The following is a 217227-nucleotide window of genomic DNA, read 5'->3' as shown; positions in this document are numbered from 1 at the left end:
AGATCATTATAGGCCATGAATAAACACACTAATTCCCAGCAAGGCGTCGAATAGACGTGGGATTTTCCTGCTATGAAAGTATGTCGGGGGAAAAAAAACTAGCAGGATATGTTAAAAGCGGATAACCGCCCCTAAATTCCAATGATTTATTGTGGGTGTAACTGTTAATCTACAAAGAAGTATTACATGGATTGTTCACATGACATATTTGGTTAAAAAAAACGCGGTGACTCATCTAATGCACGTGATAAATTCAAACAATCAATTTGTTTGAAACGTTTTGCCTTGCAAGTACTTTAGGCAGTGTTTCAGCACGATTTGTACTATTTCGTTGCAGTTATTCAACCCGCAGTCTTCACCCACGATCCTCGGCTACTTTTACATATTGTGAATTTCTTACGCTCATAAAAGATTCCCATTTAAATTTGTACAATTGGGCGACCAGCAACTCCCGTGGTGACCTGATCTGTGACGAACTGGCTGAGACTACTTGAATCATTGCATTTTGACAACCCGCATGCTGGATTCATTGGACCAATTTTTAAGAAACGTATTCCTTCTTGGTATATGGACAACTCTGGCATGGTTGCATTAATTGTCTATGCCTCGTTGCATTTAGGTAATTGAGATGTTTGCATTGTATAGCACTTGTATGCCCGTCTTTGAACTTGGGTACCCGAGTGGGCTATTCAGCACCTCCAGTCATTCCCACCATTCAGTTAGATCACCAGCTTCATTTCATTTTTTTTGCCTAACCAAAATCTATCATCTCAGTTCAGAGATTTTTCAGTTGACCTATCCTCACAGCTTTTTGAGGGAGAGCTCTGGATTTCCACTACTTTGTGTAGTCATGCCTCTTAACATCATCCCTGAAAGGCTTAGATTTAAATGTGCTCCTTTGTTCTGGATTCTCACACCATAGGAAATAGTTTCTCTTTACTCAATCAAATCAGTTATTAGTTTGAATTATTAATTTTAATCTTGTAAACCATTAAGTGTTTCATTTGATGACCTTTTTACAGATTTTTTTTTCTCCTCTTGTAAAAACATAGAAAATAGGTGTAGGAGTAGGCCATTTGGCCCTTTTGAGCCTGTACCTAATCATGGCTATTGTGCACTTTGTGTCCCATTCCCGCTTTATCTCCATTTCCCTTCAACTCTTTAGCCACAAGGGCCATGTCCAGCTCTCCCTCAAACATATCTAATGAACTGGCCTCAACTGCTTTCTGTGGAAGAGAAATCCACAGGTTTACAACTTTGAGTGAAGAAGTTCTTCTTCTCAATCCTGAATAGCTTACCTCTTATTCTCAGACTGTGACTACCCAGTTCTGGACTTTCCCAGAATTGGGAACATTCTTCCTGCATCTAGCCTGTCCAGACCCATCAGGATTTTATATATTTCTCTCAGATCCCCTCTCATTCTTCTAAATTCCAGTGAGTACAAGCTCAGTTGATTCAGTCTTTCTTCATATGTCAGTGGTGCCATTCCGGGAGTCATCTGTGAGCTTTTGCTGGACTCGCTCAATAGCAAGAATGTCCTCAGACTAGAAGACCAAAACTGCACACTATATTGAAGATATGGCCTCACTAAGGTCCTGTGTAACTGCAGCAAGACATCCCCCTATACTTGAATGCTGTCGCTATGAAGGCCAGCATGCTATTAGTTTTGCTCACCACCTGCTGTACCCACATGCCAACCTTCAGGAACTGTTCCACCATGACATCCAGGTCAAGTTGCACTTCCCTTTTTCCTAAACTGCCACTCTTCTGATAAACTTCTTTCCTGTTTTTGCAACCAAAGTGGATAACTTCTCATTTATCCACATTATAATGTATTTGCCCATTCAGTCAGCCTACCCAAGTCACTTATTAATTGAGTAAGTTCTGCCCTGGTTCGATCTATCAAAATGCATCACCTCAAACTTCTCCAAATTAAACCCCATCTGCCATTTGTCAGCCCACTGGCCCAATTGATCAAGATCCCACGGCAATCCTCAATAACCCTCTTCACTGTGCACTATGCCACCAATCTTGGTGTCATCTGCAAATTTACTAACCCTACCTCCTAAATTCTCATCCAGATCATTAATATAAATGACAAATAACAGTGGACCCAGCACCAATCCCTGAGGCACACTGCTGGTCATAGGCCTCCCGTTTGAAAAACAGCCATCTTCTGTCATCCAGCTAATTTTGTATCCATTTGGCTACCTCAGCCTGGATCCCATGAGACTTAACCTTTGCAACAAACTACCATGTGGTACTTTGTCAAAGGCCTTGCTAAAGTCCATGTAGACAACATCAACTGCACTGCCCTCATCTACTTTCTTGGTTACCCCTTCAAAAAACTCAATCAAATTTGTGAGATGTGATTTTCCACTCACAAAGCCATGCTGACTGTCTCTAATCAGTCCTTGCATCTCTAAATGCCTGTAGATCCTGTCTCTCAGAATATCTTCTAACAACTTACCCACTACAGATGTGAGGCTCTCCAGGCTTCTCCCTGCAACTCTTTTTAAACAGAAGAGTTTAAAAACATTTGCCACCCTCCAATCTTCAGGCACCTCACCTGTGGCTGCTGATGATTCAGATATCTCTGCTAGGGGGGCCCGCAATTTTCTCCCTCGCCTCACGAAATATCCTGAGTTACACTTCCATCAGGTCTTGGGGATTTATCTACCTTGATGTACTTTAAGACTTCCAGCACCACCTTCTCTGTAACATGTACACTCCTTAAGACATCACCATTTATTTCCCCAAGTTCCCTAACATCCATGCCTTTCTCAACAGTAAATACTTATGAGAAATATTCATTTAGGTTCTCATAATCTCTCGTGGATCCACATGTACACAGATAACTTTGTTGATCCTTAAGAGGTCCTGTGCTCTCCGTAGTTAATCTTTTGCCCTTTGCTTTTGTAGAAGCTCTTTGGATTCTCCTTTGCCTTATCTGCCAAAACAATCACTTGTCTCCTTTCTACCCCCCTGATTTCTCTTAACTCTACTCCTACACCCCCTGTACTCTTCAAGGGATCCACTTGATCCCAGCTGCCTATGCATGTCATGTGCTTCCTCCTTCTTCTTGACCAGGACCTCAATATCCTGAGTTATCCAGGGTTCTGTACTTCTACCAGCCTTGTCCTTCATTCTAAGAGGAATATGCTTATCCTGAACCCTGGTTAATACATTTTTGAAAGCCACCCACTTACTAGACGTCCCTTTGCCTGTCAACAGACTCCCCCAATTAACTTTTGAAAATTCTGTCTAATACCATCAAAATTGGCCTTGCCCCAATTTAGAAGTTTAACTTTTTTGCCAGACCTATCATTCTCCATTGCTATCTTAAAACTAATGGGATTATGGTCACTGGTCCCAAAGTGATACCTCACTAACACTTGCCACCTACTCTTCCTTATTTCCCAAGAGGAGGTCAAGTCGAGCCATCCATACACCAAATGAGACATTCCTCCTGAATACACTCAACAAATTTTTCTCCATCCAAGCCTCTCTTGCTATGTCTGTCCCAGTCAATGTTGGGAAAGCTAAAATCCCATAGTATTACCACCCTATTTTTGTCTTGAGCTATCTGTAATCTCCATACATATTTGCTCCTCAATTTCCTGCTGACTATCTGGAAGCCTATATTGACAACCCTATCAAAGTGATTTTCCTCTTCTTATTTCTCAGTTCTACCCATATAGATTCAGTGGGTGAACCCTCAGAAATACCCCCTCTTTGTACTGTCATGATATTTCCCCTAATCAAAAGTGCTACTCCTCCTCCTCTTTACCTCCTATTCTACCTTTCCTATAGCATCTGAACCCTGGAACATTGTAGCTGTCAGTCCTGCCCTTCCCTTAGCCTTGTTTCAATAACAGCTATAATATCCCAGTCCCCTGTCCCCATCCATGTCCTGAGTTCATCTGTGCCTGTCAAGCCCCTTGCATTAAAATAAATGCAGCTTAGTCTGGGCTTCCCTTGCTCTCTGCTCTGCTTTTGCCTCATCTGTCTAGTACTAAGATTACTGACACTGCCTTTACTACTTAATGTACTCTCTTTAACTTCTGTGCTGTCCTCAACCTTCTCTTCTGCCTCCCTACTGCTTTGGGTCCCATGTCCCTGCCAAACTAGTTTAAACCCTCCCAAGTGGTTCTAGCAAATCTCCCCACCAGGATATTGGTCCCACTCCAGTTCAGGTGTAACCCTCTTGAGCAAGTCATTCCTTTCCCAGAAGAAATCCCAATGATCCACAAATCTAAATCCCTGCCCACTGCACCAGCTCTTAAGCCATGCATTCTTCTGCCTAATCTTCCTATTTCTACTCTCGCTAGCCGTGACACTGGCAGTAATCCAGAAATTACTACTTTGCTCTTGTACTCAAATCTTCTTCAGTGAAGCCCAACATACCATTTGCTGCCTTAACTGCTTGCTGTGCCGACATGCTTGCTTTCACTGACTGATGTACTAGGACATCCTGTTCCCTTTGTATGTCAACATTCCCCAATCTATCATCATTTAAATAATACTACATAGAAACATAGAACAGTACAGGCCCTTCGGCCCTCAGTGTTGTGCCGAGCTGTGTCTGAACCCAAGATCAAGCTATCATTGTGGTGTGCTCCATGTGCCTATCCAATAACTGCTCAAAAGTTCCGGAAGTGTCTGACTCCACTGTCACAGCAGGCAGTGCATTCCACACCCCAACCACTCTGAGTAAAGAAACGACCTGGAACTTCCCTCCTGTATCTCCCACCATGAACCTTATAGTTATGCCCCCCAGTATCAGCTACATCCACCTGAGGAAATAGAGTGGACGTGCAGAGACTATCTGTCCCCCTCATCTATAAACCTCTATTAAGTTGCCTCTCATCCTCCTCCGCTCTAAAGAGAAAAGCCCCAGTTCCCTCAACCTTTCCTTATAAGACCTACACTCCAAATCAGGCATTATCCTGGTAAATCTCCTCTGCACTTTATCCAATGCTTCCACATCCTCCTTATAGTGAGGTGACCAGAACTGCACACAATATTCCAAATGTGGTCTCACCAAGGTCTGGTATAGTCGTAGCATAACTCCACAGCTCTTAAACTCAAATCCCCTGTTAATAAATGCTAACACACTAAAGCCTTCATTTCAGCTCTATCCACTTGAGTGGCGATCTTCAGGGATCTGCGGATATGAACCCTAAAATCTCTTTGTTCCTCCATGTTGTCCAGAACCCTGCTATTGACCCTGTAATCTGCATTCAAGTTTGTCCTACCAAAATGAATACTCTGCCGTTCTATTTCTCCATCCAAAGTGGATAACTTCACATTTGTCTGCATTATACTGCCTGCATCTGCCATATGTTTGCCCACTTGTCTAAATCATCTTGAAGCCTCGATTTTTAGACTTAATTTTATTTGTATTTGATTACTCCTCCACTTTATTATTTTTAAAGCTCTTTCTACGACCTGATTCATCCTTTCAGCTAGGATCCTCATCCCAGGTTCAGTGCCTTCCTGTCCCGGTACTGGTACCAGTGTCCCAGAAAATGGAATGCTCTACTCCCATCAATTCTTCAGCCATGTAGTTACTTGATCTTTCTTGTTTCCAAGCAGATTTGTTTGTAGCTGGCACTTGCTCATCTTGTGTGTGCTGCGTCACCCATCTGCTCGTTCTGTCTGTAGGAAGTTGTGATTAATAATATGCACCTTTGTTTTTAAAAACTTGAAGATTGTGGGATAAGGATCAAAGGTCAGCTTGGAAGTTGTGGAGACTGAGGTTTTACTTCAACTTGGAGGACTTTGGGAAAAAGAGTTGCATCTAGGATGCTATGTTTGCAGTTTAGGAAGGAAGAAGTGAGGGAAGTTCACTGATTATGGAATGATTGGTGGTGTAGGGAATATGGGAAGGCTGAATGAATGAAGAACTGTATATCAGATAGCAAGCTTTTTTTTAATCTTGTCCACATATGTAAGAGATATTTGACATGGGTTTTACATTTTGGAAGCGTTCAGGCTCTACAGATGGTTAATGTTCGGTTGGAAGAACAATAGTATTAAACAACAGTGAGGCAAGTGTTTGGGCGGTACGGTGGTTGACACTGCTGCCTCATAGTGCCAGAGACAAACTTTCCAAACCTGCAACTTTTATCACTTGATAGAACAAGGGCAGTAGAGACATGCATGGGAGCACCACTACCAGCAAGTTCCCTCCAAGCCTTGCACCATCCTAACATGAAACTATATTGCTGTTCCTTCACTGTAGCTGGATCAAAATCCTGGAGTTTCCTCCCTAAGAGTGCTATGGATTTACCTACAAACATGGATTGCAGCAGTACAAGAAAGTGGCTCACCACTACATTCTCGAGGGCAAATAGGGATGGGCAACAAATGCTGACCTTGCCAGAGATGCCCACATCTCAAGAATGATTTTTAAGAAAATACAGTCAAGCGTAGAGCAGTTGAGAGTAAGATTAAATTTGGTTATAATACTCCTTTCAGACTGAGTGCAGTACTGCAGATCTCAAAGAGTTCCACTGTGCACTAATTTTAAATATGTTAACCAGAAGCACTGGTCCATTCCAAAAGTTCTTTTCAGTGGCATAAGTAGTTCTTTTAGCTGTGATAAATTTCTGTGCTGTGGAGCTAGCAATTTTTTCAATGGTTAATGTTATAGTTTTGATGCATTTTCATTCCCAGTTTTACTTCTTTTGGGTCTTTCTTTGTTTTGGATCCTTCTCTCACTGAAGGGAGAATAAAATTACCTACTCATGTTGTTTCAAATCATGGTATTGATTTACAGAAATATGAAGTGTCTCGTAAAACAAACTTTGTCTTTGCTTAAGTGTCAGTTATTGTAAGTTTAGTAAGTGGATTTGATTTTAAAGTTGCAATCACTTGTTAGTAAACATTCGGATTAGATAATTAATACAATTCTACTTTTCACAAACTGGATTTGTTGCTTTGTTATGTAAGCATGGCTGGATATAACAATGCGGCTTTCAGATTTTTCATTCATTTTGTGAGAACAAACTAAATGTGTGTCACGAGACTTGCATTTATATAGCACATTTCATAAATTCCAAATGTTTCAAAGTACTTTTTTTAGCTAATGAAGTACTTTTTAAGTGTAGTAACTTTTGTGAAATGTGGCAGCCAATGTTATGCATAACAAGAACATGGTAAGAAATCTCTCAACACCAGGTGGAAATCCAACAGGTTTATCTGGTAGCAAACGCCACTAGCTTGTGGAGTGCTGTTCCTTCGTCCGGAAGGACCTGATGAAGGAGCAGTGCTCTGAAAGATGGTGGTGTTTGCTACCAAATAAACCTGTGGGACTTCAACCTAGTGTTGTGAGACTTCTTACTGTGTTTGCCCCAGTCCAATGCTGGTATCTCCACATCATAACAAGAACACACACACAGCAAATAACAAATAAGTTGACTTTAATCTTATCCTTATTTTCAAATCCTTCCATGGACTTGGCCCTCACTATCTGTAACCCTCTGCAGCTAATAATCCTCCACCATTGGAGGTCTTGCCTTCAGTTGCCTAGTCTCAAGCTCTGAAATGCACTCCTGTGTGTCTCAGTTTCTCAACTTTGCTTTCGTCATTTAAGATACTCCTTAAAATCCACCTCTTTGACCAAGCTGTTAGTCGTTTGACCTAATACTATTCCTGTGGCTCGGTATCGTACTTTGTTTCATTATATTCTTGTGAAACATTGTGGTATGTTTCATTATGTTAAAGGCACTTTATGAAGATCAGTTGTTGAAGGCCTCTACTATCAGAATATGCTTTTGATTCAACAAGATTAGATCCTCATAGTTTAAGTATGGTATCATAGTAAACTTTTTGTATCTTTTTCAAATTTGGCAGTTAGAAATTCTGTTATTTTCCTCAGATAATATCTACTTTTAACAGATGGAAAAGATAATGGCTCTTATGCCAATTTGAGAGCTATCTGTGTGCAAGTATGCATTATTTACTGCCTACCCAAGCATGATAAAAATGTTCTTACCAAAATGTCTTTACTGCTTTTCTCTCTTAGTCTTTGTATCAAAACATTTCTCACCCTTGATGATTTTAATTTCCATCTTAATTCATCATGCTGTCCTACCTCTTGAGTTCACTGCCCTCTTCACCTCCTTCATCCCATCTGACATGTAAGCGCACCACCACCCCTTGAACTTGCCTTCTCACCTGGTCTTATGATTTCCATTGTATCAATTACAGATAAATTCGTCTTTGTTCACTTGCTCCTGTCACACTCCATTCACATCCCCCTTCCATGCACTAAACCTATTTCCTTCTGTATCAAGCCCCTGGGGGGTGGGGGACTATTCCCCATTTCACTTTCTAAGTCTTGAGCTATCTACCCTTTGGCCCTCTGTCACATTTCTTCAACTATTCATTTGCTGAGTTGCAGTCTCAATTGATGACACCCTTGTCCCTAGTAAAAGTATGACTGGGCAGCACAGTTGCACAGTGCATAGCACTGCTCTCTTCCAGTGCCAAGGACCCAGGTTCAATTCTTGGCTTGCCGCACTCTGTGCGGAGTCTGCAAGTTTTCCACGTGTTTATGTGGGTTCTCTCTAGGTGCTCCAGTTTCCTCCCACACTCCAAAAGACTGTACTAAATTCTTCTTCAGTGTACCCGAACAGGCGCTGGAGTGTGGCGAATAGGGGATTTTTCACAGTAACTTCACTACAGTGTTGATGTAAGCCTACTTATGACACTAATAAATAAAAATTTTGACCTGCTGCTCATCGCTGCAGAATTATATGCTTTTTCTTTCAATTTGATACCATTTTTAGTTAGCCGCAGATGGGTGTGCTCTTTCCCTAAGTTTTTTACCTTCTGTAATGTATATTTTCTAAGTATTCTGAAATATCTCCTTAAATGTCTGTCACTCACCTTTCCTTTAACTTAATTTCATGGTTCAGTTTATTCAGCTCTGTCATCATCGCCCTTTATATTTGTTAGATCCACTCCTCACTTCTGCAACTTGAATGTGACATTTAATCATGTTATCATCACTGCTATCTTGAGGAGCCTTCACTCTGTAATGAGATAGGATTAATTAATAATTTCGTAGTGTGCTTGTACACCAATCAATGGAAGTAGAGAGGTAGATGTAGTATGCAACGAGGAAGACAAATGATATATTGGCTTTTATTGCAAGAGGATTTGAGTTTAGAAGTAGTGATGTCTTACTGCAGTTATGATGTGAAGATACCGGCATTGGACTGGGGTAAGCACAGTAGGAAGTCTCACAGCACCAGGTTAAAGCCCAACAGGCCTCAGTGAGATAACATCTGAAGTATTACATGCAGTAATGGTCTCCCTACCGAAGAAGGATATACTTGCCACAGAGGGAGTGCAATGGAGATTCACTAGACTGACGTGGGAGGAGAGATTTGTTTGACTGGGCCTGCATTCACTAGAGTTTAGAAGAATTAGAGGAGATCTGACTGAAATGTGTAAAATTCTAACAGGCCTGGACAGACTAGATGTAGAGAGGATGTTTTTCTTCATTGGGGATTATAGAACCAAGGGACATAATCTCAAAATATGGCATAGACCATTTTAAGATTGCGATGAGGAAAGATTTATTCGCTCAGGGTAATGAATTTGTGGAATTCCCTACCACAAGGCTGTGGAGGCCAAGTCACTGAATGTATTCAAGAAAAAGATTTTTTTTAGATTTTAATGCATCAAGTGGTATGGGGAGAAAACTGGAATATGGCATTATTATAGAGGATCAGCCATGATACTGAATGGCAGAGCAGAACTAAGGGCTGGACAACCTACTCTTGATTCTTCTTTCTATGTATTACCAGATCTAGTATAGAGTGCGTTTTGGTTGGTGCTAACATGTGCTATTCTAAGAAACTGTTCCGAAAGCACGCTATGAACTTATTGTCCAGGCTACTTTGTCAATCTGATTTGTCCCATCTATTTTTGATTAAATCATCTATGCTTATTACCGTACATTTCTCACAAGTCCCCATTATAGAACATAGAATATTACAGCGCAGAACAGGCCCTTCGGCCCACGATGTTGCGCCGACCAATTAAGAGAAAAGCAATGACCCTCTATCCGAAACCAATCCCTTTCCATCCATAAATCTATCCACGGACCTCTTAAACGCCCCCAAACTAGGCGCATCTACAACTGCAGCAGGCGGGGCATTCCATTCCCCCACCACCCTCTGGGTAAAGAACCTACCTCTGACATCCGTCCTATAACTACCACCCCTTAATTTAAAGCTATGTCCCCTCGTGCTAGCTTTCTCCATCCGAGGAAAAAGGCTATCACTGTCCACCCTATCTATACCTCTAATCATCTTGTATGTTTCAATAAGGTCCCCTCTTAGCCGCCTTCTTTCCAACGAAAACAACCCCAAATCCCTCAGTCTCTCCTCATAGGACCTTCCCTCCATACCAGGCAACATCCTGGTAAACCTCCTCTGCACCCTCTCCAAAGCCTCCACATCCTTCCTATAATGTGGGGACCAGAACTGTACACAATACTCCAAGTGCAGAGTTTTGTACAGTTGCAACATGACGTTGCGGCTCCTAAATTCAATCCCCCTACCAATAAACGCCAAGACACCGTGTACCTTCCTAACAACCTTATCAACTTGATTTCCAATTTTCAGGGATCTATGCATATGTACACCTAGATCCCACTGTTCGTCAACACTATTCAGAGTCCTATTTCTTCCTGTATATCCTGTCCTGTTAGGCAGCCTATAAACCACTCCTACAAGTAAATAATTACTGTTACTATTTCTCACCTGTACCCAAATTGATTCTACATTTTGACCTCCAGAACTAAGGCCATCTCTCTCTGTTGTACCAATGTCAGTCTTAATTAACAGAGAATTATGTATATCCCCTGACTATACTCAGAATCCCTACATGCAGAAAGAGGCCATTTAGCCAGTCGAGCCTGCACTGGCAACAATCCCAGCCAGACCCTATCCTCAGATATTTGCTAGTCTTCCAACACTAAGGGGCCAATCCACTTAACTTGCACATCTTTAGAATAGAATTTTATTATATTCTGTATGGTCCCCAATTCCTGCTGCATTCCTATTAACTCTCTTCACTTGATTGCCTTCCTGTAACATTGTACCATGGTCAGTTCGCTCATGCAGCCTGCAGCTACTGCTTTCATCCTGGCAGGCTGCAAGGACTTCAGATCTGCTGGATAATTGCAAAGGCTGAGCCTCCTCCACAGTGACCTTTGTGGCCTTACCTGCCTCACTCTCAATCACAAACTCCTGTCCACCTTGTGATGGAACCTAAGGTCACCTGTTTCCACTTCCATAATGTGGCCTGATTTTATTCTCTCTCTTTACGATGCTCTTTAACCAAGGTTTTGGTCGTTAGCCCTAATACATTTGTACTCCAAGTGTGGTTTCTAACCAAGGTTTTGCATAACTGAAACAAGACCTCAACATAAGAACATAAGAAATAGGAGCAGGAGTAAGCCATCTAGCCCTTCGAGCCTGTCCCGCTGTTCAATAAGATCATGGCTGATCTGATGTGGATCAGTTCCACTTTCCCACTATAACCCTTATCTCCTTGTATTCTAGTTTGCTAGGCATAAACGTCAGCATTTTATTTTTTTTATTATTTTTTGTATCTGTCCAAGATATTTTAATAATCCATGTATGTAGATTCCTAAGTACCTTGGAATCTCTAATGTTTCTAGCTTTCCCCTTTTGTGAATGTATCCTATTCCTTTTTAGGTCTAAAATGGATGACCCCTCACTTTCCTAAATTTAAATCCTTTTGCTGCAGTTTTTCTCGCTCTTAATTAAGCAATATCTTTTTGCAGCTGGAAGCATAAAATGAAGTGCTTACAATGCCACGAATGCAATAAACACATGAGAATGTGAAGAGAAAAGTAACAGACTGCAGGTGGACACGGACTTGTGAATTGGGAAGACACACTGCAGATGAAATTTGGTGTGATTGTGATGATTTGTAGAAAGGATGAGCAGAGGCAATATGACCTAAATGGTACAATTTCAAAAGGGTTGTGGGAACAGAGGGACTTGGACACATTTACTAAATCTTTGGAGGTAGCTGGACAAATGGAGAAGATTGGCTTTTAAAAAGCACACAACAACAACTACTAAGTGTTTTGAATCTAATAAAGTGTGAAAAAAGAACTCCATAGGAACATTATAAAATAAAATATGACAAGCCACAGACAGATTCCTTAATTTTATAGGTAGAGATATAGAAATACAAAAACAATAACATTATGCTGAATCTTTATAAATTTGTGCTTTGGCTTCAGTTGAATTATTGTGTATTTTAAGAAGGATGTTAAAGTCTTGAAGAGGGTAGGAGAAGACATTTAATGGAATGATACCAGAATGTGGGAACTTCATTATGTGGGGTAATATAAGTATTCAAAATCATGGAAAACTTGGTAGAATAACGAGAAACATTGGTAGATGGGGCACAAATTCAGGTGACTTATGGAAGGATCAGAGGCCACAGAACTTTGTTTTTCTGCAGTGAGTTGTGATTTAGAATGCACTCCTGAAAGGGTGGCGGCACAGTCATTAGTACTGCTTCCTCACAGTACCAACAATCTGAGTTTGATTCTGGTCTTGGGCGACAGACATTTTCCCCATGTCTGTGTGAGTTGACTCTGGGTGCTCTGGTTTCCTCCCAGAGTCCAAAGATGTGCAGTTTAGGTGGATTAGTCATGTAAATGTGTGGAGCAGGGATAGGGCAAAGGGGAGGGCCTGGGTGGGACATCTTTTGGAGAGTCAGTGCAGATTCTTCTGCACTGTAGGGATTCTATGGTTCTATGTAAGCTGGTTCTATAATTAACTTCCAAAAGGAACTGGATAAACATTTGAAGGGGAAAATTTAGAGAGCTGTGGGAAAAGAGCATGAGAGATAATAATTGAATAGATCTTTCAGAGAACTGATGCAAATGGCCTCTTAAGCTGCATATTTCTGTGAACAGTTAATATTTGCTAGTTTTTTTTTCCAGGTCCTAACAGTCTATTGAAACTACATTGTTGTATTAAAGCTTTTGTTTCTTCTGATTTTTATCTATCAAAATCATTGTTTGTGTTAAATTGAAGTCCTGTCTGTCCCCTGTAAATTATCACGTGGCACTGAACAGTTTTCTTTGCCAATATTTTGCCCTTAACTAATACCACTAAGACAGATTATCTGGTTACACCTTGTGGGACTTGCTGCATGGCAAGTTAATTATTGTACTTCATAATTCAATAGTGAACACAGTGCAAATATACTTTGGCTGTAAAAGCATATTGGGTTGCACTGAGATTGTTATGGGTGCTATTTGAGTGAATGTCTTTCTGTCTTCATTATCTAAATTTTAATTTTCCTGGGCATTGAAACCAGTTTTGGACAAAATGGATGGGTTCTAACTGAAAGGCACAGGGACCATATAATTGTGGGGTAGGTTTAAATTATTTGACAAGAGGGAGAACAATTAACATGAAGCACTGAGGTACGTGAGAGACTAGGAATAAGAATAACGAGTTCCCAAAAGTAGGAGCGATGGGTTAGACAGACTAGTGTGGGTTTGGAGTACATGTGTGCAAGTATACAGAAGATCACTGAGCTGTAGGCATAAGTCACCATGTGAGGTTATGATATGACAACAGTAACAGACTGGCAGATTTACATTTTTGCCTGTAAGGTATTTTGGAGAAGTAGGGAATGGAGGAAATAAGGAGTTGGATTGAGCTGCTGGGAGGTTAGGGAAGAGGTGAGTATTTGTTAGTATTGATCAACCTGTTACAAGGATTGTGTGTTTTGAGAGATTGTGAGCTGTAACCTCTGACTAACACCTCAGATATTTGTGTTCCTCCATTTCTGATTTTTTGACCCCTGATTTTCAGCAATTCACCACTGCCAGTCAAACTTTCAGTTATCTAAGCCAACTGACGCCAGAGACAATGCAGCACCCGTGTCATATCCTTGCGAACCTGACACTTCGTGGGGAGAGGCAGTTACTAGCTCCTGGTGGCAGTGAACGTCACAGCAACCCTGAGCATACACCATTGGTCATTCCAGAGCTCCAGTGGGGACTTGTGTAGCATGCCTGTGCATCTCTCTCAAGTTGTGAACTGTGGCAGAGGCAGTGGTTGTCTGGCAGTTTGGAGCTGGGAGCTGTGGCTTTTATACCCCTGATGACATATGAAAAATCCCCACAATAGGATTGATTTAACGGTTATCAGAACATGAAATTCGAATCTGGTAAGGTGCAGCTATTCAAATGTCTAGTTCAAATTGGTTGTTTGAAATTCAAAAACAACCTGTCGTCTTGGCAGCACCACTACCTAAACTTGTGATATAGTGTTCCAGTGTACAGCATGCACCTACTTCTCTTCAGTACAGGAAAAAAACTGGCTTTTTAATAGAACAATGAAATTTTACAACTTTTTTTAACACTTCACAAATTTGTGCAGGAACCATGCTAATATTCTCTGACTCTTAGCATTTTATAATTTTTTTTAAGAATTTTACAAACACTAACTTCACAACACAATGTCAGTACCACCTCTTGTACCTGAGGGTGTGTGGCTCCTCCAAACAGCCTCACAATTGCTGGAATGTCACCGATATGTCTTCCTGCAGTTCCTTGCATCTGCATCTTCGGAAGCTCTTTGAGAACTAAGAACAAAGAAAATTATGGTGCACAAACAGGCCCTCCTGCCCTCCAAGCCTGCACCGACCATGCTGCCTGACTTAACTAAAGCCCCGTACCCTTCCAGAGACCATATCCCTTTATTCCCATCCTATCCGTGTATTTGTCAAGATGCCCCTTTAAAAGTCACCATCTCCCCTGGCAGTGAGTTCCAGGCACCCACCACCCTCTGTAAAAAGAAAAAAAAATTGCCTCAGTGCGTTTGACAAGGTGCCGCACCAAAGATTGCTACATAAGTTAAAAGTGCACGGTGTTACGGGTAATGTATTAGCGTGGATAGAAGATCGCTTTCTGTTAGTTGACCAAGGAGCGGGGGGGGTAAATGTGTGTTTTTCTGGTGGGCGATCAGTGACTAGTGGTGTGCCTCAGGGATCAGTGTTGGGACTGCAATTGTTTACGATTTACATAGATGATTTGGAGTTGGGGAACCAAGTGTAATGTGACAAAATTCACAGATGACACTAAGACGAGTGGCAGAGCAAAGTGTGCAGCGGAGCTGAAAGTCTCCAAAGGAATATAGATAGTCTGAGTGGGTGAGTGTCTGGCAGATGGAGTACAATGTTGCTAAATGTGAGATCATCCATTTTGGTAGGAATAACAGCAAAATGGACTATTTAAATGGTAAAAAAAATTGCAGCATGCTGCTGTGCAGAGGGACCTGGGTGTCCTTGTGCAGGAATCTCAAGGAGTTGATTTGCAGGTGCGGCAGGTAATTAAGAAGGCAAATGGAATTTTGTCATTTATTGCCAGAGGGATGGAGTTTAAAAACTCGGAGGTTATGTTGCAGCTGTATAAGGTGCTGATGAGGCCACACCTGGAGTACTGTGTACAGTTTTGGTCTCCTTGCTTGAGAAAGGATATACTGGCACTTGAGGAGGTGCAGAGGAGATTCACTAGGTTGATTCTGGAGTTGAGAGGGTTGGTTTATGAGGAGAGACTGAGTAAACTGGGGGTATCTCATTGGAAGTCAGAAGAATGAGGGGAGATCTTATAGAAACATAAGATTATGAAGGGAATAGATAAGGTAGAAGCAGGGAAGTTGTTTCCGCTAGTGGGTGAAATTAGAGCTAGGGGGCAAAGCCTCAAAATAAGGGGAAGCAGATTTAGGACTGAGTTGAGGAGGAACTTATTCTCACAAAGGGTTGTGAATCTGTGGAATTCCTTGCCCAGTAAAGCAGTTGAGGCTACCTCCATTGAATGTTTTTAAGGCAAGGGTAGATAAATTTTTGAACAGTAAAGGAATTGAAGTGAGTTGGCGGGTAAATGGAGCTGAGTGCACGGAAAGATCAGCCATGATCTTATTGAATGGCGGAGCAGGCTCGAGGGGCCAGATGGCCTACTCCTGCTCCTAGTTCTTATACGTCTCCTTTTAAACCTTGCTCCTTGCACCTTAAACCTATGCCCCCTAGAAATTGACTCTTCCATGCTGGGAAAAAGCTTCTGACTATCTACTCTGTCCATGCCCCTCATAATCTTGTAGACTTCTATCCGGTTGCCGTTCAACCTCTGTTGTTCCAGTGAGAACAAACTAAGTTTCTCCAAACTCTCCTCATAGCTAATGCACTCCATACCATGCAACATCCTGGTAAATCCTTTCTGTTCCCTCTCCAAAGCCTCCACACCCTTCTAGTAGTGTGGTGACCAGAATTGAATACTATATTCCAAGTGCGGCCTAACTAAGGTTCTATAAAGCTGCAACATGACTTGCCAGTTTTTAAACTCGGTGCCCCGGCTGATGAAGGCAAGCATGCTGTATGTCTTCTTGACTATCTTCTCCACCTATGTTGCCACTTGTACCTGTGCACCCAGATCCCTTTGTCTATCAATACTCTTAAGGTTCTGCCATTTACTGTATTTCCTATCTGTATTAGACTTTTCAAAATGCATCACATCACACTTGCCCGGATTAAAGTCCATCTGCCATCTCCCAAGGGTGACAAGGCAGCACAGTGGCTCACAGCACTGGGGACCTGGGTTCAATTGCAGCCTCTGGTCACTGTCTGTGTGGAGTTTGCGCATTCTCCCCATGTCTGCGTGGCTTTCCTCTGGGTAGTCCTGTTTCCTCCCACAGTCCATAGATATGAAGGTTGGGTTGATTGGCCATGCTAAATTGTTTGGGGGATTAGCAAGGTAAATGCGTAGGGTTATGGAGATAGGACCTGGGTGGGATTGTGATTGCTGCAGACTTGATGGGCTGAATGGCCTGCTTCTGCACTGTAAGGATTCAATGAAGTCTCAACCGATCTGTATCCTCTAATGGTCCTCATCGCTATCCACAAATCCACCAGTGTTTGCGTCACTATTATTCTCATCCTTGTGACACTTTGATATTTAACATAGAAAACATAGAACAGTACAGCACTGTACAGGCCCTTCAGCTCTCAATGTTGTGCCGAGCTATGTCCAAACCCAAGATCAAGCTATCCCACTCCCTGTCATCCTGGTGTGCTCCATGTGCCTATCCGTTAACCACTTGAAAGTTCCGGAAGTGTCTGACTCCACTGTCACAGCAGGCAGTGCATTCCACACCCCAACCATTCTGAGTGAAGAATCTACCTTGGACATCTCTCCTATTATCTCCCAACATGAACCTTTATAGTTATGCCCCCTAGCAACAGCTACATCCACCCGAGGAAATAGTCTCTGCAGTTCTATGAGGATGTGTCTAGGGCAGTGGATAGAGGAGAGCCGGTGGATGTGGTCTTTCTGGATTTTCAGAAGGCGTTTGACAAGGTACCTCACAAGAGGTTATTGCAGAAGGTCAGGGGACATGGAGTTGGGGGTAGGGTGTTAGCGTGGATAGAGGATTGGTTGTCAAATAGGAGGCAGAGAGTGGGGGTCAATGGGTGCTATTCGGATTGGCGGTTGGTGACTAGTGGGGTGCCCCAGGGGTCGGTGCTGGGGCCTCAGCTATTTACCATTTATATAGATGATCTGGAGGAGGGAACCGAGTGCAGGGTGTCGAAATTTGCTGATGACACGAAGATTGGGGGAAAGGCAAATTGTGCGGAGGGTGTGGAGAGTCTGCAGAAGGATCTAGATAGGCTGGGCGAATGGGCCAGGAAATGGCAAATGGAATTTAATGTTGGCAAGTGTGAGGTGGTCCACTTTGGTAGGAAGAATGGTAGGAAGGACTATTACTTACGTGGCGAAAAACTGCAGCAGGTGACGGTGCAGAGGGACCTCGGGGTCCTTGTGCATGAGTCGCAAAAACCCAGCTTGCAGGTGCAGCAGGTGGTCAAGAAGGCGAATGGGATGCTGGCCTTCATAGCGAGGGGGATTGAATATAAAAGTAGGGAGGTCTTGCTGCAGCTGTATAGGGCATTGGTGAGGCCGCAGCTGGAGTACTGTGTGCAGTTTTGGGCGCCGCACCTGCGCAAAGATATTTTGGCCCTGGAGGGAGTGCAGAGGAGGTTTACTAGGCTGATACCGGAGTTGAGGGGGTTGAGCTATGAGGAGAGGCTGAATAAACTAGGCTTGTACTCGCTAGAGTTTAGAAGAATGAGGGGAGATCTCATTGAGACGTATAAGATGATGAATGGGATGGATAGGATAGAGGTGGAGAGACTCTTCCCGCTCAAAAAAGACAGTAGGACTAGGGGGCACAGCCTCAAGATAAAGGGGAGGCGGTTTAGAACGGAGTTGAGGAGGAACTTCTTCACTCAAAGGGTGGTGAATCTCTGGAATTCTCTGCCCGTTGAAGTGGTGGAGGCTGCCTCGCTAAATATTTTTAAGAAGCGGGTTGATGGGTTTTTGATAAGAGAGGGGATTAAGGGTTATGGGGAGAGGGCGGGAAAGTGGAACTGAGCCACAACAGATCAGCCATGATCTTATTGAATGGCGGGGCAGGCTCGAAGGGCTAGATGGCCTACCCCTGCTCCTATTTCTTATGTTCTTATGTCCACTCTAACTGTCCCTCTCATCATCTTATAAACCTCCTAAGTTGCCTCTGATCCTCCTCCGCTCTAAAGAGAAAAGCCCCAGCTCCCTCAACCTATAAGACCTACACTGCAACCAGGCATCATCCTGGTAAATCTGCTCTGCACTTTATCCAATACTTCCACGTCCTTCTTATAGTGAGGTGACCAGAACTGCGCACAGTATTTCCAAATGTGGTCTCACCAAGGTCTGGTATAGTTGCAGTATAACCCCACAGCTCTTAAACTCAAACCCCCTGTTAATAAACGCTAACACACTATAAGCCTTCTTTACGACTCTCTCCACTTGAGTGGTGACCTTCAGAGATCTGTGGATATGAACCCCAAGATCTCTCTGTTCCTCCACATTCCTCATTTCTGGGAGAATGGTATATCATTCTGTGATTTGATGCTGATTTTTTTATTTACTTAGAATTGAGAAGTTGAGATGTTTATATTTTAGAAAGCAGCAAATAGTGGGAAAGAGATGCAGAAGCAAATTTGCACACAAATCTCAAGGATCTAAAAACAATTGCATTATGATAATGGGAGCTTCAGTCATAATATAGACGGGGGGAAAAACAGTGTGAAGTGCAAGGAGAGCCAGAAATTCTTGAAATGAGTTAAAGACCTTTATTTGATCAGTATTTTGAAATGCAGGACAAATGGTGGGATCTAATTCTGGGGAACAAAGAGATAAATGGAGCGTGTTTCAACTGAGGAGTGTTTGAAAACAGTAATCACAGTATCACTGTTTATGGAAAAGGACAAGTAACATTTAACTGGGACTACTAATTTCAGTGATTTTGAAAGCACATCTTTTGCAGGTGGATTTAGAAGGTGGTTGACGTATACAGCCCAGACATTTTCCAGTTCCTGAATGTATCTAACTATGAAGTAAAGATGAAACTTTGTGGTAAATGTCAGGTTCATATAGTAGAAAATCAAACAGAATGCAAAAAACACAAAGGAGAATTGAAAGAGGAAATGAGCTGCAAGGAGCGTGTATGAAAAAGAATTGTAGATGATATATCTTTTAGAAACATATAATGAGCAAAAGAGGGGTCAATTCCAAACCAAAAAGGAAATCTTCACATGGAGGCATAGAGCATGGCTTAGGTTCTAGATGAGTGTTTTCACCTGAGGCCTAGGATATGACCAATGTTGCAGTACAAGTGTAGAGGATAGAGAAATTGAACATAATAAAAAATAGAGAAACTGTTGACAGACCTCAAAGTGAAAAAACAAAGTCACTGGTTTAAATGAAAGGCATTCTAGGTTGCTGAAGAAAGTAAGCATGGAAGTGGCTGAAGCTAAATTCTTTATTTCTATTTCAGCCCCCAATTTTTATTTTTGAGGTTCCTGACTAGAGACCTGTTTCAATTCAGGTTATACCTGATTTTATTTTTTACTCTTAGTTCTGCTTTTGTTGGTATTGTTTTCTGAAAATTATTTTTCTTTTATTTCTGTGGCCTGATCGCCGTGCTGCTTGGTATTCCAAGACAGCCACGTGCTCATCTTTCGGACCTTGTTATGTATCATACAGCAGATGAATATAATTATAACAGCTTAGTGTGACTCTTACTGCATTCTCTACCTTTCTATTTGGGTCAATAAGTACCAAGATACAGCTTGAAACTTACCACGTCTTGAAATGTTTGGGATGTTGGTATTGAAAACTTACCAAGTGGATGTACCATGTAAAAGGTGGAGAATGCAATTTTCTGTAATATTTGATTGCCAATATAATGTAAATAAATCATTGATATTTATCTATGGAATATTGTATGTACCAAAGGCTTCTAAGAAGTTATGTATGGGACTATGTCTTTAGTTTCAGTTAAAATGAAGGGGATCATGCCTGAAAGTAAGCCTGGGCAGTTTAGTTGTTGGAAATTAAAGAGGACCCAGGATGTTTAACTGGGAAGCAGGCAACAGCCAATGTACTAAATGCGACTCATGCACAAGGACCCCGAGGCCCCTCTGCACCGTCGCATGCTGCAGTTTTTCTCCATGTAAGTAATAGTCCTTCCTACCATTATTCCTACCAAAGTGGACAACTTCACACTTACCAACATTAAATTCCATTTGCCAGTTCCTGGCCCATTCGCCCAGCCTATCTAGATCCTTCTGCAGACTTTCCACACCTTCCGCACAATTTGCTGTTCCACCAATCTTGGAGGGATACAAATGAATAGTCTAGTTGGAAGCATGAGCGGTGCAGGCTTGGAGGGTCGAAGGGCCTGTTTCCTGTGCTGTACTGTTCTTTGTTCTAGTTTGTGTGCTGTTTAATGAATCATGGGAATACAATAAGTGGTGTGCATACATATGTGTAATCAGCTAGAAAAGAACAGATGCCCTAGAACAGTCTGTTTTACCATCTTTTTGAACACGGCACAGAACAGAGAATGAGATTATGTATGTTATATTTTGTTGTAACCTGTTATCTTTTTCTAAACATATATAGAATTACAGTTAAATACTGCTTCTGACTTTTCAGTTTCAAAACTGATTTAGTCCTTTCAAAATAAAGTGACATTCTCCAACATTTGCACCATTTAAGATCATTTTGTATTAAAACTAGGACTTAAGGGTGTCCTTTTTTTTACACTGGTTCATGGTTTAAATTCAGTATGTGCAAATTGTTGTGACAAATGATCAGTCTCTCTACAACATCATTGATGTTGTCAATTAGTGATATCACAGTGTGCAAAATGTTTATGATTGGGGTATGTCAAGGGGTTCCGGCTAGATAACATTGTTAGTCTGGCAGCAGACATGATGGATGGAATTTAATTCAACCTGTCATGGGGGAAACAATCATGGCTAAGCCTACTTAATCACAGAGAGGCTGCATATCAGTCTTATGCTGGCAGGAAAACTCCCCACAGTTAAGTTGGAGGTGGGAAAGACCCATGTGAGAAACTTGCCCATCCGTGGTGGGATTTCAGTTAGGCCATTTGACACCAATTATCCCTGAGCTCACTGGAATTTAGTGGTTTCACAGGGATTAAGTTGGAGTTGCGTGATTTTTCCTGTCACTCCTGAAGGCTGCCAGCAAACCCTGCTGGGTTTGACAAAGGCCTTTTGCCTGGCAATCTTGTGTCCCTCGCTGCTGCTGTTCTGGCGTCCCACTAGTTCTCCAACTGTTGGTTGCGACCTACATTGGGAACATATCCAGCCCTGTATTTCATCTTCATTTAGCCACTGGCTGCGGAAGACTTGAGCTTCTGAAGATGTTTTCTGAAAATTCCTGTCTGCAATTTTGGTCTAAGTAATCAAGCTTGCAACTTTGGTAGGAATAATGGTAGGAAGGATTATTACTTACGTGGAGAAAAACTGCAGCAGGCGACAGTGCAGAGGGACCTCGGGGTCCTTGTGCATGAGTCGCAAAAACCCAGCTTGCAGGTAACAGCAGGTGGTCAGGAAGGCAAATGGGATGCTGGCCTTCATAGCGAGGGGGATTGAATATAAAAGTAGGGAGGTCTTGCTGTGGCTGTATAGGGCATTGGTGAGGCCGCAGCTGGAGTACTGTGTGCAGTTTTGGTTGCCACACTTACGCAAGGATATTTTGGCCTTGGAGGGAGTGCAGAGGAGGTTTACTAGGCTGATGCCAGAGTTGAGGGGGTTGAGCTATGAGGAGAGGCTGAATAAACTAGGCTTGTACTCATTAGAGTTTAGAAGAATGAGGGGAGGTCTCATTGAGACGTATAAGATGATGAATGGGATGGATAGGATAGAGGTGGAGAGGCTCTTCCTGCTCAGAAAGGACAGTAGGACTAGGGGGCACAGCCTCAAGATAAAGGGGGGGGGGGGTGGTTTAGAACGAAGTTGAGGAGGAACTTCTTCACTCAAAGGGTGGTGAATCTCTGGAATTCTCTGCCCGTTGAGGCGGTGGAGGCTGCCTCGCTAAATATTTTTAAGACGCGGGTTGATAGGTTTTTGATAAGCGAGGGGATTAAGGGTTATGGGGAGAGGGCGGGAATGTGGAACTGAGCCACGACAGATCAGCCATGATCTTATTGAATGGCGGGGCAGGCTCGAAGGGCCAGATGGCTTACTCCTGCTCCTATTTCTTACGTTCTTATGTTCTTATAAAGACAAATAACTTCCGAAGTCTAGGAAGAATGTTGTTGGTGTGACTTTTAAGTACGAATAAAAAGATTCAGATTTAACAATTTACATCATATTTCTGCAGAACCTCAGAACATTCTTGAAAACTCGCATGAAAATCACTTTCAGACCATTTGTCTTTATTTCTCCTACCTAGCATTCACTTATTTCTCATTCCTCACAAATCTTTGAATATATTGTCATCTCCCAAATCCATGCCCATTTTTCTTATAACTCATGTTTTTGAGTATCTTGCCTAAAGGGATTACCTGGCAAATGTCCAGAAGGGCTAACTTCTCCTGGGAGCTGGGTGCAGTGCTGGGAACCATGTGACAAAGTGAGTTTCTATCTTTGGATGGTTCTGCCAGTTTTACACTCGTAGTAACTATGAAAAAGTTGTTCAGGAAAAGAAGAACTTCTAACTTTAGGATAGCTATTTTAAAGGCCCAGGCAGACCACCACATGGGATACCATCCACAACAAAGGCATCTATTCCCACCACCTGACACGACAACACCCCCTTGTGCCGTAAAAAGAGGACATGTCCTCCTTCACTGCTGGAGTCACTGGTCCTCGAATTGCTTTGCCGTTTCAGCCTCACCTAGCCTGACTCAGGGCCTTTTGGATTCCAAGAGAAAGTAATCCACTGGTGATTGCCAATCTGAGGAAGTCCTGAGGCTATTGTTATTGTTTGCCAGACTCCTGTTTAGCTGGACTAATTTTATTTATCAAACAATTTACTTTGCTTTTGGACAAGAAATGCTGTCTTTGTTCTTCATAGGCCATGTAATGCTATCACCTTGTGTTTGGGATATGATTTTAATAAAAAAAACTGTACCAATAATGTCAAGATGGTGTTTCAATTATTTACTTCAATTTGTCACCACAGTGTAGGGGTATAGACATTTGACTTATAAAATACTTCACTTCGGCTGTATATATTTGTGGTTGTCTGTATGCATGTTAACCTATTGTCTACTCCAATCTACTCTGCTTGTCATTCATCTAGCTCGTACTATATCATATTCAGATATTATCTGTGCAATTCTCTGACCCCATCTCTTAACTGAATGATAATGTTTATATTTCAGTTCAAATGGCAGGAACTCAGATTATTGCAACGGCTTTCATCCATGTTAGTGATTTTAAAAAGACAGTCTTGTAGAGTTCCTCTGCTCTGCATGTTCACTTTGATACCTTAGCCTTAACAAAAGCTTATTCGTGCATTTTCAGAGAAAATCTAATTAATTGCTGTACTTTCTAGAGCAGGAGAACTATCATAAAGATGATTTCGCCGGAGACTAGTTGGCAAGGTCTATATCCTCCAGCCGTTTGCAATGAATTATTTGCACGATTGACCCATGCTAGGGATGCTTGTTAATTTACAGTTTCAGCAATCAGCCAAAAAATAATGCACCATTTCATCAGTTGCAGCTTGATTCCTTTTACAAAGACCATTGCTAAAAGGGCTCAACTCCAGTATTCGTGTTATCAAGTATTCTGAAGGGCAAATTTATCTCCATTATCACTCAAAAACTTTCCTGATGTCCTATGTTAAGCCTTATCCATTTCACCGTAACTTTTTGAAAATAACTTCCTTATGCTTTTATTTTGTAGAAATGTTAAATCTGATAGCTAAGACAACAAAATGCAAGATGAAAACATTTGTCCTTGTCTGATGCTTGGGATCCATGGCAATTACCTTCTAGTGAGGCTCCCTCCTCATCAGTTTCTTTTACTATCCTCATAAGCATCTCATCAATTACACTAATGCTGCACAAGCAAGAGTACATGGCTAATATATTAATAGTAAGAAGTCTCACAATATCAGGTAAAAATCCAACTGGTTTATTTGGTAGCACAAGCCACTAGCTTTCAGAGCGCCGCTCCTTCATCAAGTAAGTGGGAGTTCTGTTCACAGGGCATATGAAGACAGTAACTCAATTTACAAAATAATGGTTGGAATGTGAGTCTTTACAGGTAATCAAGTCTCAAAGGTACTGACAATGTGAGTGGAGAGAGGGTTAAGCACAGGTTAAAGAGATGTGTATTGTCCTGGCTGGAGACAATTACTGAGATTTTGCAAGCCCAGGCAAGTCGTTGGGGTTACAGATAGTGTGACATGAACCCAAGATCCCAGTCGAGGCTATCCTCGTGTGCAAGATGTTTGTCTTCATTAATGACGTGTTGAAGGCTCCGGAGAAGATGTAGCGTCATCATGACATCTTCTCTGGACCCTACAACATGTCATTGATGAAGATGAACATCTCGCCAAGGCCACCCTCACACCCCCACTTTTTGCCTTCAAACAACCGCGCAACCTCAAACAGGCCATTGTCCGCAGCAAACTGTCCAGCTTTTAGGAGAACAGTGACCATGACACCACACAACCCTGCCATAGCAGCCTCTGCACGACGTGCGGAATCGTTGACATGGATGCCATCATCTCACATGAGAATACCATCCAGATACATAGTACGTACTCTTGCAACTCGGCCAATGTTGCCCAGCTGATACGTTGCAGGAATTATGCCCCAAGGCATGGTATGTTGGGGAGACCATGCAGATGCTACGAGAACAGATGAATGAACACTGCTCGACAATCACCAGGCAAGAGTGTTCTCTTCCTGTTGGGGAACACTTCAGCAATCATGGGCATTTGGTAAACGTTCTCCGAGGTGGCCTTCAAGACACAGTGCAGAGTCACTGAGCAGAGACTGATAGCCAAGTTCCGCACGCATGAGGACTGCCTCAACCAGGATTTTGGGCTCACGTCACACTATCAATTAACCCCCACAACTTGACTGGGCTTGTAAAATCTCACGAACTGCCCTGTCTAGAGACAATACGCATCTCTTTAACCTGTGCTTAACCTTCTCTCCACTCACGTTGTTTGTACCTTTAAGACTTGATTACCTGTAAAGACTTGCATTCCAACCATTGTTCTGTAAATCAAGTTTGTGTCTTTATATGCCCTGTTTGTGAACAGAACACCCACTCACCTGATAAAGGAGCAGCAAGTGTCCCGAAAGCTCGTGGCTTTTGCTCCCAAATAAACCTTTTGGACTTTAACCTGATGTTGTGATGATACTTACTGCATTTACCCTAGTCCAACGCAGTCATCTCCACATCATAATATAGTAATCACAGGGTTGAAATCATTGTGACCAGTTTTAACTTGCTCAGTTTCACTCTGACCTTCATCCTCTTCCATGAAAGAAAGAAGAACTTTTTCATTGAATCACTAACTGTTTTGTGAGATGTGTCAATTGCCCGCCAGGCCTCGGGCATTTAACAGATCACCATTCTTGAAGATGTCATCCAATCTTTCTATTGGAAAGTTCAAACCCTCACCATTATCCAAATCACTGGCGGCTCGCTAAGAAAATACCTTGCTTCTCATTTTATTAGCTGTACAAAGCTCCAAGACCATACCTTTGTTTCTTTTTTGGACATGGGTTAATTCTCATCATATACCAGCCCCGTTCTTTCACTGGTCATATGGTTTAGCCTCTGAGACCATGAGAAGCTAATCATTCAATAGGAATCTATATTTGCTTTCTACCGTTGTCCAGATGACTGTTTGGATTTTATGCTTGTATCAAGAGAGAAAATTCTAGCCTCCAGCCTTCACCATGTTATAATTGAGGTAATATATGGAGAAGGATAGAAATGGAGCCTGCTGTTTATGCACTTACAAGCTTTTATTTATAGAGGCACACATAATATATCTCCTCTCATGGCCAATTAGTGATGCACAGTAAGTGTTGGCCTTGCCTCTAGCACTCGTGCCAAAAATAGTTGGGGGAGTTATCAAGGGGCCACACGGTGAAGCCTTCCATTGTTTGCTGGAGCAGAGAGAGAGAGCTAAGATTTTACCTGTTAAAAACCTGTTTAAAATAAGTTTAAAGCACTTTACTCTTTGTAGAACTGTTTAAAGCATTTATTTATTGTATTTACTGCTTTAAGAATTCTGAGGGTGTGGTGAAAAGGCAGTTGTGGACCAGCCTGCTTTAAATCAGCGCCAGGTTTAAAAGGAGGCCTGGTGTAGACAGCGGGCAGCGTCTGAGCGGGCAGCGGAGTGAGTGGGAAGCAGAGTGAGTTAATAGGGCTTAATATCAAAAAGGGCTGGAAGGAAAAAAGGCCAGGTGAGTTTGTTTGAAAAAAAACAAGGACAAAAAATTTTTTCAAAACTACTACAGCAAGAAACAAGGAAAAAAAATTTTTTCCCCATAAAAAATTACAGTGAATAATGGAGGGGCATGTGATGTGTGGTTTCTGTATGATGTGGGAACTGGCGGACCCCAGGGTCCTTCCCAGTGACCATGTCTGCAGTAAGTGCAGGTTGCTGGAGGAGCTCCAGCTCAAGGTGGATGAGCTGGCCTCTGAGCTACAGACACTGAGGCTCATCAGGGGGAGAGAGGGTGCCCCTAGACTGGCTAAATCTAAGGGTCAGGGACAAAAGGGGGCTGCTGGGAGGAGGAAGGGGGGTGAGGAGCGGAGGCCTCAGCCTCTTAATCTGCATAACAGGTTTGAGGTTCTTGCTTCCAGTCTGGAAGAGGACGAGGCAGGTGAGGTTGGTGAGCAAACTGCACACGGTACAGTGATGCAGCAGGACATAGGCAAAGAGAGGGGGAAAAGGAACGTAGTAGTGATTGGAGATAGTGGGGTGAAGAGTATTGACACTGTCCTTTGTCACAATGACAAAGTGCACAGAAGGGTGTGTTATCTGCCTGGTGCTCGGGTACAGGATGTCACAGCTGGGCTGCAGAGGAACCTGGAGTGGGAGGGTGAGAACCCGGTCGTTGTAGTACATGTGGGTGCCGGCGACGTAGGCAAAGTGCGGACTGAGGATCTGGGGAGGGAGTATGAGAAGCTGGGAATGGAATTAAAAAGTAGAACCGACAAGGTGGTCGTCTCTGGGCTACTGGCTGAACTGAGTGCAGACGGGCGTAGGGTTGACAGGATAAAGGAAGTGAATGGGTGGCTCAGGGATTGGTGTGGGAGGAATGGGTTCGAATTTATGGGGCATTGGCACCAGTATTGGGGTAGGTGGGATTTGTTCGGGCGGGATGGGGTTGGTCTGAATCGTGCTGGGACCAGAGTGTTGGCGAATCGAGTAAAGAGGACCGTAGACAGGGCTTTAAACTAATTAGGGGGGGGGAGGGTGCGAGGGTAGGTGACGCTACGAGGTCTAAAGTTAAGGATAGGGTACAGGTAAGGGAAGAGGCCAAGGATGTCCCAATTGGTGGCGTTACGGCAAATAGGGTCCAGGTGAAGGCTGGGATGAAAGCGCTTTATCTGAATGCACGAAGCATTCGGAATAAAGTGGATGAGCTGGTGGCGCAGATCAACACAAATGGATACGATCTGGTGGCCATTACAGAGACGTGGCTGCAAGGTGACAGGGACTGGGAGATGAATGTACAGGGCTATCAAGTGTTTAGGAAGGATAGGCAGGAGGAAAGAGGGGGTGGCGTAGCTCTGCTGATTAAGGATAGTATCAAGGTGGTAGCAAGGGATGATATCGGAGCCAAAGAGCAGAACGTGGAAGATGCTGGTGGGTGTCGTCTATAGGCCCCCGAATAATGATCTGGAGGTGGGGCGGGCTGTTAACACGCAAATAAGTGCGGCGTGCAGGAATGGGACGGCAGTAGTTATGGGAGATTTCAATCTGCATATTGATTGGTCGACCCATGTTGGACGAGGTGGGCTCGAGGAGGAGTTCTTGGAATGCTGCCGAGATAATTTCCTTGAACAGTGTGTGTTGGAGCCGACGAGGGAGCGAGCTATCTTGGATCTGGTGCTATGTAATGAGGCGGGTAGAATTAGGGACCTTGCGGTGAAGGATCCTCTTGGAGAGAGTGATCATTGTATGGTGGAGTTTCTGGTGCAGATGGAGGAGGAGAAAGTGGGTTCCCGGACACGCGTCCTTTGTTTGAATAGAGGGGAGTATGGTAGGATGAGAGAAGAATTGGCGAATGTGGACTGGGGGAGTGCGTTGGAAGGTAGGTCTGCTGAGGAGCAGTGGGGGATCTTTAAGGAGATCTTTCTTGGTGCTCAGCAGAAATTTATTCCGATGGTTAAAAAGGACAGTAGGAAGAGAGGTAATAAGCCGTGGATAACGAAGGAGGTGAAGGAAAGTGTTAAATTAAAAGCGGAGGAATTTAGAGTAGCTAAGAGCAGTGGGCGAGAAGAGGATTGGGAAAGGTTTAAATGTCAACAAAGATTGACAAAGAAGTTGATAAAGGAGGGTAGGAGAAGCTATGAGGCTGGGCTAGCACTGAATATAAAAAAGGATAGCAAGAGTTTTTATAAATATATAAAAAGGAAGAGGCTGGCTAGGGTGAACGTTGGTCCTTTAGAGAATGAGAAAGGGGAGCTAGTGGTAGGGGATGGGGATATGGCTAAGGTCTTGAATAACTTTTTTGTTTCTGTCTTCACGGAGGAGGACGTGAATAATTTGCCGGGTGTTAGCGATGGAAAGGTGGTAGGAATGGAGGGTCTTAATGACATTACTGTTACTAGAGAGGTGGTGCTCGACAGACTGGAGGGGCTGATTGTGGACAAGTCCCCAGGACCGGATGGAATGCATCCGAGGGTTCTGAAAGAAATGGCGGGGGTGATAGTGGATGCCTTGGTGGTTATTTTCCAGACGTCGCTGGATTCCGGGGAAGTGCCGGAAGATTGGAAAACGGCTAATGTTACGCCGTTGTTTAAGAAGGGTGCCAGGCAAAAGGCGGGGAATTATAGGCCGGTTAGTTTAACGTCTGTGGTAGGTAAAATGTTAGAATCTGTCATTAAGGAGGAAATTGCGAGGCATCTTGAAGGGAATTGCTTGATAGGGCAGACGCAACACGGTTTCATTAAAGGGAAGTCGTGTCTGACAAATTTACTGGAGTTCTATGAGGATGTGTCTAGGGCAGTGGATAGAGGAGAGCCGGTGGATGTGGTCTTTCTGGATTTTCAGAAGGCGTTTGACAAGGTACCTCACAAGAGGTTATTGCAGAAGGTCAGGGGACATGGAGTTGGGGGTAGGGTGTTAGCGTGGATAGAGGATTGGTTGTCAAATAGGAGGCAGAGAGTGGGGGTCAGTGGGTGCTATTCGGATTGGCGGTTGGTGACTAGTGGGGTGCCCCAGGGGTCGGTGCTGGGGCCTCAGCTATTTACCATTTATATAGATGATCTGGAGGAGGGAACCGAGTGCAGGGTGTCGAAATTTGCTGATGACACGAAGATTGGGGGAAAGGCAAATTGTGCGGAGGGTGTGGAGAGTCTGCAGAAGGATCTAGATAGGCTGGGCGAATGGGCCAGGAAATAGCAAATGGAATTTAATGTTGGCAAGTGTGAGGTGGTCCACTTTGGTAGGAAGAATGGTAGGAAGGACTATTACTTACGTGGCGAAAAACTGCAGCATGTGACGGTGCAGAGGGACCTCGGGGTCCTTGTGCATGAGTCGCAAAAACCCAGCTTGCAGGTGCAGCAGGTGGTCAAGAAGGCGAATGGGATGCTGGCCTTCATAGCGAGGGGGATTGAATATAAAAGTAGGGAGGTCTTGCTGCAGCTGTATAGGGCATTGGTGAGGCCGCAGCTGGAGTACTGTGTGCAGTTTTGGGCGCTGCACCTGTGCAAGGATATTTTGGCCCTGGAGGGAGTGCAGAGGAGGTTTACTAGGCTGATACCGGAGTTGAGGGGGTTGAGCTATGAGGAGAGGCTGAATAAACTAGGCTTGTACTCGTTAGAGTTTAGAAGAATGAGGGGAGATCTCATTGAGATGTATAAGATGATGAATGGGATGGATAGGATAGAGGTGGAGAGACTCTTCCCGCTCAAAAAAGACAGTAGGACTAGGGGGCACAGCCTCAAGATAAAGGGGAGGCGGTTTAGAACGGAGTTGAGGAGGAACTTCTTCACTCAAAGGGTGGTGAATCTCTGGAATTCTCTGCCCGTTGAAGTGGTGGAGGCTGCCTCGCTAAATATTTTTAAGAAGCGGGTTGATGGGTTTTTGATAAGAGAGGGGATTAAGGGTTATGGGGAGAGGGCGGGAAAGTGGAACTGAGCCACAACAGATCAGCCATGATCTTATTGAATGGCGGGGCAGGCTCGAAGGGCTAGATGGCCTACTCCTGCTCCTATTTCTTATGTTCTTAGATGAAAACATGCACCCCTAATCCAACAACTGCAGCTTCTGCCTGGTCATGTACATTTAATAACAAGTGAACACCCAGTTTATGCCATCTAATAAATATTAGATTATAATGTAGCCTATCTGTAACCTTTCATGTAGTTGAACATGCCATCTTCCACCTTCCATCTTCCATCTTCCTTTGTCATCAAACGGGGGTGGGGGAGACTAAATTCACCTGCTCCATTCAAATTGTAGCCAGAGAATTGTCACTAACGGCTTCTCCCATTGTAAGAAGTCTCACAACACAAGGTTAAAGTCCAACAGATTTATTTGGTATCGCAAACTTTTGAAGTGCTGCTCCTTCATCAGACTCCTTCACTCACCTGATGAAGGAGCAGCGCTCTGAAAAGCTTGATACTAAATAAATCTATTGGACTTTAACCTGGCTTTGCGAGACTTCTTACTATGCCCACCCCAGTCAAATGCAAGCATCTTCACATCACAGTTTTCCCACCGTGACACAGTAACATCTGATGTTACACAAAGATTCTTGGACCCCTTCTCTTTCTTGTAGGACCTAGGTGACATCTGAAAACATCCACATTTGTGCTGATGACCTTCGCCCCTAGCTTGCCACCACTATTCTTGATCCCTCTACTGTCAGACTACTTATCTGACATTGAGTTTTGGGTCTGCAAAAATTTCCTTCAGTTATTGAAGTCCTTGTATTTGGTCCCTGCCACAAACTCTGCTCCCTCCTCCAACAATTTCATCCCTTTCCCTGGCACTGTTTGAGGCTGAACCAGTCTGTTTATGGATGAAAAGGGATTGGTTTAGGTTAGAGGGTCATTGTTTTTTAACTGGTCGGCGCAACATCGTGGGCCAAAGGGCCTATTCTGTGCTGTAATGTTCTATGTTCTACGTTTACAATCTCACTATAAAATTTGACCTTGAGTTAGATTTTTAGCTACATGGGTGCTGTCAGTAAGACTGTTTTTTCCACTTGGGTAACATTGCCTGTCTTCATCCCTGCCTCAAATCATCTGCTGCTGAAACTTTGACCTATACCTTTGTTACCTTCAGATTTGGTGCTCACTAACCTATGTCAGCTTCTTATCAAACAACCTGTCAATTTTAAAATTTTCAAACTTATTGACAAATCCCACTGATTTATATCTGCATCCCTCTAAATCTGGTCTCAGTCTTTTTAATTTTAATTGTTCCAGGTCTGGTGGTTATACCTCTGGCTTCATAGGCCCTAAACTCCTTCCCTAACCCCCACTCCGAGTACGAGTTGGGCGCCAGTAATAGAATTGGAAAAAGGAACAAAGTACGTGCAGTGAGTGTGTTCACTAGCACTAGAAAAGGAAGCAGTGCCATATTAGATAGGTGCAAGACTATGAGGAATGCAAAGCCTTGTATATAAACACAGCTTGTGGTGAGTAATGAGCACAAATGGCTGTATGGGAATATGTTGCAACAATAACAAAGTGGCTTAAATAATGACAACTGAACACTTAATATTCAAGGATACAAAATGTTCCGAAAGTATTGGGGACAAGGGAAATTTTGACTGACGGTGCTGATTAGGGAAGACATTGTAGTGAAGGAAAGAGGGGGCGCCCTTGAGGGACCAAGGGCAGAATCCATTCGGTTAGAGTTGTGACACAAGAAGTATATGATCACACTACTGAGGGTGTTCTCAAGATCGCAAAACAGTGAGATAGAGAAACAAATCTGTAAGGAAATGGAGATGTGCAAAACTATAGAGTGGAGACATTTTTAACTGGAGAAAATGGGATAAATGCAACTAAAGCAATTTGGAGCTTTATTTAATTTGTATTTATTTATCAGGTTGTGGCCCTGATGATTTAATCAGTTAGCAGCTAGAAAGATGAGAACCATAAAACAGGTGGACTTAATGAACTGGAGACATTCCTGGCAATTCAGGGGGATTTTTTTTAGGTGATAGAGCCAAGTTATTTTAAAAGCACTCAGTCGATCCTGAAAGATTTATATTGTCATGAAGATGAGTGTTGTTTAAGAAGGTTCTGTTTTCAATTGATTGTTGTATTCTGCAGCAGGGGAAAAAGCTGTCCTGAAAGAATGTAGCTTTTATCAGGGTCCAGCCACTTAGGGTTCATAGGTAATAGCCCTGAGAGCTATTTGATGCAGCTGAAATTTGCAGTTTGGCTTGTGTAGTTTGCAGTTCGGAGAGAAGCCCTGGGAGCTGTTAGTAAGTTCAGTGAAGTCCTGCAGAGCTGAAAAGGTGGTGGCAGGTCCCTCATTTAGTGCCAGTTGGGGCCATTTTAACACTTGGTGCAGTTGGGAGACAGGAGTTCGGAGGAACACAGTAGCGTTGCCAGTTCAGCAAAGCTAGCAGTTGGTGAAAGAGTTAGAATTGTGCTGCTATTTAGAGGTGGAATGCAGCAGAAATTACCATCAGATGGTGAGCAGCCATTTGAGGCACTCTAAGTCAGAGTGGCTTTTGAGGGAATTCGGAAGCTAGATTTTTTTGAAGTGAGGAGTTGAAATCCCTCCTGCATTACAAGAAGGATGTGGAGGCGTTGGAGAGGGTGCAGAGGAGGTTTACTAGGATGTTGCCTGGTATGGTGGGGAGGTCCTATGAGGAGAGACTGAGGGATCTAGGGTTGTTTTCGTTGGAAAGAAGGCGGCTAAGAGGGGATCTTATTGAAACATATAAGATGATTAGAGGTTTAGATAGGGTGGATAGTGATAGCCTTTTTCCTCGGATGGAGAAAGCTAGCACGAGGGGGCATGGCTTTAAATTAAGGGGGGGTAGCTACAGGACGGATGTCAGGGGTAGGTTCTTTACCCAGCGGGTGGTGAGGGATTGGAATGCCCTGCCTGCTGCAGTTGTAAATGCGTCTAGTTTGGGGGCGTTTAAGAGATCTCTGGATAGGTTTATGGACGAAAAGGGATTGGTATAGGCTAGTGGGTCATTGTTTTTGTAACTGGTCGGCGCAACATCGTGGGCCGAAGGGCCTGTTCTGCGCTGTAATGTTCTATGTTCTATGTTCTATGAGGGAAACCGTTCTAATGAGATTTTGTGACTCTGTGGCCAGTGATATCTGAGTAAGCTGTTGAGAAGTTAATGGGATCTATTTTGGCCACAAACAGTGTGGTTTGTTGGACCAGTTTGCTTGTTGATTCATAATTACCTTGTGTTAATTCAGAAAGTTGCAGTATAAGATCGAAATTGCAGAATGTTTTCTTTTTTGACTTGGTATAATGAAGTTTAGTTTGTTTAGAATTGTGAAACTTGTGGCTTTATTCTCCTAGTGGGTATCTGGAATTTCAAACTTGTCTATTTGAAAAATGTTACTGGTCAAAAACTGGATTGTAATATATCATAAGGCTTGTATTAGTAATGGAGAAAAGCAAGGAGCGACCCAAAGTAGAACTTTTAACTGAACGAGGACCAACTTCAATGGGATGAGAGGGTTTCTAGCCAGGGTTAAATAGAACCAAAGTCTGACAGCATTTAATGGACAAATGGGTAATCCTTAAGGAGGTAATTTTTCTGGTACAAGCTATGTACATTGCAACATGGATGGAAGATGGGGAAACTAAAGTTGGGGTTTCTTGGATGACGAGGGAAATGGAGAATATGATTAAACAGAAAAAGGATGTATGATAAGCATCCAGGTAGGGCAGCAAATGGTTAGCAGTGCTGCCTCATAGTGCCAGGAACCTTCATTTGATTCTGGCCTTGGTGTTTGCACGTTCTCCTTGTGTCTGCATAGGTTTTCTCTGGGAGCTCTGGTTTCCTCCCACAGTCCAAAGATGTGTCGATTAGGTGGATTATCCATCGTGAATGCATGGGGTTATGGGGATAGAGCAGAAAGAAGGGCCTGGGTATCATAGAGTTGTACAGCACAGGAAAGGTCCTTCAGCTGATCAAGTCTACACCAACAATAACTACCAATAAAGTTGCACGAATCCCATTTTCCTACACATAGAACATAGAACATTACAGCGCAGAACAGGCCCTTCGGCCCACGATGTTGCACCGACCAGCTTTTAAAGAAAAACAACACTAACCCACTAATCTAAACCAATCCCATTTCGTCCATAAACCTATCCACAGATCTCTTAAACGCCCCCAAACTAGGCGCATTTACAACTGCAGCTGGCAGGGCATTCCAGTCCCTCACCACCCTCTGGGTAAAGAACCTACCCCTGACATCAGTCCTATAACTACCCCGCCTTAATTTAAAGCCGTGCCCCCTCGTGCTAGCTTTCTCCATCCTAGGAAAAAGGCTATCACTATCCACCCTATCTAAACCTCTAATCATCTTATATGTTTCAATAAGGTCCCCTCTTAGCCGCCTTCTTTCCAGCGAAAACAACCCCAAATCTCTCAGTCTCTCCTCATAGGATCTCCCCTCCATACCAGGCAACATCCTGGTAAACCTCCTCTGCACCCTCGCCAAAGCCTCTACATCCTTCCTGTAATGTGGGGACCAGAACTGCACACAATACTCCAAGTGCGGCCGCACCAGAGTTGTGTACAGTTGCATCATGACGCTGCGACTCCTAAATTCAATCCCCCTACCAATAAACGCCAAGACACCGTATGCCTTCTTAACAACCTTATCTACTTGATTCCCAACTTTCAGGGATCTATGTACACATACACCTAGATCCCTCTGCTCCTCCACACTATTCAAAGTCCTCCCGTTAGCCCTATACTCAACACATCTGTTATTCCTACCGAAATGAATTACCTCACACTTCTCCACATTAAACTCCATCCGCCACCTCGCGGCCAAGCTCTGCAACCTTTCTAAGTCACCCTGCAAACTATGACACCCTTCCTCACAATCTACCACACCTCCGACATTGGTGTCATCAGCAAACTTACTAATCCACCCAACTATACCCTCATCCAGATCATTAATAAAAATTACAAACAGCAGTGGCCCCAAAACAGATCCCTGAGGCACACCACTCGTAACCGAACTCCATGACGAATATTTACCATCAACCACCACCCTCTGTCTTCTATCTGCTAGCCAATTCCTGATCCAATTACCTAGATCACCGCCAATCCCATACATCTGCATTTTCTGCAGAAGCCTACCATGGTGAACCTTATCAAACGCCTTACTAAAATCCATATACACCACGTCAACTGCCTTACCCCTATCCACCTCTTTGGTCACTTTCTCAAAGAACTCGATAAGGTTAGTAAGGCACGACCTACCCGCTACAAAACCATGCTGACTGTCTCTAATCAATTCATTACTCTCCAAATAACTATAAATCCTGTCTCTAATAATCCTTTCCAAAACCTTACCCACCACAGAAGTAAGACTCACCGGTCTATAATTCCCAGGGAAGTCTCTGCTCCCCTTCTTAAACAATGGGACAACATTTGCTGTCCTCCAATCTTCCGGTACTATACCAGAGACCAACGACGACCTGAAGATCAGAGCCAGAGGCTCCACAATCACCTCTCTTGCCTCCCAGAGAATCCTAGGGCAAATCCCATCCGGACCAGGGGACTTATCTATTTTCAAACTCTCTAGAATATCCAGCACATCCCCCGTATCAACTGCAATACTATCTATTTTACACCCCTGCACCCCAGTGTCCTCCTCAGCTACATTCGTGTCCCCTTGCGTGAACACCGAAGAGAAATATTGGTTCAACACCTCTCCAATCTCCTCCGGTTCCACACACAACTTCCCTCTACTGCCTGTAACTGGCCCTAATCTTGCCCTAACCAACCTTCTGTTCTTGACATACCTGTAAAACGCCTTAGGGTTCTCCTTAATCCTATCAGCCAAAGTCATCTCATGTCCTCTTTTAGCCCTTCTTAACTCCCTCTTCAACTCCCTCCTAGCCAATCTAAAACTTTCTAATGCACTACCTGAGCCCTCAAGCCTCATCCGAACATAAGCCTCCTTTTTCCTCCTAACGAACGAATCAACTTTTTTAGTGCACCACGGTTCCCTGGGCCTACCAAATCCTCCTTGCCTGACAGGGATATACCTATCACAGACCCGCAGTAGCTGCTCCTTGAAAAATCTCTACATCTCGGACGTTCCCAGTCCCTGTAATCTCCTAGTCCAACCAATGCTTCCTAATTCTCTCCTAATAGCCTCATAATTACCCTTCCCCCAGCTGAAACTACTGACCCGAGGTTCATGCCTATCCCTTTCCATCACTAAGGTGAACGTAATCGAATTGTGGTCACTATCCCCAAAATGCACACCAACTTCCAAGTCTAGCACCTGGTCTGGCTCATTACCCAGCACCAAATCCAATATAGCCTCACCTCTAGTCGGCCTATCTACATACTGAGTCAAAAAACCTTCCTGCACACTTTGAACAAAAACTGACCCCTCCAACGAGCTAGAGCTATAGCAATTCCAATCAACATGAGTAAAGTTAAAGTCCCCCATAACAATTACCCTATTACTTTCACTCCTAACAAGGATCATCTCCGCAATCCTTTCCTCAACCTCTCTAGAACTTTTTGGAGGTCTATAAAAGACTCCCAACAGGGTGACCTCTCCTCTCCTATTTCTAATCTCCACCCATACTACCTCAACAGACAAGTCCTCATCAAAGTTCCTCTCTGACACTGTGATACAGTCCTTGACCAATAATGCTACCCCACCCCCCCCTTCTACCTCCTTCTCTACTCCGACTAAAGCATTTGTACCCCGGAACCTGCAACATCCATTCCTGACCCTGCTCTATCCAAGTCTCTGAAATGGCCACAACATCAAAGTCCCAGGTACTGGTCCACGCTGCAAGTTCATCCACTTTATTGCGAATGCTCCTCGCATTAAAGTATACGCATTTCAAACCCTGCTCCGCCCCACCCCCACAATGCCGTGCATTGCAGTCCCCATCTATGCCCCCCTCACTTTCACCCCCTCTACTCAGGATCCCACCCCCCCTCTGAATCAGTTTAAACCACTCCGCATAACCTTCACAAATTTACCCCCCAGGATATTTGTTCCCCTCTGGTTCAGGTGTAGCCCAGGTGTACACTTATCCCTTTGGATGTTATTTCTGGTGCTCATACAAATACTTTTTAAAGGTGGTAAGGTTTCTGGCCTCCATTACCTTTCCAGGCAGTGCATTTCCAGATTTCCACCACTAAGTGAAAGAAGTCTTTCTTAAATCCCTTCTGAAGCTTCTGCCCCTCACCCTAAAACTATGCCCCCTCATGACTGACCCCTTAATTTTGGGGAACGCTGTTTCCGATTCATTGAGCCTTAGGGTGGGATGCTCTTTCGGAGAGTCGCTGCAGACTTGATGGGCTAAATTTCCTCCTTTTCTGTTGGGATTCTTTGGTTCTATGGTTCCAGGGATAAGAGATTTTAGTCACAAATTTAGCGTGGAGAAGTAGGCTGGTCTCCTTGAAGCAAAAAAGATTGAGCTAGAGTGTATGGATTTAAGATTTTGTGCAAAAATTGCAGATGTGAAGAAGAACTTTTCTACAATGAGTGGTAATGACCTGGAACTTGGACCTTTTCAAGGGTGGTGGAGGCACAGACAATCAATGGGTTTAAGAGAATATTGGATCGGTACTTGAGGAAATAAATTTGCAGTGCTACAGAGATAGAGCACAGAAATGGGACTGACTGGATTGTTCTACAGAGAGCTGACATGGACTCGATGGACCAAATAGCTTTTTTCTGTGCAGATGTGACTCTGTGAAAGCTACCTCTGACTAAGCTTTTGATCATTTGCCACAAAATTTCAATTGGTGGCTAGGTGTCATTGTGTTGTATAGTGTCTCTGAAGTGCCTGAACATTGTATGTTAAAGGCTTACTGTAAATACAAGTTGTCGTTGTAATGTTTACTTTAGAAGTTGTAGTTGCACCTTTTAACAATGAGTTGAAGTGCAAACCATCATCTCAGAAAGCAGAAGGCTGCCAGAGAAATAGTAGCAAGTTTCACTGTTTGTTTTATGGCCATAACAGGTTGCATCCTACAAATGATCAGTGGTTTTTATTGTTAGTTATGAACTCAGGTAGGATTCTGCTAATTGTTTTTTTTATTCTCAATGAACAGGCCCGTGTATTGTACACCTTTACAGCTGAACCTGGAAATGATGAGTTGTCGGTTAAAGAAGGAGAGATCATCACAATTGCCAATCGGGTAATTGCTCACTCTTTGTTTAAAATTATATAGCGCATTTCACTCTTTATATGTTTGTTGAAGATTTTTTCATTTTATACAAATAGTGCAATGAACTTTCAAAGATAGCACAGTGGTTAGCACTGCAGCCTCACAGCACCAGGGACCTGGGCTCAATTCCCAGCTTGGGTCACTGTCTGTGCAGAGTCTGCATGTTCTCTGTGTTGTGTGAGGTTTCATCTTGGTGCTCTGGTTTCCTCCCATAGTCCAAAAGACTTGCTGGTTAGGTGCATTGACCATGCTAAATTCTCCCTCAGTTTTCCTGAACAGGGGCCAAAGTGTGGCGACTAGGGAATTTTCATTGTAACTTCATTGCAGTGTTTATGTAAGCCTACTTATGACACCAATAAATAAACTTTAAACCTAAAACATACCGTCAAATCATTTTCAAAGAAGTGCGTGAAACCGCAGGAACCATACAGTGCAGAAGGAAGCCATTCGGCCCACCGACTCTGCACCAATTCTCCAAAAGAGCACCTTTACCAGACACACTTCCCCCACCTTATCCCTGTAATCTAGCACATGGATGACAGCTAATCTACCTAACCTGTACATCTTTGGATTGCGGGAAGGTACTGGAGCACAAGGGCAGAATGTACAAACCTCACAGTCACCCAAGGCCAGAATTGAACCTAGGTCCCATGCACTGAGGCAAACAAGTGCGAACCACTATGCCACCATGCAGGAAGAGAAATTTTTTAAAAAAAAGAGAGAAATAAAATTTATCAATACTTGAAATTGTTGTAGGTAAAATAATATCTTGAAGACTGTTAGTAAGTCAAAATACAGTGGTTTTATTACAAAACTTTGGGAGAAACTGGTTCGAGCCAGGACTACCAGACTTCTCATAGAACACAAACACAAGTGGACATTTTATAAACTGAGCTCCAGCAGTAATCAAGATTCAAAAGTTCCAATTCCAGCCAGACCTTCGGGTCTTCCTTCTTTGGTCGTGATTCAGCCCCAGATTTACTAAGGAATCACAGTCCTGCAGTCATGACACAAGCTTCAATCCGGTCACAATTCAAAACTTTTCTGCAGCAGTACCGCCATCCCTGTCTTTGAAGTTACTTGTGTGATTGTGGCTGTCCCAGCAGGACTCTTCCTGTTAAAAGCCGGTATTGCGATCTGCCATCAGCAGCTGCTAAAAGCCAGTATCATAAAGTACCATCTGTGTAACAATGTCCAACTGACACAAATAGGTAAGATTTGCAAAGTCTACAAAATAATAGCCACATTAATTTATCTGTCTTTATAAAAATGAGAGCTAAAGCATGTAATATGTGAACGAATAACTTGTATTATTGCCAGGAGCAATACAAGCTTGAGAAGATCAATCATGATGAAGGGTTATATTTGTGACATATTTTAGGTACAAAATCCGTTAACCCTTTCCCTACTTCAAAATGATTTAACCGCACCGTGGCACAGTGGTTCACACTGCTGCCTTACAGCACCAGGGTTCAATTCTGGCCTTGGGTGATGACTATCTGTGTGGAGTTTGTTCTCCCTGTGTCTGTGTGGGTTTCCTCCAGGTGCTTTTTTTTCCCACAGTCCAAAGATGTACAGGTTGGGTTGATTGGCCATCTTAAATTGTCCCTTAGTGCCTCAAGATGTATAAGTTGGGGGAATTTGTGGGGTCAACATGTAGAATTAGGTGATAGGTCCTGGGTAAGATGTTATAAAGAACAAACAAAGAACAACCCAGCACGGGAAACAGGCCCTTCGGCCCAACGAGCCCATGCTGCCCCTTCAACAAAGCATTTTCCTACACCTACCCTGCCCTGTGTGTATGTGAATGGAACCCCTAATGTAGCCAGATTCAGGGGAGAATAGTGTAGGGTCAATTTGGTACACCAATCAGCCTAAGAGCACATCTTTGGGGTGTGGGAGGAAACCGGAGCACCCGGAGGAAACCCACACAACCACAGGGAGAATGCGCTAACTCCCACAGACACAGGCCCAAATCCATGTATCTGCACAGCTAGCAGTGATAGTCACTGAGCTGTTGTGGTGCCCGTCTGCTGGTCCAGGATTAAGCACACACAACGACACAAAGTACTAGGCCACTCTCGAAACCTCCAAGAGCAGCCCATGCATGACCCACTGTGTGCATGCCCCTCGTTTGACAACAAGGTGGACCGACATCTGTGGATTAAAAGAGACAAAACATTAACATGTAATACTACATTTCCGGTGTCGTCCTGAGGCTCTGACCCTTTTTAATACAGTCTACTATAACCCTCCATCCCTGTTTCGGTCATGTCTATCTAAGTAAACCTTAAACAAGTCCAGTGTGCCTGCCTCCACCACCTTACTTGGTAGTGCATTCCATACCCCCACGACCCTCTGCGTGAAAAACCTTCCTCTAGTATCCAAATTATACTTCTCCCCCCTCACCCTTAGATCGTGACCTCTCGTAATTGTCCCCAATGTAGGGAAAAGCCTACCACTGTTGACTCTATCTATTCCCTTCATTATTTTATATACCTCTATCAGATCCCCCCTTAATCTCCGTCTTTCTAAGGAGAAGAGCCCCAGTTTCTCCAACCTTTCCTCGTAACTCAGTCCTTCCATGCCAGGCAAAATCCTGGTAAACCTCCTTTGCACCCTCTCCAGGATCTCCACGTCCTTCCGGTAGTAAAGTGACCAGAACTGGACGCAGTACTCCAAATGCGGCCTAACCAACGTTCTGTACAACTGAAGCATTAGACGGCAGCTGTTATACTCTATACCCCTTCCTATAAAGGCTAGCATTCCGTAAGCTTTCTTCGCTACCTTCTCTACCTGTGTTGACACCTTCAGAGACTTGTGCACCTGCACTCCCAGGTCCCTCTGTATTTCTATACTCTTAATCAGTCTACCTTTTATCTTCTAACTCCTCCCTCCGTTATTCCTTCCCAAATGCAAGCCCTCGCATTTGTCTGGATTAAATTCCATCTGCCATCTATCTGCCCAATATACCAACCTATCTATATCCTGCTGTGTCACCTGACAGTCCTCCTCAGTATCTGCCAATCCTGCCATCTTGGTGTCATCCGCAAACTTGCTGATCACACCACGTACACCCTCTTCCAAGTCGTTTATGTATACTACAAAGAGGAGAGGTCCCAGTACTGACCCCTGCGGCACACCACTGTTATGTCAGAGTTGGTGCAACTCAATAGGCCAAAAAGCCTCCTTTTGCACTGTAGATATTCTGTGATAAGGCTATAGCCAAGTGCTGGTAAATGGCATTTGTAGTGATGTTAAATAATTTCAAGTATTGATAAATTATACCTTTTCTCTTCCTGCATGGGCAGCATGGTGCCATAGTGGTTCACACTTGTTTGCCTCACGGTGCATGGGACCTAGGTTCGGTTCTGGCCTTGGGTGATTGTGTGGAATTTGTACATTCTGCCCATGCCTGCATGAGTTTCCTCCGGTGCTCCAGTATCTTCCCGCAGTCCAAAGATGTACAGGTTAGGTAGATTAGCTGTCATCCATGTGCTGGATAACAGGGATAACTCGGGGGGGAGCATGCCTGGTAAAGATGCTCTTTTGTAGTTTTGTTGATGCAGTCTTGCTAGGCCGAAGAGCCTGTTCTCTATTGTATGAGTCTCTGACTCCATTGATATACATTCCAGAATGATTTTATGCCAATTCCAAATTGAAGGTTCACTAATCCATGAGCAAAGGATATTCTTGTCTGCTGCGAATGTTAGGATATTGTACAACCTTTTCCCATTCACGTTACTGATCTTTTTGTCTGGGGACCCAGTATCAGATGCAAGGGATCGTACTCTAAGGCCATATCAAAGATCACCTTATACTCTTTAAGAACATTAAACCAGTCGGCTGTAATTGTGACATGGGTCCAAAAACAATAAGGGTATAAAACACCACATCCACCCTGCACTTCTGGAACGATGAGCTTATGAAGTTGTCATAAGAACATAAGAACATAAGAAATAGGAGCAGGAGTAGGCCATCTAGCCCTTCGAGCCTGCCCCGCCATTCAATAAGATCATGGCTGATCTGTCGTGGCTCAGTTCCACATTCCCGCCCTCTCCCCATAACCCTTAATCCCCTCGCTTATCAAAAACCTATCAACCCGCATCTTAAAAATATTTAGCAAGGCAGCCTCCACCACCTCAACGAGCAGAGAATTCCAGAGACTCACCACCCTTTGAGTGAAGAAGTTCCTCCTCAACTCTGTTCTAAACTGCTCCCCCTTTATCTTGAGGCTGTGCCCCCTAGTCCTACTGTCCTTTCTGAGCAGGAAGAGTCTTTCCACCTCTATCCTATCCATCCCATTCATCATCTTATATGTCTCAATGAGATCTCCCCTCATTCTTCTAAACTCTAATGAGTACAAGCCTAGTTTATTCAGCCTCTCCTCATAGCTCAACCCCCTCAACTCCGGTATCAGCCTAGTAAACCTCCACTGCACTCCCTCCAAGGCCAAAATATCCTTGCGTAAATACGGCGCCCAAAACTGCACACAGTACTCCAGCTGCGGCCTCACCAAAGCCCTATACAGCTGCAGCAAGACCTCCCTACTTTTATATTCAATCCCCCTCACTATGAAGGCCAGCATCCCATTCGCCTTCCTGACCACCTGCTGCACCTGCAGGCTGGGTTTTTGCAACTCATGCACAAGGACCCCGAGGTCCCTCTGCACCGTCGCCTGCTGCAGTTTTTCGCCCCGTAAGTAATAGTCCTTCCTACCATTATTCCTACCAAAGTGGACCACCTCGCACTTGCCAATATTAAATTCCATGTGCCATTTCCTGGCCCATTCGCCCAGCCTATCTAGATCCTTCTGCAGACTCTCCACACCCTCCGCGCAACTTGCCATTCCACCAATCTTGGTGTCATCAGCAAATTTCAACACCATACGCTCGGTTCCCTCCTCCAGATCATCTATATAAATGGTAAATAGCTGAGGCCCCAGCATCGACCCCTGGGGCACTCCACTAGTCACCAACCGCCAATCCAAATAGCACCCATTAACCCCCACTCTCTGCCTCCTATTTGACAACCAATCCTCTATCCACGCTAACACCCTACCCCCAACTCCATGCCCCCTTACCTTCTGCAGTAACCTCTTGTGAGGTACCTTGTCAAACGCCTTCTGAAAATCAAGAAAGACCACATCCACCTGTGTCAAACCTGTGCTGTAGCTTGGAGTAATATGCAGATTGCACAGTCTCTTAAACTGAGTTTCTTTTGTTCTATTACAAACAAATTCAATTAGCACGTTACCAAATATCACCCATGTTTCCTTGCCAATATTTACTAACTAAATACCTGAGGTCCACAAATAGCAGGAATTTTTTTCCACCAGACAAACCTGATCGTCGAAAAGAAGAATTGCCTTATTAAGGGTAAAATGCTTAAATTGAAGCTATGTAGAAAGGAATATTTTGGATTATCAAACTGTTGACACAGCTGCTTAGAAGATAATGGGATAACATTGTAGTCTAGGGGACGTGTTTGACTAGACTATCCCTCCAGATAGCAAAATCATGATCCATAAGACCTGGCAGGAAATAGATTACTCTGAATTGGAGAAAGTTGGGAATCAAGTAGATAAGGTTGTTAAGAAGGCGTACGGTGTCTTGGCGTTTATTGGTAGGGGGATTGAATTTAGGAGTCGCAGTGTAATGTTGCAACTGTACACTACTCTAGTGCGGCCGCACTTGGAGTACTGTGTGCAGTTCTGGTCCCCGCATTACAAGAAGGATGTGGAGGCGTTGGAGAGGGTGCAGAGGAGGTTTACTAGGATGTTGCCTGGTATGGTGGGGAGGTCCTATGAGGAGAGACTGAGGGATTTAGGGTTGTTTTCGTTGGAAAGAAGGCGGCTAAGAGGGGATCTTATTGAAACATATAAGATGATTAGAGGTTTAGATAGGGTGGATAGTGATAGCCTTTTTCCTCGGATGGAGAAAGCTAGCACGAGGGGGCATGGCTTTAAATTAAGGGGGGGTAGCTACAGGACGGATGTCAGGGGTAGGTTCTTTACCCAGCGGGTGGTGAGGGATTGGAATGCCCTGCCTGCTGCAGTTGTAAATGCGTCTAGTTTGGGGGCGTTTAAGAGATCTCTGGATAGGTTTATGGACGAAAAGGGATTGGTATAGGCTAGTGGGTCATTGTTTTTGTAACTGGTCGGCGCAACATCGTGGGCCGAAGGGCCTGTTCTGCGCTGTAATGTTCTATGTTCTATGTTCTATGTTTTTTAAAGAGCAGAAGTTTAATTAGATCTCCCATCCAACTCATGGGCCATCTTCCAAGCTCGAGTATTAATAGCAATAGGATTATTACACTTGTCTAGAATCATCTTGTATTACTTAAGAAATAAAAGTGACTGCAAGGAGTAGAAGGACTGATGGGTCCAACATCAAGCCTATGGAGGAAAGGTCTCCCCTAACCCATTGATATATAAATCTCTAAGATGGGAAGCTAACTGATACATCTTTATATTTGGCATTCCTAGCCCTCCTTTAGAATAAGACAACTGCATCTTAGCCAATTTTTAATGAGGCTTCTTACAACTAAACCCATAAATTTATTTAAGGACCTTAGCAGACAACAGAATAGATAGCATTTGCAGAGGATAAAGTAGTCTAGGCAGCACATCTCAATCAGGACAATTCTACCCAACCAGAGAATCAGTAAAGATTACCAACAATGTCACTTCCAATTAATAGAGACCAATAATGGGAAGTTCACCTCGTGTAGCTGATGAAAAGCTCAAATAAGTAAACCACAAGGAAAATGAGAAGGAGGAGGGGTCCACTCCTTAACTTGGTTTCATGAAGTTAATCTTGTATCCTGAAAAATGATTCTTGCCCAGTTTCAGCAGTAAAGAAATAGTCACCATCCAGAAGCGACTACAGTAGCAGATCAACACTGAATAAATGATTACACATATCATAAAATGGATCTAATGACGAATCTTTGAATCCCTTGTAGAATTCACACCCAAATCCATCAGACCTGGGTGCCTTCCATAGAACCATAACAAATAGGATCAGAAGAAGGCCATTGGGCCCTTTGAGTCTGTTGCGCTATTTATTATGATCATAGGCTGATCATTCAACTCAATAGCTTGATCCCCAGCCCCCCAACCATATCCTATGATTCCTTTCACCAAGTGTTCTATCAAACTGCTTCTTGAAAACATTCGAAGTTTTCGCCTCAACTACTTTCTGTGGTAGCAAATTCCACTGGCTGACAACTCTGTGGGTGGTGACATTTCTCCTCATCCAGACTGTACTAAACAATCTACTCTAACCTCAAACTAATCTCTGGTTCTGGGCACCCCCACCATCAGAGACATTCTTCTTGCATTTACCTTGTCTAGTCCTGTTACAGGTTTCCATGAGATCCCCCCCTCGTTCTTTTGCACTTGAGAAAATACAATCCCAACCGACTCAATCTTTCCTCATACATCAGTCCCACCATCCCAGGGATCAATCTGGTAAACTGTCTTTGCACTCCCTTTCGAGCCAGAACATTCCTCAGATAAGGAGACCAAAACAGTATTCCAGGAGTGGCCTCACCAAGGCCTTTGTATAATTGCATCAAGACATCCCTGCTCCTGTACTTGAATCCTCTTGCTATGTAGGTCAGTACACCATTTGCCACTTTTATTGCCTGCTGCACCTGCATGCTTACCTTCAGCGACTAGTGTACAAGAACACCCAGATCTCATTGCACATTCCTTTCTCCTAATTCATGGCTATTCGGATAGTAATCTGCCTTCCTGCTTTTGCGACCAAAGTGGATAATCTTACATTTATCCAAATTATTAACTGAAGGCCTGTGACCAGCGGTGTGCCTCAGGGATCAGTACTGGGCCCACTGTTATATGTCATTTATATTAATGATTTGAATGAGTATTTAGGAGACATGGTTAGTAAGTTTGCAGATGACACCAAGATTGGTGGCATGGTGGACAGTCTCCAGTTGTAGCGGGATTTTGATCAATTGGGCCAGTGGGCTGACCAACGGCAGATGGAGTTTAACTTAGACAAATGCGAGGTAATGCATTTTGGTAGCTTGAACCAGGGCAGGACTTGATCAGTTAATGGTAGGGCACTGGGGAGAGTTACAGAACAAAGACGTCTAGCGGACATGTTTGTAGCTCCTTGAAAGTGGAGTCACAAATGGAAGAGTGGTGAAGAAGGCATTCAGCGTGCTTGGTTTCATTGGTCAGAATATTGAATACAGGAGTTGGGACGTCTTTTGATGTTGCACAAGACATTGGTAAGGCCATGCTTGGAATACTGTGTGCAATTCTAGTCACCCTATTATAGAAAGAGTACAGAAAAGATTTACTAGGATGCAACCGGGACTTGTTGGATTGAGTTATAAAGAACATAGAACATAGAACATTACAGCGCGGAACAGGCCCTTCGGCCCACAATGTTGCGCCGACCAGTCTTATTTTTTAAAAAAAACATTGACCCACTAATCTAAACCAATCCCTTTTCGTCCATAAACCTATCCAGAGGGGCTGAATAGACTGGGACTTTTTTCTTTGGAGCATAGGAGGCTGAGGGGTGACCTTTATAGAGGCCTTATAAAATAATGAGGGGCATAGACAAGGTAGATAGTCAATATCTTTTCCCAAAGGTAGGGGAGTCTAAAACTAGAGGGCATAGGTTTAAGGTGAGAGGGGAGAGATACAAGAGTGTCCAGAGGGATAATTTGTTCTTGGTGAGTACCTGGAACAAGCTGCCAGAGGTAGTAGTAGAGGTGGGTACAATTTTGTCTTTTAAAAAGCACTTAGTTAGTTACATGGGTACGATGGTTAGAGGGATATGGGCCAAATGCGGGCAATTGGATTAGTTTAAGAGCTTTAAAAAAAGGCAGCATGGACAAGTTGGGCTGAAAGGCCTGTTTCCTTGCTGTAAACCTCTATGACTGTATATTGCATCTGTCAACCATTCGCTCACTCACTCAATTTATCCAAATCACACTAAAGGATCTCTGCATCCTCCTCCCATCTCATTCTCCCACCCAACTTTGTGTCATCTGCAAATTTGGAGATATTACATTTAGTTCCCTCAACTAAATCATTAAACATAGCGAATAGCTGGGGTCCCAGTGCTGATCCCTGCGGTACCCCACTAGCCACTGCCTGCCATTGGGTGGGGAAGAAAACCCATTTACTGCTCCTCTTTGCTTTCTGTCTCCTGTCAAGTTTTTTTCTATCCATCTCAACACACTACCCCCAATCCCATGTGCTTTAATTTTACATAATAATCTTTGATGTGGGACTTTGTCAAAAGTCTTCTGAATGTCTAAATAAAGCAGATCCACTGCGCTCCCCCCGCCCCCCCAGCCAAACTCCAGTAGTTACATCCTCAAAGAATTCCAGTAGACATTTTCCTTTCATAAATCCATGCTGACTTTGTCCAATCCTACCATTGTTTTTCAAATGTTTTGCTATAAAATCTTTGATACTTGGTTCTATAATTTTCTCCAGTACCAATATCAGGCAATATTGAGCTACAATTCATGTTTTCTGTCCACCTCTTGTTTTTAAATAATGGGGTGACATTAGTTACCCTCCAATCTGTTGAGCCTTATAGAGCCTTTGAAGATGACTACCAATGCATCTACTATTTCTTGGGCCATTTTGGGATGCAAGACCCTGGGAATTTATTGGCCGTCAATTCCATCAGCTCTCCAACACCATTTCTCCACTAATACAGATCTCCTTCAATTCTTTCCTCTCTCTAAACCCTGTGTTCCCCAACATTTCTGCTGGGTTATTTGTGTCCTCCTTTGTGAAGCTGGAACCAAAGTATATATTCAGTTGGTCAGCCATTTTTGTTCCCCATTATAAATTCCCCTGTTACTGATTGTAAGGGACCTACATTTGTCTTCACCAATCTTTATGCTCCTCCCCATACCTATGCAAAACATTTGCAGTCAGTTTTATGCACCCCCACAAGCTTACTCTCTCTCCATTTTACAATTTTTAATCAGCCCCTTGGTCTTCCTTTGCTGAGTTCTAAACTGCTCACATTCCTCAGGTCTATTGTTCTTCTTGGCCAATTTGTACGTCTCTCCATTGGATCTAATACTATCTCTAATTTCCCTTACAGGGTTTGGCCACTTTTTTCCATTTTTATTTCAGTGCCAAATAGGCATAAACAATTGTTGTAGTTTATCCATGTGCTCTTTGAATGTTTGCCATTGCCTATCCACCATCAGCCCTTTGAGTAACATTTCCCAATTTATCATTGCCAACTCACATCTCATATTATCCTCTATTAAAATTCAGGAACCTAGTCTTAGGATCAATTGCATCACTCTCCATCTTGATGAAAAATTCTATCACGCTAAGGTTGCTCATCTCTTTGGGGTCTCATATAACTAGATTGCCAATTATTCCTTTCTCACTACACAGTAATCAGAATGCTCTTGTTTCTAGTTGATTCCTCACGTCCGGAAAACCATCCCCCGTACACTCCATGAATTCCTCCTCTATGGTATAGTGATTAATTTGATTTTCCCAATCTACATGCAGATTAAAGTCACCCATAATTACAAATATCCCTTTATCACATGCATCTCTAATTTCCTGTTCAATATCATTGCCAACAACCATTACAGTTTGGGGATCTATATGCATCCCCTACTAACATTTTTTTGCCCTTTGCTGTTTCTTAGTGCTGCCCATATAGATTCCACATGGTTGGAGCTAATATCCTTCTTTAGTATGGTGTTAATTTCCTCTTTTAACCAGCATTGCAACTCCACAGCTTTTACCTATTTGACTGCCCTAAATACTGAATACCTCTGAATGTTCAGTTCCCATCCCCGGTCACCCCGCATCATATCTCTGAAATCTGAACTATATCATACTATGTACGCAATTAATTCATCCAATTTATTACAAATGCTCTGCACATTAAGGCACAAAGCCTTTAAGCTTTTTTACATTACTGATCCCGTTCCCACTATTTTTCACTGAGGTCCTGCTTGAATCTGCCTCTTTGTTTCTCTGGCTATCACGTTTCTTATGGCCTTGATTTCCCCTCTGACTCCTTGCATAGGTTCCTATTTCCCTGCCATTTGAGTTTAAGCACTCCCCCAGGACATCAGACCTGGTCCTTCCCAAGTGTAACTTTTCAAGTTTGTACTGGTTCCACCTCCCCCAGGACCAGTCCCAATGCCCCAGGAATCTGAAATCTTCCCCCTTACACAATTGTCTCCATCGTATCAAGTTGAAACTCCATTACAACAGAGACCACCTCCTCTTCAAAGCTGTTCTCAGATCCTCCAAGGCAGAGTAGCTCGAGAAGAAATGCTCCATAATTGCTGAAGCAGCCTTGGCTTGATCTGATTTCTGCAAATTGGCTTAAAGCTCTTAAAATTCTTGTTAACGTCTTCCACCCTAACCCTCTTTGTTCTCTTTAGAGTCTACCAATGTCGCAATCATCCACCAAGAGTCCAAATTCTTCCAGATAAGAAAAGACAAATACCTACTTGGTTTATTTCTAAATTTATACAACTTCTGCTTAGCAAACCTCAAACTCCTGTATGCCTACTGGGTCAACAAAGTGCTGCCCTAACCACACCAATCTCCTTCAGCTTTGCATGACAAGAATTCCTATCATACTCACTCTTTGTTACAGCTAGCTAGGCTTCCAACTGACGCTGCTGCTCCATCAACCTACATCTCTCTTTCTGGTTGAAAATGAAATGACCAAACTTCTGTCAAAGGCCTTGCTGGTCTCCCACAGAATAGATGCTTTCACATCGGAAAGACAATTAACCAAATGAAAAGCATCAAATTCAGTCTTGAAATATGAGCTTAATTTATGATCCAAAAATAAAGATGTATCAAGTCTACAGACCTGGGCTGAAGGTGGGCCTGCTTAAGAAGAAATTCTAAAAAGACTGGAGCATGGTAAGAGATCACAATTCTGCCTATGGTATAAAAGGTAACCAATTGCAGGATCATCTTTGGCACAAGTTTGTCAATCCTACCGTGATGCAGATGAGGGACCGAGGGGGGAAAAAAATGAACTCTTTATCTTTGGGATGCAGAATTGCCCAACATCCAGATAATTCACCTCTTTCACAAGCTGAAGCCAATGCCCTTAAATGGAAATTAAAATCACCATCAATAAATAATTAATCGAAGGCCAGATCAACGAAGTCCGTAAGGACTTTAGTGACAAATCTGGGGAATACTTAGCAAACCATAGACACTTATTATTGACACATTCTCCCCATATACCAGCCCCTTGATACCTGCATACCTTCCCACTTTATCTTTCATGCAGCTTTCCAAACTGAAAGACAGAGTCTTAGCTATGAGGAGAGATTGGGTAAACTAGGGTTGTTCTCCCTGGAAAGTTGGAGGATGAGGGGGGACTTAATAGAGGTGTATAAAATTATGAAGGGCATAGAAAGGGTGAACAGTGGGAAGCTTTTTCCCAGGTCGGGGGTCACAAGCTCAAGGTGAGGGGGGCAAGATGTCAGGGGAACGTATTTTACACAGAGGGTGGTGGGGGCCTGGAATGCACTGCCAAGCAAGGTAGTTGACGAGGACACACTGGGATCGTTTAAGACTTAGCCACTTGAACAGACTGGGAATAGAGGGATACAAATGAATGGTCTAGTTGGGCGCATGAGCGGCGCAGGCTTGGCGGGCCGAAGGGCCTGTTCCTGTGCTGTATTGTTCTTTGTCCTTATTAACCGACACTGCTACCCCTCGACTGCTGGTTGAGAAAGAAACAAAAAACATCTGCCTCACCCAGTCCTTTTGAGTTTGAGGTGCTGTCTGCCATCCAGATGAGTTTCTTGCCTCAGAGCTATGCCAGCTTTTTTCTTCTTATATGATAGTTTTTTTTTAACATTCTGGAAACAAATCTTTGTAGTAGCTCTTGCTACCGCTCATTCAATTGCACAAAATACAGCATATTAGCATGGGTAAAATGGTGGTTAAACCTCCTTGGATTTTCATGCTGTACTCTGTGGCCTGGGCCCTCTGCGACTGGATCTGAACTTCCTAACCCACAGGCCACAATCAGTAAGGATAGGCTACAGCACCTTCTCCTCAATCATCCTCAACACCAGTGTCCCAGAAGGCTTTGTCCTCAGCTCCTTGCTCAGTCACCTATGTGTGGCCCTTCCAACTTGATTTTTAGTTTGTTGATAACACCATTGTAGTGGGTCAGATCTCAAACACTGATGAGATACAGTACAGGAAAGAGGTAGAGAAACTGGTGCAACGGCAATAGCCTGTCCCTCAATGTCAACAAAATGAAGGAGATAGTCAGTGATTTAGGAAGTGTAGTGGAGAATATGCCCTTGTCTACATCAATGGGGACGAAGCAGAAATAGTTGAGAGCTTCAAGTTTTTAAGTGTCCAAATCACTAACAACTTGTCCTGGCCTCCCTCATGCTGATACTGTAGTTAAGAAAGCTCACCAATGCCTCTATTTTCTCAGAAGACTAAGAAAATTTGGCATGTCAGCTACGACTCTCTCCAACTTTTACAGATGCACCATAGAAAGCATCCTTTTTAGATGCATTAAAGCTTGGCATGGCTCTTGCTCTGCCAAGACCGGAAGAAACTACAAAAAGTTGTGAATGTAGCCCAATCCATCATGCATATTAGCCTCCCATCCATTGACTCTGACTACACTTCCTGCTCCCTCAGAAAAGCAGCCAGCGTAATTAAGGACCCCATGCATGCGGACATACAGTCTTCCACCTTTTTCTGTTGGGAGAAAGATACGAAAGTCTGAGCTCATGTAACAACTGACTTGAGAATAGCTTCTTCCGTGCTGCCATCAGACTTTTGAATGGATCTTTCTTGCATTAAGTTGATCTTTCTCTACACCCTAGCTATAACTGTAACCCTACATTCTGCACTCTCTCATTTCCTTCTCCTATGAACGGTATGCTTTGTCTGTATAGCATGCAAGAAACAATACTTTTCACTGTATACTAATACATGTGACAATAACAAATGATTTCACTTGGGCACACTTCAAAGGAAACTTCTCTATCCCTAGTCACATTGGAGGTGCTGATGATACAATTGTTATACCTGTTAATTCTCAGATGCTTCTGACGTGAGAATAGTTAAGGTACACTGCCATAAGTAGAATTCCTATTATGGCTAGGTGTGAGAGAATGCGGACCTGTGGGTGGATTTGGACATTTGAACCCTAACCCCAGAGGTCCTCCCACCGTGTAGTGACTCTAATTTCACTAATGTTCTTTACCCTTGTTTATTGCACTACTGAGAAAGATCTTGTGGGCTGAGATAATTGTGTCCGAATTTGTTGAAGTTTCTCAGGTTATCCCAATATCAAATTTTTCAATATAGTCCCCAAGTTTTGTCTTAATTCCTAGCTCACGTTTATTAGTGTTTTCTCTCTTCTGTGTATGTTTACCATCACAATTAATCCTATCCTAGTGGGAACCTCTGGTTTAATGCAAAAGGTAGTGTCGTGGAAGTTACAAATGGCTGCCTCAGACTGGTAATTTTCTAGTGAGGTTGTAATGCAATATTCTCCCTCCCCCCCTGAAAGTCACCCGGATGACATCCCTTTCCAAATTTTGAATTCCCAGTATACCGTTTAGGTGAGTGGTTGTTCTGAATCCATATCGGCCATGTTCATTTTCATACACCGTATATGGGTACACAACCATTTTGTCTGTGTATTCACATTTCTGCAGACTGGCGTATGTGAGCTCTCATCCTTTCTTAACCTCTTAAGGTAGAGTCTTCTGGTATCCCATTCACATCCCTCCTTTAATGATCCCTATATTTTCGACTTCAAAAAGTCTCAACCTGACCTTATCTTTTAATATTACTGGGATCCCCACACCATTCCTTGTGCGGTCCCTGGGGTTCCTTCACAAATATCATTAGACCAGACCCTGGTCAGTTGTCGTAATTGGCAGTTAGTGACATTGGGGTGTCTTTTTCCCCGGTACAGGTTTTCAATCTGTTCATCACTGATCCAGGATGGAACTTCCCCCTGCTAACCTGGTCGAGATTCTCTCTTAACTCGCCCATCCATTGCCCATAGATGCTACATAGGATTCGATTCTGTTGCCTGGCATCATCTTCCACCCTCCTTTGGGCAATTTGGTTAATAGTTTGGGCATGTCCTTCTAGTATAGTAACCATAAGGCTAGTAGCCTTGTTCTCAGCCATATCTCCCTCGGCATCTTGCCGAGCATTTTCATTTGAACTATCCAAGGTCTGTTTAACTTGTCAGGTTAGGACTTTGAGCTTGTTATCCGAATCAGCCAGATCCAGTATATTAATGGCGGATACGAGGGGGCATGACTTTAAATTAAGGGGGGGTAGCTACAGGACGGATGTCAGGGGTAGGTTCTTTACCCAGCGGGTGGTGAGGGATTGGAATGCCCTGCCTGCTGCAGTTGTAGATGCGTCTAGTTTGGGGGCGTTTAAGAGATCTCTGGATAGGTTTATGGACGAAAAGGGATTGGTATAGGCTAGTGGGTCATTGTTTTTGTAACTGGTCGGCGCAACATCGTGGGCCAAAGGGCCTGTTCTGCGCTGTAATGTTCTATGTTCTATGTTCTATGTTCTATGATACCCCTACTCATATATGCAGTCGTCAGATCATTCAGGATTTCCCCCCTCTTGTGCCCCTTTGACCTGGGTGTCTCCCCCCGATGTGTGTCCCAGTCTTTCGGCTTAGCAGCCTCTGGGTCAAGTGGAGGTATAGTTTTCCAAGTGGGGAGGGACATCAGTCTTGTAATTGAGTTCTGGCTAAATCTACCACTACTGGTACCAATTTGTAGTGTGTGTTGTCGAATAATATTTTCCCTCTGTTTTAGTATCAACCCATTTTGGGGCCTTGGGGTGGTTTTGGGACAAGTAGGGATGGATGTGCTAACAGATGGTCTTAACCCATTCTTAATTTCATAGTATATATACTCATTCAGAATAACCTTACTGGGGCACTTCTTTCCTAATTCCAGCCCTTTTTCTGGGCATGGGCTAGACAGGCTAGCTCCGTGCACCCATGGTGAGTGTACGCCTACCAATCGCTAGTGAGGATCATCCTTGGGGAGCAATAATCAGAGCTCCCATTATCTTTCCTGTACACCACTCTTTGGTTATTACATCCAAAGGTGATATTCTTATTGGGGTGTACCTATAGGTTGCCATCCACACATTTACCTACATCTGGTGGGGTAAACCACATATATCCGGGGTATCGTAGGCTGATCTTCGGTTGTGTGATGTCTGTGGTTCAGTCTGAGACAAGGATACGGAGATACGGGCTATTAGACTAGATGGGATCGAGGTTCATAAGGAGGAGGTGTTATCTATTTTCATACTTTCCAGAATTGTTAAGTCCCCTGGGCCGGACGGGACTTATCCTAGGATTCTCTGGGCGGCTAAGGAAGAGATTGCAGAGCCTTTGGCTTTGATCTATAGGTCGTTATTGTTTACAGGAATAGTGCCAGAAAACTAGAGGATAGCAAATGTTGTCCCCTTGTTCAAGAAGGGGAATAGAGACAACCCTGGTAATAGTAGACTAGTGAGCCTTACTTCTGTTGTGGGCAAAGTTTTGGAAAGGATTATAAGAGATTTAGCTAGATTTTAATCTAGATTTTTCTAGATTTATCTAGAAAGGAATAATTTAATAAGGGATAGCCAGCATGGTTTTGTGAAGGGTAGGTCATGCCTCACAAACCTTATTGAGTTCTTTTAGAAGGTGACCAAAGAGTTGGATGAGGGTGAAGCAGTTGATGTGGTGTATATGGATTTCAATAAAGCATTGATAAGGTTCACCATGGTAAGCTATTGCAGAAGATACGAAGGCATGGGATTGAGGGCAATTAAGCAGTTTGGATCAGAAATTGGCTAGCTGTAAGAAGACAGAGGGTGGTGCTTGATGGGGAATGTTCATCCTGGAGTTCAGTTACTAATGGTGTACCGCAAGGACCTGTTTTGGGGCCACTGCTGTTTGTCATTTTTATAAATGACCTGGAGGGCATAGTAGGATGGGTTAGTAAATTTGCAGATGACACTAAAGTCGGTGGAATTGTGGACAGTGCAGAAGGATGTTGCAGGTTACAGAGGGAAATAGATAAGCTGCAGAGCTGGGTTGAGAAGTAGCAAATGTAGTTTAATGCAGAAAAGTGTGAAATGATTCACTTTGGAAGGAGTAACAGGAGTACAGAGTGCTGGACTAATGGTAAGATACTTTGGTAGTGTGGCTGAGCAGAGAGATCTCGGTGTCCAGGTTGATAGGGTTGTTAAGAAGGCATACGGTGTGTGAGCTTTTATTGCTAGAGGGATTGAGTTTAGGAGCCATGAGGTCATGTTGCAGCTGTATGAAACTGTAGTGCGGCCGCACTTGGAGTATTGCATATTGAGTTCTGTTCGCTGCGTTATTAGGAAGGATGTGGAAGCATTGGAAAGGGTGCAGAGGAAATTTACCAGGATTTTGCCTGGTATGGTGGGAAAGTCTTATGAGGAAATGCTGAGGGACTTGAGGCTATTTTTGTTAGAGAGAAGGAGGTTAAAAGGTGACTTAATAGAGGCATATAAAATGATCAGAGGATTAGATAGGGTGGACAGTGAGAGCCTTTTTCCTCGGATGGGGATGGTTAGTATGAGGGGACATAGCTTTAAATTTAGGGGTGGTAGAGATAGGACGGACGTCAAAGGTAGGTTTTTTACTCAGAGTAGTAAGGGTGTGGAATGCTCTGCCTGCAACAGTAGTGGACTCGCCAACTTTAAAGGCATTTAATTGGTCATTGGATAAACATGTGGATGATACTGGAAGTGTAGGTTAGATGGGCTTTAGATTGGTTTCACAGGTCATCGAGGACTGAAGGGCCTATACTGTGCTGTAATGTCCTATGGGGAGCCCCAGATAGCAGAGAAGTATGTAGTTCATTCTGGGGGTGTTCAAGGAGCATCTGTTAATTCTTACTAATACCTGATTCTCTTTCCCTTTTTCTTTACAAGCATGTCATATGACTCCCCTTGTTCTTTTTAAAAAAAACAAAGAAATAAGTAAATGAATAATAAAGGCTCAGTAGTGTCATACAAAGGGTTGATCAGAAATCAGTACTTAATGAGGCTGAGTGGTGTGAGGAGTTTGCAGAGCATGAAAACAAAATGTTGGTTATGTGGCATGTGTCCTTGTTGGAGAACTATGGCACAGCATAACAATAGATTCTTCATCCAAACTGTGGTGTGTCGGAAGATTACGGCACAGTATAATGTGGGCAGGTGATGAGCCCTTTTCAGTTGGGTGATGTGATGAGTGGATGGATAAATCTATTTACAATTTAGAATGTGATGTCCTGATTCTCCCTTAGTGGAGGGAACCTACATGGGCATGCTTTGGCTGCCAGGCACCCACTGCATTACCACTTCTGGTAGTGAGAGCGCCAGGCCAAACAGTTATGGGAGTCCTTGTACCACAGGCGCCATGGGGGTAAGGTTTGTGGGTGCCCCGTCCTTTTAGTTGAGGTCCCCTGGATCAGGATTTTATTCCTGAAGCCCTGTAAATTGGGGCGGGAACCAAGGATGCATTTGCTGGTCCTGGGGGTACTGAGTGGTGGTTATAGTGGCTTGTTGGGCTGGTCCTTCGAAGAACGTGGATCAGGGTCCATCATTGGGGAGCTGCTGAGATGGTCGTGTGGGGTAGTTGGGTGGTGCCCTATAGTTTCGGGCAACCCAGCAATTTTGCCCGCAGGTATAACATAGTGCTTGTGGGGGTGAGCCCCCGGGCTTGGCACTGTATTGTTTTCGGTGTGGCCTTGTGGTTCCGTGTCAGCGATCAGCAATAGTATGTGGCACTTTGTGGTTTGCTGGTCCCCTGAAATTTGGTGGTCACCAACAGTCCCAGGCAAAATGGTTGGGTTGCCTGCAGTTGTAACACTTTGCTTGTGGAGTTGGTTTTATCTTGTTCCCTGTACCTAGGGTTGGGAGTATATCGGGGTTCTGTGCAGGTTTTCTGTATCGATGATTGGCAGGGGTATATGGGGGTGAGTTTCCCTGTTTCCACCTCCCCCTTCATTACACCAAACTGGGGCCAGGCCTGTGTGGATCGGGTTCATTATTCCACGCTCCATGGACTTGGAAATGTCTGTTTGACTTCTCGTTCCCGTATGTGAGTCATTTTGCGGATGGCCCAGGCTTCTGTATGTATATTATCATCGGGGTCAAAATTCTCTCAGGCTTTCCCACACCCCTCGATGGCGTGTGCTTTCAGTATCCAGAGCCATGTGGGCCGGTGGTGTGTGCTTAATCGGCCAGCATAGGCTGTTGGGTGTTCCCCCTCTTTTGTTGGCAGTCATTTAAGCCTTTTACTGGATCATCTCTATTGTAGCCTATGGCAGCCAGAACGGCTGCCTTCGTTTCTGGAAGGGTTCCCAAGTCATGTTCTGGGGTTCGGGTAGAGTGGAACAGATGGCAGAACTTAAGTAAGTTTAACCCCCTCTGCCTCATTTCGGCCATTTAAAACATGATATTGGATGACCTGGTCAAAGAGAGCATGTGGATCCCCGGAGGGTTCGACTACCCCAATCACTTTAACTATATCAGTGAGCTGTGTCGTGGTGTATGGAATGGTTCTGTCTGTCCTGTCATTGGGTGGTGACCGGATTCATTGATACGGAAACCAGATTAGTGACAGGACTTATAGGATTGAGAATTGGACTAGGGGCTGAGACCGAGTTTTCCAGGATGGGGGCCAGATTAGGTGGTGCTGTTGGTTACCGGGAACAAAGGTGGAGGTCCCCAGTCAGCCGTGACACAAGCTGTTGCATAAGGCAGGCATCCTCTTCTAAATCCCCCCACTCTACCCAGCAAGGCACGGTAGCAGTGGTTAGCACTACTGCTTCACAGCTCCAGGGTCCTGGGTTCGATCCCTGGCTTGGGTCACTGTCTGTGTGGAGTTTGCACATTCTCCTCGTGTCTGTGTGGGTTTCCTCCGGGTACTGCGGTTTCCTCCCACAGTCCAAAGATATGCGGGTTAGGTTGATTGGCCATACTAAGAAATTGCCCCTTAGTATCCAGGGATGTGCAGGTTAGAGGGATTAGTGGGTATAATATGTAGGGATATGGGGATAGGGCCTGGGTGGGATTGTGTTCGGTGCAGACTCGATGGGCCGAAGGGCCTCTTTCTGCACTGTAGGGTTCTATGATCTATGATCTACCCTGGGTCACTATTTCCAGTTTCAGTGGTATATGCACACATTATACCCCATACCTCCCCACACAGACACACATACACATATAAGGGACCCCCTTCAATAGGGTAACACAAGGCACTACCACAGTGCTGGGGGGAAATGCCTGGCACTGCCCTGTCATGTATTCACCATCCAAGGGCAATATGCACCTTTGTGCTCCCAGTATTATTATTGTGACTGGTTTTCGAAAACCAGTGGTGATTCCCTCCGATGTTAAGTCACTCCAGCAAAGGTGGGCTCTTACCGTAGCAAATCCCATTATGGCCCTCTCATGAGAGTTAATGGCCATATCGTGATTATCGCTCATGGCAAATGGGTGTTTCAAATTGTGCCCTGAGTATTTTCATATGTAGTTGTGTTTTGAAAAAGGGGGAGGTTAGACCATTGTTCATGGTCATCAGAGGAGCTTACATTCACAAGTTGGGGGAGTGCAAGATTTTGGTTTATATACCTGGTGGATTGATTTGGATAAGAGGCTCAGGATGCCATTCTCTGCAGTTTTCTCTCTTTCTTCTGTCTCCCACACCTGTGCACTCTTTCTTTCTCTCACTCCCACCCCTTTTATCTCCAACAAGAAAGAATAGAATGAAATTGAATTTATAAGTGGCAAATGTGTATGAGTAGAGGTAGGTATAGTGTTGTAAAGGTGAACATAAGCATTGCTGGTGGATTAGGGGGCTTAAAACTCAACTCTAGGACAGTTATGAAGCTAAAGCTTTGCACAGACTTGTTCAGTTCGACTGAACAGTCAGCATGGTTTAATTTAATCCTAATTCCTTTTTTCTTAACTCAGAAGTTTAGAAAAAAGTTTTAAGTTTATTTATTATTGTCACAAGTAGTCTTACATTAACACTGCAATAAAGTTACTGTGAAAGTCCCCTAGTCTCTGCACTCTGGTGCTTGTTCAGGTACACTGAGGGAGAATTTAGTGGTCAATGGGCTGAACTAGCATGTGTTTTGAACTGAGAGGAAACTGGAGCATCCAGAATAAACCTGTGCAAACATGGGGAGGACGTATAAGCTCTGCACAGCCAGTGTCTAAATCAGGAATCGAACCTGGGTCCTTGGCGCTGGTGAGGTAGCAGTGCTAACCATTGTGCCACCCAAAAATCAGGACTTCTTGGACTATTCTCATATTTTCTCATGTGTTATGTCTGGTCAGGAAAACAATTTGACACTCAATGCCATGCTAAGCTACTTGACAAAATTTGAACAAGATTGTCTTAAAGATTATTCTCGTTTCCAGTAGCAAACTTCTAGTCTTCTACTTCCTGATGTCCTAAGGTAAGTTTATTGAAACTGGGATCTCAGCAATAAGAACAGAGTCTGTGTATCATCATCCTGTGGTGGAGTGGCATTACTCAGAGATTCGGCTTAAATTTGTGAAACCTTAATTTTTCAGCAGTGGAGGCAGTTTTCTAATCCTGACCTTAAATGATTGTGTGCCGAGTTATATAACTTAGACATGGAAAACACTGTGCCAAAGATGTTCAAAATGTGGAAGCCATTTAGTTTGTAATGGAAACTTTGCAGGTCTAATGGAATAACATCAGTGCATTTCCAGCTGTTTTGAGAAACTGCACACTTGAGGTAAATTCTAATGTTCAGCACCGACTAAAGATCAATCCTGGGATCTTAATGGTCTTACCTGTATAGATCAGCTATTGTAACCAGCTGAGGCATCTGGAAAACCCACACTAGTACTCAAATTAGCTGGAATATTCTTGGTCATCAAGCTTGTTTGCAATTTAAGGTTCAGTGCAAATGTTGTGTTGTGAAGCTATGGTTATGGGCTGTTTTGGAACCAATTAAGCAAATGTTGTCGGCTGGGCTGCCCCAATAATTCACATTTTAGTGGGCCTGCATATGCCAAAAAATAAATAAAAGCATAAAATTAAAAACAGTAAATTAGATCCTCTCTCCCACACTTTGACTTCTTTATGGAACTGTTAGAAATTTAAAAATTGAGGGAAACATTATAAGCTTGTCAATCCACAGTTTCTGGCTGCAGAGACTTGTAAACACTTACATTTCTCTTGCATTAAATTTCAATTCCTACACTTACAACTAGACACTTGAGGTAAAAATAAAACATAAACACTAACTGTGCCGTTAGTTGTTTTTAAGTGAAACATTTGCTTCATATTTTCAGGATGTTGGTGGTGGATGGTGTGAAGCAACAAATGCTCAAGGGATGACTGGACTCGTTCCAGCAGACTATGTGGAGGTGAGCAGTTTTCTCTTAATTACATATGCTGGTAATGCTGGCTCTTTATATCAGAAGTTCTTAACTCAAGTTATGTTTTTAAATCTTCTGAATACTTGGCTCAGAATGTATTGTTCTGACTCATTCATTCTTCACATGTGGGTGAATTGGAAAAGTTGCAATTCGTTGTTTTGGATTTTAACGCTTGCATGGCAGTCATGGACATGAATTTCTCTGGTCTGTATTTGGGTTTGGCCTTGATTTGGGTTTGTATGGCAGTTTTCTTTCTCCTGTTGTCAATGACAATAATAGCTCAGGAAGAAATTTTTTTTAGCTCTTTTTAAAATGATCCTTCAATACAGTTACTTTATTTTAAATAACCTTATTTGCTTTGCATTTCTCTTAAAACATGTTTTTACAAGATTTTTATGACTGCTTGCTTTTTATTCTTTGTGTTAGTGCCCTTAGCATTGCTGCATTAAAGAAAAACCTTTTTATGTCTTAAATTTTTCACCTGTGATACAACACACACTCTTACTGCTTCACTTGAGGTTTTTACTCTCTCTTTCAATTTGGCCTTAGTAATTTGATTTTAAAAATTGTATTATTTTTCAGCAGGCTTTTCCAACAAGTTGCTGTTTAGAGATTCAGAGTTTTACGTTTTGTGATGAAAACAAGAATGCTGAAAATACTTAGGCTTGGCAATGACTGTGGAGAGTCACAGACTCACAGAATTGTTGATGTACTGAAGAAGATCATTCTGCCCATTGTGTTTGTAACAGCTCTCCAAATCAGCATGCTGACTTAGTGCCAATCTCATGCCTTTTCCCTGTAACTCCTGAACATTGTTTCTATTCAAGTAAACATCTAGTGCCCTGTTGAATGCCTCAATTGAATCTGCCTCCACCACACTTCCAGGTGGTGCATTCCAACCCCGAATGATTTGCTATGTGAAAATATTTTTTTCTTGCATTGCATTTGCTTTGTTTGCAAATCACTTTAAGCTCTTAGTCTTTTTATGAACGGAACAGTTTCTCCGTATCTACCTTCTCCAGCCCCCTTATGATTTTGAACATCTCTATCAAATTACCTCTTGGCCTCCTTCTTCTCTCCAAGGAGAATTGTCTCAGTTTCTCAAATATATCTTCATAGCTGAAGATTCTCACCCCTGGGGACCATTCTTGTGAATCTCTTCTGCATTCTTTCTAATATGTTTGCATGAGGGTGCCACGGTAATTAATACTGCCTCACAGTGCCGGGGCCCAGGTTCAATTCCGGATTGAGATGCCTGTGTGTGCAGGTTTCGCACAATCCCCCTATGTCTGCATGAGTTTCCTCCCAGATGTTCTGGTTTCCTTCCAAAGATTTGCAGGTTAGATGGATTGGCCTTGCTAAATTGCCCTTTGGTGTCCCAAGACGTGTCGATTAGACAGATTAGCCATGGTAAATACATAGGATTATGAGGATAGGTTTGGCGGTAACCCTGGGTAGGATGCTTTTTCAGAGAGTCGGCACAAACCCTTCCTCCAGTGTCTCATTGCTGCCTCTCCCACTTCCACGAGGACTGCGCAGTGATTGCTCCTATTGATAATATCATGGACAGACTGAACCACTCTTTGTTATGAATATTGCAGTCTCCCAGCTAGAGTATACTCTGTGCCCTTGCCACCCTCAGTGCTTCCTCAATGTGGTACTCATTATGGTGGAGTACTGATTCATCAGCTGAGGGGGTGGTGATGATATGTGGTAATCAGCAGGAGGTTTGGCCTGAGGCCATGAGTTATTATGGGGTCCAGAGTCAATGTTGAGAACTCCCAGGGCAACTCCTTCCCAACTCTATATCACTGTGCCACCACGTCAGTTTGGTCTGTTCTGCCAGTGGAAGTACCTAGAAATAGGAATGGTGATGGCAGTGTCTTGCACATCTTTAGGTATGATACTGAAGTTGTGATTCTAAGAGTATGACTTTAAGTCTGTTGCTGGATTAGTCTGTGAGACTCCTCGTTTTTGGCACAAACACCCAGTGTTTGTAAAAAGGACTTTGCAGGAATTGAGTTTGTCATTGTTGTTTCTGGTGCATGGATTGATGCCAGGTGGTCTGTCCAGTTTCATTCCTTTGAGTTTGGAACAACTGAGTAGCTTGTTAGGCCATTTCAGAGGATATTTAAGAGTCAACTACATAGCTATGAATCTGGAATCACAGGTGAGATGGGTTTCCTTCCCTAAAATGGGTTTTTACGATAGTCGACAATTGGTTTTTACATTCCAGATTGCCTTGGTTGGTCTTGAACCCTGGTCCCCAGAGCATTATGCTGGGCCTTTGAATTATTTGTCCACTGACAATACCACACCATCACCAGAACAGCCTTGAGGGGCTTGGTAGTGTATCCCTGTTATTGTTCAAAAATGCAACTGAAGAGGAAAGAGTCCAATTGGACTGCTCCGGAAGGCCACTGTCCTCGACTTGACATGTATGTCCAAGCCATCAGGAGGTGAAACCAGATTCATCAACTGCTCAAGACAGCCCCAGACATCACCCAAGCACAACGCAATGCCATCTGTACTCTCAAGACCAACCGCAATATTGTCATCAAACCAGCAGACAAAGGACGGGCCATCGTCATACTGAACAGAATGGATTACTGCAAAGAGGTGTACTGACAACTGAACAACGAGGAACATTACAAACAGTTACCTGCAGATCTGACCAAAGAACACACCCGTCAACTCAACACTCTGATCAAGACCTTTGATCCGGACCTTCAGAGCACCCTCCATGCTCTCATCCCACGTACTCCCCGTGTTGCAAATCTCTACTGCCTCCCAAAGATATACAAGGCAAACACACCCGGCCATCCCATCGTATCGGGCAATGGGACCCTGTGCGAGGACATCTCCGGCTACGTCGAGGGCATCCTGAAACCCATTGTACAAAGAACCCTCCAGCTTTTGTCGCAACATTATGGACTTCCTACAGAAACTCAACACACATGGAGCAGTTGAACCAGGAGCACTCCATCACAATGGATGTCTCGTCACTCTACACCAGCATCCCCCACAGCAATGGCATTGCTGCAACTGCCTCAGTACTCGACGCCGACAACTGCCAGTTCCCAGATGCAATTTTACAACTCATTAGCTTCATTCTGGGCCACAATGTCTTCACCTTCAACAACCAGTTTTTCATCCAGACACACGGAACAACTATGGGGACCAAATTCGCACCTCAAAACGCCAATACCTTCGTGCACAGATTCGAACAAGACTTCTTCACCGCACAGGACCTTCAACCGATGCTATACACTAGATAGATCAATGACATTTTCTTCTTTTGGACTAATGGTGAACAATCACTGAAACAACTATATGATGACATCAACAAGTTCCATCAGACTCACCATGGACTACTGTCCGGAATCGGTTACATTCTTGGACACGTACATCTCCATTTAAGGACAGTCACCTCAGCACTTCACTGTACCGCAAGCCCACAGATAACCTCACGATGCTCCACTTCACTTCTCCAGCTTCTACCCTGACCACGTTAAAGAAGCCATCCCCTACGGACAAGCCCTCCGTATACATGGGATCTGCTCAGATGAGGAGGATCGTGTTGGACACCTCCAGACGCTGAAAGGTGCCCTCATAAGAATAGGATATGGTACTCAACTCATTGATAGACAGTTCTGACATGCCACAGCGAGAAACTGCACCAAACTCAGAAGACAAACACGGTGGACAGAATACTCTTCTTTGTCCAATACTTCCCTGGAGTGAAGAAGCTATGACATTTTACTCCAGGGTCTTCAACATGTCATTGATGAAGGCGAACATTTCACCAAGGCCATCCCCACACCCCCACTTCTTGCCTTCAAACAACTGCACAACCTCAAACAGACCTTTGTCTGCAGCAAAGTACAGGAGAACAGTGACCACGACACCACACAACCCAGCCATAGCAACCTCTGCAAGACGTGTTGGATCATTGACACATGCCATCATCTCATGTGAGAACGCCATCCACCAGTTGCACAGTACATACTCCTGCAACTGAGCCAACGTTGTCTACCTGATACGCTGCAGGAAAGGATGTCCCAAGGCATGGTACATTGGGGAGACCATGCTGATGCTACGACAATGGATGAATGAATACCACGCGACAATCGCCAGGGGAACACTTCAGTGGTCATGGGCATTCAGCCTCTGATCTTTGGGTAAGCGTTCTCCAAGGCGGCCTTCACGACACACGACAACGCAGAGTTGCTGAGCGGAGACTCATAGCCAAGTTCCGCACATATGAGGACGGCTTCAATCAGGATCTTGGGTTCTTGTCCCACTATCTATAACCCCCACGAATTGCTTGGGCTTGCAAAACCCACTAACTGTCCTGGCTGGAGACAGTACGGTAGGATGAGAGAAGAATTGGCGAATATTGACTGGGGGAGCACGTTGGAAGGTAGGTCTGCTGAGGAGCAGTGGAGGATCTTTAAGGAGATCTTTCTTGGTACTCAGCAGAAATTTATTCCGATGGTTAAAAAGGACCGTAGGAGAGGTAATAAGCCGTGGTTAACGAAGGAGGTGAAGGAAAGTGTTAAATTAAAAGTGGAAGCGTTTAGAGTAGCTAAGGGTAGTGGCTGAGAAGAGGATTGGGAGAGGTTTAAATGTCAACAAAGATTGACAAAGAAGGGTAGGAGAAACTATGAAGCTGGGCTAGCGCTTAATATAAAAAAGGATAGCAAGAGGTTTTATAAATATATAAAAAGGAAGAGGCTGGCTAGGGTGAACGTTGAACATAAGAACATAAGAAATAGGAGCAGGAGTAGGCCATCTAGCCCTTCGAGCCTGCCCCGCCATTCAATAAGATCATGGCTGATCTGTTGTGGCTCAGTTCCACTTTCCCGCCCTCTCCCCATAACCCTTAATCCCCTCTCTTATCAAGAACCCATCAACCCGCTTCTTTAAAAATATTTAGCGAGGCAGCCTCCACCACTTCAACGGGCAGAGAATTCCAGAGATTCACCACCCTTTGAGTGAAGAAGTTCCTCCTCAACTCCGTTCTAAACCGCCTCCCCTTTATCTTGAGGCTGTGCCCCCTAGTCCTACTGTCTTTTTTGAGCGGGAAGAGTCTCTCCACCTCTATCCTATCCATCCCATTCATCATCTTATACGTCTCAATGAGATCTCCCCTCATTCTTCTAAACTCTAACGAGTACAAGCCTAGTTTATTCAGCCTCTCCTCATAGCTCAATCCCCTCAACTCCGGTATCAGCCTAGTAAACCTCCTCTGCACTCCCTCCAGGGCCAAAATATCCTTGCGCAGGTGCGGCGCCCAAAACTGCACACAGTACTCCAGCTGCGGCCTCACCAATGCCCTATACAGCTGCAGCAAGACCTCCCTACTTTTATATTCAATCCCCCTCGCTATGAAGGCCAGCATCCCATTCGCCTTCCTGACCACCTGCTGCACCTGCAAGCTGGGTTTTTGCGACTCATGCACAAGGACCCCGAGGTCCCTCTGCACCGTCGCCTGCTGCAGTTTTTCGCCACGTAAGTAATAGTCCTTCCTACCATTCTTCCTACCAAAGTGGACCACCTCGCACTTGCCAACATTAAATTCCATTTGCCATTTCCTGGCCCATTCGCCCAGCCTATCTAGATCCTTCTGCAGACTCTCCACACCCTCCGCACAATTTGCCTTTCCCCCAATCTTGGTGTCATCAGCAAATTTCGACACCCTACACTCGGTTCCCTCCTCCAGATCATCTATATAAATGGTAAATAGCTGAGGCCCCAGCACCGACCCCTGGGGCACCCCACTAGTCACCAACCGCCAATCCGAATAGCACCCATTGACCCCCACTCTCTGCCTCCTATTTGACAACCAATCCTCTATCCACGCTAACACCCTACCCCCAACTCCATGTCCCCTGACCTTCTGCAATAACCTCTTGTGAGGTACTTTGTCAAACGCCTTCTGAAAATCCAGAAAGACCACATCCACCGGCTCTCCTCTATCCACTGCCCTAGACACATCCTCATAGAACTCCAGTAAATTTGTCAGACACGACTTCCCTTTAATGAAACCGTGTTGCGTCCGCCCTATCAAGCAATTCCCTTCAAGATGCCTCGCAATTTCCTCCTTAATGACGGATTCTAACATTTTACCTACCACAGAAGTTAAACTAACCGGCCTATAATTCCCCGCCTTTTGCCTGGCACCCTTCTTAAACAACGGCGTAACATTAGCCGTTTTCCAATCTTCCGGCACTTCCCCGGAATCCAGCGACGTCTGGAAAATAACCACCAAGGCATCCACTATAACCTCCGCCATTTCTTTCAGAACCCTCGGATGCATCCCATCCGGTCCTGGGGACTTGTCCACAAGGATAAGAGGGGGGACTTAGTGGTAGGGGATGGGGAAATGGCTGAGGTCTTGAATAACTTTTTTGTTTTGGCCTTCACGGAGGAAGGCGTGAATAATTTGCTGGGTGTTAGCAATGGAAAGGTGGTAGGACTGGAGGGTCTCAATGACATTATTGTTATTAGAGAGGCGGTGCTCGACAAACTGGAGGGACTGATTGTGGACAAGTCACCAGGACCGGATGGAATGCATCCGAGGGTTCTGAAAGAAATGGCAGAGGTGATAGTGGATGCCTTGGTGGTTATTTTCCAGACGTCGCTGGATTCCGGGTAAGTGCCGGAAGATTGGAAAGTGGCTAATGTTACGCCGTTGTTTAAGAAGGGTGCCAGGCAAAAGGCGGGGAATTATAGGCCGGTTAGTTTAACGTCTGTTGTAGGTAAAATGATAGAATCCGTTATCAAGGAGGAAATAGCGAGGCATCTTGAGGGGAATTGCTTGATAGAGCAGACGCAGCACGGTTTCGTTAAGGGGAAGTCGTGTCTGACAAATTTATTGGAGTTCTATGAGGATGTGTCTAGGGCGGTGGATAGAGGAGAGCCGGTGGATGTGGTCTGTCTTGATTTTCAGAAGGCGTTTGACAGGGTACCTCACAAGAGGTTATTGCAGAAGGTAAGGGGGCATGGAGTTGGGGGTAGGGTGTTAGCGTGGATAGAGGATTGGTTGTCAAATAGGAGACAGAGAGTGGGGGTTAATGGGTGCTATTTGGATTGGCGGTTGGTGACTAGTGGAGTGCCCCAGGGGTCGGTGCTGGGGCTTCAGCTATTTACCATTTATATAGATGATCTGGAGGAGGGAACCGAGTGTAGGGTGTCGAAATTTGCTGATGACACCAAGATTGGTGGAACGGCAAATTGCACGGAGGGTGTGGAGAGTCTGCAGAAGGATCTAGATAGGCTGGGCGAATGGGCCAGGAACTGGCAAATGGAATTTAATGTTGGCAAGTGCGAGGTGGTCCACTTTGGTAGGAATAATAGTAGGAAGGACTATTACTTATGGGGCGAAAAACTGCAGCAGGCGATGGTGCAGAGGGACCTTGGGGTCCTTGTGCATGAGTCGCAAGAACCTGGCCTGCAGGTGCAGCAGGTGGTCAGGAAGGCTAATGGGATGCTGGCCTTCATAGCGAGGGGGATTGAATATAAAAGTAGGGAGGTCTTGCTGCGGCTGTATAGGGCATTGGTGAGGCCGCAGCTGGAGTACTATGTGCAGTTTTGGTCGCTGTATTTACGCAAGGATATTTTGGCCTTGGAGGGAGTGCAGAGGAGGTTTACTAGGCTGATACCAGAGTTGAGGGGGTTGAACTATGAGGAGAGGCTGAATAAACTAGGCTTGTGCTCATTAGAATTTAGAAGAATGAGGGGAGATCTCATTGAGACGTATAAGATGATGAATGGGATGGATAGGATAGAGGTGGAGAGACTCTTCCCGCTCAAAAAAGACAGTAGGACTAGGGGGCACAGCCTCAAGATAAAAGGGGGTCGGTTTAGAATGGAGTTGAGGAGGAACTTCTTCACTCAAAGGGTGGTGAATCTCTGGAATTCTCTGCCCATTGAAGTGGTGGAGGCTGCCTCGCTAAATATTTTTAAGACGTGGGTTGATGGGTTTTTGATAAGCGAGGGGATTAAGGGTTATGGGGAGAGGGCGGGAAAGTGGAACTGAGCCACGACAGATCAGCCATGATCTTATTGAATGGCGGGGCAGGCTCGAAGGGCTAGATGGCCTACTCCTGCTCATATTTCTTATGTTCTTATGTAATACACATCTCTTTAACCTATGCTTAAGGCTATCTCCACTCACATTGTCTGCACCTTTTAGACTTGATTAGCTGTAAAGACTCGCATTCTAATCAGTATTCTGTAAACTGTGTGCCTTTTATATGCCCTATCTGTGATCAGAACTCCCCACTCACCTGACGAAACCTGACCTGAAAGTTAGTGGTGTTTGCTACCAAATGAACCTGTCGGCCTTTAACGTGGTGTTGAGACTTCTTACGTTTGTTCAAAAATGCAGCAATAAAATTAGCTCGCTTTTCTACTGACTGAAGTGTGAACCTGAAATTCCTTTCAGTTTCCATGCAAGTGCCCCAGTTATACTCTGGGAGGAAAGCAGGAGATATGCACCATAGGCTTTATCACATGCTCTTCACTGCAATCTGTTAAAGAATACCAATGTATTGCAATGTTAGCAAAATAATATGGGTGCTGGAAACCTGACATTAAAATACACAATGCTGGAAAAATGCAGCAGTTCTGGCAGCATCTGTGAGAGAGAAACAGTTGATGTTTTTGAGTCTGATTTTTTTCAGAGCTGAAGAGAAGGAGAAAAGTGTAGCAATATAAACGGGGATAGGTAGGAGGTCAGGTGAGAGTTGATAAAGATGTCATGGATACAAGACAAAAAGATAGTTAATAGTGATAAACACCTAGGAAGATGCTAATTGTAGGCTAAAGGTTAGATGGTAGAATCTATGTTATGACTTTTGTCAGTGCCTTCTGAAGTCATAACTTAAAACAAATTGGAGGATTAGGGGGGGAAAAAAGCAAATTGACTTGCATGACAGAATTCACAATCTGAAATTGGAGAACTTGGTGTTAAATCCAGAAGGCTATATAATGTGCCTAATTGAAAGATAAGGTGCTGTTCCTCCAGTTTCCATTGGGCTTCACTGGAACATTACAACAGGCCAAGGACAGAAATGTGAGCATTAGAGCAAGATGGTGAATTGATATAGTAAGTGGCAGGAGAATCAGGGTTAAGCTTGTGGACTGAATGAAGGTGTTCCACAAAGTGATCACATGTCTTGTTTAGTCTCCCCAGTGCAGTAGACCACATTGTGAGCAGCGAATGCAGAAGACTAAATTGAAAGAAGTGCAAGTGAAATGCTGCTTTATCTGAAGGGAGTGCTTGGAGCTTTGAAGGAGGTAAAGGGGCAGATGTTAATCTTCCTCTATCGCAAGGAAAGGGGATGAGTGCAATGGAGACTGTGAAACTGGGAAAATGGGATGGAGCTCTCACTGGAAGACGGGGTGTGAGGCAGTGTAGTTGAGAGTCAGCGGATTTGTAATGTTGGTTTGGAGACAAAGAAGTGAAGGAAGATAGAAGTGTCAAAGTATTACAAATCTGATTCTCTGTTTTATTTCCCATTTCCCTTGCACCCCTCCACTCTGCTTTCAACGCATCCACATAGCAGATATCAGCAGAGTGGTATTTTGAACTTGCATGATTGCTGCGAGTTGATACACCAGTTCACTCTACTCTCAATTATCAAGATTTTTTTAAGTCTTTCATGGGATGTGAGCACTACTGGGTGGGTGAGCATTTTATTGCCCTTATCTGAGGGCGTTAAGAGTCAACCACTTGCTGTGGGTCTAGAGTCAAATATAGGCCAGACCAAGTAGGGATGTTAGTGAACCAGATAGGTTTTTACAGCAATCGACAATGATTTCATGGTTTTCATTAGGTTTTTAATTCCACATTTTTACTGAATTCAAATTTGTGATGATAGTATTGAACCTGGGTCCCCAGAGCATTGCTCTGGGTTGTTGGATTACTAGTCCAGTGTCAATGCCACTACATCATTGCTCCCTCCATTTTTATGATCTGAAAAGTAGTTTAGCAGCGAACGGTGGTATTGTGATAATATTACTGTCTAGACAAATAATCCAGAGGCCCAGGCTATTACCATGTGGGATCATGGATTCAAATCTCACCATGGCAGCTAGTGTGCTTTAAATTCAATTAATTAAAGATAGAATTAAAAGCTAGTCTTAGTATTGTCAGATTTTCATTAAAAATCCATCTGGTTCACTAATGTCCTTCATGGAAGGGAATCTGCTTTCCTTGTCCGTTGTGCCCCAAATGTGACTCCAGATCTTTTGGAATGCAATTGTCTCTTAACTGCCACTCAGTTGCAACAAACTACTTAAGGAAAGTTGATGAGGAATAAAATCAGATCGACCATCTCGCATTGACCTAGGCACTGGAAATTACAGTGACGTATCCTTCCCAGTTGATCTCACAAAGTCCTCATCATGAAGCATTGTGCCAAAATTGGTAGAACTGTTTTACAGATAACAATAGCCTAACACCGTCTTCATCACAGAATGATACTTTACAGCAAAATTTCAGATGCCTCCGTCATCATCCCTGGGTATGTCCTATGCCATCAGCAGTACAGTTTGACCAGAGGTTGTGGCAAAGTGCTAAACAGTTCATAGAATCACAGAATCTTCACAGTGCAGAAGGAGGCCGTTTGAAATGAAGCTTCTGTGGCATGCTCAGCATTGACTCCAGACCCAGGATCAGGATCAGACATCCAGAATCAGGATGGAAAGGTTCTATTCATTAGAGTCAGACCTAATGTAAAGAAAGATGGTAATCGCTTTGGAGGCTAAGAATCTCTGCCCAAGACAACTACTTCATCATTCACCCATCTGTCATAAGGTCTTAAGTGGTGCTGTTTACTGATGGAATGCACAGTTTCCAGAACATAGACTGCTTCAGAATTTGAAGAGTTGTTAATTTTCACATTTTTCAAGACTTGGACAACATTCAGGCTTGCAAATGGCAAGTAATGTTTGTGCTACAAAAGTGCCAGACAATGACCACCTTCATTGAAGGAGAATCTGATCATCTCCCATTGACATTCAAAGGTATAAACATTGCAAATCCCCCACCATCAAAGTCCTGGGTGTTAGCATTAACCACTTTCTGATTTATTATTGTCACATATATTAGTATACAGTGAAAAGTATTGTTTCTTGCAACTTCTACAGACAAAGCATACCATACAAAGAGAAGAAAAGGAGAGGCTGCAGAATTAGTGTTGCAGTCATAGTTAGGATGTAGAGAAAGATCAATTTAATAGGAGGTCGGTCCATTCAAGAGTCTGATGGCAGCAGGGAAGAATCTGTTCTTGAGTGCTTGGAATGTGATCTCACTTTTTTTGTATCTTTTTTCCCAATGGAAGAAGGTGGAAGAGAGCATGTCCAGGGTGTGTGGGGTCCTTAATTATGCTGGCTGCTTTTCCATGGCAGTGGGAAATGCAGACAGTCAGTGGATTGGAGGCTGGTTTGCGTGATGGACTGGCCTTCATTTAGAACCCTTTGTAGTTTCTTGCCATCTCGGACAGAGCAGGAGCCGTACTAAACTGTGATGCACCCAAAAAGAATGCTCTCTGTGGTGCATCTGTAAAAGTTGGTGAGAGTCGTAGTGGGCATACCAATTTCCTTAACCTCTTGAGAAAGTAGAAGCATTGGTGGGCTTTCTTAAGTATAGTGTTGGTGTGGAGGGGCCAGGACAGGTGGTTGGTGATCTGACCACCTAAAAACTTGAAGCTCTCGACCACTTCTACTTTGTGTCCATCAGTGTCAAAACTGTAGAAACCCTGCAGGTCGCTCATCCCATCGAGCCTGCACCAACAACAATCCCACCTAGACCCTATCCTAGGATCTCTACATTTACTCTGTCAGTTCCACTGACCTACGCATCCCGGCATACTAAGGGGCAATTTAACATGGCCAATGCACCTAACCCGTACACGTTTGGTCTGTGGGAGGAAACCAGAGCACCGAGGGAGCCCACACACACACTGATCCAAGCCAAGAATCGAACCCAGATCCATGGAGCTGTGAGGCAGCAGTGCTAACTGTTGTGCCACCATGCCTCGATGTAGATAGGAGCATGTCCTCCACTATGCTTCCTGAACTCCATGACAATCTCTCTTTCATTTTGTTGACAGTGAAGTAGAGATTATTGTCACTGCATCAGTTCACCAGATTCTCCATCATTTTCCTGTACTATGTCTCATTGTTTGAGATTTGACTCACTACAGTGGTGTCATCTGCAAACCTGAAAATCCAAGTTGGAGGGGAATTTAGCCGCACAGTCTTGTGGTGCATAACAATATAGTAAGGGGCTGAAGACACAGCTTTGTGAGGCACCAGTGTTGAGGATAATCCTGCGGAGGTTTTGTTGCCTATCCTGTTTGATTGCAGTCTATGGGTTAAGAAGTCTTGGATCCAGTTGCAAAGGGAGAAGCCAAGCCCCAGGCCTGAGTTTGGAGATGAATTTTGTAGGAATAATGGTGTTGAAGGCTGAGCTGAGTAGTGAATAAATAGGAGTCAGACATAGGTGTCCTTGTTGTTCAGGTGTTCCAGGGTTGAGTGCAGGGCCAGGAAAATTGTGTTTGCTGTGGACCTGTTGCAGTGATCGGCAAACTATAGTGGATCAGGCAATCTGAAAAGCATTTCGTAATGGATGTCAGAGCCATCGTCAGACTATAGTCATTAAGGCACGCTACCTGACTTTTCTTTTGTACAGAGATGATGGTCGTTGTCTTGAAGCAGATAGGGAGCATCAGATTTGTATAAAGAGATGTTAAAGATGTCTGCGAGTGCCCTGGCCAGTCAGGACAGCAACTTGGTAGCACTCTTGTCCAATTCAAAGGTTCCAAGTTTTGAGTCCCACTCTAGGGCTTGAGTGCAAATATTGAGGCTGACACTGCAGTGTGATACTGAGGGAGTGAATGCTGCTGCATCTTTCAGATTAGATGTTAAAACAAGTGGATGTTAAAAATCCGAAGACACGACTCTGAGGAAAAAAATGTGAGTTACCCTGGGTGTCCTGACCAATATTTATCTCTCAATTGCCAGCTCGAAAATAGATAATCCAATTGTTATTGCATTGTTTATGGGACATTGTGCACATTGGCTAATGTTCTGGTTAAAAAGAAAAAGGAGGCTTATGTTCGGATGAGACTTGAGGGCTCAGGTAGTGCACTAGAAAGCTTTGGATTGGCTAGGAGGGAGTTGAAGAGTGAGTTAAGAAGGGCTAAAAGAGGACATGAGAAGACTTTGGCTGATAGGATTAAGGAGAACCCTAAGGCGTTCTATAGATATGTTAAGAACAGAAGATTGGTTAGGGCAAGATTAGGGCCAGTTACAGACAGCAGAGGGAAGTTGTGCGTGGAACCGGAAGAGATTGGAGAGGCATTGAACCAATATTTCTCTTCGGTATTCACGCAGGGGGACATAAATGTAGCTGAGGAGAACACTGGGTTACAGGGGTGTAAACTAGACAGTATTGCAGTTGATAGGGGGGATGTGCTGGATATTCTTGAGGGTTTGAAAATAGATAAGTCCCCTGGGCCGGACGGGATTTATCCTAGGATTCTCTGGGAGGCAAGAGAGGCGATTGCAGAGCCTCTGGCTCTGATCTTCAGGTCGTCGTTGGTCTCTGGTATAGTGCCGGAACATTGGAGGATAGCGAATGTTGTCCCGTTGTTTAAGAAGGGGAACAGAGACTTCCCTGGGAATTATAGACCGGTGAGTCTTACTTTTGTTGTGGGCAAGGTTTTAGAAAAAATTATTAGGGATAGGATTTATAGTTATTTGGAGAGTAATGAATTGATTGGAGATGGTCAGCATGGTTTTGTAGCGGGTAGGTCGTGCCTTACTAACCTTATTGAGTTTTTTGAGAAAGTGACCAAAGAGGTGGATGGGGGTAAGGCAGTTGACGTGGTATATATGGATTTTAGTAAGGCGTTTGATAAGGTTCACCATGGAAGGCTTCTGCGGAAAATGCAGATATATGGGATTGGGGGCAATCTAGGTAATTGGATCAGGAATTGGCTAGCAGATAGGAGACAGAGGGTGGTGGTTGATGGTAAGTATTCGTCATGGAGTTCAGTTACGAGTGGTGTGCCTCAGGGATCTGTTTTGGGGCCACTGCTGTTTGTAATTTTTATTAATGATCTGGATGAGGGTATAGTTGGGTGGATTAGTAAATTTGCTGATGACACCAAAGTCGGAGGTGTGGTAGATTGTGAGGAAGGGTGTCATAGTTTGCAGGGAGACTTGGACAGGTTGCAGAGCTGGGCCGAGAGGTGGCGGATGGAGTTTAATGCGGAGAAGTGTGAGGTAATTCACTTTGGCAGGAATAACAGATGTGTCGAGTATAGGGCTAACGGGAGGACTCTGAATAGTGTGGATGAACAGAGGGATCTAGGTGTATGTGTACATAGATCCCTGAAAGTTGGGAATCAAGTAGATAAGGTTAAGGCATACGGTGTCTTGGCGTTTATTGGTAGGGGGATTGAATTTAGGAGTCGCAGCGTCATGTTGCAACTGTACACAACTCTGGTGCAGCCGCACTTGGAGTATTGTGTGCAGTTCTGGTCCCCACATTATAGGACGGATGTGGAGGCTTTGGAGAGGGTGCAGAGGAGGTTTACCAGGATGTTGCCTGGTATGGAGGGGAGGTCCTATGAGGAGAGACTGAGGGATTTGGGGTTGTTTTTGCTAGAAAGAAGGCGGTTAAGAGGGTATCTTATTGAAACATATAAGATGATTAGAGGTTTAGATAGGGTGGACAGTGATAGCCTTTTTCCTCGGATGGAGAAAGCTAGCACGAGGGGGCATGGCTTTAAATTAAGGGGGGGTAGTTATAGGACGGATGTCAGGGGTAAGTTCTTTACCCAGAGGGTGGTGAGGGATTGGAATGCCCTGCCTGCTGCAGTTGTAAATGCGCCTAGTTTGGGGGCGTTGAAGAGATCCGTGGATAGGTTTATGGATGGAAAGGGATTGGTTTAGGTTAGAGGGTCATTGTTTTTTAACTGGTCGGCGCAACATTGTGGGCCGAAGGGCCTGTTCTGCGCTGTTATGTTCTATGTTCCTTAGATTATAATAGTGACTACATTCCAAAAAGTATTTCATTGGTTACAAAGCATTTTGCGATGTTTGATATCATGAAAGACATCAAGTCTTTTTAAACACTTAATTCGATCAGCTCTACAAGTATTGTGGCTACAAGAACAGATCAGAAGCTGGAAATTCTTTGTAACATACATCCTGGCAGCCACAGACTGCAGAGGTTTAAAAAGACTGCTTACTTTCACCTTCTCAAGAGTAATTAGAGATGGGCAACATATGCTGGCTTCACCAGTAATGCGCACATCCTACCAAATGATTTTTAAAAATCTATTTGTTGAAATTTCTGTGTTGAATTTTGCTGCAGGGATGGGCCTCTGCCCACTGGCGTAACCAGTCCAATGCCAGCATCTCCACATCACTGGCGTAACAGTCAGGACAGTAAAAAGTCTAACAACACCAGGTTTAAGTCCAACTGATTCATTTGATAGTAAACTCACTAGCTTTCGAGGTTACCCCCTTCGTCAGGTGAATGGAGAGTTCTGGCCTCAGACAGAGCATATAAAGCACAGTTTACAGATTACTGATTAGAATGCGAATCTTTACACCTAATCTGCCGTTCAAGTCTTCAAGTGGCTGACAATGTGTGTGGAAGGAGCACTGAGCACAGGTTAAAGAGATGTGTATTGTCTCTAGATAGTACAGTAAGTGAGGTTTTGCAAACCCAGGCAAGTCACGGGGGTTACAGATAGTGCGACATGAACCCAAGATCCCTGTTGAGACCGTCCTCACGTGTGCGGAACTTGGCTATCAGTCTCTGCTCAGCGACTCTGCGCTGTCATGTGTCGTGAAGGCCGCTTACCCGAAGGTCAGAGGCTGAATGCCCGTGACCACTGAAGTGTTCGCCAACAGGAAGGGAACAGTCTTGCCTGGTGATTGTCGAGCGATGTTCATTCATCCGTTGTCGTAGCGTCTGCATGGTCTCCCCAATGTACCATGCTTCGGGACATCCCTTCGGGGCATTCAGCCTCTGACCTTTGGGTAAACATTCTCCAAGGCGGCCTTCACGACACACGACAGCGCAGAGTCGCTGAGCAGAGACTGATAGCCAAGTTCCGCACACGTGAGGACGGTCTCAACAGGGATCTTGGGTTCATGTCGCACTATCTGTAACCCCCATGACTTGCCTGGGTTTGCAAAACCTCACTTACTGTACTGTCTGGAGACAATACACATCTCTGTAACCTGTGATCAGTGCTCCTTCCACTCACATTGTCAGCCACTTTAAGACTTGAATAGCAGGTTAGGTGTAAAGATTCGCATTCTAATCAGTAATCTGTAAACTGTCTGTGCTTTATATGCTCTGTCTGAGGCCAGAACTCTCCATTCACCTGACGAAGGGGGTAACCTCGAAAGCTAGTGAGTTTGCTATCAAATAAATCGGTTGGACTTAAACCTGGTGTTGTCAGACTTTTGACTGTGTTTACCCCAGTCCAACGCCGACATATCCACGTCGTAACAGTCAGGAGCCAGCCTGCTTGTGGTTGCTTCACAACCATTTAATGCCCATTATTTAGTATGAGGCAGTCATTCCTCCCCTGTTGGCGAAAGGCTGTCCCACCTTCAAGAGCAATTAGGCAAACAAAAAGCTGACAGCTGTCTTACAGCACTAACTGTTCCCTGAAGAACAGCTACTGAGCAAGGACAAAGGTAAGTATGCAGTCTCACCAGGTCAGGTTGGCAGACCTGGCGTTGAGGATTGGGGCAGAGAAATAGGGGTAGTGTGCAGATTTGTTGGAAGAATCTCTGCTGAGAAGTGTGTCCACAATGGAGGCATCTCCACGCATACACACCCCCTTTCAAACTGGCCATGATGTTGCCAGATTATACTGAGTAGCCTTTGGTCATTAATTGGCTACTTGGGGGCTTCAGTTGACCCACAAGTGAGTGGACTACCCAGTGCCTTCCCTGCCCCAGGTAAAATACTTCTGAGATGGGTATACAATAGTTTTGACCCTGCTCCCATAGGTGCCCAATTTTATTTTGCCCCACCAGTGCCCTGCCTATGAATGCTGCGCTGGGTGTACCTAAAATTCTAGCTTCTGTTTCTGATATTGCTAGCTGACTGTCATTATTTACCAGCTTGGCTGTAAGTCCTAATGTCTTGGCTAACAATTAAGAAGCAATTATTTTGTAAGCATATTCAGAAATGGTTCTAAAAGTGAGGGTTTCTTGCGTGGTATTTTCATAAACATTAGACATATATTCATTCAAGGCAGCCAAGTTGAATTGATATGATGCAAGTACAAGAACATCCATTAGCCAATTTGTAGACCCTATGAAGAAATACTTTCACAGATGTGGCAAATAAATATTTAATGTAAAATGTATAATAAAGCTCCAACGTGTTCTAACAAGGGACAGAAATTTCCAAGTTTAAGATGGGAAAAAGCCATCTGTTCATTGCTATCTTGGGTGGCTTTTGAGGCAGAAAAAAAACAAGCTAAGGAAACTAGGAGGAAGTACTTCTTTAAAATGTCATTGAAGAAAATGACAATGTTTAACAAACTTGCCAAAGCTTAGCCTTGTTGTACAGTTTGCATAGCTCAGTTCACTTGAGTTCATGTGGTTCAGATGTGATTTGCAAAATCAATTACTTGAAATAAATACATATGGGGCTAGGCCATTTAATGTAATTTGCTTTGGATCTGAATATTCATGGTGCGAAAAATCTTCTTTCTTTTACTTCTTAGATGATTTCAGACAGTGTACCGTTGGGACCTGGCGGAAAAGCACAGTCCACAGGAAGTAATTTGGCAGCTTTTGATCCCTTCTCATCAACTCAAACTGGTTATAGTGGTAGCTCAGCATTTGGAAGTTCATTCACATCAAACAGTAACAATCAGGTACTGTACATGCCTCTGTGCATTTCATGCCAGTACTAACTTCAAACGGTTATAGTTCTCTGTGGTTTGCTCTAAACTTTAGTCAGCTAATGAATTAACAGATAGACTTGAGAGGAACACTGCACTGAGTATAATTTTTGGATCATTTAATGAGTGTAGAAATAGACTTATGCAGAGTTACTTGACAAGCTTCTGTAAAATAACTCCAGAATTAATAAGTATAATGATCAGAAAATCTTGTGGTTGGTAGCTTTTCTGCACAAATCAGAAACACTGGCTCTTCTGGTTTTTTCACAATGCAAGAACATGGCCAATTGCAAATTCCTCATTCTCTATCTAAGTTGCTGCGCTCCTTAATCTAGTTAACCTGAAATATCTGAAAATTACAGTTTTGTACAACTTCAGAAATCAAATAATACAGGGATGCATATAACGTGCTATAGCAGTTTGTTTCCCTAGATAGAGGACAGTGTCTTTGTAGCATGATGCTCACTATCCCTAGATGATAGACTGTATCCCTGTGGTACAACACTTCCCTAAATCTAGGAATAGTCATTAGTGGTGTAACGCTTAATGTTTTGAGACCTGGTTGGGAACAATAGTATGGCAATCGTTATCCTGAACTGTGAACAGTTTTAATAGATGTACAAGTTCCTTTAATTAAGAAATCCTTGCAGTCTTAATCTTGCAAAGCCTTCATTATCAAATAGTGGCCTGAAATAGTAATTGTATAGTTTTAGTCCCTCTTTCCTCTCCCAAGGAAACAAAACCTAATGTTGCTAAACTTGAAAACTAGTGCAAATTTTCAGACCTGTCTTCCTAAATTATCCTTTCTGACATATATTCATCTTGTTTTATCTTTATCATTTCTTATAAAGCATTCTACTTAGTAATACTTAGTTTTTTGCTCCTAAGCAGCACATTCCGGACCATTACCATCCTCCAGGCAAAAAAGATTTTCCTCATATCCTCCCAATGCTCTTGCCCCTCACAGCTGCTCCTTTTCCATTCTATCCATGCCCCTCATAATCTTGTACACCTCCAATCAGGTTGCCCGTTAGTCTGCTCCAACGAAAAGAATCCAAGCCTATCCAACCTCTCTTCATTACTTAAATGTTCCATTCCAGGCAGCATCCTGGTGAATCTCCTCTGTACCCACTCCGGTGCAATCACATCCTCCCTATAATGTGGCGACCAGAACTGCACACAATACTATAGCTGTGGCCTCACCAAAGTTCTACACAACTCCAAAGTGACTTTCCTATTTTTTTGTAATCTATGTCTAAAGGCATATTGTAGAATCCCTGCAGTGCAGAAGAGACCACTCGGCCCATTGAGTCTGCACCAGTTCTCTGAGAGTAACATACTCAGGCCCTCTCCCCACCCTCACCCAGTAACCCCAAGCATTTCCCATGTCTAATTCATTTAACTACTTCATCTTGGGTCACTAAGGGGCAATTTGGCATGGCCAATTCACCTTTGGACTGTGGGAGGAAACCCACGCAGATAAAAGGAGAAAGTGCAAACACAAACAGTTATCCAAGACTGGATTTGAAGCTGGGTCCCTGGCACTGTGAGGCAGCAGTGCGAACACTATATCATCATGTTCCCCTTATGCCTTTCTGACCGCCCTACTAACATGCCCTTCAACCTTCAATGATCTATGGAAAAACATGCCAAGGCCCCTTTGTTCTGCAGAACTACTTTGTGTAACACCATTAATTGAATACTTCCTTGTCAAATTACTCCTTCCAAAGGAGTAATCCTTCCACCTCACGCTATTCAGGGTTAACTTTTTATCTGCCCATTTAACCCTCCCATCTATATCATCTTGTATCCCATTGCACTCAGTCTCACTGTTAACCACCCGGCTAATCTTTGTCATATTCAAATTTACTAAACCTTGCCCAGAAGATGTTGTTTATATAAATGATGAATAATAGGGGACCCAGCACAGATACCTGTAGTAAGTCACTGGACGTTGGCTTCCGGTCACTAAAGCAACCTTCTGTCATCACCCCTGTCTCCTACAACTGAACCAATTTTGAATCCACTATATCAAATTACCCTATATCCCATGTGTATTTACCTTCTTTATAAGTCTCCCATGTTGGACCTTGTCAAAGGCTTTGTGAAATCCACATAAACTACATCAATTGTGCTACCCCTGTCTACACACCTGATCACCACCTCAAAAAATTCAATCAAATTTGTCAGGGATAGCCATGCTGACTACCCCTGATCAAGCCTTGCTCCTCCAATTGGAGATAGATGCTCTTTCAGAATTTTCTCCCAATAATTTCCCTACCATTGAGTGAGACTACCTGGTCTGTAGTTCCCTGGCTTATCTCTATAATGCTTTTTAAATAGTAGAAGCATTGTTAGCTGTTCTCCAGTTCTCTGGCACCTCCCCCATGGCAAGAGAGGAATTAAAAATTTGAGTCAGCCCTTGCAATCTCCTTCCTTGTCTCCTGCAGCAGCTTGAGATTTGCCCACTTTTAAGCCTGCCACACATCTCCAATACCTTGTCCTTCCGTATAATTCTTTAAAAGAAAATAGCATCAGATCAGTTGTTTGATTTGGTTTATTATTGTCACATGTAATAGCATACAGTAAAAAGTATTGTTTCTTGTGCGCTATGCAGACATAGAGGAGGAAATGAGAGAGTGCAGAATATCGTATTGTAGTCATAGCTAGGATGTAGAGAAAGATCAACTTAATGCAACATAGGTCCATTCAATAGTCTGATGGCAGCAGGGAAGAAGCTGTTCTTGAATTGCCCCTCAGTGTCCTAAGATGCATAGGTTAGAGGGATTAGTGGGTAAATGTGTAGGGATATGGGGGTAGGGTCTGGGTGGGATTGTGGTTGGTGCAGACTCGAGCCAGATGGCCTCTTTCTGCACTGTAGAGGTTTCTATGATTCTATGACAATTTGCTCAAGAACCTTGCAGTCTCCCTCCCTAAATTCCATACTTTCACCCTTGTTCTCTTGGGCGGAGATAGATGTGAAGTATTTATTCTATCAGTGCTGCCTGAGTCCACCCACAGATTGCCCCCTTGGACCCTAATGGGACCTATTCTTTCTCATGATTTATCCTCTTCCCATTATTTTACTTGGAGGATGTTTTGGGATTCTCCCTGCTTTTATCAACCAGAGATTTCTCGTATCTCCTCTTTTCTTTCCAAATTGCTTTCTTGAGCTCTGCCCTATACTTTCTGTATTTCACTAATGCCTCTGCTGATTTGCTCTCCTTGTACCTGCTAAAAGTCTTTCTTTTCCTTCTCATCTTATCCTGAATATCTCTGGTCATCAATGGTTCTTTTGGGCTTGTTACTCTTTCCTGTCATCCTAGAGGGAACATTCTGTGATTATACCATCCCTGTCCCCGACAGGCACGCACACACACTGATCTTTGCAGATTTCCCGTTAGTAGCCATTCCCAGTCTAACTTGGCCAGATCTTTCCTTATTTTATTAAACTCCATTTTCCCCAATTCAAAACCATTTTTTGAAATTTGTCCACTTCTTTGTTCGTAACAAGCTTAAATCATACCATGTTGTGATTGTGATCACTAAAATGCACCCCACCATCTCAACCACCTGCCTGGCTCCATTCCCTTGAATTGAGTCCAGCACAGCTCCTTCTCTAATTGGACCCTCTACATTTTGATCTAAAAAAATTCTCCTTTACGCATTTCAAGAAATCCACTCCATCCAAGTTTTTAACTGTCTGTCCCAGTTAATGTTGGAAAAGTTGAAATCACCTACTATAATTACACTATTATTATTTTTATATATCTTTGTGAATTGGACACGTTTGCTCCTCAATTTCCTCTTGATTATCTGGAGGTCTATAATAAACACCAAGCAATGCAACTGCCCTTTTTTTAATTCCTAAGCTCTATCTACGTAGCTTCATTTGATGTCCTCTTCAAGATACTAGCTCTTCTTTCTGTTGTATCTCACTCCTTAACTAATATAATGCCTGCCCCTCTTTTACCCCCTTCTCTGTTACGCCTGAAGATTCTATATACTGGAAAGTTAAGTTGCCAGTCGTGCCCATCCCTCAATGAGGTCTCTGTGCAGGTTACTGTGTCACAGTTCCACCAGCACATTTTTTTTCATTCATTCAAGGATGTCGGCTTTGCAAACTAGGCCAGCATTCATTGCCCATCCCTAATTATCCTTGAAAAGGTGATGGTGAGCTGCCTTCTTTGAACTGCTGCAATCTGTGTGGTGTAAGTGCTGTCAGAGAGGGTGCTCCAGGAATGAAGCACTACCATCCATCTAGATGGTAGTGGTCATAGGTTTGGAAAGTGCTGCCTAAGGAACCTTGGTACGTTCCTGCAGGGTGTCTTGGTACACAGTGCTACTATTATTCATCGATGTTTGTGGAAGGCATGCTAATCAAGCAGGTTGCTTTGTCCTAGATGGTGTCAAATTTCAAGTGTTGTTGGAGCTGCACTCATCCAGGCAAGGGGACAGTATTCCATCATACTTCTGACTTGTGCCTTGAAGATTGTGGATAGTCTCTGGGGAGTCAGGAAGTTACTTGCTTCAAGATTCTCAGCTTTGACTTGCTCTTGTAGCCATAGTAATTATACTTTAGTCCAGTCCAATTTCTAGTCAACGTTAACCCCAAAATGTTGATAGCAGTCAATTCACCATTGAACATCAAGGGTCACTAGTTAGATTCTCTCTCATTGGAGATTCTTTCTTGTTGGTTATGGCCTGGCACTTGAGGCACAAGTATTATTTGCTAATTGTCAGCCCAAACATGGATATTGTCCAGAACTTGCATTTGGACATGCACTGCTTCAATACCTGAAGGGTTGTGAATTGCTGAACATTGTTGCACAAGTTGGCATCGCATGTTCAGGTATGCTCCTAGCATTCCCTCCTGTACTTACATTGTATCACACTTGGTGATAACGGCAGAATGGGGAATATGTTGGGCCATGAGGTTCCAGATTGTGGTTGAATACAATTCTGCTGCTTGATGGCTGACAGCATCTCATGCATGGCTAGTCTTGAGTTGCTTGATGAGTTTAAAATCTGTCCTATTTAGCCTGGAGGATATGTTTAATGTGAAGATGAGACATTGGGCCCTATTTTACCATTTTGATTCTAAGTGCCGGGCAGACTTGAAACTGGGAAGTGTTTCAGATCTAACTTTTAGACCCGTTCTCAGATGCCCCCATACGCACTCTGCCTGAAAAAATTTCAGCGGTTCTGAATCGCGCTACACCAGTCCATGGGCAGGGCTTAACACGGCCTGCAGCTCCAATCGGCACCTCCAACTGCGCATGCGCAAAAACAAGATAGAATACTGCTACCCTGCCACACTCCTCCTGGGCCGGATAATGCCTATCCCTGGCCCCCACAGACATTCCCCCAACCTCCATCACCCAGATTGATCACGGACCCCGCCCCACCAATCTCAGGCAGAATAGCAGCAGACCTCCCCTTCCCCTCTGCTAATTTTAGGCAGAATTGCAGCAAAACCACCACCACCCCCTCTCCCCCATTGATCTCTGGCAGAGTGGCAGTGGACCCCCCCCCCCCCCCTTCCCTCCAGTGATCTCAGACAAAGTGGCAACAGGACAACCCCCCCCCCCCCCCCCCCCCCCCCGATCAGCAGCGGACACTTGGCACTTACCTCCTCACTAACTGGAGCGCCCGAATTGGACTTTTATGGAGCATGTCTGTTTCGCATTGATTCTGAATGGGTGAATGCGGTGGTAAAGGGGAAGGTGCTGATAAAGTTGGGCATTTAAATGGCCACCACATTCATTTTGGGCGTGGTCCCGATCACAGCCATTTTTGAGCTTTGGGAAAGGGAGAATCAGCGCAGAAACGGGCACAAATCACACTACTCGCCTCACGCCCAACTATACCAAGTTTTCGGGCCCGAAAACAGGTGCAAAGCAATGGTAAAATCAGGCTTATTGTCTCCATGAAGAGTGTGATTCGGATACCATGATGGACAGATGCATCCATGGCAGGTATTGGATAGGCACAGCAACAACAGGGTGTGAGCATGATGAACAAGAACTCCAAACTTGAGCACAAAAGGCAACCTGGGAATTATTTGTCAATATAATATAATACCAGCTACAGGAGAGGAAACTGATTATTTATTGATTCGAATGAAGACAAAAGGAATTTATCACTGTGACTCCACATTGATATTGTTATTCATTATTCACATACAACACTATTGCAAAGAATCCACAGTTTGCTGGTATCCCACATAGAACTTTCAGAAATAAAATGCATGCGAATGCTTCTGTTTTTTATCCCTCTTCACCTCTCCGTCTTCTTTTTTCCCTTGAAGACCAGCATTTATATTATGGTGTTGTTAACTTTCTGGTGCTTTGTTGAAGTGGCCATTCTTCATGTGTGGGGATTGGATCTGATAGGATATTCAACATCAAAGGCAAGTCTAACCCTGTTCTTACCTGACATCCATTAACATTTCCTTTCCACATCTACTGTTGAGCAGTTATTGAATAACAATTCAGGAATGGAATCCTGGGCCATCTTATTTCCCTCCTCTTTCCTCCTTCATGCCTATCTTGCAGGCCACGAGGGTTTGAACCAGCTAGAGCATCTTGATTGTCGCCTCGTTATGATTGGATAGCAGTGCCGACCAGAGTTTGAAACAAGTGCATTCCTATTTTGTGTGACACTCTCGTTCAATAGGCCATTTAAACTGTAAGATAATTTAGCCTCCTTTTACTTCTAATATTCTGATTGGACCCTTTTTGGCTTGACCTGTATTTAATGGGTCTTTAGGAATGAATATCTGTGGAACGGCAGCAACGTCAACAAAATCACAATTATTAAATGAGGAAAGGAAGAATATTTTGTTGTGGATAATCTTCATGTTTGTGACACTCATCATAATAGATATTTGATTTAATTGATCAACCAGCCATTCTGGTTTTATTTACAACTTGAATGAAGCTAAATGTTTTCATTAAACTGGACAAATTCACTTTGCAATATGTAGTCCAAAGATGTGTGAATTAGGTGGATTGGCCATGCCAAATTGCCCTTTAATGTCAGGGGACTAACTAGGTAAATGCATGGGGTTATGGTGATGGGGCCTGGGTGGGATTGTGATCGGTGCAGACTTGATGGGCCAAATGACTACCTTCTGCCATGTAGGATTCTGTGATTCAATTAGACACAACAAAATAGTATATTTACAGCTGTCTTGCCCTATTGTCAGCGAAATAGAAATTGAATTACTTTTTAATTTTCCTGTAAATATATGTCAAGAGAAATAAAAGTCATTCTATCTCGCACATCTGATCATAATTTGTGTTCAAATGAAGATGGTCTGATGTAAGGTTTCTGATTTTTTTCCTGAATGGGGGTGACTCATTCATGCTTGAAAGATCCTAGATTGCAATTTAAAACTCCTTGTTTGCTTTTTACCCCACTTGCAGTATACCTCTTCCATTTTTAAATTAAATGGGCTAGGTTTTGCTCCTGGAGAGTGAATAATGTCAGCCATTCAATATGTTTATAGGCATTCCATTGGATTTTTGAGATCCAAACAGCATAGTGCCCTCTGCAGAGGACTTGGGATCTGTATGAACAGAGCAAGCATTTGTGTATCTCCTTAACCAATCTGATTGAAGAATTGTTAATGAGCGGCGCAGTGTCTGTACCAGGAAATGCCAGTTAGAAAATTGAATTCAATGTCAAATTGAGCAGAGAAATTTAAATAGGGAGTTAAAAAGCAAAGAGAAAGTGACAAGTCAAAAAGTGGCATAGTGGTAATATCACTACACTAATAGTCCAAAGTCTCGGGCTCTGGCTTGCTTGTGGTTCAGATCCTACCATGGTAGCTTTCATTTTTAATACCAGTCCATTTAATGAAATCTGCTATTGAATGCTATGATCAGTAATAGTGACCATGAAACTACCATCATCTGTTGTAAAAATGCATCTGGTTCTCTGATATCTTTTAGGGAAGCAAATCTGCCATCCTTGTATTACCTGGAGTGGCTTAACAAACCATCCAGTTCAAGAGTAATTAGGGATGGGTAATAAATGTTGGTCTCACCAGTGATGCCAACATGCCATCCCAAGAAATTTTGAAAATTAAGAAATTGAGTGTCATACCTATAAATGTTAATTCTCAGTGGTAATGTGGCTATTTAACGGCTATTAAGACTTATAATGCAGCTAAAAATGATGACTGGACAGGTCTTAATATTTTTGGCAGGTTTAATGGGCTGATACCACAATTTCATGCCATTGGATATGTTTCAGTGTCAAGCCTATAGGCATGTTATTGGCCTCTGAGGGGCATGAACAATTCCCAACTTTTCTTAGTGAAGTTTTCAGGTATAAATCACATGACTGCAGTAATATCACACAGTTGGCAAGATGGTTGAGCAGCGAACTTCCTCAGAAGCCCTTAATGTGCAGGTTTGTCGTTGGCCATTTATCGTCCTATCCACCCCCAAGTTCGTTCTTCTATTTTAAGTTCTTTTGATTCTAATAATAAGTGCATTTTAAACTAAACTTCAAGTTAACTGTTAGATACGTAAGGTCCGGGCAGCTAATAACAAATGGAGCACTGGAACATAAGAACATAAGAAATAGGAGCAGGAGTAGGCCATCTAGCCCTTCGAGCCTGCCCCGCCATTCAATAAGATCATGGCTGATCTGTTGTGGCTCAGTTCCACTTTCCCGCCCTCTCCCCATAACCCTTAATCCCCTCTCTTATCAAGAACCCATCAACCCGCTTCTTAAAAATATTTAGCGAGGCAGCCTCCACCACTTCAACGGGCAGAGAATTCCAGAGATTCACCACCCTTTGAGTGAAGAAGTTCCTCCTCAACTCCGTTCTAAACCACCTCCCCTTTATCTTGAGGCTGTGCCCCCTAGTCGTACTGTCTTTTTTGAGCGGGAAGAGTCTCTCCACCTCTATCCTATCCATCCCATTCATCATCTTATACGTCTCAATGAGATCTCCCCTCATTCTTCTAAACTCTAACGAGTACAAGCCTAGTTTATTCAGCCTCTCCTCATAGCTCAACCCCCTCAACTCCGGTATCAGCCTAGTAAACCTCCTCTGCACTCCCTCCAAGGCAGAATACAGAGAAAGTAGAAAAGAACTCAAACAGAGTTAGAAGGGCAAAAAGGGGACACAAAATGTACTTGGCAGACAGGATTAAGGAGAATCCTAAGGCATTTTATACATACGTTAGGAACAAGAGTGTTGTCAGGAAAGAATTGGACCTCTCGGGGACGAAGGAGGGGAATTATGCTTAAAACCCAAGGAAGTAGGTGAGATCCTAAACGAATACTTTGCATCAGTATTCACAAAGGAGAGGGACATGTTGACTGGTAGTATGTCGGAGGGATGTGTTGACCAGTTAGAAAGAATCTCAATTACAAGGGAGGAAGTGTTAGGTTTTTAGGAAACATTAAGACAGACAAATCACCAGGGCCTGATGACATCTATCCTAGACTGCTCAGGGAGACGAGAGATGAAATTGCTGGGCCTTTAACAGAAATCTTTGTCCAGTGAAGACAAAGACAGAGCATTGGAGGATAGCAAATGTGGTCCCGTTATTTAAGAAGGGTAGCAAGGATAACCCGGATAATTATAGGCCAGTGAGTTTGACGTCCATGGTAGGGAAATTGTTGGAGAAGATTATTAGAGACAGGATATGTGCACATTTAGAACTCAGTAATCTCATTAGCGATAGACAGCATGATTTTGTATGAGGGAGGTCATGCCTTACAAATTTGGTTGAGTTTTTTTGAGGAGGTGACAAAAATGATTGACGAAGGAAGGGCCATGGATGTCGTCTATATGGATTTTAGTAAAGCGTTTGACAAGGTCCCTCATGGCAGGCTGGTGCAAAAGGTTAAATCTCATGGGAAAGAAGGTGAGCTAGCTAGATGGATGGAGAACTGGCTTGGCCATAGAAGGCAGAAGGGTAGCAGTGGAGATGTCTTTTTTTTCGGATGGAGGTCTGTGACTAGTAGTGTTCTGCAGGGCTCTGTACTGGGATCTCTGCTGTTCGTGATATATATGTAAATGAATTGGAAGAAGATGTAGTTGGTGTGATCAGTAAGTTTGCGGACGACACAAAGATTGATGGAGTTGTAGATAGTGATGAATATTGTCAGAGAATACAGCAGGATATAGATGGGAAATTGGGCGGAGAAATGGCAGATGGAATTTAATCCAGATAAATGCGAAGTGATGCATTTCAGTCGACCTAATATAGGGAGGAGCTATACAATAAATGGCAGAACCGTCAGGAGTGTAGACACACGGAGGGACCTGGGTGTGCAAGTCCACAGATCCTTAAAGGTGGCAGCACAGGTGGAGAGGGTGGTAAAGAAGGCATATGGCTTGCTTGCCTTTATTGGACAGGGCATAGAGTATAAAAGTTGGCATATGATGTTGCAGCTATATAGAACGTTGGTTTAGCCACATTTGGAATACTGCGTCCAGTTCTGGTTGCCACACTAGCAGAAGGACATGGAGGCTTTGGAGAGAGTACAGAAAAGGTTTACCAGGATGTTGCCTGGTATGTAGGGTCTTAGCTATGAGGAGAGATTGGGTAAACAAGGGTTGTTTTCCCTGGAAAGGAGGAGGATAAGGGGTGACCTAATAGAGGTGTATAAAATTTATGAAGGGCATAGCTAGGGTGAACAGTGGGTAACTTTTTCCAGGTTGGAGGTGACGAACACAAGGGGTCACAAGTTCAAGGTGAGGGGAGCAAGGTTCAACACAGATGTCAGGGGAATGTATTTTACACAGAGGGTGGTGGGGGCCTGGAATGCACTGCCAAGCAGTGTGATGGAGGCGGATACGCTAGGATTGTTTAAGACTTATCTAGATAGCCACATGAACAGACTGGGAATAGAGGGTTACAAACGAATGGTCTAGTTGGGCTCATAAATGGCACAGGCTTGGAGGGCCAAAGGGCCTGTTCCTGTGTTGTTTTGTTCTTATTTAAGGGCCTCTGCCAATTCAAGCACTACCACCTGACCTTACCTTGTGAAGTTTGGAAAAGACCGTGACTGGAAATTTATGCTCTGAATGAGGGCCAACGTCATATCAGGCATTAGAGGTAAATTCTGCAACAAGGCCCAAAACGGGATTTCTGATGGAATAAAACAGAAAAGTGATTGTGTACTTCACCCGTCAATGGTGGGCTGTGTTTCCAGCCGCTCAATATCATGAATGTCATTCGCACATCATTATGATGCCCACTCACCAGAATCTTCCCTTCACGTTGCATCAGAAGCCCACATTACACAGAAACATGGAAACTTAGAGCAGGAGTAGACCTTTATTCAACAAGTTGAGATCTTAGTGAAGGTGTGATTGATTTGTGAGTTGAGAAATGAAATGATTGACTTACCCTGATGGAACAGAGGAAATTATTTGTTGTCTTCCTGCACTGGGTGGGTGTTGTCCTCTGAAGGATATTGGCACTCGCCACCACTGCGACTGCCTCCCAAATCAGATTGGTCACCTTGCTGGATGTCCTGCAGCCAGAACACGGATTGAAGATATTGCAGCAGACGTTGACTGAGCCCAACAGGTGTTCCACTGAGGTGTCACTGAAGTTGGATGCTACATACCACCTTCCTTTGGGTGCTGTTTCTTTTGTAGAGTTATCCTAAGCTGCAGAGAATGCAAATGCTGTGCATGGAGTTAAGAAGTGCTGATGTCTAGGTGAGCACTGCTGAGTCAGATGCTGCCCACCAGTGATATGATGCATTCACTGAATGGATACTTAATGATGATTGAAGTGCATGATACAACATGAAAAGCTGCTGGCTGATGGGTTGAACACTATAGCAGGCAAGGCCAGCATTTGTTGGTCATTCCTAATTGGTGGGGAGTTACTGAAAGCAATTATTTTGAATATCTCTTAGGATAGACAGAATACAGACACTGACAGAATTAATAGTAGAGGGATAATGACTTTGCACATGTTAATGCAATAAGGTAAGTGAATCGAGTGATTAAATTTAGACACTCCAACCACCGCCCCTTGACTTTCGATGGTATAACCATCACTGAATCCCCCACTGTCAACATCCTTGGGGTTGCCATTGACCAGATACTCAACTGAATACACTATATAGACATAGTGGCGACAAGAGCCGGTCAGAGGCTAGGAATATTGCGGTGAGTAACTCGTCTCTTGAATCCCCAGCACCTGTTCACCATCTGCAAGGCACAAGTCAGGAGTGTGATAGAATACTCCCCACTTGTCTGGATGGATGCAGCTCCAACAATACTCAAGCTTGGTACTATCCAGGACAAAGCAGCCCTATGCTAATGCTATCTCCACTTACATTGTCTGCATCTTTTAAGACTTGAATAGCAGGTTAGCTGCACAGACTTGCATTCTAATCAATATTCTGTAAACCGTGTGTGTCTTTATATACCTTTCTCGGATCAGAACCTTCCACACACTTGACGAAGGAACACCATTTCTGAAAGCTTGTGGGATTACTACCAAATAAACTGGTTGGACTTAAACCTGGTGTTGTGAGACTCCCCCACAAGTGCATTACAGCAAGTGCGGCTGAATGTCACTTAATGGGCAGAATCTTCTGTTTTGGCCAGCTGCAAGAAGCTTAGTGGGTGGGAGTACTTGATTTGTTGTGAAGTCAAAGATCAATTTCCTGACCATGAATTTTAGCAGTTCCTGTTCTCAGGAATTTAAAGGTGGATTGAATTTCCTGACGAGCAAGTTTGGGAAACTCTCTTGCATATATTAGCACATCTTCCAAACTCATTCAAATGACACCTGACCGAAATTAAGTTCCCCCTCCAAAAGAAGTTTCTCACTAGCAAAAGTTGAGATGTTCACATTCATTACTGCACTTCCATGATTAGCGGTGAGTTGCTGCTGCATTGTTTTCGGGGAGCATCTGTAAATGCCAACCTAATCTTGAGACTGTGTGGAGGATGACCAAAGGAGGGAGAAATGGTCAGTGGGAAAGGATGAAGCAGGGGCTGGGCAAAAATTGAAGGCACTTTGAAGGCTGCCCTAATGCCCTTTATGTGAAGCAGTTGGACCTTCAATCCTATGAGGTAACAGTGGGGAATCTGACCTCCTACCAGCCCTTACCACGAGAATCCTTTTAGATGCATGTGAAATGGGCTGAACAGTGCAAGTTGTAAGTTTGCATGTGGGCAGCTGTCTGCACTATACACCACCACACACACACACACACACACACACACACACACACACACACACACACACACAATGTCACGGTTGCCTCTCACTTCTGTGCTCATGACTGAATGTAGACTCCAGAACACAAGATTCCACCAAATGTGCTGGATCAGAATGATGCTTAAAGACACCAAGGCCAGTTGTAGTACCTTGTTTTTGTATAATTGTAATTAAATTGCTGGAGTTAGGGATCAAGTTTTCTAGTTTAATATTCACTGCATTTCTCAGAGTCATTTAGGAAACATCTTTTTAAAGGTCAATAACTGTAAATCATAAGGTCAACAATCATTAGCATTATGGTTTTCTACATTTATACTGGGAAGTTTTTAATTGGTGCAAGCAACAAATGTTCTGATATACCCACATTTGGTGGTCAGCGGTAAACAAATAGTTCATTCTGTTGACAATTGCCAGAGCAGCAACTGACTGTCACTGGGGTGGCATTGGCTGCAGCATTGTGCACTCTTCAGGGGTTCTGTGTCAACAGGGCAAGTAAAAGTGTTTCTCTAATCAACTTGATTTGAAGAATTCTCACTGAGCTGCAGATTCTAAAGAAAGAAATGTTTGATTCAATGTAAATGAAATAAAGTGGGAAAGAAATACGTAAAGGAGAAATGAGAGACAAAAAAACAATGAAAATTATTTTTAAATTTCCAACAATAATTACAGTCCGAAAGAATGTGCCTCTGCAGTTATAGAAGTTAATTTTCGATGCCAGAAAAGTTGGTTGACCCTAATTGAGACTTACTATGCTGCTCGAAGAAAAACACACATGAATAGACAGGTTATTTTTCTGGTGTATTTAGTGGATAAATACCACAAGTTTATGCCCTTGGATGTAGGGTGCAGAGGAGGTTTACCAGGATGTTGCCTGGTATGGTGGGAAGGCCTTTTGAGGAAAGGCTGAGGGACTTGTGGTTGTTTTTGTTTGAGAGAAGGTTAAGAGGTGACCTAGTTGAGGCATACAAGATGATCAGAGGATTAGATAGGGTGGACAGTGAGAGCCTTTTTCCTCGGATGGTGATGGCTAACACGAGGGGACATAGCTTTAAATTGAGGGGTGATAATTAAAGGACGGATGTCAGAGGTAAGATCTTTACTCAGAGGGTAGTAAGGGCATGAAATGCCCTGCCTGCAGCAGTTGTGGACTCGCCAACTTTAAGGGCATTCAAATGGTCATTGGATAGGCATATGGATAACATTGGAATAGTTTAGGTTAGAGGGTCATTAGATTGGTTCCACTGGTCGGTGCAACATCGAGGGCCGAGGGGCCTGTACTGCGCTGTAATGTTCTATGTATTTCAATGCTAAGTCTATGGACATGAGACTTGTGAAGCCAAGCACATACAGAAGCATGGGAAGCAGACAGAAACTTATGATGTTGGCACTGGAGGAGGGAACCGAGTGTAGGGTGTCGAAATTTGCTGATGACACCAAAATTGGTGGAAAGGCAAATTGTGCGGAGGGTGGGGAGAGTCTACAGAAGGATCTAGATAGGCTGGGCGAATGGGCCAGGAAATGGCAAATGGAATTTAATGTTGGCAAGTGTGAGGTGGTCCACTTTGGTAGGAAGAATGGTAGGAAGGATTATTACTTACGTGGAGAAAAACTGCAGCAGGCGACGGTGCAGAGGGACCTCGGGGTCCTTGTGCATGAGTCGCAAAAACCCAGCTTGCAGATGCAGCAGGTGGTCAGGAAGGCGAATGGGATGCTGGCTTTCATCGCGAGGGGGATTGAATATAAAAGTAGGGAGGTCTTGCTGCGGCTGTATAGGGCGTTGGTGAGGCCACAGCTGGAGTACTGTGTGCAGTTTTGGGTGCCGTACTTGCGCAAGGATATTTTAGCCTTGGAGGGAGTGCAGAGGAGGTTTACTAGGCTGATTCCGGAGTTGAGGGGGTTGAGCTATGAGGAGAGGCTGAATAGATTAGGCTTGTACTCGTTAGAGTTTAGAAGAATGAGGGGAGATCTCATTGAGATGTATAAGATGATGAATGGGATGGATAGGATAGAGGTGGAGAGACTCTTCCTGCTCAGAAAGGATAGTAGGACTAGGGGGCATAGCCTCAAGATAAAGGGGGGGTGGTTTAGAACAGAGTTGAGGAGGAACTTCTTCACTCAAAGGGTGGTGAATCTCTGGAATTCTCTGCCCGTTGAAGTGGTGGAGGCTGCCTCGCTAAATATTTTTAAGACGCGGGTTGATGGGTTTTTGATGAGGGAGGGGATTAAGGGTTATGGGGAGAGGGCGGGAATGTGGAACTGAGCCACGACAGATCAGCCATGATCTTATTGAATGGCGGGGCAGGCTCGAAGGGCTAGTTAGCCTACTCCTGCTCCTATTTCTTATGTTCTTATGTCATTTTATTAAACTTGCTGGTTGCCAGAAGTTGCTACCATGTTTTACATCATAAGCTTCCAAGATGATGAAATCAGCTATTTTATTGTTACAACAAAATTGGGCTGACTATCTATATTGATGAATTAATTATGTTTCATAAATTTAGTAATTTTTGTGATTCTTCATTGAATTTATAGATAAACAATGCAGATGATCCCTGGTTCAACTGGAATGCTAGTTCAGCTGGGACTTGGAGCAGTAATAATGCAGGTAACAGTGGAAATGCCTGGAGTGCCGTAAACTGGCCGACAAACACAGAAAGTTCAAATGCACAGAAAAATAGCACTGCAGACAATTGGGACATGACTGGCTATGGTCATCCACAGGCCTACCAGGGCCCAGGTCAGTGGCAGTAAACCTATAGTACAGTTCTCTAATGTTCAGACTTGCATCAGTTTTTAAACAAAATTTCTGAGACTTTTTGCTGCATAGTTCTGTGTGTCTCTATGTCATTATTGTATGTTTATGTTTGAGATTGCTGATAGCTTTAATAAATGCCTGAAAATAATGACCTGTATGGTGTGTGCGAGGGGGAGGGGATGAGTGGAAAGAAATGCAGTTTCATGTTTCCATCAATCAATGAAGAACGATTGCTAGAATGCTGCTTCATTTGATGTCTAGTGGTATGTTGCTTATGTAGCTAGAGTGATAGTGGCTGTTTAATAACAGAGCTTTAAACACCAATACTAATTTGTTAATATTTAAACATGTATTTTAGTAGAAGCTTAAGTGCACTATGAATGTAGACAAATACTCACTGTGTTGCACTCTAGTCATTGCATGAGAAGTCAGCAAAAGGTTAACCAGCTTTACTGGCTTACTTTGAACATACTTTAATTCCACATACCTGCATGTTTTTTAGAAGCGTTCCTCTGAAAAATAGAGAATTGAACTGTTGTGAACTGAACTGATCTATTTCCTCTGAGTTGAGTATACTTTTGTACATTGTCCAGTGCTACAATCAAATCTAGAAATCAGTACGAAGCTCTGTTTTCTGTCTGTTTTCTTGCTTTACAGGATCATGAGCACCTATCTAAGCCTTTTTTATGTCTCTTGGTTCTTGGCGTATATTGAATATCAGTAGGTTCACAATTGTTTTTTTTAAACCTTGAGCATGAAATCAAATATTTTCAAAAATTGTTTGATTTGTAATTCTGTCTTTTGGGGAATTATGAATTTGTGACCTCAGAAAATGATACATAAGTGTTTGAATTGCAAAGCTATTTCTCCTGAGCATGTACGTAAAAAATGCATATGAGCATACAAAATAGCAGAAGTAAGCCATTCAGCCCCTCGCCTCTTCTGCCATTCAATAAGAAGATGGCTGATACGTTTATATTTTGAGTTCCACATTCCCATCTACCCCAATAACTTTGATTTCTTTGCCTGATAAGGATCTAATCTACCTCCATCTCAAAAATATTCATTGACCCCACTTCCACCACATTCTGAGGCAGTGTGTTCCAAAGTCATACAAATGTCTGAGAGAATAAAATTTGTGTCTGTCTAATTTTAAAACAATGACTTTAGTTCTGGACTGTCCCCCAAGATGAAACATCCTTTCCACTTTGACAAGACTTTTCAGGATTTTGTTTACTTTAATCAAGTCACTCCTCACTCTTCTAAACTCCAGTGGAAACAAACCCAGTCTGTACGACATATCTTCATAAGACAACCAGCTCATTCCAGGTATCAATCTGCTAAACCTCCTCTGAATGACCTCAACACATTTATATCCTTCCTTAAATAAGGAGACCAAAACTGCACAAAGTATTCAAGGTGAGGTCTCTCCAGTGACCTGTAAAACAGAAGCCTAATATCCTTACTTTAATGTTCAATTGCTGTTGAAATAAATTGCAGCATTGCATTAATGTTAGTGATTACAGGCTGTATATGCTCTTTGTGATTCATGCACAATGTTGCAACACTGAGGTCAATCCTGTTTACCTTGCATCGTACTCTGCTCCCAAACACCTTTGGGAAGGTGTTCTCTGTTTTTGATTAATGGTTGGAGGTTCATTAATATAAAGGCCTGACACTTGCTTTAAGTGAATAATTAACAAGGTATTTTATTTAAATAACTAGGAATTTTAACTAAACAAGTAACACATTAAGATATATGTTTAGACAGAAATGCTGTTTGAATAATAGAAGGAATATTCATTGCCAAAACAGTAATGGAAGTTTAATAATGGAAGTTTAGTCTCACTCAGGAAAAAGTATACGTAGCCAGATCTGATAGGGTTCAGAAGTGTTGGATTTCTTAGGTAGTTGTCTGCTGTCAGTAAGATCTTTCTGACTCAGTATCCGTCTATTAGATAGCTGGATAATTCTCTTAAGAGATATTTAAACTGGTAGGGTGGAAGGCTGCTCTAGAAATGAATGCTGGCCTTTTGACTAGCTACCCTGGCCTGTGGAGATGTTCTTCCAAGATGTTCTCTCTTGAAATGGCTGTTGCTTTGGCCTTTATATTGCTATGACCTCAGAATTTTCTTACACCATGATTGGTTTGAGGCTGTCAACATTATCAAATTTAAATCTGATAGGCCCTTAATTGTTGAGAGTTTTCTTTAAACTCAAAGTTGTTAGCTGAATGTCTTCTTTGAACTCATAGGCTAACGAAAATGCAAAAATCTGCAGAGCTGGTTACCAAGGCAACCTTGATGCTTTTGGTCCCTTTGAAACAAAATGTTGCAACCTACAATCTATGTGCATTCTGCGTTTTAGCACAGAATTTAAAAACAACTTTTAAGGGACCACACTGTTTTCTTTTCCTCCTAACACATTTTTACAATTCTTTTATTTCTTTATAAATATCCACAATCAACTTCACAACAAGAAGAAGACCTAGAGCCCCCTGCAGATGTTCTCTGTTGAAGTAATACTCTGCTTTTTTATTCTTCCTGTCAAAGTGAATAACTTCACATTTTCTCACATTATATTCTAACTCACTCAACCATCTACGTCTGTCTGCAAACACTCACGGCCTCTTCACAACAAACTTCCCTTTTTATCGTTGTCACCTGCAAATTTCGCTACCACACCTTCACTTCCCTCATCCTAAGTCATTCATGTCAATTGTAAAAAGTTGAGATCTCAGCACAGACCCCTGCTGCACAGACCACTTGTCACAGCACCCTGCTATCTCTTCAAGATAATCTTGAATTTTTGTAAGTGTCCAGCTATAATCTTTTTAATTGGATTCTGACACCTTCTCCAAGGCATTCAAGCTAACTGGTCTATAGTTTTCTGCCTCCCTCCCTTCTTGAATAGAGGGGTTATATTTGCTATTTTCCAGTCGGATGGAACTTTTTCAGAATCTAGGGAATTTTGGAAGACTAACACCAACTCCTCTATCTCATTAGCCAAGACCAAGGATGAAGTCTGTCAGGACCAAGAGACTTATCATCCTGCAGCTCCATTATTTTGCTCAGTATTGCTTTCCCAGTGATTGTAATTTCACCAAGTTCCTCTTTCCCTCCCATCTCCTAATTTACATTATTACTGGAATGTTTTTGTATCTTCCATAGTATGTAGTTGTTCATTTTGCCTGCCATTTCCTTATCAGTGGGAAGTGTATTGTCACTGGACCCAGAGTAATGCTCTGGGGACCCAGGTTCAAATCTCACCATGGCAGATGGTGAAATTTGAATTCTGTAAAATTCTGGAATGAAAAATTGAATGATGACCGTGAAACCATTGTTGATTGTCATAATAACCCATCTTGTTTAGTAATGTCATTTAGGGAAGGAAAATTACCGTCTTTACTTGGTCTGATCTACGTGTGATTTCAGTTCCACAGCAATGTGGTTGACTCTTAAATCCCCTCAGATGGCCAAGCAAGCCTTTTAGTTCAAAGACAGTTAAGGGTGGGCAATAAATGCTGGCTCAGCCAGCAATGCCTACATCGCATAAATGAATTTAAAAAACTCCTTGTTCTCGGTCTCCAGAGGACCAGCATTCACTTTGCTTTTTTCCTTTTTAATTACCTATAGAAACTCCTTTTTTTTTCATTATTAGTTAGCTAATTTCTAACCAATCATCTGACTTATCACTCTTTGTGCAGTTTCTTGCTTTTTCCTTGAGTCTTATGCTTTCCCCAACTTTAGTTAATCATCATGGTAGTGTTATAAAGCTGAGAACTAACTCTGAAACAGCCAAAGAGGAGTACCTCACCCTATCATTTGTAAAAAGTGTATTTGAAGATGTGTGACTAGTTCTTTGGCAACTTCTAGAGGTTAAATACAAAATAAATCCTTGATACTCTAAAATCAACTCGTAACAATTTATTTATCTAACAGTGAACAAATTAAATAAACTATTAATAAACTGAATACATCCTTTCTAGCTATTAACTATTCCTGAATAAAACAAGGTTCTAATAAATAAATACAATTCCCACTCATTAACAAAAATAGAACATGGTCACACTCTAAATTACAATCGAGTTGTGTGTCTTCCGGAATATTCTGGGTTTTCTCTGTTCGTTTGTCTGTTTGGAACTTCTTTCTTCCTTAGTACCTTTGTTATCTAGATGGTGCTTTCTCTAAGACACACACAAAGCTATGTGAACCAGCGATCCCGATCCCCCTCCGCCGAGCTGTTAGCTCTGGCAGGTGGCAGTTGTTCCTTTAACCAAAAAAAAGGCACTCTGAGGAGGTAAAAACAAGGTGTTGTCTTGCTTTGCTGCAGTAGTAGAGGACACAAGGGAAGGAGCTGATTGGTAAGTAGAAAAGTCGAGCAAGTATTTAATAATTTTATCATTTAGGTAATATCTGTGGTTTGTAGTTTGGAAAGGTTTTATTCGGTGGTAATAAACTTCCTAGAGAATTAGATATAACCTGAAGCAAAACACCTTTCAAAAGTTTAATTTGAAAGGGTAAGACGTGACAGGAGAGATCGAAGCTGTTGTTTGCTCCTCTTGCTCCATGTAGCAGTTCTCTGGGTCAGCATGTGTACAGTAAGTGTCTCCAGCTACAGCTCCTGGAAGCTTGAGTTTGAGCTGGAGCAGTGGCTGGGGACACTGTGGAGCATCCACAAGGCAGAGAGTATTGTGAATAGCGTATATAGAGAGGTGGTCACTACGCAGGCAAGAAGGGAATAGGTGACCACCAGACAGATGGGCAGATAGTGCAGGAATCTCCTGTGGCCATCCCCTGCAAAACAGATCAACAGTTTTGGATACTGTTGAGCGGAATGATGTCTCAGGGAAAGCAGCAGCAGCCAAATTCATTGCACCATTGTTAGTTCTGCAGCAGAGGGGAGGAGTAAAAAGTGTGCCAGTGGAATAGTTATAGGGGACTGAATTGTAAAGGGAATAGACAGATGTTACTGTGGCCGCAAACAAGACTCCAGGATGGCATATTTCCTCCCAGATGCTAGGGTCAAGGATATCACGGAGCTGGTACAGGACATACTGGAGGGGGAAGGTGAACAGCCAGCCGGTGGTTATGGTACACATCGGTACAAACGACAGTTGAGAAACAAGGAATAAGGTTCTAAAGCAGAATACAGGGAACAAGGAAGAAAGTTAACAAATCGGACCTCTAACATAGTCATCTCACGATTACTACCATGTGCTAATCAGATAGAAATAACAGGATATATTGGATGAATACACGGCTGAAGACATGGTGTCGGGGAAGGGTTTCAGATTCCAGCGGCATTGGGACTGGTTTTGGGGGAGATGGGGCCTGTACAAATTGGACGGGTTACACCTAGCAGGACCTGGGACTAATGCCCGAGGGACACCGTTTGCTAGAACGGTTGGGGAAGGTTTAAACTAATATGCCAGAGAGATGGGAACCTATGTAAGGAGTCAGGGAAGGAGGGAGCAAGGACAGAAACAAAGGGTAGAAAAGGGAATAAGAAAAGTGAGAGGCAGAGAAAGCAAGGATAAAATTTAAACAGGTCTATAGAAAAAAGTATTGGGAGCGAGACAAACAGTGTAGAAGGAAGTTTAAAGGCTCTGCACCTTAATGCGCGGAGCATTTGCAATAAAGTGGACGAACTAATCGTGCAGATAGATGTAATTGGGATTGCGGAGACGTGGCTGCAGGGTGACCAGGAATGGGAACTGAATGTCCCAGGGTATTCAGTATTTAGGAAGGACAGGCATAAAGGAAAAGGTGGTTGAGTGGCATTGCTGGTTAAAGAGGAAATTAACACAATAGTGAGAGAGGATATTATCTCTGACAATGTGGAGTCTGAATGGGTAGAGTTGAGAAATATCAAGGGGCAAAAAACATTATGGGTGTAATATATAGACCCCCAAACTGCAGTGGTGATGTTGGGAATAACATTAAACACAAAATCAGAGATGCATTTGATAAGGGAATATCGGTGATCATGGGTGATTTTTATCTGCACATAGATTGGGCAGATCAAATTAGCTACGGTTCGGTGGAGGAGGAATTCCTGAAGTGTATATGGGATGGTTTTCTTGACCATATGAGAAGGAACCAACTAGAGAGCGGGCAATTTTAGACTGGACACAGTGTAATAAGAAGGGAATCATTGCCAGTCCAGCTGTGCGTGACCCCTTGGGGATGAGTGACTGTAATGTGATAGAATTTTTTGTCAAGGTGGAGAGTGAAGTAGTTGATTTGGAGACTAGGGTGTTGAACCTTAAAGGAAACTATGAAGATATGAGACATGAATTGGCCTTAATGGATTGGAAAGTCACTTAAAGGGATGACAGCGGATAGACAATGGCAAACGTTCAGGGAATGCATGGAGGAACTGCAGCAACTGTTTGTTCCTGTCTAGCACGAAAGCAAAATGGATAAGAGGGCCAATCTATGACTTACAAAGGAAATTAGAGATGGTACTCATTCCAAGGAAGAAGCATACAGATTGACCAAAAAATTAATAGGTCTGTGGAATGGGAGCAGTTTAGAATTCAGCAAAGAAGGACAAAGGGATTGATTAAGAAGGGGAAAATACTGTACGAAAGTAAGCTTGAAGGGAGCATTAAGACTGACACTGAGTTTCTACAGTTACGTGAAGTGAAAGAGGTTGGTGAAGATAAATGTACATCCCCTAATGACAGAAACAGGGGAATGTATAATGGGGAACAAAGAAATGGCCAAGCAACTGAATACATATTTTTGTTCTCTTTTAATGAAAGAGGACAAGGCTATCTAAGAGGAAGAGCATTCTGGGAGAGGATGACCTCAGTGGGCCTGAAGGTCTGGAGTGCATCTCTTTCAATGCAAGGAGCGTAACAGGCAAGCCAGACGAACTTAAAGCCTTAATGCTTGTGCGGAATTTGGATGTGGTTGCAGTGACGGACACTTGGTTAAAAGAAGGACAGGACTGGCAGCTGAATATTCCAGGGTATAAGTGTTTTAGGCGAGACAGGAGGGGTTAGAAGAGGTGGGGGAGTAGCAATACTGGTTAGGGAGCTTATTACAGCGGTACAGAGGGTGGACAACTTAGAAGGATCATGTAATGAGCCACTGTGGATGGAGCTCAGAAACAGAAAGGGCACAGTCACTATGCTGGGGGTATACAACAGGCCTCCCAACAGCCCACGGGAAGTTGAGGAATGGATATGTAAGGAGATTCTGGACAGTTGCAGAAAAAATAGGGTTGTTGTAGTGGGAGACTTTAATTTCCCTTGCATAGACTGGAAATCGCTTAGGGCTGGGGGCCTGGACGGGGAGGAATTTATAAAATGTGTACAGGAGGGTTCTTTGGAACAATATGTTAGTCCAACTAGAGAGGGGGCTATACTGGACCTAGTACTGGGGAATGAGCCCGGTCAGGTCATCAAAGTTTCAGTAGGGGAACATGTGGCTAATAGTGACCACAATTCTATAAACTTTAGGATAATAATGAAAAAAGATGAGTGTTATCCTATGGGTAAGGTGCTGAATTGGGGGAAGGCTAACTACAGCCGGATTAGGCAGGATTTGGTGGCTGTTGATTGGGAGAGGCTGTTCGAGGGTAAATCCACATCTGGCATGTGGGAGTCTTTTAAGGACAAGTTGATAGGGCTGTAGGACAGATATGTGCCTATAAAAAGGAAGAAGAAAGGTAGGATTTGAGACCTGTGGATAACCAGTGAAATTGTGGGTCAAATCAAAAAGAAAGCAGAGGCAGCTAAAAACAGATGGAGCACTGGAAGAATACAGAGAAAGTAGAAAAGAACTCGAACAGGGAGTTAAAAGGGCAAAAAGGGGACTCGAAATGTCCTTGGCAGACAGGATTAAGGAGAATCCTAAGGCATTTTATACATACATTAGGAACAAGAGGGTTGTCAGGGAAAGGATCGGACCTCTCGGGGACAAGGGAGGGGAATTATGCTTAGAACCCAAAGAAGTAGGTGAGATCCCAAACGAATACTTCGCATCAGTATTCACAAAGGAGAGGGGCATGTTGACTGGTAGTGTCTCAGAGGGATGTGTTGACCCATTAGAAAAATTCTCAATTACAAGGGAGGAAATGTTAGGTTTTTTAGGAAACATTTAGACAGACAAATCCCCAGGGCCTGATGGCATCTATCCTAGACTGCTCAGGAAGACAAGAGATGAAATTGCTGGGCCTCCAACAGAAATCTTTTGTCCCTTCACTGGACACAGCTGAGGATGTGGTCCCGTTATTTAAGGAAGGTAGCAAAGATAACCCGGGTAATTACAGGCCAGTAAACTTGACGTCCGTGGTAGGGAAATTGTTGGAGAAGGTTATTAGATAGGATGTATGCACATTTAGAACTGAATAATCTCATTAGCGATAGACAGCATGGTTTTGTATGAGGGAGGTCATGCCTCACAAACTTGGTTGAGTTTTTGAGGAGGTGACAAAAACGATTGACGAGGGAAGGGCCGTGGATGTCATCTATATGGATTTTACTAAAGCGTTTGACAAGGTTCCTCGTGGGAGGCTGGTGCAAAAGGTTAAATCTCACGGGAAAGAAGGTGAGGTAGCTAGATGGGTGGAGAACTGGCTTGGCCATAGAAGGCAGAAGGGGAGCAGTGGAGGCGTCTTTTTTTTGGTTGGAGGTCTGTGACTAGTGGTGTTCCGCAGGGCTCTGTGATATATAATATAAATGATTTGGAAGATGATGTAGCTGGTGTGATCAGTAAGTTTGCGGATGACACAAAAATTGCTGGACTTGTGGATAGTGATGAACATTGTCAGAGAATACAACAGGATATAGATAGGCTGGAAAATTGGGCGGAGAAATGGCAGATGGAATTTAATCCAGATAAATGCGAAGTGACGCATTTCAGTAGATCTAATATAGGGAGGAGCTATACAATAAATGGCAGAACCGTCAGGAGTGTAGACACACGGAGGGACCTGGGTGTGCAAGTCCATAGATCCTTAAAGGTGGCAGCACAGGTGGAGAGGGTGGTAAAGAAGGCATATGACATGCTTGCCTTTATTGGACAGGGCATAGAGTATAAGAGTTGGCATATGATGTTGCAGCTATATAGAATGTTGGTTAAGCCACATTTGGAATACTGCGTCCAGTTCTGGTTGCCACACTAGCAGAAGGACGTGGAGGCTTTGGAGAGAGTACAGAAAAAGTTTACCAGGATGTTGCCTGGTATGTAGGGTCTTAGCTATGAGGAGAGATTGGGTAAACTGGGGTTGTCCTCCCTGGAAAGGAGGAGGATGAGGGGCACCCTAATAGAGGTGTATAAAATTATGAAGGGCATAGCTAGGGTGAACAGTGGGAAGCTTTTTCCCAGGTTGGAGGTGACGAACACAAGGGGTCACAAATTCAAGGTGAGGGGGGCAAGGTTCAACACAGATGTCAGGGGAATGTATTTTACACAGAGGGTGGTGGGGGCCTGGAATGCACTGCCAAGCAGTGTGATGGAGGCGGACATGCTGGGATTGTTTAAGACCTATCTAGATAGCCACATGAACAGTCTGGGAATCGAGGGATACAAATGAATGGTCTAGTTGGGCTCATGAACGACACAGGCTTGGAGGGCCTAAGAGCCTGTTCCTTTGCTGTATTGTTCTTTGACACAAATCAGATACCAGAAATGTTAGAGAATGCAAGATTTAGTGAGAGGGAAGAACTGAGGGAGTTTAATATTGGTAGATAAATGGTGCTGGGAAAATTGATGGGATTGAAGGCAGATAAATCCCCAGGGCCTGATGACCTACATCCCAGAGTACTTGAGGAAGTGACTCTAGAAATAGTGGATGCATTGGTGGTCATCTTCCAAGATTCTATAGACTCTGGAACAGTCCCTGCAAATTGGAGGGTAGCTAATGTCACTCTAATATTCAAAAAGGGAGGTAGAGAGAAAACAGGGAATTATAGACCAGTAAGCCTAACATCGATAGTGGGGAAAATTCTCAAATCTATTTTCAAAGACTTTATAGCAGAGCATTTAGAAAGCCATGGCAGGATCAAACAGAGTCAGCATGGATTAATGAAGGGGAAATCATGCTTCACAAATCTGTTGCAATTCTTTGAAGACGTAACTAGTAGAGTTGACGAGGGGGAGTCAGGTGATGTGGTTTATTTGGACTGTCAGAAAGCATTTGACAAAGTCCCGCATAAGAGATTATTGTGCAAGATTAAAGAGCATGGGACTGGGGCAAGTGTATTGAGGTGAATAGAAAACTGTTTGGCAGAGAGGAAACAAAGAGTAAGAATTAATGGGTTCTTTTCAAATTGGCAGGCAGTAACTAGTGGGGTATCGTAGGGATCAGTGCTGGGACCCCAGCTATTCACAATATATATTAGTGATTTGGATGAGGGAACAAAATATAACATCTCAAAGTTTGCAGATGATACCAAGTTGGGTGGGAGGGTGAATTGTGATGAGGATGCAGTGATCCTTCAGCATGATCTGGACAGGTTAGGTGAACTGGCAAATCAGTGGCAGATACAGTACAGTTTGGATAAATGTGAGGTTATTCACTTTGGAAACAAAAACAAGAAGGCAGATTACAACTGGCTGCAAATTAGGAGAGAGGAGTATGCAGCAGGACTTGGGTGTCCTTGTGCACCAGTCACTGAAGATAAGCATGCAGGTGTAGCAGGTGATAAAGAAGGCAAATGGCAGAACTGATGTACGAGGAGAGATTGACTAAGTTAGGATTGTTTTTGCTGGAGTCCAGACAAATGAGGGGAGAGTCTCATAAAGACTTATAAAATTCCAACAGGACTAGATAGGGTAGATGCAGGGAGGATGTTCCTGATGGTGGGTGTGTCCAAAACCAGGGGTCAAAGTCTGAGGATTTGCGGTACACCATTTGGGATGGGAATGAGGAGACATTTCTTCACCCAAAGAGTGGTGAGCCTGTGGAATTCATTACCACAGTAAGTAGTTGATGCCAAAACATTGAATGCATTCAAGAGGTGGCTAGATATAGCACTTGGGGCGAATGGATCAAAAGTTATGGGGAGAAAGCAGGATTAGGCTATTGAGTTGGATGATCAGCCATGTTTGTGATGAATGGCAGAACAGGCTCGAAGGGCCAAATGGCCTTCACCTGCTCCTTTCTTCTCTGTTTCTATGTTTCTTCCCTCTTTGTCCCACTGCTCTCTTCTTTTATACCTGTGATAACATACCAATCTTGTAAGAAATATTAATTCCAGGTTGTCAAAACCATCAGATTTAAATTTAATAGTTTTTTTTGTATCTACGTACGTGATTCAAATTGATTGCTAAATTTAAAAACCTGTTGCCTGGGTGAAAACTGCTGCTTGGCCTCTTGATACTAATGTTTCAGTTTAGGCTCTTTGTGTACTTGCATTTTAAATCTCTAAGCACAGAAAAAGGACCACCTTTTAACAGGACCACACAGTGCTTCCCCTCTAACATTTTACAGTTTTACAAACACCAAAGTCTAACTTGCTACCTCCCAGTCTACAATTACTGTATCCAATTTTGCAACAGTAAGAATATACTTATTCTGAGCATTCTGAAATATCCCCTTCAATATCTGCCACTACTTCTATTTTGATCTATCCACTAGCCTAGTATTGCAATTCATTTCAGCTTGCTCAGCTTTCATGCCCACATAGTTGCCCTTTTTTAAGATTAAAATACACATCTTAGACCTACTCTTCCTTTCAGACTGGATGTAAATTTCAGTCATGTTCTATTTGTTGCTACTGAGGGGTGCCTTTACTCTGAGGTCATTAATTGATCCTGTCACATTATGTAATACTAAATCCAATCTAATCTGCTTTCTGGTTGGTTCCAAAAATGTGCTGTTCTAAAAAACTATCTTGAAAGTGTTCCAGGAACTCATCATCTAGGCTACTACTGCAAATCTGATTCTTTAAATTTACTATACATTTAAAGTTAACCATTAAGGTCATCCCTTTATTACAAGCACCCAGAATTTCTTCTTGTATTCTCTGTCCTACATTGTGGTTACCAACCATTCCTTATTACCCAAACTGATCCATCATCTTGATCTCCTGAACCAAGATAATCTCTAATTATTGCACCAATGCTATGATTTATTAACAGTGCTCCCCTCCACCTTTTACTTGGGTCCCTATCCTTCTCAAATGTCATATTGCTCCTGATTATTGAGGTGTATATGTCCTATGAATTTGTTTACTTTATTATGAATGCTCCATGCATTCAGATACAGAGCCTATGGTTTCGTCTTTTTGTTATTGCTGTAACATCTAGTCTCGATTGTCGGTGCAATCTTAGGTTTCATTTCCTCTGTTTTTTCCTGTCATTCTCTGATCTTCATTTCACATATTACTATTTTTCTCACTTACCTTGTTTCTACTCTTTGTACCACCTCTTTCCACATTTGATCCGTTTCCCCCATCCCTCCATTACTAGTTTAAGGTCCTCTCAGTATCCCTATATGATTCAGAGGAACTCTGGACCCAACATGGTTCAGCTGTCAGACCATCCCAATGGTACAGCCCTCATTTTATCCAGTGCCGGTGTCAGTGTCCCATAAACCAGAACCAACTTCTTCCACACCAGTCATAGATGTTTACAGCATGGCAACAGACACTTTGGCCCAACTTATCCATGCTGCCTTTTTTAATCACCTAAGTTAGTCCCAATTGCCTGCATTTGGCCATATCCCACTATACCCATCTCACCCATTTAACTGTCTAAATGCTTTTTAAAAGACAAAATTGTATCTGCTTCTGCTACTATCTCTGACAGTTTGTTCCAGATACTTACCACCCTCTGTGTGGAAAAAATTGCCCCTCTGGACTTTTTTTGTATCTTCCCCTCTCACCACAAACCTATGCCCCCTAGTTTTAGACTGCCGTACCTTTGGGAAAAGATATTGACTATCTAGCTGATGTATGCCCCTCATTATAGACCTCTATTAGATCATTCCTAAGCCTCCTATGCTCCAGAGGGAAAAGTCCCAGCCTATCCAGCCCCCCCTTATAACTCAAACCACCAAGTCCCAGTCACATCCTAGTAAATCCTTTTTGCTCTCCCTAGTTAAATAATATCCTTACTATAATAGGGTGACTAGAACTGCACATAGTATTCCACGTGTGCTGTGCCAATGTCTTGTACAACTTCAACAAGATGTCCCAACTCCTGTATCCAATGTTCTGGCCAATGAAACCAAGTATGCTGATTGCCTTATTCACCACGCTGTCCACCTGTGAGTCCACTTCCAAGGAGCTATGAATGTTTACCCCTAGATCCCTTTGTTCTATAACTCTCCCTATGCATGTCGTACGCCTCCTCTTTCTCCTTGACCAGAGCCTCAATATCCCGAGTCATCCAGGGTTCCCTACTTCTACCAGCCTTGCCTCTCGTTCTAAGAGGAATGTGCTTACCCTGAATCTTGGTTAACACACTTTTGAAAGCCTCCCACTTACCTGATGTCACTTTGCCTGCCAACAGACTCCCCCAATTAACTTTTGAAAGTTCCTGTCTGATACCGTCAAAATTGGCCTCTCCCCTGCCAATTTAGAATTTTAACTTTTTTGCCAGACCTGTCATTCTCCATAGCTATCATAAAACTAATGGAATTATGGTCATTGGTCCCAATGTGATACCTCACTTCTGTCATCTGCCCTTCTTTATTTCCCAAGCAGAGGTCAAGTTTTGCCCCCTCTCTAGTGGGGCCATCCCCATACTGAATGAGAAATTCCTCTTGAATACACTCAACAAATTTCTCTCTGTCCAAACTTCTAATACAATGTCTGTCCCAGTCAATGTTGAGAAAGTTAAAATCCCCTACCCTTTGTTTTTGAGTTAAATGTATTTTCAAAGAAAATGACAGCACAGGAACAGGCCCTTTGGCCCTCCAATCCTGCATTGACTATGCTACCCGACTTAACTAAAACCCCCTACCCTTCCGGGGACCATGTACCTCTATTCCCATCCTATTCATATATTTGTCAAGATGCCTTTTAAAAGTCACTATCGTATTTGCTTCCGCTACCTCCCCCTTCAAGTTCCAGGCACCCAGCACCCAGCAACTTCTGCGTAAAAAAAAAACTCTTCCTCGTACATCTCCTTTAAACCTTGCCCCTCGCACCTTAAACCTGTGCCCCTGAGTAATTGACTCTTCCACCCTGGGAAAAAGTTGCTGACTATCCACTCTGTTCACGCCTCTCTTATTTTGTAAACTTCTATCAGGTCACCTCTCAACCTGTTCCAGTGAGAACAAACCAAGTTTCTCCAATCTCTCCTCATAGCTGAACTCCAACTCAGTGACCCTGATCCAGAGTCCCTGAAGGTGCAAATACTTACTGCAGATGTGTTTGCACTAGATCACAATGGTATCACAGAATCAGAATCTCTCAGTGCAGGCGTTGCACTTTTGGCCCACTTAGTCTGTACCAACATGTGAGAAACATCTGACCCACCTAATCCCATTTACTAGTGGGCCAAGTGCTTATTCACTTTTTAAAGGATGTGAGGCAATCCGCCTCTACCATCTTCCCAGGCAATGCATTCCAGACTGTCACCACTCCCTGAGTAAAAATGTTTTTCCTCACATTCTTCCCCCTCCCCAACCCCAAAACTTCCTGCCCCTTACCTTGATCTTTGTTCTTTGTGTGCCCTTGTAACTGACCCTTCAACTTGGGGGAACAGCTGTTCCTTATCCGATCTGTCTGTCTTTCATAATCTTGTACACTTTGATAAGATCGCCCCCTCAGTCTTCTCTGCTCAAATGAAAATAACCCAAGCTATGCAATCTCTCTTCATAACTTAATTGTTCCACCCCAGGCAACATCCTGGTGAATCTCCTCTGCACTCCTGCCAATGCAATCACATTCTTCCCATAATGGGGCAACCAGAACTGTGCACAGTATACTCTAGGTATGGCTTCAGCAAAGTTCTATACAATTCCAACATGACCACTCTGCTTTTGTAATCTATGCCTCGACTGTTAAATGCAAGTGTCCCATATACCTTGTTCACCACCTCAGTAACATGCTCTTCTGCCTTCAGAGATTAATGGACAAACATGACAGGGTCCCTTTGTTCTACAAACATTCTAATGTCATGCTGTTCATTGAATATTTCCTTGTCAAATTACTCCAGGAGCTCTCACGTGTTGCAGGTTTGACACATCACTGCCATTCTTAAGGTATTTTAGTTACTTTGTTCATTAATTATATTTTGCACTTATCTAGGATCATTTTGTATATGTTTCATTAACTTTACAACCAATTTGTATACTATTTTAAACCTTAGGACTAGAATAGACCAGACCAGAAACTCAACAGGTCTGATCAAACAGCTAGCTCCTTTCCCTGTGGCCAAGTAAGAATCAATATGTACAGGGTGAGAAAGGTAGAAAAAAAACAAATGGAAACAACACCTACTTCCTTCCCACTTCAGTGAACTTCCCCATGCATCAAACTCTCAGGTTTGCACTTAGTAACTGAGAAGACAAGTGCAGCTGTGGAAACTATCAAAGTATTGGTGAAATGTTCCTTTGGATTTTTGCTTTGATCATCCTTGTTTTTCTTAATTTTCATTTACTGTCATGTTTTTAGCATCCTTTCCTGATTTTAATTGAAATATTCTTATAGTGCAACAAATGCTACAAACTAGCTAGGAATATAAACACACATTGTAAAAGCTTCTACAAGTATATAGAAAGTAGAAGAGTACCAAAATTAAACGCTGTTTCTTAAGAGGCAGACATAGGAGAAATTATCTTCAGGAATGAGGCATTATTTTGTACCAATTATTTTGTATCTGCATGCACTGTGAAAGAACAAATTATATGCCAGAATTGGAGGACGATCAAAGGGTTAATAAGAGTGAGAAACTTAAAATATTTAACTATCAGCAGCAAAAATATATTTGCAAAGCTCAAGAGAGTAAGAGCTGGCAAATCCCCAGGACTTGATGGCCTATATTTTAGGGTTTGGAAATTGAAAGCTGCAGAGACTAGTTATGATTTTTCCCAAAATTCCTATTTTCTGAAATGGATCCAGTAGATTAGAAGTTAGCAGATGTAATATTGCAATATGAGGAAAGAGGAAATATAGGGCATTGGTGAGGCCGCAGCTGGAGTACTGTGTGCAGTTTTGGTCGCCACACTTACGCAAGGATATTTTGGCCTTGGAGGGAGTGCAGAAGAGGTTTACTAGGCTGATACCGGAGTTGAGGGGGTTGAGCTATGAGGAGAGGCTGAATAAACTAGGCTTGTACTCGTTAGAGTTTAGAAGAATGAGGGGAGATCTCGTTGAGACGTATAAGATGATGAATGGGACGGATAGGATAGAGGTGGAGAGGCTCTTCCCGCTCAGAAAGGACAGCAGGACTAGGGGGCACAGCCTCAAGATAAAGGGGGGGCGGTTTAGAACGGAGTTGAGGAGGAACTTCTTCACTCAAAGGGTGGTGAATCTCTGGAATTCTCTGCCCGTTGAGGTGGTGGAGGCTGCCTCGCTAAATATTTTTAAGACGCGGGTTGATGGGTTTTTGATGAGGGAGGGGATTAAGGGTTATGGGGAGAGGACGGGAATGTGGAACTGAGCCATGACAGATCAGCCATGATCTTATTGAATGGCGGGGCAGGCTCGAGGGGCTAGATGGCCTACTCCTGCTCCTATTTCTTATGAAATGGAAAATAGGGAAGTTAACCTGACATCAGTCATCAGGAAATGATGGAATTGATTATTGAGGAAGTCAGCAAAGCACTGACTGAGATCATACTAAAATTTTCTAAGAATCATTACGCTTTAAAAAGGGAAAATAGTATTTGTCAAGTTTATAAGAGGTTTTTGAGTTATTAGGATGCAAGTAAGATATGAAAATGGTCTGTATTGTCACTGACAACTGGGACATAATCATCAAAAGCCGTGACCTTTTGGAGGCTTGACTGTTTGGAAAGGATTGGAAGAGGGAAGTAGAAACAAAAAGTTCAGTTCCCCAGAAGAACAGCCAGAGAAAACAGAAACCAGCAAATCATGCAGTTTCTCAGCCCACTTTCTCGTACTGCAATGGAGATTGCCATGCCAGAGTGGGCTTCACTGGCAATGTTTAACACATAGAGTTGGCCAAACACATTCAAACTGTTGCCTTAAAAGACAGAAAGCTGCCACAGTCACAGCAACATGGCAGATACAGTATAACATGGATAAATGTGAAGTTATTCACTTTGGACAGAGAAACAGAATAACAGTATTATTTAATAGATTGGGAAATGTTGTGGTGGAAAGGCACTGAAAGAAAATGTAGGTACAGTAAGCAGTTAGGAAGGCAAATGGTATGTTGGTCTTTATTACAAGAGACTTGAGTACCAGGGCAAGGTATCTTGGTAGGGATTGAGAGATCAGGACGTTGTTTCTAAAGGGCACCCCAATATCAAAGTAAGGTAAAGGACTCTTGTATCCCCATGGACATCACCCGTTTCCCACTTCTGCTGGCACTTCTTGCCCTCCTCCTTTTTACACGCATGCCCCCTCCCCCACACCCCCAGGCAGTGCTGCATTGAGAGGGTAATTTCTAACAATCCTGGAAGCAATGGCATTAAGCCATATAATTAACTTTTAGATGAATTTTAATTAATTGTGATCAGGTTTGCACCCTTTCTGGGCCCTACAAATCGTGCTTGTTGCTTATCAAATCATTGGTTGGTTCCACAGGCATGCTTGGGAGATAATTGGTGTATTTTGGTTTTGTAAAGAATATGATCCAACCTCTGTGTAAACATCCTGTTGTATGTTGGTGCCAGACTTTTCCATGCTCTTTGACATCCTGTAGTGGAGGACATGCCACATCAATGGTAATAAAGTGGAAATAGTTGAGAGTTTCAAGTTTCTAGATGTTCAGATCACCAGCGATCTGTCCTGGTTCTTCAACACCGATGCCTCTGCTTTCTCAGGAGGCTAAGAAAATTTGTATGTCCACTACGACTCTCTCCAATTTTTACAGAGGCACTTTAGTAAGCATCCTCTCCAGATGTACCACGGATTGGTATGGCTCCTGATCTGACCAAGACTGCAAAAAAACTAGAAAGTATTGTGAAGATAGCCCAGTCCATCACACAAAGCCTCCCATTTTCTCCCTCTGTACTTCCTGCTGCTTTAGGAAAGCAGCCAGCATAATCAAGGACCCCACGTACCACGGACCTACTCTCATCCACCTTACATTGGAAAAAAGGTACAATTGTCTTGAGAACATGTACCAATCGGTTCAGGACCATTTAAAAGTCAGATCACAGCAGGAAAGAAGCTGTTCTTATCATTAATTAAGCTGATCTTTCTCTTCACCTTATCTGTAACTGCAGCATTGTATTTTGTACCCTCTCCTTACTACTCCCCTATGTATTCTATGAATGCTATGTTTTGTCTGTTTAGCATGCAAGAAAATATTTCACTGTACCCCAATACATGTGACAATAAATCAAATCAAAAGTCTTCTGAACTAATGTCTGGAGGGCCTCCAGCTCTGCTGAGAGTACATGACTCCTCCTTTCCAACTCTTCAATCAAGACCTTTAGCGTGGCGTCTGGAAATCTTGGTTCCTGTTGTCTCTCATGGTTAACCATTGATCGTTTCACAGCACACACCCATCCCAATAACCTCAGTATCTTTCGTAGTTACAATGCACCTCTCCTTCAACAGATGCAGGCAAGCTTTAATTCACTAGGCTGTTGCAATATGATGCGTGCAGCAACTGAATAGCGCAGTGAATGTTGGCTGTACGCAGAAATTATGGTAATGTGCTGGCAGCATAAAGTTGGTTTCTGCCTACATTTCAGTCAGTAGGCACTGATTTAATCACATATTGTGATCATTGCTGCCATGTTTCAGATTGTCTGATTTAACTTCCAGAAACTAAGTAGATTGATCAATTTGATTTGAGCAATTCCGATAAAGTAAAGGGTACTTGATTGTTGTCCTAGAGGTTTAGGCCATCTGCAAAATTCAGTTAATGATTTCTTTGTCAAGTTATTTTGATATAGAGGGAGGCCATTTGGCCCATCAAATCCATGTCAGTCTCTGTAGAGAAATCCAGTCGTTCCTATTTCACTGACCTATGCCTATAGCTCAGCAAGTTCATTTTTGTCAAGTGCCAATGCAGTTTTGTATCGAAGTCATTTACTGCCTTTGGTTCCGCTATCCTTGTAGACAGTAAGTTCTTTGTTTTCAGTCAAAAATCTCTCCACTATGTTTGCAATCATTGGAAGCTTTCTGTTTTTACCACCATTCTAAAGTTTGAACAGAACTCTCATTTTTATGGTATTGGGTTTTTATTTTTCACATTGAATCCAGATTTATATTCATTTGTAAGTTGCACAAACCTTTTGAAAATCTGAAGTTGCACTTTTAGATTTTATGCTTTGTTTTATTTGTAATATTTTAATTTGCATTTGTTATTTTAGTACTTATAGGGTTCTTGCTAAATGATCCATGAACAATGCAGGAACATCCTAATAATCTGTCTGACAGCCTGCCCGCTTTTATGAGCTGTTTTAAAAACTCGTGAAGTTTCACAGCACCAGGCTAAAGTCCAACAGGTTTATTTGGTAGCAAAAGCCACTAGCTTTCAGAGCGCTTGCTGCTCCTTCGTCAGGTAAGTGGGAGTTCTGTTCACAAACAGGGCATATAAAGACACAAACTCAATTTACAAAATAGTGGTTGGAACGTGAGTCTTTACAGGTAATCAAGTCTCAAAGGTACAGACAATTCGAGTGAACAGAAAGGATTACTGAAAAGTGTACCGACAACTGAACAATGAGGAACACAACGACAGTTACCTGTAGATCCGGCCAAAGAATACACCCATCAACTCAACAGACTGATCAAGATCTTTGATCTGGACCTTCAGAGTACCCTCCGTGCTGTCATCCCATGTACACCCTGCGTTGGAAATCTCTACTGCATCCCTAAGATACACAAGGCAAATACACCTTGCCGTCCCATCGTATTGGACAATGGGACCCTGTGCGAGAATCTCTCAACTTGCATCGAGGGCATCCTGAAACCCATTGTACAAAGAACCCCCAGCTTTTGTCGTGACACTGTTGACTTATTACAGAAACTCAGCACACATGGAGCAGTTGAACCAGGAGCACTCCTCGTCACAATGGATGTCTAGGCACTCTACACCAGCATCTCCCCCCGATGGTGGCATTGCTGCAACTGCCTCAGTACTCAACGCTGACAATTGCCAGTCTCCAGGTGCAATTTTACAACTCATCCGCTTCATTCTGGACCACAACGTCTTCACCTTCAACAACCAGTTCTTCATCCCGACACACGGAACAGCCATGGGGACCAAATTTGCACCTCAGTATGCCAATATCTTCATGCACAGGCTCAAACAAGATCTCTTCACTACACAGGATCTTCAATCGATGCTATACACCAGATACATTGATGACATTTTCTTCCTTTGGACTCATGGTGAACAATCATTGAAACAACTACATGATGACATCAGTAAGTTCCATCCCACCATGGACTACTCTCCGGAATCGGTTGCATTCTCGGACACGTATCTCCAAGGACAGTCACCTCAGCACTTCACTGTACCGCAAACCCACGGAAAACCTCTCAATGCTCCATTTCTTCAGCTTCTACCCTAAACCCGTTTAAAGAAGCCATCACCTATGGACAAGCCTCTGTTTACACAGAATCTGCTCAGATGAGGATGATCGCAACAGATACTACCAGACGCTGAAAGGATATGGCGCTTGACTCATCGATTTTGACAGTTCTGACGTGCCACAGCAAAAAACCACACTGACCTCCTCAGAAGACAAACGCGGGACATGGCGAACAGAGTAACCTTCATTGTCCAGTACTTCCCCGGAGCGGAGAAGCTATGACATCTTCTCCTGAGCCTCAACATGTCATTGAAGACGAACATCTCACCAAGGTTATCCCCTCACCCCTTCTTGCCTTCAACTGCAGAATCTCAAGCAGACCATTGTCACAGCAAACTACCCAGCCTTCAAGAGAACAGTGACCATGACACCCCACAACCCTGCCACAGCAACCTCTGCAAGACGTGCCGGATCATTGACATGGATACCATCATCTCACGTGAGACCTCCCTCCGCGAGGTACACGGGATGTACTCTTGTAACTCAGCCAATGTTGTCTGCCTGATGCGCTGCAGGAGAGGAGGTCCCAAGGCATGGTACGTTGGGGAGACAATGCAGACGCTAAGACAGTGGGTGAATGAACACACCCGATAATCACCAGGCAAGGGTGTTCTCTTCCTGTTGGGGAACACTTCAGTGGTCACGGGTATTTGGCCTCTGATCTTTGGGTAAGTGTTCTCCAAGGCGACCTTCACGACACACGACAACGCAGAGTCGCTGAGCAGAGACTGATAGCCAAGTTCCCCACACATGAGAACAGCCTCAGCCGGGATCTTGGGTTCATGTCACACTATTTGTAACCCCACGACTTGCCTGAGCTTCCAAAATCTCACCAACTGTCCTGTCTGGAGACAATACACATGTCTTTTAAACTGTGCTTAATGCTCTGTCCACTCACATTTGTCTGTACCTTCAAGACTTGATTACCTGTAAAGACTCACATTCCAACCATTAATTTGTAAATTGAGTTAGTGTCTCTATATGCCCTGTTTGTGAACAGAACTCCCACTCATCTGACAAAGGAGCAGCAAGCGTCCCGAAAGCTAGTGGCTTTTGCTACCACCATAAACCTGTTGGACTTTAACCTGGTGTTGTAAGGCTTCTTACTGTGTTTGCCCCAGTCCAACGCTGGCACCTCCACATTATAAAAACTTGTGAGCAGGGTTGTGCACAATTCCCATGTTTATAAAGTTAATTTTTGTGTGAAATTACTTTTATAAGGAATCTTTGTATAATTCCTGTTTCTTTGCATTAATATTAGATTTGCTACTGTGTAGGTGCTGCAGAGGATGATGAATGGGACGATGATTGGGATGAGTCCAGACCATCTCCAAGTATACTTCCTCGTGCAGAGTCTGAATCAGCAGAGACGGGTTTGGCTCGTGGAGGTCCTCGTAATAGTTCTGTGAAAATGTCACTCAACAGGTAAATTGCAGATGAATGCTTCATGTTCATTTTGCAAAGATAGGGCAAATGAATTTCCTTGATATTAGTTATCAAGTAACTTGTGCAAAATATTTGCTTCATATAGAGTCATAGAAATATACAGCATGGAATCAGGCCCTTCAGCCCAACTCGTCCATGCTGACCAGTTTCCTAAACTGAATTAGACCCACTTGCCTGCGTTTAGTCCGTATCCCTCTAAACCTTTCCTATCCATGTACCTGTCCAAATGTCTTTATGTTTTGTAATTGTACCCGCCTCTACCACCTCCTCTGACAGTTCATTCCATATATGCACCACCCTCTGTGTGGAAACACTTTCCCCCCACTCCTCTCACCTTAAACTTACGCCTTCTAGTTTTGGGCATGCCTATCCTGGGGAAAAGACCTTGGCTGTTCACCTTATCTATGTTCCTCATTATTTTATAAACCTCCATATGGTCACCCCTCATTTTATTACACTCCGGGGGGAAAAAAGTCCCAGTCTCTCCAGTCCAGTAAAATCCTTGTAAATCTTTTCTGCCCCCTTTCCAATTTAATAACGTCCTTCCTATAGTAGGGCAACCAGAATTGTACGCAGTAGTCAAAATGTGACCGCATCAGTGTCTTATGCAGTTGTAACATAACATCTCAACTATGTATGGTGACTGATGAAGGCAAGTGTGTCAAACACACTTTTCTACCTGTGACACCACTTTCAAGGAACTGTACAATTATATCCCTAGATCTGTGTTCAACAACACTGCACAGGGCCCTACCATTAACTGTATCAGTCCTGTCCTGGTTTGTCTTACCAAAATATAACACCTTGCCTTTTAATTGAATTAAACTCCATCTGCCATTCCTCAGCCCACTGGCCCAGTTGATCAAGATCTGTTGTAGTCTTAGATAAATTAATTCGCAAAATTCATTCCTCCTTTGTTGTCCACTGCACCACCAATTTTGGTGTCATCCGCAAACTTACAAACCATACCTTCTACATTCTCATCCAAATTGTCTATATAAATGATAAACAACAGTGAACCAAGCACTGATCCCTGTGGCACACCGCTGGTCACAGGCCTCCAGTCTGAAAAGCAACTCTTTATCACCTCTGTCGCCTACTGACAAGCCAATTTTGTATCCAATTGACTAGTTCTACTTGGATCCCATGTGATCTAACCTTACTGACCAGCCTACCATGGGGCACCTTGTTGAAGGCCTTGCTAATGTCTATGTAGACAATGTCTACCGCATTGTCGTCCTCTATTTTCTTGATCACCCCTTCAAGAAACACCAACAAATTTGTAAGACATGATTTCCCACACACAAAGCCGTGCTAACTACCCCAATCAGTCCTTGCGTTTCCAAATGATTGCAGATCCTGTCTCTCAGAATCCCCTCCAACAAATTATCCACCACTGATGTTAGGCTCACCAGTCTGCAGTTCCCTGGCTTTTCCCTGCTGTCTTTCTTAAGTAGTGGCACAACATTTGCCACCCTCCAGTCTTCTGGCACCTTATCTGTGGCTGTTGATGATACAAATATCTTTGCAAGGAGACCCGCAATTTTTTTTCCTAGCTTCCCAATACTTCATCAGATCCTGGCGTTTTATCTACCTTTATGCATTTTAAGATCTCCACCTCCTCTACATAATGTGAACACTTTTCAAGACATCACTATTTACCTCAAGTTCCCTAACTTCCATGTCTTTCTCCACGGTAAATACTGATGAAAAATATTTATTTAGGATCTTGCCAGTCTCCTGTGGCTTCACACATAGACAACCTTGTTGATCTTTAAGGGGCCCTATTCTCTCCCTAGTTATTCTTTTGCCCTTAATAAACTTGTAGATTCTCTTTAATCTTAGCTGCCAAAGCTATCTCATGTCCCATTTTGTGCTCCTGATTTCCCTTTTAAGTATATTAAAGGTTTCTGAGGCTTTTGACCCTGTGTGAAGAGTGCCATCTTTTATGTTGATGTAATATGTTAGCGAAAATTGAGAGTGAAAGTCCAATTTTTTTTAAACAAAACCATAAACCTAATATTGAAATTTTATATGTGGCTTTGAAATCTGCAATTTCATTGGTGGCTATTTAATTAGGGAAACAGAGGCAGTGTTTTTTTGTTCAGAAGGTATTTATCTCATAAAACATTGTATCATGTAAAAAAAAATAGATATTTTTCTTAGTAAAAATACTGTATTTTGTGGTGGCACTGTATTCTGAATTTATAGTAAAACATAAGGAATAGGAACAGGAGTTGGACCTTTTGTTCCAATTTCACATTTTGGTTAGTTTCAGATGAAGTATAACAACTCCTTTTACCTGTCTTGGTTCCATTTCCCTCAACCCTCTTGCCAAACAAAAATGCAACAAACTTTGACTGAAAGTTATCAATTGCATGATCTTTAGTGTTTTGCGGAAGAGAATGCCGGCCTTGGGTTACTCAATGGTGATATCTTTTTAAACAAACTCTTATTATAAGGATTACCTGCTTTTTCCCCCTGCTGTTACAAGGAAATCATTTACCTTTATCTACCATAATGTATCCTTTAATCATATTGTATACATCTTCATAGATCATCCCTTAATTAAAAGAATGTGTCAAGTTTATGCAACTTGATTCTGTAATAGCCAGTATCAGTTTGTTGAATCCATGCTATATACTTTTCTATAGCCCCAACCTGAACGACCAAGACTGAGTGCAGTATTTCAGATGGAGTAAAGCCTAAACAATTAAAGGAATTTCCTCCTGTTGTAACCTAACCTTACCAAAAAAAGACCAAAATTTAATCAGTCTTTTCCATTGTATAACTGGTGAAGTAGAAAATGCATTCTTTGGTGCAGTTCTATATGATTGCTGTCTGAAGAGTATAATTTGTTAATTAACGGAACCTGCAACATTGCTATACTTTTTCATTGGCAAATTTTGATTCTCATTGAAGTAGATTTTTTTTGCAATTGTTCTTGAGAAAACAGTCAGATTTTCATTGATAGCTAAGTGCTGGAAAATGGGATTAAAATAGAAATGTGCTTAAATGCCGGTGCAGTCACGATGGGCCAAAGGGCCTTTTTTTAAGGGCTGCTGTTAAACTCTGACTATATGTTTTCCTACTCTTGTCTTTGATTTGGTACATTATAAGCTGCTTTGAAGCCTCTAACTGCAGAATGTGAAAACTCCTGTCTTAAATAATTACAAATACCAGTGTTCAGTTTAGCACCACGTTTGCAAACAGACTGATAAACACGTCAAAGGCTTTTTTTCTTAATAAAGATTGTGATTTTAAATAACCAATACATCACTGTACTAACTGTTGTTGCAAGTGGCTATTCCTCCTGGAATGCCTCTGTCAACATTTTTAAGAACTTAAGCATCCTAAAAAAAGACTTTCATTCTTAGAACGCCTTTTGATAAAAGAACAGTTTTGAAAATCGAGTTTCGCATCCGATTCTGTGTCTGTTAGTTGACAATATTTTGTGTGTTTGTTCAGATGATATTTTTAAATTGACCTTTCAGATGATTTTTGAGCTGAGCAGAATTAATAGTTGGAGGCAGTCAGCAACCTGGGTATCTAAGCGATTGTGGTTTCGGTTCTGACTCATTGGCTTCACTGAGTAAATTTCTTTAATTAAATCAGTTTTAAATATTAAAGAGGAATTGAAAGAAGCAAGAATGTGTGTTTCTGGAGCATTTTCTCATATGACCAAGCTACCCGAAAGCACACTAGGGTCAGTAAATTGTTTGTGAAATTTAGTCACAAAAGCACTTAATTCATATTAAAGCACAAACACTACAATTTAATGGTTTTTTTGATTGAGGAAGGCATGTTGGTCAGGAGGATATGTGCTTTACTTCAGATAGCTCAATTCTTGGGGTTGACGCTCATAGCTATTTCTAATAGCTAGAATGGCTTGGTCCCATTGCTCCTTTATCTCATGGACATGAACTGTTCAAAAATCAAACAAAATGTGCAAACCTACTTGTTGATTGTGATTAACAGGCAAGTCTTGTATCAGCATACTCATGATTTTTTTCTTTAAATATAGGTTTCCAACTTTTTCCAAACATGGACCTGAAGTCTATCTACTTTCAAAGCAACCTGTAAAAACGACTGAGAAGATTACAATACATGTATGTTACGTTGGTAATTGGGAAAGAAAAATTATAGGAACTTATAGAATTCTTGTTAAGTTTACTTTGTTAAAATCATTAAAACATATTCTGCATTTTGATTTCAAAACATGACAAAGTGGCAGGTCAGTTTGGTGCTTAGAAAGGAATTGAAGAAGCTGAAAATATAAGAGGATGATGTATACTTTGATAAACATTGTACCATTGTGCTAGTCTGATATTTCTAATATTTCATTGCTGCTCAGTTGTTTGTCCTCTTGGCTCAGAATCACATGGTAACTCCAGAGATTGAGCACAAAAATGCAGGCTGATGCTCCAGTACAGTATTGAGAGAACGTCGCACTTCCAAAGATGCCAGTTTTGGGATAAGACATCAGATTGAGCTGACTGCTTTCACAGGTGGATCAAAAAAATTCCATGTCACTGTTCTGACAAACAGCAAAGAAATTCTCTCCAGTATTCTCATTAATGTTTAATCTCAGAGTCATCATCACAAAAACAGATTATTTGGTTAAATTCATGTTGCTCTTTGTGGGATCTTGCTTTATGCACATTGGTTGCTGTCTTTCCTGCATCAGGGAGAATGAGAAATAATAGATTAATAGAATTAATAGAAATTAATGAATAGATAAGAGTTATAGGCAGGTAGTCACTCTGGGCCCTCGAGAGGAAGACAAGTGGGTCATGGTTAGGAAGGGTAAAAGGCAGAAAGGTGGCGTACTAGAGAGTACCCCAGTGGCTGTCTCCTATAATAGTAAGGGCTGGGTGACAGATGGGAGAGGGGAAGGGAGTGAGCAGTCAGTGGAGGGATTCCCTGTGGTTGTCTCCCTCCAAAATAGGTTTATCGTCTTGGATACTGTGGAGGGGGTTGACCCTCCAGGGGTAAGCCATAATGATCAGATCGCTGGCACAGAGTCAGGCTCTGTGACTCAGAAGGGAAAGAAGAAGATTAAGAGAGCAATAGTGGTGGGGGACGCAATGGATAGAGGCACAGACAGGCGGTTCTATGGGCGCGAACGAGACTCCAGGATGGTAGTCTGCCTCCCCGGTGCTGGGGTATTGAATGTCTCTGAACGGATAGGAAGCATATTAAAAAGGGAAGGTAATCAAACAGACGTCATTGTACGTATTGGTAAAAATGACATAGGTGGAAAGAGCAGGGGGATCCTGCGAGAGCAATTCGGGGAGTTGGGTGCTCGGCTAAAAAGTAGGGCCTCTGGGGTAGCAATCTCTGGACTGCTCCCAGTGCCTAGTGCTAGTGAGGCTAGAACAGGGAGACTGTACAATTGAATGCATGGCTAAAGGACTAGTGTAGAGGGAGGGTTTCAAATTCATGGATCACTGGGAAGTCTTCAAGAGAGGGTGGCATCTGTACAAAAAGGATGGGTTACACCTGAACTGTAAGGGCACAAATGTTCTGGCTGGGAGTTTTGCTAGAGTGTTTCGGGAGGGTTTAAACTAATGTGGCAGTGGGGTGGGGATCTGAATGGTAGGTCAGTAAGCGCAGAGGCTGGGGACGAGCTTGGGGCCAGGACAAGGCTATCTAAGAAGAAGAGCATTCTGGAGAAGGATGACTTAAGTGGGCCTGGAGGTCTGGAGTGCATCTGCTTCACGAGGAGTGTAACAGGTAAGACAGACGAACTTAGGGCCTTAATGCTTATGCAAAATTTGGATGTGGTTGCGGTGATGGAGACTTGGTTAAAAGAAGGACAGGACTGGCAGCTGAATATTCTGGGATACAAGTGTTTTAGGCGAGACGGAGCAGGAGCTAAAAGAGGTGGGGGAGTAGCAATATTAGTTAGGGAGCATATTACAGTTGTGCTGAGAGTGGACAGTTTATAGGGGTCATGTAACGAGTCAGTGTGAGTGGAGCTCAGAAATAGGAAGGGCACAGTCACTATGTTGGGGGTATACTACAGGCCACCCAACAGCTCACGGGAAGTGGAGGAATGGATATGTAAGGAGATTCTGGATAGGTGCAGAAAAAATGGGGTTGTTGTAGCGGGAGACTTTAATTTCCCTGATATAGACTGGAAGGTACTAAGGGCTGGGAGTCTGGATGGTGAGGAATTTGTAAAATGCGTACAGGAAGGTTCTTTGGAACAATATGTAGACAGCCCAACTAGAGAGGGACCTATACTGGACCTATTACAGGGTAATGAGCCCAGTAAGGTCTTCAAAGTTTCAGTAGGGGAACAAGTCACTATTTGCCACCAGAATTCTGTTAACTTTTTAGGATAGTAATGGAAAAGGATGAGTGCTGTCCTACAGGTAGGATGTTGAATTGGGGGAAGGCTAATTGTAGCCAGATTAGGCAGGAATTGGTGGCCGTTGATTGGGATGGGCTTTGAGGGTAAATCCACATCTGGCATGTGGGAGTCTTTTAAGGAGCAGTTGATGGGGCTGCAGGACAGGCATGAGCCTATAAAAAGGAAGGAGAGGAAAGGTAGGATTCAAGAGCTGTGGATAACCGGGGAAATTGAGGATCTGATCAAAAAGAAAAGAGAGGTGTATGTTAGGTCCAGGCAACTGAGAACAGACCGAGCACTAGAGGAATACAGAGAAAGTAGGAAAGAACTCAAACGGGGAGTTAGAAGGACAAAAAGGGGTCGTGAAATGTCCTTGGCAGACAGGATTAAGGAGAATCCTAAGGCATTTTATTCATACGTTAGGAACAAAAGAGTTGTGAGGCAAAAAAAGGACCTCTCGGGGCCAAAGGAGGGGAATTATACTTTTGAGCCCAAGGAGGTAGAGGAGATCCTCAGTGAATACTTTACATCAGTGCTCACAAAGGAGAGGGATGTGTTGCCTGGGAGTGTCACAGAGGGAGGTGTTGACCTTTTAGAGGCTCTCCATTACAAGGGAGGAAGTGTTAGGTTTTTTAGGGAACATTAAAACTGACAAATCCCCAGGACCTGATGGCATCTATTCTAGACTGCTCAGGGAGACCAGAGATGAAATTGCTGGGTCTCTGACAGAGATCTTTGTCTCTTCATTGGACACAGGTGAGGTCCCTGAGGATTGGAAGATAGCGAATGTGGTACCGTTACTTAAGAAGGGTAGCAAGGATAACCTGGGTAACTATAGGCTGGTGAGCTTGACGTCCATGGTAGGGAAATTGTTGGAGAGGATCCTTAGAAATAGGATGTATGTGCATTTAGAACGAAATGATCTCATTAGTGATAGACAGCATGGTTTTGTAAAAGGGAGGTCATGCCACACAAATTCGGTGAAGTTTTTTGAGAAGGTGACAAAAACAGTTGACGAGGGTAGAGCCGTGGATGTCATCTATATGGATTTTAGTAAAGCGTTTGACAAAGTCCCTCATGGCAGGTTGGTGCAAAAGGTTAAATCTCATGGGATAAAAGGAGAGGTGGCTAGATGGGTGGAGAACTGGCTTGGCCACAGGAGACAGAGGGTAGCAGTGGAAGGGTCTTTTTCCGGCTGGAGGTCTGTGATCAGTGGTGTTCCGCAGGGCTCTGTACTGGGACCTCTGCTGTTTGTGATATATATAAATGATTTGGAAGAAGGTGTAACTGGTGTGATCAGTAAGTTTGCAGATGACACAAAAATGACTGGACTTGCGGATAACAATGAACATTGTCGGAGAATACAGCAGGATATAGGCTGGAAAATTGGGCAGAGAAATGGCAGATGGAATTTAATCCAGATAAATGAGAAGTGATGCATTTTGGTAGAACTAATGTAGGGGGGATCCAAACAATAGATGGCAGAACCATCAAAAGTATAGACGCACAGAGGGACCTGGGTGTGCAAGTGCACAGATCCTTGAAGGTGGCTGCACAGGTGGAGATGGTGGTGAAGAAGGCAAATGCTTGCCTTAATAGGATGGGGTATAAAGTATAAAAATTGGTGTCTGATGTTACAGCTTTATAGAATGTTGGTTAGGCCCTGTTTGGAGTATTGCATACAGTTCTGGTCGCTGCACTACCAGAAGGATGTGGCGGCTTTGGAGACAGTGCAGAGAAGGTTTACCAGGATATTGCCTGATATGGTGAGTCTTAGCTATGAGGAGAGATTGGGTAAACTGGGGTTGTTCTCCCTGGAAAGACGGAGAATGAGGGGAGACATAATAGAGGTGTAAGAAATTATGAAGGGTACAGATAGGGTGAACAGTGGGAATCTTTTTCCCAGGTCGGAGGTGACAAACACGAGGGATCATAGGTTCAGGGTGAGGGAGCGATGTTTAACTCAGATATCAGAGGGATGTATTTTACACAGTGGGTGGTGGGGGGCTGGAATGCAGTGCCAAGCAGGGTGGTGGAGACGGACATGCTGGGATCGTTTAAGACTTATCTGGATAGTCACATGAGCAGACTGGGAATGGACGGATACAGAAGAATGGTCTAATTGGACCAATGAGCGGTGCAGACTTGGAGGGCCAAAGGGCCTGCTTCCTGTGCTGTATTGTTCTTTGTTAATATACTTAGAGTCATAGAGGTTTACAGCACGGAAACAGGCCCTTTTGACCCAAATTGTCCATGCCATCCTTTTTTGTAAACCTGTAAATTAATCCCACTACCCGCATTTGGCTCATATCCCTCCCTAACCATGTAACTATCTAAATGCTTTTTAAAAGATAAAATGTACCTGCCTCTACTACCTCTGGCAGCTTGTTCCAGACACTCACCACCCTCTGTCTGAAAAAGATGCCCCTCTGGACCCTTTTGTATCTCTCCCTCTCACCTTAAACCTATGCCCTCTAGTTTTAGAAACCCGTACCTTTGGAAAAAGATATTGACTATCAAGCTGATCTGTGCCTCTCATTATTTTATAGACCGCTATAAGATCATCCCTCAGCCTTTTATGCTCCAGAGAAAAAAGTCCCAGTCTATCGGCACGGTAGCACAGTGGTTAGCACTGCTGCTTCACAGCTCCAGGGTCCTGGGTTCAATTCCTGACTTGGGTCACTGTCTGTGGGAATTTGCACATTCTTCTCGTGTCTGCGTGGGTTTCCTCTGGGTGCTCCGGTTTCCTCCCACAGTCTGAAGATGTACAGGTTAGGTTGATTGGTCATGCTAAAATTGCCCTTTGGTGTTCTAAGATGTATAGATTAGAGGGATGAGTGGGTAAAATATATAGGGATAAAGGGGTCGGGCCTGGATGGGATCGTGGTCGGTGCGGACTCGATGAGCCGAATGGCCTCTTTCTGTATTGTAGGTTTCTATGTTTCTATCCAGCCTCTCCTTATAACTCAACCCATCAAGTCCCAGTAGCATCCTAGTAAATCTTTTCTGCCCTTTTTGTAGTCTAATAATATCCTTTCAATAACACGGTGACCAGAACTGCACACAGTATTCCAAGTGTGGCCTTACCAATGTCTTGTACAATGTCAACAAGACATCCCAACTCCTGTATTCAGTGTTCTGCCCAATAAAACCAAATATGCTGAATGCCTTCTTCACCACTCTGTCCACCTGTGACATCACTTTCAATGAGCTTTGAACATGTACCCTTAGATCTTTGTTCTGTAACTCTCCCCGGTGCCCTACCATTAACTGAGTAAGTTCTGCCCTGGTTCAGTCCATCAAAATGCATCACCTCGCATTTACCTAAATACTTAGTCCTTCATTGTGTACAAAACACTATGGAACAACTGGAGGGGTTTTGAAAGGTTTCATGTAAATGCACGGTCTTTTTTCACATGAAACTGATTCATTTATTTTCATGCGCAATGCTTTACTGGCATTTGGTAGACAAGGCTAAAACACTTACAACCATCTTCAGCCAGTTGTGCTGAATGTGCTCAGTCTCCTCCTGAAGATCCCAGCATATCAGTTTTCAGCTGATTTGATTCACTCCACGTGACAAATAAATGGCTGAGGATGCTTGATACAAAAAAAGCTGTGTGCTCTGACAACATTCCAGCTGTAATATGGAAGACTTTTATTCTAGAACTAGCATATCACATTCCTAGCTAAGCTGTTCCAGTACAGTTTATTACAATTGAGCTTTATAGGATTAAGATGTATTCTCAATATATCTTTAAATTTAGGGTAAATGAAGGGGATCATGTGACCAGTTCTGTAAGTTGCCAGACAGTAAACTTGGTTGATTGTAAGAGATCAAAGGAAGACTTGGATTGTTTTTCTTAGAGGAAGATACAAGGTATTTATATTTGGAGACAATCTCTGAATGTATCTTGGATAGATTATTAATTTCTCAAAGGAGTTATAGGTGTTGAGTTGGGGATAGTACCGCTGTAAACTATCCATTTAATTTTAGGATGAAAATAAGTTGAGATCAAAGATAACTAGTCAGCATTTATAGAACATTACAGCGCAGTACAGGCCCTTCAGCCCTCGATGGTTCCACTGGTCGGCGCAGCAATCTAATGACCCTGTAACCTGAACTATTCCAATGTTATCCATATGCGTATCCACTGACCATTTGAATGTCCTTAAAGTTGGCGAGTCCACAACTGCTGCAGGCAGGGCATTCCACAACCTTACTACCTTCTGAGTGAAGAACCTACCTCTGACATCCGCCCTATAATTACCACCCCTTAATTTAAAGCTATGTTCCCTTGTGTTAGCCATCCGAGGTAAAAGGCTCTCACTGTCCACCCTATCCAATCCTTTGATCATCTTGTATGCCTCAATCAGGTCACCTCGTAACCTTCTTCTCTCCAATGAAAATAACCTCAAGTCCCTCAGCCTTTCCTCATAAGACCTTCCCACCATACCAGGCAACATCCTGGTAAACCTCCTCTGCACCCTTTCCAATGCCACCACATCTTTCTTATAATGTGGCGACCAGAACTGTACGCAATACTCCAAGTGCAGCCGCACCAGAGTTTTGTACAGTTGTAACATGACCTCACGGCTCTGAAATTCAATCCCTCTACCAATAAAAGCTAACACACCGTATTCCTTCTTAACACCCTTATCAACCTGGGTGCCAACTTTCAGGGAGCTATGCACATGTACCCTGAGATCTCTCTGCTTGTCAACACTACTAAGAGTCCTTCCATTAGCCCTATATTCTGTACTCCTGTTTCTCTTACCAAAGTGAATCACCTCACACTTTTCCGTATTAAACTCCATCTGCCACCTCTAGGCCCAGCTGTGCAGCTTATCTATGTCCCTCTGCAAACTGTAACATCCATCCTCACTGTCTACAACTCCTCCAACTTTGGTGTCGTCGGCAAATTTACTAATCCATCCTTCTATACCCTCATCTAGGTCATTTATAAAAATGAAAAACAGCAGTGGCACCAAAACAGATCCTTGAGGTACACCACTTGTAACTGCACTCCAGGTTGAATATTTCCCATCAACTACCATCCTCTGTCTTCTATCAGCTAGCCAATTCCTGATCCAAACTGCTAAATCACCCTCAATCCCATGCATCTGCATTTTCTGCAATAGCCTACCATGGGGAACCTTATCAAACGCTTTGCTAAAATCCATATACACCATGTCAATTGCCTTACTCTTATCCACCTCTCTGGTCACCTTTTCAAAAAACTCAAGGTTTGTGAGGCACGACCCACCCTTCACAAAACAGTGTTGACTATCCCTAATCAATTTATTTCCCTCTAGATGATTATAAATCCTATCCCTTTATAATTCTTTCCAAAACTTTGCCCACAACAGAAGTAAGGCTCACTGGTCTGTAATTCCCAGGATGGTCTCTACTCCCCTTCTTGAACAAGGGGACAACATTTGCTATCCTCCAGTCTTCCGGCACTATACCTGAAGCCAATGACGACATGCAGATCAAAGCCAAAGGCTCTGCAATCTCCTCCTTAGCCTCCCAGAGAATCCTAGGGTAAATCCCATCCGGCCCAGGGGACTTATCTATTTTCACACACTCAAGAATTGCCAACACCACCTCCTTATGTACCTCAATCCCGTCTAGTCTACTACCTGGTATCGCAGTATTCTCCTCGACTACACGGACTTTTTCCTGCGTGAATACTGACAAAGTACTCATTCAGTGCCTCTCCTATCTCTTCAGGCTCCACGCTCAACTTCCCACTGCTGTCTCTGACTGGCCCTAATCTTGCCCTAACCAGTCTTTTATTCTTGACATACCTGTAGAAAGCTTTAGGATTTTCCTTGATCCTATCCGCCAAAGTCTTTGGATACAAACTTAATTTTCTGTTGCCATGTGTAAGAGGTCAGAAAGAGCATTTTTTGAGATTAGGTTACAAGCTTCCATAACTACTCATAAATATCACAGCTGGTATTTTGTAGTTACGTATTGTATGGTCTGCAGCATCTGAAGGATAGAGAGCAAGAGAGAAGCAGCCAGGCGTGAAAATTTTCAGCAGAGAAAATGCTATGAGTCATTACCCCAAGTGGATAGGATCGTGTACTCAGGTTGAAGACGGAGTTTGTGGGGTTTAAAGGATGTGGATAGATTCACCTAGCGTGGCACTAGAGGAAGTGACCTACAGCATAACCCTCAGTGATAGACAATCCTGGGATTAAAAGTTACCCAGCATGGAATGTGAAAAGGAAATAATCCATCAGGAACTGAGAACGATTGTAGACTGTAGAAGTATAACCATGTTGAGAGAATCTTTTCATGCTGTAGTTTAATATGCAAATTTCCTATGAAATATTATTTTTAGTCATTTGTTACTGTAAAAGTTTTACTTTGTGAAAGCTTGATGTGTCATTCTTTCAGCTGCTAATTCAGGTTTGAATTTCTGCTTGAATGTTATTGGTGTCCATGAAAATCAGAAGCTACAACATTGACATCTAAAAGACAGAATGGAAATTTGTCCACAAAAAGTAGGACAAATTAAATCTGGCCAATATTCCCCCATCATTAACTCTCAATCATTGACAAGTAATGAAAGTTTAAATTTATTTATTAAGTTTTTGAGTTTATTTGTTTGTGTCCCAAGTAAGCTTATATCAACACCAATTAAATTACTGTGAAAATTCCATAGTCTTTTCAGGTATACTGAGGGAGAATTTAAAATGGCCAATGCACCTAACCTGCAGATCTTTTAGACTATGGGAGGAAACTGGAGCACCTGAAGAAAATCCATGCAGACACTAGGAGAATGTGCTGACTCCCCACAGACAGTGACCCAAGGATCCAGTTTGGATCCCTTGTGCTGTGAGACAGCAGTGCTAAGCACTGTGCCACTGTGGTGCCCTTGTTGTGATAATGCTATTACATAGCAAAATCCTGCTCACTAATATTCCGTTAGAATTTTGCCAGGGGCACATGGCTCCTGATTACATTATTGTCTTGGTTTAAGTGTAGACGTAAGAGCTGATTTCAAAGACGAATTGAGAATAACTGCCCTTGGCATCAAGGCAATATTTTATTGAGTGTGTCATCAAGAAGCTCTAGCAAAACTGATCTCTATGAATCAAGGAAAACTGTCCACTGCTTGGAGTCATAACCTGGGATAATGATTTTGGTTGTTGGAAGTCAGTCATCTCTTCCCCAGAACATTGCTGCAGGAATTCCTCAGGGTAGTGTCTTAGACACAGCCACTTAGTGCTGCTTCATGAATGACCTTCCCTTCATCATAAGTCGCAATTCAAAGTGCTTGCTCATAATTCCAATGTTGTGTATCATTCACAACTCCTCAGATACTGAAGTAGTTTGTGTCTGCATACATCAAGGCCTCAACAGCATTCAGGTTAGGGCTGACATTTGTGCCACACGAGTACCAGGCAATATTCATGTCCAGAAAAAGATGATCTGACATTCAGTGACATGACCATTGCTGATTCTTCCATCAAGCAGATCTCGGGTTTACCATTGACCAGAAACTGAACTGCACTAGCCGCATAAAGCCCTGGCGAAAAGAGCAGGTCAAAGGCTGAGAATTCTGCAGCGTTTAACTTGTCACTTGGCTTCCCAAAGCATGTCCATCATGTACGATGGAAGAGGGGTGGTGGTGGTGATGCATAAATTGGATTTCTTCCATTGCTGGGGAAGGGCTGATGCTGTACATACTGGCACTGCCGGTTAGGTGGATTGGCCATGCTAAATTGACCCTTGATGTCCCAAGATGTGTAGGTTAGATGGATTAGCCATTGTGAATGTGTGGGGTTACAGTAGGGCAGGGAAGAGGGCATGGGCAAAATAGTCTATCAGAGAGTCAGTACAGACTTAGTGGGCCAAATGGCCACTTTTTGCATGGTGTATTTCCTCTTATTCTATTCTATTCTATGAAAACAGAATAAATAAAAGATGTGTTAAAGAGAATTGGAAATGACAAAAGTCAGAATTATTACCAGTAACTGCTTTCTGAAAAAATGGAAGAAGTTATAATCTGTAATCTCAATTTGAGTCCAGAATGCTGTAAAGTGCCTGATCAAAAGTTGAGGTGCTGTTCCTTGAGCTTGCATGGAACTTCTTAATTAGAGCAATGAAGGAGGCAGAGGTCAATGTGGGCATGGGACAAAGTGACTTCTTTCTGCTTATGAAATCTAGGTTATCCTCTCCTTAAGGCATGCAGAGCATAATTGTCTTTAAATTTTCCTTTACTTTTCCAGTGAGTTTACTATTACTTTGAACTCATGGGTATTCTTTTATGATCCATTTATATTCATCTGTTACAAATATTAAGTCTGTTTTTAAGCAGCATGTTGGTACAGTGGTTAGCACTGCTGGCTAACAGCTCTTAGGGATCAAGGTTTAATTCCAGCCTTGGGTGATTGTGTGGAGTTTATGCATTCTCCCTGTGTCTGCATGAGTTTCCTCCCACACTCCAAAGATGTGCGGGTTAGGTAGATTGGTCATGCTAAATTCCCCCTTAATGTCAGGGGGATTAGCAGGGTAAATATGTGGGATTAAAAGGATAGGGCCTGGGCCTTGTTGTTGGTTCAGGCTCAATGAGCTGAATGGCCTCGTTCTGCACTGCAGGCCATCACTGAATCTGTGAAATAATACAGTCTCCAGATCAGTATACATTGCAGCAAAGTACTCTGTGGTAATGTTGCCCCTTTTAAGGGGATGAACCTTTGAGGGCCACATTATCAGGCATAACCCTATGGAATGGAAATGCGGCAAGCCTGGCCAGTCAGGAGTGAGGGCATGTGTCCTGAGACTGAAAGAACTTAGTTGGAGCCAGAAAGTGGAAGGGAGTAGATCTGTGCATATCTTCTGTCAAACCCTTACAGTGAAAATTGTTATTATAGTTTAATAAGCCCTTGTTGTCAGAGCCACAATGAGTCCTATCCAGTTGACACTCTGGCAATGAGGAAAAATGACAACAGTCATCAGGAGGTCACAATATGCAGTTAGATAATGAGGAAAAGTTCTCTTCAAAGCCGAGAAGGAAAAGGTACAGATGCCTTTAATCAGGAAGATAGAACCGTTTGACCCAGATGTTGACAGCTGGGGGCAATATGTTAAAAGGTTGTGTTATTTCTTTGTGGCTAACAAAATCACACCCAAAGCAGAAGATGATATTACTCAGTGTGAGGCCAAAAAAAAAGTTCCTGGTGAGGAGCCTAACATCGCCTGAAACTCCAGACAAGTTTTTCATCAAATAGTGGGACTGGTCAAAGACCATTTTAACCGCTGACATCAAACTTCATGATGAGGTGCAAGTTTCATTTTACTGTGAGGAAATCAGGGAGGTGATCTTCAGATTCATGGCTAGATTGTTTAACAGAACACTGCAAACTTAGCCCAGCTTTGGGGGAGATGTTGAGAGACTCTTTGGTCTGTGACATCAACAGCCTCAATACAAAAAAAGCTACTGGCTGAAACTAAAGTCTCTAGAAAAAGCCGTAGAGATGGCCAGGCAATTGAACATGCTGAGCAAGGCACGAATGAATTACAGGGCGTGCCCGACGAAGTAAACCAATTGTGGCAGGAAGTGGCTGCTGCAAAGAACAGCCCAAGTGAGAATGCAGCAGAATCCAATAAGGGATAACACAGCACTAGGATGGAAGCATGTTTTCTATGTGGGGAGGGTCCTCCCAGAAGACGTGCCACAGCAAAAGTGATGCATGTTTTTGTTGCAAGGGAAAGGGTCATCTGTAGGCTTGGTGCAGAGCCTGGGACTGAGAGGACCTCAGTTAGAGCCAGGGAGAAGAGAGTAGATCTGTGCAATCTTTAGTTATTATAGTTAAATAAGCCTTTCTTCTTGTTGGAGCCACATCAAATCATCTCCAGTTATCTCACAGTCATGCCCTCGTAATCCTCAATTCAAAATTCTTCTTCCTCTGCTATGCTTTCTGGTGAGAATCCACACCCTCTTATATTTTTCTAGAGTGAAGTCCATTGGCTTCAGTTTATTGGTTTCCTTTCTCATGACATTTGCATCATTCACAGGCCTCTGATTTTCAAACCTCAATTTTTTTTGTGTGGGGTGGGGTGTATTTTAGAAAGTGAAAATAATTTTTTGAAATCTCTCTCTGGGACATTCCAGGTGTGCCATGTTGCAGGGAAGGACCCGTTTGTTCACAGAAAACAGGCTGTTTACATCTGGAACTGGAACAGCTTGGCAGAGAGAGAAAGCTGCCAGCAGTTCCAGTTGGAGTCTGGAAGCAGCTTTGAATAGGCAAGAGTAAAATCTGCCAGGAGCTGTATATTAAGAACAATGGGTTATCAGATAGCAAAGATAATTTATGATGTGAACTCACTAAGGAGGAGTGAAGTAAAGCCCATATATCACTGGATTATTCCTGAGGCCCAGGTTAATCCTCTCAGGATTTGGGTTCAGATCCCACCATAGCAGCTAGTGAAATTTAAATTCAATCAACAAAATCTGGAATTGAAAGCTAGTTTCAGTAATAATCAGTTAAATTGTTGAATGATATAGAAAACCCATCCAGTTCACTAATGTCCTTTTGAAGAAGGAAATCTGCCTTCCTTACCTGATCTGTGTTGACTCTTCACTACCCTATGAAATAGCCTAGCAAACCAGTCACATCAAGGTCACTTGGGGAAGCTTGACAAGTGCTGACCTTGTCACTGACGCCCAAATCACATGAAAGAATAAATACCTGAGCTAGGTGTGTTAACAATTATGAGATGATTAAGATAGTTAGCCTAAACTTATGTTAGTGGATGGACTCCACAAGATCTTATACTTAAAGAATAGCAGGAACACTGAGGAGAATTGATGATTTCCTGAGAGCTGTGACACACCTTGGTTTGGTCCCAGAAGTGAAGGAATCAGCAAATCCTGTGAAGTATAGGGAATTTTTGGGTGGAAACAAAAGTAGAATGGAACGTGCTCTGTTGTGATTTTCAGGTTTAAAGTGTAAATTTATAGTGTTAAATTAGTAGTTTTGCATTTTAGAGCCTTGTGTAGTAAAAGTTTAAAACAAAAAGATTGTGTAATTTAATTCTTTGAGTTAATAACAGAGTTTGAATTTCTTTTTAAAAGTTATAAGCCTCCCTTGAAATCATAAAGAAGAATGAGTGGATGAGAAAATGAGTGGATGAGAGAATGAGAAAAATAGACAAAAGAATAAGAAGGAAAAGAAAAACAAAACATTGCAAACAAGTTGTGTTTGAAAATTGGTTTATTGGTTCTTGAAATCAGTGATTGTACACTTTACGCACCTACCCTGCCAATTTTTTCTGATCCATGAAGTATAGAATGTAGGAACAGGAATTAGGCAATAATCTCCTGAACCCTGTTCTGCCACTCAGATAATAATAACCCCATCCAGGTGTCTTGGCTCCATATCCTTTTATCCCGTATCTATCAAATATCCATAGTTGCTTGGTGATACAAAACTTGAATATCACTGAAAAGAGAGACATGTTGCTGAGGTTTTTAATCTTGCACCCATTAGGACAAATATAAAAATGACAAACTTTGAACAATCTCATCAATTTACCGCAGGAGAAAAAGGGTTCTGATTGGTTGGCAAGCCAACTCCGGCTGAGGCATTGCTTTGGAGAAAGCAAATGGGAAATACAAATTCCCCATGCTTTTGGATAAAAAAAAAGCTCAAGGCTTGAACATATTCCTTGCATTTGCAAAGAATACAACCCTTCGTATGAATGCATGTTGTTTCTAGCAAGTGTAAATGAGCCCCAAATACAAGATGGGGTCTTCGTATGAGGAGGGAAAGGTTGGATCCAAGGTAAGAAGGCAAGCTTGGATTTAATCTTTTCAAATACCAACCTGCCACCTGGGAACAGGCTGATTGCCCTTTTCCTTGCACATCAGGGGGGCACGCTGGCACTCTGGTTAGCACTGCTGCCTCACAGCACCAGGGACATTAGTTCGATTCCTGGCTTTGGTCACTGTCTGTCTGGAGTTTGCACATTCTCCCTATGTCTGCTTGGGTTTCCTCCAGGTACTCCGGTTTTCTCCCACAGTCCAGAGATGTGTGGGTTAGGTGGATTGGCCATGCTAAATTGCCCCTTAGTGTCCTGGGATGTATAGGTTAGAAGGATTAGCAGGGTAAATGTGTGGGGTTGTGGGGAGAGGACCTGGGGTGGGATTGTTATTGGCGCAGGCTCGATGGGCTGAATGGCCTGCTTCTGCACTGTAGGGTTGCTATGATCTCTGAAAAATGGGGCAGTGGGGATTTGGAGGTAGGTTGGGGCTGCAGTTGAGATTTTAAAAACTAACAACTCACCTATCCACAAGTCGTACGTTTTAGTGGTTTAAAATTATTCTGTTGTCTTTAGCGTAGACCTATATTTGAATAAGGTTTAGGAATGTAAATCCAAATGTTTTCTTATTCTAGAAGGGAGAAGTTGGTCCGGTTTGGGAATATCCCACTTGCTCACTGAGTTGTGTGGTGGCTGACCCAAAAAAGGGATCCAAGCTGTATGGATTGAAGAGTTACATCGAATATCAAGTGACACCAAATGTAAGTTTCCGAAATTCACAAAAGGTTAGTAACTGAAATATGCAAACCTTAGTGTACCATTTATTTTACTTAACCCTAAATAATGTAAATTCTCAGATTTCATGATGGATTTCCTCACTTAAGAGAAATCACAATGCCGCTTTATTTTGGACGATTAAAACAAATCTGTATTATTGTGAAACGAGACTGTTTCAGCAATCACTTTCTGATTCCGAGTAGTAACTGCTTTTGAAGATGTCTGTAAGGAATTCACCAGGCAACCTCTCTCTCTTGCTCGAGCATGCGTCTGACTGGAGGTATCCAATCTGCATAAAACAGTCATGTGTGGATTGATTAAAATAGTTTTTGGTAAGCAGGATTATCCACTACAAGTAGTACAATTGTTTTCTTTTCCAATAAAATGTTTACAACTTTGCTGAACATCTAAGAAATACATCAATAATTGTATCAATAATGCAATTATTGATACAATTATAATGCAAACACCAAAATATGCTAAAAATCTAAGTCCTCTAACTGCTGAAAATCCAAACCATAGGACTTGAAGTATGTACTTCAGTAGACTAAATTTCAGATAATCTCACAGCCAATCTCATAGCTCTTCCTCTCCCATTTCTGGTATGAATCCCTGAGCTCTCTTAACTCTTTCACTTGGTCAGAGTTGTGCTAGACTAAGAAAGCAGTGACTTGAAGAAATAAAAACAGAAATTATTGTAAAGCAACAGCAGATCTGGGAATATTGTGGAGAGAGAGAAAGAAAAAGAGTTTATGTTTCAGTCATTGATCTTCAGAAGCTGTTTGAGTTTTGGTGAAAGACCATTGAACCCAACTGCTTAACTGGGGGGGACAGTACAGAAACAAAAGATGTGTTTAGGGGAAGAATATTAAACAGCTATTGTCCTAAAACCAAAACCTGCAGAGAGAAAGGAAAATAATTGGAAGAGATGTTCTTCCAAAATCTCAATCTAAAAATTGTTCAAGTTGGAGGATGAGATGTTCCTTGAGCTTGCGTTGAGCTTCATTGGAACACTGCAGAATTCAAAGGATGAAGAGGTTTGTGTGAGGAGGCGGAGAATTAAAAGGAGGCAACTGGAACTTTGAGGTCACACCTGTGGACTAAACAGATATTCTGCAAGGTGGGTTACCCAATTTGCATTTTATCTCCCCAAAGTGGAGCAGACTACATTGTTAGCAGCAAATATAGTATAGATTGAAGGTGCATGAAGTGAGAGAAGATTGGGCAGTAATGGGGAAGGGAGTAATTCTATATTAGATAGGAGCAGACTAAGAAGGACAGTGGGACATGCAAAGAAAGGATTATAATGCATGCATGTAAATACATATAGAGTGGTGAATAACCTTGGTGAACTATAAGCACAAATAGTTGTGTGGGAATATAATTTAGTGGCAATAATGTAAATAAGAATGATGAGATCTGGGTGCTTAATATTCAAGGATATAAAGTGTTAGAAAAGATGGTTGCTGAAAGAAATGGAGGTGGAGAAAACAGTAGGGCTTGCATAATCTTTCTAACTTTCCTAGTCATGAGAGATGTACAAATGGCAAATGTAACATCCTCATTTAAGAAAGAATGTAAGGGCAGTTCAGCAACCATCAGCCAAGTAATTTAACATCGATAATGGATATGGTTTTGGAAACAATTATCGGGGGCGCTGGGAGAGGTTTGAGTTAATTATGGGTGGCACAGTGGTTAGTACTGCTGCCTTAGAGCACCAGAGACCAGGGTTCAATTCCAGCCTCGGATCACTGTCTGTGTGGAGTTTGCACATTCTCCCCGTGTTCCCTGTCTCTCTCTGAAGATGTGCAGGTTAGATTGATTTGCCATCCTAAATTGCCCCTTAGTGTCAGGGGACTAGCAATGGTAAATATGCACGGTTACGGGGATAGGGTCTGGGTGGGATTGTGGTTGGTGAAGACTTGATGGGCTGAATGGCTTTCCCTAGGGATTCCATGACCTAGTGATGAGTAAGGATAGTCAGAATGGATTTGTAAAAGGCAGATCATGTTCAACTAATAGAATATAGAACAGTACAGCACAGGAACAGGCTCTTCAGCCCACAATGTTGTGCTGACCATGATGCCAAATTAAACTATTCCCTTCGGCCTGCCCTTGGTCCGTATCTGTCTCTACCTTCATAAAAACAAATTACTGTGGATGCTGGAATCTGAAAGCAAAAGAGAAAATGCTGGAAAGTCTCAGCAGGTCAGGCAATATCTGTAAGGAGAGAAAAGAGCTGACGTTTTGAGTCCAGATGACACTTTGTCAAGGCTAAAAGGCATAGAAAGTGGGAGATATTTATACTGCAGGGTGAGGGAATGAAAGATGAGCGATAGCCACAGAAACTAGGGGAAAAGGCTGCTAATGGCTATCCACAGAATAGAACATAGAACACTACAGCACAAACAGGCCCTTCGGCCCACGAGTTGCGCCGATCACATCAACACCTACCAATCTATAGATCTATCTATAACCCCCAATCCCATTAAATTCCATATACTCATCCAGAAGTCTTTTAAAAGACCCCAGCGAGTTCGCCTCCACCACCACTGACGGCAGCCGATTCCATTCACTCACCACCCTCTGAGTGAAAAACTTACCCTTAATATCACTTCTGTACTTGCCTCCCCGCACCTTCAATCTGTGTCCTCTCGTAGCGACCATTTCAACCCGGGGAAATAGCCTCTGAGAATCCACCCTATCTATTCCACTCAACATTTTATAAACTTCTATCAGGTTGCCTCTCAACCTTCGTCTCTCCAGGGAAAAGAGTCCCAGCTCCCTCAACCTAACTTCATAAGGCATGCCTCCCAGTTCAGGCAACATCCTTGTAAATCTAAATAAAAAGTCTGAATAAATCTAAATAAAAAATCTAAATAAAAGATATGAATGGCCAAATGGCAGAGAAGCTAAAATGAGAAGGTAAGCCGTGACAGTTGAAGATGTTGGATGGGACAGAGGTAAAATTTAGAAAAGGGGGAGAAAAGGAAGGTGGATAAAGTAGGGGGAAAAACTGGGTAAGAAAAATGAAGAAAGACAATAAAGAAAAAAAAGGTAGAGAACTAAAAAAAAACTAAATAAATTAGAATAGAAACAAAGGGGTTGAGGTGGGGGTAGAATGAATCATCTGAAGTTGTTGAATTCGATGTTGAGACTGGAAGGCTGTAAAGTGCCTAGCCGGAAGGTGAGATGATGTTCCTTTTGTTTGCATTGAGCTTATTGGAACGGTTGCCATTTTAACACACGATCCTGCTCCCATGCCCACACCCTTAGCCTGCTACAGTATCCCTTTTGAACTTTCCCTCTCTCACCTTAAGTGCAGGCTCCTTAGTATTAGACATTTCAACTCTGGGAAAAAAGATTCTGACTGTCAACCTTACCTATACCTTATATAATTTTATCGACTTCTATCAGGTCTCCCCACAGCCTCTGCCTCTCCAGAGGAAACGATCCTAATTTTCCAGCTTCTCCTTACCACTGCACATATCCTTTTAATCCTGGCAGTATCCTGTTACAGCTCTAATGCTTCCTCTCAAGTCTCCACATCCTTCCTGTAATGTGGCAATCAGAATTGAAGTGCGACTTAACCAAAGTTTTATAAAGCTGCAGCATGGCATCCTGACTCTTGTACTCAATGCCCTGATCAATAAAGGCAAGCATGCCATATGCATGATTTGATTGAATTTTTTGATGAAGTAGCAGAGAAAGTTGATGAAGAGAGTAAAGAGTAGAAACAGAAGTAGGTCATTCAGCTATTCGAGCCTGCTCTGCCATACAATATGATCAAGGCTGATCCTCAATCTCAAAACCATATTCTGTGCTCTCCCCATACTGCTTGATGCCTTTAGAATCTAGAAATCTATCTATTTCATAGAGTCATGGAGGTTTACAGCATGGAAACGGTCCCTTTGGCCCAACTTGTCTGTGCTGCCTTTTTTTTTTGAAAACCCCGAAACTAATCCCAATTGCCTGCATTTGACCCATATCCTCTATACCTGTCATACCCAAGTTACTATCTAAATGCTTTTTAAAAAATAAAATTGTACCTGCCTCTACTACTACCTCTGGCAGCCTGTTCCAGACACTTGTCACCTTCTGTGTGGGAAAAAATTGCCCTCTGGACACTTTTGTATCTCTCCCCTCTCACCTTAAACCTATGCCCTCTAGTTTTAGACTCCCCTATCTTTGAGAAAAAATATTGACTACCTACCTTGTCTTTGCCCCTCGTTATTTTATAGACCTCTATAAGGTCACCCCTCAGGCTCCTACGCTCCAGAGGAAAAAGTCCCAGTCTATTCAGCCTCTCCTTACAACTCAGTCCATCAAAGACTTGGCCTCCACAGCTTTCTGAAGTAAGAGTTCCACAGGTTCAACACACTGAGTGAAGAAGTTTCTCCCCATAGCCATAACACCTTGTTCTAGACCCCCAACCCCCAAACATCATCCCTGAATACTGTAGATGTTGCCAATATGGATTTTTAGCAAGTGTTCAACAAAGTACCATATAAAAGGCTGATTAACAAAATTGAGGCTCATGGAATAGAAGTAGAGAAGAGGGATAAAGTGAGAGAAGGTTGAGTAGTACGAGAGAAGGGAGTAATTTCATATTAGTAGGAGCCAACTGGATAAAAATCTATTGAGGGCCAGGAGACCTAGTGGTAGTGAATGATTATTATGTAATTGTTATGGGGGACTTTAACTTTACGAATATTGATTGGAGTTGCTATAGTTCTAGCTCGCTAGAGGGGTCAGTGTTTGTACAAAGCGTGCAGGAAGGTTTTTTGTCTCAGTATGTAGACAGGCCAACTAGAGGTGAGGCTATATTGGATTTGGTGCTGGGAAATGAGCCAGACCAGGTGCTAGACTTGGAAGTTGGTGTGCATTTTGGTGATAGTGACCACAATTCGGTTACGTTCACCTTAGTGATGGGAAGAGATAGGCATGAACCTCGGGTCAGCAATTTTAGCTGGGGTAAGGGCGATTATGAGGCTATCAGGAGTGAATTAGGAAGCATGGATTGGATTAGGGGATTACAGGGACTGGGAACGTCTGAAATGTGGAGTTTTTTCAAGGAGCAGCTACTGCGAGTCCTTGATAGGTATGTCCCTGTCAGGCATGGTGGATTTGGTAGATCTAGGGAACCGTGGTGCACTAAAAGAGTTGAGTCGATGGTTAAAAAGAAAAAGGAGGCTTATGTTCGGATGAGATTGGAGGGCTCAGATAGTGCACTAGAAAGCTTTAGATTGGCTAGGAGGGAGTTGAAGAGTGAGTTGAGAAGGGCTAAAAGAGGACATGAGAAGACTTTGGCTGATAGGATTAAGGAGAATCCTAAGGCGTTCTATAGGTATGTCAAGAACAGAAGGTTGGTCAGGGCAAGATTAGGGCCAGTTACAGACAGCAGGGGGAAGTTGTGTGTGGAACCGGAGGAGATTGGAGAAGTATTGAACCAATATTTCTCTTCGGTGTTCACGCAGGGGGACATGAATATAGCTGAGGAGGACATTGGGTTGCAGGGGTGTAAAATAGACAATATTACGGTTGATAAAGGGGATGTGCTGGAAATTCTTGAGGGGCTGAAAATAGATAAGTCCCCTGGTCCGGGTGGGATCTACCCTAGGATTCTCTGGGAGGCTAGAGAGGTGATTGCAGAGCCTCTGGCTCAGATCTTCAGGTCGTCATTGGTCTCTGGTGTAGTCCCGGAGGATTGGAGGATAGCGAATGTTGTCCCATTGTTTAAGAAGGGGAACAGAGACTTTGCCGGGAATTATAGACCGGTGAGTCTTACTTCTGTTGTGGGCAAGGTTTTAGAAAAAATTATTAGGGATAGGATTTATAGTTATTTGGAGTGTAATGAATTGATTAGAAATAGTCAGCATGGTTTTGTAGCGGGTAGGTCGTGCCTTACTAACCTTATTGAGTTTTTTGAGAAGGTGACCAAAGAGGTGGATGGGGGCAAGGCAGTTGACGTGGTATACATGGATTTTAGTAAGGCGTTCGATAAGGTTCACCATGGTAGGCTTCTGCAGAAAATGCAGATGTATGGGATTGTGGGTAATCTAGGAAGTTGGATCAGGAATTGGCTATCAGATAGGAGACAGAGGGTGGTGGTGGATGGTAAATATTCATCATGGAGTACAGTTACGAGTGGTGTGCCTCAGGGATCTGTTTTGGGGCCACTGTTGTTTGTAATTTTTATTAATGATCTGGATGAGGGTATAGTTGGGTGGATTAGTAAATTTGCTGATGACACCAAAGTTGGAGGTGTGGTAGATTGTGAGGAAGGGTGTCATAGTCTGCAGGGAGACTTAGATAGGTTGCAGAGCTGGGCCGAGAGGTGGCGGATGGAATTTAATGCGGAGAAGTGTGAGGTAATTCACTTTGGTAGGAGCAACAGATGTGTCGAGTATAGGGCTAACGGGAGGACTTTGAATAGTGTGGATGAACAGAGGGATCTAGGTGTGTGTGTACATAGATCCCTGAAAGTTGGGAATCAAGTAGATAAGGTTGTTAAGAAGGCGTACGGTGTCTTGGCGTTTATTGGTAGGGGGATTGAATTTAGGAGTCGCAGTGTAATGTTGCAACTGTACACTACTCTAGTGCGGCCGCACTTGGAGTACTGTGTGCAGTTCTGGTCCCCGCATTACAAGAAGGATGTGGAGGCGTTGGAGAGGGTGCAGAGGAGGTTTACTAGGATGTTGCCTGGTATGGTGGGGAGGTCCTATGAGGAGAGACTGAGGGATTTAGGGTTGTTTTCGTTGGAAAGAAGGCGGCTAAGAGGGGATCTTATTGAAACATATAAGATGATTAGAGGTTTAGATAGGGTGGATAGTGATAGCCTTTTTCCTCGGATGGAGAAAGCTAGCACGAGGGGGCATGGCTTTAAATTAAGGGGGGGTAGCTACAGGACGGATGTCAGGGGTAGGTTCTTTACCCAGCGGGTGGTGAGGGATTGGAATGCCCTGCCTGCTGCGGTTGTAAATGCGTCTAGTTTGGGGGCGTTTAAGAGATCTCTGGATAGGTTTATGGACGAAAAGGGATTGGTATAGGCTAGTGGGTCATTGTTTTTGTAACTGGTCGGCGCAACGTCGTGGGCCGAAGGGCCTGTTCTGCGCTGTAATGTTCTATGTTCTATGTTCTATTTCTCGTCTGGAGGATGATGGACCTTTTTGTTCCTGAGGGTCAGTGCTAGGATGAGTGCTTCTTTTATATAAATGAATTGGACCTTGAGTATAAGTTTTAAATTTGCCAATGATATCAAACTTGCAGGTCAAACAACAAGGATGGTACAAATCACCTGCAACATGACATAAGCTGGCAGAATGGACAGGCAACTGGAATTTAATGTAGAGAAGTGTGAACTGATGTGTTTTGATAGAAGGAATAGGGGGATACAACGTAAACCTAATAGCACAGTTCTAAAAGAGTGTGCCACAAAGAGGGACTGGGATAGTTCCAGGAATAAGGGATTTCAATTAGAAGGTTAGCATGGGAAGTTTATATTGTTCTCCTTGGAGAAAAAGAGATTGAGGAGAGATTTGACAGAAGTCTACAAGATTATGACAGGCTTGCACGAGATAGACAAGGAAAAGCTAACGCTATAATGACTAAGGAATGCAAATTTGGGCAAGAATTGCAGGATGAAAGAGGAAAATGCTTTTATGTGGTGAGCGTTAGTGACCTGGAACACACTTCCTACAAGGATGATCAACATATAAACAATTAATGATTTCAACAGAAAATTGGATGGACACTTGAAGGAAATAAATCCACAGAACTGTAGGGATCACAAGGGTAAGTGGGTTTGACAAAATTACTCCATGGAGAGCTGGCATGGACTGTGTGCTAGATGGCTTCCATTTATACCATAAATGAATCTCTAACTCTAAGAACACTTAAACTGCTGTTTCACTTGATAGTGTTTGGGGCTTTCATGAGGAGAAAGAGGGTAAAAGTGCGGATATTGCATATCCAGTGCTTGGGAAGGAAAGAGGGTGTTTGGGATGATTGAGGAGTGGATGAGGATGTTGCAAAGAGAAAGCTCCCTTCAGAACACTGGAAGTTTGAGGGTGCCCCTGAAGCATTTCTTCTGCGCTTCTGGGGCTCGCTTACCTTCTCAAAGCTCCATGAAGAGTGCTTATTTCAGGAAAAGTACAACATCCCTGCCAACATCTGGGAAACCCTGGCCCTAGACCACCCAAAGCGGAGGAAAAACATTTGGGGAGAAGCTGAGAGCAAGCCAAAGCCAAGTGTTGACATCAAATGAAATGCATAGCAACCTGGACATTCCACCTACCTGCTCCTCGAGCTACTGTCTATCCCACCTGGAAGAAAAACTGTAGATCACACATCGGATTCCTCAGTCACCAAGAATTCATTTTTAGTGTGAAAGCAAGTCGTGGAATCCGTACAATGCAGAAAGGGGCCATTTGGTCCATTGAGTCTGTACCAACTCTCCAACTGGGCGTCTTATCTAAGCTCAGGTGCAGTAGATGGTAAAGAAGGCAAATGGTGTGTTAGCCTTCATTGCTTGGTGTTTCAAGTACAGGAGCAGGGATATTTTGTTGCAGCTACACAGAGCTTTGGTGAGGCCACATCTAGAATATTGTGTGCAGTTTTGGCCTCCTTTTTTTTGAGGAAGATGTTCTTGCTCTTGAGAGAGTGCAGCAAATGTTTACCAGGCTGATTCTGGGGATGATGTAACTGGTGTACGAGGAGAGGTTGATTAGGTTAGGATTATTTTCACTGAAGGCGGGGGGTGGGGGGTGGAATTGCAAGAGACTTATAAAATCCTAATAGGATTAAATAGGATAGTTGCAGAGAGGATGCGCCCAATGGCGGGTGTATCCAGAACCAGGGGTCACAGTCTGAGGCACAGGGTAGACTATTTAGGACAGAGATGAGGAGATATTTCTTCATCCGAAGAGTGGTGAGCCTGTGGAATTCATTACCACAGTAAGTAGTTGATGCCAAAACATTGAATGTATTCAAGAGGTGGCTAGATATAGTGTTTGGGGCGAATGGGATCAGTGGTTGTAAGGAGAAAACAAGAGTAGGTATTGGCTTGAGTGATCAGCCATGATCGTGATGAATGGTGGATCAGGCTCGAAGGGCCAAATGGCCACCTCCTGCTTCTATGTTTCACCCCCTACCCTATCCCTGTAATTCTATGGGGTGATAGTAGAAATGAGGGTAATGGGATGTGCTCAGTTGAGGGCCCTGTCAGCCATGCTAAGGTGGGGCTTGCAATCCTTGACTGAGGAAAAAGAAAACATGCCAGAAGTGCAGGTACGAACAGTTATTGCCCTTATAGAGGAACTGAAAGAATGGAATGGAATCCTTACAAGAAGTAGGGAGAAAACAACAGTTGCAATAGGAAGAAATAAATTGTGGAGTAGAAGGCAGGCTGAAACGATGGATCTACCAAGATAGTCCTTTTTTGTAAATCTTGGGAAAGAGGTAAGTGTGGGCTTTTGTTCAGGACTTCTCTGTTGGGAAAACACCCAACTTCAGCTCAGCAACTTAACCTGACTGGCTAAACTTCCAGGAGTTACTCAGATTAGGCACTAAACTCAGAACTTGATGATTACCATAGGAAGAGTTGTTTAGAAAGAATATACTTTATTTTTCGCCAGCACAAAACTGACTGAGGAGTTTTCAGTATGGACGAGTCTTAAGTTACTTGTTAAGGACCAGACCAGAAACTCTGAGGTATGTTATGCAGTTAGCCTAGACCCCAACTTTTGCATTTGATTTTGGCATTAGGGTGTTTCACTCCAGATAGCTTCCAAGTGGGCCACTTGAATCATTTCTCAAAACAAACTTTATTTAAGAACACAAAAGAATTAACTTATACCAATTAAGATATTTAAACATGAGAAAGTATAGTTCTTAACAACTAACTACTCTATTGTTCCAAATTAGCAGTATTTTCCCCCATAGATGTAAATTCCATCTGTGGAACCAGTTAGCACAGAAACCAAAGATGCTTACGTGATGCTAGATTTCTCGTTTTTTTAACACTTCTGGACAGAGATCCAGACAGCAGCTTTCAGAGAAAGATGTATCCTCAAAACTGCAGAACTTCAGAGAAATAAATCGAATCTTTGGCAGCTCTCAGTTTCCAGACTTCAGGGACGGAAAATGGATACCTCTCTCTCTCTCTCTTTCTGCAGCTTCCAAAACAGGAACTCTCAGAAAGATCCACTCTCATACAGCAGAAACCCTGAGAAAGAAACTTTTTATTCCTAGCAGATTCTAGTTTCCAACTTCAGCGAGAGGGAGAGGCTATATCTCAAGTCTAAAACTGCCTCTCAACTTGAATATTCTGTATAAAACTAGCTTCACCTCATCACATGACCATACCTGTCAATCATCCCAATCAAACCCTACCATGCAAAAATCCCAGGGCAACACTAAAAGCAAATGCTGTTTTAATGTGAAAACATTAGTCCAGATTAGATAAATATTCTAGCAATTACACAAATATACATAATGGCACTGATAAAATGGAAGGGACTGCTAGAAATGCCCTGCACAGAGACATGATTAAAATACATTTCTTAAAGGCACTGCTTTGTAACATAGTCAACAAGTTTTTTTCAATTGTTTGTTTATTAAACAGTTTTTTTCTCTTGCAATGTTGTGCAGATGACAGGTTTGTATTGAGCTAAAAAAAATTTCAATTCCGTCTAAAACTGGTTAAAATTAGTGTCGGTAATTTTTTACAAAATCTGTTCAGATTATATTACAGTCGTAATCTTGATTTTGTGCATCACAGTTAACTAGCTTTGTACAGCTGAAGACATGAGTCTGATGAATTTGGATATAGTTTGTTTAATGCATGCAGAAATCTGGGTTAAACTCTCCTCTTTTTTGTGTCACCCTTAAACAGAACACTAACCGATCAGTCAACCACAGATACAAGCATTTTGACTGGTTATATGAACGCCTGCTCATCAAGTTTGGTTCTGCCATTCCAATTCCTTCACTTCCAGATAAGCAAGTTACAGGTAATGGAAACATTGAGTCACACACATTACAGTGGTGAGATACTCTGCAACGATTCATAATACAAAAGCTTAGCGGTGCTTTCATGGTAATTGAAATGATTCCTGACGTAGGAATACTTGGAGAGCAACTTGGGGCATGGGGCAGTATCTGCCTACAGAACCAATGCCTTTCTATTTCTCTGTAGCCTTAGTCGATTACTTTAGGGTACATGTATGTGGAGGCAGCAAATGCAGACATCAATTCGCATGCTTTCAGTAGAGTGGAAGAGAAGGGTAATTGATGGAGAATTAGGAAACAAAGTGAAAATAAAGTTATGTACTCTGGCAGGATGTGGCAAATACTGTTTTCCAGATCTGAGTCTTGGCTTCCTGTTACCTTCAGACAAGTCATTGATTTTGTTGCGCGAGACCTTGTCTAGGTTAGGTAGATTACGGTTACTTTGTGTCACCAGGGGTTGTGTGTGGGCCTGGGTAAGATGCTGAATTGATGAAGACTTAATGGGCTGAATGGTCTCCTTCTGTACTGTATGGATTCTATGAAATGACTCCTATTCTTCCAGTCCAGGTCTAACTCTAACAGGATTTTGAAAATTTAAAAGATGTGCTTTGTCAGTTCTGTAAGAGCCCCACTGTTTACGCTTATAAATTGGTAAGAAATAGTCAAAGATTATCCTGTGATAAACAAAGAGCAAGCTAAGTTTACTGAAGCTATTTCTCTAAAAAGCACTGAGGTAAATCACAACCATAATTCATAATTCACACATTTGTCTATAGGATTTTTAACTTCATGAGAAAAAGAACAGAGTATATGGTTAATTATTTCTTGGCTGGTCTTGATGTGGTGATTCAATGTTGTGCTGTTCTGTTTAGTTGTCTTTTTGTTTAGTGTAGTTCGTTGGAGCAGATTACCATGGTTTTTCACCAAAAGGTGTGCAGTAGATTTCTGTTTTTATGATGGTTATTTTGTAAAACTGAGCAAAACACTTCTGAGAGAGAAAGGTAGAAAAGCCATACAGTTTAAGACAGCCAGTCTTTTGTCCCCTTTCTCCTGCTTGGCAAGTGTCCTTAAAGCTACCTTGCTTGCTGTCTATTCCAGAGAAATTCTATTAATTCGTATCTGCTGCAGTGATTGTTGGGATGATGTGAAGCCAAAAGAGAATGGGGTCTTTCGTGCTTCCCAGGGGTTTGAAATTCTGCTTTTCGTCCTTGGTGAAATGCAAATTTGTGTGCATTGTAGCAGTCCGGATGGTTTTCCAGTGCTATTTTCCAAAGGTCACAGTTTTAAAAAAAAATCTAGCCTGTAAAAGGAAATCTAGAAATTTAGTCTTTAAAAAGCAAATTGTCGTAATGCTATCTTCCTCATTGTTTACCATTCTTGCAAGTTCAATAAATTATGAATTTCAACACTGTCTTCCAGGATTCAAATCATTTATATATAGCAAAAAAGCAGTGGGCGTAGAACTCACCTGTGGGGAACACCACTGACTATCATCTTCCAATACTAAAAATAACCATCTACCACAGCTTTCTGTTTTCTGTCCTTAAAGCCTATTTTTCTCAATCCAGTTGAACACTGACTGTCCTATTCCATGAACTTCAATTTTATTTACCAGCTATTAATATGGCACCTTGTTTCTTAAAATCCATTTTGACAATATCCATCACGTTACCTTCTTCAACCTTCTGTTATTTCATCAAAAAATTCAATGAGATTAGTCATGCATACTAAGCAGAAGCAAATAAATAATAATTAAAAAAAAGCAAGATAGAGGCAGAGGTTATGATCTAAAATTGTTGAATTTGAGAGGCCAGGAGATTGTAGTAGAGTGTTGAGTTGATAGATAACCTGCTGTTTCTCGAGTTTTCATTGGGCTTTATTAGAACACACTGCAGCAGACCAAAGAGGGAAAGGCCAGTGTGTTAGATTTAAAATGATAGGCGATTGACTAGAAGCTCAGGATTATGCTTGTGGACAGATTTTGTTTGGGAAAAATTTGTAAAGCATTCAATGTGGCATTGAACTGTACAGACTAGAGGGTTTCACTTGAATCTCTGGTTTGATTTTGAATTGATCTCAAGAACAGTGTTGGAATATGAAATTGGTTTCCATAAGACATAGCAGCAGAATTAGGCCACTGGCCCATTGAGTTTGCTCCACCATTCAATCATGATTTTTCTCATTCCCATTCTTTTGCCTTTTCCCCATAACCCTGATCCCCTTATTAATCAGGAACCTATCTAGCTCTGTCTTAAAGACACTCAATGACTTGGCGTCCACAACTTCTGTGGCAGAGAGTTCCACTTCACTTTCTGGCTGAAGAAATTCCTCCTTACCTGTGTTAAAGGACCTGTCATCCCTTTAGCCTGAGGTTGTGCCATCTGGTTCTAGTTTTTCTTACTAGTGGAAACATCCTCTCCATGTCCAATCTATCCAGGCCTCACAGTATCCTGTAAGTTTCAATAAGATCCCCCCTCATCCTTCTAAATGCCAACGAGTACAGACCCAGAGTCCTCAATTGTTCCTCATACAGCAAGTTCTTCATTCCAGGGATCATTCTTGTGAACCACCTCTGGACCCCTTCCAAGGCCAGCGCATTCTTCCTTGGTTATGGGGCCCAAAACTGCTCACAAGACTCCAGATGGAGTCTGACCAGAGCCTTATACAGCCTCAGAAGAACATTCCTGCTCTTGTATTCTAGCCTCTTGTCATGAATGCTAATATTGCATTTGTGTTTCTGATTTCCTAAGCATTTTCTCATTTAGAAACTGGTCTATGCCTCCATTCCTCCTTCCAAAGTGCATAACCTCACACTTTTCCACATTGTATTCCATCTTTGCCCACTCTCCTAACCTGTCCAAGACCTTCTGCACCCCCCTATACACTACCTCAATACTACCTGCCCCATTACACATCTTTGTATCATCTGCAAACAGCCACTGTGCCTCCAGTCCCTTCCTCCAAATTGTTAATACGTATAGTGAAAAGTTGTGATCCCAGCACTGACCCCTAAGGCGCACCACTAGTCACTGGTTGCCATCCTGAAAAAGATCCCTGTATCCCCACTTCTGCCTTCTGCCAATCAGCCAACCCTCTATCTATGCCAGGATCTTACCCTTAACACCATGGGCACTTAACTTACTTAACTGTCTCCTCTGTGGCCCCTTAGCAAAGACCTTCTTTGGTTTCATCAGTCCTATTATTAGGAGGCAGACAATGGAAAATCTGAGTGCTAAGATTTGATCATTTACAATCACAAAAGCAATCCGAGGCTCAGGCAATCACTGAAAACAAATTTTTCTTTAAGTGACTGTTAGATCTCTTAGATTCACCAAAGAGGGCAGATGTAAACTGGATTGAGGCAGCATCACCTCAGAATTGTTCACATTTCTACAGTGATTACGATCTGCTGAGCTCTAGTTTTAAGTATCTCATGGACTATAGGAAGAAACAAAAGCACAGCAGTTGAATTCCACAGGTTTGAGGTAATGGGAATAATAAGTTTTGAGGTGTGTTTTCAATACTGAGTATGAAAAATTAATTCATTTCTGCTAAAAGAAGTTTACACTGAAATAGAATTGTGTAGCTGGAGGAATAATAACATAAAACAATTTCCTCCAAATATTTACTACATTCATCCAGTGTGCTGTTCATTGTTGGGAAGAATTTAAACTGTCATTTAGTACCAAGTGAGATGTTAAACTGTGAAACTGGCTTTGAAATTTGACATTATTGAGACGTATTCAATTGATTTAATGTGATAAAGGGCGCTTTGAAGAGGAATTCATCAAGATGAGAATGGAGAGGTTGCAGGGTTGGATGAACAGAATGTGTCATCATCCAGTTGTGTCGAACAGCGAGGTGTTTCAGCTCTTCATCACTTACCGGGATGAAAAGGTAGGAAAAATAAGCCAACCAAATAATTGGCAGTGACAATGTGGCATTTTCTTGAAGTAAAGATGAAAAGAAAATGGTTAAAGGATTAATCCAAAACCTTTTTAGCTTTCTTCACCATAGTATCTTGCTGTTGTAATAATTTACAAATGATCTCCTATCAGGTTTTTTTTCCAATAGCCCTGTGGCTGTCATGTGCAGCTAGATAGTTGCAGCCACTTTCCTGCTTTCATGCTCACTTAAGGTGAAAAGCTGATTTGGAGATTTTTTTTGTACTTAGTCCTAGGTGAGGGCGTGCTTTTTTTTTAAACATTCAGTGAGAATTGTTAGTGGTGTAAGCTTTTAAATTGTTGCGATGCAAGTTGCACTGTGTACCATTATTCAAATTTTACTCTATACTGTTTTAGTGAAAAATGAAATGGATAATGAAAAGTACCATTACAAAATGCAACAATTATAAATGACTAAGGCATTTACAGCCTTCAACATAATTGGTACAATTTGGGGTGGCACAGTATCACAGTGGCTAACGCTGCTACCTCACAGCACCAGGGACCTGGGTTGGATTCCCAGCTTGGGTCACTGTCTATGTGGAGTGTTCACATTCTCCCTGTGTGTGCATGGGTTTCCTCCGAGTGTTCCGGTTTAAGTGGATTGGCCATGCCAAATTGCTTAGTGTCAGGGGGACTAGCTGGCATAAATGCCTGAAGTTATGGGGATCGGGCCTGGGTGGGATTGTGGTCAGTGCAGACTTGAGGGGCCGAATGGCCGCCTCCTGCACTGTAAGGATGCTATGATTTTGTGCTATGCTATGGTGAACTATTGCTCGTGATGTTTATACTGTAAACTGAAATTCAAGACTCTAAATTTATTTCGAAGCAAATGCAATATTATTTTTAAAATCAAGTATGTAATAAGGTTGACAATCTTGCTAGTCTTGAATCATAGAATCCCTACAGTGCAAAAGGAAGCCATTTGGCCCATTGAGTTTGCATCGACCACAGTCCCACCCAGTCCCTTATTCCCATAAATTACTCTAGCTAATCCCCCTGACTCAAGATCAATTTTGCAAGGCTAATCCACCTAACCCCACACCTTTTGGATTGTGGGAGGAAACCGGAGCGCCCGGAAGAAACCCACACAGACGTAGGGAGAAAGTGCAAACTCCACACAGATAGTGACCCAAGGCTGCATCCCTGGCACTGTGAGGCAACAGCGCTAACTACTGTGCCACCAGCCTCCCCCCAATCTCTTTGTTATTGAACTGTTAATATTCAGTCTGCTTCTGGAACATCTTCCAGGAGAACAGAACTAGCAGGGAGGCACAGTTGGAGAATAATGGGTCTCTGTCTTAACCGTGATATGGAGATGCCGGCATTGGATTAGGGTAAGCACAGTAAGAAGTCTCTCAACACCAGGTTAAAGTCCAACAGGTTTATTTGTTAGCGCAAGTCACAAGCTTTCAGAGCACTGCTCCTTCATCAGTTGAACTCCCACTCACCTGATGAAGGGGCAGTGCTCCAAAAGCTTGTGGCTTGTGCTAACAAATAAACCAGTTGGACTTTAACCTGGTGTTGTGAGACTTCTTACTCTCTCCCTTAAAATAGAGATTAGGAGAAATCTTTACATAGGAATTAGGAGCAGAAATCGGCAAATTCAGCCCTTCTCCTGCTCTGCCATTCATTCAGATCATAGCTGATCTCTCCCTGGTCTCAAGGACCAGGGTGGAAGAAAGAGGTGGATGTTCTGCATCTCTACCTATAATCACCAAGCACGAGATCACGTAATTCATGAATGGTCACAGGAGGACGGAACACAACTCACCAGTGAATAAAAAACTAAACAGAGTCCCTATTTTTCATTTTGCCATTTGTAGTCAGAAAACCAAACTAAAATGCAAAGGGACACATAATATCCTTTGTAAGTAGGATTGGGACCATGTGCTTTGTTGCTGAGCTGGTGCTAGGTTGAGGGCTATTTTGAACCAGCTTGAAAGGCTCTTGGAGAGGGAGGAGGAAGATTCAGTTATGATGCACACAGGGACCAACAACATAGAGAAAAGCAGGCAAGAGGCTCTTTTTAGAAAGTGCCAGGAACTACAAACAAAGTTAAAGAACAGGACTTCAAGGTTATAATTTCTGGATTATTACCTGAATCTTGTACAAAATGGCATAGGATTGAACAAATTAGGGAGGCAAACGTGTCGCTGACAAAGTGGTCGGGGAAAGTAGCGTTCTTTGTAAAACACTGGTCAGCCTCCTAATGGCGTTTTGAGATCTTTCATATTCTTCCATCTCATAAGAAGATGATTGTTTGCTCTTGACTCTGTGTTAAATATTACCTAGTGTTGCACAGGGACCCCATTCTGGCATGGCAAATCTCTACCAGGTTTGCTGAGAATCAGTCTGCAGGTTCTTGGTGGGTACTTCTTTTGATAGCACTTTTGTTGATGCCATCTGTCACTTTGCTGATTGAAAGTAGGCTGTTGGGGCAGTAATTGGCCTGATTGGATTTGTCCTATTTTTTCTGGACAGGGCACATCTGGACAATTTCCCTCATTGGCAGATGGTTTGTGGTGTTGTAGCTGTTCTGGAACAGCTTAGCTAGAGTCCTGGCTATTACTGGAGCTCAATTCTCCAGTATTATAGCTGAAATATTGTCCAGTGTCTTCAGCTATTCCTTGATGTCATTTGGAGTGAATCAAATGGCTGAAGAATGACATATGTTATGGCATTTCTGACTGTAATTATAAATGTTTCGGCTTTGTCTTTTGCACCAATGGTTCCATCATCATTGACATGTGAATATTCATAGATTCATTTTTCTCCAGTGGTTTTCTTTTATTTTTTAAATTTGCTTCTCCTATTCATGATTGGATGTGGCAAGACTGCAGTTTTTGATCTAATCTGTTGGCTGTGGGATTGCTTAGAACTGTCTATGGCACGCTGGTTCAGCTTGCCTCCAGTCCTGCAGATTATGTACACCAAGTGAGCATTTATTTTTGAGATGCCCGATGCTGCTCTTGGTATGCTTTTCTAAAATCCTCATTGAATCAAGCTTGAGGTTAATGGCAAAATGAGGATATTCAGTGAGGTTACAAATTGTGACTGTTGATGGATCACAGCACCTGATGCATGTCCAGTTTGGAGTTGCTAATTCCATTTCGGATCTGTCATTCAACTTTGTCGCCCAGGATTTGACCTGCTTAGTCACTAATGGTGCTATGAAGCACTCTTGATAATGCACATTGGCGCCTCACTCAGTGCACATTCTGTGCCTTTGCTGTTGACCACGTGGAGGAGTATTATTCATCAGTACAGGGAAGATTGTAGGTGGTAATCAGCAGAGGGTTTTGTGGCCCACGTTGTTAGACGTTATGATCTGAGGCTTAATGGAGTTCAGACTCAATGTTAAGGACTCCCAGGACCATTCCCATTCTCTTTTGTGCCACTGTGCTGCCAGCTCTGGTGGATCTGTCCTGTTGGTGACGAGACATATGTAGGGATGGTAATGGCGGTGTCTTTGAACTTTGGTTGTATAATTCATTAAGTGGGACTGTATCAGTTTAAAGCTTGGCTGGTTCATGGACCAGCGCTCAGAATTTGGCACAAATCCCCACATGTCATGAGGAGGATCTTGCTGAGCTGTTCTTATTTTGTCCAGCCTAGGTTGATTCCACATGGTCCTCACTGTTCTATTACTATTTGTAGCTGTTTGATGCAGCTGAATGACTTGCTAGCCATTTCAGAGGACATGTAAAAGTCGACCAAACTTCTGTGACATGGGTCAGATATGACACATACCAGATGAGTCCTGGAAATTTCACTAATTGACATTCTTGAACCCGATGGATTTTTATGACATTCATAGAATCCCTAAAGTTGGTTACCAATGCTCACACTTGCTTTTTATTCCAGATTTATTTAACTGAACTGAAATCCCCCTTCGACTTTGGCGGTATATAAACTCAAAGTGTAGATTTGGTTGGTTGGATCGTTGAATCCTGGTCCCAAACTGCCCAATTCCTCTTTTAACAGAAGCAGGGAATGAGCCTGCTCCCAGGAAGCAAGTTGGCAATGTCAATATCATAATGAGGGATGGTAGCCTCAGACTGATCCAAGATTTCAAATTAAACTCTTCCTAGCCTTTGGGAAGCTTAGCAGCTAAAAGAAGACTAGGATTGTTGGATCCAGGAGATAAATATCTTTTCACTTACCTCCTAGGTCCAGCATCTTAAACCCCTCTCCTCCATCCCTTTGACTTCCTCTAAAAGGTCCAATCTTTCCCTCCCTTTTGTTCATTCTCCAACTGCAGCCAGATCCTAAAGACCTACTTACCAGATGGCAGGTGAACCCTTGATTTGCTCTGCTGAGTTTCCCGATCTCGATCCAGCACTTGAGCTGCCTCCCTGCAGCCGCAGGGAGAATGTATAAACTCCACACAGTCGCCCAAGGCCGGAATTGAATCCTGGTTCCTGGCGCTGAGGGATGGCAGTGCTAACCACTGTGTCACCATGCTGCCCGTGCTCAAAGGTTCTGACCCTCCATTAGGTCAAGCCTGGTGTTATGAGGTCTAACCTGCACATGTTGTGCTTTACATACCTGGGCCACCAAAATTAGTCATGAGTGGAGACAGCTGCTTCTGCAAAATGTGCATACACAAGTACTGACCTGGGCCCATCCACTCTTGCACGTGGCATCTGCCATATTTGCAGCAGTGGGACTTACAGATTTCATAACGATGGATAAGTGTCATTGGCATGGATTTTTGCAATGTGCCAGCATAAGTCTGTCCTCTTTTTCTGAATTAATTTTAGTAGATTTGAGACATAGTTCATGTTCAATTGAACAGGATTCCTTAATACCATGTTAAAATCAAAACACATGCTTGGAATTTTATTATTTTACAAATGCTACTGTTTTTTGTGATGTGGGGGCTAGACCTCTACTACAAGTGCATTTTTTACTCCCTGCTTTTAGCTACTGTACCTTTTTATATCTCATACCCAAGTAATAGTTTTCCTTACTTATATACAGAGGCACATTTTTTGAATATTTCACAATTTCTTATTCGGATAATTTTCTTTCCTAGTTTGCTAAAGAAGTTTCAAGTTGTTCTGTGTACCATGGAGACTGGGTTCTGTTTTCCCAGCACAAAGCAAATACAGTAGATTCTGGAAATCTGAAATAAAAACAATATGCTGGAAGCACTCAGCAGGCCAAATAGTGAAGAGAAACAAAGGTAACATTTCAGTTTAACGACCCTTCATCAGATGAATTCACGACGTCTGTCGGTTCTGATGAAGGGTCATTGACTTGAAGCATTAACTTTGGGACGCATCTGTGGGGGAAAACAATCTGCTGATTTACAGCACTTTCTGCTTTTATTTCTGTTTCACTAGTAATGTACATTGGCCATCTATAATGAACATTTGGAATCCAGATATGTTTAATTCCATTTTGATTTTTTTAAAAACTGAATAATTGGCAAATAATTAGTGGACATGTACTCAATGTTCATTTGCCTGCTTATGTACTTTAGCCTTTATGTTTTTTTGACACAATAGGAAGACAGAACAAGAGTTTGAACTGTTTCATTGTTTTTGTATTTTTTTTTACTTCCTTGCTGCTTGTCTGCCAGAATGCTGTCTAACTGGGGTGCAAACTGCAACCTTCAGTACAATGGAACGCATGGCATGGAGAGAAGCATTGTAGTCAGCTTGACCATTAACCATTCCAGACCAGCAGAATATAGCAATTCCAGTTGGTGGCAAGCTCCCCTATAGGGCAAATCAGATAAAAGGCAGTTTTGGTGAACTGAGGAACTGGTGTAAATGACAAAGAAACAACAAGTTCTGCTGAGATGTGTCATGCATGATAAGTCCATGCCAGAATTACAAGCTGTTTTGAAAGAAAAAGATTGGATTCTTTTGCACATAATAGTTGATGTCTGTAAGAAAAAGAGTGAATTATATTTAACTGTTATGATCCCCATAGAGGTTGATAACTTAAAAAAATTGAAGTGATTGATGTAATGCACAAGATTACGAGTTTTAAGAAGTGTACTGAAACAAAAATCAACATCAATCAAACATTAGTCAGTACACAACTAATGCAATGAACTACAAAACAGATTACCCGTATTTGTTTTAAAACAATCGACAACCCCACGTCACATCTCCGCAGAATAGCAGTCTTTGCAGGTGACAGTCACAACCAGTTTCCAGTTGATTCATTTCTCTGAGTCCTATTATCCAGTGGCCGTCAAACATAGAAAATAGAAACAGGAGTGGGCCATTCAGACCTTCAAGCCCATTCTGCCATCCCCCACCCCTTTCATTTTTTTATGCCCTCAGTTTTCTGAGAATTCCCAAATTGTCTTCCAGCAAGAAGCATTACTACTGTGATTCCTTTGACTGGCATCACCAAAGCAAATCTTTAGTGATCTGCAGGTATCATCTCTTCATCCATCTTTCAGTAGAATTCTACTTGGTAACTAGTGGAGGACAGATTTCCCCTGAAGCTCACAATGACTGCTGCACAATTTTCAAATTCTGTTTGCAACTCCTCATAGTGAAACCGTCTGTTCAATACATAGTAAGGCATGGTCAATGTTCTGGATTAGGCTGTAAAGTGGCAGGGAACAATTCACAGAACTGTAAAAAGGTGCAGAATGAGGCCATTTAGTCCATCGTGTCTGCACCAGTCAAAAAAAAAGAAAATAAACAGCTGCTCATTTTAATCTCACATTCCATCACCTGGTCCATAGTTGTGCAGATTATAGCACCTCAGATAAAGATCCAGGTGCCTTTTAAATGAGTTGAGCGTTTCAACCTCAACCACGAATTTAACCAGTGAATTCCAGACATCCACAATCCTCTGGGTGAAAGAAACCTTCCTCCTTAAATCTATCCCCTGGTAATTGATTTCTCGGCTGGAGAAAACAAGTTTTTCCCGTCTAGGCCCCTCATAATTTTGTACGTTTCAATTAGGTCACCTCTTAGACTCAGGTTGTGTTCCTTAGAACAGAGGAGGTTATCTAATCTCTTCTCATGCTGCAGTTTTCAAACGCTGGCAACATTCTTCTAAATCTCCTCTGCACTCTCTCCAGAACAATTATGCCGTTCGTGTAAAGTGGTGGCCAGACTGTATACAAAACTCCAGCTGTGGCCTAACTAGCATTTTATATAGTTTCAACATTACATCCTGATTTTGTATTCAATACCTCACCCAATAAAGAAAAGCATTCCATATGCTTCCTTGACCACCTTTGTCCATCTGTCCTCCACCTTTGGAGACCTGTGGATATGCACTTCAAGGTCTCTCACTTCCTCAACCCCTTTCAATATCTTCCCATTTATTGAATATTCCCTTGAAATACAAGTACCAGGCAATGACCATCTCCAATATAACCATCTCCCTCTCGCATTCAATGGGATTAACTTCACTGAATCCCCCACTTTCAACATCTTTGAGGGTGTACAGAGAGGATTCACCTGGATGTTGCCTGGGATGGAGGTTCAAGAAGGTGGCTCACTACCACATTTTGAGGCAGTTCGGGCCAGCAACAAATGCTGATCTTACCAGCAATGCCCACATCCCATGAAAGAGAAATCCTCTGTTGCGCATAAGGCAAAAATCAATAGTGTGTTTGAAGTGGTGTTGCCATCCCTATGCCTCTGATTACTCAGTAACTTTCTCTGGTCATCACTTATGGCATACACAATTGTACATATTTTTTAATCAGTATAATTTCAACCCAATAAAGGAGGAAGCTGTATTGAGTTTTGTTCTGGAGAATGAAGTGGCATATGTTTCATTGGGAGGATACTTGGAATAATATGTTTGCTGCCAATGCACAGTTGTACTGTTTTTCTCTGACAATATTGCAAGTAACAGTGATCAAAATCCATATCAATTATATTTTTGTATTCCTTCTCCTCATGGGCCTAAGATTTTTATTTGTAATTAGATCAAATTGAATGCCTTCAGACATTAAATATATAATCCTCAAATTCAATATATAATGTTGTGCTGGCTTAACTCTAGATTATCTGTAAAGTTAATACATAACCTGACGGAAAGGAAGCTAATATAATGCAAAGATTTGTTAAAAGTGGAATCTATAAATTAACGTTCTTAGAGAATTGAATATTTATAGTTTTTGGACTTAAATTGTTTCGTTTGGAAATCTCCACAGAATTTTTTTTTAAAGGCTTGTTTTATTGGCACTGTCTCATTGACGTCATTGGTTTTCTGCACTTGCATGGACAAGTGGGCATTGGTGGCCATCCTGTTTTGGCAACGAATAATATCTTTGGAAACCTGTGATCATTCCCATTAGATTTTAATTAATTGAGAGAATAGATCAGGAACAATCAAATGTTAAAATACCTACTGGGAAAGGATACATTTTACTGAGTTGCAAAGGAATCTGGCCCTGGTGGATTGGGTATCAAAGATTGCCAGGGAAGACAGTAACTGATGACAGTCAGTGATGAGATAGGAAAAATAGAAGAGGCAGTATAAAATTATACAATTTTAAAGGAAATGCAGGAACTGAAAAATTTCAGTTAATATATGCAAATATTTTAATATCGCAAGACAAGTTGATAAGGCTGTTTTAAAAAACATAAGTGATCCTTGGCTTTGTAAATAGAAGCTTAGAATATGAACGCAAGAGAGTTGTGCTCCATCTTTATGAATCATTAGTTGGGCCTCAGCTGGAATATTAGGTTCCTTCTGGATACCATGCTTCAGGAAGGATGTTGCCTTTGAAAGGGTCCTGAGAAAATTTACTGGAATGGTTTGAGGAATGACTGACTTCAGTTTTGTGGAGAGACGAGAGAAACTAGGAATGTTGTTCATAGAGCAGAAATGTTTAAGGTGGGGTTTAATATAGCTCAAGGTTTTGCTGCATTAAATAATGTGAAACCATTTTCACTGGCAGAAGGTTTGTTTGACTAGGGAACACAGATATTTGGCAAAAGAGCCAGAGAGTGATGAGAAGATTTTAATTCGTGTATCAAGTTATGATTTGGGATACGTTCATTGATGCTTTGAAAAGTAATAAGATAAATATTTGAAGAGAGAAAACTGTAGGGGTTGGGAGAAGGTGGGGCAGGGGGGAGGGGAGTGTCCCAAAAATTAGCCAAATCACATCAAATAAAAGCACACCAAGGCTTTATTTCTGGAAGATCAGATTTGAAAAGGGAGTTATGTTCAATCTGTATTGAACCCTTGCCAGACCATGCTTAAGTACTAAATGCAGTTCTGGTCACCATATTATAAAACAGATTCACCGATGAGGTTGCAGAGAAGATTTACAAGGGTGATACCAAAAATGCGTAGTTGTAATTCAAGATAGAGCTGAAAAGACCTAAATAGAGATGTTTAAAATTGTGAAAGGTTTTGATACTACAGGTACAGAGAGAATGCATCCAGTTGTGGAGAAGAGCATGATGAGAGATCATTCATGTAAAGTAGTTACCAAAAAATCCAATAGAGAAAGCAGAGGAAACTTCTTTACCCAAAGGGTGGTAAGAATATGGAAATTGCTACCACAGAGAGGTTGAAGCAAATAGTATGTGGTTAAGGGAAAAGCTAGATAAGCATTTAAGGGAGACAGAAATAGATATAATTGATTTAGGTGAGAAAAGATGGGAGAAGGCTGCGCTGGCAAGGACTGGCAGGCAAATGGACAATTTCTGTGCTTTGTACCTGCCAGATTTTAACTTTACATTGGAAATGAGGCGGGTCACGAAATGGATGGCTGATCAATTCCTTTCAGTGTCCAACTGGTTAAAATTAGCCCCATTGTAATTGAAAGGTCAAGAAATAAAGCAGAATTTATCCATCAAACCTCAGCCTAGCTTTTGCAGCTGTATTGGCTCCTTGCGTAGAATTGCATAAAGTGGACATCACAGATGCTCTGCATGATTCCTTTCACTCCAATGTATTTAATCCTCTATTCCTTTGTCCCTCATGTACCTACGTAGCTTCCCCTTGCATGCGTTTATGCTTTTGGCTTCAACTACTCCATGTGCTGGTGAGTTCCACATTCTTATCTCTCCACATAAACTAATTTATCCTGCATTTGCTATTGGACTTGTTGGTGATTATCATACATTCATAACCATTGATTTGCTCTCCCTGATAAGTGGAAACGCCTTTTCAATATTTATACTCTCAAACTCTTCATTATCAGAAAGACACAAATCAGGTTGCATCTGAGCCAGCTTTTTAGAAGAGATAACCCCTTGCCATTTGAACCTTTATTGGCTCCAAAGTTGGGCGCAATAGGTTAATTGGCTATGTAAAGTTGCCCCTTAGCGTCAGGTGGACTAGCAGGCTAAATACATGGGGTTAAGGGGATTGGGCCTAGGTGGGATTGTTGCTAGTGCAGGCTCAGTGGCCCACATGATCTCCTTTGAACTGTGTGGATTCTATGGATTGTAGTATTTCTTCCTAGCTCTGGTATAATTCTTGTGATTTTTTTTTTGTTTTAAATTCATTCATAAGATGCATGCCTTGCTGGCTAGCCTAGCATTTATTGCCAGTCTCTAACTGCCCTTGAGTTGTTGATGGTAAGCTGCCTCCTTGAACCATTGCAGATCATGTGGTGTAGTACACCCAAAGTGCTGCTAGGAAAGGAGTTCCAGGATATTGATTCCGTGATAGTGAAGGAATGGCAATATAATTCCAAGTCAGGATGGTGATTGATTTGGAGGGGAACTTCCAGATAGTGATGTTCTCATGTGTCAGTTGCCCTTGTCCTTCCAGATGCTAGCTGTTGTAGGTTTGGAAGGTACTGCCTAATGGGTGTTGGTGAGTTCCTGCAATGCACCTTGTAGATGGTACACAGCTGCCAATGTGCATCTCTGGTCGAAGAAATGAATGGCACTTCAAGTGGTCTGCTTTATCCTGGATGGTGTTGAGCTTCTTGAGTGTTTTTGAAGCTGCATTATTCAGGCAAGTGGAGAATATTCTATTACATTTCTGACTTGGGCTTTTGGAGAATCAGGAATTGAATTACTCCAGGATTATTAATCTTTGATCTGCTCTTGTAGCCACAGTATTTATATGGCTGATTCAGTTCAGTTCCGGTTAATGGTAGCCCTCTTGATATTGGTAGAGGGAGATTCAGCGATGGTAATGCCATTGAATGTCAAAGGGTGATGGTTAGTTGTTTTTTCTTATTGGAGATGGTCATTGCCTGGAGTGATTGTGTGGCATGATTTATACTTGCTACTTGTCAGCCCAAGTCTGGATGTTGTCCAGTTCTTGCTGCTCTTGGACATGGACTGTTTCAGTATCTGAGGAGTCACCAATGTTACTGGACATCGTGCAGTCATCAGCAAACATCCCCACTTCTGACGTAATGATGGAAGAAAGGTCCTTGACAAAGCAGCTGAAGATGGTTGGGCCTAGGAAACTATCCTGAGAAATTCCTGCAGTGATGCTCCAGAACTGAAATGATTGAGCTCCAGTCACCACAACCAACCTCCTTTTGTGATTGGTATGATTTCAAGCAGTAGAGAGATTTCTCCCTAATATCCATCACTTTTTTAGGGCTCCCTGATGCCACACTCAGTCAAATGCTGGTTTGATGTCAAAGACAGTCCTCTCACCTTGATTTGATTTATTATTGACGCATGTATTAACGTACAGTGAAAAGTATTTTTTTTGTGCTATACAAACAAAGCATACCATTCATAGAGAAGGAAACGAGAGTGCTGAATGTAGTGGTACAGTCATAGGGTGTAGAGAATGATCAACCTAATACAAGGTTAAGTCCATTCAAAAGTGTGACAGCAGCAGGGAAGAAGCTGTTTTTGAGTCGGTTGGTACGTGACCTCAGACTTTTATATCTTTTTCCCAACAGACAAAGGTGGAAGAGAGAATGTCCGGAGTGCGTGGCATCTTTAATTATGCTGGCTGCTTTGCCGAGGCAGCAGGAAGTATAGACAGAATCATTGGATGGGAGGCTGGTTTGCTTGATGGATTGGGCTACATTCACGACCCTTTGTAGTTCCTTGCGGTCTTGGACAGAGCAGGAGCCAAAGCAAGCTGTGATACAACCAGAAAGAATGATTTCTATTGTGCAACTGTAAAAGTTGGTGAGAGTTGTAGCTGATATGCCAAATTTCCTTAGTCTTCTGAGAAAGTAGGAGTGTTGGTGGGCTTTCTTAACTATAGTGTTGGCATGAGAGGTGGATCCAAGACAGGTGATTGGTGATTGGATGCCTCACAACTTGAAGCTCTCGATCTTTTCTACTTCATCCCCATTGATGTAGACAGGGGCATGTTCTCCTTTTATGCCTCCTGATGTAGATGACAATCTTCTTCATTTTGTTGACATTGAGGGAGAGATTATTATTGCCGCACCAATTTACCAGATTCTCTATCTCATTCCTCTACTCTGCCTCGTCATTGTTTGAGATCCGACCTACTATGGTGGTGTCGTCAGCAAACGTGAAAATCGAATTGGAATGGAATTTGGCCACATAGTGATAGGTGTATACAGAGTACAGTAGGGGGCTGAGAACACAGCCTTGTGGGCACCAATGTTGAGGATGATTGTGGAGGAGGTGTTGCTGCCAATCCTTACTAATTGTGGTTTGTGGGCTAGGAAGTTAAGGATCCAGTCACAGAGGGAGGTGCCGAGGCCCAGGCCATGGAGTTTGGAGATGAGTTTCATGGGAATAATGGTGTTGGAGGATGAGCTGTAGTCAATAAATAGGAGTCTGACTTAGGTGTCTTTATTATCGAGGTGTTCCAGGGTTGAGTGCAGGGCCGGGTAGATGGTGTCTGTTGTGGACCTGTTGTGGCGATAGGCAAACTGTAGTGGATCCAGGTAGTCCGGGAGACTGGAATTGATTCGTGCCATGACTAGCTTTTCAAAGCCTTCATAATGATGGATGTCAGAGCCACCGGCCGATAGTCATTAAGGCATGCTGCTTGGTTGTTCTTAGTACTGGGATGATGGTCATCTTCTTGAAGCAGTTAGGGACTTTACAACAAGAGATGTTGAAGATGTCTGTGAATACTCCCATTAGCTGATCCCAACAGGATCTGAGTGCTCATCTGGGTACCCCATCCGGGCCAGTCGCTTTCCATGGGTTGACCTTCGAGAAAGCTGCTCTGACATCTGCAATGGTGACCCCCAGATACAGGTTCATCCTCACCTCTATTATGATTCAACTCTTTTGTCTGTGTTTGAGCCAAGGCTATAAGACCAGGAACTGAGTGCACCTTGTCTAATGCCTCTCTACCCTTTCTTTATAATATGGAGACAAGAACTGTATTTCCAAATGTGGTCTAACCAATGTTCAATGCAATTTTAGCATAATTTCTTTGCTTCTAAATTTTATCCCTGAAGAAGTAAACCTCATTGCACTGCTTGCTTTATTAATGGCTGTAATAACGTGTGTCATTATTTCAATGATTTATGTACCTCTTTGTTCCTCTACTGCATTTAATCTCTGTTTTCTAAGCAGTATGCAGCCTCCTTACTCTTGCAATCAAAATACAGAATTTCACACACGCCTGTATTAAAATTCATTTCTCAATTACATGCCAATTCTGCAAGTTTATTAATGTCATGCTGTACTTTACTGCAGTCTTTGCTCAGTATTCTATTTTGGCGTTGTCCACAAATTTTGAAATGATATTACCCAGTGCTGAATCCAATTTGTTTACGTAAATTGTAAACAACTGTACTCCCAGCACTGAACCTTAAGAACATAAGAACATAAGAAATAGGAGCAGGAGTAGGCCATCTAGCCCTTTGAGCCTGCCCCGCCATTCAATAAGATCATGGCTGATCTGTTGTGGCTCAGTTCCACTTTCCCGCCCTCTCCCCATAACCCTTAATCCCCTCTCTTATCAAGAACCCATCAACCCGCTTCTTAAAAATATTTAGCGAGGCAGCCTCCACCACTTCAACGGGCAGAGAATTCCAGAGATTCACCACCCTTTGAGTGAAGAAGTTCCTCCTCAACTCCGTTCTAAACCGCCTCCCCTTTATCTTGAGGCTGTGCCCCCTAGTCCTACTGTCTTTTTTGAGCGGGAAGAGTCTCTCCACCTCTATCCTATCCATCCCATTCACCATCTTATAAGTCTCAATGAGATCTCCCCTCATTCTTCTAAACTCTAACGAGTACAACCCTAGTTTATTCAGCCTCTCCTCATAGCTCAATCCCCTCAACTCCGGTATCAGCCTAGTAAACCTCCTCTGCACTCCCTCCAGGGCCAAAATATCCTTGCGCAGGTGCGGCGCCCAAAACTGCACACAGTACTCCAGCTGCGGCCTCACCAATGCCCTATACAGCTGCAGCAAGACCTCCCTACTTTTATATTCAATCCCTCTCGCTATGAAGGCACTATCGTGAGCACTATTGTTCATTTAAATAGCAACCCTTAACCAATCTCTCTGGTTCTGTAATCAACTTCCAATTCATTCTGCTACATGACCTATAAAATTATAACAGGACTAGATAGGTAGATGCAGGCAGGTTCCTGAAGTTTGGGATGTCCAGAAGTGATAGTCATAGTCTAAGTAGACAGGGTAAACCTTTTAAGACTGAGCTGAGGAGGAATTTCTTCACTCAGCCTGTGGAATTCGCTACCACAGAAAGCAGTTGAAGCTGAAACATTGTATGCTTTCAAGGAGTTAAATATAGCTCTTGGGACTAAAGGGATCAAAGGATATAAGGGGAAGATGGAATCAGATCATTAAATTGAATGTCCACCTTGATCATAATGAATGGCGGAGAAGGTCAAATGATCTACGCCTGCTTCTAGTTTCTATGTCTGACCCTGTTAATTGTACATTTATTATTAATTATGTGCAAGTGGTGAGTATTAACAGGTGATTCATTTGAGTCCCTTTATAAGTAGGCAAAGACTAAAAGTGTGGTGATGAAGTAGGTGTATGCTTGTAATGCGAAAATAAATATAAATGTATGTAAGGAATGGGTCCAGTTCTGTCCTTCCAACTGGCTTTCTGGGAGAGAAGTCCTCTGATTCAAGTTTTGAACCTGGTCATAAGTTTGCAATTTGAAGTTTCAAATATAGTATAACTGCTACATTGCTCTTGTCCACTCTTCCTGTTACTACCTCAAATATTTTGGAAAGATTGGTTACGCTTGACTTTCCCTTTTGAAATCCGTGCTGACTTTATTTTCACCTTGAGATAGGTAAGTCTGAAGAGAAACAGACTAAAGTCACAGTAGCAGATTTATTTCGTTAATGAATGTTACAGTAATGTGGAGAAATTTCATCATAACCGTTGTTCTGAAATTTATTGTGGAATAAAGCATGTACTTTGAACCCAACATAGGCTCATAGAATATTAACTGAGCCTATCTTGAGAGAGTTACAGACAAAAAACTGTCCAAAGATGTGCAGGTTAGGTGAATTGGTCATGCTAAATTAATTGTAAATTCATGCTAAATTCCTTAGTGTCCCTAGATGTGTAGATTAGGTGGATTAGTGGGTCAAATACATGCAGCTATGTGGATAGGGCCTGGGTGGAATACTCAAGTCAGAAATTAGATCCAAACTCAACAGATCAAATTGCTCCTGCACTGTAGGGATTCTATGAAAAACACGTATAACACTCATTTCATACCTGAAGTTCTGAAGTCAAAGATCAACTTACTGAAGAGTAGCTGAAGGGAGATTTTATGTCTCTGTTTAGCATTATAGTATTGCTTAACAGGCCACTTGCCTACGATGATATCCCTTTAACTGTTCCTTCTGTGCTTCCTGTAAAACCAAAATTTGAGTAACTGTGAGCCATGTGCACTAGCCCTAGATCTGTGGGCACTGTGCCAGCTGTGAATTATATGCATTTTGAGTAACTGTAATTTTATCTAGAAAGCTAATCCATCTATCCCTGCTGGCAGAATTCATTGAAGAGTATCTTTAGCTCTTTCACCATGTGTCGCAACTGTTGTATCACTCGCCAATTTTCTATCCACACAGCTGCAACAAACAAAGATTAGAAAGAAGAATAGTGCTCTTTGTTGTGAATGACCTGCTATTAAACACAGCCAGGGGAAGGAAAATGAATGGAAAAGTTTTCAGTTTTTTTTTTCATTTCATTCTTATTTGCATTTCTGTCTTTATTCACTGAAGGAATGGAAATTAGGCAAGAGGAAAACTGAAAAAGATGATATTGTTGGTGTCATGATCTTTTCAACAGTGGAGCCACCAGCGGAGGATATTGGCTTACCAGAAGCGTATGTATTAATTTTATGGAACTACAAGTGCCAATAAGCTGAAAATCAGGTCTAAAAGTTAAGAATATTTTGAGTATCAATTTTCATCATCTGCCTTTCCACATCACCAATGCTTTTATGTTTCTAGTTTCTTCCTCTTTGCAGTCTTTTCTTTAGTTAATTCTAATTCAGCTTTGGAAAGGAATCAAGTCACTTTGATTGTGCCTTTGACCCTGCAGAGAACAGAAGGTTGAATTGTTCAGTAAATTTACAAAGGCCATGGATGATGGGGTTAAGGAGCTGCTCAATGTGGGACAGGAACATTGGAAAAGGTGCACAGGAGGTGAGTATGAAAAGCTTGTTTATATCAAAGCTGTTTTAAAAGCTTCAGAATAGTTACTGTGGCAAAATGCCTTGTCCAACCTTAGACTACATAACATCATATATACAATAAAGACCATTTGGCCCAGCATGTCTGTGAAAGAATCATCCAATTGGCCCCTTATTCTGTTCTTTCACTTCAGCCTGTAATGTTTTCTCTTCCAAGTACACATTCAATTATCTTTTAAAAGTTGCCATTGAACCTGCTTCCACCACCCTTTCAAGCAGTGTATTCCAGATCATTGCTGTGTATAACAATTTCTCCTTATCTGATTCTTTTGCCAGTTATCTTCATTCTATACCCTCTGGTTTTGATTCTTCCATTAATAGCAACGGTTGATTCCTGAATGTTCTATTTAACCCTTCAAGATTTTGAGCACTTCCATTGAATTTTCTCTTGCATTTTCTTAAATCAAGGCAAACAGCATCAGTTTCTGTGGTCTCCACATAATTTCACTTTTTTATCCTTGGAACCTTCTCTGTACTTTCTTAGACCTTGAAATCCTTCCTGAAGTCTGGTACCTAGGACTAGTAACAGTACTCCACCCGAGGCCTACACAGCATTTTATAAAGGTTTAACATATCTTTTCTGCTTTTGTTCTTTACCTCTCTATTTAAAAAGCCAAGCACTGAAATTCCTTTGTAACCAGGCTTTTTTGCTTGTCCTACTACCTTTTAAAGACTTGTCTCTAAGAACAAAGAAAATTTACAGCAGCAACCGCCCCCCCCCACCCCCATTTTGAGGCTGTGCCCTCTAGTTCTGGTTTCCTTTCTAAGTGGAAAGAATCTCTCTACTTCTACCCTATCTAGCCCCTTCACTATCTTGTAAGTCTCTATAAGATCCTCCCCTCAGCCTTCTAAACTCCAACGAGTACAGGCCCAGTCTATTCAATCTCTCCTCATAAGCTAACCCCCTCGTCTCCAGTATCAGCCTGGTGAATCTTCTCTGTACTCCCTCCAAGGCCAATATATCCTTTCACAAATAAGAGGACCAAAACTGCACACAGTACTCTAGTTGTGGCCTCACCAGTGCCTTGTACAGTCGCAGCGAGACCTCCCTGCTTTTATATTCTATCCCCCTCGCTATAAAGGCCAACATTCCATTCGCCTTCTTGATCACCTGTTGCATTTGCAGACTGAGTTTTTGCGATTTGTGCACAAGGACCCCCAGGTCCCTCTACACAGTAGCATGCTGCAACTTTTCACCATTTAAATAATATTCCATCCTACTATTATTTCTTCCAAAGTGGATAACCTCACATTTGCTAACGTTATACTCCATCTGCCATGTCCTCGCCCACTCACTCAGCCTATCCAGATCTCTCTGCAGATTTTCTGCGTCCTTTGCGCAATTCGCTTTTCCACTCATCTTCATGTCATCAGCAAATTTTGTTACCCTACACTCAGCCCCCTCCTCCAGATCGTCTATGTATATGGTAAACAACTGAGGCCCCAGTACCAATCCCTGCGGTATGCCACTAGTCACCGACTGCCAACCAGAAAAGCACCCATTTATTCCAACTCTCTGCTTCCTGTAGATAGCCAATCCTCAATCCACGCAAATACTTTACTCCCAACTCTGTGTACCCTAACCTTCTGCAGCAACCTTTCGTGAGGCACTTTATCGAACACCTTGTGGAAATCTAAAAACCCCACATCCATCGGTTCATCTGTGTCTACTGCACTAGTCACGTCGTCATAGAAATCTAGTAAATTCGTCAAACACGACTTCCCCTTCATGAATCCATTCTGCACTTCAACCCTGGGAAAAAGCTTCTGACTATCCAGTCTGTCCGTGCCCCTCAGCTTAAAAAACAAATTTATCATTCCACTTTACTTTCTTTCCCTTAGCCAAAATAATACCTATACAGTCTTTAATTTCATGGGCTATTTTGCTACTATGTATTCTTTTACCAAATTCCACAATTGGAATTTACACAATTCCAACTGCACAGCCTTTATCCACCACCTCCATTATTTCATAAAAATATGAAGTATGGGTGGCATGGTGGCACAGTGGTTATCACTGCTGCTTCATACCTCCAGGGATCTGGGTTCAATTCCCGGCTTGGGTCACTGTCTGTGTGGAGTTTGCACATTCTCCTTGTGTTTGTGTGGGTTTCCTCCCACAGTCCAAAGATTTGTGGGTTAGGTTAATTGGCTATGCTAAAATGGTCCATTAGTGTCCTGAGATGCATAGGTTAGAGGGATTACAGGTAAACATGTAGGGATATAGGGGTTGGGCCTGGGTGGGATTGTGTTCAGTGCAAACTCGATGGGCCAAATGGCTTCTTTCTGTACTGTAGGGTTTCTATGATTTCTATACTTAATCAAGTTAGTCACAACTTGCCTGTAACAAATCCACTCTGATTGTCATTAATTAGTCCATGAGGGATGACTTGTTTGAAGTATAAAAGATCTTGAATGGTATTGACAAGGTGGATATGGAAAAGATGTTTTATCTTGCAGGTAAGTCCAAAACTGGGGAGGTCATTGTTTTAAAACTAGGCGTTACCCCTTTAGGACAGAGACAAGGAGAATTTTTTTTTCTGAGGGTTGTGCAACTTTGGAATTCTGCTTCAAAAATGGTGGAGGTGAGACCATTAAGGCGAAAGTAGGTGGTTCTTGTTAGGTAAAGAAATCAAATGTCATCGGGGGAAATGGGAATTTGGAATTCGAAACACAAGCAGATCAGTGATTTGATTGAATGGTGGTCTAGTCTCGAAGGGCTGAATAGTCTACTTCTGCTTCTATTTCATATGTTTGTATGTATTTCCTTGTGACGATTAATTTTCTTTAAGATTATCTATATTTTTCCACCAATGACGTTAAACTACTTGGCCTTCAATTGCCACCTTTATTCCTGTGAGATGTAAAATTTAAAATTCTTCAGACTTCGAGCACCATATCTAAGGGTTCCCAAAATTGCTTTCCTCAGTAATTTAGGATGCATCTATCCAGATTAGGTGACATTTTTAGGAAATGATGCCAACCTTTTAATGACCTCTATCTATTTTCTCCTTCATTGGCAACATCCTCATCTCCAGTGAAGACAGATGTGAAACATTCATTTTGTACTTCAACAATGTCTCCTTCTTAATCCCCAATTGTCCCCACCTTTTCCTTCAACTATCATTTCACTATTTATGGCCAAGATTTCCCCAGTCCACTGCGATGCTCGTGTACTGTGCTGGAAATTGGCGCAGAGCTGATTACCATACAGTACTGGACAATAAGCCTTTTCCCAAGGTGTAAGAATCCATTACGAGGGGCATAGGTTTAAGGTGCAAGAAGCAAGGTCTAAAGGAGATGTACGAGGCAAGTTTTTTTTACTAACAGAGGGTGGTGGGTGCCTTGAACTTGCTGCCGGGGGAGGCAGTGGAAGCAGTTATGATAGTGACGTTCAAGAAGCGTCTGGACAAATACATGAATAGAATGGGAATAAAGGGATATGGTCCCCAGAAGGGTAAAAGGTTTAGTTCACACGAGCAGCATGGTTGCTGCAGGCTTGGAGGGCCAAAAGGCCTCTTCCTGTGCTGTAATGTTCTTTGTTCATATAGAAATCACCGTTTCCAAATGACTGATGAGCCCCGGATGATAGTGTCCTGGCCCACTAGTGTCTCCCCCACCTCATTGAGAGAGGTTCCCACCAGGGGGTTTACAAGTACTCTCCACTAATGGGGACCAAGTGTGCTTACCAGTTTGTGGGGCCAGAGGCCATTGAGGTGCTCCCGGGAGTTGGAAGCAGGGGTGGAGTGCCCCCTGGGCACCCTAGCACTGCCCACTAGGCACCTGGTGGTGCCAACGGGCAGAGCCAGAGGGGGATGGGGCCTACTATTGGGCTGATCAGTGATAGTGGGTTGGAACCTGGTGCACACTCTGCAATGGGATCAGTCAGGTTGGGAGGGAGAGTGTGATTGAAGTTGGCCATGGAATGGGGGCAGGATCAGGGATGGGGGGGCAGCAATTGGGAGGCTGGCGATTATGGGGGAGGGATATCAGGAATGACATTGGGAGGCCGGCAATGGGATGGAGGGGCCAATGCGCATGCGCCAATCTCCCCACTGACATCAGCTCATGTGCAGTAGTACACTCAACATTACGCTGCCATCCTCTTGGGTGGGAGTAGGCCCCGTGCCCCACTTTCTGGTGTGAATCTCTCTGAGGCACCTCTGTGATGCACAGTGTCGGAGATTCATTCCACTAAGTACACCCAAACATCGAGCAGGAAATTTTCTCGTTTTCCTATCCGTTGGGCTTTTTTTCTTTGGAGAATCCCAGCCTATATGTTTCAACACGTGCTGAGGCCTAACCAGTGATTTATAAAGTTAATCGTGACCTCCTTTTGTATTCCCTTTTTATCAAGCCAAAGATCCATATACTTTATTAACTACAGAAGCAAAATACTGCTTACGCTGGAAAGTCCAAAATCAATACAGTAATATGCTGGAAATACTCAGGCCAGTTAGCAGTCGTTAAGAGATAAAGCTGGGTTAATATTTGAGGTCAATGACCATTGAAGATCAGGATAGCTGATTCTGAGCAATTTGAAGTGAAAGATATAGAAAAGCCAGATGCATGACTTATGAATAAGATCCCAGAAACTGCAAAGTGATAATGAGCAGGTAACTTCTTCTGATGTTGATTGAGGGATAAATATTGGCAGGATACTGGGAATAACTCATTGTTCTTCTTTGAAATAGTGTCATGGAATCATTTGCATCTACCTGAGAGAGGAGAGGGTCCCAGTTTAATGTCTCATGCCAAAAACAATTCTATTAACAATGCAGCTTTCCCTCAACTCTGCACTGAAGTTATAGCCTTGAGTTTTATGCTCAAATGGAGTGGGATTTGAATCCACACCCTGATTCAGAGGCCAGAGTGCTGCCAGCTGAGCCACAGTTGGTGCTTGATAAGGCCTTTCTGAAATACATTTGCGAAACTAAATGAAAAGGGTTTACGACATCAGTGAAGGCTGTGATTAGTTCCACAGGGATCAATTCTGGTACCTTTTGTTGTTCGTAGTATTTATAAATGATTTGGAGGAAAACGTAGCTGGTCTGATTAGTAAGTTTGCAGATGACACAGAAATTATTGGAGTTGTGGATAGTGAAGAGGATTGTCAGAGGGTACAGCAAGATATAGACTGATTGGAGACTTGGGCAGAGAAATGGCAGATAGAGTTTAATCTGGACAAATTTGAGGTAATGCACTTTGGAAGGTCCAATGTATTTGGAATTATACAGTAAATGGTAGAACCTTTAGGAGTATTGACAGACAGAGATCTGGGTGTACATGTCCACTGATCGCTGAAAGTAGCAACACGGGTGGATAGGAGAGTCAAGCAAGCATACGAGATGCTTGCCGCCTTGAGTCAGGGTATTGAGTATAAAAATTGGCAGATCATGCTGCAGCTGTACAGCCTCGTTTAGTTAGACCTCATTTGGAATATTGTGTACAATTCTGGTTGCCACGCTACCAGAAGGAAATGAATGCTCTGGAGAAGGTACAGTAGAGGTTTACCAGAATGTTGCCTGGAATGGAGGGTATTAGCTATGAGGAGAGGCTGGATAAACTCTGTTCGTTCTCAGTGGAACAACAGGGGTTGAGGGGCGACCTGATAGAGGTTTTAGTTTAGGCAAGCATCATGATCAGTGCAGGCTTGGAGGGCAAAAGGACCTGTTCCTGTTATGTACTGTTCTGTGTTCTAGTGGATATGTGATGGGTTGAAACAAAATTATGAATGATCATAATCATTCGTGGATAGCGTGAATAGTCAAATGCTTTTTCTTAGGATAGAAAAGTCCAGTCTGTAGCATGTAGGTTTAACATAGAAACATAGAAGATAGGAGCAGGAGGAGACCAGTTGGCCCTTCATGCCTGTTCCGCCATTAATCATGATCATTGGCTGATCATCCGACTCAGTAGCCTAATCCTGCTTTCTCCCCATAACTTTTGATCCCGTTTGCCCAAAGGTTTAAGGTGCGTGGGGAAAAGTTTAGAGGAGATGTATGAGACAAGATTTTTACAGAGGGTGGTGAATGTCTGAAACATGCTGCCTGGGAGGTAGTGGGAACAGATACAATAGCGGCATTTAAGGGGCATCTAGATGAATACATGAATAGGATGGGAATGGAAGGATACGGACTCCATAAGTGCATACGGTTTTAGTTTAAGCAGGCATCATGATCAGTGCAGGCTTGGAGGGCCAAAGGACCTGTTCCTGTTAGGTGCTGTTCTTTGATGTAGTGGATGTGTGATGGGTTGGAACAAAATTTTTTAAACTGTTAATCCTTATAATTTTTAAAGCATCTGAAAATCTTCCTCCGTTGCTATTCTTTATCTTGTCCCTTATGTAGACATTCTATTCTCCCAGCACCAGTTCAAAGTGATTCTTAGTTCTGAAGGCATGCTTTCCTTCTGTTCTTTTTCTGGCTGGATAACTTCTATTTGCTGAACAGGCTTTAATGGTGAGGATTACTGAGAAATCTCTCCCTCCAAACAAAGCTAGACAAATCTTACAGTTTCATTTAAATTGTAGAGATTGCAGAACTCTATGGCACAGAAGGATCTGGATCTCCAGGTACATGAATCTCAAAGTGTTATCCCCCTCATGATAATTGGTGTTCTGTTCAGCATCAATACTTATGTCTCCAATTTCTGTGCCATAAAATCATATCGTCCCTACATTGCAGAAGAGGCTATTCAGTCATGCTCTCTGACAGGATAATTTACCCAGGCCCTCTCCCTTGCCCTACTCCTGTAGTCCCACACATTTACCATGGCTAATCCCATCTAACTTTCACATCTTTGGACACTAAGGGGCAATTTAGGCTTGCTAAATTGCGCATCTTTGGACTTTGGGAGGAAACTGGAGCACCTGGAATTAAACCTGGATCCCTGGAGGTGTGAGACAGCAGTGCTCATTACTGTGCTACAGTGCCACCCATCTGCCATAGCAGCAGTTTCTCTTACCTCAGAAACTTTAGTTTTCTAGGTGGGACTTCACTGTTTTTAAATTTCTCCACGAACATCTCTCTAAGGTTTTCAAATTCTTACCCTAACTTCTGGCCTACACTACCTTATCCTAAAACTCTACCCACCTATGACTGATCCTTCCCATCCATTGACTCAGTCTGCATTCCAGTTGCCTCGGAAAAGCAGCCAGCATAATCAAGGATCCCAGACGTACACTCTTCCACCTTCTTCTGTCAGGGGGAAGATACAAAAGTCTGAGATCAAGTAATAATCAACTTAGAAACAGCTTCTGATTCTGATAGACAAGGGAATTAAGGGTTATGGGGAGAAAGCGGGAAAGTGGAACTGATCCACTTCAGATCAGCCATGATCTTGTTAAATGCTCGAAGGGCTAGATGGCCTACTCCTGCTCCTATTTCTTATGTTCTTATGTTCTTCCCTGCTGCCATCAGACTTTTGAACGGATCTACTTTATATTAAGTTGATCTTTCTCTACGCTGTTGCTATGACTGTAACACTATGTTCCGCACCCTCTCCTTTCCTTCCCCCATGTACTCTGAGTGGAATGCTTTGTTTGTACAGCACACAAGAAACAATACTTCTCACTCTATATCAATGTACATGACAATAATAAATCCAAGGGGAATGGCTGCTCCCTACTCACCCTTTACATACCCCTCATAATCTTAAACACATCAATCATGTCACCCCTCAGCCTAGCGAGTCTCCCCTTTTAGGTCAAGTGCTCTATCCCTGGCAACATCCTGGTGAATCTTCTCTGTTCCCTCAAGTGCAATCACATTCTTCCTAAGATGAGGTAACCCCTCTCTGTCAAAGCTACGCTGACTCCCTAATCAACCTTTCCAAGTGGAGATTAATTCTCTCCTTCAGAATTTTCTCCAATAATTTCCCTATCACTGACATGAGACTCACTATTCGTCTGTAATTTCTTGGTTCATCTCTACTACCTTGGTTGAAAAGTGGAACCACTTTAGCCAAACTCTAGTCCTCTGTCCTGTGTCACAGCCCCTGAAATTTCCTGCCCTGCCTTCCACAGCAGCGCCGGATGCAATTCATCAGGGCCTAAGGATTTGTTCACTTTCAAGCCCATCATAGCCCCTCCATTTTCCATGTCAAACTGCAAGTTCCTCACAGTCCCCGTCCTGAATTCTGAACCTACATTCTCCTTTTCCTGAATGAAGACCAATGCGAAGTATTCATTTAACACTGCGGCTTCACATACAGATTGCCTTCTTCATCTCTAAAGGCCCTACTTTTTACTTGGTTAACCTCTTCCCCTTAACTATTTATAAAATATCTTGGGATTCCCCTTAATCTTATTTGCAAGTCCTTTTTCATGCTTCTTTTTTGCCTTTCTAATTGCTTTCTTAAGTTCCCTCTTGCACTTATTCCTTTAGGGCCGCAGTTGAATTGCTTCTTTTGGACGTACTAAAAGCTTTTCTTCCTTGAATTATCCTAGACACCCAGGGTTCCCTGAACATATTGCTCCTACGTTTCCCCCACAGGGAACATGTTGGACCTGTTCTCCCCATTTCCTTTTTGAATGTCCCCCATTGCTCTGCTGTAGACTTATCCACAGGGAGCTGTTCACAGTCAACTTTGGTCATATCCTGCCTTATTTTGATAAAGACTGCCTTTCCCAATCTAAAGCCACCTTTTGCAGGCCGTCTTTCTCCTTGTCCATAACAAACTCGTGAGATCAAAAGCAGGAGTTAAATCTGACCCATCATCAAGTGCATCTGCTGCTCGTAAACAAAGCCTTTCTTTTGATTTCCCTTTCTCTTTGCAATTCAAAGTTTTCCTTTTCTCTTGTTCCTTGAATTAAGTTTTCACATTTCCCTTTTTCTTCTCTTTGAAGTTCAAGATATTTCATTTCCCTCTCTTCAACTCAAATTTTTGCTTTTCTCTATCTTTTTCTCGATTTGCTTCATTTATAACTGAGTTTTATCTGGATTAAATTTTCCTTCCTCAAGGCTCAGGTGTTGAGCCACTACCTCAACTATCTCTACTTTCTTAGTGCCTATTTTTAAATCTCTTTCCAACTCCTGCCACAGCCTTGAAATTAACCTTTGTTCAGTGTTGCAAGGCACAAAGTCCTCTCAAGGGATACTTCAGCTATAGGCACAGGGCCAAATTCTTTGACCTCGCTTGTGGCTGGCATTCTCTGATCCCGCTGCAGTGAATGGAGATTTGGCTAAGTGCCAAATTCTCCGTTCCCGCTGGCAGTGGCAGTGGGACATGAACAGCCGGAGAAGTCCGGCCATCGTTTTTTTCAACAAATACAGCAAAGGTCACCAAGTAATTTTATTAATTTAAACTTGAGAAAATCTCAATGTACTGGTTTTCACCTGTAGAGTCACAATCTTGCAGGAACTCCTGTTTTGTTACAAACTTTGTAGAGATCGTTAACTTTAAAAAATAAATAAATTTAAGTTCCTGGTGGAGAATTTAAAGAAATTGTACAATAAAATTTCAAGTCTTGGGACTTTTATTGTAACAAATAGCTAAAAACAATGTTGACTAAAACTCTTTTATAGGCAATTTTTACTCCAAACTACTGAAAAATTGAGGCATGTCAATTTTTAACATGATTGGAAATCTTTGTTTGCACTTTTTTAGTGGACACTCCATTCTCCCAGAACCAATCCAATGTGATTCTTAACTCAAGGGCCTTGCTTCCTTTCTTTTCCTGCCTCTATTGCTTTTTCTGAAATTTAGTGAATTTTTGTGATGTTTTTAGGAAAACCTGTAACCTGATCTGACAGTGGCTTCCAATAGACTCTTCCCACTCAAAGTCCATCTCTATGGTAATTTGTATCACAGTGAGCCTTGATCCAGGTAAAAACACTAATTAGCTATCCTTTAAACGTCCGGTTTCACTCACTCACTCATGAAATTAAGTAAATAATTTAAAGTATGACTGATAACAAAACCTAACATTCTTAATAGCTTCCTGGGACTTTGGAAGAGTAAGTCCATGTACCATGGCTGTTTTTGCCATTGTTTACAAGTGTGAACACCTTACACCTTCTTCCCAGTAAAACAATCTGGTTCCCCATTTAATCTTTAAGAACCAAGCCACCAGGCCTGTTATCAGCTGAATTCAGAACAGGCCACATGACCATTTTCATTGCTCCATTTTACCTTAACTTAAAGACACAATCCCAAAACATCACAATCTTATAAAAACTTGTACATGTAACAACTTGCTCTTCTGTCTCTTGCTCCTCTTCCCCACCATGCACTGCCATTCCTTCTCAATACTGGTTTCCAAATTTCTCATGGCATTTATACCTCTTATTCTCCCCTCCCTGTCTCGCCTTTTCTTTTTTTCCTTCCTATTGCATTATTTTTATTTTTTTTTGTAAAAGATATTATTCCATTCTTAAAGTTACAAAGCCAATGTGCAGAATGGACAGGGCAAGCCCTTAATCCATCTCGATTGCTCCAAAAACAAATTCAGATTCAAATCAAATCCAATTCTTGGCTAATTCATGAGGCCATGGTGTTGTGTGATTTCAGGAAGAAATTAGATAAAGCTTTTGGGGCTACAGGGATGTGAGGAGAAGGGGGGATCAGGATACTGAATTTTATGGTCAGTCATGATCATAATGAATAGCGGAGCAGGCTCAAAGGGCAGAATGGCATACTCCTTCTTGTTTCCATGTTTCTATGTCCCCATAAGAGAAACCTACTAGATCCAAGCTAACGAGAGCAGGTATTACACCTGATCTCAGGCTTTATCTCCGACAAAAGACCTTCTCATAACCATTTTTTTAGTTTCTTGAACTTAGTGTCATAGTCATTTGAGGTTTACAGCATGGAAACAGGCCCTTCGGCCCAACTTGTCCATGCTGCCTTTATTTTAAAACCCCCAAGCTAATCCCAATTTGCCTGCATTTGGCCCATATCCCTCTATACCCATCGTACCCATGTAACTATCTAAATGCTTTTTAAAAGACAAAAAGACACCTCTACTACTACTCTGGCAGCTTGTTCCAGACACTCAACACCCTCTGTGAAATAATTGCCTCCCTGGACACTTTTGTATCTCTCCCCTCTCACTTTAAACCTGTGCCTTCTAGTTTTAGACTTCCCAACCTTTGGGAAAAGATATTGACTATCTAGCTGATTTGTGCCCCTCGTTATTTTGTAGACCTCTGAGGTCACCCCTCAGCCTTCTATGTTCCAGAGGGGAAAAAAAAGTCCAAGTCTAATCAGCCTCTCCTTATGACTCAATCCATCAAGTCCCGGTAGCATCCTAGTCAATCTTTTAGAATCATAGAATCCTACAGTGCAGAAGGAGGCTATTCAGCCCATCGAGTCTGCACCAACCACAATCCCACCTAGGCCCTATCCCCATATCCCTACATATTTACCCATTAATCCCTCTAACCAAAGAATCCCAGAACGCTAAGAGGCAATTTAGAATGGCTATTCTACTTAGCCCACTCATCTTTGGACTGCGGGAGGAAACTGGAGCACCCAGAGGAAACCCACACAGACACGGGGAGAATGTGCAAACTCCACACAAACAGTGAACCAAACCAGGATTCGAACCCCAGGTCCCTGGAGCTTTGAAGCAGCAGTGCTAACCACTGTGCTACCAAGACTGGCCGGCGCAACATTGTGGGCCGAAGGGCCTGTTCCGCGCTGTAATGTTCTATGTTCTATGTTCTATGCTGCCCTTTTCTGCACTCTTTTTAGCTTAATAATATCCTATCTATAATAGGGTGACCAGAATTGAACACAGTGTTCCAAGTGTGGCCTTACCAATGGCTTATACAATTTCAACAAGATATTCCAATTCCTGTATTCAATGTTCTGACCAATGAAACCAAGCATGCTTTCATGCTGAAAGTGATAGCTCCACTTTGAAGGAGTTATGAACATGTACCCCTAGATCTCTTCTGCAACTCTCCTCAATGCCCTACCATTAACTGAATATGTCCTGCCTTGGTTCAATCTACCAAAATGCATCACCTCGTCTTTGTCTAAATTAAACTCCATCTGCCATTTGTCAGCCCACTGGCCCAATTGATCAATATCGTATTGCAATTGGAAACAATGTCCACTATGCCACCAATCTTAGTGTCATCTGAAAACTTACTTACCATGCCTCCTATATTTTCATCCAAATCATTAATATAAATGACAAAAAACAGTGGACCCAGAACTGATCCCTGAGGCACACTGCTGGTCACAGGCCTCCAGTTTGAAAAATAACCCTTTTACAACCACTCAAAAGAAGCCAATTTTGTATCCATTTAAATACCTGGATCCTGTGAGATTTAACCCTATGCAACAACCTACCATGCGGTACTTTGACAAAGGCCTTGCTGAAGTCCATGTAGACAACAACAACTGCACTGCCCATCTACCTTCTTGGTTACCCCTTCAAAAAACTCAATCAAATTTGTGAGACATGATACTCAAGTCTCATGATACTCAACTTGTACTCAAGTTCACGGGAGTGGCATAGTGGTGAGCACTGCTGCCTCAAGGCCCAGGGACTCAGGTTCGATTCTAGCCTTGGGTGACTGTGAAGTTTGCTCATTTTCCCCTGTATCTGCATGGGTTTCCTCCAGGTGCCCCGATTTCCTCCCACAGTCCAAAGATGTACAGATTAAGTGGATTGGCCGTGCTAAATTGCCCCTTAGTGTTCAAAGGTGTGTAGATTAGGGGATTAGTTGGGTACGTGTGTGGGGTTAGGAGATAAGATGGGTCTGGGTACATTGCTTTGTCAAAGAATCGGTGCAGACTTTATGAACCAAATGGCCTCCTTCTGCACTGTAGGAATTCTGTGATTTCGTTTAATCTTGTTCGTTTAATCTTTCCCTGCTTTCTGTCATTCTTGCTCATTCCCTCATTCATTAGCTGCAGCTCTTTGTCCCGTGCTGCAGTTGACCTAATTTACCTTCAACATTTCCAAAAGAGTCAGTGAGGTACAAAAATCTTACTGCACAAGAGCTCATAGTATTGGATTAATATATTAGCAGTGATAGAGGACTGGTTAAATGACAAGAAACTGAGTGTCAGGATAAATGAGTCATTTTCTGAATAGCAGACTAATTAGTAGAGTGCCACAAAGATCAATGCTAGAGCCCGAACTGTTTACGTTCTATATTAATGAATTAGATGAACAGACAGATTATTGTAGCCAGATTATTAATGATGCAAAGACAGATATGCAAGTAAGTTATGAGGAAGATATGGATGGTCTGCAATGAGCTATGGATGGGTTAAGTCAATGGGCAAACATTTGTCAGATGGAGTATAATGTGGATAAATGTGAGGCTATTCACTTTGCTAGATTAGACAGAGGGCCCATGGTGCTGTGATACAGAGGATCTGGGTATTCTTTTACATCAATCACAAAAAGTCGACATGAAGACCAGTAATTAATTAGGAAATTATGTGTAAAAGTAAAGAAGCCTTAATACAATTGGGTAGGGAGTTGGTGAGACACTATTAGAGTACTATGTACAGTTTTGGTCTCCTTGTTTAAGAAAGGATCCACTTGCATTGGATGGCTAAAGAGGTTCATTTGGTTGATTCATGCAGTTACATCCTGGATCTTCAGTGTATTTTACCCTCAATGTATTTGGGCTGTTTGCACCTCCCACGTTCTGTGACTCTAGAAATTAGTATCTGTATACTTCCACTGATCTTTGTCATCTAGGTAAGCTGTTTCCTGATGATAGCTACTGACACCTGAGTCTGTCAGTTAATTTTGTTACTAGGAAAAGTCTAATCTCATCAATCCCTTGGAATGCTAGGTGCTGCTGTTACTAGGCAGATCCATGACACTAGTGTTTTCCTGCACTCTGGTTTGGGCAATCCTTGATCCCACCTGACCCAGCACAGCCTTATCCGCCCAACCTTAGTTGCCTGACCCGAAAACAGGCAAGATCCATAATCTGGCACAGACTTGGTCCTGAAGCTACCAGTTTTGAGACACTATACCTGTATACAAATAGCGGTACATAACCTAATTGTATATGACAAATATATATGGTTTATTTTATAGTTTAGCAATATCAAATTGTGCTTGGTTGATAAATAAAACCATGATTTTTCTATGTGCATTTTCAAACTGTCTTTGTACAAATTGAGTAATACTTTGAACTATTGAGAACATTTGGTACTGAATGATACTCAGTTTAAAGCTTTTCTGACTTTCTGTTTTCTGCAATCAGAAGTGCAGACAGTATCTTATTGGTGAACTGCAAAGAATTCTGATATAACTTAAGAAGCAACCAAATTATAGTTTTATCTATCGATTTGTGTTTTCCATTATGCAAGTAGTGTTGGCTGGAAGGGTGTTTGACCCACTTCTGGGACTTTGAACTAACACTGTTGCTATTTTTCTACTCTGCCCAAATATTTATTAAACACTCGCGCAGTGGCTCCCAACTTGTATGCTGTGAAACCGCCCCCCCCACCCCAAAGATTAAAAATTCATATAATTAAATTAAAACTAGCTTTTGTCTAAAGTTCTGTGGTTGCATCTCTAAGACACAATGAACCACAGGCTCCCATACATTTGTGGCTGGGCAAGAGCCACGTGTGTGTTACTTAGATTTTTTACTTTGGTCAGGCCCTTATGCATGACTGACAGGACTTGGAGTTGAAGGCATAGGCCTCATGCACGCCCAAAAAAGTGAAAACTCAAAAACGGCACAAAAACCCTGAGAGGTCAAAAAAAGATAGGAGGAGTTAAAAATGAGGTTCACAGTAAGCGAAGGAGAAAAGGTGCGAAACAGAAATCAATCAAATTAAGAAAAAAAAACAACTTCCAGTTAGAATGTGCTGCAAGGAGCAGACCTTAGGTGAAGTGGGCTTGAGAGAACAGGCTGAAAATCACCCCAAAAAAGTATTTTGCTAGAGGGCAGCTCAGAGAAAATAGGAGCGCCTCAAAAATTTTTTTTAGTGTAAAGGTGCATTGTGACATATTAAAGCTTGGGAGCTACTGCACATAAGTGTGACGAAACATCTGAATATTTAAACCATTTTCAAAAGGTTATCTAGATTATTCTTGCATGTATCAGCCCTTTATTTAAAGCCCTGAAACTTTGAATGCATGTTTTACTGATGAAAAAATTATTCAGGAGGTTAAGTGGGTGGGGTAGAGCTAAGAAATTAGTTCTCGTGGAACCAGTAGTTTGATGGGCCATTTTGCATGCAAGACAGCGTACATTTACACCCTAATATGTGGCACCACTAATGTCCTCGTGCTGTACTGAGGATTGTTGAACTGATTGATGTTATTTTGATAGAATGAGGCCATGCTAGATGCCAAAAGGATGGGGCTAACAAGAAAGTAAGTGAAGTTTCACAATCTTAATAATATAAAGGAAAAGTAATTAATTTGGTGTATATGTGCTCAATAAATTTGAAATAATTGAAAATTATTTCAATTTTCAGTAAGTACAAACCTCTTCCTCCTTTTAGGTTTGCTAGTAGCATATGCCATTGCTTGGGAGGATGAATAGCTTACACTTGGGACTTCTGATGGCACTGTTGTGCGCAGCTGGCAAACCAGACACGTTGTCTATAATCTATTTTATTGTTCAATCGGTAACATCTCATATCTATCTCCTGGGAGCAAACACACGGGGGAAAAATGCAATTCAAAGGGAGTATGAACAAAGCAGATTGAAAATAATGGAGCTACAACTGGAGATCAGTGCTACCCTTCAAAGAAGCATTAGATACCGACAATTGTTTTTCTTGCCTAGGTGACTGCTTTTGAATGCAACACACGTTTATTACTCACCTACCAGTTTTCTGTACAAAGCACAACTAATATCTATTGCTGCCTCTGACCCTCGCACACTTAGTAGTGTCAGAAGCCTTAGACCTTGAATGTAATTTGTTGTTTAATAGAGAAAGCTACATCAGACTTCAACAGATTTCATTGCACTGATTGACACTCAGTCTCTCTTGCACGATAAGATGGCACACACTTAGAGGTAACAGCAACTAACCAATTTGGGACAGGCACAGCTGTATGTCCACAGTCCCATGCTGGAGATGGTGATTGTCATCATTGCAGCAGCTGTCAGTGGGGCTGTAGCCAGTGGTGGGCCATACACATAGAAGATTATAGTGTATTTCAACCTAACTAACATCTTGCATCTCTTAATCTTTTTTATTCAAGCTGCTGATGATACCAGCGTGCACTTCTTGCTCAGCACCACCTCTGCATATCAACACAACCCTACCTATGTACCGTTCTACATTCAGTTACTCAAGAACATGCCTAGGTGGTAATGTGGGAGCAGTCTGACCAGGAGATTAAACAAACATAAACTTGCATTTACGGGCACCAGCTCTGATACTGGTACTGCAAGTGCTTAGAGAACAGCATAAAGCAAGATCTGCATGTGGTGAAGCGCTGGGCATGAGTGGCATGTAGCTGGACCGCTGGAAAAGATAGTCCGGGTGCATGCTTCATAGACAGTGAAGTTATGCACACATTCTGTTGCAGAGACTTCAAGAGGAGATCCATGTGCAGTGTACAGAAGAAAGCTCATGACTGCACGTTGAAATGCTTGGTGCACTGACTAACCATTCCCCAACCTGTTATCACTTGTAAGAAGCATAGTGAAGTCTTGCTCTTACTTAGTAAAGGACTTTTTGCAGAGCTTGGAGCCCAGCCTTTCCAATAGGAAAGTGGTGGCTTACTCTCAGGGAGCTTGACAGGGTAGATGCTGAGAAGTTGTTTCCTTGTGTGGGAGAATCTAGGACCAAATGGCATAATCCCTAAGTAATGGCTGCCCATTTATGACAGAGGTGAGGAAGAATTTCTTCACTCAGAGGGTAGCGAATCTGGAATACTTTGCTACAGAGAGCTGTAGAGGTTGGATTGTTCAAGGTTGAGAGAGACTGATTTTTAATCAATAAGCGAGTTGAGGCTTGTGGGGATAAGGTGGGAAACTGGAGTTCAGGATTATTGAATTGAGTGCCCGTAAAGGAATTCTGAGATTTTGATCCAACTACATTGAAGGAACGGTGATTATAGTTCCAAGTCAGGATGGCATGTGACTTGTATAGGAACTTGCAGGCAGTGTTGTTCCCATGCATCTGCTTCCCTTATCCTTCGAGGTGCTATAGGTTGTATGTTTAGAAAGTTCAGTTGAAGGAGCCTTTGGCAGGATGCTGCAGTGCATTGTGTCTACACATCTGCCACTATGCATCAGGGATGAAAGGAGTGAATGTTTATGGGAGTGGAAGTGGGCTGCTTTGACCGTGGTAGTGTTGATCTTTTTGAAGCCACACGTCCAGGAAAGTGGAATTTATTCTATCACACTCCTGATGTGTACTTTGGTGGTGAAAAGGCTTTGGGGAGTCAGGAGATGAGATACTCGCTGCAGAATTTCTAGACTCTGACATATTTTCGTAGCTGCAGTTTTTATATGGCTGGCCTAGTTTGGTTTCTGCTCAGTTAAACCCCAAGATGTTGATAGCAAGGATTCCGTGAGGTAATGCCATTGAAGTCCAGGGAAGATGGTTAAATTTGCACTTGTTGAAGTTGGACATTGCCTGGTATTCATGTTGCCCAAACATTACTTGCCACTTATCAGCCCCGGCTTTTGAATATTGTGCAGGTCTTGCTCTATTTGGACAAGGACAACTTTGGTATCTGAGGAGTCGTGAACAGTGCTGACCATTGTGCATTCGTTAGCAAACATCCCACTTCTGACATTATGACCACTGAAGCAGCTGAAGATCGCAGGGACCAGGACACTACCCTGAGCAATGATGCCCTGGGTCTAGAATGATTGGCTTTCAACAATCGTAGTTATTTTCTTCTATATGAAGCATGACTCCAACTAGTGGTACATCTTCCCCTAATTCCCATTGACCTCATGGGAAGCGGTTCCTAATTTTGCTAGGATCCTTGATGCCACGCTCAATCAAGTGGTATCCTCATAAATGCAGTCACTCTTAACTAACTTTTTTGAGTTTATCTCTTTTGTCCAAATTTAGACACAGGCTGTAATGAGGTCAGTGTTTGCGATTGTAACCAAACAAACTGGAGTTGAATGAACAATTCATAGAACATGGGTATACCAATTGCCATCGTTCCACCTCCCCTTTTGACCCACTCTTTCTGTCTTCCCCTGCTGCCCTCGCCCTTTTATTTTCCTTCCCACTGCCTTGCTCTTCCTGCTCCCAACCAACCTACCCACTCCCTTCCCCCCAATTTTCCCTTTTTTGCTCACTGCCCCCACTGCTGCTGCCCTGCTCCTTCACTACTACTCGCCACCAGCACTTCCAATCCACCAGTTTGCTGCCCCCATCCCTTCTCTTCGTCCTATCCCCACCCCGGCACTTGTAGCGACAGAAGTACAAAGTGCGATGTCGTGACCTCTATACCAGTGTATGTCTGTTTTACTTTTATAATTCTGTTTATCTCTTCTGTAGTCATCTGTCTCTTCACCTATATCTATTTCCAATTTTGCTGCTTGTTATTCATTTGTTCTTTTGCCATCCTCTGCTGCAAAACCAGCTACTGGAAGTTGAACGAGTGGCTTTGGATGGGATACTACTCGGCTGGGACTTCTACTCTACAGCTGCCTTTGATGTAAAATAAGGTTGGGTATTGAATCTTTGGGAGAATATGAGCACAATGCCATTTCCTGCCACTTTCTGTCATGAGTAGATGCTGTAGCGATCAGTCTGAACTGTCATTCCCTTCTGTCCAGATCAGAAGCAGAGATTTGCAATGTATTGGTGTGTCCTAAAGCCAATCTGCTATTTTTAATTTTAGAAATAAATATATTAAATAATGGATATGGTTTGCTCAAACTCCTGAAGTTAAATGTGAAAATATTGCCAGGTGTAAATTTTATTTTTACACTTTTTTTTGCAAGCTAACTTTTGGTATTTAGTAGCTGCTTCTATGCCTTAAATTAAATGCATTTGAATGAATCTCATTTCTCCTTAGGATTTGATTTGATTTACTATTATCACATGTATTAACATACAGTGAAAAATATTATTTCTTGCGCGCTATACAAAGCATACTGCTTATAGAGAAGGAGATGAAAGAGTGCAGAACATAGTGTTACGGTCATAGCTAGGATTTAGTGAAAGATCAACTTGATGCAAGGAAGAATGAAGAAGACTAGGATCACAACTTGATAGTGTATTACACAGATTACATTTATCTATGTCATATTCTATAGCAGCTGTTCTATAGTTGTTGATTGATGTACAATAATTATACTTAAGGTATAAAATTTAAGGTTGTAAGTTTTTCTGCATTTGTTTGTGTATCTGACCCAAATCCATTCTACAGTATCATTGAATCTATTTGGGGAAGATTTTCTAAATGGCAAGGGGCTAAGAACATTATTTGAGTAGAAAGATTGTGTGGCCTAAGTAAAGGAATCACTAAAAACTAGTTGGTAGATTAAGATGACGTGCTGGAAGTTATGTCACAAATATTTGGTTAGAGCCCATCCTGGAGCATTGCATTCAGTCTGAACAAGGCACCTCATGAAGGATATTTTGTTCTGGGAGGGGATGTAATGCAGATTCACTAGAATAATACTAAGTAGTTTAAATTGTGAGAAATATATGCTAGGTTTGTATTGTCTGAAGATTAAGGGGTGGTTTAATTGAGGTGTTTATAATGACCAAACCTTTCCTCTGGAGAAATCCAGACCAAGATGCCATAACTTTAAAATTAGAGTTAGACTGTTTAGAGGTGCCATTAGAAAGTACTTCTTCACACAAAGGATGGTGAAGTTTGGGACACACTTCCCCAAAAAGCTTTTGAGGCTGGATCAATTGAAAATTTCAAAACTGAATTTGATAGATTTTTGTTCGGTAAATCTACTCAAAGTTTGAAAGCAAATAGCTGCAGTTAAGATACAGATCCGCTATGATCTAACTGAATGGCTGAACAGGTTGAAGGAGCTGAATGACCTATTTCTGTTCCAGTGTTTTAGAGGGGCTGGAGACACTTGTGTACAATTGGTATTGACAACTTTAAAGGAATGAGGATGGTCTGTGCTGATCGTGTTTTTTTTTCTCTTAAAGCACTGCCTAAGGAATATCAGAAGATAGGAAAAGCTTTGCAAAACCTTTCACAGGTCTTTACAACTAGTGGTTATGAAGGTAATGTGTTGTTATTATTAATGTTTCAGGGTATTCTGTGTGCTCATTTGCTAGCTGCAGTCTAATAAGTGTTCAAAATGAAGATGATGGTAATCTATATGAAATAAAATGACCAATTTTTAAAACAGCTGACATAATTTTGTTCAGCCTTCTGAAATGGTTTAAAATTGTTTTCTTTTACATTCAACCTGCCCTTCCCTGTAGCTATATTTGGTTAATACTATTTCATATAATACTCCTTGACAATTGTTCTCCAAGCTAATGAGTGGAATTGGACAGTAGTTAGGACAGATGATTTAAATGATTTTTCTGTTAGTTCATACTGTATGTCTAAATAGGTTTTAATTTCCTTGATTTTCAGAATGTCTCTTATTTAATAGTGGATTGCTCTTTGACAGTTTCCAAGATATACATTACGTCTTGCCTTTGTATTGTCTCATATGGGCTTTCTATAGAATCCCTATAGTGCAGAAAAAAGCCATTCAGCCCATCAAGTCTGCACCAACTCTCTGCATCCCATCAAGGTCCTCCCCTTGTAACCCTGCCCACCTAACATAGACTTCTTTGGATTCTAAGGGGCAACATATTTGAAGTAGATAGATGTGTCACAGTCATGAAACTTAATCACAAAAGTGATCTTGTTAACATATGTATAGAAATTACAGTAATCCTTTTATAGATACCATTTCTGGCTGTTGATTTTTAAAATTACAAAGTCAGATTTTGAGGGGGAAAAATCTATTTTTAAAATAAAATCATAGCTAAGCATTTTGATAGCTAAGTGTGGTAACTTGACAAAGGTAGAAATTTGGAAAAAGTAGTGTTTTGATGCTTAATTTTCCTTACTTACAAAAATATAAAATTAACATTTCAACAAGAACACAGAACTCAGCAGTATCTTTGCACAGGTCTCTTGTGGCAACAATAATAACCCATGTAAGCCCAAACGACTGATATTGTCATTCATGTATGCTCGCACTTACTAGAGACATCAGTATGCACAGTCAAATTGGAAGTTGCTCATTTTGCCCACGATAACACTCTATAACGCTAAGCATAGATGAATAATTGATATCTCTAATCTCATTGCAGGATACAGTAAATCTCTCAAATTGCACAGAAAAAGATTCAAACAGTTGCAAACCATTTATTTAAACCTGCTGCAATTACAGGCACAGGAGTCATTATTATAATGTTTTAATCATGCCAGTATAGCTGTTAAACTTAAAGCATATGCATTTACTCTATCAGGCCTTTGTACCATCAGAGAATTGTCATCTTGTAGAGAATTTATTTCGTAATAAAGTCTATCTGTCATAATATTTGTAATATAATCAGCTAAAAGATTCTCAATCAGTGATTTGCGTTTCAGGTGAATCCATTTTGACAGACCCTTTAACTGAAGCAGGAAAGACATATGAAGAAATTGCTAACCTCTTTGCAGAACAGGTGCCAAGATATATTTAATTTGGTCGCTGTATTGAAAATGTAAAATTGCTTTGTAACATTTCTAATAATGGACTGTAAACTGTGATATTAAAACTCAACAAGGGGAAAAGGTGGGGGGGAAGAAAAATTGGTAGTGTGTACAGTGCTTAGGACAGTTGCGTCAAACTCTCGCTTTACTGCGTGAATTGTGGTTGTGAAGCTTATTTGTACTGAAAAAGGAATGAATGGTAGAAGATTCGTTCAACTTTGCAATTTGTATGTATGCTGCTTTGCTGATACATTGGAAATACTGCTTTGAAACAAGATCCTGTCTCGGGAAGCAACTTGTCTCTTACCTTCTGTGCATGGCACAGAAAGATCAGGGAAGAAAAAATGCTTGAAAATATAAGTTGTCTTTAGAAAAATTAGGTGCAACGTGTCTTTTTAACATTGTTCTTTATCACATTACAGTAATGGAACTTAAAATGATGAAAACTGAGTTATGTAACAATGTCATATAAAATTGTGTTTTCAACAGCCCAAAAAAGACCTGCATTATCTGATGGAAACCAACCAAGAGTACAAAGGATTACTAGGATGTTTCCCTGATATCATTGGTGTCCACAAGGTAAAAAAAATTCATGTGAATCAAAATGTTCCATTACAGATTTTATTATCTTTAATTTGATAGCAATAAAAACCAAAGATAAATAAAACTAATCTAAAGCAAAATTCAGCTTATTTGAAAATGTTTGTGCAAAAGATCTGAAAGCTATCCAGATGATTTATGTGCTGTGGGTTGTTACTGTCCAAACTAATTCACATAGGATCACTCAGCTGATAGAGGAGACCAAAGATGTATAGATAGCAGGAAAACAGAATAAATGCTTATCATTGTGGGTTGGATTGAATCCAGATTTCAAAGGTATTAGATTAATGTGCTCTTTCTCTTGCACAATTTTTTTAAACTGGCATATGAATGGATCATTAATTTATAATGATGCATAGATTAAACATGTATACTTCAGAGCAGAGACTATATGCGGATCCACAAGAGATGGGTGAGATCCTAAATGAATATTTCTCATCAGTATTTTCTGTTGAGAAAAGCATAGATGTTGTTAGGGAACTTGGGGAAATAGATAGTGATGCCTTGAGGGGTGTACATATTACAGAGGAAGTGGTGCTGGAAGTCTTAAAGTGCATCAAGGTAGATAAATCCCCGAGGCCTGATGAAGTACATTCCAGAACATTGTGGGGGGCTAGGGAGGAAATTGCGGGTCCCCTAGCTGAGATATTTGAATCATCGGTAGTCACAGGTGAGGTGCCTGAAGATTGGAGAGTGGCAAATGTTGTGTCTTTGTTTAAGGAGGGCTGCAGGGAAAAGCCTAGGAACTATAAACCAGTGAGCCTCATATCTGCAGTGGGTAAATCATTGGATGGTATTTTGAGAGACAGGATCTACAGGCATATAGAGATGCAAGGACTGATTAGGGACAGTCAGCATGGCTTTGTGAGTGGAAAATCATGTCTCACAAATTTAATTGAGTTTTTTGAAGGGGTGGCCAAGAAGGTAGATGAAGACAATGCAGCTGATGTTGTCTACATGGACTTTAGCAAGGCTTTTGACAAGGTAGGTTGTTGCATAAAGTTAAATCTCACGGTACCTAAATGACAGAGGCCAGAGGATGGTTGTAGAGAGTTGTTTTTTAAACTGGAGGCCTGTGACCAGTGGTGTGCCTCACTGTTATTTGTCATTTATATTAATGATTTGGATGAGAATATAAGGGGCGTGGTTAGTAAGTTTGCAGATGACACCAAGATTGGCATAGTGGACAGAGAAGAAAGTTATTCCCAATTGCAACAGGATCTTGGTCAGTTGGGCCAGTGGGCTGACGAATGGCAGATGGAATTTAATTTAGACAAATGCGAGGTGATGCATTTTGGTAGATTGAACCAGGGCAGGATTTAGTCAATGGTAGGGCACTGAGGAGAGTTACAGAACAAAGAGATCTAGAGGTACATGTTCATAGCTCCTTGAAAGTAGAGTCACAGGTGGACAGAGTGGTGAAGAAGGCATTCAGCATGCTTGATTTCATTGGTCAGAACATTGAATACAGGAGTTGGAGTGTCTTGTTGATGTTGTACAAGACATTGGTATGGCCACACTTGGAATACTATGTGCAATTATGATCTCCCTATTATAGAAAGGATATTATTAAACTAGAAAGAGTGCAGAAAAGATTTAGAATCATAGAACCCTACCCTTCGACCCATCGAGTCTGCACTGACCACAATTCCACCCAGGCCCTACCCCCATATCCCTACATATTTTTCCCATTAATCCCTCTAACATAAGCATCCTAGTACACTAAATTTTTACATGGCCAATCAACCTAACCAGCATATCTTTGGACTATGGGAGGAAACTGGAGCACCCGGAGGAAACCCACGCAGACATGAGGAGAATGTGCAGACTCCACACAGACAGTGACCTGAGCCAGGTATCGAACCCAGGTCTCTGGAGCTGTGAAGCAGCAGTGCTTACCACTGTGCTACCGTGTCGCCCGACTAGGATGCTACTGGGATTTGATGGATTGAGTTAAAGGGAGAGGTTGGATAGACTGGGACTTTTTCCTTTGGAGCATTGGAAGCTGAGGAGTGACCTTATAAGGGTCTATAAAATAATGAGGGGCGTACGCAAGGTAGATAGTCAGTATCTTTTCCCAAAGGTAGGGGAGTCTAAAACTAGAGGGCATAGGTTTAAGGTGAGAGGGGAGAGATTCAAAAATGTCCAGAGGGGCAATTTTTTCACACAGAGGGTGGTGAGTGTCTGGAACAAGCTGCCAGAGGTAGAAGTAGAGCCAGGTACAATTTCATCTTTTAAAAAAAACTAGCATTTTATATAGTTTCAACATTACATCCTGATTTTGTATTCAATACCTCACCCAGTAAAGAAAAGCATTCCATATGCTTCCTTGACCACCTTTGTCCATCTGTCCTCCACCTTTGGAGACCTGTGGATATGCACTTCAAGGTCTCTCACTTCCTCAACCCCTTTCAATATCTTCCCATTTATTGAATATTCCCTTGAAATACAAGTACCAGGCAATGACCATTTCCAATATAACCATCTCCCTCTCGCATTCGGTGGGATTGATTTCGCTGAATCTCCCACTATCAACATCTTTGAGGGTGTACAGAGGGGATTCACCTGGATGTTGCCTGGGATGGAGAGCTTGAGCAATAAGGAGAGAATAGATAGGCTTGGATTGTTTTCTTCAGAGCGGAGAAACCCAAAGGGAGGACATGAGGCACATGGAGCACTCCAGAATTATAGGGAGGGGATAGCTTGATCTTGGGATTGGACATAGCTCAGCATAACATTGAGGGCCAAAGAGCCTCTACTGTGCTGTAATGTTTATGAAAAAGCATTTAGATAGTTACATTGGTACGATGGGTATAGAGGAATATGGGCCAAGTGCGGGCAGTTGGGATTAGTTTAGAGTTTAAAAAAAAATGGCGGCATGGACAAGTAAACCTCTATGATTCTATGACAAGAATTTCCCACCAGGAGTGGGAATTGGAGACCGGAACTGTTTCCGGTTCCTGAATCTCCTCCAGGAGTATGGGTGAAGCAGTAACTTGTGATTTTTGTGGGATGCCCCCTTAATTGGCCTGGAGTCAGGTTTATGATCTAAGTAAGGGAGGCAACATTTGAAGTATTGGGGGGGGGGGGGGGCGCGGGTGGCGGTGGACATTCAGAGACTTCTAATTTGGATGTCAATGGGCTGCATTAGAAGGCATGTATGAGAGAAGGTGCTTCAATGTAGAGGTGCCTTCTCACCAACACTTTAAATTCTCTAAAAATAGATTTTGCAACTGTATCGCCATTCTGGGGGAGGAGGTGATGATCATAGGGGAGAGATTGACCCTCTACAGGGTAACCTGGGGCTGCTGCACCAAACAGGGAAGAGAGGGTCACTTAGCCTGCCAGAGCAGTTTCCCCCACATTGCTGTCAGGAGGCTATCTGAAGACATCTAGACCAGCCCCAGTGCCTGTGGGAACTTGGAGGCTGATGGAAAATCCTTTTTGACCCAATTGACACGTGTAGCACATCCCTTCTCCAACTCTCCAATATCCCTCTGCAAAATTGTCCCCAAGGCGGGATGAAGCCAGGGAATCAGTTTGCTAGCCAGTGGAACTTTTCTTTTTAGCTGCTGCTGGTCTTCTATCCCAGTCCAGCAGGGGCTGCAAATCTAGCCCATAGTTTCAGATTCACCAATCTCGGTACGTGGAAGAACAATTCATTCTAAAAACATTAGTTCCTGGAATACACAATTACAGAGATAATGGGGAAACAGCTACAAATCATTAATTTAACCACAGTTAGTAAATGACAGATTTCCTTTTCCTGCCTCATTTTAACCCCCATACCTGTAAAGTTCTGCACTATGATGATTTCAAAGTTCGTAATGTAGTAGAGAACTAAGTCAAATATAGAATGTACAGAAATATCTAAAAAGAGGGGGAAAAAAAGGGCAATGAGTGAGTGTGTGAAATTAGATTTGTGGCTAAAATAAAGGGGAACCCAAAAATGCATGATTAGTAAAAGGATGCTGAAAGGTGGGGAGAGGCTGATTTGATCATCCTATAGAGCCAGTGGACATGGCTGAGGTACTGAAGTATGTACTTTGTATCTGTCTTCACTAGAAATGGGGATTCTGCTAATGTAGATTTGAACAGGGGGCAGTAGATGGGATAAAAATAAACAAGAAGAAATCTTAGAATTAATTACTTAGAAGTAATCGAAGTAGAAGTGGTTAGTACTGCTGCCTCACAGCTCCACGGACCTGGGTTCGATTCCTGGCTTGGGTCACTGTCTGTGTGTGGAGTCTGCATGTTCTCCCTGTGTCTGCGTGGGTTTCCTCCCGGCGCTCTGCTCTCCTCTCACACTCCAAAATTTAGCATTGGCATGCTAAATTGCTGCTTCGTGTCTCAGGATGCATAGGTTAGCAGTGTAAGTATGTGGGGTTTACGGGGATGAGGCCTAGATGGAATTGTTGTTGGGCAGACTCGATGGGCCAAATGGCCTCCTTCTGCACTGTGGGGTTTCTACAATATCCGTCCAATATTATTAAGTTCTATGAAATGTCGCTCAGTCTAGGCAAGATGAGTATTAGGTTTATGAAGAAGTAAGGTTAGAAATTACAAAGGCACTGGCCACAATCCTTTTCAAATAAAGAAACAATGGCAGAAGATTATAAATGTACACCAGCTTCAAAAAAGACAGAGATAAATGTGGCAATTACAGGACATATTGCAGACAATAATCAAGGCAACACTTAAACTATAGAATCCCAACAGTGTAGAAAAGGGCCATCCAGCCCATCTAGTCTGCAATGACTCTCAAAGAGCATCCCACCCCTCTACTTTAACCCCATAAACTCAAGCAAGTACTATGGCTAAACCACCTAACTTACACAATCTTTCGATAGTAAGAGGTAATTTAGCATGGCCAATCCACCTAACCTGCACATCTTTGGAGTGTGGGAGGAAAACGGAGCACCCGGAGGAAACCCAGTGCTAACTGCTGTGCCATCGTGTTGCCCTTGATTGTTACTTAGGTAAACATGGATAACCAATAATGCATAAATTTGTTAAAAGTAAATTGAGTGCAGTAGACGTATGTTCAAAAGGTGTTTGATAAAGTGAAACAAAAATAGGATGAGATTATTATTTGAATAGGTGGAAACTCAGTGAGACCTTGGTATCCTCATGCATCAGTTGCTGAAAGTAAGCATGCAGGCACAGCAGGCAATAAAGAAGTCTAATGGTATGTTGACCTTAATAGCAAAAGGATTTGAGTGTAGGAATAGGGATGCTTTACTGCAATTGTATAAAGTGTTGGTGAGGCCACACCTGGAGTACTGTGTGCAGTTTTGGTATCCTTTATCTGTGGAAGGATATTCTTGCTGTAGAGGGAGTACAGTGAAGGTTTACCAGGCTGACTCCTGGGATGGCTGGACTAAGTCAGATTCGATTTATATTAATTGGAGATCTCATAGAAGCATATAAAATTATGGTAGGATTAGACAGGGTAATTTCAGAAACAATGTTCCCAATGGTGGGGGAATCCAGAGTTAGGAGTCATAGTTTGAGGGTAACCTTTTACGACTGAGGTGAGGAGAGATTTCTTCACCTAGAGAGTGGTGAACGTGTGGAATTTACTACCACAAAGTTCCTGAGACCAAAACGTTGTGTAATTGAGTGGATTGGCATGGTGGCACACTGATTAGCACTGCTGCCTCTCAGACCCAGGGACATGGTTTCAATTCCAGCTTTGGCTCACTGTGTGGAGTTTGCGTGTTCTCCCTGTGTCTGCATGGGTTTCCTCCCACAGTCCAAAGATGTGTGTGTTGATTGGCTATGCTAAATTTCCCCTTAGTGTCAGGGGATTAGCAATGTAAATACGTAAGGTTATGGGGATAGGGCCTGGGTGGGATTTGGTTGTCATGATGTGGAGATGCTGGCGTTGGATTGGGGTAAACACAGTAAGAAGTGTTACAACACCAGGTTAAAGTCCAACAGGTTTATTTGGTAGCAAATGTCACTTGCTCCTTCGTCAGGTGAGTGGAAGAAGCCTTCACAGGGCATATTAAGGCACAAACTCAATTTACAGAATAATGATTGAAATGCGAGTCTTTACAGCTAATCAAGTCTTTAAAGGTGCAGATAATGTGAGTGGAGAGAGCATTAAGCACACGTTAAAGAGATGTGTTATGTCTCCAGACAGGACAGTTAGTGAGATTTTGCAAGTCATGGGGGTTACAGATAGTGTGACATGAACCCAAGATCCCAGTTGAGGCCATCCTCATGTGTGGAACTTGGCTATCGGTCTTTGCTCAGTGACTCTGCATTGTCGTGTATCATGAAGGCGGCGTTGGGGAACACTTACCGGAAGATCAGCGGCTGAATGCTCGTGACCGCTGAAATGTTCCCCAACAGGAAGAGAACAGTCTTGCATGGTGACTGTCGAGCGATGGTCATTCTTCCATTGTTGTAGAGTCTGCATGGTCTCCCCGGTGTATCATAGCTTGGAATATCCTTTCCTGCAACGTATCAGGTAGACAAAATTGGCCGAGTTGCATGAGTATGTACCGTGTACCTGGTGGATGGTGTTCTCACGTGATGTGATGGCATCGGTGTCGATGATCCGGCACGTCTTGCAGAGGTTGGTGTGGTGGGGTTGTGTGGTTGTCATGGTCACTGTTCTCCTGAAAGCTAGGTAATTTGCTGCGGATAACGATCTGTTTGAGGTTGTGCGGTTGTTTGAAGGCAGGAAGTAGGGGTATGGGGATGGCCTTGGCGAGATGTTCGTCTTCAATGACATGTTGAAGGCTCTGGAGGAGATGTCGTAGCTTCTCTGCTCTGGGGAAGTACTGGACGACAAGGGGTACTCTGTCCACTGTGTCCCATGGTTGTCTTCTGAGGAGGTTGGTGCGGTTTTTCGCTATGGTGCCTCGGAACTTACATTGTCTGTACATTTTAAGACTTGATTAGCTGTAAAAACCCGCATTTCAATCATTATTCTGCAAATTGAGTTCACGCCTTTATATGCCCTGTTTGTGAAAAGATCTCCCACGCATAAGAACATAAGAACATAAGAAATAGGAGCAGGAGTAGGCCATCTAGCCCTTCGAGCCTGCCCCGCCATTCAATAAGATCATGGCTGATCTGTTGTGGCTCAGTTCCACTTTCCCGCCCTCTCCCCATAACCCTTAATCCCCTCTCTTATCAAAAACCCATCAACCCGCTTCTTAAAAATATTTAGCGAGGCAGCCTCCACCACTTCAACGGGCAGAGAATTCCAGAGATTCACCACCCTTTGAGTGAAGAAGTTCCTCCTCAACTCCGTTCTAAACCGCCTCCCCTTTATCTTGAGGCTGTACTGTCTTTTTTGAGCGGGAAGAGTCTCTCCACCTCTATCCTATCCATCCCATTCATCATCTTATACGTCTCAATGAGATCTCCCCTCATTCTTCTAAACTCTAGCGAGTACAAGCCTAGTTTATTCAGCCTCTCCTCATAGCTCAACCCCCTCAACTCTGGTATCAGCCTAGTAAACCTCCTCTGCACTCCCTCCAGGGCCAAAATATCCTTGCACAGGTGCGGCGCCCAAAACTGCACACAGTACTCCAGCTGCGGCCTCACCAATGCCCTATACAGCTGCAGCAAGACCTCCCTACTTTTATATTCAATCCCCCTCGCTATGAAGGCCAGCATCCCATTCGCCTTCCTGACCACCTGCTGCACCTGCAAGCTGGGTTTTTGCGACTCATGCACAAGGACCCCGAGGACCCTCTGCACCGTCGCCTGCTGCAGTTTTTCGCCACGTAAGTAATAGTCCTTCCTACCATTCTTCCTACCAAAGTGGACCACCTCACACTTGCCAACATTAAATTCCATTTGCCATTTCCTGGCCCATTCGCCCAGCCTATCTAGATCCTTCTGCAGACTCTCCACACCCTCCGCACAATTTGCCTTTCCCCCAATCTTGGTGTCATCAGCAAATTTCGACACCCTGCACTCGGTTCCCTCCTCCAGATCATCTATATAAATGGTAAATAGCTGAGGCCCCAGCACCGACCCCTGGGGCACCCCACTAGTCACCAACCGCCAATCCGAATAGCACCCATTAACCCCCACTCTCTGCCTCCTATTTGACAACCAATCCTCTATCCACGCTAACACCCTACCCCCAACTCCATGTCCCCTGACCTTCTGCAATAACCTCTTGTGAGGTACCTTGTCAAACGCCTTCTGAAAACCCAGAAAGACCACATCCACCGGCTCTCCTCTATCCACTGCCCTAGACACATCCTCATAGAACTCCAGTAAATTTGTCAGACACGACTTCCCTTTAATGAAACCGTGTTGCGTCCGCCCTATCAAGCAATTCCCTTCAAGATGCACCTGACGAAGGAGCAGCACTCCGAAAACTAGTAGGGTTTGCCACCAAATAAACCTGTTGGACTTTAAGCTGGTGTTGTAAGACTTCTTACTGGGATTTGGTTGGTGCAGACTCTGGGCTGAATGGCCTCCTTCGGCACTGTAGAGATTCTGTGAATTAGATATAGCTCTTAGGGTTAAAGGGATCGACAGATATGGGGGGCAGGTGGGATCAGGATACTAAATTTGATGATCAGTAATGATATTGAATGGTGGAGCAGGCTCGAAGGGCCATATGGCTTACTCCTGCTTCTAGATTCTATGTTTCTATGAATAATAGGTTTGTTAGCAAAATTGCTTGAAGGGTGAGTAGCCATTTGGATACAAAATTGACCAAATAGTAGATAGGGAGTAACTGAATATTTTTAAGACTGGCGCCAGGGTTTGTGGTGGGATCACTGCTTCCTCTAATATTTATTAATGACTAGGATTCCCATGTACAGGTCATAATTTTGAAGTTTGCAAGTGACACGAAACTTTGAAATATAGTTGTCACTGGAGAGGATAGCAATACGCTTCAGGACGCACACTGGTTAAATGGGCAGACATGTGCGAGATTAAATCTACTTGCTAGCAAGCGTGAAATGATTCATTTAGATAGGAAGAATGAGAGGTGGGAGGGCCAAATAAACTAAATAGTACATTTTTAAAGGAGGTGCAGGCAAACAGACCTTGGGCTCTTCATACATAATTCTTGAAGGTGTATGGGATGCTTATTTTTTTAAATAGAGGCATAAAGGACAAAAGCAAGGAAGTTACACTTTATAAGATTCTGCTGAGGCTGTTAACTGCAGTTCTAGACAGTAACAGTACCAACAGGAAGGAAGTTAACATGAAAGCTATGTGGCTGGCAGAAAGACAGACAAAGAAGCTATTCTTTAAAGTTTACTCTTGTAAAGCGGCCCAAAAGTTGCGCCCATCATATCCATACCTACCAGACCATAGAACTATCTATAACTCTCAATCACATTAAATCCCATGTACTCACCCAGAAGTCTTTTAAAAGACCCCAGCGAGTTTGCCTCTACCACCACCGACAGCAGCCGATTCCACTCACTCACCACCCTCTGAGTGAAAAACTTACCCCTGACATCTCCTCTGTACCTGCTCCCTTGCACCTTTAAACCTGTGTCCTCTCGTAGCAACCATTTCAGCCCTGGGAAATAGCCTCCGAGAATCCACCCGATCTATACCTCTCAACATTTTATAAACCTCTATCAGGTCGCCTCTCAACCTTTGTCTCTCCAGGGAGAAGAGCCCTAGCTCCCTCAACCTATCTTCATAAGGCATGCCTTCCCGGCAACATCCTTGTAAATCTCCTTTGCACCTCTCAGTAGCTTCCACATCCTTCTTGTAGTGAGGCGACCAGAACTGCACACAGTACTCCAAGTATTGTGAGATGAGCAAATCTTTCGCAGGAAGAGGTTTTTTGGGAGAGTTTGGCAGAAAAGGAGACAGGACCAAGTTGACTAAAATAATTTAAACCCTAGAAGACTATGTGAATTGCTAAAAAGCTGATTATTTGCTCAGAAATGACCAAACCATTAATCAGTTGGAAAGGAACCTTGCAAAGCCACACCATCAGGACTGTTGTGACCAGAGAGGAGAGGATACATAAAAGTGCACCATGCTGAAGATAATTGAACTTGTGAAACTGAGGTTGTTTATGGTTTTCCCCACAGGGAATGAGTTGATGGGTCCATATAGTTGAACCTGTGACCAAACCAGCTTGGTTGTTGTGTTCAATATAGCAGTCTTAATTACAAGAAATGTAAATATGTGAAACAACATAATGAATTCTTGTTGCATACCTTGGTTTCTGCTACAGTATTCATCTACTGATAGTGACAGCCAATGATGGAAGTAAAGTGCAGCCTATTTAAACTTGCCTCCTGCCTATTTAGTTTTATTCAATGAGTAACTGGAATTGAATGGAAAAGAAACTTGAGGGCCTTAAGTATTATGAATATAATATTGTGGGTCTTTATAGGACATATAGCTACACAATTTTTTAAATGTGATTTTAGTTTTAATGTACCTTTTTTGTATAGTGATCCTATATTCATAATCTGAGAATGTAAAATTTTAATCTCACTGGAACTCTGAAAGAATATTTTTAGGTTTGAAGAGAAATTATGTTCTTGATATTTTTAATAGTTTTCATTGATCATGTTGTGGGTTTATGTATTGTACCATTACTTTATAATAATAGGGAGCTATAGAGAAAGCGAAAGAAGGTGATAAATTGGTTGCTTTAAATAAAGTAACACCACAGGAAAAGAACACCATGGTGAATCGAATCGGAACAATGTCCTACGCGTTCCAAGGTAGGCATAAATAACATTTAAAAAATGACTTTGTCTACTTTGATTTCAAAAAAGCATATATGAATTTATTCTTTCATGTGGGGAAATAGAACAATTTGGAAGAACGGTTAACCGTATGACAGCTGCTTCATAGCGATATTGGTGGAAATTTGGGAGCTACCCACATATTTGGTCACTGTTAGGTTTCCCAACTCTGCTTGGAGGCATTTTTAGACATTTGATCACATGTCATTCTGACCCCATGCCCTCTAGAGCTGAGTAATGTTCCTTGTAGTTTCACATTATTGCACCAAAAGAGCTAGGAGGACACTGATGGGTAGATGAAGGGAAACTGAGGTAGGGGTTGGGAGAAAACTGAAGATCGTGGATTGAGTTTCAGAAGGGAAATCAAAGGAACTTTTATTTATTTCAGTACTAATGATAAATCATTGAAATTATACTGATGTCTTAATAACAGTAATAGTAAAATGGGGTAACATACAGAGTTACCAACAGTAATAAAATGTACCACTATATTTAACTTTATTAGTTAGGATGTTTGTACATATCCTATCTGTGATAAATAGCAACAGTCACTAACCGTAACCCTGAATCCCCCTACACTGTCCAAAGTATAGTCAGGCTCCACAGTCAAACATTTTTAATGGCCCTCCTCCCTCCTCCCTCCTCCCTCTCTTCTTCTCTCCCCCCCCCCCCCCCGTCTTGTTCTGATTTGTGAGAAAGTGACGTCTCTGAACTTAGAACCTCATTCGGAACAAATCTTGATTTGCATAAGTCAGTTAAAACCGAAAAATGTATTTGTGGTTCTAGACACAGTGCATGTTGCCCTAGACTCAGCACAGGACTAACCATTCTAAGTCACTTCCTAACCTTGGATTCTATGAAGAAAATATTCAATCAAATTGTAGAAGTTACAGCACATAAGACCAACATTCATTCACCTATACTGCATTCTCTTGTGTAACATTATCCACTCCACCCCATAACCGTTTTATTTTCCTCCTTTTCAAACTGATATCCTATTCCATTTGAAGTGAAATTTGTCTTCACCTTAATCACCACTGAAGGAAAATTTTCCATGTTGCCATAGTTCACTATCCAAAGACTTTATTCCTCCCTTCTCCTTTGTTCTTTCTAGTGAGAATCTTTATTTTCCAGTCACTAGTTCATCAAATCACCCACAATAAGGTTCTGAAGTTTCACTCAACCTTTTGGTGGCTGCTCCCCTCTACTGCAGACACTTGCCACTTTGCTGCCGCTCCTGACTCTGAGAAATGTTGGTTCCCATGTCCAACCCATTACCTGTCTCTCTTGCTTGAACTCCATTTCAGAACACAGTACCCCTTTCTTTCTGTAAACTCTGGTCCTTGGTCTCTATTGTTCCCCCGGTTCCCAATTTCAACTCACATGCTGCCATTCCTCTCTCTCCCCTTGTTAGCCAACTCCTCCCCTTCAGCTTCTCCTATTTCCTGGAGCTCTTGAGTTCAGAGATTCCTGAATGGATTCCCGAACCTCCTAATCCACAATTCGGAGGTCTTTCTCCAGCTCCCTGCCCACAACACAGTATAAAGTTCTGGCTCCCTGCACTGGTGGTCAAGTATATCACTTGAGCCGTACGCTTTAACTGTGACCATGTGAGGGATGGAGAGAGGTAGGAGGGTGGAATTGCCACCGCACTGTGCTGAAATATTTAACTCGCTGATCTCCCAGCTGGAAATAACATTCTGAGAGGTACGAAATTCCAAAAAATGCCTGGTTATTCGAGGATGGCCGAGAACCCAGTTATTTTGCATGGCACTAAGAAATTGGCAAAAATAAAAAAAAATCTTGATTCTTATTTAAAACAACATATTTATTTAAGTTTAATTTTTATTCTAAAGTGCAAAGCTTAATCATTTGCTTTCTTTCATCACGTGTTGCTAACTTTCTATCCGACATCAGTAACCTCATTCAAGAGGATAAAGTGTGAGATGGAAGGGAAAGATTTTTAAAATCTAAAGTATTGCCTTTCCTACATGAGCATTTCCTGTCCTGCATGCTAAGATCAAACTTCCAACAGCATTAATAGGTAACTAGAACGTTCAGTTCCAGGTTTCTGACCATCTGATCTGTGATTGTTGTTCCAATAATTTCACCAGCTTTTATACCACAAGACATGGCAACATGGGGAAGTAAAAGCAGATCTGACTAGGCCTGTTGTGCGGAAGCGACCTACCTGCTGTACATTGACAGGAAGCCAACATAGGAACAGGAGTAGGAGCTGCTTTAGCCTGTTTAGACTATGGGTTATCTGTACCTCAATTCCATTTACCCGCTTCTGCTCCGTATCCCTTCACAGTCTAGGTTGCTCTATCTTCCTGGAATGGGGAGAAATCTGAAAGCAGAAAAGGTGGGTATAAAAAAAAATTATAGTGTAGATAATTGAGAATATTTTACTAGGTTTTGCCTTATTTTATTTGCATTTAAGTTTCAATGATTAAAGATAATTGTACGAGGGTTATTAAGTCAAACTTTATAATTTTATTACAGCTGAAATGAATCACTTTCACAGTAATCGAATTTATGATTACAATTCTGTCATGCAACACTACCTACAGCAGCAAGTTGAGTTTTATGAAACGGTAGGTTGTTTAACAAATCAACTTTTAACATGCCGTTGGGACAAAAGACATATAAATTAATGATTTAATTTGATCTGATAGAGGTTTTAAAATCAGAAAAATTTAGGCAGAGTAAATTGGAGGAATTGTTTCCAATGACTGAAAGGTTGATGATCAGAGGGACAAATTTAAGGTGATTGAGAAAAGAACCAGAACTGACACTTTATTGCACAGTGGTTAGAATTTGTCATGCACTGCCTGATTGGGTGGTGTGAACAAATTAAATAGTAACTTTCAAAGCTGAATTGGATAAAAATTTGAAGAATTTAAAAACTGTAAAAACAGGAGATGTTGTCTAACTGGTTCAAAACTAGTGTCTGTTTATCCTTTGCTCCAAATGATTTTGGTTCATTTTTGCACACTGGATAAGTCCAATCTTTTAAATGTAACTTCTTAACAGGCTTGGAAAGTGACAATGTTTTTTCAATTATGAAAATTATTAACCAGAACAACATAGCATGTTTAATATTGTTCATTGTTCTTGTGCATGTCTCTTTCTCACCACTATGGGCCAATTGTTTTTATCACTTGCTTCTAATTTTCTAGACTGTATTTCAATGCCCCAACTAGATCTGTTTCCTTTTGTTTTACTATATATAACTTCTCCCATCCATTTTCCTCTCTAGATTCTGTTATAAAATGTGGGAATGTCAGTGCTAGATAGATCCTTTTCCAAAAGTAACCCCTCGTTACTACCCTTCTAAATACAGCCTAAAAACTGTAGAGAAAATGTTCTTGAACCAATTAGCTACAAAGCAAACTGTTTAATTATTCTAATTAGCTTGTTTATATATTTTTAAACCATACTTTCAGAGTTTGTGTAGCTTGTTCATTCTGAGTCCGTGCCTGCCAAGTAAGAGCTGAGCTGACTCATTGGTTTTCTTGTATAAAATTCTGTCAAATGTTCTCTCGCCCTGTTTCTCACGTGTGCTCTTAGCCACTCTCATCCTCTTCTCTCCCTTTGAGCAATAGGATTCATTGTCTTCACGTTCTAATTAAGTCTAAACAGCAGCACTGTAATCTGAATGACAAAGGGGAATGGTCAACTATATGTTGCAGCTATACACCCTCGATTCCAAGATTAATGCATGATGTTCCAGACAAGAGATGGGTTAATTTAAGCATCTCAAATTTCTCCCCTCACTATCTGTACATTACCCAAAAGGTATTTTGTTGTGATTCAATTTTCTGTTAATAACCTCACAGCAGACTTGCGATAGGATGAACTCAAAAGGTTAGTTTATTTGCACATACTCAAAATACCCGCCTCTACTACTAACTCTGGCAGCCTTTTCTAGACATTCACTCTGTGGCTTCTTCTGTACTGTAGGGATTCTATGATAAACTATGAGCCTCACATCTATAGTGGGTATGTTGTTAGGTATTTTGAGAGTCAGGATCTACAACTTGGTTTTAAAATTAGGCCCATAGATTCAGTTTTTGGATAGCAATGATCATATCTCTTAGCGTATATTTTATGAAAATATTAATGTAGGGTGAGGTTATACTGAAGTGAAATCTTTGCGGATTGGTGAAATAATACTATAAACCAACTAATTCAAATCTTGGTGCTAAATGCACTGCAGATAATGGAATTAACACCAGTTAGAAAGTAAGCCAGTGTTAGCCAGTGAATAGTGGTCCTATTTTTAATATCTATCCAGTTACCTGTGGCGTAAATGTAATGGCAGGACTGATGCCCCTAAAGTTGAATACTCTAGCACTTGCCCCAGGGATTAATAAATGAAGAATGGTCACTTGGATAAGGTAATAGATGCCACCTACAAAGCCATACTGCAACATAATTTAGTTCATCCAGAATAGGACAAATGGTTTAGTGTTTTTAAAGATCAGCATCACAAATAGCTAAAGGGTTCATACAAGGATCAATGCGAACATCATCCCTGAATACTGTAGATGTTGCCAATATGGATTTTTAGCAAGTGTTCAACAAAGCACCATATAAAAGGCTGATTAACAAAATTGAGTCTCATGGAATAGAAGTAGAGAAGAGGGATAAAGTGAGAGAAGGTTGAGTAGTACGAGAGAAGGGAGTAATTTCGTATTAGTAGGAGCCAACTGGATAAAAATCTATTGAGGACCAGGAGACCTAGTGGTAGTGAATGATTATTTCTCATTTGGAAATAGACTTCAAATTTTGAAGATGACACCAAATAGTTAATGCCACAAAGTAAGAGAACATTAAGGAATTTGCAGTCGTTATTTCATTCATGGTATTTCATTATTGGCTAATTCATTGTTATTTTTCTGGAGGAGTATAATTCCCTTGGACTGGATCACTTTCAAATACTTTGCATTATTTTATATGTGTTTGTCAATATTATTTTACCATTCACATTCATTCGAATTGTGATCTCTATTGCTGAGGTGTTCCTTATCTTGACTACATTATTCTGTCTTGGTCCCTTCCCCATTACGAGATACAGTATTGCTGTGGGCTAATGTGATAAATGTCCTGTCTCCTTTCCTTCCAAATTCTACCATTTACACATTAACTTGTTCTGAAAATTGATTACTAATTGCATCTCTCCACCCCTAGCTCTTTCTTGTGCTGTTTCAGTTGCAGCCAGGGAGATTTAAGGGCTGATTTAATGGAGGGGTTTAAAATTATGAAGAACTTAGACAAAGTAGATAGAAACACAGTTTCTAGTGCTTAAAAGGTGTAGAAGATGGAGAATAGGTATATGATTAAATATATAGAACATAGAACATAGAACATAGAACATAGAACATTACAGCGCAGAACAGGCCCTTCGGCCCACGATGTTGCGCCGACCAGTTACAAAAACAATGACCCACTAGCCTATACCAATCCCTTTTCGTCCATAAACCTATCCAGAGATCTCTTAAACGCCCCCAAACTAGACGCATCTACAACTGCAGCAGGCAGGGCATTCCAATCCCTCACCACCCGCTGGGTAAAGAACCTACCCCTGACATCCGTCCTGTAGCTACCCCCCCTTAATTTAAAGTCATGCCCCCTCGTGCTAGCTTTCTCCATCCGAGGAAAAAGGCTATCACTATCCACCCTATCTAAACCCCTAATCATCTTATATGTTTCAATAAGATCCCCTCTTAGCCGCCTTCTTCCCAACGAAAACAACCCTAGATCCCTCAGTCTCTCCTCATAGGACCTCCCCACCATACCAGGCAACATCCTAGTAAACCTCCTCTGCACCCTCTCCAACGCCTCCACATCCTTCTTGTAATGCGGGGACCAGAACTGCACACAGTACTCCAAGTGCGGCCGCACTAGAGTAGTGTACAGTTGCAACATTACACTGCGACTCCTAAATTCAATCCCCCTACCAATAAACGCCAAGACACCGTACGCCTTCTTGACAACCTTATCTACTTGATTCCCAACTTTCAGGGATCTATGTACACACACACCTAGATCCCTCTGTTCATCCACACTATTCAAAGTCCTCCCGTTAGCCCTATACTCGACACATCTGTTGCTCCTACCAAAGTGAATTACCTCACACTTCTCCGCATTAAATTCCATCCGCCACCTCTCGGCCCAGCTCTGCAACCTATCTAAGTCTCCCTGCAGACTATGACACCCTTCCTCACAATCTACCACACTTCCAACTTTGGTGTCATCAGCAAATTTACTAATCCACCCAACTATACCCTCATCCAGATCATTAATAAAAATTACAAACAACAGTGGCCCCAAAACAGATCCCTGAGGCACACCACTCGTAACTGCACTCCATGATGAATATTTACCATCCACCACCACCCTCTGTCTCCTATCTGATAGCCAATTCCTGATCCAACTTCCTAGATTACCCACAATCCCATACATCTGCATTTTCTGCAGAAGCCTACCATGGTGAACCTTATCGAACGCCTTACTAAAATCCATATATACCACGTCAACTGCCTTACCCCCATCCACCTCTTTGGTCACCTTCTCAAAAAACTCAATAAGGTTAGTAAGGCACGACCTACCTGCTACAAAACCATGCTGACTATTTCTAATCAATTCATTACACTCCAAATAACTATAAATCCTATCCCTAATAATTTTTTCTAAAACCTTGCCCACAACAGAAGTAAGACTCACCGGTCTATAATTCCCGGCAAAGTCTCTGTTCCCCTTCTTAAACAATGGGACAACATTCGCTATCCTCCAATCCTCCGGGACTACACCAGAGACCAATGACGACCTGAAGATCTGAGCCAGAGGCTCTGCAATCACCTCTCTAGCCTCCCAGAGAATCCTAGGGTAGATCCCATCCGGACCAGGGGACTTATCTATTTTCAGCCCCTCAAGAATTTCCAGCACATCCTCTTTATCAACCGTAATACTTTCTATTTTACACCCCTGCGACCCAATGTCCTCCTCAGCTATATTCATGTCCCCCTGCGTGAACACCGAAGAGAAATATTGGTTCAATACTTCTCCAATCTCCTCCGGTTCCACACACAACTTCCCCCTGCTGTCTGTAACTGGCCCTAATCTTGCCCTGACCAACCTTCTGTTCTTGACATACTTATAGAACGCCTTAGGATTCTCCTTAATCCTATCAGCCAAAGTCTTCTCATGTCCTCTTTTAGCCCTTCTCAACTCACTCTTCAACTCCCTCCTAGCCAATCTAAAGCTTTCTAGTGCACTATCTGAGCCCTCCAATCTCATCCGAACATAAGCCTCCTTTTTCTTTTTAACCATCGACTCAACTCTTTTAGTGCACCACGGTTCCCTAGCCCTACCAAATCCACCATGCCTGACAGGGACATACCTATCAAGGACTCGCAGTAGCTGCTCCTTGAAAAAATTCCACATTTCAGATGTTCCCAGTCCCTGCAATCCCCTAATCCAATCCATGCTTCCTAATTCACTCCTGATAGCCTCATAATCGCCCTTACCCCAGCTAAAATTGCTGACCCGAGGTTCACGCCTATCTCTTCCCATCACTAAGGTGAACGTAACCGAATTGTGGTCACTATCACCAAAATGCACACCAACTTCCAAGTCTAGCACCTGGTCTGGCTCATTTCCCAGCACCAAATCCAATATAGCCTCACCTCTAGTTGGCCTGTCTACATACTGAGACAAAAAACCTTCCTGCACGCTTTGTACAAACACTGACCCCTCTAGCGAGCTAGAACTATAGCAACTCCAATCAATATTCGTAAAGTTAAAGTCCCCCATAACAATTACCCTATTACTTTCACTCCTAACCAGGATTGTCTCCGCAATCCTTTCCTCAACCTCTCTAGAACTTTTAGGAGGTCTATAAAAGACTCCCAACAGGGTGACCTCTCCTCTCCTATTTCTAATCTCCGCCCATACTACCTCAACTGACAAGTCCTCATCAAACTTTCTCTCCGACACTGTGATACAGTCCTTGACTAGCAATGCTACCCCACCCCCCCTTCTACCTTCTTCTCTACTCCGACTAAAGCATTTGTACCCCGGAACCTGCAACATCCATTCCTGACCCTGCTCTATCCAAGTCTCAGAAATGGCCACAACATCAAAGTCCCAGGTACTGATCCACGCTGCAAGTTCATCCACTTTATTGCGAATACTCCTCGCATTAAAGTACACGCATTTCAAACCCTGCTCCACCCCACCCCCACTATGCCGTGCCTTGCATTCCCCAACTATGCCCCCCTCACTTTCACCCCCTTTCCTCACTATCCCTCCCCCCCTCCGAATCAGTTTAAACCTTCCTGCATCGCTTTTGCAAATTTACCCCCCAGGATATTGATTCCCCTCTGGTTCAGGTGTAGACCATCCCTCTTATAGAGGTCCCACCTTCCCCAGAATGAGCCCCAATTGCTCAAGTACCTGAACCCCTCCCTCCTGCACCATCCCCTCAGCCACGAGTTCAAACTTTCCCTCTCCCTATTCCTCTCTAATCTATCCCGTGGTACAGGCAAGAGTCCAGATATAACTACTCTTTCTGACTTCGCCTTGAGTTTCCACCCCAACTCCATAAATCTTTGCTTAATATCCCCTTCCCTTAATCTCCCTATGTCATGTGTCCCCACATGAACTATAACTTGGGGTTGATCTCCCTCTCCCCTAAGAGTCCTGAATACTCTGTCCGATACATCCTGGACCCCAGCCCCTGGTAGGCAACACACCAGCCCAGAGTCCCTACCCTTACCTCCAACTCTCCTATCCGTCCCCATAACCGTGGAGTCCCCAATCACAAGGCCCAATCTCTTACCCCTAACCACCTGAGGCTTGCCAATAGGCTCACCCCCAGAGACCTGCTCCCTTTGGCTATCCCCAGTTGATTTCTCCTCAACTGTAGCCTCCAGGACCGAGAACCTATTTTGGAGGGGAACAGCCCCAGGGGATTGTCCCCCCAACTGCTTTTTGCCCCTCTTCCTGTCAGTGACCCAAGACTTATTCCTAGGAGTGACTATCTCCTTATAACTCCTTTCTATGTCCTGCTCCACTTCCCGAATTATACGGAGCTCCTCTAATTCCCCTTCCAGCTCCTTTACACGCTCCTCCAGAAACTGCAATCTAACACACAAATGATTTAGGACAGAGAGCTAGAGAAACCTTGTTTTGTATACGAGTTTGCCGAACTGTGGAATATACTTCTGAACAAAGCAAAGACAATATTGATAGAGTAGATACGTATTTAAAGGAAAGGTAAATAAACAAAATGAGAAACATCTCAGAACATCTGAATAGGATTGAGAACATGTGGATGATAAACACAAGCTTGAATCAAATTACATGTTTCCATGATGTAATTTGTTTCTAATGCTACATCGAAATCTCAGAAGGAATCCTTTCCTGTATTCTGCAAGCATAACACCTTGAAAAACTGAAATGATAGATTGGTATATGTGGTGGTGAGGGCTTGGGTCAAATGCCCTTTCCTTGGGTCAGTGCAGACTCAATGGGCTGAAAGAATCTCTACAATGCAGAAGGAAGTCAATGTTCGATTGCTGCTGACTGGAGAGCACAGCATTATGACGAATGGGGAGAGGGAAAAAGCACAAACGGACAAAGTAATACTAAACAAAAAAGGGAACCAACCTTTTCAGTAAGGTTGCTAGTGAAATATTTAATTGATGAACCACAAATTTTGTTGAAAGATCTTTTGAAGGAAAGGGGCATATTTCTTGAAATGTATTTCAATTAAGAATGTTTTTGTTGTTTCCTACTAGATTGCAGCAAAGCTGAAGCAAGCATTGACCCATTTTACAGTACAACAGTAAACCATGCCAACACACTTAGCCTTAACTGACTACTTGGTGGAGGAATCGTATGCTCTAAAGTGTGTTTATGACCAGGAAAGAAAAAATAACAAATACATCTCAAAATCAGGTTTTGTTTGAGATAATGTTAAACATGCAAAGCAATTGTTTGGACCATATGGGTTATTTTTCTACTTCTGTGCAAATGGTATGAAACTTCCAGTAAAGTTCTTCTGTAACTCTGTAAGTGTAAATACAAGTGAACTTCTTTATTACTTTACCCATTTAGTTCTATTTTTGTAACGCTTTATTTTCTGTTCCTTATTTTTGTGATACATAACTTTGAGCAAAATACTTTTGTGGAAGACATTGACATGATTTCAGTTTTTTTGTTTTTTTATTTTGTGCAATTTTAAACATTTTCTGTCTGTGATGCATTCTGTGAATGATTTGGAAAGGAAGGAGATTAATCTTAAAACCAAGTTGAGATTACAAAGAAAAGGCCATTTCAGAAAGGATTCCAAATATCAACACAGTCATATATACGGTCATATAAAATCCAGCATAAAAGTCCAGCACATTTGGACAGGAAACATTACACTGAATAAACTTCTTTTCATTCTGAATTACTATTTTTGTAATAAGATACCAAGAATGCACCAGGCCCCCAAAATGTGTCTTAAGCATTCCAACATTGAGCTTTCTCATTTATTCTTGACCAAATTTTAAACCATTACAAAACTTCATTTGTTCCCTTTAGTGCCAGCTTTAGTAAAATCGTGTCAAAGGTTACACCTTGGGGTGACATTCTGAGAAATTGTCGGTTTGAAATTTGTATTTTGTCTTGAAGAACATGAGATTTTGTTTTGAAACATCACTTTTTTTTTGGTTGCCTCATTATTATTGCTTTGGTTATCAAGCTACCAGAGGAAATGCTATTTAGAGGGTTAAATGTTAATACTGTTTCAGACAGAATGAGTGCTGTTCTCAAATGGTTATCAGTTATTTTCAGAGTCTAGCCCCAGAACTTCAGGGACTTTGAGCTCTATGCAATTGCCAAAAATATGAAAGCCATTCTGGGTAGAAGTTTTTTTTTGTTGCCTATAGCTTTGCTTATATTTAAATTTAATATACAAAGATACTCTGTAATTATACAGATACTTTTATGAATCTAGGAGAATTATAAGAGCACGTTTGCACCAAAGATAAGTATTTAATTTTGTATTTACATTATTTTTGGATTATGAACTAATAAATGTTCTAAGCTAATACATTTTTGAAATTTCTCTTCATATTATACAAGCAGTAAGCTTGAGAAAAGAAAATTTAAATTCTTTGGAAAATGTATGTAATGGGGGAGCGAGAACGTGTTTGCATTGGATGAGATGAAGAAACCTCTGTACATAAAGTAATTAAACTGGGATATTTTAGAAATATAAATGCTTTCACTAATTGTATTTGCCTTCAGTGCTTAGGTTAAGATGCATGAAAATTGCACTAAAATGGAAATCTTAAATTGTTGAGATATATGTGAACTTTAATTCTTCCTGATTCATTATGAAATATATTTTCTGGAGTGCTAATTGTACACAATGTATATAAAAAAAATGTAAATTATCACTATTGTTCTTTTTGTTAAATGCCATGTGAGGAAGTTTTGTTAAAATCAAATATCGGATGTACCTTCTTGATCCTTCCATTATAGTGCAGAACTCCTGCTGTGAAAGGATTCATATTTCTTTTGTGGCCCTGTAAAATGCAGTTCAGAAGAGAGAAAATCTTTTCATCAAACTTTGCTTTTAGATAATGAAATAGTTTGGCGAATAAATAATTTTATGGAACTGACGGTGTGTACATGAGCCAAATTGGAATGAGGTTGTACACAACCAGTTTAAAGGTGAACACGAGAAAAAGGAAATAAAGTGTCCTTAAGGTTATCTAAGCAATCTCAGCAGTTTCATTAACTCTTTGCACCAATTGACATTTCATTCTCAATGTGGATTAACTTAAATTGACAAGAAAATGTATGAAATGGGTAATGAATGCATGCCTGCAAAAGCACCTTTTATATCAGTGACTGACCATCATGTCAGTGCACCCTCTTCCTCTTTTGGTTTCTTTTCAACCATTTTGCTTTTTGAAAAGTTTTGTTTTCATTTAAGCAAACTAATATTTTGTTAGCTGTTATTCCAGTTTTTAATTACTTGCTTCATCACAAAGTCATCCACTGAAGTCTGATGAGCATCAGACTTCAGTTCAGCAAATGATTCAATTCTGCTGTGACTTGAACTACAAAACAGCAGTAGGAAAGCCAGTAGCACAGTTGGCATGTGCCTTGTTTTACTAATTGTATTCATGGTCCACATCCCTCTTTCTCTCTCATGTGTTACTGAGTCAACCTGACCAGGAAGGTTCCAGATTAATTCTAGTTTACAGTATGAGAACCACTATTTGCTGCAATGTGCTTTAGCTAGTGAAGCTAAAGCTCAGCCATTTTGAATGTTAACTAATAGCCCAGGCTGAGCTATTGGGAGATGACAAATGAAAGTCAGAAATGACATCTTATGGTCTTATAAATAGATCAGGAATTGTCTTATTGAGTAGCAGAGCAGGCTGAAAGGGCTGAATGGCCTACTTCTATGCAACTATTTCATTTTTAACAAGAGATGGGTGTATTATTGAAAAATGCACAGGGATGGATAATAACTATCTGCCTAAAGTGATGCACAACAAAACATCTTTGCCTGTTTATAGAAGCAGCAAATTTCACTGGGCCTTTCTGTGAACGTTATTAAAAGTATAGTAGAACAGAAGAAATTGGAACAGCCATTTGGTCCCTCTGTCTGCTCTGCTATTCAGTAAAAGTATAACTCTCCTGATTGTGGCTTTAATTGTCCTTCATAAACCTTTGACTCCCTTATCAATCAGAGATCTGTCTAATTTAGCCATGAATATATGCAGTGACCCAGCCTTCACTATTCATATGGAAAAGAATGTCGAAGACCAGCAACTCAGAAGAAATTCCTCCTCATCTGTCTTGAATGGGAGATTCCCTATTTTTAAACTCTGACTTTCAATTCTAGATTTCTCAATGAGAACAAACACCCATCCAGTATCTGTATTGTCAAGACATCTCAGAATCTGATATGCTTGAATAAGATCTGCTTTTAATCTGAACTCCAATGAGTATTAAAATCTCTAATGATAGCTTCCTGATAGCAATTGAACACTATATAAGCAGCATTAATTGCTTTAAGGTGAGACCTTTGCCTTCAAGCACCTGTCAGTCAGATGGCCGGAAGCTCTGTAGTTTCAGTGGCACTAGGTTGGAGTGGTGGCAACTGCTGGAACTACACCTAGTCCTGACAGAGGAACCTGGACTCAAAAGGCAAGTCTGAGGGAGTGGGCCTGCTGGGTTTGAGAGAGCTGGGAAAGGTCAAGGGTCTCAATAGACCTAAGGTGAGCGGGCTGTCCAAGATATTTCCTATAGGATTTCAGACCAGGTGAGTGGAAAGGTAGTGAGTGGGTGATCTGAATTTTGGAATTCTTCAGACCCACTATGGTTTTCATATGCTAGTTTATTTTTATTTGTTCACACCATATACAATACTATCCTTATGAAACCTTACTTTAAAGGGTCTTTTTTCAAAGAATATCATAGAATCCCTGCAGTGTAAAAGGGCATTTGGTCCACTGAGTCTGCACTGACTACAATCCCACCCACGCCCTATTCCCATAACCCCACATATTTACCTTGCTAATCCACTAATACTGGGGTCAATTTAGCATAGGCAATCGACCTAACCCATACATCTGTGGAGTGTGGAAGGAAACTGGACCGCCCAGAGGAAACCCATGCAGACATAGGAAGAATGTGCAAACTCCCCACAGTCAATGACCCAAGGCAAGAATTGAACCCGTGTTCCTGGCGCTATGAGGCAACAAGGCTAAATTTTTTTAGTTCTGCTATCTACTTTGACGGTCTTCCTTGTTTATTAACTGCTTTATTATTTGCTTATTTATTTATATATTACATTTTAAGTTAATCTTTAGCTAAAAATGGAATTTTAATATAGATGTTAACCATTAGAAATCAGAAATGTACTATAGGCATGGTGGCAGCATTTTTTGCACAATTTGGCCAAAATCAGTGTTACCAGCATCAAAGATTATAGAATTCTAAGTGCAATTTTGGTCAATTTAAGTCCAATTTTGGTGCTGCTTCATGCCGTCGTCTGGATCAGGAAACATTTACAGATTTTTGTTGCTTCTCATTTCTACCCCTCTCACCTTCATGTGATCTATCTTGGATAGTCCCTTCCTTAAGATCACAGTCTCCATTTCTGGCGATAGACTGACAACCAGTATTCATTATAAACAAGCTAATTCTCACAGCTACGTCACTTATAACTCACATCCAGCTTCCTGTAGGGACTCCATCCCATTCTCCCAGTGTTTTCACTGTCATTGTATCTGTTCCAATGATGCTACCTTCCAAAATAGCACTCCTGACTCATCATCATCATCATCATCATCATCATCATCATCATCATCATCCCTGAACTGAGGACACCACCCCCTGCCCCGCCCCATTCGGGTTAGATGTGGTTGCATACCTGTCGACCAATCTCCTGAATCCTGGCCCTCAGCCCTGCCCCTCCCTCCTAGGGTTTCCCATTGTTCTCACTTTTCACCCCATCAATTTCTGCATTCGAAGATTCATTTTCTGCCAACTCCAGCATGATGCCACCACGGAATGCATCTTCCCCTCACCCTCCCCCATCGGCATTTTGCAGGGACTACTCCTTCCATGACAAGAATTGAAGCGAAATGGGTCACATTGCAAACTATACCAGCTTCTCTTGGGAATGTTCAGGAGAATCTGGGTGCTTTCAAGAAGAACAATTTGCCTTCTAAAAAAAGAGTTTACAACATGGAAGAAAATGATTACAACTGTGAAGAGAATGTCAAGCAATATGCAGAAAAGCTCCAAATGAGGGTGAATCATAGATTGTTGGTAATTCAAAGTTAAGTAGATAACTATTAGGATGGAGGTTGGTACTGGAGCTGTTATATTTTTAATTCCTGAGACTACATACCAACAAAAACTGAAGCATCTGCTTTTAAAACCGGCTGCTGTGATTTTTAATGATATACGCAGAAGAGATCATGCCGTTAAAAGTTTACACATGGTCAAACAAGTGGCACAATGGTTAGCACTGAGGCCTCACAGCACCAGGGATCCAGGTTCAATTCCAGCCTCAGGTCACTGTGTGTGTGTGGGGTTTGCACATTCTCCTTGTGTCTGAATGGGTTTCCTACATTCCAAAGATTGTGTGGGTTAGGTTGGTTGGCTGTGCTAAATTGATATTTTACTATTTTGATTCTAGGGGCTAGGCGCACTTGATACTACCTTCCAAAACATCTTGGGGATAGTGATCATAACTCTATCTCCTTTATGCTAGCATTGGAAAGAGATAGGATCAGGCAAATGTTTATCTGGAGTAAGGGGAAGTATGAAGCCATCAGGAAGGAAATTAGACGAGTAAATTGGAAGGAGGTGTTCTCGGTTGGGGTGGGGTGGGTGGGTGGGGGGTGGTTGGGGGGGTGGGGGTGGGTGGTTGGTGGGGTGGTGGGGGGTGGTTGGTGGGGGGTTGGGGGGGTGGGGGGGGGGGTTGGGGGGGGTGGTGGTTGGTGGGGGGGGGGTGGTTTGGGGGGGGGGGGGGGGGTGGTTTGGGGGGGGGGGGGGGGTGGTTTGGGGGGGGGACCGAAGTGGTTTGGGGGGGGGACCGAAGTAAGGTGGCAGATTTTCAAGGAATTTTGGCTAGAGTTCTGCACGGCAATGTTCCGATGAGACGGAGGGTTTGATAGGTTACGGGAACTGTGGTGCACGCAAGTTGTAATGAACCTAGTCAAAAAGAAAAGTAAATCGTACAAAAGGTTCAGAGAGCTAGGAGATGTTACGGAGCTACAGGAGTATACGGCTTGTAGGAAGGAACTTGAGAAGGAAATTAGGAGAGCCAGAAGGGGTCATGAGAAGGCCTTGGCAGGTAAGATTAAGGAGAATCCTAAGGCATTCTACAAATATGTGAAGAGTAAAAGGATGAGATGCGAAGGAATAGGACCTATAAAATGTGAAGGTGGGAAAGTTTGTACAGAACCGGTAGAAATAGCAGAGGTGCTTAATGAATACTTTACCTTGGTCTTCACGGTGGAAAAAGATCTGGTGGTTGTACTGCAGGCTTGCGGCAGACTGAACAGATTGAGTATGTGGACATTAAGAAAGAGGATGTGTTGGAAGTTTTGAATAGCATCAAGATAAATAAGTCGCTGGGACTGGATGGGATGTACCCCAGGTTACTGTGGGAGGCCAGGGAAGAAATTGCAGAACCTCTGGTGATGATCTTTGCGTCGTCGATGGAGAAGAGAGAGGTTTTGGAGAATTGCGAATGTGGTTCCAATATTCAAGAAAGGGAATA

The 217227-nt window shown here is 42.4% G+C and overlaps 1 protein-coding gene across 1 annotated transcript; it reads left to right on the top strand.

The window, feature by feature from the left end:
* Nucleotides 1-38873: 38873 nt before the first annotated feature.
* Nucleotides 38874-212691, top strand: snx9b (sorting nexin 9b). The gene is made up of 17 exons (XM_080182268.1): nucleotides 38874-39011; nucleotides 61429-61503; nucleotides 79302-79454; nucleotides 95237-95441; nucleotides 117389-117536; nucleotides 121582-121666; nucleotides 136333-136458; nucleotides 147369-147486; nucleotides 151251-151381; nucleotides 167521-167624; nucleotides 167843-167946; nucleotides 188040-188117; nucleotides 189490-189566; nucleotides 190084-190173; nucleotides 200771-200885; nucleotides 203415-203506; nucleotides 210719-212691. The coding sequence occupies exons 1-17, from the start codon at nucleotides 38874-38876 to the stop codon at nucleotides 210767-210769; spliced, it is 1890 nt and encodes a 629-aa protein (XP_080038394.1). The 3' UTR covers nucleotides 210770-212691.
* The last annotated feature ends 4536 nt before the right edge of the window (nucleotides 212692-217227 follow it).

This window comes from Carcharhinus amblyrhynchos, unplaced genomic scaffold (assembly GCF_965287045.1).
Source record: "Carcharhinus amblyrhynchos unplaced genomic scaffold, sCarAmb.v2.hapA scaffold_50, whole genome shotgun sequence".
Lineage (NCBI taxonomy): Eukaryota > Metazoa > Chordata > Chondrichthyes > Carcharhiniformes > Carcharhinidae > Carcharhinus > Carcharhinus amblyrhynchos.
This window is presented reverse-complemented; position numbering and strand designations above follow the sequence as displayed.

Coding starts and splice junctions, on each gene's coding strand:
- snx9b (XM_080182268.1), top strand. CDS start 38,874: ATGAACTCAGGTAGGATTCTGCTAATTGTTTTTTTTATTCTCAATGAA. Junction 79,455..95,236: donor CATCAAACAGTAACAATCAG/GTACTGTACATG, acceptor TTGAATTTATAG/ATAAACAATGCAGATGATCC. Junction 167,947..188,039: donor TTGGAAAAGGTGCACAGGAG/GTGAGTATGAAA, acceptor TTTCTCTTAAAG/CACTGCCTAAGGAATATCAG.